The following is a 288,358-nucleotide window of genomic DNA, read 5'->3' as shown; positions in this document are numbered from 1 at the left end:
TTAGATGCTTCAGGACTGGCATGACTTGCAGCTGAGGTGGCTACATCTCCCAGATATAAGGGATGCCTTTGACATAAACACCTGGTTTGAAATACTATCTACTCTGACACAGTCATGAATTAAATGAATCCAAACCAAGAGAATTACATGGTAGTTCTAGTTCCTCAGTGCTAACTCATAATCAGTGCAGTCACATTTGCCAATTGCAATTTTATCTTCCTATTCTCGTTTTTATTTCAATTTTAATTACTGTGTTTCCATGATATTGTTAAACACAACCCCACAAGAGGAAATCAGGTGGCAGCTGGGAGTTCTGCAGGTTATTTCTCATCATATCCAACACAAAGGTCAAGGAAAGGAAGAACTCTACATTCAGTATGTGCTTGCAGTTCTCCAGCTGCCTGAAAAACCCTTCTATTGCCTCACTCTATTGTTACTTATGTTAGTCCAGACATGCTGGTCAATGTGAAACAAACACATTAGTATCAAATGTGTATTTCAACAAAGTCTAATAATAATTAAAAAAAAACCAAAAAACAAAAAACAAACAAACAAAAAAAAACCAGTAACAATACAGGCAAGTTTTCTGCTGTATGAAGTACTTACAAAAGCATATAATTTCAAAAACTACCAGTTTATTTTACTGGCCAAAGTATTAAACACTAAACAAGTCGATAGTTTGTACAGTAGGAATGTAAATTTTCATGTACAGTTCAGAAGACATTTCACTGTGAGAAGGTGAAATACTACAATGCAAAAACAAAACAGTGTCATTCAACAAACTGAAGAACATGAGAAAGCATGGTACATTCATTTACACTCAGACTCAGCTGAAGACAAACACCCATGGACTGCTGCAGCTACTTCAACAAGTTGAAGGAATATCATGAAATGTGCACGACTAGTTTGCTGTCTTAGAAGTAGAATCATACGACTAACCACCTATCAGTTACGTCTTCTCATCTCTTAATTAATCAACTACAAACCTGAATAACATTAGCTGCTTAAATGTTACTTGTGCTTCAGTTTAAGTTAAAAAGGGACACCGACATTCATCTCTAGGCAGATCAGAAAGTCTACCAGAATGTTAACGTTAGTGCTCGGGTCTGTTCCGAGGTCTTTCTACGTCCTTGACACAAAGGATCACTAGCTGCAGAAATCAGGACTGCTGGGAATTAGCAGCCATTAGATCCTCACCCCGATTCCACAGCACGCACCAGGATTTGCTGTCTATCAGATCATCACTGCCACTGATTTTTTGCTTCTCCAAATTTCCACGTAAACCATTTTAATGTTTGTTTTTAATTAAAGCCTGAAGCTTATAAAAATTGGTATCAAACAAGGTCACCATACAGGTCAGGTAACTTAGAACATGTTACACTTTGACAATTTCTAACTAGAAAAATAATAGATACAAAACACTAGCAATTACATTGCTAGTCATATTTACATTGTAATTTCCCTTTGTGCTTGCAAGTTTCAGAAAGTACACATCCTTTGGTACTATTAGTCTCAAGTAACAAGTTCACGGTAAATGCAATTCCACTCCTGAATTGTTTGATTCAGTGCAAAGGGTTCATACCTTATTTTCCACACGATACCTCATAAGCACATCTCTTCCTCCTCATAAATAATGCAAATACCAGTGACAGCAACTTTTCCATGAGAAGTTTTGTGCCCAACATTTAAGAAACTGAAAGGAATACAGAGTCAGTCACACTTGTCTGAAAACTATTAGAGTCGGTGATAAGAACTGCCATCCACAAGTGCTGCTACCACGTGACATTTGGCCCAGTTTCAAAGATTCATATATAAAACAAAATGCATCTTTACCTCAGATACTTGTAGGCGTACAGAAATATGAACACTGCAGTGTATACTGACAAAAACCACCATAACATCAAACACTAACTGATGCTTCTAGTTTTAACCTCACATGTACGTATACCTTCCTCATAACTCACAGAAGAGCACTTGTATTCTTACAGTGCCATTCCAAAATGTTATACTCATGCTGCAAGGCTCCTCTTAAAGGAGATACTTGCAGTTTTATGTATGCTAAGTAGTAGTGAATAGTAGAATCTGGGATAGAGGATCTCTCTGTCCCCATATAGTGCATCTGTAAAAAGCCAGACATCTTGGTCAGTAGCTAAACAAACAATATTTGTTAATTTGGTAAAGATGCAAACTGCATGAAGTCATAAACAATTGGAGGATAAATGCAGGATGTCAGAGAGGAACTTTCCAACCTATTAGACGCTGACGCAGAATAATTAGAACTCTATTTACCACTACTGTCAAACGTGAGCAAATAAGAATTTACAGGTTTGAGATTTAAGAAAGTAACACAGGACAAACTAGGAGCTTAAGGTACAGTACCAATATCTGCATAAAACCCCATATTTCATTTTGCCAATGTAATGATATCAATCTGTTGACAAAGTTATGCTAATACTAGGAGGTCGCTGTTGATTAGGTTGTTTGCTTAATGCTGGGAGGTCTGTTCTTTCTGTTCCATAGATAAGTTTTTCCTCCTGGAGACTGCAAGCTGAGAACCTGTTTGCCTCTGTACCAGATACGCCTCCACGATTATTCACAACTGTGACACCACTGACCTGTTCAAAGGATTTACTAAACACAGTCGTGGTAGTTCTGGCCAAACTATGGCTACCAGGTTTAGGCAGGGACTGGCTTGTTGTCAGCGTCAGTCTCTTCAAAGAGACAAGCTCTAGGTTCTCACTCAGGGCTCTCTGAGTTTGCTTTCGTGACAAGTGTTCTCTACAGGTTTCTCCTTCTTTTTCTCTTCCTGCAGCTTTGCTTCCTCCAGATCTTCGTTGGCTCTTCCCTAAAAGGTTCTTACTGCTCGTGTTGCTGCTATTAGATAAAGCAGACTGACTTGTGCTAGAAGCAGCCCTAGAGTAAAACCCTTCATCAGTTTCAGATACTTCTATCAGTTCTTCTTCAATTCCTAAATCTGTATTTCCTGTGTGGTAGAAAAAAGAAAAAAATAATTAACATTTGCCTTTCTCACATCTATTGACTTTATGCATTACTAGACCTTGATATTTACAAGCATGAAGCCATAAAGCAACAGCACAGAGAACAGAAGACCAAAACTTACCTATTACATTTTGTAATCAAGAATCATTAGGATATAAAATGCCAGCAAATAATGCTGCATTAACTAGATCAAAAAGCATGCCTAAAATTTCATTCTGTAGTGATTTTGATTTAAAAAAAAAAAAATGCAGCATTGTTAATTCATGCAGATTAGGAATAGATTAGAAGATACCACACAAAAGTGCAAATCTCATTTTGAGCAAGTGCTCCAATACAAGTTTTTGCAAAGCTCAGTAATTATAAATGATCTGTGATCAACGGCCCAGAAAACCCAGCATGGCAGCTGTTCATTCAGCAACCCAAGAGTGCATTATTACTGAAAGGTCACCTTCCGCACTATAGGCCTCATGGCATGAGTTGGAAACTCATGCACAATGGAACATGAAATCTCCAGTATACCACAAGTGGAATTTGGAATATTTTAGGTATACAGGGAGACAATTTTCACTTCCTTTTTGATTCTTCATAATGTTCATCAGTGGATTTTGTAAATCCAACAAATATGTTTAGGAAATTCAAGGAAATGTTGAGTCTCACAGTGTACAGTTGCCAGATCAAAAATATCTGCTTGTAAGTATGTTGTCATTGTCCATGGCACAGACAGAGCTGTGTGCAATACATGCATTTGTGTTATTACACATGCAATATATTAACTGCATACTTCAGTTCTTCAAACATGCAGCAGTGATCCTTTCAATCAGTGGTACCTTAGAGTGCAGCTACAAGTGCTAAAACTGCACTCTGCCAGATGAGTTTATTCCATCCTCCATCATTTTTCTTACAGATTTTTGCCTCCTGATTTCTGGCATGCATTTGCTGTCAGTTCTAGGGTCTGTAGCTGTTTCCTGTACTCCCTGTATATGCTGAGCATCATTCTCTGCTAGTGCTCTGCTCTTTTCCCCATTCCCGGTTTTCTCTCCAGACACATTTGTGACACTAATTTCAGGTATGACAAAGTTGCCCATTTCAGTAGCATCATTACCATTCTCTGCTTGTTCTAGAATTAAAGATGGATAAGGAAAAAAAAAAAAGACAAAAATGATGCCTGAAACAAAACATGGAACAAAAAACAACAGAAACAGATGATTAAAGCATTATGAATTAAAGCAGATGTTCACACATTGACCTCTTGTTAATCAGCAATATTAGTAAGTATGAAGTTCTCTTCTTAAATAGTGTGAGTCTATCTTCCAATGATCATCCTTCACCCACATACTGGGAAGTCCCACATTCAACATTTCAGTTTTGAAACACTATTTTATCTGGAGGAGACCCTCCCCCAGCTCCCACCCTGAGGATCTCTGTGCAGGCACAGTGCATTCCCAGGCAGCATGCTGCAGCCCTTGGCTCTCTGCTAACACCACTGCTGTCTGCACTCATCACAGAAGAGAAGTCAGTCCCAGACAAAGAAAGATATTCTGACAGGGATGGACATCACCATCCCTCAGTTAAGAAGCTATCCCTGCTTTTACCTGTCATCATTTGTTAACATGATTCTTTCTAACTGACTAGTCAGCTACTTGTGGAAGACAAGTTGCACTAGTCAATGGAAATGGAATTAATAGCTGCTGTCATTAGCCACTAATTTCCTAATATTTGTCAAGAAACGAATTAAAAGTTGCAATTATTCTTCCTTCTAAGAGGTCATCCCTTCCACAGAGTTCTTTTATCAGTAACACAGTAACAGTTGCAACTGAGCACTGTGAACTGCAGCTATATTAGAATACCATTATATACAGCACTTTTTCTAGAGACGCATGAGCAGAAAATTAAGTGAGGAAACCACCACTCATTGGCTCCAATGGTCTCATTACACAGGGCTGGGGTAGCTGTGCCTCTCCTACAGCAAATCTCCAAACCGGTTCCCTCTTCCCCTGTCAGTGCCACTGGAGGCACCTTGCTCCAGCAGAGCTACTTCCCAGGATCCACTGAACTCCACGTGCACAAGTCTATTCTGGAAACTTCATTTACAGCTGGGAAACCAGGCTGAGGAGAGGGCAGAACAGAGCCTGCAGTCAGTCCCTTCTCCACTACGAGCAGAAATGCATTAACAAACAGCTGCTCTAGAGAAAGGAGATTCAGAATGCACCAAGTCCACAGCATAGCAGAGACTGGAAGAAAAGAGGAGGAACTTTCTACATCACACATTTGGTGATAATAGCAATAATTAATTATTGTGGTTTAGTGACGTGCATCTCTAAATGCAATTGTGTCCTATTGTGTATCAGCACTCCCCATCGCTGCTGCATTCCCACTGCTGTCACCACTACAGTAAGGAACTGAAAAAAATAGGTCTTAGCATAGAACTGGCAAAATTAGTCTTATAGACAAAACTGAACAGTTACACTGATTTGAAAGCTAACAGATATATGCTATAGCATTTGTAGGAAAATGCATTTGAGTTATGCTTTCTGAAGGTTTGAATAGTACAACCAACCTTAACATTTGCATTTCACAATTACCAGCTGCTAAGGACTAATAAAAATGATTTCAACTATTGTCCACCTTACTGCTATAATTGCCTTTATCATTTACCTCTTGTATAAGTAAACTGCCCACATGGAATGCAGCTCAGTTTTAACCATCGCAGGCTCAAGCTGCATTTCCTACATAATAACATCAGCACCTTGAATTATTCACAGGAGTATCAAGCTCCTTTCTCCCAAAATCAGTATTCATTCCAGAACCCCCTCCCCAAAAAAGCTGTCATTATTTCAGGTAATACTGTTTCAAAATAAATAAAATAAAGGGAAATTCTCTCCACAGAGATTCAAAGACTGACGTTTCTCCTATGCCTTGTGCACAATCTCGAAGTCAATTCTTGCAGTGAGAAAAATTAGCTTGACTTTATTCTCTAGTCAACATCTTTAGTTTTGTTACGTACCCTACTGTCACCTGCTCAGCTCCACTTACTCAGTCTGTCCCATCACAGCATGCCTTACATGCACACAAGTTTTTCCCAACAGCTCTTTGTGGGGAAGTTGGAGAGATCTCAGATTTAGATTACTAAGAAAAGCATTGCTACCACATGCTTTTTTTTTTGCCTTAGCTTCTGTAAATAACATTTCAGTGTTTATAAGTTACATAAACTGCACAATTCCTCTGCTTTGCCTCTACTTGTGAATAGAAACATGGATGCCAAATTGTTGTTTTTTTTTAAACAATAACACGGAGGCATGAAAAACTAACATTAGATCAGATTCCCTTTAAGCTGTATGATTCAACTCAAGCCAACCCAATGCAGTAGCTCCAAGTAATCTGTCAGTAAGCGGTGGCTAATATCAATTCACTCTAAATCCTATTCATGAGTGAGTAATGGATCCATTCTGCAAAAGACTTTTGCACTTAGTACCTCTGTCAGAAGCTCAAATCAAGGATACCAACTTGATTTGAAAACAAAAGTCCTTCTCAGTAACAAGAATTATAATCTTGTTAAGTATCCAGCGTCCCAGAAGTTCAGAAATAAGCTGTTATTTTTAATAAAATAACAATAAAAACAACCCACATGCTTCTCAATCAGAAATGTGATCAGCTGAGATTCTTTTGTTTTTTATGCTATACAAATAGACAGATTTAAAATTGTTGTCCTTGCAGCCCAGGGGACATTTTGCTTTGTGAGTTCTCATGGCCCATGTAATGCATAAGAAACTGCCTCTCAGCTGCCTCCTCTAGCTTCTGAATCCATTTGTGTAACTCACTTTGTATTGAAATACGAAAGTAAAATCTCTGAATTGATTCTTTCTTTCTCTCTGTGGCAGAGCAGTGGGTCAGAAGGTACAAGGTTTGTCAGCCTATTTCTACCAGCTCCAGTATTCATTTTAATTCTAGCAAGCATCTGTAAGCACAAGCCTCATTATTCTTTCTGTACACCTACCCTGAAGATCTATTCCACATCATTCATAGGGGATTGTGGGACACTGAATTTTATGAGGAATTGGAGACATTTCATTCTGATTTTAAAGGCTCTGTTCCAGTCATAAACAACAGGGTTTTTTTGCTCTGTTTTAGAATTTTCTGATGAGGTTTTGGAGTAGCCTAGCTCAAGTGCTACATACTTGAAACACTTGCCATGTAAACCAAAAAGATTTTGCTGATCAGTCAGAAATACAGTCCTTCTTTACATCCTGTACCACTAGGCCAATACAAAGCTTTTTCAATAACCCAAATAGAATGATGACAAGAGTTTGTTAGTGGAAGTCCTCGGTGTTCCTTGATCTTCAGTCCTTGACCTAAATACTCACTACTTCTCACTTCTGTCATACTAACTAGATTATCACTGTTTATCTTTTCCTGCTCTCTTCACCCCATTTCTACAAATCCTACTTATATTCTTATTTCCCTTCCACCTTACTGCTATCACTTACAGTGAACACGTGTCCCACCATTGGTTCTTGACTTTCTCTCAGTATTGGCCCTCCAAGAAGAAATAGTTGTAAAAACTTTCACATTCTTGTATTTGCTGAAAATAATTGGATTCCCATTAGGATAATTTTATATTTCATTTTCTTTTGTAAATGCAAGAGCAAAGGAAACTTTGTTTTAATACTTCCAATTCCTCTGAATGAGTATAAACACTCAGTGTCCCTGATCTGCGTTCCCATTTACCACTTGAAAATGATAGCAAAACTGCCAAGCTTTAGAGGACACGTCTGCATTTAGAAGCCATTATTATACAGTATCCTGACACCAGGTCAATATTTCCTCCTCCTTTGAAGCAGGAAGAAAGGAAAATAAACAATAAAGGCTAAAACGTTCCTTAGCAGTCTTGAAATCTCAGAAACGACTTACACTCTTACTACTGAACCACACTCATATCAAAGACACTAATGTTCTGCTCCTCATCTTCGCCTACCAGTTTAAGATAACAAATCAAGCATTTTACTGAAATGAAAAGAACTTTAACTATTTTAACGTCCTTTGCCCTTCCTCGCCTTCAAAAGCTTACTACTGGAACTCACACCAGCATGTATCATCACTGTTCAGAAATCTTTCTTGTTATTTTAAAGCCCTCTTTTATCAGAATATTTATAATCTTCAACAGCTACCTGAAATATCCCCGTGTGGTGCATTGTTGTTTTTGTTTGTTTGTTTGTTTGTTAACACAGATCTATGCAATAATTTTTTGAACTGAACCTTTGTATAATCAAAGAATATTAGGCTGTTACAATCATAAAATAAACAAGAGAGTTAAGGCAAAGTAGACTACGATAACAAAGAGAATAAATGGAAGGCTTACCCTTATGTTGGACTCACCACAAAACACCAGAAGGAGGGATCTCCAGAAGAGATCCTTCCCCACTGGTAGCCAGCTCTTAAATAGGTCTAGGAGGGATGGAGCCAGGCTCCACCCCTTCTGGCAGCACAGCTGAATTGCCTTCACCTGTGCTCCTCTGGCTGACTCATGGCTCGCCTCAGGTGATCAATCAGAGGTTCAGGCCGTGACTCAGCAGTTCCCATACACCTTTATATATACTACAAAGAAGTTCTTATAGCACACATCATATAGAAATCATCATGATACTGTTTTAAAGTCTTTATTTAGCCTATTAAAAGAACACTTATCTACACTGACTCCTCCCTTTCATCAGAATTACAAACACAGCACAGCAAGCCACTGGAAGTTTTGATCTCTGGTTCAGCAGCTCTTCCCCCACCTGAATCTGGTAGAAAAAGTGGAATACATTGATTGTCCTATTGCAGTATATTCAGCACCATTTTTTTCTACTCCTCAGCATTGACCTGTGCTTCACTTTGTTGAAGCCCTTACGCTACTTCACCTCAAAAGTAATAATTTACCCCCTCTAGCCTTAAATATTGTTTTTATTTAGATAACTTAAAACAAATGAGGCACTGTAGCATATTTATTAAACATTTGCTTTGCTTCAGGTATCATACACTACTTTTCAGAAGAGAACAGGAACATAAGTCTCTTGAAAGAATCAAAAACGTTGTACAGCAGCATTTAACATAAAGGTGTTTCATTAAAAGAAAAAAAACAGGATTGAGGAAATAGAGAATATACTTTCTGATCCACTAAGTTTCTCATTTACCAGTTATCAAACTATCAGCCACTTGCTTACCATCATCAGCAGAATAGCACCCATGTCCAACTGTGACATGTTTCATCTAGTATATAGCATCTTCACACTGTTCCAGACCCACATTAATGATGTAAGTTTAAGAGAAATTATATAATTTTAGGAATAAAAGCACAGTGTCAGTTCACTAAGGGCATTCTCATTAGCAATGACAATGCATAAATACAAAACCCTCAATATTATTTTAAACAGGTGTAAGAAACTAAGAAACCATTGTAAATTGTGCCTCTTACCGTGTCTTTTCCATCTGTGCCCTCGGATAGACATGCTAGTCACAGCATTTCTTGATATCCTGGATGAAGTAGGTGTAATTTCAACCTGAATGCATTTTGTACCTTCTTTACTAGACTTCATGGCACCCTGAGGCAGTGAAGCTTTTATTGCATTAGCAACCTAGAGCAAGGAAAAATGCAGTTTAGGCTTGTATCAGGAATGGTGTGGAGAGCAGGACTAGCCATCCTGGCCCTGTACTCAGCATTGGTGTGGCCTCACCTCGAGTACTGTGTTCAGTTTTGGGCACCTCAGTACAGAAAGGACATTGAGGTTCTGGAGCAGGTCCAAAGAAGGGCAACAAGGGTTGTGAAGGGCTTGAAGAATGTGCCCTGCAAGGAGAGACTGAAGGAACTGGGGCTGTTCAGTCTGGGGAAGAGGAGGCTGAGGGGAGACCTCACTGTTTTCTTCCAATATCTGAAAAGGTGCTTGTCTCTTCTCATTGGTGACAGGACAAGAGGAAATGGCCACAAGTTGTGTCAGGGGAGATTTAGGCTGGATATCAGGAAAAAAATTCTTTACAGAAAGGGTTGTTCAGCACTGGAATAGGCTCCCCAAGGAGGTGGTTGAGACATCATTCCTGGATGTGTTTAAAAACCGTTTGGATGTGGTGCTCAGGGACGTGATTTAGCAGAAGGTTGTTAGAGTCAGGGTAGCATTGTTATAGTGCGGTTGGACTTTATCATCTTTAAGGTCTTTTCCAACTTGAGCTATTCTATGATTCTATGTAGTTTTTAAACATGAAGGTTGAAATTTTAGAAAATAATTACGTCACTACTAGGGATCCCTAGCAGTTCATAAAGATTCAGAATTAGATGATCTTGCAATCCAAGCCATTCTATGATTCTAAGCCATTCTATAAATTTCCTTCTTGCCTTTTAAGCGAGAGGATTTTACACACGATACGTATGTTCATAGAATCATAGAATCACAAGGTTGGACACGACCTGTAGGATCATCTAGTCCAACCGCCTTCTCATTACCACTGCTACCACAAACTAAACCACATCTCGTAGCTCCTCATCCAGGTGCCTCTTGAACACTGCCAGGGACGGTGACTCCACCACCTCCCTGGGCAGGTTATTGCATACAACTCCAATTTATGTCAAATAAGCACACTAGCATTTTGCATAAGTCATAAAGAATGCGTGGTACAATTAGCTTTTAGAATTAATTTGTATTTAAGATCTGTCACTATTTAAAGCAGAGTCTTCAGTTTAATGACTATATGACTACTACTTAACATTAACTCCAGAGTGCTTCTGCACTATCATTACACTTTCACGTCTTAGAAGTGTTTTACTGTAAACCACTTATTCACTTGGGAAGATGATAAAATAACTAAGTACACTGAAAATGTGTGTATATATCCTTATAGATCTAGCTACTCAAACAAGCAAGACACATAGGCCTCATGAGATTCAGGTTCCTCACGTGACGTTCACAAAAAGTGTTTACTGAATTAAAAACTACTTAAAAAATGTTGGACTACATCACCTACCAGCAGAGGTTCTGGATACAGTTCCAGCTGTGCTCTATACAAAATGTCATCCATAGCTTTACGAGCCAGATCCCATTCTCCGTTATAACTGCAAAGTTAAACATATACTTAATAGTAAGCACTGTATCAATGGATGAACCTTCCTGGTCATGACTTTCAAGAAATCAGTGTCCCTTGGGAGCTCAACTGAGAGTTAATCTACTTGTGCTTATTATCAGTAAGCCTGCTACTTTAAAATGTTGTTCTGAATTAGTGCATATGGAGGCACTAGTTTTATTTTTTATTGACCTCTCTGAGCAGCTTAAAAGTAATATTGCTAGTTATTGATCAGCTAGTAATGAAATATTCTGAAATTCCAATAGGATGGTCTTAATATTAAGCCACCTTTTGAATACCCCCATATTACTAGCCTCTGACTATTTCAGTTAATGAAAGAGCTTTACATATCAACACGACTATCAAAGGGTGGATGACATTCAACATTTTAGAGAAAGAATGCTAAGACTTTTTGCCTTAACTAGATTGATGTCAAAAACGTGGACAGCAGACAAAAGTTGGAAAAGGTTTTTTCAGGTATTTTTTCACACCATCAGTTATAACTGTTAAGTGTTATTCTAGCCTTCATTCCTCAGTATCACACCGGTAATGTCATCTAACAAGTTGGTGAACTGTGTTCTAATCCTGAAGTCTTTATTGCTACATCCAGCACGTGTCCATTAGAAAACAAAACACTTCAAAAGTAGCATGCCTAAATGAACATATAAGTTAAGCTGGTGCTTCTTTATTTTGTGTGAATAATAAAGAAAAAAACACCTCTCACTTACAAGGCATAATAAATCCCTGTTAGCATTTGCACCATGAATTCAGATGAAACTGGAATCCTGCTGTTTACTCCCTTATACTTTCTCACTTGTTGGCGAGGATATCCGCAGACACAGATTCTAAAGAAATAAGGCATTTGTCATTACTAAATAATGAAGAACCACCTTTGTATAGAACACCATTAAAATAGATGTTTGGTGTGTGTTTTAACAACAGTAGACCCAAGGACAGTGTTCATCAACTGAGAGCTAGAGCAGATCATTTCTCAGTATGGAGGAAGGGAATGCCCTCTACTGGCAGTGTTCACATCCTTCAAAATAGAGATATCCTTGATGGTAATGTTTATACCACAGTTGAACACTGAAAACTACCATTAAAGTCATTCTCAATTAAAAGCATTTTCGGCAGGGTAGACTAAAAATATTAACGGTATTTGAGGAAATGAAACAGAAAAAAAAAAAAAAAAAATGAAAATAGCACACAAATTTCAAGCAAAAAGACTAGAAGAATCACATTTAAAAAAAACATTCTAAACTCCATTAGAAGTCAGCAATTGAATTTAATTCTGAACCAAATTCCACATCAAATTTTGTAGTCAAAAGATTCAGGAAATTAAAGATATTGTGTAGTTAAATATTCAATTTATTAACTGTTACTTCCAGACTTAAGGAATGACTTCTGTGACATTAATAAAAGAATTTCCTTCTTCATAGCACAGAAAGTATCCATTTCAAAAAGCCTCAACCCTTCAGCTTCATTACTACCAGAGAGCTCCTAAAACACTACTTTAAAACTCATTTATGGCCCCAGCAAAAAACAGATTAAGGTTGTATTGCTTCTTAATGTTCAAATTACAGCTGTAACAGAGCATTCAGGACTCTTTTTTTTTTTTTTTTAAATGAATAACAACTTTGCCACTAACTTACTATGCTTTTTTTCTTCTCTATTCTGCAATGCATCTTCTGCTAAGACTAATTCAAAACAGAACAAAACAAGAAGAAACAAGCACCCATTACTCATTTGTTTTTCTGGATGTTTCTGTTTGTTTACTTGTATGAGGAATCTAGAACCTCAGAGCCACTAGTGGCAAACAGCTGCTCTGGGTCTCCTCGGTTGCCTGGGTTAACAAGAATGCTCTAACTTCCTTGATTCAATGTCAACTTCCAAAATTCCAGAGAGACAAGTTCACTAGCAGTTCTTTCTCTTTAAAAAGAAAGAGATAAAAAAGGATGAATGCCTCAGCTTTGTCTTTTTAGTTGCTGTTATACCAGATTTAGGGAATATCCAAAACATCTGTAGGAACGAGCATATTTCTAGCTTTAGTAACTACTATATTTTCAATTAAGTTTCAACTTGTACAGCACTGAAATGTTTAGTAAGCATGCAGTGCAAAGTTAACCAAGATCTCAGAAAACATTTCTGAATTACTTGGATAAAACACCTAGTACTACTTCAATAAAAACATAATTCCTTAGATTTGACTTCTTCCTTCAGTTTACAGCACTGCTTATAAACCAGGTCATTGCTTCTCCAATTCTGAGATCTCAGTCTACAGTCAATTAAGAGATACTTTAAGATAAGTAATGCAGCTGTACTTTTTTTTTTTTTTTAAATCAAGTTTACAAGCAAACTTCAGGAATGAAAGGACTTTTTTCATTACTGTTTGCTAAGTTCAAACAAATTGCATTTCAACTTGATAGCATTTTAAGTATAATCAGCCTACAGAAGTTACCTTGAGCAAATTTGACACAATGACTGAAGAGAAATTGCAGGCATGTAGCTTAAGGCAGCATTGTAGCAGAGCAGAAGGAAAGTCAACACTTCAAACCTGGAGTTTACAGAAAACAACAGGTTATATTACCAATTTTACGTTGTTTTTTTTTTTTTTAAACAAGTAAAACTGTTTTACAGAGAAATTTGCAAGGGTTATTTGAACAAACTTGGTTTAATTCAATAAAATTACTGATCAATGACTTGGGACTGCAAGCCTTCCCTTTTCCTATGCATCCTGCATCTAAATTTAACACACATAGAAAAACAAATGAAAGAAAAACCAGCGCACACTCATTCATCTTCTGTCTATAGTTATTAAAAATTCTTAGAAGATTCTTAAATGATTATGAAGATAAATCCTATTATACAATTTCACCTGTTCTGTGCTGTCAGCATCTCCCTCTGAGGATGAGGTCCACTGTACACCACCCTGGACAAACCATGCTGGGATAAAGCTCCTTCAGTAAGAGCCATGGAGCCAATACTGGAAGGCTATAGGGGGAAAAAAGAAAAAATTAAAACACATCCAACCTGAAGTCTTGCTACAATGCAAGTAAAAACAGACAAGAGATCAGTATCATCATATTTCTACATCAATTTTATCTGAACACCTAGATACCTTAGACTTAAGAAATCATTTTGCAGCAGGTAAAATATAAGGTTTCAGAACAGGAAGAAATACAGTTGGTACATGCATATCACTCAGTTATGACTACTGAGTCTTCAAAAGGCTCCAAAGAGCAGTTAGCAGCAATGAGTAGACTGAGAAACGTGTTACTAGGTCATGCAAAATGCAAAGACTAATTTTCACTTTCATTCTTCACTCACAGGCCCAAAATCACACTGCCTTTCACAATCAGTGACAACTTTATGCTGTAAGTGCCACTTACTTCATGATATACTGAAGGTTTGGACAAAGATGGAATAGTGAAACTCAGCACTTTGCTGTGTCCCTCTTTGTCAACTATCTCCTGAAAAAGGCAGAAGACAACAAGACACCAAGGGTTATATTGTTCTACAGAAACCAGACAGAAGATACCTTCCTGCAGTATATCACTGGAGTGGAACATTGGCAGGCCTCTCACATCTGTAAGTTAGCAGAAAGCTAATGAGTTAGGCAAACAAACAACAAAAAAGGGACCACACATCACAGAAGAGCACTGAAGTACTCTGGATCAAAACCTTCAGCAAAAACTTCTGAAGCAGACCTAACAAAAACCACACAGCCTTTAATTTTAAATTTCAGCAGCAAATTTCACTTATCCAAAGGCAGAGATTAGAAAGGAGTTTCAGTAAAGCATCTCCTAGCACAGACTAATTGCATTTTGCCTGTAACGGCTAAAATATGTTGCTTTTCAAGGTTCCCTCAGAATTCTGTTTTTCAAAGGATTAATTTAACAGCAAACAGTATATTTTCATGCAAAATATACAAGAAAGTCAAGGATATTACAAAACGAAAGACTTTTATTTTCTCAAGAGTGAGCAATCTGTTCAACCATCAAGTACTAAGAATTTGTTGAAAGTGCCTTTATGCATGATCTCTAGTCAACATGGTCAGAATACCGCAGAAAGCATAGGCAACAACTTCAAATGTAGCACCCACAAATGCTCTCCAGCAAAACGCAAATTTAATTGCCATACCAAGAATTAATGAAAGCAAGAACTGAAGAGGAACCCTTTTCAAGTTCACATTACAGATTTCCAACTTGAACATAAATTTAAAGAGAGAAAAGTACGACAGACACTCAATCACTTGTTTTCAGTTCTGAAATAAGAGAGCTTATCCCTTCTCCATAAACACTTTGCAGTATCCCCTTAAAAGGGCACTAATATTTTTAGGCCTGAATAATTAGGTGTAAATACAAACCAAGTTATACACTCCTAGAAGAAGGGCTTCTATACATCCACTGCTCTGCAAATCTCTGCTGGCTGAGACAGCAAGGTAGCACCACATCAGTTCAGGCAGAAACTGCAGTGTGAATCGTAGTAATTGCTCCTCACCGCTGCGATAGAACTCAAAGAGCTGATGGCAGACTGGCTCCAGAAGCTGCAATTACAACGAGGTTACTGTTAATGAGTAAAAAAATTACAAGAAACCACAACTTTGTGTAGAAGCATAACCACTCAGTAGGGGAAAAGCTGATAGATGTTCCATTGTAGCTACCTGAGAGCGATCAGCCTGCTAACTACCAGGTCACCTTGCACAATTTCAGTCTTCTACACTTTAGATGATACAAGTGGAGTCTTGCACCACAACAGAAATACTGTTGCAACTGCTCCATCCCCTCCTTTTTTAGCTCATTTGCTCTAGCCTCACCAGCTTAAGTTAGTAGAGGATGCTTACTATCACTGCATCTCATACCATGACCTCAATACATCATCTACACGGAAAAAACAACAGCCCAAAAGGCCTTGTTGTTCTAGAGCTCCAACAACCAACACACAAAAGTCTAAAGATTTTACTCTGTAACTGAGAAGAGCTACAGGACACTTGCATTCAAAGTGCCGCAACAACTTAGTGTACTGTAGATAAACTAAATCCTTCCATTCATCCAGAAGCTTCAATGTATTCACAAGAGTTAAGGCCAAAAATAAAAAAAATAAAATAATAATAATTAAAAAAAAGCTGCTAAAGGTCAATATACAGTGTTAACTATGTGTCACTACATGGGGGTAAAGACTGTCCACAACAGCAGATGCTTTCAAAGTGAGCAGAACTGGATGCTGAGGCCTCAGTCAATATAAAAATCAAAAAATCCAAAATGCTTTTTGACAGCAAACATGGCAACTTGCTCATAAGAATTTGCAACTGTTAGAGGATTTGTTCTTTATGTTCCTTAAAATGCCCCTAAAAAATGGAATTGGGTTAAAAAATAAATAAATAAATAAAAATGTTTAACTAAACATTGTAAATCAAGTGTTTTTAAGCAGTAACAAATAGCAGAAACTACTCCTTTAAAAGAATCTAGGTAGTAGTTGCACTTGTACTTGAAAATTTTACAAACTGAAATCTGAGATTCCAGCTTTTTAGAATTCAATTTCTCAACCTCAGCTAGTATATTAAAAATCATTACACAAAATGTGACATTCTCCAACTTCAAATCTCAAAAGACTGGATTTAAATGCAACACATCTGAAGGATTAGTTTTATTGCTTTGTTTCTTACCTCGGAGGCTTAATATCTCTCAATGGTTCATTTATATGAGTCATAGAAACAGACTCTAAATTAATTTAAATACCAGGAATGTTAAGGTTAGTAATAGATTGAAATGTGTTCCTACACAAAAATCCCCAGAAGCTTCAACCTGAAAGTGACAGAATGAAAACCAAACAGGCTAGTCTCTAAAATGCATATCTAAGACACTGTAATCATGAGAATTGCCACTGCACTTCAGAAAGGAAGGTACTATCCAGCATCTTCCTGAAAATTCTTAAAGACTGTGATACATGTACAGACATGTACAGATACGAAGTACAGATATGTACTTTCTTATCACTAACACGCAGATCATGTTTGCCATTCATTTTGGCTCAGAAAACTGTGAAAACCTAAGGCAAAAAAGCATACCAAGCTCAACTAGTCTCTTCCCAGAGCTGATTAGCAAAGATCCTTCTAGAAGGCTTTACCAGCACAAGTGCTTTCCATCTTCAGCTTACATATTCCACAAAATTTGCATGCTTCCTTTAATGAAGTATCAGTTCTGAATGATGTGCTTGAACTTTAGAAGGCACAGAAATAGCTCTGACAGGTATCCACGTTCACATCGTTATCTCAGTTGAGACAGCTTTGTATCAGCACGTTTCAATGCGTAATCAGTACAAAAACAGATATTCTTCCTTGAAATGCCACCACATGCTAAAACCTAATATCGAAACACACGAGTTGTTGCTGTTCCAAGATAATGTTTTCACACTAAACCAGTTCTAAAAAGCATGAAAACTTCTGGCGCTGGAACACAAGAACATTGAAGTAATTTCATCCCTCCTCCTTTGAAGTTGCATCCAGACACGTTGGACATTTCAATTCACAATTTCTAATACTTACTTTTCCTAATGCAAATACCTGAATGGCTGCTATCTGAAAGGACAGCAGTACAGCTTTAGGTACACAATAAACAATCTCAAATTTGTTAAGAAACAAAATCTTTCAGAAAAAAAGCTTGCCAGTGAATTTCTTGAGTGTCTGCTCAGTTGAAAGTCCTTTAAATCTTCACATCCACTGAAGACTCTTCTACTGAATTATATTTTCCATACCAGTGGGCCAGGAACTTCAAAATAACCAATAAAGCCTTTGCTAACAAAGCTACTATGAAACTGCTGTTTCTCAGTATAGCAAACACAGGTAGTTCATTTCTCTCACCAAATGCTACATTTTCAGAAATGCAAACAAGGTATATGAAAAGCAAATATACAATGCAGGTAATACATCTCAAAAACAGAAAGAAGTTGCTTGCTTTTTTAAATTGCTGGTTTAGAAGTATTTCCTCTATGTGGAAAGCTCCAGGTACCCCATTCCACAGTTTCAGGCAGTAAGAATAAATAGCACAGATAAAAATTTTAGGAGAACTGTCAGCACTGGCAGTTTAATGTCAAGATTCAGTTAACAGGAATCTTCAATACTTAGCCCCTCCCAAAATTCTTTTTTTTTGGCATTTTTTTTAAATCTTTTTTTCATGGCTTAGAAACCATCCTGCAAAAGTCTGTGACAAAACTAGTGATAGCCATCAGTAGTAATAAAATTACAGAACGTGAAACTATCAGTTTGGCTATCAACAGGGAGACTCATCGCTATAATTTACACATTGATGTGCATTCTGAAGACCAGGCAAGCTTGACTCAGTATTTGGAATGACTCAGAATGCCTTCCTGAGCAGCACAGAAAAGTGAAATGACATTTCTTCTCCGCTGTACAACCTGTATTTCTGTACCAGCATCCTCTCTAAAAATGTATGAACACTAGAAGCATTTTACCCTCTGCCCACCATTGGCATTATCTCAACTTTGGAGAGGCTCCTTATGCTGCACCTTTTCCAGAAGAGGCATGAGGACTCCATGTAGTTTCAAAAATAATAATACACAAAGGTTTGTTGGATGGTAGAGAGAGCGACCAGGATACAACTAACACCAGTTTGGGATGTTCTGTTCTCACCTAGACATTTCAAGAGAAGCACGGTCATAGTGCATGAGCCATTCTTTACGTGGGCACAGTGCAAACCTGCCCCATGCCACCTCAGAATTTCTAAGGAAGTGACAGATCAGTGCTGAAGTGATGGAAGAAAGGCATAAAGCCCTAAATCCAAAGCACTAATATGAAAGGAATGCAAAACTACCTAACATTTATCTCTTGTCATATAAACAGGCAAGCTTCTGGTAGCTATGGATTCACATTCAAGTTATGGTGAATCACAAAAATAATTCAGTCAAACATCTTTTCAACTCCTTAACATATTTCTCATTTCCATACACAGATCCTGATTATGATCTACAAGATCAGTTCACAATCAGCAAATAAGAAACAAGTCTACAGATAGTACTATGGAAACTATATTCTTGCTAAGAACACATTCCAATAAAATTAAAAGGAAAACACTGTGATGAAGACTCTTCATGTAGTTCACATAATTAGAACAGAATTAACTATTACACAGCATGCAAGGTTTTACTCTATTCTGCTGGTGTTACATCAGACATTACCAGAGATACACCACACTCACTTCACTTTGTGGCTCCTGAATTACTCTGTAAAGAGATGAAATCAGAGCACTCTTGTCTTTCAGGTTTGTAGCATAGCTGGATATGGATGCCTCTGGCAGCGTCTGAAAAATATATAGAGTATATTTATTGTAGTTACTAGAAAAAATAAGGTTTAATCATTAAAGTGTAGCAGCTATTTCAACAACTATTTTCCTTAGAAGTTATTATTTATCAGAGTTTACAGTGAACTAAAACTTGTTTCATAAAGAAATCCTTGCTATAGAAATCATCATTTTTCACAGCAGCAACGTTGCCAGAAGACACACAGCGCTATCATTTAGCAGAGAGCTTCTTTAAGAGATCAATGACATTCAATGGGAAATCGTTAAAATAAAAAAAGGGGTGAGTTTCAGAAGTGCAGTGCCACTGAAAATACATCATGTTCTGAAACCAGAAAAAAATGGCAATGCACTTCCCACTCTTTGCTGGTGTCAGTGACAACACATGCCCACTGTGAAATTTAAATACTGTGAAAGCTCGCTGCTTGCAGACCTGCACTTTGCTGTCAAGACTGACAGTACACAGACTGTAAATATTATTACAGGACACATTATTACCTGAAAGAACATAAACTCAGGTTGACAAGAACAGCTATCCTTTAATATAAATGGGTTTCCTTACAGTACTTAAGAGGTTAAAAAGCTAATCTCTTTGACAATCCTTCGGAAGCTGCACATCTAAACTTATTATTCATAGCTCCTACAGTACTACCTTTCTGCAGTCCTACAAAGGAAATCATATCCCATTATAAAGACAGGAAAACAGATATCTAGCTGGACCAGGACAAAAATCTGTACTCACATAAGTCCCAGCCCATACTCAGAACAGCAAGATCACACCACACTGTCAATATCGGGAGGAGAGACAAAAAATAGAACAAAAAGCCAGTACCAAAATTTGAAAAGAAATCCAACAGAACTTCACAAATGCCAGCTAGCAGTTTCTGGGGTTTAGCCTGTGTGTGTGCATCCAATTTTCAATTTCTGTTGTAAAAATTTTCCAGTTATTCAGCAGCAAGATTACTGAACACCATGCTGAGGACTCCCAAGACATTTCAACAATAGCAAGAGCCATCCAAGGAGTTACTCAAGACAAAGTCTAACACAAAGAAATTAGGCTGATCTAGAATCCACTTGGGTCCAAAATGGAGGTATGCTGCATTTTCTTCTAGTCACAACATTCTTAAAAGTCTTTAATTTCAGCATCTTACTGATACACATACAGCATGTGAATCTTCCAGTCAGGGTGTTTCAAGAACACAGTTTGACCATGATTACAAGATATGGTTTAGTAAAGTAGGGTTATAATCCTAAACTTTTCTTTCTAGTGATTAAGCTTGCAAAAGTATTGTGCTTTGTTACAAAGCATACATAACAGAGACATGTTCCACTTTTTGGTTGTTAGCAGACCGGAGAGTGCAACTTAATAAAAGGGAGCTGTATGATTCATCCCTCTCTGAAGGTAGGGACCATTAGCTGTGCCACAAAATTCCTATCAACAGAAACAGAATAGAAAACACTGAATCAGAATATTGTAAGAAAGATGCTACTTCCACTTGCTCCTTACTTCTTTCAAGTTACATAAACAACATTTACACACCGATAAAGTGCTGGGCAAGCTTAGCAAACTTGTTGTGAAGTAACAGAAAATCTTGGCTTCATAACATAAGATACAGGCAAGCTAGTTTTAAGGAAGCCAATATTTCTATCTGCTGTTGTGTTTGCCAGATAAAGGCCTGAAGACATAGAAAACTGACAATTCTTTACTTCAAAGTTGTCTTTACTGCTGGTAGAGTGAACACTCTGGAAATAAAAAAAATAAAAATAAATGTGGCTTTACTTGTTAAACCCAAACATTTTTTCCTGTGGTAAAGACAGACAGAGATAATGCATGATATCCACTTCCTGCTTTCAGATCTTTCCTTCCATAGCATTTGCCCCTCTTAAAGTCAGAAGTGACCTCACATACTGACAGCACAATGACTGAGGAATGCCATCTGCAGGGAACACACCTGGACATCTGACTGTAAATAAGTGCTCTGAAAAAATAAGCAATCAGAACTACAGCACATGACGGAAATTCAGCAAGTTCAACAAGTAAAGTGATCAGCAGCTATCACAGCATCTATCACACAGCACTGTGTGTCTTTATTTCTAATAATAAAACTTAAAGAAGCTACACCAGCAAGAATGAGCATGAATAACTCACTCATGTAGTCCATAAAAAGGTAAATGAAAGGAAAAAATCGAAAGCCTGAGATTTAGGGTACAACATTACAGCCTGCAGTACATTTTTTGCCATAGACCACTGAAGATTATTTCCTGGATCAGGAAGTAGGCAGTCCCAAAGAAGACAATGAAAAAAAGACATCTATCAAGTCGATAGTTGTATACATCAGATTACCTTAAAATCCAAGGTTGCTAATCATCTTCATTTTCTACAAAAGTCACACACTCTTGCATACGACTCCAGCAGCAATTCAGATACCACAGGTTAAGTGTCTGATGGTGTGTTATTATTACCTTGAACTCCGATAACCACTCCTCCACAAGCCCAGTATCCACAGCTAACATCTTCCAACATCCGTTCCAAAACCTTCAGCCTGAAAGAATGTGCAAACAGTCTGTAAGAACTGTGCAATCACTGCATTAAATACATGATTAGATTAAGTTCCTGCGAATATTTAAGGAATCTCATCATGCTTTTACTCATTAACATTTCACATGCTGACACACTTTGAACTTTTATTCCACTTTGCTTTTGCGAGCTGCTGGAAGCATTAAGCATGAGTCGTCAGATACAGCAGTTTAATAAATCCCAAATACGTACTGCGTGGGAAGCTCAGCAAATCAAAGATTTGCAGAAGGGGCATTTTGGAAACAGAAAATATTACCTTCTCAATTTCTATTTATTTTTCAGCTTACAGAAAGAGAGAAAACTATAGGAATTCACTGAATAGGAATTACTGTCCAAGCTTTTTCTAAACAACTGTTTTCTTAACTTGGAGAAGGACGCTGAAAGTATGATGAAAACCTTTCAATCCACCTCTATCACTACAGCTGAAAGACAAGACAAGGAGCCTGCAGCCTCAGCATGAAGCCCAAGGTAGAATTCCTTGCCAATTCCTCAGTCAGAGCACAGGCAGCGGTACTCAGATGAATACAAAAGATGCAAAGTGGCTTTTGAAACTCATCCCTTATTTTCCCTTAATTTATTTAAAAAACATCTTACAACAAATGCTCTTTGGAACAGTTTATTCTGAAGCTAAGGGCAGCATTCCATTAAGATAAAAAACTACTAAAAGCATGCTGTGGAGGGTGCCCTAGGCATACGTTCATTATTCTACATTAACTTACCAAACTGAGATCATGTATATCAAACAATGACAAATACTCATCTCAGGAGAAAATTAGCAGTTACTTGAAGAAACATTCAGACATGAGTGAGATACCTTATCAGACTCTTCCAGTTTAAAATTAAGTTCTGATATCCGAGTATGGGAGTATATGAGAAATTACAAACAAGGAAAGAGGGGAAGAATTGTCTCATAACATAAATAAATTTCAAGAATTTAAGAATTAAGAAAAGAACCAAGCATGATAATGGTGAGACCTGTAAGGCCGTAAGGCCTCCAGTAAAAAGGAGGAAAAAGTTGCTTAAGAGAGGTTTCACTTAAAAAGAGAAGTACTGGAATCTTTTAAGGTTTGTAAGAGAATAACTATCCAACATGTACTGCAAAAGCAGTACGACTGGACAGGCTATCTAGAAACTTCTTGCATCACATTCATACAAAACAACAGCATAGCACAGATAATGCCAAAGGAAAGGGAGAAGGCAAGGAGGGGAACAGACAACCATCTTAGTCACTAGTTGAAGTCATGAGTTCTTAACAATCTAAAATTCAATAAAGAGGCACAATGAAAATGAGATCCATTTTAAATGACCGTGAGGCACAGCTATGATCTTTATGAACCCGCATCAGAAAGACACAGTGCATACCACAAAACCCACTAAGAAGACAGTTCCTTCCTTCTCTTATTCAGAGAAGAAACTCTTCTGGAAGAAAGCATAAGAAAGGTTTGTTTCTGGTTTTGAAACTAGTCAGGTTTGGGTTTTGCTTTCTCTTTTAAGTGACGACTGAAAAACAGTTCACTGTAGTTAGAATACTGACACAGCTAGCACAAGCAAAAAATAAGAACTCACAGCATTACTGGAAAGAATTTAGCCTAGGAAATCAACAGTCTGGTCAGGGAAAGAAACCTAAGCTCTTATTGAAAACAGCTAGTGCAGGTAGCTGCTCCAGAAAGACAAGAGAGGAAATCACAAAGGAAACTCACCTAGCTAAATATCAGCTCTTTCTGACCAGCTCTGATGATCTCTGAAGGTGTCATGAAGATATGGATTAGTAGCCTCTGAATCAAATCAGGTTTCTGTGCCAAACCCTGATGCAAAAGTGTAGTTTTCATGATAACACCACTGTGTGCTAACGAACACAAAGGCTAGACCGACTGCAATTCCTGAACCAACAGCCTCATCGTTTCCTACAGTCACATCTGCCAGCCCTACTTTTATTCCTGTGAAGGCAGACAAAGGCTTCTGCAATGCCTTATGTTTCAGCAGGGCTGGCAATAGTAACCATTCTTTACTGAGCCTCACGTATAGCACAAATGCTTGCACTAATATTGACTTCTGCATCCAGGATTCCTGGATACTCCAGTTCATGGCTGACACCAAGTTTATGGTTTATTACACATGCAGTATATAATTTTTTCTTTTTTACCCATTTATGTTGATCTATCAAATGTTATTTTCAGACTAAAGACTTCCAGAGAACACAAAATTTATTTGACCAGTAAAAATAATAAGAGCATCTTTGCCTGGCACTATCCACTGGGCTAAAAATGACACTTCAAGACTTAATGACATTGTATTTGAAGGTAAGTCTTTTTGTTGGTGTGTCAGGCACAAGCATAGGCTACAGAAAGCTGAACTAAAAGAAACAGGAAGCATTTTTGCTGATTGTGTCACAGAAAATGCAGACTGTACTTATTTTATTTTGATGCATTAAAAAAAAAGTCACAAACCTTTCTAAACAAATGTTTTAAACTTAAGCACTCATGCATCTACAGCAATACACTTACAAGTGTCACAGATAAAACCTAATTGTCCACTTCTTTTCCTTGAAGACAAATATTATGATTACTTATTAGGCTGATGTCCCCAGAAGGAAGAAGCACCAATTTCATGCAGCAAGTATGAAACTGGTGTAAGTATTTAAACAAGCAGACAACCTGCTGTTTTGCTGAGGATTGCCAAGTTTTGCACTAGCTGGATAGACCATGCTGGTCTTCAACAATGGACAGATTTGGCAAACACGTACTGAGATTGCTCTAAAAGACTAACAAATTTAACAGTGCAAGTTTTTCTTAGTGCTAGACACATATTTTCTTAGTTTGTGCCACATACAAAGCAAAGCAACTTTAGAAGACTTATTCATTGCAAGTCTTACCACATTACTTCCCACTTGTCACATGATGAAAACAAGCATAAGTACAGCAGCCCAGATAACATACGGCAGATTTAACTGTTTATGTTAGACCTGCGAGTTGAAAGCATTTTGGAGTACCTTCCACAAGACTTTCACCTGCATTAGCAGCAAGAAATAGGATTCATACTAAATAATAAGTAACAAACAAGCTTGGCTAGTAGAACACTTATTTCAAACAAGCATACGTAAAACCATATAGACCTTACTAATCTCTAACATTAGAACCCTGTGCCACTTGAGCACTAATATCAACAAGAAAAGACTCGATCTCACATTCCATTGAAAGTCTGCAATCCATTTTGACATAGTTTGGTATGTCCCCAAGCAATAAGCTGAGTAAGAGCAACAAATTGATCTTATTCTGTTCTAATACTGTAAGAAAACTCTCCTTTGATAGGAGATGGCAATTTTTGCTTTGTTTCAGGATAAATAGTGCATCTAGAATAAGATATAAAATAAGCTTACCTGAGAAAAGCCAAGTCTTGTTTGGAAAGGTCTCTACAAATGTCTATGAAGACCCTTTGGTGTCAGGAACTTACTGCTTCAGTAACAGAGGCAGGGAGAAGTTGCTATGCACCAAGCTGGTGGAAGGCAAGCCAAGATCAATGAAAATATATTCTCTGGCACATCTACAGACAGATTCATCTACTCAAATGACTTCAATTTTCTGTATCAGTCACTCAAAAGTTTTTCTTCACGTTTTAATATCAAATGATGGCCTTAAATGAAATCAGACAACAGACACGCAGGCTGTTCTCAACAAATAAAGAAGAAAATCTCACAATAGATGGCTTTCCTATTTTTTTAAAGCTGCCCAGCCTTTGGAGAATTTATCCACAGGATGTGTGTGCATGTGTGAATGAACTCTGGATAAAGTACAAGGAGGCTGGACTTGGATGAAGAATGAACACTTGAGTTCAGAAGTGACCTTCTGGAATCACAGTGTGAGGCATTTGATAGTGGAAAAAAACAAAACCAGGATCCAAAAACTGATCATGTCCCATCCTTTGGGAACTGCTGAAAGAGGAGGAAAAGCATCGACTGTGCCCTTACCTAATCTGAAAAGCATCTGTTTGGAAGTTTGTACACTTGCTAAGAAACAGGGTTTTTTTCCGTATTCAGTTAAACAGAACTACGGGAAATACATTGCAAAACAATGATTTTTTTTTTAATCAACTACCAGCCAAATTTGTGAACTCAACTCGGAAAAGTAACAAAACAAAATTCTGAGCATTCCTTTACAATGCACCAGTCCCATAAGAAACCAAGTCCCTGGTACATGTTAATTTCTTTTTTATGTAGTTCATTTTCAGAAGTAGGGAACAGCCCACTAGGACTCAACATTTTTGGGTGGGGAGAAAATTTTGGTCAGCTCTGTATATTACGTCAAGTTCACTTAAGGATTACAGTCTATACATGGAGCTCACGTTACTAAGCCCTTTTCTCTCCCAGCTCATTACATAGACAAAGACAAAACCTTGGTAGGCCTCAGAAGAGGACACAGCACTCAAGCAAGTGTATCCTTAACTAAATCAGCAATGAAGCAAACTTATTTTCCCCTGGTGTTAACACATGACTAATGCATACTCTAGCAATACAGTGATCTATTCATTAATTATGAAATTTCAGACACTGTCAAACTATCCTCTTAAAACAGATTCTCACAGTTGCAGTAGTGGATAGCAAATTACTCAAAGTCTGTCAAGAAAAGAAACCAATGCTGCCCTGGGCTTTGAAAACCACTTTGGAACGTTCTAAAAACCACAAAGGCCAGGTTTGACTTCTCAACATTTTTCAAACTTGCACAAAGAGGAAGAAACAAAAAAACCCATTGTACTGTGCCTGAAACAGTCACATGCTCAATGCATATAACGCTCATAGACTCAGCATCAAATATTCTCTTGTAATTGCTGCCTTCGTTGTGAAAGCAGGCACTGTCAACAAGACAGCTAAAGGTGCTCCAAGTGTCACTGACACAGGCTCAAACAAACTCCTAAAACGACAAGAGACAGCTATTTAGCTGCTTCTAATATGATAACTAACAAGTGCTAAGGCTCAAAACAGAAGGAGTTACCAAAAACAACGCCAAGGAAGCATGTACTGATTCCCAAGCCAGAGTACATTAAGTTTACATAAACGCACAGAAAAAGCCCGGATGCATCCAGGGAAGAAGAAACCATCAGCAGCCACTAAATGTAGGAACACATCCTCTAGTTCAGAAAGTCCACGTCAGTAGCTAATCCCCAAGAAGCTGACTACTCATCTAGCTTTCCCTATCACCACATGCCTGGCCTTCCTGTCTAGGAGCCTATTAACAGCATTAGACAAACCAGCTTCAGAAATTCTAGTTTGACTCAGTATGGTCAATACCTCAGTTATCTTCACCACTGCAGCACCAAACTCATGCCAGCACTCAGCTTGTTTCCAGTGCGTTTGGTTTTTGTTGTTTCCCGTAAGGGTTACAGAACCTGAAGAGCTGAAAATGCAATGAATGTGAATTTCATGAACTGTTCTCCAGTCTTGTGCCTTTTTTCTCCTCTGGCACCCAGTCCATCAGCACAAGAAGCCTTACTTGAAGCTAATATTTTATTATAGATCAGAGAACAACAGCTTTGAAATGTCAGTGCTATTGTCCCATGACAGACTTAAATAAGATTACCTGATCTTGTGCTCATATGCTTCCTAAATGGCGCACTGTTGAAATATGTGAACGTTTGGCACTCACAGATAATGAAAAAAATAATTATACCGAAGCAAGAAAGCGTACAGTAGACTGCACAGAAATGACAGAAAGCTGCCTCAGATGCATTTGTTTCTTATGTTAAGGATACAGCACCACAAAATGCTGACACTATGCTGCCCAAAAACCTACACACAAGTACTGTGTGTATAAACTACAACTCACCCTTCTACAACCCTCAAATTCTGTAAACACAGCTGGAAGCAACAATTGAGGTCACAATGCCATTTCTCAGGCTGGCCACAGGTGACCCAAACCAGTTCTGGAGAAAGCTCTCTATAGTCTTGAGCAGTGGTTGGGTCCCTTAAGCATGTGCTGTAACAGATTTTTATTCTGATCTTTGACTCCTGGCAATTACATTCGCTTTGATTTCTGATTAGAGAGCAACAATTATAAACCACCTTTGTACACAACCAACTTTGTACTTGCCCTCTACCAGGCAGAAGATAACTCTTCAAACACAACCAGATGACTCATTCCAGCTAAATAAATCATGATACAGAAGAAAGATTTAATATTGATACAGTCCCTTGAATTTATACAAGCCACAGTAAGTCACATTTAAACTGTTAAAGCTGCACAAAAGCAACCCTCATAGTACAGTACCAAACTGGAGTAAAATTAAGTAACTTCCATAGCTTGATTACTTTTTTTTTTTCAGTTCTACTTTACCATTTCTTCATTGCTGCCTTCTGCAAAAAAGCACACCTTAAACAAAACCATTGTCCTCATGACCACAGCATCAGCCAAACCAGCCACAGTAAGCCAGTTTACCCTAATTACATGCCATTCTCCAGCTTGTAGATGCCCTACTCTGTTATACTTGAGGATATACTGCAAATGAAAGTTTTCCAGTGAACTGTAATAAAGCAATACCTCCATGCATTATAGGAAAATAAAGCAAGAGCTATCACTTTCAAAACAGTTGTTCTGAGCAACCTAAATATACTTACTTCCTCTTTTGTCCTGTTCCACGTACACACTGTTCTTCCAATCTCTTAAAAAAAGCAAATATAAACAACCCAGCCTCAGATAAAATAAGAAAACTGGTTGAAAAATCTTGTCTTAAACTACGTCTGTACTTATTGTGGCTTAATAGTTATCAGTTTCACATACATAAAGAAAACTCAAAGTAATAACTACATGAATCACAAGGAAAGAGAGTTTAAACTCAGGCAATGTTAAAGGGAGTACAGTCAAAAGCTCAACCAAACATCTGAACTAACAAAGAGAATTATGTGAAAGGGAACAGTGTGCTAATACCACTGAAGTCACCTAATCCATACTGGTTTTCCAGGTTTTGCTCTAGTCAGAAAATTTCACAATATTAAAATAAAGGTATTATCTTTACTCTCTGAAAGAATTGAAAAGCTTTAGAAAAAGTTACATGCTTTTCTTACGTGTCAGCATTGCTGTATCTTATGTCAAGAAGCACAGTACACAACCCAGGGCTCTCACCACCTCTGTAAGGGAACACGGTGCTGCAGAAGTTGTCCACTTCCAAGAATTCTCCACACAACTCAAAACAAAGCAAAGCTACTGTTCTCACAGGACCTCTTTCCCCTAAGCCCAAAGAACGCAACACCATGCTGAAGCCAAGAGGTACCCCTGAAACCCTACAACAAATTCAAAATGGTGAAATAGAACAAACTATGCAGAGAGAATGATCACGTTGCAGCTTTTGTTTCAGTGCCACGTGCAAGCTTGGAACCACCAACCAAAAACCTTAACAAGAACACTAATCATTATTATGCTAGCAATGCCATGACCTCTAGTTACCTTCTCTGCATCATCAAATTTCAGTTTTATTGTAGTTTCCCTTTACTAACAGTTGCTCATTTCATCTAGCTGTTTGTAAAGTCTGTTTGTTGCTAATTTTAAAAACAAGTTTTCCCTCCTGTGAAAACTGTAAGTCACTTCCAATTAGTTCCTTTGTAAGAGATCAAAAAGAAAGGTGTCAGGTAATTCAGCAGTCAGGAAAAGACTGTCCGTATAATGAGCGAATAAGCAGATGCTGCACAACAGCTTGAGCATGACCTAAAAAGCACGCAGAGTACTGAGCAGAGGCTGTGCTCAGCATCAGCTGTTAAAGGCACAATTCCAACACCTTCTAGCATAACAGCTAGTTATGAAAGAAGAAAGCTAGAGAAAGCAGAAGAGTGTATCTAGCAAAGAGTTAAGCAGTGGCTCTTACCAACAGACTCAGCTCACAAAGGGGCAGCAATCAGAGGAAGCTTTTCACCTACTACTTTTCAGTAGCAACCTTAAGAATGCAACACTTGGCCAAAAACTCTTGGCTCTCCTTTCTCAGAGCACAATTTCAGGAGATTTGCCCATTTCCAACTCCAGTCTAGGTAGCTACTGCTTGCCTAATTTGAAAGGCAGAAATGCCTGCCTCCAGACCGACAGAAGCCATACACAAGTTACAGGAAGCTGCATTTTCCAAAAGAGAGGTACATCAACACTGAAAATAATCTTAGGCCTTTGTTTGCTTGAAGTGGTATTTCTAGAAGTAGTGATCAGTATGCTAATGTTCGGTTACAAATTCAGAGCCCTATTCTGGAGCACAGACTTCAGGACTCAGTCTAATAAATATGTCTGCAGCCTGAAAACAAAGCAGTCAAAATTTGTTTCTATAGTAATCTCAACTCGAGGGACTTCAACTTGTAAACAGAATGCACTAAATCAAGTTCCAAGAGACAAATGCAAAATCATTTGAACTGCTGAGGCGATTATGACAATGCATGAAATTGGTCATTGACTGCACACAGATTTGGGACACAGTGGACTCAAATGAACCAGGGCAGAACAACATCAGGACGGCTTAATAGCCCTAGGAAGCAAAAGGTTATGTTCATGAACACTGTCAAACCCACAGCAAAGAGGAGCTGCAATGAAGCAAAAGCAAAGCAAGCTATCCCATGAGAGGAAATGATAGATAACAAAATGAAAATAAATCAGTGACTGGCCACTCTTCCAACAGTATGGCATTGTTTTCAAGGAGAGAGAGAGGTATAATTGCTCAATGCAAAAGGACTGTACTCCCATCATCGAAAATGAGCAACAACATTTGAGGAACCTCTTAAAGGGTAAATGTGGTATCAGCTGGTTCCTGTTGGTTTCATCATCCACTTAACTTCCTATTCACATTTTTCAAGTCTTCAGTTTACTGTGCAAGCAGAGACTTCATGTAAGGGTTTCTCCTCCCTCTGACGTCAAGCATACTCACACCCTACAAAGTTACTAAATTTATATGGGACTTTGGCTTCACCACACTGAAAAGCAGTTATAAATGGTTAAGTGATTTAGCTCTTGTCACTTTATTTCATGGGAACAAAGCTGGACTATCATTGGACTGCTTTACCAAAATAGGGCAAAGCATCTAGGACATTTTTAAACACCACTGAAACAGGAATGAATCAAAGATTTTGATTAATTCCTGAAGGAATAAATGTGTATGCATATGGAGCTGCACAGCTCAGAAATCTTTTCCAGTTTGGCTACGTTTTGGGTGGAAAATCCTTACTGGGTTTTCCCAATACATTGACAGCTTGCCAGTACCAACAGTTTGGCATATCAGTCAAAATAACCATTACAGCCTAATAAGACCTTGGTAATCATTGCTAATGCTTTGGAGACTCATCGTTTTCATGCAAGACAAAAAGGGTCATATTAAAAACGCATACACAAAAAAAAAAGGCAGCAAACAAATTAAAGTTAGCAGGGATTTCATCACGTTAGAGACTGACTGAGTAGATTACCAAGTGCTGCAAGAGCAGTTCTGCTGTATTTGCACAAACAACTGAAAAAGCAACACAATTTGAAATCAAGTCTATAAAGTATCTTGACCGAGTTCAACCAATCCTAGCTGAAAACAGAATCCAGATACTTCAAACTGCATCATTAATTACACTGCCTAACAGATGTTTCCTTTGATTGTGTTTCACTACGTGAGGTGACAAAAGTGATTGTCTGAAACACAGTGCTTCATGACAGCACAACAACAGTGTGGTGAAAATACCTGCCATTTACAGGAATTACGTGAAATGCTGCTGAGATAATAGGGGGAGAGAGACAGCTTGATTTTTTATTTCTCCTATAAACTTCACAGTTAAATGTAAAACACATTTTCTTCAGCAAGAGAGAAATTGGTAAATACCATACCAGTGCTCACAAAGCTGTGCGAGCAGATGTACAGAATTACTTTCAAAAAGCTATCACATGCTTCTCTGGCTGCAATGGCAATACAGCTCAAAGGAGGGGGAAAAAAAGGCAAGAACCTCTTACTCTTTCTCAGTCTGATATAGAGAATAAATACAACTGGCAGTGGGAGAGATGAGGAAAGACTACAGCCTAAAAGCACGGCATGAAACAGCTGAACAACCTAAAGAGAGGCACTAAGAAAGGTATTATCTTAACCAAGTAGGCAGTAAGTGGCTCAGCTCAGTGCTACTAACCGCAAACTGGACAGCAGTCAGAATGACACTGCCAAAATGCAGTGTGAAGTTACCGTAAGGAACATTAAATTGTTGCTCCAGTACCAAGCACCAAGAGCTATGGAAGTCCCTTCTAACACAAAATACATGAAATTGCAGTCTGACTTTACAATCTATTTCACCTCTGGAACAGAACTGCATAAATTCCTTTAGCCAGCAGGCACAGAAAAAAATCTTATTGTGGAACAAAGTTTCCAATTCTGTACCTGAACATCCTATAAAGACACAGAGGGATAATGGTAATATAGCATACTAGCATGCCTTAAAGAACAGACTGTTTGAAAATATGCAAATATCCCAAGATTGAGAGATGACATATGGCAATAAGAGCTATTAGAGATTTTTAATAGTAGGTCAACTTAAAGCTTTCTCAGATTCGAGTCATTTCCTTCAATACAGGGAATACATCAGGATTAAAAAATTAAAATCACAAAACAATTGTATTTAGGTTTGAGAATAGGATTCAAGTACTTGAAAACAAAGCACAGTGATATAGTACAGCCCTGTCCATTAACCAGGTACACACGAAGACCTTCTGTTATCCAACACAAGCTAACATACAACACTCAGAGTGCTAGACAGCTTAATAAGTTGAGTATTAGATTTAATTCTCTAACTCCAATCAAAAATCTTCCCACAAGAATCTATACAGTTTTGCACAAAGTACACATTCAAAGTGCAGTGGGCTGCTTCTCCACTTTTCTAAAAGAAAAAATAATAATAATAATTGAAATAAATACAGTAATAGCACTGAATTGTGGTGTTTAGTGCTAACAAAAATATTAAGGTTGTATGCACTATTCAGCAGGTTGAATGAACACCTTGCTGGAGCTTTATTCATCCAGTGCAAACAGCAGGAAACTTAAGGAGACAGCATGGCTTGAAGCACTCAAGTGAGTTAATTAGTATCCAGTGCAGCTTCAGAGCATGCCATGCTACTTTTAATTAAAGGTTAGCTTCCAAACAGAAAAAAAAAAAAGTAACCAAAAGCAAAGGATATCTTACCTCTTACTTAAGAGAGCTGTCTTCAACAGCTATCAGAAGAACTCGAAACACACAAAGCTTCTGTCACTAAATTTAGAATAGGAGTACTTACTCCAATCAGGATGGAAAGCAGATACTCTGACCTGTGCATCAGCCATGGGTATGTCCTCACTGTTCAGCTACTATTGCTTTTACCTACACGTCTTTGCTGTGCTTCGCTTGCTGGGCAGCGTTTCTTCTCACCCACAGTTAGAGACAGCAGAACATAAACATGTATCTGTTTTGGAGAGATAACCTATTTCCAATCTCCCTCTCAACAGACAGGTGATATGCAACTGTATCTTCCGCAACAATGACCATTTAAAATAGGGTAAAAAATGTTTTTATGCATCACCTCATTCTTCATTGCATTCTCCACAGACAAGAGCGATGATTACTGAGAACATATCTGCATTCCACACACCTTATTGATTCCAATTCTAATAAATAACACTCCTGGTAACAACTGTTGGTTGAGCACACATTACACTGCACCATTCAGAAATTACACTGAGGCCTTATAAACAGAGTCCTTCATCACACCGCATCAAGTGCGGCACCATTCTCCTGTTTCTTCCACTGCAATGAGATCGGGCTGCATTCAGGCTATTTCAGCACTCACCCAGGCTGTCAGTCACGTTACTTTCACTCACAGCTCTCCAGTTGTTACCAAAGCATGCAAGTTCACGTGGGGATGCATCTAAAGAAATCACTGCTACAAGTCGCCTTAGCAGCCTAAGCCAACACGCTATTTTTATTTGGCTGCTCTTAAGCCTAGGCCTAATTAGGAAAAGGACTTCACAAAAGTTTTGCCAGATGTACATGCAAACACTACATACCCCACATTCTCTTATGTGCTCCAGTTCAGAGCTAGTATTGTGGGGGGCTCTGCCAGATGCTTTTTTATCCAAACCAGAAGTGTTTGAGTATTCAAGCCAGCGAAGTTCCAACACTAATGTTGGTGGAACCCTAACGATGTACAGCAAGAACTGATGCAGAAACAAAACTCTCAGCCTCAGAGAAAACTTCTTCTTGAATTTCATCAATGTTCTCAAAAAACACCACATATTTTAAGAGCCAGTTACTTCTAAAGACAAACCTGAGAGCATTCAGAAACACTTCATCTTAAAAACATGTGAGCCCACTTAATGTAACCTGTATGTTATAAAGATAGGGGAGATTTTGGTCCATGCAGGAGCTAGGAATATATTTCAATAACATGCAGAGCTTCAGTGCCCTAGAAGCTTCCAACGTGACCCTGCAGCCCTGACAAGCAATAAAATCATTTTTCCATAGCTGAGTACTTACTTTCCCTTCAACCACACTGACCTGACACAGATTTCAGACTCCATCTCGACACTACTCTGCTATTGCCTTCCAAGACTATCTCACATAGCATTTCAAATACACTAACCCAATTTAAGTTCCTAATTGATTTATGCTAATAAAACAGTGCTTTAATTCTAACACGTTCTCTGCTCTCAAATGTGCATGTAGCATCCCAACATTTCATTGCTGGTGATTGAGGCCAGTGAATGTCCAAAAGGCTTTTTTTTTTTTTTTTTTTTTTTTTTTTTTTTTTTTTTTTTTTAATTACATGGATTTAAAGAAAAAATAGCATACCTCCAGTTCTACTTAGGGTTCGGATGTTGGAGCCTTTCAGATACTCCCATAATGAAACAGACCAGCATTAGCAAATCAAAAGCTTGTCATAACCTTGTCATGCAAATTATGAGATTACAGTATACCATTAAGAACCTTCATGTATGTCCTATCATAGCTAAACCAATACAAGAAGAAGTACTGCATACAAAATGCAAGCTTTAAGCACATCCTATTTTCATAAAACCACACAAGAAGTCTGGGAGGTTACATACAAGCCACTCTCATGATCAAGTTCATAAGAAGATCAATGCACATTTGCATGGCCTTCCGTTTGGCTTTAGCTTTTTAAGCATAAGAGTTTTGGACTCACTATCTCTTAACCTCAAAGACGACAGCATACACACAGTAAAGGTCACATCATCAGGCTTCTCATTTCCTGTACAGTGGGACAAGATCTCCCGCTTAAACTTCGTGACTATTACTTCTGGAAGACTGACTACTTGATACCTGTACTATTGTATATATCAGAGGTGGAGATTACATGTGTGTTAACAAAGCTACCTGCACCAACCCCACAGCAGACTGAAGTATAAGCTTTGTACTCAATCTCACATTTGCTAGATGGGAGGCATGCCAGTTCATGCTGAGAGGGCATTTGCCTAAATGAAGGCTTGGGAATGAAACCTGGTGATCCAGCTAACGGATTTAAAGTCTAAGCTGTCCCTGATAGAGGCTTTGTGCTTTTGCAGAGCACGCAGGTGATCTCTGTAAGCATTTAAGACCTACTGCATTTTAATACTATCAACATTTAAGCTTCATTCAACTTCCATTTGGAAGCTTCAAATTTACAGAGCACTCCACTGGCTACTAGTGTCAAAGGAAAGCTTGGAAACTGTGACTTTCCTCTTACAAATCATGCACAGCCTGCAGACTGTGCATCTTCTACACAAACTGAAGCAAACAAGAGTGTCAAGTTGGGTCAAAAAATGTGTATTTATTTTCTAATTAAATTAGTCAACATTTGAAAATTAATAGCAAGAAAGTAAATCCCCAGAAGGAATGAGGTCGTTTTCACTTTGCACACATTAGTCATAGGTTAGAGGGAACCTAATACTTACCATCAGGTAAGCATTAATGAAAAAGCATTTATTGACATGAACATAAGGGGAAAGATCAAGATATTTGCGGGGGCTTTTTGGCATTCAAAATAGCACATTAGCATATACTAAGAAACAGACCAACTCTGTGGCTTACTATCAGGCTTGACACAGCCAGAACATCTGCGTCAGTAGGAAGGTTCACAGCTTAGTGCCAGCCCCATTGTGTTGAGTAAAATACAGATGACACATAGCACTTACAGGGCCTAGCCTGGCAATATGTTATGCACATGCTTGTTTGCAATACAAGTCTTTACAAATTAGGATTTGAGTGACTTAACTATCTGGCTATGTCTGTGAACATGTCTACCATGGACTTACACTCGTGAAAAAGAACACTCCTATTCATAAATCTATGGCAGAAGCTTGGCATGATTATCCTCATGAAAGCCTTCTTCCCTGTGAGAAGTATTCAGAATAGATAGTACCTTAAGACAGCTCAACACTGTCAGGAAGTAAAATTAATAGATCATCCAAAGCAAGACTGCCGCTCCTCAGAAGTGGCACCCTTCTGCTCATCAAAAAGATCATCACTGAGCTTTGCATCTCAAAAGTATTTTTATGTCGTCAACTTAGTCAGAAGATACATCCCAGAACAAAGCTGGATGGATTCAACTCAGGAGTACATCACTATTACCTAAAGTACCACACCGATAAAAAGTAAAATCGATTGTTTGCTAACTTGACCGTGTTTGGCTTTTCGAACAGAAAATTACTTGTTGGAAGAAGACAACAAAGGCAGGGCACCACCAGCGAGAAAGACATTCTGTGAGAAGCACAAGCTTCTGAAAAGGTGCTTTGTAGCATCTAAATGCATTCTCGGAGGCAACAACCGCAGACAACTCTTTCAGAGGCAATGAAAGCCCAGTACTGACGTTGCCCTATACTTCCCCACGTAAAACCGTCCAGCGGCGTCTTACAGCTTTTAAAAGAAGCCCTAATCGCCTTTCGGGATAGCGGCGATCAGAAGCACCGCGGCACCGCCTCGGTTTCCCCGCAGCCGTCAGCACACGCGGTGCCGGACGAGCGGCCGCGATTCAGCGCGCGCCAAGTTCAGCGGCGAAGCCCGCAGGAGCGCGGCCGTCCCGCAGGCAGCCGGCACTTCCTACTCACCGACCGCAACCGCAGGCTCTCGGCGACGAGAACTGCTGCCGCCGCCTCTCACATCCCCGGCCGGGCACGCCGAAGTCGACGCGGCGATAGAGATCCCTTAACAATACGACAGAAGAGCGGTGTGAGGAGCGACGCGTGGGTAGCTGCTCTCCCCCGAGCAGCGGCGCAGCCCGCAGCCGTGCCCCGCGCGGGGCAGCCCCTTTGTCTCTCCGCCCGCCGCCTCCTCGCGGCGGAGAGAGCCCGCCCGGTGCCCGCGGCCGGCCCAGCGGAGCCCCTCCGCCCCACCCGGCCCCGCCCGGCCGCTAACGAAAAGGAGAAGGAAGAGGAGAAGGCGCGCGGGACCGCCGGGCTCCCCGCAGCCTCAGCCGCCGTTAGTTATTCAACGGCCGCCACCGTCCCACGCGGCGCCCAGGGCTGCCGGCGCCCCGCGCGGCGTTCAAAAGTTGGCCCGGCGGCAGCGGGCGGCTACTCACGCTCAGCCCGCCCGCCCCGCGGCGCCTCCGCCGCCGCTCACGGACTCCCTCGCCCGCGGGGAGCGACGGCGCTGAGGGCGGGCGCCGGCGGGCGGGCACCGCCCGAGCGGCCACTGCCAGGCGGCGACGGCGACCAATGGGCGAGCGCAGCGCGGTGACGCCAGCCAATGGGGAGGCAGAGCGGAGCGGACGGGCGCCCGCGCCCTCCTCTCTCCCAGTGGGTGACACCGCCCCTAGAGGAGGGCGGGGCGGACGACCCGCGGGGCTGCGAGGGCGCCTGAGGGGGGGGGCGGGCGGGCGGCGCCGCGGCCTCTCGCAGGCGCGGGGCGGCGGGAGGCTGAGCGCGCGTTCTCTGTGGCGCTAAGCCGGAGTGACTCAGGCCGCGGGCAGCCGCCGACCTCACCGAGGAAGCGGCATTCGGGAGAAGAATGCCACCGGGACGCCGGAACCCCGAGCTGGGTGTCCGGCTGCACAGCGCCGGCACCGGCCCTGGAGCCGCGGGCAGCCCCGGCGGGAGCACGAGGTGCTGGGCGTGTCCCTGTGCCCGGGGCTCGTGCTGCGCTCAGCGCTCTCGGGGCTGTGGCATCCTCGCCACTCCACGGCCTTTCTCAGCTATGAACGCTTATGCCTTTTCTTCATTTTCGGCCGCTTTTTACTGTCTTAAGCCTCGGACCGCTCCAAAGAATTAACTTAAAATAAAGCTGAATGCAGTATAATTCTCTACTTTTTGTTTCAATTATAGCACAGTTTTCATATATATATATGAATATATATATATATATATATATATAGTTGTTGTTGCATGTTACAGAGTTTCTTCGCAGGCACGCTTTGAGGATTAAGTTTCAATAATCCTCAGAAGCACATGCTTGTGATAAGCTGCAGAATTAATAAAGATTAAATTAATCAGTAATCTAATTGCAGTGTGGTGAGACTGCAGCGGCTGGTCAGCGTCAAACGCTGCTCACTGACAGAGCCCACACAGCACTCAGTGCTGTCGGTATCCTCTGTGTGTCTTCCGTATCATCTTAATGCATTGACAATGAAATACATATAGGTTATTTTCAAGGCTCTTTTATAATACAAAGACAAAAAGACTGCTTTCAGAACACAAATGCCTTTCTTAACTCCTTTCTCTTTGTGTTACTCCTACTGTTTTCATGGTCTAAATTCATTCTGGCATCAGTTTCTATGACAGTGGATAGAAAGGTCTGAAAAGAAAGATGGAATTGGTTCCAACAAAGGTGTGAGGGAGCTTTGTCACTGTACTACAGCATGATGAAGAGACAATTAAATGACAATCTCCGAAACAACTAAATAGAATGAAAAGTATGCTTTTTCTTAACCTCTGAAAGAACATTTGAATCTTTTCCCTTCTACGTATCATCAAGTAACAGAGTGCTTTTCCACAACTTTCTGCTAACAACAGTGCAGGTGTAAGGTCCCATCAGAACACTTTCATCTATTCCTAAGACCCTCATGGTTTCTGTGACTGTACAGTCAATGGATATAAAGATGCTATAATTATGAAATAAACAAGTGTTTAGCAAAGCAGATTATAATAACCAAAAGAGAACAGATAGAAAGCTTACCCACACCCTGGGCTCACTACAAAGCTCCAGAGGGATCTCCAGAAGAGATCCATCCCCACTGGCAGACAGCTCTTAAATGGGTCTAGGAGAGGTGCAGCCAGGCTCCACCCCTTCCAGCAGCACAGGAGAATTGCCTTCACCTGTGCTCCCATGGCTGACTCAGTGCTCGCCTCAGGTGATCAATCAGAGGTTCAGGCCTTGATTCAGCAGTTCCCATACAGTGACCAATTACCTGAACAGACAAACCAATTCACCTCATCATGAAGATAACCAAGTGAAAAACAGTCTGTTTTAAAAACAGGATTCTGTTTCCAGACCTGGTTTCATGCTCAGTCCTGCAGATCTGGGAGCAGCATGCGATGCTGCAATGCAAAAGGAGCTTAAAACCCAGTTTGTCAGCCTGTATCCTCAGACCTGGCATGCATACAGCATCAGGAAGGGGAGTGGGTACTGCTGGGAGCACCACATCCCAGTGCTGATGAGGGCTGTGACAGCTGACATACCAAGTGACCCTGTTAGTTGCAGGAAATGCAGCGAGGTCATGCTGTCATTAGTTATTAATGGTACTGATGTGTAACAGCTCTAGCAATTAGTAAAATTAATGAATCGTGCACAAAAGGCAAACAATTCACATACAGCATATGAGATACGCTGACAGTTCTGCAACTTCAAGTCACGTTATCTAAATAAAACAGTTCAGCTGGCATTCATTCAGCATATTTTAATACTTCTACTTAAATTATTGTAGTGCTTCAGGCATTCTTATGACATAACCCTTAAATACTTCGAATGCTCCAAACTGCAGTACATCTTCCCTTAAGTAATTGTTGATAATTCTGTGCACACACATCCCATTTTACTTCCTTTTAACCTTATGCCTGTAGCAACTTTTTTTTCCCTCCCATTAAAAATCTATTTCAAGTTGTCCTCTCATGGGAGGGCTACAGAGCATCTAAACTTTTGTTCCACTTCCCCAGCTGTCAGGGCAGCTCAGTGCTGTTTCAGAGAGGTTTTCCAGGAAGCAGTTTTCTTTAGATTTCATAAAGTATATCTCATCGCTCAGGAAAATAGTTTGAAACGTAAAGGTTCAGCCCATCTTTGCTATTTTTCGTGCGTGCTTTTCATTGTAAGTTCTTATATTTAGATTGGAAGCTATAATGGAGTTGTTTGCCTCTTCAAAAATAGAAATCCTCGATAAGTGAATACGTAACTGTAATCTCCATCATATGACCATGTTTTTAAAGCACAATTCAGTGTTTAAAGAAAACAGCACATCTGGACATTGGGGAAAAACAGCAGATATTTCCAGTCATCTGAGCTGATACAAAATCCGTAGCTGTAGGACATTGAGATAGGCACTGTTTAGGGACAGAGACAGAACTGCAGGAGCAGCCCTCTGTCCTAGCCTTGCTGTGATTGCTCTCTGTTAGCACCTTTGCAGAGCAATCCAATTTCAGTCAGGGTGGAACAATGCTCACTTCAGAATGAACAGCATCTTAATCTTGATTAGAAAATCAGCTAACATTGTCAATGATATCCAAAACTTGCTCTGCTAAGGAGCCTCTAATTGGGACCATGAGCAAGCACCAGGTCATCCTTCAAATCAATACAGCTGCAGGAGTTTGGTAACAAACACAGAGCACTCTGTAGGCTCCTGGTGAGATGTTCTCCTTGAAAACAGTTCTAGTAACTACATGTTAAAAGTAACTACATGTTAAAAGCCTGAAAAAAAAATATAGTAGGAATATTGCAGGCCTAGGAAGAAAAAAGAAAAAAAAACACAGATCTTCTAAAATCCCCTTTCAAAAGGAAATAAACCAACAACACTTTCTATAGAACGCAAATTCTGCTATTTTTATTTTAGGAAACAACTGACTGACAGATTATTTTGACAGTGTCAGACATTCAGCTTTGACTTACAGTTTTCTTCTTAATATTCTAGCTTTAACCACAAATAAAATATTTTGATAGCTTTTTCCTGAAAACATAAATGAAACTTCTCTGCTCCTACAAGAAGTTTCATCAAATTCATGTTTTGACAGAAATTTGCTGTAACAGAAAGCTCTATACCAGATCTTCTGGGAAAGTGAAAAATCATTAACATCTGTTTGATTCAAACATTGAAGATCTGAGTCTCCAACTTTTCATATTATCGCAAAACCTTTCAAAGAAAAATGCTCAAGAAAGAAGGCCTCTATAAACATCGCACTGATCAAGTGGCTGAATACAATCATTTTCAATGCTCACAGCCATACAGTCTAGGCTTCAGGTGGTCCTGTGGCCGGTCAGGAGATAGACTCAATGATCCTTATGGGCCCTTTCCAGTCTTTAGGATGTTCAGATTCTATGATTTTAGTACAACCTCAGATTAAGAAAATGATACATTGGCACAGAACTTCAAAAATGCCTTTACATTATTAAGCATGCTAAGTTTCACTCACTCAAGATAATGAACAATTTTATCTTATGATTTTTACTGACCTGAAGTCCTGCAGGCAACCTGCAGTTCTCCATAGGTTTCCTTTTTAGCTTTCCTAGAATCAATTTACACTACTACACTTCAATTTGCTGATATTCAAGAGAAATATTTTTACGCAAACACTATTCAGAGAGTTTCCAAGGAGTTTACAGCAATAAATGAAATGTAAAGTTAAGTTTAATCTGCTTTTAAAGGCCAGTTCTCTAAACACATTCCATATCACTGTTTTGCAACTAAGAATAATGTTTATAACACTATGAAATAATAAGCGATGTCCCCTCATTTTGGTAAGCTTTAAGAAGCTACTACAAGGATTCAGTAACTGAAAAAGATCGCCACTACAGCAAGGCAAAGTTCAACAAAAAAAACAGGAACCAAACTCAAGTGAACATAAATAATGAATGAGCTATTCTTACTGCAGAAGAGTGAGGAAGCCCATTACTTCCTCCTCACACTTTTCTGAGAGCACATTGCATCAGGCTTGCCACAAGCACTAGGCAGCGGCTGAAATCACATATGTAGGTTTGTAACTGCATCTGCTACTAAGATTAATTGCCTGAGGGGACTGGCACAGACCTCATAGCAGGGCCCATGCAGGCTAGTGTTGTAGAAATCAGCTCTCAAGGTAAGGGAGAGGAAAAGAAAAAAATATAAAAAATGCTTGGAGTTACTCTCAGAGAACATACACACAAACTGCACAGCATTACAATGGAGCCAGGAAGGGATGCATTTGGGAGGGAAAGCTGAAAGGAAAGGAGCAGGCACCCATCCACACACATACCCCATAGCCCTAACTATAAGAAGGGCTGAAGAAGAGGCTGCCAGACACTAGGCTTTTATGCAACATCCCTGCACTGGTATTAGCAGCTCAATTAAAGTATCACAGCTATTCTAATTATCACAGCTGAGTTAGATTTCTTCTTCTTGACTATGACTGTTTGTGGTGCTTGTGTGGAGCTCCTTCTCGCTGTGTAAATAAGGAGCAGGGAGGGCTGGTAGAGATGTTGTGAAAGGAAAGGGAGAAGGAAGGAGGAGAAAAAAAACGATGCAAGGTGATTTGAGGATTCTTGTGCTTTTATGGTTGTTCAGACATTTGCTAACTGTTACTTTTGCAGAAAATTCCCTTCCCAAACTATGCATGCCTGAGCATGCTGACAGTATGGCAAACGTGCAAACGTATTGCCTTGCTGCCTGCCTATAGGAAGATGAGCAGCTGGGTTCCTGAGGGCTGTCAGCTGTGTGCTCTTCTTGGAAGATGCTGATGGTCAGGTGTGAGTTAGAAGCCCCACGCTGCTCCCAGGGAGCGAGCCCAGCCACGTTCCACCACCTGCCTGCCCCTGGCACTAGGCTGGAACAGGGCTGCCCTGATAGTGCTCGGTGTATGTGAGGGCCAAGCTCACTGCTACCTCCTCAGCATACTGATGAGAAGGGTGGTGTGGTACCGAGAGTGGGTAGTATTTATTATAGAGCAGATAGGGTAACATACCACAGGGCTAAACTGCAGCAAGGGAGGCAGAAGGTAGCTGTGGGGGAGTCCTGCTTCAGCTTTGCAACTGGAGTAGACTGTGGGAAGAAAATATGGAATTACCATCAGAACAGTACAGCTGCATTTGATCCTGCTTTAAGGCAGGTGTGGAGAGCTGAATGATAGCCCTTTGTGATCTTTTGGGCTATTATCAGCAACACTTATCCTCTCCTCTCAAAGTAACATGTTACAGAGTGAATATTTTAAGACTTGAGTGAAACTTCAAGTGCTAAATTACAGTGTTATGGAATGCTTTTAGACTGGGATCACTGTTAATAGGGATGTATGTATCCTTAAATAGGAGCATACATGTAACAAAGAAGTCATATACTTGAAGCAAAATGCAAACTAGTCATGAAGTAATGACTTCTGTTATGTTTTCTGACTTCTGCTTTTCAAGTTAATACCTACATCATCCCTGTCCTTACAATGTTACCGTGTTTGTTTAGGGTTGTGGGTTTTTTTGTTTTTGTTTTTTTTTTTACTATTTTCTTCTATTATTAATTCTGGTAATAAAATATCCAAAATTTCACAAGGACAAAGGCCTGCTTTTTTTTTGCCAGCTCCATACTACTTTGACAGTGCCCAAACTTAAACAAGTTTCTGCATTCCTCTCTCTCCATTTATCTTTATACATGCTTATGGGGCTTTTCTGCTATATTAAGAGATGGTTTCACTTACTCAAACAGTTAGACCAGGTTTCTGTTCTTCCTTGGACAACGGCATCAGATGTTTATTTTCTCTACGTACTTCATTTTCCTCCCAGCAGAGAGGCTTTCTACTTAGTCAAGGAAAAAATTTCCACCACTTCTTATTTTTTTTTTAAGAATGTGAACAATCAAAAGATCTTTTCCAATGAGGCTCTCTTTCCTCTTAGTGTGGGAGGTCACAAACGTGGTCTAATCATTCGGCCATTTTTCCCAGAACTAATAATGCTCACACCAACAATCACAGAGGAGGAAAAGCAGACAGTTAATCAGGCCATTAATGCCCCGCTTTCTTGCTACGTACTTCCTCACAGCCTGACATTTTAAAGAAAAAAAAACTTATTCATAGGGCTATAATCTAGAGAAAAGAGAACATTCAAATTATGGGCTTGGTATTTGATATAGCTGCACCCTGTTGATTTTTAGAAAGTTGTATTTCAGACCAGCAGCCTTCTTGGTTCACGTGGCTCAGCTTGTGTCCTATTTTATCTGAAGGCATCTTACCATAATATCACTCTGTCACAAAGAGCATGAGCGTAGCACTGTCTGAATTTAAACACAGACCATACACATTAGATATGTATCATATGCAACCAAACTGTTGGGGCTTCCAAGGGGGGAAAAGGTGCCCTTTTTCTATACCAAGACATCCTGATCTTAGGTGCTATTGCCTGAGAAAATCAGTCCAGCATTTGACAATAGCTAAACACATTTTCAAACATTTTTCTAATTCCTTTCTCTGTGTGTGCATTCCAGCCTTGCAGCTCTTGTGCATGTCACTGCCAGTGACTGACCTGTCTCTTGCCTTTTCTGGGGACATGCTCTCTGTTAGACAGACTAAAATTATAGCCAGTTATAATGTAGGGTTGTAGATTTACTCACTGCTAAATAAAAATTCATCACTCACTCAGGACGCTGTGAATCTTAGAGTGGATGGGATGCCAGCAGGTCAGGGGCCGGCAGGTGCAGAGATTCACTGGTGTAGAAATGAAGGAGAGGAATTTTGGTTTTCCTTTGGAAAAATTACCTTTAAGGAGGATGTAAGGGAAAAAAAAGAAATACATATATGTAAGAGTAAGAGTGTGATGGCTTTGAGCAAGGAATGCCAAATGAAGGAAGCCATATAGCTGCTGGGAAAAAAAAACAAAAACCAAAAAACAAAACTAAGCAGTTGATAATCTGTGTACTGTGTGTGCATGTATGCACCACATACATCTGTATCTGTGACCTTCCCAGTGTATAACACCACAAACCACAGCCCTGTGACCTGACTGATGACTGTGTTTTGATATTCATCATGCTTTTGAAAGCATTATAAAATTAAATACTCTCTCTAAATGTGAACTATTGTCTCAACAGAAACAAAGTCTACTGAAGCAAAGTTCTCCTCCCCTGGCACAGGATATCTCATCACAAGCATCTCCAGCAATATTTTCCATTGTCATGATGACATCTACTGGAGGTATGAGGCTGAACATTTGTGTGTACAGGAGGTGTTGAAATATACAGAGAACAACATGAGAATGTCATTGTTCTGGCTATCTTGAATCGTATCTCAAGAAAAACATGATTAAAAAAAAACAATTAGAGGAAATGATTCAAACCTTGTTTGCAATTTGTAAATAAAAATGACCCAGCCAGATATTTTAAATGCTTAGATGAAAAGGAAATAAACTCATTCAATACCACTTGAAAGATAATAACAAGCACTAATTGTAGAAGGATATGTCAGCGTGGCACTCTGAAGCATAGGTTTGTTAAAACAGATGAGATATTAGCAATTTGTTACGCAAGACAATATAAATTGAAAAGATCAAGGCAACGCTTGTACATATGTGTACCAGCACAATATGAAGGGTTTAATTTTCTCCACAATAAAACTACAGTATGTTTACATTAATGAAAATTGTATCCTTGCTACACTTTCACTTCATGTTTGCAAATGCAAATATATAGTTACAATGCTTGAAAATAAGAATTAAGAGTGAATATGTTTTCTAAAGTCTCACATACAACTTCTTTGGTTGGTAGCGAGTTTCTGCAATTTGTTCAAATGGAACTGGAGAAGCCAAGATTGCAAGATGCTTTCTCAAAATAAAATTTTGAATGGGAGGACATTCGCTTTCCTTTAAAGCCATTCACTGGTGCTGGACCACAGCCTCACTTTGGCACCTTGTCCCAGCACCTACAAGGGGCAGGGCACATGCTGTGCCTATCTATTGTCCTCTTCTTCACGCCGCTCTGCCTTTGTTCATGGAGAAAAGCAGAGGATGACATTGCAGGGCAAACGTCGTGTGCCCTGCTGACCTGTGATGTCCACAGGCTCAGTCTGTGCCTGAGATGGAGAGGAAGCATTTGGCTGTTGCTACTGAGTATGTTTCTGCAAGGATTTCCTGGGAAAGAAGTGAACATGTTGGGCTGGATTATGCCAGGAAACCAAACAATATAAACTTTCAGCTCAACAATTACACAAATCCAGACTAACCGGAAAACCCCAAAAGAGGATTTAATTTAACAAAATAAGGTTGTTTTAGTCTCCAGAGTCTCCCTTTCCTTCTAGATTAGAAATAGAAACTATAACAGAGTAATGCAGATGAGTAGGTGTTCTAAAACTTACAAATTCTTTAGAAAATCCACAATACACAAAGTCAGAAAATTTTCCAATAAGAAGGAAATTCAATGGAATAATAAAGAGAGATGAGGACAGAAGAAAATGAAGGAATCATTGCAAGTGGCATCCATGATGAAAAGAATGAGAGTGCTGGGGCAATCTGGTGTGGGCATCGCTGGGGATTCAGAAGGTGAAGCCCCGTGATTCAGACTCAGCAATGGGCAAAGGCACACTCAGGGACCCAAAGTGCAAAATTAGGCTCTTGCTCCTGGCAGTAAAGAAGCAATGCCTATGGCTGGAAGGCCAGAGAGGAAGAGCAGTGCGTGTTGCATGTGCTGAGCTGTTGTACAGTCTGTGAACTGGCAAGCCTGACATGCCCTCTGCCAAACCTCTTGAGCATGCCTGTCCTGGATTTCAAGCTGCCTAGAAATCAGAAGAGCACTGGCAAAGTAATTTGGCAGATGGCTGCTACTAAAAGAAGCCATCTACAATGGTATTAGGGTTGGCACGCCAGAAACGTGCCGTCAGTGCTTGGCAGCTTGGAGTGTGCTGAAAGGTAGGAGCCACACAGCTGAGAGAGAGCACCACTCCCACAGTAATGATGTACCTCTGTCAAAAAATAATGCTTCAAAAGGATCTTACAAAAGACTTCTTCAAACAACTCCAGCAACAATTACATTAAATCACAATTTTAGGAAACATGAATTCCTTTACAGGACATCTTGCAGCTCACTGGAGTATGAGAACTACCAGTGCGTGCAACTATTAAACATATCCCTGCATAAAACACTACCCTTGGGAGGATTAAATGTGACATAATGGTGGAGGCAGAGAAAGGTAAAGTCACAGATATGGAGCAGGAAGAAGAGTAGAAAGGAAAGAAAAAACTCCAATTTTATTTTTATTTATTTATTTTATATATGAGAATGCTTCTCAGCAGTCTCAGTAGGTTTCTTCCCACATGCAAAGCCACTAGCTATCTTTTTCTTTTTGTGTGTGTGCTGAAATACGATTCTTCTGCTTTCAGCCAGGGCCCTGTCTCTACTTTCCAGACTATTAATTATGACTTCCCTAGTCTTTCACACATAACTATTTGTTTTCCCCAGTGTCAATGGCAATGCTAATGAATGGCCAATTTAAACGCTAACTTTTACTTGCGTATGAAAGCCTTCAGATAAACCGTATCTCTAAAACACTGAAAACATCCGTACATACAGTAGTTAGGTTTGCCATTCTGGGAGGACTGGATTTATTTTAATTTCTTTTGCAACTTCCCTCCTCCTGCTTCTGTCAGTTTGTCCCCACAGGGAGCTCTCGATAAGCGATCTTCCCCTTCCGCCTCTTCTCAAAGGTCTCATAAGTGTTTTGACTCCTTTTGATCATCAAGGTCTCAGACTGAAGGATGTTTCTCTTTGGAGACTGCATGTAAGGTCCCTGAGCCTGCTGCCTTTGTCCATTATCTCTCACTGTGAGCCTGGCTGATTCCGTGTGGGAACCAACTGCGTGCTCATTGTCTGCCCTTCCCACAGCCCCAGGCTAAGCTAGAGACATCCAGAATTCAGCCTGCACCAAACTCATTTTCTCCCCATGACTCAGACATTTACCTTTCATCAAACTATTGCATCCCAGCGCTAAGAGTTTTATTATATCTCTTCATTTTCATCAGTTACCCACTGTGAGCATCCCAAACCAGTCATCACTCACACTGCTCAGGTCACAGATCAGCCTAAATGCTGAGGTGGCTGTGGAAAGATCAACAGCAGCCCCTAATCACTTATCTTCTGCTCTGCTCATGTCAGCCCCAGTCCACATTAGTAATCTGTAAATACTCCGTCATATAACTTAAAGGAAGATTAAGACTGAATATTCTTATGCTATCAGAATTTCTTACTTATACAAACGCCAATACAACCTCATCTACAGCAGACAAAACCCATCAGAAGTAATTTCTTGTGCCAAAACTCAGACAACTTGCCCCATTGTCCTTCAGGCACAGCCGCTGGTACAGAAGCTGTTGGAGATGTTTGCCCTCCTTCAAGACCTATGGGAATGGAGATTTCCATTTACAGTTTCCTTTCTTAGCAGAACATACAAAAATTAGCCCTTGTGATCTTCACTGTTCTTAAGCCAGACCTTCTGCAGGGCTGGCTCTCCACTCCACCTGGATCCCTGTGATGATTTCAGAAACTTTGCAAGACCAAGCCAGAGGAAATCCATCCTGCAGAATTAAGGCTAGTTATAGCAATCCCTTTGAACATCACAACCATGACTCTTGCTGGCCATGCAGGGCCTGATCCTCCCTGTTACGTTTCGCAGTTCCCTCATTGTGAGACATCACGTTTCTAGTTCTGAGTTCCAAAGCCTCATTTCACCTTTTACAGTTTCATTTCCATGATGCAGTAAGCTCACTTGCTTCATAATATAGAGAGCTGACACCATCACTTGCATGGCACTGCAGTACCACAGCCACTTGACAGCCAGAGCCAGAGCTGCGCAGGACAGGGAAAATCCATCCAGCTTAAGAAAACTTCAGCAGAATGTCAGAAGGATTGAGTACAATCATTCCTCTGAAATTCCACCCGGGATGGACTTGCTGTTCTACTGAGTGGTTACACCTCTGCTGACATCAGTGGACTTGCAGCTGTTCACAACAACACGAATTTGGCCTTGGATCTGACAGTCACAGGGTTTGTGGGCAGGAGGGGTGTGGCAAGAAGTATTTCAGTATTTCAAATAAAAGTGGGTTGGAGACTGTCACAGCCCTCTGCCGCCTGCTGGAAACCAGGGCCTGTTCCATTATATCTATGCAGCTGTGTGTCTGCTACTGGGGAGACACCAGTGTACTGCTGTGACTGACAAAGTAAGACACTGAAGTGCATCTGACCTTCAGGTATTCATAAGTTCCTCATTAATTTGTATTATTTTCTAAAGTGGCAATAACACATGCTGTTGAAAGCAGCAGTACTGCTCCCAGCATCCTTGCAATACGCACTCGCTTAACATTACCTGAGCTTGTGTCCAGAGAGATCAGTGCATCTCATGCGTCCTGCAGCCCATTTTCTGTCACCTTCTCTGCCATCTCTTCAGACAGCATCGATTTTGCTGTCTATGTGCCAAGGTCTAACTCTGACACAACCTTGGCTCGCACTTCTGAGAGGAACGCAATGTTGTGGCCAAAAGCTGAGAAGGTCCAGGCAAAGTAAGGGAAGATAAAGTTACTGAGGTGTTGCAGAGGCGGGATGGTTGAACAGAGGAAGTTAAGAGCTCCAAGAGGGGACAAGAGGAAAAAAGGCATAAAATATTAAAGATTGGGAACAGGGAGCTACTGCTGTCACTGAAAGGCACAGTAAAAGACAGCAACTCCATGATCTCTGCAATCTGCACAGAAAGCAGCAGAGGCCAGCCCAGGCCTCCTGCCTGGTGTTACATGGACTCTTCAGTGCCTTTTGAGGGATGTAAGCACACCAACTCCGGTAGCTTATTAGATCCTGGCTATTGTGTGTGTGTACTAGCAAATAAATTGTTACTTTATTTTGTTAAACTGTGTTTGTCCTGACAGCAGCAGACTCTTTAGATACGCTTAAATGTGCTGAAACCCAAAAGGGCCAGTTACAGTCAACTGCAGAGCAGCTTCCTTCAATCATCATTAATCACTGTGTTTTGTTTTTTTCAAAACCAGCCTCTTGCTAGCCATAAAACAAATATTTAGCCAAATGAAAATGACAAACATATCAGTGTCATTCCAGGATAACTCCCCAAAGCTTGTTGCTCCCAATAGCTCTCAGAGCACCAAGGCTTGCTGCCCCTTTGGCAGTCAATCCGAGGCTCCGAGACCCTCCATTCCACAGCTGAAACAGGCAAGGTCTGGCATATACTTACCTCTTCTCAAACCATTCTCTCCTCACGTTATCTCACAGAGTGGGAGAAATAGAAACTAGCACCAAGGGGCTGAGAAATACAGCCAGCATTAAGCCTATGTATGAATGGAAATTTGTGAAAATCTGTAATAGCATTTCATAATACAGGCACAAAACAAAACCATTCAAAGGAGTTTGTTAGTGTTGCTGTCTTACCCACCAAAATCCACAGTAAGCTCTCCATCCACTTTGAAGTTCCCACTAGCACCAACCCTCAGACAGTATATCTTACATTCAGACATTCAAACAAGAAGAGTTTAATAAGGCATAGAAGTTTTATGAGTTTTAACTGATCACAGGCTCATGCTTCTTTTCTTAACATAATCCAGAACAAACTATCATTGAAATGGCATTTTAATCTTCATGTAATGTTATTCTAGCTTTTAACAACAAGTCAACACTAATTATTACTGTCATTAAAAAAATAGATTGCTTACAAGGCCATTGGGCAATTATGCAAGTAACATAATAGTGTTTATAACTGGATATTTTAGCTGAATGTACATGACTTTGTTCCAAAGGAGGTGCCTCAACTGCACGTCTCTTGAGAGTGACTCATACACTGTCTCCTTGAAGGCATCCCATTCCAGGCAGCCTTTGGATTGGAAAAATGTGATTTGTTTAAAAATGTATGTATAGAACTATAATCACATGGACTGCTGGGGTGTAGAGGCTGCAAGTTCCCTCAGCTGATGGCAGAACACAACATCACCATGAAGGCAGTTCTGCTATTTCCATGTGTGCTGCCACAAAAAAGAAATAACCCAAAACATTAAAATTGTCATCCTGTAAGGGGTTCTCCCCACAGATGGCAAGCCTGTATTTTCTGTTTGCTTGTTTAGTTTTGTTGCTGAACAAGAAGTGAATTACTGGTTTATTCTCAGTTACATTATCTAGCAAAGTGGCAAAATGCTTTCTGAATTTGAGTGTTTCTGATTCTATTTAATTTAGTCCATGCCAGACATTGATATATCTATATATCTATATATCTATATATCTATATATCTATATATCTATATATCTATATATCTATATATCTATATATCTATATATCTATATATCTATATATCTATATATCTATATATCTATATATCTATATATCTATATATCTATATATCTATATATCTATATATCTAAAGGCTGTTCTTCATTTATCCCAGACCACTTCATTTCCGCAGTATAGCTAAAGTAAAAATCTTAACTATGTGATGGCAGAAGAGACGGGACAAGTCTTGGCACTGACACTCACTAGAGGCACAAACTTCAAGCAGGAGATGAGCTTATCACCACATTAGCTGGGACCCCTTACTGAAAGCATTAAGGAGATGAAATAATGTTTGTTTCTTTGCACACAGGCACAGGGCCATCCCCAGTGGGAGATACTGAGGTAATCCTTCTTCTCTTCTGGGTTTCTACCAGAAGACCAGTTCTAAGAAGGAGAAGATGGCATTTAGGGGCTCCAGTTGCTAGAACACATGGAAGGGCAGTAGGTGCTGGTGAGAAACAGGTGCAACCCTATAGGAAGTTGTCACTATAAGGCTGTGGTATTTCAAACTCAATAAAACTCAGCTCCAGACTTCATCAGGTTGATGCCCAGTAACTTCAAGCAATTAAATCAAAAAAAATTCTTGTTTTTTCACACTTGGTTCTACTCTGGCTTTCTTTTATTTTTTTTTAATCTGTGATTATTATGACCTTGCAAAATCTCCCACATTGGGGCTGATTGTCTCTGTCTCAGACCAGGAAGACCAGGACACGTGTAGGATCCAGCAGCCAGCAGAACAAGCAGACTCCACAAGCCAGCCCTTCGGGTCAGCTCCAGGCAGCAGGGGCAGTGCTACCAGCAGACAGCACTGCCAACTCCAAAATCCTGCTGCACACACAGCCCTGCTGTGTTCTGCTGCCCTCCTGATACACTATTACAGCCTGCACTACAACAGTTACTGAACTGGCTCAAATACATGTATAAATATTATTCTATAATTCTGTGATTTTTTTTTTTTTTCCCTGGGAAAGGGTCAAGAATTGTAGGCAGTCTAAATATTTACCAATCTTCAAAGTGGAAAAGCTAAATTGAAAGACTGAAATTACTTCCAAACATTAACAAAATACAAGAGATGTATTCAGTGTAGGACAGATGTTAATGACTAAAAAAATGACTTTTTGCAATGCGTCCTGCAGCAGAATTAACCTCATCTCACCCATGGGAAGGGGACAGGGGGGAAGGTCAGCCAGACAGGGACTGGGAATCTGGAGTCCTCTGCTTTTCTTCTTCTACTGTTTGTTTTATCCATTCCAAAATTGAGTTTGTTTTCAGAATGTTTACAAATATTTGTCATAATCACCTCCTTTGGCTGGCTCTGACAATAAATTATTCCACAATGAGTTAGAATGGAAGTGCTGACAAAGGAAGGATGACAAACTGAGAAAAGGCACTACGAACCTGGGCTGCCAAGGCAAAGCTGCATTTTGGTTATTAACCCATCTTGTTCCAAACCTCATTGCTAGGATACAGATGAGTTGCATTACAATAGTGCAAACAAACAGCATAAAATTCAGCCAGGGGGTGCATTGCTTGATAAGTGTCCTTGCCTAGGTTATCACGTAACAAAAATTAAACAGTAAACACAGCTGTTACATGGAGAGAAAAAAAAAAAAAAATCATCAGATGAGGCTTCACTTGTTAATTATTTTGTGGTCCAGAGTGTTCCAGGGGGACCTTAATCTTTAATGCAAAAAGGAAGCAAACATCATGAACAAGCAAATAAAGAATAAACCAATTTTAGGCTCTTTTATCCCTGCCTTGAACGCTTTAATTCAACTGACATCTACCAGAGGAGAAAATCTGGAATAGCAGGGGGCATTGTAAGCCATAGTTCATAGAGCTGTAAGCCTGCCCTCCATTAACACTGAAGGCACAAGTCTTAACCATGACGGGGGTAAAACAGGGAAAATGTTGTTAAGAAAAAGGAAATAAAACCATGTGAAAGGGCACTTGGACTTAAGAAAACAGAGAACACCGAGAAAGCCTTCATCCAAAACAGTAAAACAACACTCCAAGCCAAGAAGGCAGAAAAACCTCTAATAAACTGTTCAGGCAGGGGTACCCTGGAAATACTTCAAACCCAAGGAAATCATTCAGACAGAATTCAGACCGCACTTTGGCACAGCTTAGAAGGGCTCATAAAGGGGGGACAAGGAGTCCCTGTGCAGAACAGACCACTGGCAGCCATCAAGAGAATTCTCCAAAGGAGACCGCAACACTTAAAAATGTACCAGTTCAAAGCCAAAATGTTGACTTCAGCAAGTCTAAGTTGTCCCACTGCTCCTGAGAGTGCAAGAAAACAAACATTGTTTCATCTCCTTAATGCTTTCAGTAAGGGGTCCCAGCTAACGTGGTGATAAGCTCATCTCCTGCTTGAAGTTTGAAGAACAGCCTTAAGATATACATATATTTTAATGTCTGGCATGGACTAAGTTAATAAGAATCAGAAACACTAAAATTTAAAAAGCATTTCGCCACTTTGCAAGAAAATGTAACTGAGACCCACACACAGTCCTTTGCAAAGAGGCAACCTGCTGATAATCCCTATTTTAATACCAACCACAGCCAAGCATCTATTTTCATCTTTGGTGTCATAGCCTCAGTCATCCAGCTGTGTCTGAAGTGAGTGCTTGTCATCGATCTTTTTGTTCTCTGCTGTGACGTGTTGGCTCGTATTTCTCTAATCCACAGAATTTGAACTGATCACAAACTCAAGAGGAGAACTCACTTTAAAAGCACTGTCTGTTAAATATGTAATCAGAGCCTCATCTGGGCAATCTTCCTTTCTTGCCAAACATGCCTGCTCTGCTTCAGTCCTAATATGCTGAACTGAGCCTGAACTACTCCCTAGAGCCATGATTTTCTGTTTGACCTCAGTGCTTCCTCAGAACTGTGAGCGCTATGCACAGCAGCACCGAACACATCCATCAGTCATTCACGCCAGCATAAGCAGAGGGCACTCAACCTGCCACAAAAGCCAACCCAGGGCATTTGAATCTCTCACTACAGGGCTGCCAAGAACTGTAAAACTGCTAAGCATTGTGTAGATCAAATCTTTTGGAGAGGATCACTTTGCTTTCAAAGGAAATTGGCCTGGCACAGGAAGGACTTATCTCCCTGCATCCTGGTCTCAGTGGCAAAATCTGCACTGTGCCAGAGACATTTTCCAAGTCCAGCACAACCCCCTCCTGCCCTCTTGCTTTTCTGTAAGGACAAACAGCCCTCCTAACCTTCCTCCTTTTCCCAAATATGCACTTTGCCCACAAGAGGCAGAAAGCTCTGCAGATAGGTAACAGGGAAGCAGCAACAGTGTTGTCTCATCTGAATACAGGAGTGGCATGAGAAGGGTGAGCAGAGCCAGGATTGAGAGATCAAGACACAAAGCTAGAAAGACAGGTCTATCAATAGCATGGCAGTAGTTCCCATAATGAGTCCGTATCATGGTGATGTAAGGTGATGTCACAAGCTTTTAAATTCAGAACTTTTATTCCAGCCTTGCTTTGTGAATTGCAAAAGACAAGGGACAACAGTTACCATTTACTGACGTATGTAAGAAGTTATTATCACTAGTGTGACAAAAGGAGAATTAATCTGACCCCAGTGCCAAGCTGACAGAACAGCACTCTGCTGCAAATATCCTGAGATTTGGTCTCAGCCTAGCAAAGAGCTGGACATGATTGGTACACGGCATCCTGTCGAGACCATACTGCAGAGGCAGGTCTGGCTAATCTTCTAAATTACATGATACACACTACTACATCTTCCTGATGGAAACATTCCTCCCACGCCATAGATCAGAGATTATTGGATTAAGCATGCAGCGTTCACTAAAACATTTTAGGGCCCAGCTGTGCTGCACTAACCTGGTTAGCAGCACTAGTTTATCATTCAAAATATAATTGGATACACTTTAAAAGCCACGACAAATATAATACTGTTTATGCTAGGCCAATTGTTCTCCTATCAAACTCACATGTAAAATGCAATTTAGAGAAAAATTATAATCCTTTTCCATTCTTAATTTTAACCTCTGTTTGGGAATCAGGTTAAAACATCGTTCAGTTGTTAAAGTTTATAGAGTCCTTTACGAATTAATAACATGTTTAGATTAGACACAAGACATTACAATGGTTTCATTTGTATGAAACTCCCAATTTATGTTACAGACTGCCCATTTCATTTACATGATTTGAACTTAATTTCTCAGATTTCAAGAGGAGCCAACTTCTGCCAATACTCATTTCAAAGCTTGGAGTAAGAGATTTTATCCTTGACATTACACCAGTTTCTGTTGTCCATTTATTTTTTCTCAACTAGACATGATCTTCCTTAGTGGCTTTGTTTATTTCCACATGGCTTCACCCACAGCTCACCACCCTTTTGGAGCAGCCAGCCCCCACCGTTCTCATATGAGCACCTCACCTGTGAAATATGAAATTAGCCAGGCACGGTCCCAGTGTTTCCAGTTCATCACCAAGGCAGATGTATTAGGTTGGAGATAATAGCCTATTACCGCAGCATGAAAAATACAGATGCCTCATTTTTACATTAGTAAGATATAGAAAGCCAAGTGTGTCAACACAATTATTTTACACAGAAGGTGCAACAGAAAGTTACACAGCTTTCTTCACAGATTTCAGACAACAATGCAACCCAGCCTTGAACGCCTCCTGGGATGGCAGATCCACAGCTTCTCTGGGCAGCCTGTGCCAGCGCCTCGCCAACCTCTGAGTAAGGAATCTCTTCCTTATATCCAGACTAAATCTGTTTCTCTAGTTTTAAAGCATTGTTCCTCATCCTACCACTACAAGCCCTGCTAAAACCTTTCTCCACCTTTCATAGAAGCACCCTTTACTGAAAGGCCACAGTAAGGTCTCCCCGGAACCTTCTCTTCTAGAACAGGCTGAGCAAGCCCAGCTCCTTCAGGCTGTCTTCCCAGGAGAGGTGCTGCAGCCCTCTGATTATTCTGGCAGCCCTCCTCCGGACCCACTCTAGCAGGTCCATGCCTGCCCTGAGCTAGGGGCCCCGAGCTGGACACAGCATTTCAGGTAGGATTTAGCAATGGGGGGAATCACATTGCTTAACTAGCTGACAGCGTACTCCTACAGCGTACTACTAAGAGCAGCCCAGGATACAGCCCGCTTTCTGGGCTGCACACACCACAGCGCCCGCCCGCCGCCGCCGCCGCCTCTCCACCCATCCCCACCATGGCGCACGCACACCGCCCCGGCGCCACGTGACGCGCAGCGGCCTCTCCGCTCTTTGTTTACCTCGCGCGGGGGCAGCGCTCCGGTTCGCGGCGTCCGCACATGCGCAGCGCCGCCCCACCCCGCCCACCAGCCCCGGTCCGCTTCCGCCGCGGAGATCTTCGGTGTTGCTGGTTGACGGCTTTGTCCGTTCAGTTGTCCGTCGGTCTGTCTAGTCATCCATCCGCTCCCGGCGCAGCGAGAGCCCGAGGCGGCCGCTCGTCGCCCGTCGTCGCATGCCCGCCGTGGGCGGAGGTGGCGGGACCGCGGTGCCGGCGGTGAGGGGCCATGGCCGCTCCCGGTTCGGAGAAGAGCAGCAAGAAGAAGACGGAGAAGAAGCTCGCAGCCCGCGAGGAGGCCAAGCTGCTGGCTGGCTTTATGGGCGTCATGAACAGCATGCGCAAGCAGGTGCGGGCCGGGCTGCTCGGCGCTGGGGCTGGCGCTCGGAGCCGGGCGGGGTTGGGGCCGGGGGCTCCGTGCGTGGCGCCGTCACGTGCCGCCGTTCGGCTGCGCTTCTCCCGGTGCGAGCCTTGGTCAGGGCGCCGTCCTGCCGCCAGAAACCGGCAGGCAGCGGCGGCGTTGGTTCTGCTTTGCTCCTCCCTTCGTTCCCATCTGACGGGCCGTCAGTTACTCTCGTGTACTTGTAGAACTTCATGCAGCTCAGCGGTGTGTGAAGGACTAAGTCGGTCTCCATGAAAACTTTGTGGTGATTTGAGGTAATTAAATGTTAAGAGTTACGCAGGGACTCAAAGCTGCGAGGGCAGCTCTGCTGAGAAGGAACCAGGGGATCCTGATGGATGAAAAGCTGCCCGCGAGCCAGAAGTGTACACACAGCCCACAAGGCCAGCTGTATCCCGGGCTGCATCTCGAGAGAGGTGACAGCAGGGAGAGGGAGGTGATTGTCTGTCCCCTTTGCTCTGCCCTCACGAGGCCCCATCCCGGGCACTGCATCCCGGGGGGCTGGAGTACAGGAGGGATGTGGAGCTGTTGGAGCGGGTCTAGAGAAGAGCCACGAAGATGATGGGAGGGCTGGAGCACCTCTGCTATGAAGAAATGTTGAGGAGAGCTATGCTGCTTCGGTTTGGAGAAGGTTCTGGGGAGATCTCACTGTGATCTTCCAGTACTTAAAAGGAGTTTATAAGCAGGAGGACCAACTTCTCACATGTTCTAATAGTGACAGGACAAGGGAATATGGTTTTAAGTTAAAAGAGAGGAAGTTTAGGTTAGATGTTAGGCAGAATCCTTATAAGCAGAGAGCAGTGAGGCACTGGCACAGCTGCTCAGAGAAGCTGTGGATGCCCCATCCCTGGAGGCGTTCGAGGCCAGGATGGATGGGGCCCTGAGCAGCCTGACCTACTGGATGACAGCCCTGCCCGCTGCAGGGGGGGGTAATTAGATGATTTTTAAGGTCCCTTTCCAACCTAAGCCATGCTGTGATCTGCTTATTGATGTAGGATTTGTTTCTGTTCTGGTGGGGTGTAGCTGAGCTCCTACCTCTCTCCTTGTTGACAAGGGGATGCCTGGTGCTGTTATGCTTTGGAGACACGTTGTCAATTAAGTTTCCCGAAACGTGTTTGAAAAGACAAGTCTTTTTAGAAGAGGCATTTATTCTACATGGGCTGCAAGGCGTGAAATGCCCAAAAATCAAGCACGCAAAGTCTTTACACTGACTTCTATTTATAGTCCAAAATGTTTTCACTATCCACCTACCTAATACATAAGTTACGCCTACCTATGACATATTCATAGAGTTATGTAAGCTTACATAACATTTGAATCTCCTGCGATTGCGCGGGGTTCTTTGGTGGTCTTCAGTGATCATTTGGGGAGCTGTCCCACTCCTCACTTTATCTGTGTTTGAGCATAATACTTAGTCTCATCTGATTGATTACTATTTTAGACTCGTGTCTCATCTCAAAGGTGTCTTTTCTTGTTCCTTATTTGTGGCCATCTTGGATCTCTGAAGAGAAACAGCTCGTCTTGGGAAGTTTAGTTATCCTAAATAAGCAGGACATCCGGAACTTAAAGCAGAGCTTCAACCTTGAGCAAAATCCCTCAGCCACACAAAAATGTCAAATAATCAGCTTTTGAGACATCAAGCAGGCAGAGGAGATACAGCCCCCAGTGTGAGAGGATCAAACCAAAGAGTTGTGCCGCTTCTGGTTGTCTTCAAACTAACTGTGCTTGAGGGATTGGGGATGCAACTCCAAATTTTGCCTGCTACTTTTTACTTTTAGCCAGACTTCAGATGGAGGCGTTTATGTCTGCTCACCCCTGCCAGTTGACTAGTCTAGAAACTTTTGGGTAGTTTGAGACATTACTGCTTCTATTAGCTATGTGTAGGAGGAGCAGCAACCATAGGAAAGTGTTCAGCTTGCTCCTTGTGCTGCAGGAAGCTGCTGTCGTATTTTGGTAAGTTGAGAACTCTGCTGTGGTTATAAAACCTCAATGCACTAGGAGTTAAAACTCCTGTGATGGAAACAGCAGCCTGTGTGCAGAGCACTACCTGTTCATATGCATTTGGTTAATGATGTAGGAAAATGGGACAGGTATAAAGCACAGCTAATTTTGAAGAGGCTGCTTTTTTTTTTTTTTTGGTGAACTGTGATCTATAGTCAGCTGCTATGTGTGGGATTTTGGAGTAGACTGTGGGCATGTTGGCATTCAGCTCTGGTGAGATACTGGGAGTATGTTCAATGCATAAGGACTAATTGCTGACCTCAAAAATGAAATGGATGTATCTCTGTGTACGTAATGAGCTTTTTTGACAGCATGTGCATACATCCTGTGTTGCCACTTTGTAGCTGAGTGGAGATGGGTCAAAAGGAAGAAGCTGAGAATGAAGCTGGGATGGAGTTGCAAGGTGTCATCGAGTTAATGAAGCTTGGAAATGCTGGGTGACGCTTGGGGTGTGTGCTTTGGTCGATGAAGCAGCAGTCATGGGTTGCATCAGCAGAATTACTGAGTGATGCAAATAGACCTTTTGGAAAGTTCTTTCTGAGCATTTCTGTACCATGGTTGAAACAGAACAGTTACCCAGAAATGTCACAGGAAAAGAAAGGAGAATGATGATCTGGTTTGGTTGGCAGATATTTCTTCCCACATCCAGTGAGGCTTTAGGGTATCTGAGATGCTTCAAATACTGAGCTGAGGCATCAAACTTGCCTTAGAAACACAGCATGTAGTTAAAGCAGCAGTTGTGTGTCGTAGCAGAGCTCAGCCACAGTGTCCTATGATGTTGTGTACTGCTAATGTACCTGCTTGGAGCCAGATGTGCTGGGAATTCCAGCTTTGAAACTTTGTTCATATGGTCTTTTTTGTTACTGTTTCAATCTTAAATGTTTTAAAGTCCTGGATGTACAAAGGAAGTTCAGCGACACATGCGCTCCCCAAAACTGCACTTGTAATTCAGACTCTTCTTTTTGAAATGTGTTATTTATATTTTATTCAGTGAATGCTTTCTGATGAGTATCCTGTAAGAAGCTTAAAAAATAGATTGGCAGTTGAGTAGATAAGAATGAAAAGGATGGAATGTCAATGTAGTCCCTGCTCAATGCTGCGGAGCCTTTAGCAGGAGGCTGACATAAATGCCACAGGAAAAGCTTTAATCACAGCTCATGTTATCAGTGACCAGCCTGAAGGTACAAGGTCATGGGAGCATTGAGCTTCCCTAGTTTTTCAGGTTGTTGAGCTTTGTTGACTTTCAGAAAATCTTTTTATTGTGTGATATTATTTGGGTTTATGCAGATACAGGAGACCAATGAATTTTCATAAGCTGTTTTTAGAGAAATATTGTTGAAAGTGTTTCAGGAATGCTGATCTTCTGTTTTTCCATCTGGTTTTCTTCCTCTGATTTAGAGAACGCTCTGTGATGTTATTCTTATGGTTCAGGAAAGGAGGATCCCAGCTCACCGTGTTGTGCTCGCCTCAGCAAGCCACTTTTTTAACTTGATGTTTACTAGTAAGTATTTTCCAAATTGCTTAATTTTATTCTTTCATGAACACATCTTGATAAACAGCTTGTCAGTCACAGTTTCTTTTTTATGAAGTGATTGATTTCAGGGATAGGTGTAAGTGAAGATTTCCTCAGTTCTTATCCATCTTCCATTCATCTCTATTCACCAGTCCTCTTATTTTTGTTTCCAAAAATGTAAGCATTATTGTGCTTGTTCTGCCTTTGTACATTCAACTGCATAGTATCTATCTTACAAGTCGTAGGTCAGGTATGCAGAAGTAAAATTGCTGTGCTATAAATCACATGTTAAACTGAAGAAGTAAAATGTCTGTGCCTTCTGGTGGTTGGCTTGTATCCATCTGTGGGTAGATCTGCAGTGCTGTGACAGCGTGGGAGCTCTGAGCTGGCTCTGCTGTTATCAGCTTGAATATGGAAATAGCCTTTGGTGGTGCAGAGCATGCTTCCTATCTTTGGTCATGCTGGCTTGGCAGTCTGCATTGCAGTCCGACAGCATTTTTGACCGTTCCTATTTAAGGCACTTTTCAGCAAAATTGACACAATGCAGACATGTGCACACACCACTTATTTTGGTTATCAAACCTCTTCTTTCTTTCTTGACTTGCATTTGTAAGGGAAAAGCAGCAAAAAAAAGCAGAAAAAGCAACTGTGTGCAGTTTTTAGCAGGTTCCCATTTTGTATAATGACTTTATTTCCTAGTTTTTAACATGGAAAATAACTGGAGTGGCTTACTGATGTAGTTTGTCTTTTAACCTTTTTGCAGCAAATATGCTTGAATCAAAGTCCTTTGAGGTGGAGCTGAAAGATGCGGAACCTGACATTATTGAACAGCTTGTGGAGTTTGCTTATACTGCAAGGTAGTTTTGTTATTTAAAACTGATGTTTCTGCTAGAAAGCCTGCCAACTCTAAATGATGAAATCTTAAAACAATGCTTTTATGATTCATCAGTTTTCATATTATTACAATTCTTCACTTGTTTTAAGTCTGTTGTGACTAAATTTATATCCTCCTTCCTTTTTCCTATTTATTTCATCAGTAGGGAAGCCCTGTGGACTAAAGAGAGTGGTAATTGTCATCAGAAAGTAATTAAGAATACTTCTGGCGTCCGTGTTGGAGTTGAATTATATTCACCACTGTTATGAAATACAGACCCTTCTTGTTATAAGCAGGGGCTTCTCCTCATGATCCTAACAGCTATCACAAATACCTATTTTGGGGACTTACACCTTCACCTCTGCACAGTCTGAGTGGGAAGCTGCTTTGCAAAATGCATTTCCCTTCTATCTCAGACTCCCATGTGTTTGTTTTTAAATAGCACTGCAGGCACTGTAACGTTTAAACGGAGCTTGTTCAAAAGACTGGGATTCTGAACAGTACTGTGCAACAAGCTCTTATGATGGATGGCAGATCCTGTCTTTGTAGTGATGGGATGAAGGCTTTTTCTCTGCTTTCTGGGAGAAGTTGTGTGTGCTTATCTGTGGTGAGATGCAGCCGATGCTGGCACCCTAGCCCTTTTGGTGCCTTGCAGTCAGAATGGTTGTTTTGCTTGTGCGCTCTAGGCAAGTAAACTGTAGTAGTTTTGACAATGAGTTTAGGCAGATTTCACTGATGTGCATTTGGGAGTGGGAGGCTGTCAGGGGAAGGCTCTTTTCCTTTTCTGTTCTTGTGAAAATGGCTAACCACACAAATCAGAGCATGGTGTTCCAGATGGCCTGTGTTAAAGGCTAATTCTTTAACTAGCCAATTCTTTAACAGGCTAATCCTGCACTGTTTGCTCTCTGTCCTTCCTTAGTAATGTACAGCAAATTAAAGCAATTTGAAAAGACTATGAAGGGAAGTTGTGTCTCAACTGTTTGTGAGTTCAAGAAGCCTGGGGAGATAGCAGAATAATTTTGCCACTTATGGATCAGTGTTTTGGCTACGACTAAGAAGGTAGTTTTAGTGATGCTAATATTGCACCTTCTGTTTTGCAGAATTTCTGTTAACAGCAATAATGTCCAGTCTTTACTAGATGCAGCAAACCAATATCAAATTGAACCTGTGAAAAAAATGTGTGTGGACTTTTTGAAAGAACAAGTTGATGCTTCAAATTGTCTTGGTAAGAGAAATACGGACTGGTCACGTTTTTAACTTTTTTGTTCTTGAAAAACAGGTAGTATAATAGTATAACAGACAGTAGTACTTGGCTAAATCCAAATGCATGCAAAGAATAATTCTGCTCTGAATCTGAACTGTTTCCCCTTGCCATAAACAAAATAATTTGTCAGTTGTCTTGGCCAGTGTCAGGGTCCACTGACTTTGCAAGGTCTCATCCCAGTTTAACAACAGCCTGGAGGTCCTTGTTTGTTTCAGATCCTCGGCTGTTTAACAAGGTGATGCTTTCAGTTATTGTTACTGTTCTTGGAGACTAAATTTGACGGTCGTAGTTTATACAAAACTAACATGCCTTCTAAAAATTCCAAATAAAATGAGTTTGTTTGAGTGAAATCAAAAGGAGAAAGCAGCAGCTAAAAACAAAAGTGAGTGAAATCGAAAGACATCTGCACTGTTTTGATGTTTGATGTGCCCTGTAGCCTTAATGCAAACTCAGTATTACAAAAATACAAACACCAAGCAGAACTTGGTGCTTACTGTTATTTAGAGATTTGGAGTACTTAATCTTTGGTCTTTGATGTAAGAAAATATTTAGAATTATTGATGTTAGTTATGCAATTCTCCTAACGACATCTCAATTAAGTGTGTTACAGATGTTTAAATATCAACAAATGTTTTGCAAAAGATCTGAATTACAAACATTCAGGTGATGTGCTGTGATGCTGCACTATAGCAGTGGCTCTGAAATAACTGCAGGAAGGAAGGCATTACTTTCTAAGGAAAATGCCACTTACACTTGCTTTGAGGCATGTTCAGTCCTCTGCAGTCTTTGTTAACTAGAAAATTAATTATATTCTTTAACACTTGCATACTTCGCTAATTCATATCAAAAAGGAGATAGAAATTAAATCAAATTTTCCTGAAGATATACCTTATGAGTTCTGTGTAGACTTACAGGCAAGCCCACAGTTGACAAAAATGAATATTTGAAATAAACCATGATTTATTTTGAATCTCTTGAAGTTTTGTTATTTCTCACTGGAAAACCAGCTAGGTCATACTCTTGAATTTTATCATTGGAGTTCACATTTTGCTTTGTAGAGAGGCTCACTCTAATTGCATCCTGTGGATTGAATTTCACTCTGGGGTTGCTTCTACTCCACTTGTTGCCATCCTCCAAAAGAGGAGGAGGGGGAAGACCATAGCGTGGTGGGCAAATTGTGTCCACTGAACAGCTCTGTGCTCACCTGGTAACTAGAGAGGAGGTTGGAAACAGTACTTCTCCCCAGAGCCCTGTCCGTAGAGGTGTTCAAGGCCAGATTGGATGGGGCCCTGGGCAGCCTGGTCTAGTGTTAAATGGGGAGGCTGGTGGGCCTGCATGGGGCAGGGGGGTTGAAGATTCATGATCCTTGAGGTCCCTTCCAACCCTGGACATTCTGTGATTCTCAGCAGCATTTGCTGTTCATAGGTTTACGCCAAGCTTCTGCTCTTGCTTCAGTGCTAGCTTGACTTTTTTGTGTTGGCCTGCAGCAGTCTTCACTACTACACTGAAGAGTCCAGCTCACTGTGCCTCTTAGTTGCGCTTGGTTGGTGATGTTTGCTGCCTCAGCAGGTCAGGGCAGGTCATGAAACCTGGAAATATCAAGCTGTTCTGGTTAGACTTCGGTGTTACGTGGCTCAGACCTAGTTAATATACTGTTGTATTTTCCATGGTAAGGAAATAGTGCTGGAGAAATATACAGCAAGTGCTACAGGCCTGACTCTGCACTTTGCCCTGTAGAGGGGGGGGTTCACATACTTGTGCTTATCTTAGTTTGACTTGAGTTACAGATGAATTATGATAGTATCTTTTTCATTAAGCATATCAGTAAGTACTGAACTGGCATTTTAAGTATCACTGGAATTATGGCGTTAGCATTTGAGTCAAATATATTAAAGGTAATTGCAGTTCAGTTTGGAAAGGTTTTCTTAATTTTTCTTTCACAGGTATAAGTGTGTTAGCAGAATGCTTAGACTGTCCAGAACTGAAAGCCACCGCAGATGACTTTATCCATCAGCATTTCACTGAGGTTTACAAGACAGATGAATTTCTTCAGCTTGATGTTAAGCGTGTGACACACCTCTTGAACCAAGATACACTGACTGTGAGGGCAGAAGACCAGGTGAGATCTGTTTCATTGTGAAAAGAGCTCTTCTATCAGCTAAGAAGATTGAACTTCACTATCTCTTTTTTAATTGAGAGAAAGTTTTGAGTGTCTCGTTTCAGGTATTCCTGCGCAGTGCTTGAGCTGAGGTCACACCAGTGCAGAGCAAAGCAGTACAGTCCTTCACTCAACCAGCTAGCAAGTGTAATCCCTGCTTGGTCAAAACCAAACATAAAATGAATATCCACACTTCGTCTGGATATAATATATGTAATATCAGCAAAATGGAAAGAAAAGTCATAAATGATGCAGGCAGAACAGTTTCCCTTATTGAGATACAGGGCTTCTGATCCCATGTAACATGAATTGAATTAAGTTTAATGTATTACAACAGTTGCTCCCAGCCTGGAATTTAGGCGCTGTTAGTGGAAGTGAATACCTCAAAGCGAGGAGCAAACTGCATGTGATGTCTCTACCTGACTATGTGCTGAGTGTCAGCCTCTTTCAGAAGGGAGCTGCTGCTGATGGAGACATGTATTCATAAAAAAAACTTGCAAAATTGAAGAACTTAAGAAGAAGGTGGACCTAACACTCAAACCTAGAAGCACTGACAGCAACAGATTGATGGAAGGCCCTTGTTTATGGAATAGATACAAAAAAGCTTAAGTAAATGGGAAGTGCCTTAAGTTTCATTTAAAAGCTGTGAACTGTGGTGGAGATTAGTCACAGCTGTCCCATTTTGAACACTTGATTCAGTATACCATAGCCCTGAACATGTTTGCCAGCTTATTCTTCCTGCTGCAGGGAAATGGAGTATAGGTGTGTCTGCACTGCAGCTAAAAGAGCTGATTGCGAGATGGTTGTAGCTGCTGGATACTTCCTGAAGGTCCTCAGTCACATCCTCACTGAAATTTTGCCTTTCTAGCTGGTTCTGGTGCTTGTGTTGGGTAATTTAAATTCATTTAGCTATGTTGTCATGAATTTACGCTCTTTGAAGTGCATCAGAAGGATCTTGTAATCAAGGTGGTATGTATATGCATTTAAATAGAGACAGGAATTTTACTGACTCTGAAGTTAAGTATTCATAGAATTAATGCATTTTCTTCAATACATGTTACCTGGAAATAGTAATTGCTGTGTTGGGAAATAATATCAGGTGACAAGATCAAAATTCTTACCATGAACTGGGAAGAGTTCAGGCCCCAGGTAACTTTCCCAGAGTTAGGAGTGTTTTATGCTTTGTTATCTTGCAGTGGAATTTATGCTTTAGAATTTATTTTCTTGAAGTTCAGTTGATAAAGTAACATGGCATGCTTCAACTTGGCAGCAGTGATAGAAATTTCAAGTAGGAGAATGGCATGATTAAAATTCCTCTTATAAATAGACAGCATACCAAAGTAATCTTATTTTTCAGGAATACCAATAGAAAGTTAGTGTACTTTCATTTTTATATTGGTATAAAGCATATTTTCACTTAGCAGAAGCAGGAAGGATAGCTTGCATTACTACTTGGCCTCTTTTTCCTGTATGCTAATAGTGTTTCAGTTAGCGACTGAGAAAACAACGCTATATCCCAACATTCTTTTGAATTTCCTTAGTTGATGGAACTTAAGTTTCTTTATTTCTTTTCCCTTGCTTTCTGGTCATTCTAGCTGGGAAGGTTTAGCAGTCCTTCTGAATAACTCATGATATGGAGAAACATTTAATGGCAGAACTAATTTCAGTCATTCACTGATTGCCATGATCAGTTTCAGCTTCAGTGAGTGGGTATTGACTGCGTTATTACCCATAACAAAATTAGTGCTGACTCTGGCATGGCAGTGTACTAGATAAGTTTGCTATGTCTGCAGCAGCACTGAAGAGTGTTACTGCGTTGGTAACGTTGGACTTCCTTTCTATTCCTTCCTGACTCAGTGGATAATCATAAATAGAACAGGTTTCTTGGTTACCTTCCCTGTCCTGTCTGCCCTGTCCTGCCAAGAAAATCCATTAGCTTTTCCAGTAAAGAGAAGATAACAAAGGAAAGTTTCAGAATACTATACTTGAGGCAGTCTGTAGCTTTAAAAAATAGGGGGTTTTTTTGTTATTTTTTTTTTAATGGTCTGCTAAGAGACAATTTGGAACTTCCTAAGAATGGTTTAATAACACAGTCTGTCAGCTTAGGACACTGTGTGAAGTACAAGCTATTTCAACATTCCTGATGAAGCACTAGCAGTGTTGTGACACTGAACACAAAGCATATTTATCTTGTATGCTGTGCAGGGATTACATGTGTAGATGTGAATTACAGATTCATGCTTCCTTTTGGGAAAAATATTAAATGGTAGTAGAAATTATTGGTTTAAAAAACATAGAGGGGTTTTATTTTGCATCAGTTCATTTGTTTTAATTTGTGCCTGAGCGTTGTCTTGCCTTTTTTGGAACATGGTGGCATAGATAGTTTTACTGAAGCCTCTGCATACTGCAATTTTATTATTGGTTACCCTGCAGTGGATGGAAGAATCTGATTGGAGCACTGATGTTTAGTGTTTGCCCGAGTCTGTGGTGATGTACATTACCTTTTTCTTGTTTTCTTCTGTTTAAGGTTTATGATGCAGCAGTCAGGTGGCTGAAGTATGATGAACCAAATCGCCAGCCATACATGGTTGACATTCTTGCTAAAGTCCGATTTCCTCTTATATCAAAGAACTTCCTAAGTAAAACAGTTCAGGCTGAACCACTTATTCAGGATAACCCAGAATGCCTTAAGATGGTGATCAGTAAGTTGACCTCTAGTTGAAATCTCTGATGTTCTATATATTTTAAAAATGATGTGGAATGTAAATTTTTATAAATTATTTCAGATGCTCTGATGATGCTTTCACATTAAAAACATCTCTGTTCCTTCTAGGGTGTTGCATTTAGTTGAAGTTGCATTAGCAGATTGTCATGAACACAACATCTATTCTTATAAGAGAAAAGAAGTGAGAATCGCTAGCAAATGACATTAACTTCACGATGCATAATGGAATGAATTTTCTGCCACTGAGTTGGTGTAACTGGAAATGTGCCTTTGGGACAGGATAGTACCTCAGTGTCTGTTATTGCTCAGAGGTGAATTATTAAAAATTAGTTTGAAGTTTTGAATATTATGAAGTGTCCCTAAGCAAATAAGCCTGAGTTGCACTGTTTTCATCTCTCACACTCTGTGACATTTGAGGCTGTAAACGCTTATGTTCTTAATGTACAAATGAAAAGGGAAAACAAGCTTTTTCTTCTTTTAAGGTACCAAATTTGAAGTTTCATCATTTTATCATTTTTATCATTTTATCATGTATGAGAATAAAGCTTAGATGTTGATGAGTATTCTGGAAGATTTTTTTTAAATTAGTCAGCTTCCTTTTAGTGTAGATCTAAAAATGGCATGCAACTCTTTTCCATCGGTCAACAAGTAAGATTCAGATTAACCTGTACGTTGGTAAGTATTTGCTGACCATCAGCATCTCAGTTGCACTCCTGCATAACATGGAATTAGGTGCACTGCTGAAAAAATAAGGGTTTTTGTTTTAACGACCTGTAAGATCAGTAATGTTTTTGCATAATTTGCACTGTTTCTTAGAGAAAAAGAAAGCGCCTATTTTCTTAAAGCAATTTAACTTCTATTTTGCATTGTCAAGTTATGAACAGTGGGATTTTTTCCCTAAGATGCAGGATGCTAGAGATGCTTCACTTTCAGACACCCAGTTTTGCCAGTATTTTTCATAAGTCATGCTTCCTTTTGCCAGTTTCAGTATGGGAGACAGTTATTAGCTACAAGAGCTGATTGATAAATCGGAATCTAACACGAGTCCACATCCAAGTCCAGTTTTCACGCAGAGTAGGAAATTTGAAATAAGATGCAAGTCTGGATGTATTCTGCCACACTCACATTCTTTCATTTAAGAATGAAAACAAAGCTGCATAGATGTGCTGCAGAAACTTGAGTCCCTGCTTTTTTCCCTTTCCTAGCTCTGAAACATTCCCTTCTTTGTGAATTAGGCTGGGTCTGCAACAGTTGTCTTCCTTCCAGGTGGGATGCGATACCATCTCCTTTCCCCAGAAGACAGAGAAGAGCTAGTGGAAGGTACACGACCAAGAAGGAAGAAACACGATTATCGCATTGCTTTGTTTGGAGGCTCACAGCCCCAGTCCTGCAGATATTTTAATCCAAAGGTAATCGTTACCTCAGAATGCATTAAGATTCACTGTTTGTAAGCTTACGTGTTTTACATTTGCTGGTGGTATTAACTAAAGCATCATGGTCTGCAGAATGGAATGGGAAGGATGGATTATTCTCTGTCTCTTGAGTGTACAGTTGGAAGGTATAGCTAATTTGGTGCTTTTAGATCTGTGCTCTAGATGTAATACTTGATTTTGAATAGAATGATCATGCTTGTCTGTTGCCAGTGTTAGATATAGGGTTCTAAAATGCCTTTGAGTCAGAATTTATTGGTATGCGCATCCCATAGCTGGAAATAAATAAAAGTTTACAGAAATACCAAGCAGTCAGTTTGGAATATATAAATCCATATGCATGTGCTTGCACTTACTGCTTTGAGTTAGTCTCTGAGCACATTTTTTCTTAGCGTAATTTGAAAGATTGACTTTTGTGATAGTGTAGAACCTGTTTTAGAGTACAAGGGGTTTTGATACTCTTATTAAATATGTAAACATTTCTGAATCCAATGGTTCACAATTCTATTAGTTAAGAATATGTAAGAAAGAATTGAGAGCCAAGTACCCCAGAAGTGGGAAAAAAGTGAATTTCTACAAAAACCTTAGAGATGATCACTTTAGATCAGTCAAGATTTGCCTGGAATTTGTTTCCATGTTTTCTGAAAGAAATCAAGCCACAGGAATTGTGTTTGTTTCAGCTATGCAGACTAGGTGATCTAGAAACATCAGCTACTTGCAGAAGGACTATCCATATGCTGTTTTACCAGACAATATTTGCAATAGTACAGAAATAAGTTTCTACTCAAGTATCACTGCTGCTCTGATAAGTTCTGAAATTATATACATCATATATTTTGTTAAATAAGTTGTCTTTTCTAAGTGAGCACATTTAATGCCCATTGCAGTTTCAAACAGTTAAGTAGTTCAGTGTGTCATGTGTGAAGTACATTGTCAGAGTGAGCCCTGTCAGATCTAATTCAGGATGAATGAACCCTTGGGACATTCTTTTGAGCTCATTTGATACAAATTTGCATTCCTGTATGTAAAATAGAATTGAAGCCACCTTTTCTGAGCTCTGATTGAGTTTGAAAAAAGTTGCCAGATTTGCTAACTTAGTTTGAGGCATTTAATTTGAATTTTAATTGAGAATTCAAAATTCATAAGTGTTGTCCATCTTCCTCCTTATTTAAGTAAGCGATATAAATAGTGCTCCAACTGAGGGTGGGAGGAACTGGGAAGATATTTTTTTTTCCTGTTGTGAAGCAATAAATTCTTTCCAGCATCTAAACTGGGGAAGTCTTTGATCGGGGCATTCATCATCTTCAAATGGCCATTTGGTTTAGGCATTTTAACAGGTTGGAATCCATCTAACATGCTCTGACCTTTCTCCTACTATAAGAAAATTAGATTGATGTTTCTTCCTCTTGATCTACAGTAACTTAGGTTGGAACAAAGCTATTCTAAGGCAGTGTGGAAACTAGCTTTGAGGCTTTCTGTCCTAGTTGTTAGCTGGCAAGGGTATTATCAGCATAGATAATACTGATCTCTTTGCCAACCTAACTGGCACATGAAATTCTAAAGTAAGCGCCTGTATAATCGATGGATATCAAGATGCTATAATCACAATGTATAATCAATGGATATCAAGATGTTACAATCACAATATAAACAAGAGAGTTAGGCAAAGTGGACTATGATAACAAAAGAGAAATGGAAGGCTTACCCTTATGCTGGGCTCACCACAAAACACCAGAAGGAGGGATCTCCAGAAGAGATCCTTCCCCACTGGTAGCCAGCTCTTAAATAGGTCTAGGAGGTCACCTTCCGGCAGCACAGTGAATTGCCTTCAGCTGTGCTCTTCTGGCTGACTCATGGCTCGCCTCAGGTGATCAATCAGAGGTTCAGGCCATGACTCGGTATGTCAGCGGTGGTCAGAACTGAAGAAATGGGAGTAGTGGTTTAGTGGCTTCATCACTCTTTATGCATTAATACATAATCTTCCAGTTGACTTTTTTTTTTTTTTTGAGGTTTTAATTGTGTTTGAAAAATACTAGGGTTTTTTCCTTTTTTTTTTTTATTTTTTTATTTTTTAAACTTGATGTCATTGTAAAAATAATAACCTCAAGGCATGCTGTGTGGGAGCAAGAGGCAACGTCAGCTGGAGGGAAAATTATATGTAGTTATGGGATATTCAGTCATCAAAACTATAATATTGCAGAAATCTGGCTTGTGGATGAAAAGTCATGCCTACATAAAGCTGCATAATGCATAGGATTAAGATCTCTCCTTTTTTTTCTTTTTTTCCTTAGACTATTTGCCCAGGCTAAATACAAATAAATAAATAAATAGAATTTGAAGGGAATTTTTTAGGATTTTCACTTGATGGAACATTATGGCCTTACATGTGGGTTCAGTAGGGAGCTGGGGATGGGCAGGGAAGGAGAAGGAAAGAAATGAGTGGCTGATTCTAATAAGCATTGTCTCCATTGAATACTATTTCTAGTGCTTATATGCTTCCTTGAGTGTTCTTAGCTGATCTGTTGTGTCTTATTCAGTCACTCTTTACTTATTTTATTTACAGCTTTTAAGTTATTTAAACATATTTTCCTGGATATTTGAGTATTTCAGTTTGATCTTCAACTATGACGGTAGCTTAAATGCCACAAACCAAGGATCCAGAACCCCTGCTGGATTGATATCATGTGCATGTAAAATAAGAAGTGTGGGATGTAAGGCACTACATCACAAGTTTGGCTTGCTTTAATTAGTCTCATCAAAAGATAATGGAGCTGTCACTGTGCCAAAAATCAAGGTTATATATGTACTTCTGCAAGGTTAGGACCTTAGGAAGGAATTAGATTTTTTTGTCTGCTGAGCTGACTGAATAGTGCCCTAATCCTTTATTTTTGATTGTAATTAAATTCGGCAATCTAATATATCAGATGAAGAGGTGGTTCAAGACAAACTTAGACTGTTTCTCCTGAAAATATTGTCTTGTTTGAATGATACAACTTTCAGTAATTCTCATACTGCAAGGTTAGTGCAAAAATTATTTTCAGTAACATCGCTTTGCATACAAAAATCAGTCTCTGACATTGATCTTCATTTCCTTTGTCAAAAAGGGTTTTTTTAATGGATGAATAGACTGTTATTTGTCAATGTTTAACAATATTACTTCGTCTATATTTGTTGTCCTTGTTATGCTGTATCTGATACTTCTGTTGATGCATGTACTTCAAGAGAGCAAAGTGATGGAACAGATGCAGTCTGGGGCATAAAACTCCTATGGAGCAATCTGGCACTATTTTGAGAAGAGATGTTTGGTTTTAGAACTATTCAGAAAGTCTGAGATGACATTTTTGTGGTGTTGGGAAGTGTTTTCTTGTTGAATTTTCCACAGAACATTACAAACGAAAAAAGTTGTTTTTTTTCCCAAATTGGAACAAAAATGCATACTTTTTGAATTCTTATTTAAAATTTATACATGAGTTTATAGGATTTTGAGGCAGGAATATACTTTTGGAGAAGTAGCTGGTAGTGCTAACTTGTTAATAATACAAAATCCACCAATGGAAATGAAACAGGTGCCTGGCATTGCTATTTCTTGACAACTGAGAGAACCAGCATGCCTCTTAGGAGGAGATAAGGAGTTGTCAATACTAGGCTATTAATAGCAAGGTTGTCCATGGTAGACACGTCTGCTATTCTTCAGGGTATCAACTGAAATTGAAGAAAACATTTTAATCACACCGATCCACTCTTTCACACTGCCCGTAGCTACATGAGGAGTTGTTGTCATGGGGTCTTGTAGCTGACAACAGTTCAGATCACTGCAAGTTAAATTCATGAAAGTTGTGGTTTTGTTTGGTTTTGTCTTAAAAAAAAAAAAAAGAAAGAAAGAAAGAAAAAAAAGAAAAAAAAAGCCTTTCAAAAACTATTTAATGCAGCTTTTGCCTCCGGTGTCCTTGCATGAGCAATTGTGGAGAGCCAAGGTCAGCAGGCAAACTGTCACCATATATCTTGTTCTTTCTTTCCTCCTAATGGTCCTCTTCCCAAAATGAGTCTTGCCACTGCCCAGAGTTGTATGGATCTTGACTGGGGCAGAAGGCAGCTGTTCTTAAATGCGTAAGTCATGTTGAAATAAATTCTGTGTGGTGCAGACCAACACTGAAGAGCGTTCCAAGAGAAGGAGCTGAAGTGCCTCGTGCTGGAGGAGGCGGGTTCTGCTGAGTATGCTCAGGTTATGGGAGAGCCTGCGGTTCTTTGATAAAGGTGTGGATGAAAGGGTAGTTATGAACTGAAGCCACAGAAGTGGGTCAGATTGCAGCCCTTACGACAGTAAGGGAAAACAACAGGGTTGTTTTTTGTTGTTGGTTTTTTTTTGGTAAAAATGCTGGAAATTTGAGCCAGAAAATATGATGATCTTGCACAAAGCACTGAGACGTTTTTCTTAAGATTTATGCAGCTATTTATTTTGCCATGCTGTAGTATGGCTTTCCTTTCTAGGATGCCCCAGGACGCGTTTCTCATCATAAAGGGCCACATGCACCTGCCAGCTCTTCTTGCTAAGGGGGATGCTACAGGAAAAGATTGTAAGATGTTTTGGACTATAACATGCTCTGCCTCTTTCTTTGAACCCCCATGTAGAAGTCGCTGTTCTTCCTCACTGACCAAGGTGTTTGAAGTATGTCCTTGCCAAGAAAATGTAATCTTGTAATGTCTTGTGTGATTCATTACAATGAAGGTCATGCAGCTGGTTTAGCTAGACCATCTTGAGGTGACAGATAACAGTTAAGGTCCCAAACTTTCCTGTTCAGCATAAGATAAAAGCTATGCTTACGATGGCATGGAATATGTGAGATGCAATTATTCAAGAAGTGTTTCTTGTGCTGTATGCTATCCTGGTCTGCCATCAGTTGCTGAGTTTGGTGTTTTTAAGGCTTTGGGTAGCATTAATGCCTATATTTGATACTTGCTGGTTTTGCCAACCCATGCAAAAGCAGTTTCTAGGCAACATGACTGCCAGTATTTGTGATAAAGCATTACACCATTTCTCATGCTATCAACTGTGGATAGCTATAGATCACTTGTGTTTTGCAAATTCTGTAAATAAGCTTCTAGTTGTCATGGTAATAAAGTATGTACTGGAGCTTTTCAACTGAGTTGCTTGTCAATTGAGATATTATCTTCTTTTTCCATCGCCTTTGTTTGGTTTTACTTTCTGTATTTATTTTCCTTAGAGAGAAAGAGTTTCTTAGTATATGTAAGATGTTTTTTCCATTTCTATAAAAGAAAAAGTAATTCTGCTTTATTGATTACATGCATTGTTTCTGACTTGGTAGCAGCAGGGCATCAATTCTGTTGAGGGAAAAGAACCCTGTTTTTCAGGAAAGCTGTACTGGGTCTACAGAGGGAATGAGGAAATAGAAATTGATTATGTCATGGTTCATTGCAGCTAACTATGTCTGTGTCTAAGTGAATTTTTCAAGAGTACGCCTGAGGAGTATTCTTCAATAAACAGTGTTCATGTTTGTTTTGAAAAGGAAATTTAAAACTGACCGTATCTAGATCTCTATGAAAGCTCTGTTTGAAAAACACTCGCTGTGCAGGTAAGTGTTACAATCTATTAGACATTACTTGTTCTTTGTAATGCAGGATTACAGCTGGACAGACATCCGATGTCCCTTTGAAAAGCGCAGGGATGCAGCTTGTGTCTTCTGGGACAACGTAGTTTATATTTTGGGTGGTTCCCAGCTCTTCCCTATAAAGCGAATGGACTGCTACAATGTGGTGAAGGATAGCTGGTATTCCAAGCTAGGACCTCCAACACCTCGAGATAGCCTTGCAGCCTGTGCTGCTGAGGGCAAAATTTATACATCTGGTGGTTCAGAAGTGGGTAAGACACTAAAAATCTTTAAAAACAACCCCCCAAAAAGCACAAACAAAGATACCCAGAAAATGTTCTGTTTTTTTGCATGACTCTATTGAAAAGAAACTGCACGTTGCTGTGTTAGCCTCATGAGTTAATTTTCCCATATTTAGAATTCTCTTCTCCCTGAAATCCAACACCCTGTTTCTGTTGTGTTCTGTTTCTGATTGAAATTGTGTTACTCACATTAGGAGTTAACTAGGGATATTTGCTAGTTAACTAGCAAATATAGTTTGAAAGTCTCACTCTGCTATTAGTTTACTGAACACAAATTCGTAGATCTCAGTGTGGTTTAAAATTTCATGACAAATGGCCAGAATAGCTGCATTGTGTTATTCATTTTATATGTTGAGCCTGATGAGCTTTTTTATTATCAATGAAAAAAAGGGATGATAAAAAGCTTTGTAATTGACTGGTTTTGGTGGTGAAATCGTATCTCTCCCAGTAAACTGATTTGTTTCTGTCAAGTGACAGAAGTTATCTTCTGTTAATTATTCTGATGGTTTGCTTCAGTAAGTGGAGAATTTAGATGTCATTCACTCATTGTAGTTGAAGAAAGACCAGTGAATTCTCCCCAACCCAGGAAAGAAAAACATCTGTAAAGAAACACTGCAGTGCAGTACAGCTTTTGTTAATTTCTGTCTAAATTGTACATCTTGAGCAAACCAAAAGTAGAATGTAAATATGCCATATCCGTAGAAACAGAGCTTAAAGGAAAAAAGAAAAAAAAGAAAACAATTTTGAAGTTCTACCTCCTCCCCAAAAAAACTCAACAGGAACAAAAAAACGCTATGCCTACAGATAAACTTTTAGTAGTTCCTCCTGAGTTCTGTCTCACTGCAGAGGAAAGTGAAGAAACAAAAAGGGTCATAAGGAGCACCTAAAATTGATAAATCACTCAATAGAAAGCAGTGACATTTAGGTAAAGTTATCTGACTTCTAACATGTGTTAAGAGATCCGATGTAGCAGCAGATAGTTTGTAGCTGCCACCTAGTGTGGTAAATGTGACATAACACTTCTCCCATTATTTGCAACAGGTTAAGGCTTGGAACACTACAGAACTGCAAAATCTTTTAGAACTTCCCAGTTTCCCCACACTCCATGATCATGAGGAATTGTGATCCAAACTTTCATTGGATAGTTTATTTTCTAATGCATTTTAGTCACATCTCCATTACAGTATTGTTAACTTCAAAGTTGCTTCTGGTCTACACTTGCTGTACTGCACTGTTTTACTTTGTTTTCTATACGTATTTAAGACAGAATAGTAAAACCTAAAAATTAATAACAGGTTATTTTGCAAGTCTTCTTTGGAATCCAATGAATATTGCTTGTCTAGAAAAGTATGTCTCACATTTTTCTAAACTGGAGCAAACAATTATATGAAACTATTAATTTAAAAGTGTTGTAATTCATAGAATCTTAGAATGGTCCTGGGTTGAAAAGGACCACAATGATCATTTAGTTTCAACCCCCCTGCTGTGTGCAGGGTAACCAGCCACTAGACCAGGCTGCCCAGAGCCACATACAGTGTACTGAAATAGAAGCTTTCCTCTAAAAAGACATTAAAAACAGCTTTATTATATTTCCTCTGTATAAGAATTTGTACAGCTTCCAAGCAATGGATGTGTATGTACATCAAGGAAAAAAATATGGCTCATTCCACAGTTCTTACTGATTTTGAGCACTGTGGTAGGAGTAAGCAAACACGGTTCACAGAAATCTACTCCTGCATTTTTGAACCTGGAAAAGTAGTGCTGTTCCGTGTGATTTTTTTCAGCCCAGTTCCCCAGGTGGCAGTGAGTGCAGCTAGTGTAACACACCTAGCTCTTTTCTATGAAAGCTGTGCCCAGTCTGCTTTAAGTATGGCTGGTTATTTAAGGACAAGTCTTGACACTCCCACTTACCTTCATTAGAAAAGTTGCTTTTGATTTCAGTAATAGCTCATTGGGCCGTGAGAGGGGATGGCACAGACCTCACACTTGGTGAAAATACAAGTGTCTGCCAGGGAAAGAAAGTAAAATGGTGAAGGTTAGCTGTTTTATGATTGCTAATAATTCAGGAATATGTTGCAACATAATTTAGCTATCTAATTCCAAAAGCACCAAATATTCTGGGAGTAGCGTGAGTCACTTTGCTAGAGAGAGACTCAGGTGAATCGGTTAGGTTTACAAAACAGGTGCCACGTTCTGCACATTTCTCAGTACTGAGTAACATGAGATGATGGAAATTTGATCAGTAATTTATATACAACTTCGTTCAGTCTTTCTACCCCCAGTCCCCCCCTGCCCCTCCTGAAATAAATCTGTATCATTTGTATTTGTTTTCAAACACAAACAGCAATTATATAAACTTACATCCTTTGGAACAAAAGAGTCAAGAAAAGAATTACAAGTATGTGCTTTTTGAGTATCCCAAATTTCAAGTTGGTTAGCTCTGTTTTTAGCGGTGGAAAGCAGCTTTCCCTTTTCAACTAACAAAGCGCCAATTTGATAAGTACTGTTAGTCTCTTCTCTTGGAGGACAACCATCAAAATTAATGCCACTTTGGTGGGTTTCTTATTTCTTTAAGGAAATTCCGCACTGTATTTGTTTGAATGCTACGATACGAGAACCGAAAGCTGGCATACAAAGCCCAGCATGCTGACTCAACGCTGCAGTCACGGAATGGTAGAGGCGAATGGTCTCATTTACGTGTGTGGAGGGAGCTTGGGAAACAATGTTTCCGGAAGAGTGCTAAATTCCTGTGAAGTTTATGATCCGGCCACAGAAACGTAAGTGTTGTGTCAACTGAATATTTATGGTCACTTTTGTTCACCCTGCAAAATGTAGTGTAGATGAACAGGAAGAATTGGGCCCCTCAGCTAGGCCTGGGAGTGTGTCCAGAGAAGGGCAGTGGAGCTGATGAAGTGTCTGGAGCACGGGTCTTAGGCTGAGGGAACGGGGATTGTTGAGTCCAGAGAAGTAGAGGCTCAGGGAAGAGCTGGAAGAAGAACTCTTGTCCCAGCTGTCTCCTGATAGGATGAGAGCTAATGGCCTCAAGTTGTGCCAGGAGTTGTTCAGGTTGGTTATTAGGAAAAATTTCTTCTCAGAGTGGTGATGCGTTGGCACAGGCTGCCCAGGGGGGCAGTGGAGTCACCATCCCTGGAGGTGTTTGAGAACCATGTGGGTGGGGACATGGTCAGTGGGGATGGGCTGGCATTGGCCTGGGTATCTTAGTTGTCTTTTCCAACCTTAATGATTCTAGGATTCGATAAGTTGTATGTAATCAAGGTATTTTCCTGAATGAAGCAGTAGTATATCAGCTACTTGTAGTTTTACTTAAAAAGTTAATTTTATCCAGTAGCTTTCTTTCATACTTCTTTTTCCGAACCCCAGGATTTATTTCATATGTATATTTTAAGAAATCAAACAGTGAATTTTCCTGTGATTTTGTTTGGTTTTTTTTTTTCATTTGTTTCTTCAGATGGACTGAGCTGTGTCCAATGATTGAAGCCAGGAAGAATCATGGACTGGTGTTTGTAAAGGACAAAATATTTGCTGTGGGTGGACAGAATGGCTTAGGTACTCCAGTTCTTTTAATTCTCTAGCTGGACTTGCAAAGTTTTGTTGGGGCCTTAATTCTACTTTATTCAGCTGGACAAACTTTGAGCAGTACTATAAAACATGTTCTGTTGCTGACATTGTTGCATTCCTTTGTTCACCTCCGTACTTCATTATATCTTGTTTTCCAGTCTCTTAGTACTGTAAAATTCAGAAATGCATCCATACTAATATAGCCAAGTCAAATATCTTAACCAAAGGCAATCTTTTAGTTTGTTTATTTGCTTTAAGTCTTTCATTTTATATTTCAAGAGACTTTGTCATTCCTCTAAACAAAACAGGTGAAAGTGTCATCACTATTCTAGGAACTTCAGTCTGAAGATTTAAAGCTAGTCAGCTGTTTTCAAGTGGTGAAAAATAGAGAATTTTCGTGACTGTCCTAGTTAATGAAATGTGACTTACGGTCATGGTCTGTCTCTTTATCTGTAAAACTAGAATGATAGTTGATTTCCCAGGAGAGTTGAACTTCAGTTTTAATTACATAGGGTTTCTGAAGCGCTTTTGAAAATGAAAGTTCTCAGCTATGAGGTTTATTAATTACTATTTATGTAACTAGAATATCTAAATTCACATTAATGCTGTTCTAGAATATAGCTTGTATTTTAATTAGTCACTAAAACTATTCCAGCATGATTGACTCCTATTCAAAAATATTAGTATGTATAATTTTTTGTGCACTTCACTAAACAGTTATAGCCACAACTGTCACTTTGCAAGGTTTTAGTGTTTGCTGAACGTGTGTTGCTGAACTAATAAGCAAAATATTGTTTTGCTGCTCATATTCTGCAACTTCAATGATAAATTGTTCTTAATTTAATATAATGGCAAAGAGTTATGTCTGGAATGAAATATCTTCTGTGATTATAGAAGTTAATCTCTCAGATCTAATAATTCAGGACCGGAAGTGAAAACTTCTCTGTGCCTCATAGTCATTTATTTTTAAGTATGTATAATAAGATGTTTGTAGATATTGTGAAGTGTGACCTGTGTCTTAAAGAAGAAATTCTTACATACTTCACATAATGTAGTTTCCTTAATAACTTTTGAAACTGTTGGCCCTTGAAAAGTGACTTAGGCTTTTACGATATAAACATATTTGAAGTTTCATCAGTAAGTGGCCTACTGATGTAAAGGTATGGGAATGAACCAACTAGAATGACATGGCTTCACTGGAGATAATTTTTCAGGTGGATTCTTAACTTTTGGTTACTACCCACAAATCCATGAGAAATCAGGCATTGTTGTGTTTGTGGAGCAACTCATTAGAATCTTTACAATGTGAAATTTGTAGCAGTGCATCTCATTTTCAGTCTTTCTTGCCTTCTGTTTCTGTATTTAAAGAAGAGTGAGTAACAGCTAGTGTAGAAAATCGTGACCTTCCCTTTGAAGGATTTTGTCTGTTATATATTTTAATGTAAACTCTGAAAAGTTTTATGTAGCATTCTGTACTCAAGTTCATCCTAGACAGTACGTTGTAGTAAGTTCTCTATTTCATTGCTTTTTAGGTGGCCTTGATAATGTAGAATATTACGATATCAAGATGAATGAATGGAAGATGGTGTCTCCAATGCCGTGGAAAGGTGTAACAGTGAAGTGTGCTGCTGTGGGATCCATAGTTTATGTCCTGGCTGGTTTTCAGGGTGTTGGTAGATTAGGGCACATTCTTGAGTATAATACTGAAACAGACAAGTGGATAGCCAACTCCAAAGTCCGTGCTTTCCCAGTGACAAGTTGTTTAATCTGTGTTGTAGACACTTGTGGTGCAAATGAAGAAACTTTAGAGACCTGAAGATCTGTAGAATATGCAAAGAAATTCTTCAAGGACTTGGGGAAAGATGGCCATTGGTACTTTGCTTCCGTGTTTTATTGAATCTTGTTATACCGAGTAATAGGAAAAACTGAAATGCAGTCTTATTGTATAACATGGATTTTTGTGATGCCCATTTTATTGTCTGTTTTGAGATGGGGATGTGCTTTGAGAATTCACGTACCTACCTGAACACGTCACATCTTCCTTTAAAAGGACTCTGTGTGCTGCCTAGTCAAAAAAAAAGACCCAACCCAGTTATTTAGAAGAGCTCAAACCATTTGATAAAGATAACATTTGTGGTTAAATGACACCCAAACATATTTCTTCATTTGATAAAGGTGAGTAAATATATCTTGCATCATTAGGAACACAAACTTTTCTCATTTATACATACCTGCAAAAATCTTATTTCGATGCCGTGAACATTTTGCTCAGGAAAGACCAAGAACAGCTGTTTGACTCCTGTAGTGATAGAGTATACAACTGTGTTATGCCAGTGATTTTCATCTTCATCTGGGTGACCGCATATTGAATTCCAAGTCAGACAGACCATATATATATGTATACACAGATCTGAGGAATACTTGGCTTAGTATCATCTTTGGCATTTTGGAAAGCTATCACAAAAGACTTTCTTAGTAGATGGAGGTGGATGGGGAAGGTCTGCAGTAATTGTAGACTGTGTAAGCAGGTTAGGAACTTGAGGTTAATTTTCAGTACACCCTCCCAGGCAAACGACTGGATGTACTGTGAATGCCAAGCTGTTAGCAAAGATGGGAATAAGAATAAGAAAGCAAAGTCAGTACCAGAAACATACTGATTTTTCTTCTTGAAAATGGCTGTTTTTAAAATGGCATGAACCAAGTCATTAAAGTTATTTTATAGAAGTCTTCTGAGGTTGCACCTGGTTATTGCTCTGGTTTATAAGAAAAAGTTTCCAGCAAACACGACATTAAATGTGACGACGGTGGTTCTTCCAGCGTAAGGTAAACTTGTCAGGCTCTGCGGGCGGCGATGCTGCGATGCTGCGTACATTTCCTCAGTCGGAGAGGGGCCTTGCGCTGTTCTTTTTCTCCTCTTACGGCTTACTGCGGGCCCGCGCCGTGTAGAAATCGGGGCCGTACCGGAAGTTTTTTGCAGCCTCCGCCGTTGCGTTCCTTCTGGCTCCTTGCTTATCGGAGATGCGTACCGGCGAAGCCGAACCTCGGCTCGGGGTAGGAGCGCCTACGCCGAAGCCAGCTACCGACGGCGGCTCTGTGGCGCCGGCCCGGCGCAGGCGGAGCCGCGCGGCGCTCGGGGGCGGGGCCACGCGCGTGCGTTCCGCTCGGCGCCGCCCGGCGCTCCTCTATGACGTCACGGCGGCGGCAGCTGGCGGCGGCGGTTGGCCAGGTTGGTTATGGCCATCTGTCAGTTCTTCCTGCAGGGTCGCTGCCGCTTCGGCGACAGGTGCTGGAACGAGCATCCCCGCGGCGGCGGGGGCCGCCCTCACTCAGGTACCGGGAGGGGGGGAGATGGGCACAGAAGGAAGGAGGGAGGGAGGGAGAGCAAAGCCGCGCCGCGCTGCGGAGAAGTCGCCGCGGACTGCGAGGTGAGGCGGTCGTTCGCGAAGCGTCGCTTCTGGGTGCGCGTGTCCGGCACCCGCGCCTCGTGCCTCCCGGCCGTAACTCGAAAGCGGCTCCCGAGCGCTGGAGAAGAGCCGAGAGGCGGCACCGAGCCGGCTGCGGTGCAGCGTTGCGGCCGCCGGACGGGAGGCGTGCCCGCGCCGACCCGCCGTCTGGAAGCGCCGCGGGGCTCCTCCGCAGAGCGGCACAGCCGTTGCGCGGGCGCCCCCCCCCCCCCCCCGGACGGGACCCCCGTGTGCGCGTCCTGCGGGACCGCCGGCCGGCTGCTGTGCGCGCGGGGACGCCGTGGCGGGGCTGCGCGGAGGGTGCGCCGGGGTGACTCGCTGGGAGAACGTCTCGTTTCCGTCGGCGTTGTGCCAGTCGCGTCCCGTGTGAAACGCTTTGCGTCCTTTCTTCTTCCTTAGCGGGTCCCGTCAGAGGAGCCGGAGGAGGATGGGGTGCCGCTACCCAGAGATACGCGAACGTCATCCAGCCTCCTACATTTAAGCACGGCACGTGGGGTGGCAGCAGTGATGGAGGAGGATTCTCTGGCGCCTCCGGTTTTGGATCCCAGGGCGACAAAAGCGCGGTCTTCTCACAGAACAGATTCTCTGCATTAAGCAGTGCAAACTCTGGTGATGGCTTCAGTGATGAAGAACAGAGACTTTTGTAAGTGATGGCCCTGTCCCCTGGGAAGTGCCTGCGATGAGCTGTTTAACTGCCTACTGGCTTCCTCTGGATAATGGAGAGGATGTGTTCTGGGGATGGAAGCTGGGATGTGTGGGGAGAACTGTAGGAAACACTGCTTCGTTTAATTATCTTGAGATCCGGAGATGCAGGAAGAAAGCAATCTTTGCTTTGAGGCTGGGTAGGGCAGCTGGACAGCTGTGATCTTAGGAAGACAGTATGGTGTTTAAGTTGCCCACAGGAGTGTAATGAAGGAGAAGCTAAGATTTCAGTGCTTGAAATTAAAGGCTCAAAGCACCTTAAATGGCATTTCAGCCTGTTAAAATTTGAGCCTTTAGTTGGCTTAGTTTCCCTGATATTAAAGATAATACATTATTCTACCTATATCGAATCTAATGAGACCTGGTTTCAGACCCAGTTGAAAGTGACCAGCGTGCTCACACCCATTACCAGGCATGTGGTGAGATGCAACAAGCAGTGTGATTTCCTGCAGAAATAGAGCTTTGGAACCTGGAAAGTGAGCAGCGCTAGCACCTGCAGTTACTTTTTACAATTATGTTAAGAAAATGTTTAACAAATTATTTACCTGGCTTCTGAAATGTAAATGTATGTAGTATTGCAAACATCTGAAATATTTGCAATTAGTATTTAGTGACCTGCTTCTACTGTTTAACCTCCACTTTAACTATTGGGCTTTCGTTCTTTTGCTGTAGCTTCTGTTGTGCTTTTGCTAAGTTTGGATTTCAGTGCTCTTGATTGTTTAGCAAAATGAAAGAAAAAAAACATAGAACTCTTCTCATCTCCACTCCCCTTTAGTGAGTTTTGCTTTTCAGTACCACACGTGTTCATTCATATTGTAAAATTAGCTGGTACTGAGAAGGTTTTCAATGTTATTGTAGTCAAACAGCTTCAGGGAAAAACCTGTAACAGTGTATGCTGCCAAGGATTAAAAATGCCTTGTGTGGTTTTGTTTCTCGTAAAGACCTGATGTGATTTACTTGCGGTTCGATGATATGGTAAAATGCTTTGTAGGGAATCTGTGTGTCCAGCAGAGTGACTGTCGTGTCTTTCACAGATAACTGAATACTTCAGTTGTTCCCTCTGAGCAGCGTCCTATGGAATTAATTTGAATGGCTTTGGCTATTGGAGTTTGACTTTGCTTTTCACAGTTTTGCTTCTGACCGTGTAATTTCTTCTTTTGTTGTTACGTTTTGTTTTCTAGTGACTGTATAGCAAAAGACATGACAAGCTGGGAATCATCTAGACAGTGGATGTTTTCATGTTACTCACCTATGAAAGATAAGCCTAATGTTTCAGGTAGGTAACATTTTGAGCGTTGCTGAGCGTTGCTGAGTGCTGCTACTGTTTGGAATGTATTTCTATACTTGTCCACACTGCCGTGCCTCAATGTAACCACTTGCAAGGTGATGACTTGCTTTGTGATGCAGCAGGTAGGGCATTAGATTATGGTATTTGTGTGTTTGCACCTCCAAAGTTGTGCCGGGAGTCCTTTTTGCGTCTCCAATCAGAACTGGCTTGTCACAGGTGGTGTAGCAAGGGCAGTTTCTTGTAAAACTCTGAAGGGCAATTTTGTATCTTTGTTGTATTTCCTTTGGAGCATGTTGATTGTTTGCCTCCCTGCAGGTTTTCAAGATTTCTCACCTGAGGAGGTGCGTCTGGAGTATTATAAATGCAGCGCAAACAGTAACACTGAGAACTACGTAAGTATTTAAAACTGACCTTTTATGTGGGTGCATTCAAGGTAGGTAGACCTGCTGGCCTGAATGTTTTGCCATAACTGAGCAACCTGGTCTGGCTGTAGGTTCCCTGTTTGTTGCAGGGGATTTGGGTCAGATGACTTTAAAAGTCCCTTCTGACTCAAACAGGTCTATGATTCCACCTTCTTCTTTCTGATAACTGCGTGACACAGGCCTCACAAATTATGCAGGTACAAAACGTATTATCCATAGCATGAGTTTCTGTGTATCATGTGGGGCAAAACCTGTATTTTCCAGTCTGTTTTATAAGAGCTGACAGCAAACAACGTGATCTCTTAGCATGTGACTAGACACAAAAGAATTATTGATGTTTGTGGTGCAAGATTCTCTTGGAAAAATTAAGAAATCCAGTAATAAAAATACTCAGCACTTTGCTCTTGGAAGCATTTGGAACATGAGTTGACTTTTTTTTTTTCAGGAAAATTCAGGTAGGCAGAGCTTCAGTTGTGGTGTTTTTGTAAATTTAAGTGTGGAAATCTCTGAAAAATATTAATCACTTTTCTTACGTAGCACTTCAGTCATAGTTACTAAGGCACAGTTACTATTTATTGCTGCATAAGTTGTGTGCAGCAGTCTGTAGGTTTGCAATAAAGGAACTGATTTAAATTAAGCGAGTTCATTTCTGCAAAGCTAAAGATTTTAAGGTGAAACTGCTAAAATATTTGGAAGTGTTCTGTTTTGAAAATGGCTGTTGTTTCTCTGCAGACGTGATAGAAGCTAAGACAGACTTAGGGCATGAGCTTAAGGATTGAGCGCATATGTGGATGGGCCAGAAAGAAAACAAGAACAGAAAAGCTTCGTCTTTTATATTTCAGATTTGTGGTTTTTGTATTCTTTTGCAAGCACCCTATTCAGATAGTGATAGAGCCTCAATTTAGAAAGCTCCAGGAAATTTTAAAAATCTTACTAGTTTTTATCTTACTAGTTTTTTTTTTTAATAACACTTAATAAGAGCATGTTTGTGTTTTCCCATGTTTAGATAAACTCTGTCAATCAGTTAGTGCAGCAATGGAGAAACAGGCTGCAAGAGCTGAAGGCTTTAAATGCCTCAGGAAAAGCATCCTTGGTAAGTGTTAAAGAAAGGTAAATTATTTCTGTTCCTGTTATTGCTTTTCTCTTAAATCTTGAGCAGAGGTTTTTCTGACAATTCTGTTTTTTAGTCAGATTTTTTAGTCAGAGCCAATTAAGCTGTCTTGCTTACACCAACATCAGTTTCTGTTTGAAAGGCTGTTAATGAAACAGTTTCTAAGGCACGATAGTTATAATATGCAACCTTGTTTTCAATAAAGACATGTTGCAAATTTTCTATAGATACTGCTGCTGTTATCAAAGGATTTTCCTGCAGTCTTACTACTAAAGTAGGTGACAGGTATTGCTTTGAGCATTTTAGGACACAGACTTACTACCAAATACATGTGATAGTGCATCCTTGTTTGTGCCTTAACACCTGAGGCTTGAGAAAGTTTCATTCCTACATTCAGTGGCAGTTCTAATGGTAAATATGTGAACTGTTCTGAGTAGAGTATCTCAACCGTGATGTGTTTTATTCTGGCACTGCAGCCACAAGAAAACATCTGGCAAAAAAGGGTCTGGCTGACCAGCGGCATGAAGATCTTGAGAGTAATCTGAGAGTGCTCCTGGGAGCATTAAAGAAACTGGAAAGGTTAAAAGGAGGAATTACGTGAGGGAGTAATTGCAGTTTGAAATCTGCACCGTGCCTATTTCAGTATGTTTTTATAGGTGATAGAAGAGTTTGAGCGAATACTTGAGCACTGTGCAAGTCAGATGAACATGGAAGTCTGTGAACACAGCTTAGGTTCATCAATCTACCTTTCTCTAGAATCATGAAATCAATGAGTTGTTTGCAAGTTGTATTATAAATGAACCTTATTAGTTAATTAAGGAAAGGAGTGAATAAGGGTGATTCCACGATAGCAAGGCAGTAGCTGGATCTCAGTTTTGGAAAATTATCATTATAAGCTGCATGGAAATACCTGTACTTTCAGTTTGTGTCTTGGTCATATAACAATTGTGAATCAGGTGTGTCAGAAGAGGACACTCAGCAGAACAGTTCAAGCCAATATTCAGTGATCAGGGAGATGGTGTAAGTCGATTTAGGTGATGGCTGCGTGAAGTGCATTGAAGTTTCTGTAATGTGATTTGAAGCCCTTGCTCTGTACTGAAGCTAAAAAGGTGGGGTCCAGACTTCAGCACAGATGGTTGTTGTGCAACACTCAGAGAGCAGACTGAGATGAGAATGAGAGCTCCAAGAGATTTTGGTGATTACAATTACAGATTTATGCTTCTAGGGTGTTTGACAGAGAATAGCCTGAGAGCATTTTCTTTATAGCTGCAATAGTTTGTGATCAGTGTCTAATTAACTTTGTCTGAGTAATGTTAAATTGGATGGCACATATACATTTTCGTGTTAAGCACTGATTGAAAGATACTTGCCTGTGTTGGAATGTAGTTTTCATTTATGTATTTGGAATTTTTTTAAGCTATCTCAGTTAAAGAATGCAGTCAGTCAACCGTTACCTTCTCTTGGATTTGGAGGACAGCAAGCCTCAAGCTTTGGTTTTCCAAGTAAGTTTCATGCATAAACAACCAGCACTTAAACAGATATTTTTAAATGTTCTTCTGCGTTTTTGAAATGCAGCAGTGTTTCAGTATCACAGGTGGACCCATTCTGACCATCCTTATACATTTCATAATTGCAGGCTTTCCAGTGAGCAGCAGCAGCAGCAGCGCTGCCAGTTTCTCCTTTAAAGCAAATCCCAGTGTTCCATCTGGAAATGCTCCAGCTTTTGGGAGCTCTGCTGCCGCCTCCAATCCCCCTACATTCGGTGTGACATCCTCCCACAGTGCTCCCACTCCTACTGGGTTTGGCAATTCTTCAGCTCCATCTGCAGCCTCTTTCTCATTTAAAACTTCTGGAACAACCAGTGGCTCTGGAACTTCTGGACTCTCAGGCTTTGGAAATTCTGCTGCTGCAAACTCTCCAAGCACTGCTCCACTTACAGTTTCTGGAACCCCTAATGCAGCGACAGGAACTTCTCAGTCAGGTGCAAGCAATACTTCAGCTGCACAGGCTGCCAGTGCCTCTGGACATAATGTCACAGCCACACCTTCTGCAGTCCTAAACGGTATCACATCAGACAAGTTATATACACCAAGGAGTGAATTAACAGCTGAAGAGTTGGAACAGTTTGAAGCCAAAAGGTTCACACTAGGAAAGATACCTCTTAAACCACCACCCGTAGACCTTATAAATCTTTAGACCTCAAGTTTATTCTGAACATAAATGTCTTAATTGTTGTTCTGTGACACCTCCAATAAACAATGTTGTGATGGAGTAGTGAATTGGAATGCTTTCCTCTGACTAAAATTTTCATTTAGTCTCTTAATTTTTTGTAGTAATACACGTTGTGATACACACCAACAATCTCTGTTTTTCTGCATAACCCACCAAGTGAACCCAGGTCCCTGTGCAAAAACAGTTCCATGGAGAGGTCTGCCCTTTCCCGAAACTGGGAAGACCCAAACCGTGTTTCCCAACATGTTCTTTACATGGTACTGCAGGGAACTTATCTCCCTGTACATTATGTAGGGAGCTGGATTGGGTAGAACCATCGTGATTGATAGATCCACAAATATGGTCCAACCAAGTGGCTTCTGCCAAATGCTGCTCCCAATGCTTAAATATTCCACCACCCATTGCTTTCAATACAGTTTTAACAATACGTTGTACCATTTGATTTTTTACCAGAGACTGGTGCATGTGAGGGGATATGATCAATCCACTCAATGCCCAAGTATTTCCAAGGGAATTTTTGAAATGGGTCCCATTTTCTGACTCAATTCTTTCTGGAGTGCCATGTCACCATAGGACTTGCTTCTCCAGACCTTGGGCAGTAGAATGGGGTACTGCATATGACACCCAGTTGTTGCCTCCACAGTAAGCACATAACGCTTACCATCGTGAGTTCGTAGCAAGGTGCCACACCTCCCCATATTTATACTTTCACCATCACCCTTCCCCCAGAGAGGTTTCATTTTCTTGGCTTAATTGTGGCACATATGTCACAGTCATGCATAACCTGAGTAGTAGTATCCATAATTAAATCCACCCCTTGGTCTCTAGCTCATTTACTCGGTGCATCTCTTCCTTCACGGCCCAAGGTTTCATGGGCCCACCAAGCCAGAAATAATTCACCCTTGTTTTGCCAGTCCAAGTCCATTTGAGCCACCTCAATTTTGGCAGCTTTATGTCCTTGGTGGTTATTCTGGTTTTCTTCAGTAGCTCAACTCTTGGGCACATGAGCATCTACACAGTGCACCTTTACAACCGTATCTTTGTTTGGGCAACTTTCCCCAGTTCAGCAGCCCAAATAGGTTTACCCCTTCTTTGTCAGCTGTTTTGTTGCCACTGCTGCTGTTGCAACTGCCCCATAAGGCAGTTGCCACCATCCATGAGTCAGTATAAAGACTGTATAAAGTATAAGGACTCCCCCCACACACCCCTCCTCTTCAGTAACACCTAAGGTGAGCTGGACAGCCATTACCTCTGCAAAGTAGTTCAATGCTCCCTTACCTTCAGTGGCTTCTTCAACTCGCTGTGTGGGGCTCCACACTGCAGCTTTCCATCTGCAGCACTTCCCCTCAATTCGACATGGCCCATCAGTGAACAGGACATATTTCTTTTTGTTTTCTGGCAATTCATTGGATTGTGGGCCTCTGTAGCATGCAGTATTTCTCCTGATGCTGTTCCAAACATTATATCCTCAGGCCAGTCTGTGATCACTTTTAAGATTCCTGGACTACTGAGGTTCCCCACATGACATTGTTGTGTAATCAACACAATACACTTACTCCAAGTGGAACGAGTAGCATGATGGGTGAAGGGAGCCTTTCCTTTAAGCATGCAGTTGAGCTAACAAGGGGTTAGCTCAACCAGTTTATTACCAATCACAGTTGCTTAGGGAGATGGGGAAGGGAAGTCAGGTGGAAAAAGAAAAAAAAAGAAAAAAGAAGGGTTCAGACAGCAGCCATGAACTCCCTCACACACAACTAAGATCCCTCTCAGTTGGAGTGTGGCACTCTTCAGACCCTGTGTGCTCAACTCCAGAACCCCAGGGGTTCAGCTTTAGGTCTCTCCTGAGGCTCTTTGCCACAGACTCCAAGTGGGACCTTTGTCTCCAGCAGCAGTGTAGAGGATGTTCTTTACATCCTGTCCCATCCATACTGGCCTCAGTGCCACGGCTTGGGCTATCAGGGTATCAACACGAATGAAGGAACAAGGGTGAGGAACGGAGCTTTCACAGATGTCTACAGAGAGATAGAAAAAAGTGTAGAGTTGTAGGGTACTGTCTGTAGAAGAACTTGCAGTTGTTTAGATGAGAAAAAACGTAGATTGAGATACAGAAATCTCATTCACTGAGGACTGCTGCATTTCAATCTGTCACTGTAGAGCAGCTTGGCTACTAGAAATTCAGAGAGCAGCCAAAGTGATGGACAACTGGAAGCAAGGCTTTCTTGGAAGCAGAGAAATGAGTGGTGAAAGCAAAGTCTGTATGATGGAATGGCTGTCCTGTTTGGTGTATGCTCTCAGAAGAGGGGAAATTGAATTTTTAAAGCATCTAGACTAGTAAACCCGAGTATTGAAGTCCTTCCTCAGAGACATCTTAGGCAGCACATTTCCCCCCAGGAAGTCCTATTAACCCTCTGTTAAGGTCTGGCCAGGCCAAAAGTAAAACATTGGAAACAAACTCCTCCCTGTAGGCTAGCAGCACAAGTCCTCAGAAACCAGAGGCAAGCACTGCACAAACAGTTCTGATCCCATACCTTAGAACTAAAACACACCAGCATTTGTGAAGGGTGACAAGGGTGCAAAGCAGAGCATGGAGAGCCAGCTCTGCTAGGAAAGACTGAGGGCTCTGGCTGTGAACAGGGAACCTCTCCCCATTCACTTGAAAGAGGCAGATGAGCTCTAAAACTGCAAGCGAATACACTCCTCAGTTCTGAAACTCTCACACACAATTGTTTGGTTTCCCTGATAAGGATAGCCAAGTAGAAGAACAAAGAGTAGTTATCAGTAACAGCCCAAGGCTGTATACTTATTCAACCCACAATGCTGTTGCAAGTTTTCAGTCTGTTCTGCACAATAAAGCTAGGCACTCCTACCACATGCTGTTATGCGACAGGCTCTTTGGTGGGGCTTCCCCTCCTGCAATATGATAAGAACAGCTCTTATGTCAGAGGGAGAAGAGCAAGAACAGCAAGATTCAAATGCCAGCAGGCTGATCAACATTTTTTCCCTTGTTACAGATTGCTTTGTCTTCCATGCTTCCCTGGTCAGGCAGGGAGTGGGATTTACTCCTACTAGGTCACATGAGAAACGAGTTTTGCATCTTGCATCTTCCAGCAGGAGGATCTGTTACATTGCTAAATGCAGAGCAGTCAGCTGAAAAATGAACTGACGGATTTAAAGCCCCTGTAGCAATCGTATCCTATTCCACCCCAAATTCTGTTTCATTATGGGGGAACAGTCTTAGGAGGTGTTTTCCAGTGAGTATCACAGAATGGCCAGGGTTGGAAGGGACCTCAAGGATCATGAATCTCCAAACCCCCTGCCCCATGCAGGGCCACCAACCTCCCCATTTAATACTAGACCAGGCTGCCCAGGCCCCATCCAACCTGGCCTTGAACACCTCCAGGGGCATCCACAACCTCTCTGGGCAGCCTGCTCCAGCACCTCACCACTCTCATAGTAAAGAACTTCCCCCTGACATCCAACCCAAATCTTCCCTCCCTCAATTTAAAACCATTTTCCCTTGTCCTGCTGTTATCTACCCTTTCAAAGATTTGATTCTCCTCCTGTTTGTAGGCTCCCTTTAGGTACTGAAAGGCTGCAATGAGGTCACCCCGCAACCTAACTGGATTAACTATGAAGATGAAATAATGCCAAAGTCATATTAAACTGAAATAGTAGCAATTTGTATCTGCTATATAACACACACACACACAAAAAAAAAAAAAAAGAAAAAAAAAAAGCTTCAAAACGTAGAACAAAACTTGGCTTTGGATGACTGCTCACACAACAGCAGTTGTTGCTTTATACTCAGGGCAGAAATATCCTTACAGTGTCTGTCCCACTCATGTCCTTTTAAGATATGGGATTTAAACATGTGAATATGGTATTTCTTGTAAACAGTTACCCTTAGCATTCAATCATCTTATATAATCACTGGTCAGCTTCTCCTGCCCGTTCTTCTCTATCTTTGCCTTGTACTTCTCAAAACCTACGTAGAAAAGCCAGAGACACGAAGGCTCCCTCCACCAAGAGCATTCTTCTGGTGTTCCAGATATCCGACCAAAACAAGACAGAAGGTTTATCCTCTTGAAACGCACCAGTGTGATGACACACCTTCCTGCCTGACTTGTCCCCTGGGCCTCAGCCCTTTAGTACAGGGCCTGCTGCAGGAATGGTCCCATCCCAAGACACGATGGGGAGGCAAAAAGCTGCACCAATGTTTTGTCCTTGGCCCCACTGTGCCACCTAGGGCAGGGTGGGGACACCTCTGGGAGCCCCCTCCTTTAATGAGCATCACCTTTCTGCTGACAGCTGTTTAATTATCTATATCTGATGGCATTCTTCTACTTTTTGCTCGGAGCAATGTTGTACAGAGAATAAGAGAGGAAGAATGGCACAAAGTATCCAGCAACTTTGCTGGAAGCATACTGAAAATCCCTGATGCTACTAGTGGAAGAGGAAGAGGAAATAAATTGCATTTTACAGCATTCCCACCTCAAATGCCAGGCAACCTCCAGAAAGGATGCCGCAGAGCTGCAATGCTGCCTGTTGGCTGTCTAAAAATTACTCTGTGGAAGTAGAACTCCCAAATGTCAATTTAAATATCTGACATCGTGCACAAGAGCCAGAAGACTGCTGAGTCCAATTCATACTGTTTTCTGTTTTGCAGTCAAATTACTCAATCATTTTAGCAGGTTTCCTAAGAAAATAACATGGTTTTGATTAGACTGTCTGATCATCTGTCTGTCATTTCTTCTGCCCCAGTCCCTTTTTTAAATCCCTTTGGCCAGCTTCCTACCAGTTAAGTCTCAAAGATTATTCTACTCTAATAGCTGCAAGAAGAATTGGCAGCTGGATGAGGAGGGAGACCAAAATTCGTTTTGCAATTGAAAGAAAAACAAGTAAAACTCAGCTGCTATTAACATTGCTGGCAGCTGGCTGGCTGACCAGCACCCTTGTAAGTACTTTGCCAGGCTTCTGCCCTACTGAGGTGTTGCAAAGGACACCAATCTATAGAAAGTTGAATTTCATAAACATGTTCTGTGGGTCAAAGCCAACTTGTTTTAAACACAAAAGCAAAGTTCTGTCACTTCCAAATGTGAAGTTAACCCAAGACTGAAGATTAATACCAAAATGCTATGTTTGTAAGTTCAGATAATATAAACTTCAGCTCTCAGCTCCTTGCTGGTTTGCTAACTTGCTACTGATTTCATACTTAGTTAACACTGATTAAATTATCCATAATGCAGCAGCTGTACCAATGGATCCCAGACCCTTTCCCTTCTAGGACCCGACATGTGACTCCCTCACCCCTGAGAGCTGATGGGAGAACAAGACGCTGGAAAACAAGCTTCTGCAGTTCTACTAACAGACTGTGAAGGATATCTCACTTAAAAGGAACTGGAAATTACTATCTGACTAAACCAAGACCTTCCCCCCCCCCACTACTGGCCACAATTGTCACTAACCCTTTATCACATGATGTAACATGGTATACAATTTCTCTTGCTCTATCTTGTGGCAGAGGAAATCACGTTTGCCAACACACGTGGAGATTTTCAAGACATTTCACAAATACTCAGGTTGTTCTGAAGCAGGTGCTAGCCACGCATAGCAGTTGTCATCCAAAATCAGGAAGAACTCTCTAACTCCATTAGAAAACAGCATTCCTTTATTCCTTACAATGCATACTGGGTGATTTGATCAATTAAGCACACCTTCCCAGAGTTCAAGTTCTACATTTAAATAGTTAACACCTACATATGCAATACATTGCACACTTATTCATTCTTTCTCCAAAACTCATTAATATATGCTAATATCCTTCTGAGTGTGCATGGTAGTGGCCTCCAGTGGTCATAGATTGCTTACTTACTTTCTTCTCATTTTTCCATCATCAGCTTCGCAACAGTGACTTTCGGATGACTTTTAGCTGGTTTTCCCCCATTTGGCAAATTCCCATTCCTTGTTAGGGCATAACGAGCAACTTTCTATCTTTGAGCATTGTAACTCAGAACAATATACCAAGGTAATACAATATATCCGAGGTAAAAGTCCTTGCACCTGGTGGATGCAAAGATAAAAGTAGCCTATTGTGGCTCCAGTACTCCTGTGACCAAGATCATTGAGAAAAAACAAGGTTGTCCACACAACAACCAATGCTAAAATGGAAAGTTTTAGAACTGGCACTCATTGATTCCATTCGCTAAACTAATATATTAGTCCTTAAACTAATATACTGATCCCTATTGCTAAACCACCTTATATCACAGCTGAGGAGACTTGCAACTTATTCATTCCTCTTCCAGCCTTAAATATAACAAATTCTGCTCCTAAGCCTTATGATACAAGGCAGTCTGAATGTGAATGAATTCCAGAGTGAGATGTTTTTTCTGCTCACAACCTAAGCTTTCCAGATGGCGACCTCCTGTGCAGCTATCCTACTAGGCCAAAGAGGAGTTGCATGTCTCAAGCATAAGACAATAAAATAGAGAGCAGAAAGGCACCAGATAAGACCTCCTGCCCCCTGCGTGGTTCCCTGTGGCTATACTGTGGGGCACAGCCTGCCTCCTGCTGGCTTCACCTACAGCTCACTGTGGCCTGCAGGCCAGGTGCTGAGGGTCAGGGGCCAGAAAGGCCTTTACAATAATACTGATACCACAAAGACCATGGAAGATTGTGCTGATCCCTAGCACAGAACTGCAGCTCTGTACACCTTCCCCTCTCTGCAGGCATGTAGGTTCCACACAGGTTTGGGTTCAGGCTCATCAAACCGTAAGATGCAATCTGATGGTGATGCTTGCCCTCATTCCCTCCTGCCACACTCCCTTCCAGGCTCCTGTGTGAGGCTGCCTGCGTTGGCCAAGCTGGAAGCTACCAAACATTGTCTGCTCAGCTACCACAGCGTAAACAGAAGAACAATGTGTGCTTGCAATCAGTAAATGTTAGGGATTACAGGGAGGCTGCCTTCCTGAAGGCCACCAAAGCTCACGTGGCAGAAACTGAGGCCACGCTGCAGAACCACGACAGCTGCACAGGACAATCCTGCTGCCATTCTACACCTGGCTCCCTGGATATCAATATATGCTCATGAAGCGCTTAGCACAAAGTAGTGAGAGTGGATCTTGCCGACTAAATACTACTGTGGCCCTAATGTTAAGTGGTTCTATTACCAAGTTCATTTTCCTGGTTCTTAATTACAGAGAAAGCTGTAAAGACGTGCACATCAAAGAAATCCTTTTCCCTAGCCAGATACGTCTGTTTTTTTCCTGCAATATTTTTAAATTCCACACCCTGTTCAGTTTGAAAACCTGCTCTAAGGTGCCGGGATTTAAATCACTACACACTTACCTGAAGACTTTAAAAATACAAGAAAGGTAACACGGACTGGTACAGAATTTCTTCCGTGTAATATTTTTCAGGTACATAAGAGATGGAATTAAACATCCTCCTATTCTCCCAAGCTGTCCATCACCAACCTGCAGGCCAGTTTTGTTTTTTTTTTTTAACCGAATTTTAAAAATTCTCTGAGAAGAACATTATGTATTTTGAAGCACACTCGGCACGAATTCTGAAAAACATTATTAGCAAAGAACTCATGTGCATCAGCTCTTTTCCTACACAACCTTCTGCAAAAACACTGCAAAGTGAATACTTTTCGTTTCTCAACAGTTCTCAAGAACCAAGTTCTAATCAGACCTAGCCCTTGAGAGCCAAAGCCTTCCTTGTGCATTGAGGAAGTTTATTTTAAGCAGAAGCCGTATCAAAGCTCTGCATGAGCTGCAGACCCTCACCCAGCAGGAAATGACCTTCCTTCAGTTACACATAACCTGAAGCTTTAAATATATCTGTAGATATTTAAAGTTAATAACTGCTACAAATACATTATGAGAAGGAGTTGTGTACAATACAAAAATGCATGAAAGTCATTCAGAAGAATGATTTTTACACCATAAAAACACCATAAATAAATACAATGCAGAGTTTGTACATCCTTCTACTTTTAGTACAGCTGTGACAGTGAGGTGGGGTCTGTAATTTGGGCAAAAATTTCACAAAGATTTTCTTTGCTGGGGCTTTTGGCCCTACCTGAATGAACACACAGCCTTGAAGCCCTCCAGTAAAATCTACCCAACGTCCAAAACACATGAATACATAACAGCGTAGATGTACTCCCTGTACCTTTTCAAGACATTAAAGGAACTTTCTTAACTCTTGCTACATTTGACTTCAAAAATTTCATAATGCTGTTTGCTCCCCACTTTATTTCTTGATGCTATAATTAATGTGTTCTAATTAGTGCCCTGAAGAAACAGCACTAAACTCTTAATGGAAGACTCTGTGATTTTAATGGAGGCTTTTTTTTTTTTCTCTCCCCCCCCCCCCCCCCCCCCCCTCACAGAATTCAGACGGCCAGAGACAATTTTTAAATGCTTAAACAGAGGAGCAGTCATTGTATTGTCCATTCCAGAAAGAGACAGTGTGAGCTCAGGGAAGATCCTGCTGAGTTATTCAGAGGGAAGAAAGCTGGTTTAGGTTACTTCAGTGGACTCCTCCACCCAACACAAGCATCATCTTTGTTCGTTTTCACTCACAGCCTTCCCATTTCAGATGAATTAAAGGAAGAGGAGGAGGAAGACTTGCAGACCCTCTGCAAAGCCTACCCAAACACTAGTAATGTTTTTCCCCATTTGTTTTCTGTGGGGGGGGGGGGGGGGGGGGGGGGGGGGCGGGAAAAGAAATAAAAACAAACCAGAACCCTTCTCTCTATATTCTCTCCTCAGTTTTGTGGCCCTACACGTTACTTATGAAGATTTTGCTCTCTCTTCAACCACACAGAGAGACAGGCATCCTAAGTCAGCATTGCGCTAAGTGTGGAGATGTGAGCATTGGCACTGTGAGTGATCTCCAGTGGGCTTTTATACTCAAATAGATTACTTCTGCTTAAGAATGTAAGCATCCATATGTTCCATAAACATGGGCAGTTTCACCAATTGAAAGCATGGGAGGGAGGAGGAACATAAACGTTTATCAGTGTGAAACCCAAGAACTCAGAGGTCACGGCAGGAAAACAGCTTCAGTGGGGTTGCAACTGCCTTTAAACTTCTGAATTTCATCCCTGACTATGCCACCATTGGAGGGAGAAGCTCTGGCTTAACATTATATCCTAAACAAACTGAACATGGTACTTTAAGCTAGGTACTACATTGCTTTGAATTTGTCAACTTCTTGATTTGCACAGAACTGTACTACATACAAATGCATTTCTAATTAATTTGCCCATCCTCAGCACCTATATGATGTCCTTATTTGTTACCAGAACACTCTTAGAAGGCAAAATGTTACTCAAACAGAAAAGAGTAACAGGCTGGCTTGGTGGCTCCATCTTAGCAAATGCTGATTTTTCTTATGCTTTTAGTACTACACAGCACCATTCACTAGCCAGTTTTTAATGCTGAGAGGTATTGTGTATCACAATAATAGTAGAAACTGGTACTTGGGAATGCAGCAAAAGGAACAGCAATCTAAAGATCAGGTTATTTCTAAATAATTTTACATTGTTCTTAGCTCATAAGAATATATATTGTTGTGTTCATCTTATCCCTACTCTCATTGCAACTGCAGTGTCAAAAAAAAAAAAACCAACAACAACAAACAGAGCAAGTTTTTAGAGGACTGAAAGTACAGTCCATTTTCATCCTCTTCGCTTACACTTGTCATTTCTTTATTTTCTTTTCATCAGGGCTTCCTGATGAAGAAAATGATGAAAAAATTCCTTTTATTATTATTATTAACTTTGACATCATACACAGTACAGGATTAAATCTAAACTATTTGAACTGGAAGTAGCATCTCTAACTGAAGACAACAGTGAATCTGAATTATTTACTAACTGCTAAACTTCCCTCCGCCTGCAGCAAAACTAAGCCATTTGCAGTGAAGATGTAACCCCCCATATTGGGCAAGGAAGAGCTTTGTCCCTTTCAGGCTATGGCAGACAAACAGTATAGCTTGGAGCAAGCAGCTGTAACTAAGCACATCCAAGGGAAGATTTGTTAAGCTATTTTGCTCTTTTAAGAGTGAGAACCACATTTTTCTGTTAAACGATGCACACACATTTTCTTTACTAATAGTTATCAAGTCATTCAGCATCCCACATGCAGGCCTCATAGCTATTGCTATCAGCACTTTACACCTAGTAGACAGGCAGTTCAGCCTTTGTATTTTGCTTAAGCCAGGGATCTCAAGTGTGCTACCGTATTAAATTAATTTTTTGGTTCTTGTAGAGTAAGAGTTATGTTAGGTTTTCCAGTACTGGCAAAGAAAGCTGAAATAAAACAACCTTAATCCAACACAGATTTAAAACAGGATCAGTGCAAATTTACTGCTTGCAACACAGGAAATATAAATGAAGTATGTCAGTGTTCAAGATGAACTAAGAAGACATTCCAATACACATAATGTATGTAATATTGTATTTGTCCACCTACAAGTGATTACAACTGTTACAGATTTTGGCATACGATTTCTGGCAGTAGAGCATTAAAAAAAATAATAAAATGTATGTATGTATGTATATATATATATATATATATACATACACACACACACAATTTTTTTTTTATATATATATACATGTTATTTAAAATATATATATATATATATATATATATATATATATATATATATATATATATATACACACACACACACACCCCTACCCCCCATAGTGACCTTCGGAAAACCTTCAGTTTCTGTTAAAGCTTCTGCAGGTAGGAAGCCCTCTACCCATGGGTCTGGCCTCCAAGGAACAGGTGACTCTGATTTACTGCCATGTGCCAGTGGAGTCTAAATAATAATGTAGTCCAAAAAACACAGGATTTTGCCCATGTTCTTGTTTTTTTAATATGCTAAAGAGAATGTTCTGCTAAAGTTCATCTTCCAGCACTTCCATTTTTTCTGACTCTGTTTCAGAGAAGTGCTGAGGTTAACTCTTGAGTAGTCAAGACAATTGCACTGGGCTGTGAAACAACATACCTTCTGTGCTGCGCCCTTGTAGCCAGCTCATAAGGAATGGAACAGAGCACATACAGAGAACAAGATACGATTTAGCATGTTAAGTTTACTCTGTTTCTTAGAAAACCTTTAAAGGAGCAGATTCTGACTCGGAGATCACTTTGCCTTCAGTGTCCTACCACTAGCATGACTACACAGCTAATGTTTTCATAATGCATTATTCTCTTTACTGTTATTTTCTTGTTTAGGTTTTATTTGTTTGATTGATCGCGTTATATTTTTTAAAATATCTTTCTTCTCACAGCCAAAATATCAGTAAGAGTCTTTAGGAAAAACAGCTTTTCAGCAATAATTTGGCTGTTCTGTCTTGAGCTGATGGACACAGAATCTTCCTTTTACAGTCCCCACAAGCAGCAGAGAGGTCTGAATGGAGCAGAGGATCGTGCCTTAATGAGTCATTGTGAGTATAAACCACATAACTAACCATTCATTAAACCAGTATGAGAAAAGCAGCACAGTCAAACCAATGTCCATACCAAAACAATTGGCGACAGCTCCACAACTCCACACAAGGCTCAGCTAAGGTATGCATCAAGCCAGCAACAGCTCACAGAGGCCTTTGAGGACATCAGCTAGAGACTGCAACAGGGATTACCACATAACAACTCCTCCTTACATTAGCACCATACTTTAAAAACCTGCCTACAGACATTAAATGAGGATCACCTGCTTCATCTAAACACCTTAAGAAGAAAAGATGTGATATCTAAAGGACCAGCATCTGTTACTGTGCTTCAACTGCAACTACTGGTCATCTACAGGAATTAACTCCCATCAGCAGGAAAACACATCCACATGTGGGGGAATGTGTGGGTTGGTGCAGATTTGTATTTCAGGGCTGAGCTCTTGTGGATTTTTTTTTTATGTCAAAAAGCTGCAGCCTTACCCTGATGGAATGACGCCTGGGATTTTCATGCCTTCCTAAGCTGCTTTCACAAGGCTTCTGGGACACTATCATAAATGTGGCTGTACCTGAGCAGCGAGGCTAGCATTAACATGGAGGAAACAACAAAGACATCCCTAAAGAAGCAGAGGGATGGCATGCTCATTCAAGTCTTTGCTTTAGGTCAAAAGTGACACCTAACACGTGAAAGATCCAGAATTCTATACCCTGGTCAAGTGCAAAGTTTGGGCAGCATCAGTGCTAACACAGGAGAGTAACTGTGTGGAAATGTCTTCCCTTAGAAAGTGGTACAATCTTAGCTGTAGCTTTAGCTGACAAAAAGAAATTAATAATAAAAAAATAAAAATATATAAAAAAAAAGGAGATACTGAAACTATTAAAAGCCATTTCAACTACTTGTGAGGGTTAATTTATTCTTCAGTGATGAACTGAGCTGGATGGCACCATAAACTGATTAGGAACTTTTGTAGGGCTCTTTTTCCTCTCCTCTCTTCTCTTTTTTTTTTTTTTTTTTCCCCTAAAACAAACAAACAAAAAAAGCAAACTGCTAACATAGTTTTATTTATGTGTTCAGTTTTCTCAGCTGATGGGCCCCTGTCCCTTGAGAAGTGAGACACAGGTGATTTCCTCCCAGAAAGGGAACTTGTGTAGTCTTAAGCAGCGTTCCCTCAAGAGACTCCAGGGAATGGCAGACAGTTTATACCTGCACATACCTGGTTAACTCAAATGAGATCGTCTCATTTTTGTGTGCTGGCTTGGCCAAAGATCAAGGTCATTCTTCAAATCCCCCCCCCCCCTTTTTTTTCTTTAAGTTCCTGTGAGAAGTGTTTAATAATTCTTGTACTTGTGTTGAGATGGAAGTTTGATAGCATGAGAACATGCCAGCTCTGTCACAATCTAGACATGTAGGTACACATGATTTGATCACACCCTGTCATCTGACAAGCCTTCAGGTAACAGAGATCTGTATCTCTTGGACAAGTTTTAATAACTGAGGAAATAAAGCTGTGAAGTACCCACCCATTTCTTTGTAACATTAAGCCCCAAATCTCTCTGAATGTGTTTCTTTACTGGAATAATATTTAGGATATATTTTAAATATTTCTGCCTTTATAGATTTTTAGTTCAGCTATTTTAACTGTGAAGGTGCTTCTCAAGGGACCAAGAATAATAATGTAAATTCTACAAAGTTAATTTAAGATCCAGTGATGATCAGCCAGCTTCAAGCAAGTCTTCAGTATTTCAGAGGAACTCCAAATGTAAATGGTGAAGTCAGCTGAGGCTGTGACACAGATCACTACTTCAATCACTTCAGCCTTCATTTCTAACTTCTACTGCTTTTCCTTGGCCTCTTTATTCCTCTCCTTACTCTTTTTTACATCACCATTCTTCCTAGTTCTTGCTTACATGGCTTCCTCCCCTTCTCTTTTCTTGCTAACGAGTTGGCTGCAGCCACAGCATAAATGGATCCAAAAGTTTTCTGTGTCAGCCCTTCTGGAATGTTTAATCTAATGCCCAAGAGCTGAGGAGGGAGAATGTGAAGGACCAGATCCTCAATGGCACAGCCACCATTTAGCTGTCAACCACCAGCCCTGGTGGTTTTGGATTCCTCTAACCACACACCCAATCCTCAGTGCCCCTGAAGTCTATTTACAACGTGTTCAGTAATTTTCACCAGCTGGCTCTTATTGAGAGTGTCACTCAATATTTATGTAACATTTTCATGTATCAAATAACATGGCAAAAAATCTCTGTCTTAACCAACTTCATTATTTTTAGGCTGATAAATTTTTGGTTTTAATTAGTAGGCATTTGTTGTCAGCAGTTTTCCCCCTGAAGGTTCTAAAAAACCCCATTGGGAAGCAGTGCTCAAACCTCCTTTCTCCCCATCAGGCTTTGGATCAGGCCAACCATGCTGAAACATGGTCTTTGAAGGTCACTTTTCACTTCAAGAATCAACAACCTGGAAACAAAGGAGTGCAATTAAAGCTAATGTTCCACATGGTTAAAAAAAAAAATTGTGAATGACTTCGTAACCTGGCATTTCAATTGGGAATGGAGTTGATTTAATAACAACAAGAAAGCAACAATCACATGAGGACGCTGCAATCATATGATTTTTTTGCATAGTCAGACACAGCTCTAACTTTGATTTATGCTTCTCTCCTTTCTGCCAGATAATGAGGGCTTAGTCCCAGCAAGCCTGGCATCCCTAAGGCTACTGCCTTCACCCCTTTCCCTGGCTGACAGGAGGCTGCTGAAGCATGGAGCCTACATATGCAGGATGCACTTTGCTGTTCACACAGCCTGGGATCCTTCTCTTGGTGCTACTGGGAAGGCAGGAAAAAAGGACATCCAGCTCTCTTCACCCTTTGTGCAGCTTCATAAACATAGGCCATGACTTAATGCTTCTGAAAGCCCCCCGAACATGGTGTGTTAGAGGACAGAGGGTTGCAGAGAAAATGTGAGAAAAAATGAAAGATACCAAGAACAAATTAAAAATAAAAATAATAAATTATCATAGTTGTAAATTTCCCTCTCATTGAGCAATCTCTTCATTTTGTTTACAGTACCTTGGCTTACAGACTTCCATCTGCTCTACCCAAATAAAAAATAGTTTAGTGTTGCCCAACTTGTTGATTTCTCATTAACTGGTGCCTCCCTTGCCAGTGCTCTACTTTGGGATCACTGAGACCACTCTTGAGGCCCATACTTGATTCCATGCCATAGCTCACCAAAGCTGCTGCTTTGCTGAAAACAAAAGAAACATCACCAGGCTGACAGAACTGCAAAATAGTTATTGCACTGCCTGCAGAAGACCACCTGTGTCTGGTGAAGCAAGCTGAAGCTCAATGTGAACCAGAAAGTGCAGTGTTTGCCAATGTTGCCCTTCTTCTCTTCAGGCACTGATTACATTTCACTATTAGGTTGGGCAGTAAAATCTATTTTTGCTTCATCCCTATTCATCACACACTACAGTGAAGTACTTGTTAGCGTGTAGATCAACTTGTGACCTAGATATTGACTGTCTATCACAACATAGTCTGTGATCATACCTCTAAGTGTCGTATCACACAACTGTGGTAGTAAGGTACGTGCATGTACCCACTAAGTGAACATTTAAATAATGTTTGCCTTCAGGATCAACTCTGATCAAGAGCCAAGTCCAGGGAAGTGCTAGAATCAGCCGGTTTTCATTTAGTTTATGGTTGCTGCTCAGCGTGTGGGAAGAGAAACATGTTAAAAGTAGAGACCAGTTCATCAAATGCAATGAGCTGTTGCAGTAACACTAGCAAATCAGGCTAGGGTGAGAGTTAATTTGGATTTTTGGAAGTAAATAATCCTAATTTAAAAACAAATTAGGTATAAATATTGATCAGAGTGCAAAACCAATATGAAAATGCCTGCAAGGTAAATGGTGTGGCTCTAAACAAGTCTCACAGAAATCCCAGGGAATGCTGAAAGCAAAGGGAGTGAGTCATAAGCACATGAGCTGAAAGAAGCTGAAGACAAAATCATGCATCTCTGCTTAATTCCATCACATGATGAGTCCTGGGGCCCTTCATTTAATCGGAGGGCCGAGCAGTGGAGAAACTTCATTCTCACTTCTCAGTGGAGGCTGAAGGAGTTACTGCTCCGCCGTGCGCACCGGCCAACGCTCAGCCTGGCACCATGTGCGGGGCTCACCGCCACCTCGCGCTCCTGCTCCTGGCCGAAGCGGTCCTGTGTGCTGCTGCCATGCGTGAGTGCCTGCCTCCCTCACCCCTTCCTCCCTCCTGTCCTGCGATGGTGCTGTAAAACCTATTTGCTCCCTGATGTGTAGTGATTGCTGAAGCTATACTGAGCTGCAGAAAAATGCCAAGAGCTGTTTGCTGTGCTCCACGGGTAAACAGCTGAGCCTTGGTTCATCTTCTCAAATTTCAAACAATATTTCTTTGGCTCAACTATAGCCAGAAAGGCAGAGGCAGGATGGATTTCTTGTAGTTTGCTTGGCTGGGTGAGGCTGCCAGAGCTCCAGGACACTAGGAGTCCAGGAATTAGACCCTCCAGCTGTGGTGGTCAGGCTTGGTCCTTGGCTTCTTCCCAGACTCCCAGCTTGATTTCCAGTCTTACTGACTCACTGAGCTCAGTGCTGGTAACCCAAAATGGGAACTAGGGGTCAAGTTCCAGAATCTGCAAGAAGAAAACTGAAGGCCTTAGCAACTGAGGTCAGGCTGAGCATATCTCTAGCCTTATACCTGTATTTAATGGGTACTTTCCCAGACTCTGATGATGTATAGCATCAGAACTTCCTCAGCCAGATGTAAAACCATTGCATTTAACAGGATTTCTCCCCCATCAGTTTGTGCACTCTAGTTCTGGTGGTAGCCCATGTATATTTTGAACCAGCAAGAAATGTCACAGCCAAACTGTGCCTAACTTGAAGAAATAAGTGTATTTTTTGTGCTTAGATCCTGTCAACTGCTAGGTTCATTTACTCTCCTTAGCTCCTGGACTTTCAGAAACAGTGAAAAAACGCTTCTTCCTCCATGCTGTTCACGATTCGGTTTTAACAGAATCACCTGTCACCCACTCTCTAGGCTATTTGCTTGTTCCTCATCTGGAAACAATTCCATCCTTTTGGCACCTTTCTCTGTATTTTTCACTTCTCTGATGCCCTGCTCATGCTGTAAAGATCAGAGCAGCATGCAGTATTCCAGACATGAACTAGCACGTGGGGAATTACACAGCGCTCCAACAATGTTTTCATCTTTGCTCTTTAACCTTTACCTATTTTTTCAACTATTCCTGAGCACCGTATTCAAAACTGTAAAGATACAAGATCTCATTTTCAAGTGGCAATAGTAGATTAGAAGCTCTCGTGCTGTACAAACAGTTCTGTATCAACCCAGTCAGCCTAGTTCACCTGCTCTCCAGCTCCTTTGGCAAAACTTGAATGTATTTGCGAGGAATGCACTCCTTTACGGCACACCATATTAATTTGCTGTTTCTGACAACTCTGTTCTTCACTGCTGTTTCTACCAGCTTGTCCAATTTGAGCATCACGCCTTTTATAATCCTCTAAATCTTCCCTAGAAATGTTTTAAGAACTGTCAGCACAGTTGCCAACTTTTGTTTCATGACTACTGAAGCAGCGTGGAGCAAGACATTACACGTTATGGTGAACACTTCATTTATTTCACTCTTGAACAGCTTCCACACCTTTTGAGCCACCTGATCCAGACGGCTTTTTGATTTGATTTGCTCTATCTTTTCTCTTCACTTTGAGAGAGATTCTCCATCGATGTGAAGAAAATTCTGGCACAGAAGTCTCTTAGGCTCTTCCGTTGAGCATGAAAATGTCAGCGAGTATATTTTTATTTTTGTGCCACCACTTTATCTTCCCTAAATGTTGCTTTTGTATCTATACCCTCTATTCGCCCTACCGACTTTCTGGCAGGCTTTCTACTACTTCTGTATTTTAAAAATTTAATTAGTACGTTATACATTTTTGTAAGTTGTTTCTCAAGTTCTCTTTTGTCCCACTTTATTATGTTTCCACATGCAACGTTAGAAAGTTTACGTCATTTTCTCTCTTCTTAGCTTGGCCATAACATCAGCCTTCTTACGTTCTGCTTTTTAATTATGCCATCTTTTATTGCTGTTCTTATGCTGACTTTCTCCCTTTCGTGGCTAATACACCAGCACAGGAAATGCTGAACTTGTCTTCTTTGTGTTTTTCACCAAAATGAGAACCAGAATGAGAAAGAAGAATGTCCATCAGAGTGTGATCTCTTATGATCACCTCACCAAAACTATTACAGTAATCATTTCCTTAGATTGTGTTATTACCCCATCTATTTTGAATTAAACTGCTCTAATTTCATGTTACGACCAACATCTGTGCTTGAGTGTTTTTCATTGTTACAGAAGAAATACATTAAAGCTTCCCATTCCTTTAGTTCAGCAGTGGAAAATCTTCAGTTCCATGTGTTAGCTGAACTAGTGGTGAAGTATTTTCTCATCTTAAAAATGTCTTTGTCTTGTCCTGAAGCTCTTGTGAAATGTTTTATATTTGATTGAAACAAACAAAGCACAACGGGGAGGCACAGAAATGCCTCAGGAGCTCGTGATCTAGAAGCAGTGACCACAGCTGTTACTAAAGCTGGACAGGAAAAATGACTTCTGAATTCAAAGATGGCTATTCAAAATGAAAAGCATTTGTAAAATTAGAACTCTTCCAGCTCATTTTGATGAACTGAATATTTGGGGAAAAAATGACTGAAATGTTTTGATTGGGCAAAATCAAAACATTTTTATTCATCACACAATTTTTAGATAAAGTCAAAGAGAAGGGAAAAAAAAGGATAAAATTCATAACCACTTACTTTCAAATAAGATGACATTAATTTCTTGACATAACATGTGATTAAGCACAAAAAGCTTTTGTGAAATATTTTAATGGTTTTTATAGCTTCTAATCTGCTTTTCTTTTCCTAGGGGACAATATTACCCAACTCTGACAAAGAGTCAACATAATACAGCATGTGATACAAGCCAAGAGGAAATACAGGTCATGATGTTCTGCTCTGCTCACATCAAAATATCTTGAATCTTCAGGGAAGTCTTGATTCAAGATATTTAAGTGAGATTGCAAGGAGTTCCTGTAGGGCAAAAATGTATAGGAGAATATGTCTCATAACATCTGTAGACTCTTCCTTGTACCTTTTAGTCCTTAAGCCTCAGGAGACCAGGGAGAAATCTGCTTGCTTTGAGGTGACCACTGAGATGGGACTGGCCAAGGGATGCCCTCCCAGACCAGCAGCCATCTCACTGGATGATAAAACATCAAGAGAGAAGCAGCTCCTGCCTGTTCTGTGGTGCTGTCCTTCTGGCTCTTCCCTGCAGTAAAATCAGGAGTCACAAGACCAGGCTTAAATTGTCTACACCTGCTCTGCAACTTTTCCAAAACCAGGACAAACTCCAACACGACTGGTTTTGGTACAGCCCACATAGCCATTCCTGCCCTTCTTACAGGTCCCTGCATCTTCCCTGAAATCATCCAGCTCTTTCTTGCACCCGTGTATAAATCTCAAAAGCATCCAGTATCTACAAACTTTAAAATAAAGAAGAAATCCTGACTCCCTTGATGTTAGGACAGAATGGCACACCCAGCAGTTACCTGATTAAGATGACAGAGTTGTTCAAAGCCTCCAGGCTTTCATGGAACTCTGCATATGAGTCTAATTATGAACATATTTTTATGGTATCCTAAGTGTTTGACATGTTCCTACATGTTACTTGAAAATTTATTTTGCTTTGCATTACATGAGTGCTTTATAATAGAGAGGGATCCTCGAAGACCTGGGAAAAGTCTGAGTCCCTCATTTGTAGTAATATGAGAAGAAAGAGATTATTAACATTATTTAATCTGAGTCATTTTAAAGTAATAGGCATGAAGCTGATGTTTTTGCTGTTACACTGTAAACACATTGAATTTACTATTCAGCTCTTCATTTCCTTTTCTGCAAACACCAGCTTCTGTTACACTTGGCTCCAGCCCTCTCACACAAACTAGCAGCCACTCCACCAAAGAAGCATCAATGGGTCAAAATTCATTTCCAGCACAACTTCCATTAGAGCACAGCTCAGACACGATGTATATTGCCTGTTCCCTTTAAGGCAGAGGTTTGTCACCGGTCCAGCACAAGGCATGCAGCAGTCAGGCAATCTCTTTATAACTGTCCTAACTGTTGTGTGCTTATGTTCACTCATAAAAACTATGGCTCTGATATAGTCAAAATGTTGTAAAACATTGTTTTCTTTCTCTGGAAAGCCTGCAATAGAGCAAGTGGAAAAATATCAGTCTGTCAGAGATGGAATTGCTGATTATAGCTGATTAAAGTGTCTAAAGTGTCTGATTAAAGTGCAGTGATAAAGTTCTGTAACTTTCCTCTGATGAAGAGGACCAGAATACAGTCATAACAGGAAGGCAGTTCAGCACAGGCGTGGTGCTTTTACAGGGTGGGAAGGAGGACACCAGCCTACTGCATGTTTCCTTTTCTATCCAGGGTTTCAAGATGTGTTGAGCAATGGAAGAGCTTCTCCTGTCATGCACAACAAGATACAAGGCTGGTCTAGTGATCAAAACAAATGGAACGAAAAACTTTATCCTTTCTGGGAAGACAACGACCCTCGGTGGAAGGACTGCTGGAAAGGTAATCATACACACACACAATTCAAAGACACAGAGAAAATTGGCCAGAAAATCCTCCTCACTGGAGCTGCAGCGCTTTTTCACAGGTGCAATATTCTCAGCTGCTGCAAACACTGCAAAGTAGGGATGATCTGCTCTGATACCATTAGCAGCATGTTGTCTGAAGAACAGAATAATGAGTTGTTCCAGTTACTGCTTTCCCATACCTCACAGCCTCAGACGTGAATACTTAGCATGACATAGTGATGGCCAGGGATGGGATAATGCTTTGTTTAAAACATGCCCTACAGGAGGTGGAGCTTCAATTTCTACCTCAGTAGGGTGCTGCAGGCTTCAATTTAACAACTTCTGTGATAAGCCTGTTCACTGTCTCCTGGGCTGAGCCAAGTTCTAAATACAGGGGAGAAATACAAATGTTCTCCTTTGGGATATATCAACCTCATAGCTAAAAAATCTCTTATAGCTCTAGAAAGGAAATGAATGACAGATTAGTAAGTTATGTTGGGGGTATCCCTATTGTTCTAAACTAGGGCTTTGATGAGAACTCAAGTGATTTAGGAGTACAAATCCCCTTGGATATAAAGGAGCAACCAAGCAAATGCTTACAATGTAAACAGTGCATGGTTGAAGGTAGCTGCTGCACTGATAAACACAGTGAAGACCAGTTTGGGTTTTTACAGGAGGAAAGGTGACAACCAAACTGGTGACTGACAGCCCAGCACTGGTGGGATCCAATGTGACCTTTGTTGTGACCCTGCAGTTTCCCAAGTGCCAGAAAGAAGATCAGGATGGCAACATTATATACCAGAGAAACTGCACCCCGGGTAAGTAGTGGCAATCTCCATGCTGGTGTGAAAGTGCAAATGGTTGAAACCATTAGAAATACACCCCATCAACAGTGGTCATGTTGCTCTTAACTGATAACTACACCGGAGTCTAACCTGTCATACTATTTTCTTTCTTCACATTGCTGCAATGCTTTTAACATTCTGCATCTCCTACAAATAATGATCGGTTAATTTAAGGAGATTCGTCTTCACTATAAAACTGGCTTCCCAAATATTTCAATTGGCTTTAATTTGGCTTCATAACAAAACTGCTGCTGCTTCTCAGCTCAGTCACAATGTTGCAGTCCCTGGCTGAGTGCAGGTTCAATTGATCACTCAGTCACAGTTTTCCTCAAAATTTATAAAGCTGCTGGTTTATAAAATTGACTTTTTTTTCAGTTTGGGATTGTAGAACCCACTAACAAACTAACTCTCAAGAAAGAATAAATCTCACATCCCCACGTTTTAAGTATTTAAAAAAAAAAAAAGAAAAAAAGAAAAAAAGAAGAAGCAGAAAAGCAAATAATTTAAAATCAAGCAATCACTTCATAGGATAATCATCTTTGTATCTTATTCACATGTTTAATGGGGGAAAAATATGCAACAACTTCAATGTTTGAAGCTGCCAGATCTGGAGTGAAAGAGGCTGTTGTACATCTCTTCCTCTGAACTCAAAAATCTTCAGCACATTTTTTAATGATGAAAGTAATTTTCATTTCAAGGCATAAAAACTTGTTTTTGTTTTCTTCAGCCTAGATTCTACTTTTTCACTGTCTACTATTTTGTTAACTGCTGATATCCATTCTCTACTTAATGCTCATTGTGCTGGTTGGGAAAGGAACCTATATTTTATTATTCAAAAAGGAACGGAAATTCAGGTCTAAGTTATTTAAAGAGAACTTTTCTGACAAAACTAAAAGTCATTTCTTCACAGTGTTTCCGTGGCTGAAGTTTCTACTTAAAATTTTCAATTCTGCTTGCCAAATGTTGGGGCAACTTCACTGGCTCCAGCAAAACACTACAATGCCATGTAGTTGTCAGCAAATTTTGGGGAAGTAACTTTAAATCATGTCTGGCTCAAATAAAAAATTGTAAGCCAGAAAAATTTGGTATCTGTATTAAAAACAAGCAAACAACAAGAGAAAAACCCACATATGTGGAAAAACTGAATGTCAGCCGAAAAATAAGCCAATGTACCCTGTTGTTTAAGGCCAGTGACTTTGTCATAACCTGGGGTGTCTGCCTCCTGTTTCCTCACTTGCTGTGAAATTCTCACTTGACCAGGAATGTGTCCTGTTTCTACACTTAGATTCTCCAGCCCAGGATCAGTACGTCTACAACTGGACTGAATGGATCGACAACTGCAGCTGGGAAAACTGCACAAGCAACCACAGCCATAATATATTCCCAGATGGAAGACCCTTCCCTCATTATCCTGGCTGGAGGAGAAGGAACTTTGTCTATCTGTTCCATACATTTGGTTAGTACTGCAATGTACTCAGTTTGGTTGATGCTGCAAAGCTTATATTCACTCATTTTTTCTAGTATCTTTCATTAAAAGTCCTTGAAAAGGATTCCACACTTCTTGAATGGTGACCCCGAATTTGTTGCCCATTTTTTCGAAGAGGCCACCAGGTGTTCTATTAATCTGCCAGATTTGGAAATTGTGTATTACCAGGAGATGTTTCTTAAGTCTGCATTCACAGAACTACCACTGAAGAAAAGTAATTTCCTTCCAGTGGTACTCAATACAATTTTCCAGGAAAACATAGGGTCTGAGGTCAGTCAGATGATCTGCTGGCCAGTCGCTGCCTCTTCAGATTCTCAGATCTTATAGAGAGCACAAAGCTGCGTATGTTCACATCAGTTTAATGGCACAGTAATTCTTAACTCTGGGCAGAAGGCAAAAACTGTCATTGACCATGTAGTGCTGTTCTATGCACAGATGCTGATTTTCAGTATTTCCAGCTGTGAGTATGTAATGCTCGGGCTATTTCTGGCACAGGCTACATACTAAATCTTAGAATCCTAATTTAGCTTGAGAAAATCAGTATTGTCATCAACATTAGCATGAATAATAATAATATTGTCCCTAATTTTACATAAAGGTGATATTATTTACCTACCTCAATCAGCTGGAAGACAAATAAACAAACGTATATGAGGGGCTATGGGGTATGAAGCATTATATCTTCTTGCTACATTGAAGATAAACTTAAAATGCCTAAAAGGTAACGCCATCCACTACATACTCCTAATTACTCAACATAATGTAATTTCTTTGCAAAGAAGTAAGTGCCTTGGCAAATGCAGTCTTCCTTAAATCAGTGAAATGTGGGATACCTTTCTGACACCTTTGGGAAAAAAAAAATAAAAATGGGAGTAAATGCATTGTAAAAGTGCTCCCCAAACACCTGCCAGACAACTGAAGGACAAGTCTGAACTGCACATTTTGATTAGGCAACCCAAGAGTCACAAAGATGCAGGTTCTGTAAAAATAATTTCTTGTAGCTAGACCCAAAGGAAAATATATGACAAGTTCATGTTCTGTTTCAGGTCAGTACTATCAAACAATTGGACGATCTTCAGCAATTTTTTCAGTCAACACTGCAAATATCACTCTTGGCAAACACACCATGGCAGTATCCATTTACAGGAGAGGGCACTCAACATACGTTCCCATTGCAAGAGCAAGTACCACTTATGTTGTAACAGGTGAGTGTGCTGAAATAAACTGCAACAAAATACTGGGAGCATTTGTTGTTTCACTGTTAAAAGAAAGAATTCACCACAAACATAACCTGGCATGCAAAGAATGCATAGCCTGAGAAAGGTTTTTAATACAAATGTGATATCTCTAGCAAATTCCCTAGAATAATGTAATTAATCTCTGTAACTATCTCAGTTGTGACATCTCTACTTGATGTGATTTACTGGAGGAAATGCAATTTTCCACTGATGCCTGTGATTCCTTATTTGTCCCCATACCTCTCTGGATAACTGTTTGCCACTGACTTGGAAGATCAGTAAATCAAATTAAACTAGAAACCCATGTTAGAGATACTAATGTCTCACATTCTGACTCTTGTTCAGGAGCTTTGGAGCTGTTTGTTGTTTGGAGGCAGACACGTGCACTTTACTCACTTTCTTTCTTTCTTTTTTTTTTCTGGCAGACAAAATTCCACTATCTGTGAGCTTGTCCCAAAAACATGACCGTAACATCTCGGACTCCATTTTTATCAAAGACTCACCAATCACATTTGATGTGAAAATCCATGATCCCAGCTACTACCTTAATAATTCCGCCATCTCCTACAAGTGGAATTTTGGAGATGGAAGTGGCTTATTTGTAGAAAGCAGTGCCACCACATCTCACACCTTTGCTCTGCAAGGAAACTTCACTCTCAATTTAACTGTTCAAGCTATTATACCCGTGCCTTGCAAGCCAGTAACATCCACTCCATCATTGCCCACCCCAGCAGGTAAGAGTTTATCTATCAGCAGTGAGGATCTATACTAAATCTCTAAATCATTAAGTACATGTATTTAGAACTTTCGGTTTATCAAAAAAGTTCTGTGAAGTCTGCAAGCTTCACAAACTGGCTTAGAGACAGAATCAATACAAACACAGACATCATATACACATATTCAAAAAACTAATTTCCATTTCTCACCACAATGACTTAAAGGGGTCTTCACATAGACCCAAGCACATATACATCTATTTTCATATCCTCCACTACACCAGATCAAGTGGTTGTGGTCTTGCCCACTCAAGAGACATCTTTTGAGGTAAGATGTAAAATTTAAGTGAGGAAGAAGTATTTCAGAGCCAGTTCCTTTCTGGTTTGCATTAATCTCCACCCAAAATTAAATGAGATTGGATTGAACTAGAAAAACATTTACACATATTTCAAAATATGGGATGTTCACATTGCATTAAGCCAAGAATGGCTTTTTCACTTTAAATTTATGCACAACTGTATTTCAGAATAATCTTCATGACGGTCAGCATTTTTTTAACATATCAAAGGATTTTAAAGTTTGCAAAAGGCCTGCAGTTTCAGCCTGGGTAACTATATAACACTACCAGTGTCAAATTGTAAATCTGGCTATATTTTTCAAATTTCACATTTTTATGTGGTTTTAATGAAATATGAAGTGAGAATTAAAAAGCAAAGAAAAGAGAATTTTCACTACTTCCTTATTAGCTCTAATATAGAACAATAGAAAAATACTTGCTTTCTAAGAGAGCATTTTAAGGCTTTTGTTGGCATTTGGAATATAATTGATGTGGGAATTTTAAAGCTCAATTATACCCAATCTTGCAGTCTCACTTTTATTTCACACAGACAGAGGACTGGCAGAGTTTACTCAGGCCACTGTAGGATTCTACAGGGCAGCTTCCCACATGTGTTTTCTTTCAGAGTGATCCCACAAAGATAAATGTATTACTGCATAGCTGCAAAGCAAAACAACCAGTGACATATGTAATTAATACTATCAAGAGAGATAGTCATGCTCAGAATACTTCTACACTCATTCTAAAGATGTGTATCTACGTTTCTTTCCTCAAACCAACAGTAACGACCGAAGCATTTTCTAATTCAGACCCTTCTGTCCCCAATGAGACAACAGCAGACAATCCTGATGGAGGCTGCCACATTTACAGATATGGATACTACACAGCTGGTATCGCCATTGTAGGTAATGATGTGAGCCAATACCTGGAGCAGAATGAGGCAAATGTACTACACATATGGCAAAGATAATGTTTGTTTAGTCATAGTTTTATCAGATATGTGAGTCCCACAGTCAAGATCCTTCTCTTGGACACAGCTGGCATTTTCAAAGATTAATGCACACATAGTTAACCAGCCTACTTTGGTTTCTTTAGATGCTGACAGGCCAGCCTGTAGTGAAGTTTATGGTACCTTGGTTTCAGACAAGTCTTGATCTTCTTTTGTCTGGACACCTGCTGATGGTTTTCCCCATGCTACACATGGTTTCCAGGCACTTGGGCTGGGAAAAAGCTGGTGGGGATACAAGCTCTATAATTCTTTTCTGTTCTGAAACCCACCGGCCAGCGAGATCACATAAGGTTGTGCTAACCTTGGCATATACAGAAGCTGTGGCTACTGGGAGGTGGAAGTGATTTTGTGAAAGAAATAACTAACTATACAAGAAAAATAAAGCGAAGCAGAAAGCCATGATCTCATAGGGAAAGTACTGGAATATTTCTCAGCTTTCAAACCCTTCAAAAGGAGCACAAAGGGAGGAAAGTTATGGCAAACAAGACCTGACCTGAGCATCAGCCAAACACTTCAGGTTCTGTACACACAAGCTTGTCATGTGTCCTACTGTTGACATCTGTTTCCTCTCCCAGAGGGAATCCTTGAGGTAAATATTATTCAGATGACAAGCATCCAGTTGACAGAAAGTGAAGCTGCAAATCCACTGGTTGACTTTGTTGTTACCTGCCAAGGGAGGTAAGTGTGTAAATGAAATTGTCAATCATCTTCCCTCTTTAAAAATAATTAGGTGCTGGAACACTGTCTGTGCTTACACGCAGCAGAATGAACAAAAGTTGGGAACACCACAGTGTTTCTATTTCTTGACTGGAACTAAAGATAATGAGAGTCTCATTTGTAAATTATGTCAATAGAAGCTACTGCCAGGCTCGTAGGATACAGAACAAATGGCAGGCTGAACTAAAAGTAAGAGAACTAGATACTGTGGAGAAGCAATTCTATATTTTCCTGGCAAAGACAGGATTTTAGCACTCAACGTGAAATTGGAAGCAGCCTACTGAAGTTGGAAGGAAAAAGTCTCTTTTCAGTCTCTTTTTTGACATTTAGAGTAAATGGGTGTGTCTAAGCAGTTTCTTAGAGAGAAAATGTTGCACTAATTTTCCTAGCTCCTGGAAGGGGATCAGTTGAGAGGCATGAGAACTACAAAAATTGTCTTGGCAACACAACTGGAAAACAATTTACCTCTCTTAAGTTAGTGTTCAGATTTTTCAGCACACGACACTACACATAAGAATCCGTATTCTTTTCATAATTATGTGTATTAAAGGCAACAAACTTCATGAGTCAATCTGTGGCAGGTTTTTCCTGTGATCACCACAAAACATTATATGCATAAAATATAGGTAATACATATAGATAATATATAGATGCCATCTTCATAATCACGACGGTATCACTGATAAGCAAACAAACATCAGTATAAATCTGGGGCAGCAGTGCAAGGTGTCCATAAGTGGGGCTAACAGGATTCCACAATGCAACATATTCTCTCTTCCCACCCCAGTCTCCCTACAGATGTCTGTACAGCAGTTTCTGACCCCACGTGCCAGGTGTCTCAGGGCATGGTGTGTGACCCCGTCGTCGTCACTGAAGAATGCTTACTCACCGTTAGGAGAGCTTTTGATGAACCTGGAACATACTGCATAAACATCACCTTGGGTGATGACACGAGTCAAGCCCTTGCCAGTGCACTTATTTCTGTAAATGGAGGTGAGTCCGTGCAGATCAGATGCGGGTGGTCTGTGAGCAGTTTCTCCCTGTGGTCATTTATCTGCTGAGAAGGGAACACAAGAGAAACATGGGAGTTTTAGCGTGCCTGGAGGCCTCAGCCATCTTGTGTGAGAGGTCACACAGAGATAAAAGACATTTGCTCCCCTATGAAAATTTTACATGTTAGAACTTGGTTTGATTTACGCGTACAACCTACAGAGTACAGCAATCATACAAACCCATCAGTAACACTAAACATGAAATGTTCTTTAGCTGTAGGTTAGTTTTGTTACTCTGTTGGGCAGAAAAGTAGGTAAGGGACATGTCATTCATCCTACTGCACACATGGATACATAGAAGACAGTAAGGAAGGATTTGGCTCATTTGAAAGAGAACCAAAGCCTACAGCTGGGCAGGCTGCCCTGTGCCCTCTTTGTAGCTCATTGATCTTAACTGAGTTTCTATTTCTACACAAGATGAACCAGGCTCTGGAAAGGCCTGAGTCATTCACTGATGACAAAGCATGCCCTAGGTGACTGTTTTCAGAATAGGTTTACCTTGGTCAGATGAGTATCACTGTATCTCACTCACAGTTATTCAAGCAGTCTTTGACAGAAACAGGTATTAACTTGGCCTCACTAAGGACCCTAAACAATAAAGCTGTCTCTCTGCTCCCAACCCATTCCCTTCCTGACCTCTCACTGAACATCCTAGTGACTCCTCTGATTTATTTAATTGGCATCAGCCAAGAAACTGACCCTTTGAAGTCACTTGCCACAGTATTTTGGCTGCTCTTATTCTATCTAGCTGTAAAATTAGCTGTGCCTAAATCACTTATGGTGACTAAGACACAATGCCTGACCTAATTGTATTTCAGCTCCAAAAGACAGGAAAAAAAAATGAAGTAGGATTTTACAAAAGTGTATTCACAGCAGCTAAATTTAGCCTAACAAGACTGTCTCCCCAGGTTTCCTCCTAAAGGAAAAGCTAATTTGTAGTCTGGGGCTTTACGCTATAATCATTTCGGAAATAGGATCTAAGAGAGGCTGCTACTACGAATCACCTTCTGGAGGAGCTCACCTAAAATGTGCGAACATTTCCCACGTGCCATGATTTTGCACAAATTTCAAGGGAAAATCCCATTTGGTACCTGAGCATACGTAAACATTTGACCTTTGAAGTTTGGCAGGACTGTATCTGGGTTTGCAGGCAAGCAGCTTTTAACCTGTTCAAACTGCTGTTGAATGAATTGCAGTCCTACGATTTAGACCTGTCCCATCAGTTTGCTTTGCAAGCTAGTCCAGGGACCTGCCTTATTAATAAAACAGTGCAAGTCCCTACACTCTCAGAAAAATTATCACGTGAACAAACAGTAAAGTCAAGCCTCCACAAGTATTTTATCAACAAACTGAAAAATGCATGAGGCACATATACCAAGTAAATGATTTAATGTCATGATTTTTCACAGATATCAATTATAAATCAACACACTGGAAAGTAGGTCAACATGCACCTCTAGGTTACTTCACTGTATAAAAACTGTGGCAAATATGAGGAGCAATACTGTGTCTCAGTATTCTCAGTGAATGGGTTGAAGTCCTTCCAATGGGCTGGAAAATTAAGATACGTAACACATTTTAAAAAATTGTAACGATGCACCTTCTTCTATCACACACAATGGAATTTGGAATAGAGTGAAATTGTCAGTGACAAGCCAGAAGATAGAGCTCAATGACGATCAGAGCTCAGAATTAATTTCCCAGGACAAGAATGTTAAACAGCAGAGCTCTCAGCTCTTCAATAAAGCAAACAAGCCTGGGTCCATTAGGCTCTCAGCCAGGCTTTGCCATCTTAATATGTGGAGCTGAAACAAACAGCATTTAAGAAAGTCTATTTTTATTCTCTTTTCCTTACCTCGTGGCTATTAGTTGATAGGCTAAAGTTGATTCCTACATTATAGCTTATAAAGAAACAACATTTCATACTTCAGTGTAAATGGTCCCCTAACTTTGCAATCGGCGGGGAGCCAATCAGCTCCACCTCATGGGATGCCACCACGGGTCCCACAGTGGCTGGAGGAGCCACAGCGTGTCTCAGGAGCAATCCACATGCAAAACCAGCAGAGCCAGCCCACTGTGTGCTGGCACTCAGAATTAAGCCTATCAGGCTGTGAAAACACCATCTCTTGCCTAAGTCTCTGACTTCCAACGCTTAGCTTGCATTCCAGTGTAATACAGCCATTAAAACAGTCAGATAAAAATTATATTTTCTTGAGAAAACCGATTTCACTGTTAAAACAAGCCTAATTTTTAATCTAACTGCTTTCTGAACTCTAGGATCATCCTCAGGGACAACAAAAGGTGTCTTCATCTTCCTTGGTTTGTTGGCAGTGTTTGGCGCCATTGGGGCTTTCGTCCTTTACAAGTAAGTTGCTAAGACTAAAAACAGTTCAAGGAACTGACAAAAATATTAGCTAAACTAGCACAACCCACAACTTAAATTTGTGCTAGCTGTATTTTTGTTTCTTTTTCATTGTTATTCACAAGTGTTCTAGCAAACACTCAAGAATATGAGATTACTGACTTAACTCCTAAAGCCATCAGAAAATTTGTGAATATTTAAATTTAATAGACAATTACATTTGGTGTTCATATGCATAAACAGTAATAAAAGGCCTGGGAACAGCATGTAAGGAAACTCAAACTGCATGATGTGATTTAGTATTCAGTAGAACTTAACAAATAGAAATTTTATGTAGCTTTAAAACTCTTAACAGTAGTGATCAAGAATTAATCATCAAAATATATCAAATAACTGACAGATTCTCTGGGAAAAGGGTACTGGGCATGCAGAAAGTGGTTAAAAGAAACACATATTTGTGCATTATTAGCTTTGATGTTTCTGGTGAAACTTCAAGACTGCACTGAGACTCTCGAGTTAAGAGTATGCTCAGCCTTTGCGGGCAGTGGTGAGGAGGAAACACAGAGCAACAATACTCCTCTAAGCAACAGAGCCTTCTCATTAATCAGGCCTTAGTCACAACTAATTAACTACGGCAGTCAATCATTATTGTTTTAATAGAAGAGGGAAGGAATTATGTTATGAATATATGATCAATTCTCCTCTGCACTGGGCCACATGCTAAATGTGGACCTTTGTGTTCAAATGTCATTCTGCACCTAACTGCACATGTTCTTTGCAGGAGATACAAACAATACAAACCTATTGAGAGAAGTGCAGGACAAGCAGAGAACCAGGAGGGACTGAGTGCTTATGTCAGCAGCTTCAAAGCCTTTTTCTTCCCTAAGAGTACCGAGAGAAATCCTCTGTTGAAAAGCAAACCCGGCATTGTTTAAACCTTTAGCTTAACATTGACTTAGATTATGTATAAGACTGTATCATGATTTTTTGTTGTTGTTATAAAAAGAAATGGGTAAGATAAAAACACATCTAGATTGATTGGTAGCTCTGGGGGGCTTGGTGCAATTAGAAATACCAAAATAGTCCTTCTTAGAAAACAAAGGTAGTTTTGTGCACTTGCTGTTCTTGCTTGTGATCTAGGATATGCTTTTCTAAATAACTAACCCTCATGCCTAGCGTTTTCTCACTTTTGGGTTAACTAGATATAAAATTAATCAGATCTAAAAGCTGCAGGGGAAAAAATATTATGTAAACAAGCGAAAACCAAAAATGCATAAACACTTAGTCTTCAATAGACAGTCCAGTATAGCTGCTTATCACCTTAAAGAAGATTCAGGTCAGAAACAGGAGGCAGACACTGGCTACAAATGTGGAAAGAAACTGCCATGCTATACTCCCAGGCACTGGCACCTAGCTGCTCATGTTGGTTCACTGTTGGTCCTAGCACAGGCTTGCCCTGCACCTACCAGCTCCCCACCAAGCAAATCCCAGCCTCAGGGAACCTCCACAGGCACTGCTGCTCACATGCAGTTTGGCAGCCACCCTGCTTTGCATGGCAATGGCATTCAGAAGTGTGCAGGCAGACAAGGCTGGACAAAGCAGCTCACTGCTGTGGACATAGCTACTAGTGCACAAGACTCACTATACCCTGGACCACAGACCCCAAGCAACGATAACAAGGCCAACCTGCTTGGTTTTTCCTGTCGAAACTTCTTTTTAAAGAAATTCTAATTTCTCCATTCTCTCTCTTCGACCACTTTCTCAAGTGAAAACCCCAATCTACATAAGGCACCATGCTTCAGTTATTGCTTTTGCGTCACTCAGCTTGTGCTGGGCATGTAACTCTACACAGTTCATTTCTGAACACTGAATTCTTTGAAGATCTATATTTCAATACATTTAGCTTATTTAATGTATCTTACAATTAGCCTGACACATATTGTTCTCCATTCCTGAGGCAATGAAGAAGCACAGATGTATTTTCCTGACATCTTGGCAGGCCTGCTCACCATTTGCAATCTGAACACAGCCTTCACTATCACATCCACACTGTGCACAGACATCACTTGAGGATATATGGATTATGACACACCTGTGAGGTTAGGTCTAAAGCTATAAAAATTCAGTAGCCTTTTATTTTGTTTCCATTTGCAGGAGATTCCATTTGCATTCCATTCCATTTTATATTTGTTTCCATTCTCCAATGAATTGTACTTCTTTTGTAGCCATTTCAGATATATGATTAGAAGTACCAGGTCTGGTTTTGTTATGTCTTCCTTATGGATAGCAAACACCCATCTAACCATAACTGGGCAAACAATTCCCTGACTTAAACAGAAACTACTTTTCCTGTGAAATGTGCTGTCTGAACATTACAAGGCCTGTCATCGCCTGAAGCTGACTTGCTGCCCTGGCTTGGGGCAGGACAGGGCTTCCACCAACACCTCACCATGATGACCTGCTATGAGGCAGGGAGATGAGCTGTCGCAGGGTCAGGAGTAACGTGGGCTGCCAGTGACCCAAGCTACATGCAGAAAGCACCTTGTTTGGAGAACATTTTAGGAGCTCCGTGTCTTCTCAGGCTTTTGCATCGAAATGAGCTTTCAGGCACACTTCAGTAACTTTTTAAAAATCTTTTACCCAAGAGTACGACACGGCGTGCGCTATCTTTTTTACATATCATGTCACTTTAGTTTTATCATCTGATTTTGCCTTTTCAACTGCAACTTCCATTTTGTACACGTTTCGTCTTATACAATGGAATCTAGCTGCTGTATTGACAAATAAACCATCCAACGATTGTCAAGAGCACTCTCCGTTTGTCTTGCAATGAGTTAAACAGGCAGCTTGGCGAGCTGAGTACTGACGAAATCAGTGCCTACCTGCAGAAAACACAGGTGGACCTGCCTTACCCTTGGTGCCTTTGTGCAAGCCAGATGCTCAGCTCAAGCCGGCCCTCACAGCGGGGCACACAGCCCGCCATTACAGCACGGCCTCCACACCCCGCCTCACCAACAAGGGCCCCCACGCACGCGCCGTCTCGCGCCCTACTGTGCAAGCAGACCGACGGCGAGATAAGCCAATAGGCGCGAGAGGCGGCCGGCAGGCCGGCCAATCGCTGTGCGGCAGCCAGGCCGTGGGCGGGACGCGGGACGGCCGGAATGTGGCGGGCGCTGCTGGGGGGCCGCCGCCTTCTGCGGTCCTGCTCCGCCGCGCTCGTGGTCGGGGCGCCGCGCGGGGGAGCAGCTGTGAGGGGAGCGGGGGGTGGCGGAGCGGCGGCCGCGACGGAGGAGCGGCGGCAGGTGGCAGGTAGGGCCAGTGTGCGGGCCGTTATCGAGTGTCGTCGGGGGCTAGAGCCAGGAGGGTGGATACGGAGCCGGCTTCGTGGCCCCATCCGTGGCAATACTTGCGCGTAGCTGCCGTTCCGTTGTTTGGCTCCGTCTTTGTATTGGTGAACGCGGAGCGCGGCTTTGTGGTAGTGCTCGGTCTGTGCTACCGCAGCGCGGTGCCGGCGGGCTGAAACGCGCACGGCTGGTATCTGCTGCTTAGGGCAGCTTGGAGCTGACCTGACGCAGTGGTGTGAGCAAAGGGAGCGGCACGCGTGTGCCGGGCTCCTCACCGCCGCTCTGAGAGGCGTTTAACACGGGCTTTATCTCCAGCTTTGTCTGCGGTACCTGAGAGGACGGGGTAGTGAGACGAGGGCCGGCCTCTGCTCCCAGGTAACAGCAATAGGATGAGAGGTGATGGCCTGGGTTGGATGACGTGAGAGGTGTTTTCCTTTAAAGGCTGCGATAATCCCCAGTGGCAGAGCAGGAAAAGAACACAGCGTCGCACCGGCTCTGTTGTAATACATTCATTTTCTCTGCTTAAGAGTTGGGTTTCTCACACGTTATCCTGGGCCTGCTGGGGCCTGTTGACCAAGCAGTGTTGTGGAATATTCTTAATGTGTTCAAAGTGAATGTCTGCTGAAGTATTTAGGTTTTATTCATTTTAATTGTCGAATATCTGATGATAGTATCGACTTTAAGATGTGCTTGCGAGAAATAAAGAAGTTACCTTAAGGAAACTGTGATGTTTGCCAACTGCTCCATGCATCTAGAGAGCATTATTTACCAGAAGAGAGCTTTAGTACTCAACTTGGATGATTTTAAAACGTAGCTTTTAAAAATCAGCTGTTCATGTTGAATTGCCAGTACCAAACCAGACTTCACTATGAGTGGCTTTAATTTATTTAGTTCACTGCTATTTTGCATCTTCGATAACTTGGAAGCGGCAAGAAGGAAGTTATCATTGCTGCTGTTATGTTTTTTGTTCTAGACTCTTCTCTTACAAAGTTCAGCATTGACTTTGTTGTAAATCTGCTGAGGCAAGAGAATGCGAAGGACATCTGTGTCATCCAAATACCTCCAGAAATAAAATACTGCAATTATTTTATAGTTGTGAGCGGATCTTCAACACGGCATCTCCATGCAATGGCACATTACATGCTGAAGATGGTAAGACAGTTCCCACTGTATTCTCTTGGTGGGAGTGGTTTTAGGTGAAGATTTCAACTGTGAAATTAATTTCACTGTTGTACAGATACACTGGGCAAGATAAAATTGCATATCCTTGTGTAATTTATTTTTGAGTGCATCCAGCAACTGACTGTAGTTTTCTTCTTTAGCAGTGCTGCTCAACATGTAAAGGTTATATTTTAAAAACATACCTCTGTATTCAGAGCACCGATGACAGTAGCACTGGTTGGTGGCTGCAGTGAGAGTTTATCGGCAATGAGAAATGGTACTGACAAACTGTGTCTGTTTATGTCTTCAGTTCAGCATGCTTCATAGCTATTCCCACTCCCTCAAAATAGCCTAATCTGACTGTTCTCAAACCTTAATCCATCCAATCTGCAGGTTTTCAAATACACTGTAAGGACAAAAGAAAGATTGCATACTATGAGGCAAAGGATCCTCTCCTAGGCTTACTAAAGCAAACTGCTATTGACTGTGCTGTGCATGTACAGAAGGGAAGGAGAAGCAGCAGCCATCCTTCATAGAAATCTTGTGCAGTTTGGCTTTGGCAGAATGTGCTTTTCAGTACAGGAGCATAGGTCAGAATAAGAATATACGTAGAGCTTAGTGATGCGGACCTGACTCTGGGAGGGCAAATCTTTGAGGCTTCATTTTTCTTTGAGTCCTGTTGGTTTCAGCTATGAAACTTGAGGGAAGAAGGGGAAGATAGTTTTACTTTTCAGTACTCAGAGTGGCAGAGCATACCTGGCATTGGAAGCTCTGTGGGCAAAAAGGAAGCTAAAGCCTAAGCATAGCAGGTGCTGGGGCAGCTGGCTAGCTTTAGTACTACCATACTTGCAGTGTTTTGGAATGGATGATTTACTGGCACTGAAATGCACATGTGCCTGTGTGTAACATGAGGCCTTCCCACTCTTCTAGCAGCTTGTAAGCAACAAAGTCCCAACTGCTGCTTACTCCTTCCTGTCTGGTGTTCTGTTAGAGGAAGAACATAATGCTTGTCTTCATAATTTGTTCACCGTTAAACGGCCTTTAAAGATAGGGCTGAAGGAAACCTGTGGTGGAGATCAGCCGCAGCCTTCCCATGTTGAGTTACATGTCTTTGGTTACCTTCTTTTAAGGATATCTCATAAGCTACTTTACAGAAATGTAGAACTACTTCTTAATTAAGTTATGGCCACTCTGTTCTTTGCAAGTTGGTACCGTTGTCCAGCAGGTAACATTGTATGGAACAACCACAAAGAGTTGCATTTGGTGGTAATTGATTTCATATTGAAGTAGGATTCATTTCCTGACTGGCCATACTATTACAGTCTTATTTTGTGATCTGATATTCAAGGCAGAAGGGACTGCTATTGCTGTGCACCTGTACTGCTTCCTTGTTCAGAAATAAATATTTTCTTAGTTTCCTTGTTTTAATTGCAGCTTAAAAAGGTTTCCATGTTTTGGATAAGATGCATGAACTAGAGATAAGGTAAAACTGATTAAGGAGCTGTGAAGATTCAGCAATTTCAGTATTGTAGGTTGTTGTTTGTTTGTTTTTAATTTATGCTTGATATATAAACAAACTGTACTTAAACCTCCAGTTGTGAAATTTCTCCAGCTCTGGGAGATGCTTAGATTGTTGGTGTTGCCAGTAGGAAGACTGAATCCCCTCCAGCCAGTGTCTGCAAAAGCTGCTGTGTTGCATAGGAAATTCCCTGCCTTGCTCCCATAGCTTCTGCAGTCCTGCTGTGAGCTGCCCTCTCCTCTTTGTCCTAGTAATTCATAACTTGTAAACCTGAATGCTGATCATGTTTTCCCCACTGTGCAACAAGTGCTCAGAGCATGCTCCTGAGGCAGACTTCTTTGTCTTTTCTGTGATGCAGGGTCAAACTCGTTTTCTCTCCCTCTCTTTGTTCCATTGGGCATCTCTGTTTCTGCCAGCATAAAACAAAACAAAAGATAAGTGAAAGGAGGCAAAACGTGATGCTGGTGATAGTTAGATTCCCCATAGCTAGTGCTAGGGAATCTACCTGCAAGGCTACTTCATTGCTAAGTAACAGCTTAGTATTCATCTTGAGGAAGAAATCACAGAATTGTAGGGGTTGGAAGGGACCTCCAGAGATCATCGAGTCCAACCCCCGGACACAAACCTCATGGGTAACTGCTTGGGAGCTTTGGACATTGGAACTCCAGGTCTGATGGTAAATCTCACTGAGAGATCTGTACTTATTTTCCAGAGCTGCAGCTGTATATATCTGTGCAGTCCTCAAAATCACCATTATTGTCTACCTATTGCATTTCTGATTTAAAACAACTCTACGCAGCTTGATAAAGTCAAGTTTAGCTGCCAGGTCTGAGTGTTTAAATGAATGTGAAATATTTCATTTTCTGCTGTTGCTTCTCTCTCAGTACAAGCATCAGAAGGAAGAAAGTGATCCTCACACTCGGATTGAAGGGAAAGAAACAGATGACTGGCTGTGCATTGATTTTGGTACGTATTTGTGAACGTGACCTGTATGACATTCTGCACGAGCTCTTTAAGGAAGGAAACATCACAGTGAGCCCTGGTTGCCGTGAACAGTTATCAGTACTCTGCTATTTTACAATTCCAGTTGTTGATGCGCCCCATGGAGCAAGTAAGTTACCTTCCGCTAAATATCGCAGCAGTGAGAAGAAAGCAGAAGCTGCTTTTCAGTAGCTGAAACAGTCTTAATAAAAGTTGAGCATGGAACTGCTGAAGAGAACAGCTGCTTCAGTACATTTCCTCAAGTGTAGAATGACCATTTGGGCAAGCAGGGGCTCTTGGTATGCTGCCTGAGTAGTGAACCGTTGAACAGACTGCCACTGTCTGTCATCCTATGACACCAGATAAAGCCACAGTCCTAGAGAAGTTGAATTCAGTATTTTGTTCTTAAGTGTGGAACTTTCCACACCAGTGTTCAAGGCTTTACCCTCAGAGTGGCATTGCAGCTTCACTGCCATCTCTATAATCTCACCCTCTGTATCTTGGCTTAAAAGAGTACGGGTGAGAAAGCACTGCAGCCAGTGGCGTTCAGCTTTGGTTACATTACTGTTGATCATGTTTGATAATTATAAACAGAGAAGTAATTGAAATTGAAGGGTATAACCAGAGAAAACATATTAGAAGTACACTTGAATGAGCTTTTCTTTTTTGCTATTGTTTTAACAGAATGAAACCTGTAAGAAAACACTTATTGCAGTAAAAGGGTGAGACTTTGTCAAAGTTTGAGCTCAACTGTTTTATGTTAAAAAATATGAACAAAGCTAAGAAGCATGGGAAACCTGAAGAAAACTAATTGGCTACAGCTGTACGTTGTTGATAATAAAGGGAAGCTAAAGGTTCATCTGTAGCTTTGAGGAAGGAGTTCATTTAAGTAAAAGTTCTGGCTTACAATTTCTTGGGGACAGAAGGAGGACAACTTCTTTGATCTGGAGTTCTGTGACACTGCTTTAAACGAGAGCACTGTCCTTCTGCTGGCTGTGTTCTTGCATTCTGCATAAGGAATGACCAATTCCTCTCTGTTCAAGAGCTGGAATCAGTGATCGAGGAAGAGAGCTCCCCCATCAGCTGACCTGTTATACGGAGCCAGAAAGAGGATGGAGTACTTAGACTCTGTGAAGCTGGAAGTGTGGTAGAGCTTTACAGGTCACTAACAAAAAGGGCTACTGTGTTTCACTGTTGATAGATCACTAAAATAAGCATTCCTACCCCACCCCATCATGGTTTTTGAGCAGTTTCAGACTTAACCTGATTCATTGCTCTGAACTATGCTGCAAAGGACTCTCACTGCTTATTTACTGTGCTTTTTTCTTCTGTGCAGGAAGCATAGTGGTACACTTCATGCTGCCAGAGACACGAGAGACTTATGAACTGGAGAAGCTGTGGACTCTAGGTTCCTATGACGACCAGTTAGCACAGATGACTCCACAGTTACTGCCAGAAGACTTTATAATAGGACTGACTTCTGAACAGCAGTGATCAACTTGTGACAAGAACTTAATGTAGCTGCTGATGTGCCTGACTAGGAGACATGAGTTGCCTCAGCGGACACAGGAGGCACAGCAACTTGGCCATCACTAGCATGATCAGCATAAACCAGTGTATCAAAAGAGCTGCCAGAATGTCATAAAGGGACAGTATCATAGGGGACCTTCCTGGAAGATGTCTCAATGGAGTTTGCAGTGAGGACAGTAGGAAAAGACAACCATTTAAGCTACTTACCCCCACAACTCAGGCACAGTCTCTGCAAGGGCTGTTTTTCTAGCATCTTTGAAAGGCCTGCCTGTGGTGGCAGTGCATGCTGAAGTACCTTTCCTGCAAAATGGCTTGAGTGCTGTACAGTAAAATTACATTAAGTAGTAAAGTTTAAGTGAGGCTTCTTGTGTGAAGTCAGTTGCTTTTGGTTGAGGTGAAGCAAATGATGTGCCGAGCTGAAGGGAGAGAGAAAACAGTGGTGTTGCTGAACTCATAAAAGCCAAGAGTAGCAGTAACAAATGTGTCTTGAATTAACAGAATAGTAAGTCAGTTCTTCAGCCAAGGCCAATCTGTTTTTAATAATAGTAATAAAAACACAACTGAAGAACTTCAATTCCTTGCCTTCGTGTTAAAACATTCAGCTTATTATAAGTGCACAGCTAGCCTCTCAGAAGTTTTCCTCTCACCTGGTTCCTGGAAAAGGACGCTAAGGAACATGCTGTGGCAGTGTAAGCCTTCAGACCTTTTGAGGTGGGTGAAAATAGTCCTAGAGGAAGCCATTTGTTACTTAGCATAACTTGCTGTTGGACAGATAGTTCATCATTTTGACTACAGTGATGACTACAGACATCACACAGTGATATCTGTATCACTGCACACTGTTCTTGGTCAGCAACTGCTAAAATCCAGCTACAGGAGCTTCAGGATGGTAACAAGTCTTGTTTTCTCATTACGGCACAATGCTTTCATTGCTAAATTAGGATCTCTTCCTTCTGGAGAAGCTTGCTTTGCATCTGGATTTTGGTTGGTTTGTAAACAAAGAATATAATTTGCTCTATTCCAATCTGGGTCATTTATCATGCTGAGTCTGCCCTCTTATTTTAGGAGTAACTACTGTGAACTCACCTGCTCTTTGATAGAAGGCAGCAGATAGTTACGCAAATTGAACAAGGAACTTTAATAATAAATATAGTTAATGAATGGAAGTAACACCAAATCTGTCCACAAAATTAAAGTGTTAGTGGTAAACGTGTCTGCAAAAAACAATTTGCAAAATGCTTCCTGATCCTTAGCAACAAGAAATTCACCTAGAGGAACATTGGCTTTCTTACACACTGTGGTGGCTTCAAAATCAGACATTTTTTCCCAGGAGAGATGCATAAAGTAGCTTCAGATCGTTCCCTGAAAGCCTTTCATGCTGGAGATGTACAGCTAGCTGAATAGAGGCAGACTCAGCACACATTACCCTATTGTATGCACTCACCATACTTTAACATTTAGTAACAAAAGAACAGTAATGAGAGCCTAGAAAAGAACAGGAAGTGATAGGGAACAGCTGTCATGTGAAGTCTAGGACTCTTACCATTAGCAATGAATGATACTAAGAAAAGTATGAGACAAAAACACTAAGATGCATTAAAAAAAAAAAAAAGAATTCACTGGTGAAGGCACATTGTGAAAAGAAGTTGGCTGAAAAACCCACTGATTGCTATTAATCAGAAATTCCAGCTCAGGAAGAAAACTTCTTCACCTCTCATTTAACGTAATCTGTCATCATATCAGTATCACCCTATGTGACTCGCAGAGCCTTTGGTCTGACTCTTGAATCCTTGGAATTAACAAAGTCTGGCTGGTCATTGCTGTGCAACACTAAATCCCTTTGGGAAGAACACATGGGAATGTTTCTCCTCCATGGATAACGTGAGACCCTCGTGTAAAATAAAAAGGCCCCTCTGTAGTTTGTCCAGCGAGACAGATGCACTGATCAGTCTTCTACAAAGGTGTGCTCAGGATGCCTTGACAATGGTAGGCAGCAATATGAAACTTCGGTCACCACATCACAAAATTTCCTGCACTGCATTTAAGTAACTTAGTTATCAGGCAGTGTCTACATCCATCAATTGAGCTAGCAGCTGTTACAGCCCAGCTTACCCAGCTTGAGTGCTTACTCCACTGATTTCTCACATTCAGTTTGAAACCCCATGCTCAAGCACCATGTTGAGGCTCTGCTTGTCCTGCACAGCATACATGCTTCACTTGACGGAAACTAAAGAGCGCATGCCTTTGAAATTGCAGCTCAAGAGTAAAAGCTTCATAAGGTTAGAAGCAAATAAAAGCATCATGATTAAGCAAATGATTAAAAAGTCAGAGGTTTAATGATGGCCAATGCACCAGCATTAAGGAGGGAAGCTTAATTTATGTTGCTCAAAGGGCAGGGATGCCAGGTCTGAGAAGTGAGCTCAAGGGAAAGATGAGCCCAATTTCCCTGTAAAATGCAGTACCATACAGTGTTTTTGCAGACATCATTTCTTCAGTTCTCTCTTTCTGCTGATTGGTCTCAGTAAATGAGCTGTGAAGACAAGTGGGAAGATGCAAGAGATTGGAAAAGAAGCCTGGTTTTCCACTCCACTTTAAAAGATAGAGTTATTTGTGAACACTTCCTCATTCCCCAACACCTCCCTCTCACCTCGGAGCATTCACAATGAAGTATCTCATTTCAAACAACACTAAAAGGGATCTAAATCAAGAGAAAAAACCACCTCTCGAGATCTAACTGAGGGCACCACCTTCCTGACAATGGGTGTGTATGGGACAGAGGAGGTGGAACAAGGTGGGATACAAGGTGCCATATTTACTCCCTAATGAGCAATCCGGGCTCCTGGGGCCACACTCATTGCCCAGCTGCACCACACACAAAGCATCAAAGACTGGGTAAAAAGCAGCTGAAAAAAGAAAGTTTATACCACAACTCGGATCTCACTTGAAACTTGTTAAAAGCTCCCTTTGGGTTTGCACTGGGTCACAACTGCTGTGCACATGTTCCTTCCAGAGCAAACCACACTAAGTTATCTGCACGAGACAAACTGTGAACTAAAGGTGGTACTACAAACCATAGTGCTGTTGTATGAAAACGAAAAGGTGAACTGGAAGCCACAGAAGTCACTACTTGTACTGGAAAGTGTGAACATCATAGCTTGGCTGCTGGATGCCCTCGCGGCTGTGGAATGCCTGCGGGTGACTGTTGAGCCTTACTCAGTTCTTACTACAGACAGAAAAACAACTCGATCAAAGCACAGTAAATACTTAGAGCAGTCAGTCATTATGCCTCATTAGTTTAAAAAAACAACACACAACTGTATCTGATGATAGGAGTTAAACTCTTTATTCCATTCAGAGGCATCTGGCAAGTGGAGCTGCATTGGGGGGCACATTACAGATGAAAAATGATCCATACTTTGTGGATATTGAAATCATTTACAGTATTTACTTTCTAGCTATTCCCAAATACTCCAAATTACCAAGTCTCAATTGAAAATAAAACATGATTTATCATACTAAGTCTAGAAATTTAAGAGATATGACAGTAATTAAATCAGTAGATGTAAATGCAGCGCCTATTTGTAAATAATTTTTATGGAAAATAATGAAGTCAAATCCTTCTCAAATGTTAAGAAAGGAACATCAGACTGACTTAAGCCTCGACAAAAATTAAAATGCTATGACTTTTCATACTTCAGTAATTTTAAATTCATTGTAAGAAAAAAAATTATCCTAAAGGCTAGAATGAAGGTCACTGTCAAAAAAGGAAAAGAAACTCATTTTTCTTTGCTAAAACTACAACATAAGTTTGTGGTTTTTAAACCAATTAGTAAAGAAGAGATGCAGGAAAAACACTTCAGACCATTTTCAAAATTATCTAATCTGTACAACAATGATCTTTGGGAAAATTATCTAGTCTATGTAGTAATGCCTCTATTTCAACATGAACCTAAGAGGTAGATAACAAAATGATGAAACAAATGTTTTTGCTCGTTGTGCCCCTCAAATCAGTGCAGCATGGTGATTCTGATCATCTCATGCACAAAAAACATCACAAAAAAAGGTTCAGAGGTAATAGCATGGCTCTGTCGACCACACACATACAGGCGCGCACGCGCACACACACACACACAGCAGTCTTTATGCACCATGTGTTGCCACATATTTTTTTTTTAAACTGAGGTAGACTGAAGTTTATTGTAGAAACTTGAATGTGTCACTATTACCACAATCAGCATTCAAATTACATTCTGAAATTAAAAAATTTGGTAACTTTCCTGTTATCCCTGCCTTTTGACATTTTTTTCTCTAATGGTTGGTTGCAGAACGTGCATAAATCCTGCTGCATCTATTATAAGCCAGGCTAGAGAGGTTGTTGGTTTGTTTTTTTTTTCTTGTAATAGTTTTAAAACCTTCAAAGTGGCTTAGTGTGGCCCATAACAGCGGCTGGATATGTAAACTTAGCCTTCGTTATCTTTCAACGTGATCAAACACTGTTTGACCTTCCCCCATCGTGGTAACTGAAAGCAGTATGATGCGATCTGCAGACAGCAGAGACCCTCGCGGCCTCCAAAACGCCCTGGCAGATCGAGTGTTCTATCAAACTGAAGATGAAGCTTGCTCTTTGAACAAAATGGCAAAGTCCAAATGGGCTGCAAATGGTTAAATGTAGCATTATTAGGTAGTGATGGTCAAAGGCACAAAGGGTTCATGCATTCAATCAAGTAGCACAAAAAAAAAATTCAGCCTCTTGCAGCCTTCTAAATTTTTCCCCCAACCCCAGCCTCTTGCCATCACTTCCTTGTCCTGTTCCCAAAAAAGTACCGTCACAAACTTTTTCATCCCATCTTAAAAGAAAACTAAACGGCATTGCTGCTATCAGAATGTTGGCATCATTCACTATCTTTTGAACATTCACTGAATTTTTTTTTTTTTTTAAACAAATGATGGTGTTGAAGCCCTCAGAAAATCTGAGGCCGTGTTTTTTTTACCCACCTTACTCCCATCAGCCAGCAGCTAGAAGTGCTCTGCTATATTTTTCCCCGATAAGTCCGTAGTACTCCTGGCTGGTGGCTGATCAAATTTTAATTTTTTTTAAAAAAATAAAATGCTCAAGAACTATTAGCTTTATAAAGTATACAAAATACCAAAAAAAAAAAGCAAAAAAGGAACAATTTCTCATTGAGGTACTAAATGCCTGAGGTAGTTTAGTAAAATGCATATTTATCTTTTTATGCCCTGGCCAACACCATTCAACACTTCCCTTAGGTTATTCATGGCAGTGTTATGTAAAAATGCAACCAAATTCTTTTTAAAAAATGCCACTTGTTTCAACATTGGGACTAACACTTAAACTCCTGTCGATACCCTTGCTCTAACCCTAGCCCACCCACAATCCCACCCTCCTAATGTGTTTCTTCTTTTACTGCTGGACCTATAAGAGCAATGCCTTTTCTTTTTTTCCTTTTTTCTTTTTTCTTTTTTTTTTTCTTTTTTTTTTTTTTTTCTGTTTTTAAACCAGTGAACTCAGAAGAGAAAGCTTCATTAAACCAAGTTCTAAAATTGTTGGGGAATAATAAGAACAATAAAAAAGACTAACGAGTTTATGTTAAATTGTGAGAATAGAACAAAAGGGAAGTGAAGGGGTCCTTATTTTAAAGCTGGGTTTCAAAAGTTTGAGAGAGCCTAAAGAATACATTCTCAGAGACAGCGTTCAGCGGTTGCCTGGTCCTCGAACAGGTGATTGGCTTGGTGGATCTTCTGCATATAACTTCAACAGGTGCTCACCACCCGTCTCTCTGTTGCACAGTCTGTCTTTGGTCTGGCATCTGTCTCTGATGGGCCATTTCCTAAACCTTTATTTTCGTCTTGGCTGAGGCTGTCCACTTTGCAATGTTTTTTGCTGTTGCTGCTGCCTTCTTACCTGAGCCAGTATTTCCTGAATTTTTCTCTGAGCAAGCTGAAGGAAATAAAGAAGAAACAACCCATGATGATGGCATGAAGTTACTGCAGTTCACAACAGACCCTAAAGATGCTACTGGGACACCAAAAACCTGGACTAACCAAGTTCCTAGAACTGATTGCTCATTACCAATTACTCATCATATAATCTTTTTTTAGTTGTAGTGCACAAATTTTAAACTTTTCTACTTTTTCCATCTTCCCATGTTCGGGTTTACCACGCGTAACATAGAAAGCACAGGAATATGACTACCAACAAGACTAACTGAAGTCCCAGACTAACTTCATTTTATTCCCCTGGAGGTACTTGCTATAAGAACAGTCTGCTCTAGTGAAGCTGTTGTTTTTTGCATGAGAGATCTCAGGAGGTTACATCTCACAGAATTTAGTAGCCCTCCTGATTTCTGAGCTGTGAATCACCTGCAGCAACGTAACAAAGGAATCAATGAGGCAAGGGAAGGAATCTTGTGATCCTTTTCTATGACATTAAATTGATAGATTGGGAAATATGGACAAATTGCATTCCTTGCCAGGTATCATGAGAAAGCTTACAACCTTCTTTCATCGGTATTTCAATCCAATTACAACAACTTGGGTTTTCTTTGGCTTTGGAAGTTGTAACTGCCTGCACCTAAACATAGCAACAGAGACTTGCAAGAAGATTGTTTTACATATGTATAAATGCAACACTGCTATAAATCTCTCTCATTACAGCAAGACAATTAGACAAGCCTGGCAAGCAGTGCTTCCTACAGGCTGCATGTCTTTTATCTGTTCACTACACACATAGATGGAGAAGACAGTCCATAGAGACATCAAGGCAATGTAGAACTTCACTGCAGTCCTCCTACCTGGCATGCATAGAAGTGACCAGTTATTTTCACAACCACCTGGTCATTTTCATCAGGTGTCTGGTCACGAGGGACTACAACTTCTGCACTTGTCAAGTTTTGAAGCTCATTTACCTGTAAATAAAGAGCTGTTAAAAAATCTTAGACAAACAAATACTCCACAACATCCATGCCTCAAAGATGCTGCTGACCTTAGAAACATCCTGTCCAAAAAAGGAAACCCACTACAGAAAGCATCTTTGTGCAGCAGCATACTTTGCAAAATGAGCCTCCTTTCTCTAACATAAATTAGCACCACATTCTCTATGCTTCTAGAAGTGCTGTGAAGTCTAAATAAAACACACAGAAGATGTTAACTATCCTGCTTATAAAAAGCAGATTACATGCCACAGTGCAGTTGATTTTACAAGTTTAAGGTCAGAGAACTCATACAATGTATGGAAGAAAAAAATGTCAAAGAACACCCAAGACTGATGCCATTTCTTCACCAGTATCCATCTCCTCATTCACAGACATATGAAAACACAGGAATACCAGCATCTGCATAAAAAGAACCGAGCTGAGGAGATGCTGTTAGACAAAGCAAATTACCTACTGGTCATTGGTCATTGCTGTTTTCTGATATTGAGTTTTGAACACATTATAGTTTTCTACCACTAATTTAGAAATTACGCTTTCAATCCATTTGGTCCAAAGCCATCACTTGTGTACACATTGGATTTGATTTAAACCAAATGAGATCAGTGGATTATTTTCTATTTCCTTATTCCAAAATCTAGCATAAGGTACAGTTCAAAGAAGTAGGTCTTAATGGCTATGTTTTAATTTTAAGTGGAAGAACTGTATTTCTAATATGACCTATAGGTCTGACTACGATTAACCGGTTAAGTCAGAATTATGTGCTTCTAAAAAGTCTGAGATTGGTTTGTCTTGAGGCAATAAAAAGTTTAACAAGCATAGTTAAGAAAACAGCATCAGCTTCAATGAAACTTCAAAGGGTTAGCTATTAACTAGTTAGCTAAGTGTCTGAACCTTTAACATACACTGAATTATGAAATGTAACAAAATAACATTGTAAGTTTTATATTGGCTACTTACTGTTTTGCCTCCTTTACCAATAACTCTACCAGCAGCATAGGATGGCACTTTTATATGAGCCTCAAGTTTCACTTCTTCTTTAGGTCCAAAGAAATTTTCTTCTTTAAGTTTTCCATAGATTCTCCCTTGAGCCTACAAAAATGTCTCTGGTTAAAGAGCGTGCTTATTGAGATGGAGTTCACTTCAAAAAGCTCCACTGAAAGGAGAATTTTCAATACACAACTTCATCAAAGCATTTTCCCAATCAATGCAGCAGCTTCTATTCTAAAGCCTTTGTACCAAACTAGGGAGCACTGCTGTCTAACTTTTAAAACTACATGACAGACCAGCAAATCAAGGAACGATTTAACAGATTATTATTCTACCTTTTCATAGAAACGTTGCTTTTAGAAGAAGCTATTACATCTCTGTAGTGGTAGAGAGAGGTAGAGAGAACTGTCTGGATGAAATTTGTTTTTTTTTTTTGTTTGTTTTTTTCTTTTTTTTTTTTTTTTTTTTTTTTAATTGCACCCAGAAGCACAGAATGCCATTAATTGGCTCAGAAACTCGTTCTTTTAAGTATGCTAAACTTAAAGTCATAGGACAAAGACTTCACTTGCAATAAGCAGCTTAGTTTTTACACTCAATTACAACATATTGTTTAAAAAAAAATAATAAATCAGAGCTTGCTCAATTTTCTGAAGTAGAAAATTAAATCTGTCTAGATCTAAATGGCACCATGGGAACAGTATTGCTTCAGCTAGCGCATGGTTGCCTTTTCTGGAGCATATGCAAGTGCCAGGTAGCAGAAGAAAGTCCACTGAGACTAAGCTGCTGAATCTTATGTTAAAAGATGTTTCCTCATCCCGTGCCATTTGTCAGTGAATTCTAGAGAAGTAGTAACTAGATTTTCTACTCTGTCTATCCTACAGGCATCAGAAGATGAATCCTATTGAGATACTGAAGAGATGCTCTGTGAAGAAACCTCTGGCCACAAAGCCTTTCCAGTTCAGATCCTTTATCTATTCCTTTAAATCATATCCACCAGCCCTGTCACTAAGTGCAGCCACCTTGCAGTCTACCACTACAATGGAATACAAGACAATTCAGTGATCAGATAATTATGTTAAACAGTGCCAAGTTCTCATTTTTTGCTTGCCCTCAAGATTAGTCAAGTTCACACTACTGTAGAATGGGTAAGACAAAATACATGGTGTGACACTGGAGCTGAAAATACACAGTGTTTTTCAAGGTCAGATTCCACATGAACAGTTTGAAAAGAATCTGCAGTACGTTTTTTGGTCTAGGTGGGACATCCTGTCACTAAGAGGACACTAAGTGAGCATGCCAGTGGGGAAAAAGTCTGTACCAAGAAAGCCACTAAAACACCACACAAATGCAGCAAGAGACTGCATTGTGGACCATCCAACAATCTGAGAACCAGAGATTCCTGCTGCCAAAAACTCTTCAATCAAGTTGGTGAAGAGCAGCTCAAGTACTGCTCCAAGTCTTGAGTTGGAGATTTTGAAATTGTTTCCAAATCTGTTACATGACAAACGTGGTAGGGCCCATTTTATTTCAACAGCTTTTCAAATGGGTAACACCTGGACAACCTGCAGACTGTTGGATGGTTTCCCAGACTGGAGGCAACATGATCCCCTCTGAGTAGTGGTATCACATGTATGCCTAAACTCTGGGGTGCACTGCAGCACAGACTGTGAACAGTGGCATATTCTCACCCTTCTTCCAGCTCCCTTGCTCACAGATACAGCCTTGCAAACTGCAACATCCTCAGGCTACAACAGCTGAGAAAGAAAGGGTGCAGCCACTGCAGCTACCACTGACATGAATCACAGGGAGCAGAACACAATGTAATAGGGTAAGGGTGCCAAACTCATAGGGCTCTGCGCTGACAAGGCCTCTCCAGGAGCTGGTTACTCATCCAAGCAGCAACCATTCCCTCTTCAAACTGCTGTGCATCCAGATTACATTCCTGTTGTGCAGCAAGCAAGAGTCTGTGCTCAGAGATAGAAAGACACCTACACAGAGCTAAAGGACAGAATTAGTGAAGCTTGAGTTTGATTTGTCTTGCTTCAAGTTAAAAGCAGTAGTAAAGAACTGAACTCTGCCTCTGCCCCTCCACAAGTCCAACTTGTGCTGTTCTCAGGTCATGAGAGCACCGTAGATGTGGATTGTGCCATGTGGGTAGGCCCCTACAAGCTCAGAACACACTTCAAGGAGGTGGAGCCTCTAAATTATGCTTTACATTTGATAGGTTTTCAAATCTATATGGTAAGAACAAACTGAATAATAATCCCAAATGCATCCAGATCTATTACCACTGTGAAATACCTGCCCTGATATATCTCCAAAACTCCTGAAGGCATTAATGAAACTGACTCTAGATATGCCTGAAGTTTTGTGCTCCTCCTACTGCAAGATGCCCTGAGGCAATAATGCAAAGACCAAAAAAAAAAACAAGCAGCAGGAGAGCCATGCCAGGACACGATCTATCAAGTGGCTTCCTACCTGTTCAGTGTCTCACCTGTGATGAAACAGAGCTGCTGTACTGAGCCATCTGCACTCCTAACAGTCACCTCCTTTTGGGGGCAATTAGACATAGCCCTCAGCAGTCAAGGCAGAAGGCCACTCCATAACTCAATTTGAACACAAATAGAATAATCACATTGGAGTATCTCCATGCAATTACAGTGTAAATACAATTAGAAACTTGGTCCTTATCTGCAGAGCCACCCAAAAAACATTTTCCAGTCAACATGCAACAGTAACCTGAAAAGGCTCGGTCTCCCATCTTGTCAGCTTTGTTATTTCTGTTAAATATGCTGCACTGTTGTATGCATTAAGACGAGCTAGAAAGACTGAACTGCTGTGTCCATAGGTAACAAAAATAGGAATACAACATGGTAAAAAAATCAAGTCTAACATGAAAATATCTGATGTGAATCTGATGTGAAGTTGCTACTAGTGTTCAGATGACCAGAACATTGCCTCTGATGATACTGTATTACTCATGTATTCATGTGACATAATTTTCAGTAAATGGAAAGCAAAAAATCTAGTATTTGCTAGATTTCTGAGTGAAATAGTAATTAGAACCAAATGTTTCGTTTTTAGTATTGGCCTTTGCAGCCTAAAGACCCCCTACATATCAACAAGTTTTTATGCAGTGTACCTTAAACTGAGCTTCTGGAGGTCCAGTGATGATAACCATTCTCAGCTTGGCATCTGGTCCTTCAGCAGGGGCAATCTGGAATGCACAAACATAGCTGTTTGGTAGCTATCTTTTGAAGGCATCATTTAAAGCCACCTCCTCCCCATTTCAGTCTCACATTCTGTTCAAGAGTGAGACATTATTCATTACTGCAGTAACATTACACTTTGGTCATGACAGCTTGCTCTCTGAAGTACATTAATTACCTGTAACGGAACGTGGAGAAATTGGCTAAACCATAAGCAAGTTTACTTCTGAAAATTAAAGGTTTAGCTATGCAGCTGCACATGGCAAAATCCCACAAGCAATTTAATGTGGCTGTGAGGCAAGATATGTAGCCTTCAATAGGAAAAATATGGTTAAGAGGCTGAAATTCTTATCCTTGCCCACTAACTTAAACAGACTTTCTGACAAGTTTTGCCCATTAGAAAGAGTTTGCAATTGTCTTCCTTAGAGCAGATGATCTCTTCACAGTTGTAACTAATCAGGTCCAAAACATTCCTCTATACTGGAAGAAGAGTTCTCAGTTTCCAAGGGCTTCGTATCTTCAGACACGTGTGTGACCCAAATAAAAATTAATCTCCACCAGAGTTGAGACAGAGGCTCTCAGGGTCTTTGGCAGTTCATGTCACCACAAAAGTAAGATTTCTGTGGGTGCTGTTCTCAGACTCCAATGGCATTAAATAATTCAAAGTAGCCTCTGACATTCTGGATGAATCTTTTGTTTATCACAACTGACGTTTCCATTGTTGCATCTAGTACTACATAGCTGCTGTTGAATGGGCAATATTTTAAACACTACAGGATTTCATCTTAGCTGTTGGCAGAGGGATGTTATTCATATTTTACAGCTGTAGTTTATTTCAGACAAATTACCAGTCACCATGCATCATTTTCGCTAAAGAATTTTGCTAACCAAAGTTTATATAATTATTCATATTGTACCCTAAGATGGAGAATACATTACATGCTAGTTATCTGGTTTGCGTACTTAGTTCACATACCATTTCTGCATTCCAGCTGGCTCTAAAAATACACATTCACTTTACAGGGGTACATTTACTGAAATGCCAACATACAGCACTGTGGGTAAGTGTGCCACAAACTAAATCCATTAACTCCATGGAACACAGGACTTTTAGAGGGATGAATTTTTAAGGCACGTTGGGTGCCAGCTGACTGAACAGAGCTCAGCCTGGGGATTTCCATTCAGGCAAAATGGTCATTGTAGTTTCTGCCTTTCAGTCACCACATATTTTCTTAGTGAACACCTGCTCCTTTATTGAAATTTTAAGAAAAGTGTTTTCCAGCAAGTCTTCCATTACGTCTTTGCATGTTACACATATTTAAGTGTTCTGCGACGTCTTGCTTTGCTTTCATCTTAGAATATCTTGATCCCAAGAGGTAGAGTAACACTTTATGAAAGAATCATGACCGTAACATTTCACTGTCTGGAGGTACAATCTTAGAGGCTGCAGTGTTCATTTTGACTGTCTGCTCTTGAATGGAGAGTTTATACACGTACAAATCGTACCCAAGTGGTGAATATTTAATTTCTGAGAGAAATAGCTTTACATTCCCTAACTAGGAAAAAAGCATTCTTCCACATGCTGAGTTACGACAGACAGTTGCTTTCATACCCCCAAAATCTGTAGCGCCCATTCCAGCCCCTTCAAAGGCAGCAATGAGGACTGTGAGAAGCATTTCTAAGCAAGGAGATGCCAGTGTTCCCCAACAGATCCCAGCATTCCAGAGCAGAATGGGCAGCCAGCAGTCCAGAAACCTCTGCCTGGCTCCTTGGATAAACCATTCCACCTACAGAAGTTCCATGCCGAGCCTGTATCACCAGGCAGCAGCCTCCGACACAGGAACAGAACCTGAGCTTGCCAACAGCTGCCTATGGCTACAAAGCCATGGACTGGCACCAGAGCTTTGTGCAGAGCCCCTCTGCACCTGCAGTTTATTTAGTCTTGCTCTGTGGCTAGCTAGTTTCATTAGCTCTACAAAGTTCAACACGAGCACAAAGACAACACACGTGGATGTACAATGCTTTCATATGCGTCTATCTACAGTACAACTCAAAATAAGCCCAGAGCATCAAAGGCTTACTTCCTCCATAAACCATGGCTACCAGTTTGGACAGTTGACAGTTATTCAGCGCTCAACAGTTATTCAGTTACTAAAGTCACTCCCTCAAACTCAGCTAAAAGCACAGGCTCCTCCCTGATTATGACGTACTACTTTGCTCAGAAGTTATGATAAAGGACAGGTGGTCAACACAATGGAAGTTTTGAATAAGTCTGATTACCAGCCATCACACGTAACGCTTTTCTCTAAGAAGCAATAGCACTGTTCCACGTTGTTTGGCCAGATCACTGTTAAAATTGTGCTTTTATTCTAATTGATAATCTTACATAGAACATCCAACTTATCAGACTTAAGGCTAGAAAAGACTTTTAAGACCACCTAGTACAACCATTGGCCCATCCCAACCATGCCCACTGACCATGTCCCTTCAGTGCTACATCCACACACTTCTCCAGCACCTCCATGGACGGTGACTCCATCACCCCCCTGGGCAGCCTTTCCAGTGCCTCACCACTCTGAGAAGAAATTTTCTTCAATATCCAAACCAAATCTCTTTTGGCATAACTTGAGGCCATTAACTCTCATCCTGTCACTGTTATCTGGGAGAAAGGCCTATCCCCACGTCGTTGCAACCTCCTTTCAGAAGTTGAAGAGAGTGATAAGGTCTTCTCCGAGCCTTTTCTTCTCCAGACTGAACAATCCCAGCTCCCTCACTCAGCCACTCCTCATAAGAGCTGTGCTCCAGACCCTTCCCCAGCTTTGTTGCCTTTCTTCGGGTGTTATTCAGGACCTCAAATATATTAAAAGCAAAGCTTCCAAATTCAGTAAGCATATCCTGTACTCACACTGAATTCCCTCAAGATTTAATCCTACTTCCACAAAAATCTTCCTCACTTTTTTTTTTTTAAATGAAGGAACAGAAAAAAAAACCCTGCAGTTTCATAAACTGTTAACTGAATTTCAATTAATACGGATACACTGGGTAGAGGGGTGCCAGCCAGCAGAAGCAGCCTGAGGCTACTGTTAGCCAGATGCATGAAAAACGCAGGGAACTCCCTCTCCACTGAACCGTCTTCCAAGGACCAGCTAATGGACTGGGTTTGGACTGGTTTGGGGAAGTCCAGGGTATTTCACATCTCTCCACCTAGCAATGCCTTCCACATGTCACTTCATCAATAGATAGAAACCAGAGAGTAGGAAATTGTTGTGGTTGTGGTACATTGCATCCCCTGCAAGACAGATTTGATGAAAACACCTTGCACTTCCTTCTACTCCACCAATCCACTGAAAGCACAACTATTAATCTGTACTAACGAGAATTGTCTAGGTAGTAGAAGTATTTAACAGTGGCTTAACAACATATAGAAACAGGTAGCAAACAGGCCAGTAAATTGATCGACATTCAGCAAACCACACACTAGGCCCACCCTGAGAGTTCCCCAGTTCCTGCACACTCAAGTAAACACCTTCCAGGAGAAGCCAAATGTCAATCTGGCAGCAGATGAAGTTACAAACAGTAACAGTATGTGGAATACTACATAATTTAGGCCAAGGCTTCATCTCTGCAGCACAGAATAGCAGAACTGACTATTTATGAGAAAAAAGCTCCAGCACCTAGAAAAGATATTTATGGTTACAATTACTAGCCAAAACAGAAGGCCTCCCAGCAATCAGTACTAACTGCACAAAGGCATCAAATACTCAGCAACTGGCTGAAGTTGAGTTACTCTTCCATGAAGTCAACCTCTGCCAACAAACTGGGGCAGCAAAGATGCAAACAGACCAGCAGTAGAGCAGGGCACCACTGTGTGGTCAGCAGGCTGACCCAGGAGCTCAGGCTGTATCGGAATAAAACACAAGAGCTTCTTCAGGGTAGAGTCACCAGAGGGACCAGCACCACGTGTCCTTCCAAAGCAGAACAAGAGCAGTCACAGCAGCGGTGGGCTTCACCTGTGCTCTTGGTTTCAGAAAGGGAATTTATCTCACCAAATTTCACTTTACTGTAAGCAAGGAGAAACCCTTTAAGCACCGCATCATTAAGACTTAAGTCTGTTTCTAAGAAATCAAGACCACCAAAGTAGCTTTCTTTGCAGCTTATATTTCACACCTCAGGAGACGTTTGAAAACATGCTTCTAATTATCTTGTCTCGAGGAAGATTAAAGGATGATTTATAAACAAATGTACCATTTATCACATCACATTCTAAGCACGGAGTGGGGGAGGACACGCACGAAAACACAGCTTGTGCAAACTTGCTGGAAGTGTCATAGAGAAGAGACAAAGTTAGTCAGTGTAATAATACCTTAATAGATGCGCCTGCAAAGCGAGAAAGTTGTTTGATGTGCTGTCCCTGCTTGCCAATAATAGCTCCAACTGCCAAGGCTGGGATGAACAGATGAACAGTCTCAGACTCGGGCTGTTGCTGTGGGGAAGAAGGAAATATGCAGTGAGTGTTTTTGAACATTATGAATCAGACTGACAGGAGAACTGGTACGGAACAAGCATGCATGGAAACAACGGGGAAATCTTCAATGCCCTCTGAAGTCTGGCTTTTTTTTTCTTCTGGAAATCATGGAATTCACAAGACATGAAAGAACGGTTTGAGCCAAAAGAGGATTCTTTTATCTTTTAGGAAATAGTTCCAATTCTAACGCTTTGGAGTTCTGAAAACCACCGAGCTGTTGCTTCTTCCCAAGGCATTCGTCCTTACCTGTGTCTGCCTTGGTGCTTTTCCACATGCAGACTGCAGAGAAGGCTGCTGTGAGTGAGCAGGCTGCAGCGGTGCAGCCAAACGCTTTCTAGTTTTCCTAGCGATTTTGGTTAGATTGTGCTGACGGCTGCACAAAAAGCCTCAGTGTTGCATCTCTGCTACAATTTCCTTTGTGTGGGAGCGCTCTGGAATGATAGCCAGCATGAAAGCTGCCAGTGGTTCCTCGTGCGTAACATTATGCAACAGCCGGGGTGCTGGCTGCAGGCCAGAAGCCGGCTGTGAATCCAACAAGATGAGGCGTTCCCCAAGGCTGCAGGGCCAGGCGCTGTGCCTGCAGGACCCAGCGCACCACAGCTGTCGCTGCTCTCAGCCACCATACAGCGCAGTACTTGTGCTCTTCTGTATGGACTGCACAGAAGTGAGCTAACCGTAGGGCTGCACCAAGCCATCATTGCTTTACCAGCCTCAGAAGGTGCTTCTGGAGAGCTCATCTTGGGCTGGTGGAGCAGCACCGAGTGCCCACTACACTGCGGTGCCATTAAGCCAGTCGCTTACGCTGGGATTACTTCTCAAAAGCACTTCACAGTAAGACCTTTTATGAAGTAAGACGCACTTAAAATCTCCATTCACATCTCCTCAGCGCAGCCCCTTTGCGTGCTTTCAAAATTTGGTCCCTTTATTCTCAGCAACAGAGAACTAAAAATTCCTTTCCCTGCAGACGTACTTGCAGATGATGCATTGGCATCACTCGGTGCCACCACACAGAGCACCGTGCTCCTATAGCTCTGCAGCTCCTGGTAGCAGTGCAGGCCCACATGTAGAAGCACCAAAGCAGCTTTTCCTGTGATACTTTAAAAAGAAGACACACTGTATGCAACACAGAGCAAAAAGCAGCTGCAATCCAAAAAATAAACCAAAGAAGCAAGACATCTCAACTTGTTTTTAAGTATCCCAGTCCTTCTCTCAAGGGGAAGTGCTGCTCCAGTGCACTGACTGTAAATAAATCAGAACAAAATGCTTGTTTCCAAGTTCTACCACTTCATTTTGGTAAACACGAATCAACTGTAACCTCAGGGGAGAAAATTCCAAGCATAGCTCCATGCACCAGGTGAAGAAACCCCAAAATAAGATATTTAGACCAGAAACACATTCTGCCAGTTGCTCTGGGTGATTGCAACTGTTACACAACTGACCCCATGTTTCACACGTACAAGGACCTGCAGGCAATTTGCGCTGCTTTAAGGACATGTTTTCCTCTGGACACCAGTTCCAGCCTTCTGGACCCATCGCCCTGTGGGCCAGTGGGGCTGCAGCTGGTTTGTGACAGCAGCCAAGGATCCTTGACCCGGATAATCACAGAGCCACACAATAGCAGCCCTGCAACAAGGGAGGAAGCAACTGCAATTAGGCCAAAGCATGGGAAAAGGTAGGGACAGCCCTTTTAATCTGCTTCGATATTGGTTTGAAACTATCTTGGAGACTACACCCTGAAACTTCGTATCTGTATGAAAGGTACCAGTCACTACAGTATGTTAAAACCGCTTTGCAGGAGATTACTCATTTTTTCTTCTTATTATTACAAACGTCCTGTGAGCATACTCACAGTAAGTCCCTTTTATGTGTTCATCATGAATCCAGCAAGATTTCCAGTAATTCCAAAATGCCACTGTAGATACTTGGTTGATGTCGTTGCTTTGGAAAACTGATCCTACGTGGATACAAATTAGTGAGACGTTTGCTTCCCCAGTTATGTTGCAAGACCCACAGTAGCTGTACTGGGTACACAGACTCTTTCCAACCAAAATCCAGAAAACCTTGCTGCTCATTGCAGTGATTGCTGCCTTCAATCACCTACACATCAGCTCCTGCAGAAGTCCCACCAAACTTTTCTCCCCCACATGCACCTCCAGCCATCATCCTCTAGCTAGACTTGAACTAATTCATACAATATTGCTTACAGTAACTTGATTGGGCATCAAGAACCTGCCTCAATCCAACTCCAGACACATTTCTCTACCATACAAGCAGGTCAAACTCCTTTACTTTTGTTTGCAGATGATTCCTATCTTCTCTCTGTTGCCCATCTGCCTGCAGCAGTTTTCCTCTTGTCTTCCCAAAGCTTGATTTTGAGCCACTCTCTTGGCTAGATTCAATTCACCACAGAAATTCCTTTCTGCTGCCTCACCCTTCAACACAGGTAAAGGCAGACAGGAGACTTGCATGTTCTGTTCTAACTCTACAGCAGCTCACTATAGCTCTTGCCCCCTGTCCATCCTTACCATTTTGACTTACTGATATTTGTTCATTCTGTGACGTTCCTTAATGTTAAAATTCCATTTTGATGTAATGCAGTATATTTTTATTAGGGAACAGACGATAAATTGCCCTTACTGAATTGATTACATCTCATCATTTTCCACTTTTCTTTTTGCAGAACACCTATGTATAACCAAATTCATCTCCAGTACAACAGTGTAGGAATTTGGGAAATTATGTCCACTTCTCCACCCACACTGACTTTTAACCAGTCAAAAGAAATCATTTGATATTTTTCAAAGTACAAACATCAAAAACAGCCGCTCTTTCTTTATCTTCTGGCAGAAATCAAGTATAGCAAAAGCTTTCAAGAGAATATCGTAACACCAAGTTCTATTTATTATCTGTCCACCTCCTTACCCACAATATTTTAAAAATCCTTTTATATATACTGGGAGACTGTCCTCCAAAATAAACACATCGAAATGTAATGCAATGACTATACCACCCATCAATCTCACAGATGCTTTGGGGGATCTTAGGAGGGAAGAAAATCAACTATAATTTAATCTTCTCCATGCCACACCACATCAGTCATGTAGCTTTCCAGGAACTTCCAGCATGAGTTATATCTGAAATACATTCCTAGATCTTAAACATATGTTAGAAGCACTAAATTTAGGGAGCTCAATTCCCATCATGTGGAATCTAAGCTTCAACATTCACTCTTACAACAAGGCCAAAGGAATCTTACTTAAATATATAGTTAGAATTTAAGAAATAGATAAATATATATGTGTACAGAGAGAAGAGAATAACGTCCACTTGGACTCAAGAGAGCATTCCACGCTTCATTTTTTCTTATAATTGTTTCTCTGAAATAGAAGTGCTGTTAAAGAGATGATTTCAAGGCTGTTTGAACAGGGGGAAAAGATGCCTTTTCAGGTCATGTTTGTTGTGCTTTAACAGCAGAGGCAGCACTGCTGAGTTTGCTAATATTTACAGCAAAATTACAACTTCCCCTTACACTTTCATAGGCTCCTTAGGGAAAGATGAATCAGTTTTAGTTTTAAAGGCACGTTATTCTTCTCAAAGATAGTTAACTGGCAATACGTTGTCTTCATTACATTTAATTTTAAGGGCATTAACTGTACAACTACAAATTTTAATGTTTAAAAAGCATTCTTATTGAAGTAGTAAAGTTTATTAATTGTGGAATCAGTAGCAGTAGGTCATCAGTAGCAGGTTGTGGTTTTTACAACAGAAAGGTCTTCTTCACATGGAGACCCACGGAGCCTCTCTGCACCCTGTTCACTGTATTTTCCCCCACATAACAAAACAGCTTGTCTAAGGCCAGCCTGGGAACCGAGTGCAGGAGAAAACTTTTTACACAGAAATATGGAAAAACAACTGTTATAAAATATTAACCCACGCTATCCAAGACTTATGGTTCACACATCCACCTTAGCTTCCAAAGTAACTGTCTCAGACCTTCTTCTGCTCTACCATTGTTTGCTGGATGGGCTCAGGGCTTCCTAACCTTAATCAGGTCCAAATACCACCAAATAAGCTGAGAAAAGGAAAGGAAAAATGGGGGTAGGAGATAGGGAAATGGATTTGACATGGACTTTGTTCACTACTGTTACATGATTAGATATCAGCTGTTGGTCTGTGTTGGTCAGCTTGCGCTGGGTTTGACCTGCAGGCTTCCTGCCTGCATACATCTGAAAAATACAAACGTGGGGAGTTTTTTCTCAGGTAGGTGGGGCATACAGGCACCACCGGGATGTTCACTCAGAGAGCTCAGTTTCTTTGAATAAGAAAAAATAAAGAACACCTCCAGAAACTGAGATGTCTTAGTTCTAGGAAACAGCTTTTTGAAGAGCATGATGACCAAAAACAATTCAGTTCATAAACAGATGATACTGCTTGCTTTGTTGCTACAAAAATCAGTACGCTTTAAGACAAAACAGATTTGATAAGCTTTTTTTTTTTCCTCTATCTAGCACAATTAACTAATGAAAACAATTTTAAATGCTATTTTTGTTTATTAATTGGATTTCAATTGCCATCAAAAAGTAGCCTGATGGAAATCGGAACTTAAGATTTAATCAAGCAAATAAGAAAAGCACCATTCCTTTAAGAGAAAGTCACACACACTCAAAAAAACCAGAAAATAGATAAAACATTGTCTACACCAAACAGTGAACTAAGCAGTCATTCAAGTAAGTCTACATGTTCAGTATGTAGTGAAGAGCAGCTGTAGTGTTACAGACCTTTAGAAATGTAACTAAATTCAGATGTAAAATGAGACGCTGACTTAAATCCTATTTGTTGCTTGCTCATTTAAATAATGACTGAAAACAGTGACCCACCACAGAGATGTGAATTAACCCACACCTCTGGATGAAGCTGAACAACCACTTCTGCATGCCAGTAAGCAACAATTTTAGAGCAGCCTAGCTCTTTCCCCTAGCAGCTTGGAAGCACCTCTTTCCATACCTCCTGCAAGTTCATGGAACCCAGCCTTCTACACCTGTAGTGTAACAGTGCATATACACTTAAAAATAAAACAACAAACCCTCACACCTCTTTCCAAGATCTAACTTAACCTATTCCTAAACCCTGTAACCCACTGCTACTTCTCCATTACTCTGGCTTGCCCAAAGGCCCCGCACTCCAGGTATCTTCAGGATGAATCCCTTCACTCCAGCCAGACTCTATAAGAGATGTTCCCACTTGTTCACTTCTCTGCTGTCATCCCTACCATGTTATATCTCACTCTGAGCAATCTGGCTCAACACAGAACAGTCATTTGTTTCCAGATCCTCTGCTGGGATGAGGTTATTCCTTTCATTGGGATATTACCCATGCCATTCACAGTGAGGTCTATCACTCCACACCATAGCTAGAAGCTGAAGAATCCCAGCCACGCAAATTCGCAGATTCACTTTTCTTCCTTTGCCTTCCAGAGTTACTTGCAAACATAGGACATTTTGTAGAGCCTCACAGGCTGCTCATAGGAATAGCTTATTGGAATACTTCTGCCAAGGGTGGGTGTGTCAGTCCTTCAAGCCACACGCAAAAAAGGAAAGCATTTCCCTTACTTGATGGAATGTCAGAAGAAAAAGTATTTACCTTCCTGCACTCACGTAACAGCCAAGGGATGGCTAAACAAGAGTGGAAACTCAGAAAACAACAGAAGATTCTTCAGATGGATAGTGGCAGAAAGAAGCAGAATTCAGACAACCAGCACTACAAGACTAAGCATTATAAGTAGGGGAATGGTCTTGGTTTTTTTTGTCATTGTCAGTTTTTTAAAAGTTTTTAATTGAATCCCCCCTACCCTTTCTTCCTCATGATAACATCCCTGCACACACTCTTGCTTTCAGCTTTTCTGCTGCTAGGTTAGGCCACTCCCTCAGTCAGTCTGCATATCTCCCTGCATATTGCAGGGTTAGTAAGGGAAATGGCTTTTATATATATCTCTCATGTTAACTTGGGCATTAATCTTAGTCTTTTTCTACAAGCCTGCCAACAGTTTGAATCTTTTCCCAATCATGTTTCTCAGCCTCTCCACAGACTCTCTGCTCCATCAAATGTATGTGGTCGGTAAAGTCATTGTAACATTTGGGATAAGGCTGTAAATCTTTAAAATCTTTTACCCACTGAAGTAAATAGGATTTTGTGCCAGACATCAGTGGGAGCAGAATCAAATCATAGCTGTGTTCTAAGTCTGTTATGAATCTCCAGTATATGTTTTTATTTACTGTAAATGTGCTGCAAATGAATTACCTTAGGATGAGGCATTTATTTTATGTCAAAGTCATGTTATTAATTTCTAGCCAGCATCAGTTTTTAGCTGTAAGGGAAATAATTAGGAACTATTTTAAGGCTGAAGGAAACAGCCTCAGCCAATGTTTGTCTACCATCTAGCATAGTGGGTTATTGCTTTTGTTGGTCTTTGTTGTAGTTTGTTTTAAATAACAAACACATCCACTTAGTAAAGTAAAAGAAAACAATTACCACTTGTAGATGACTACCTTAAGAAGTTCTGTTTTCATTTGCCATCCTCCCCATCCCAACTGCCATGGTCACTATCACCAAGGCAAGGCATTTTTACCACTGACTTGCTTGGTTTTCAGAATGCCCTGTGTGCTGCCATTTTTAATGTGCCATTCCTCATACTTCTAGAGGTCATTAATCTGATTGCACCCATCAGAAGTCTTTCCAACACAAAAACCTAGCCAGAAATGAGGAGAATAGACATCACAGAAGTAGAGAGGGAACATTTTCTGGCAGGCTAGTTATAAGACATTTCACAGGCAGGAACAGGTCTGATATTTCTGAACATGGCACGAAATTTGTTTTTGCGAAATATGATTGCCCATTAAGACAAAAAAAGTAATCTGCCTCCTTTTATTCTGAATAGTTAACCACAAGCAGAAACCAATGCAGGGTACAGATCACGAAAACATGTAAATGAAAACTTTGCTGGTCATTCACAAGCAGTAAACATAGGTATTTGGTGTTACAGCACTGCACGACCACCAAAACTAAAGTGAAGATTATGTGCTGCAAAAAATTTGGCCATGATACACAAGTCACATGGATACTCCAGAATTCTCAAAGTTACTTTCGAAGTGTGTGGCTTTGAAAGATTAAGGTACCCATAATTTCTGGTCTGTGACACTGATCTCAGAATCCTTAGATACTGCAGGAAAAACGGGTTGTGAAAACACAGGAAGGTCACTTATTCTTTCATTATGTTAAGAAAACAAATGGGAGATGGAGCCAGACACTGGAATGAAATCTTAACCTACTTTTGTTTCTGGCCTGAAGGTACTCAGCATACTGTAGCAACAAACTGTTGTTTGGTTCCTCGAGGAATTACATTTCTCAATTAGCTTAACATTCAGAAGATGCTGAGCCTGTTAATTAGAGTCTGGGAGTCTGATGCTCAAGGAAGTGTCAGTGAAATCTTCTACCCACCACAAGAATACAGAGGAGCAGGGGACCAGCAGAAATTCTTCTTGCCTCAGGGAACTACAAGGTACCATACAAGTATTCAAAAACTGCAGTGAGGTGCCATTTTTATTTTTTGAAGTGTGCATTACTGGTTGTCCAGTGACACTATTTGCATTACAACAACCTCAGAACTGTACAAAGAGCTATTAAGACTAGCTGGAAGCTTCAACACCTCAGAAAATATGCTAGCTGTCAACTTGCCAGATCTTTGTACATCGCATGGTGCCAGATGCATTTTTACTCCCCACCATTCTCCTCAATGTAGGTCAGTCCATCTCCAGAGGCAGTATGGTTTCTAATTACTCTTGACATAGGCCCCTGCCAACACAGCGCAGCAGGAATGGGAGACTAAGACAGTAGGAGGACCAAATATTTCTATCATGGGACAGAATAAGCCTACAGTTTTATGCAACCTAGAGCTAACTTCTTTAAGGTGTCAACTATGGTTTGTTAATAAACATACAAAACCAAGCAAGGAAGGTTTATGCAGGCACTGAGGTTACAATCTTAAAAAGAATTCTAATGGGCTGATAGCAGTTGGAGAAAGCACTGTTGTCCTACAATGTCCTCCTCAAGACTGTGTGTGCTGCAAATGTATGGCTTTCATTTCACTGATAATAAACCATTTTGTGAAAACACTGCCAAATCCTCCTTCATCCCCCCAAAACCACATCCTCTTTTGGCTGCAGGACAGCTCCTTACAAAATCATCCACTGCTTAACAAGCTAGCCAAATTACAGCAAAGCCACTTAGACTACACAGATTATAGATGTACATACATAACTAACTCCTGGGTAGTTGAGACATAACAGTTGCACAAGCTAATCCTATCAAACCCAGACATCCAAAGGAGCCCAACTCCACCAAGAAAGATTCAAAGTACCTGGAAATACAGGACATTTTCCTCTTCCTTGTCTCTTTTATATATGCCCAGGGCATCAAATGAAGGCCCTCAATGAAGTAATTTTTCATTTTAAATTACTTTTCTTTCCTGCCAAAAGCACAATGCAGTTATTTCTTCTCTCGCATCTATGAGACATAGGAGATCTCTTCGTTATCATTTCTGAAAGTTACTGGAGAATAAAGAAGGAAAGTGTCTTGAACACAACATCATCTAAGGAGAAAGTTTTCCATTGGAATGTTCCTCACCTGCAACAAAAAGCCTTAAAAGACAGTGAAAAAGGAAAGCAACCTGTCAAGCCTAGCTATGCAGGATGATTCTTCATTCAAGATGCGATTTGATTTCTAATTTTTGTTTATTGTAGGAAACAACTTTTCTCATTTCCCCTCACCCCTCAGAGTGTGTATGGATATCACTGTAACCTGAAAATTAACTGTGAGGCTAAAAAATGGTTAGAAAACTTACATTTTGAAGGTGGAGCTCCAAGAAGCTACAGTCACTGCGTAAGACCGATACAGAAAGCAACCTCAATGTGAGCAGAAGAACAGCTCTTCACCTAGCTAACTTCTACAGAGCAGTTTAGCCATTTCTTAAGATGCTGGAAACAAGCTGAATGACTTCCTCTCATGGAGGAAAGCTGTCTCCTTCTCACTTTCCAGCTAGAGGACACCTACCACATGACAGAAATGCCCTACCAGGAGCATTAATTAACTCTGCTCCCGTGTTTCAGAACATTCAAGGACAGGATGAACTCTCAACAGGTTAACCCTCCCTTCCTCATTCCTTGGGATGCCAGTTTTCAGACCCAAAGGCTATAAGAGAAATGCAGTCAGATGTGCACTTAAACATGCAAAATTTCAATTATAAAAGGAAGGGTGCAACCCACTTAACCCAAGTAGATGGGCCAAGTGTATTTAATTGAATGATTGTACATAGTTGAACTCCAAGACAAGGATTTCTTGTTTGGTTGGTGCTTCAAGCTCTTCAGCTTTGCACAAGAACGAACTTTTGTTCTTGAGAGGCAAGTATGTGCATATTCTCCCCAAAGTTCAGAAGACAGAAGCAAGTTCATCAAAACAACTTTGAGCAGTGCAACACTACATCTGAAGCAGTTTGTCTGGGATGCTTCTAGAAACATTTTTTGTGGTAACCACTTTTAGGAAACTTGAACATGGGCATATTCATTTTTGCAAAATTTTTTCTTTCCTTCCCACACCTATCCCAGATCTTTGTATAGATGTTCAGCTCATAATGTCTATAAGCAACAGTAGGCAAACTAACAAAACTCTTGGCAACTGTACACATGTACATACTTAAGCTCAGAGCTAAGGAGAAAAGTTGGAAGTGGTGGTTCTCCAGACCAAATAACAGCTGGACAAGACATCAGCTACAAACAGGCACAGAAAGGCTACTAGTCCTTAGTATGGCCACAGAAGGATATCCGTTCATCAAAAAACCACTCGCATTAATCATAATATCAGAACTGTAAGAGTAAAGCCATGCCAATTTGACAGTACCAAGAGTTTTCAAACTCAATATTCTTAATCAACACTTTCTTAACTGTTACATTTTCCTCAAACCTTAAAATGTTTCAACAATTCTCACATGCTGATTTATTTGCCTTTTTGACATACAGAGAAAGAACGCAGACCTTGAATTTTTTGCGAGATCAGAAAACATGCAATGCTACTGCATTGCATTTAAATGACTACACAATGATGCAAACAGATTCTGGACTTTGCAAACAGATTGAGTTGCAACATGAAGAACTGTTGCTAGCGATAGGTAAGTATCAAATAATGGTTATCTGGCACTAGACAATAGTGCTTAGACACCATAAGCCACATACAGCAGACATGCATGCACATGTGTTGATATCTAAGCAGACAGATACCAAAGACCTTCCTGTATGCACTCTAGCATCAAAACAAAGGGAAAAGCAACCACCAGCTTCCTAGTGAGATAAGTCGCATCTCCCACCCAAAATTAGACGAGTCTGTGCATAATAAGGCTTTGATGCTACCTTCAGCCTTTCCTGTTTTCTCCATTTCTTCTTCTAACTATAGCCAGACCTTCTCACTTGCTCTTTCTACTTCTTCTACCAGTCCCAGTATTCCATTTGGACAGGGATTTAAGTTACTAGTCTTCTAGCAACTACAGTTACTAGAAGAAAAAGAGAAAGGAGAAAGTAAAGCTGAGAAATTAACAGAAGCTAACCGTAAACAAGCAAGATTTAAAAGTCTGTGTGCAAAATGATCAAGATTAAAAAAAAAAAAAAAAAAGGAAGTTTTCTCTTCCGAAAGCTATTTAAAAAGAAAAAAAAAAAATACTACCACCAAAACCTCACATTTTCCTTGTTTTCTGCTTTCAGAGAGGAGAGGCACTCCAAGTAATCGGAGGGGCGGACTTCTCTGAAGCCCGTGGAACCATTTCCTCATTTCCAGATGAAATCATATACACATAAAGGAAAGTGTGATGTTTTCAAGCGTTCATACACTTGTTTCAGAAACCATTAGCTTCAGTGGGCTGTCTTAGCATCATACCCAGCATCCACAAAACCAGAGCTCATTCGTGGTATTATTGAGTTTATCCCTTGTTAGCTTATCATACATTCAGACTACCTGAGGCAAGAATTGAGCAAATAGCAGAAACAGGAGCAATGGTAACCTCAGACACCGTGGTCCTTCCAGCTACAAAGTTTCTGCACTTCCTACAAAATGACACTTGTTTTGGGGGGCTCGTCCCAGATGTCACTGCTATCCTATTTCTAGGATAGCCAGAGATCCCAGAAGGGCAAGAAAGGTGCATTTGTGGGGGAGAGCAGCCCCGTAGCAAAGGGAGAGACACATGTAAGACTGAAATTGCCAAATTCAACACTATTTAGGTATGTTTTAAGACAAAAGCAAGAAAAAAAAAAAGGGAAAAAAAAAGGGAAAACAAAACAAACAAGGAACAAAACTACAGTTTTACAGTATGAATCTCTCAAGAATAGTAAAGTAGCGTGCAAATTTGATAAAGAGGCTACACTTTTCAAAACCACCAAAGCAAAGGAGGTTATATACTATTAACAAATCATCTCTAGTTTGTCTTTAAAAAGAATAAATAAGTTGAGACATTCCATTACAGCAACAGATGGCATTTTACACAATACAATGAAGAAAAAAACAGTTTCTTGTTAGTTTAGTCTACCACCAATTAGAGGGGAGGGAATATTTGTTTGTCACAGAGGCATTTCTTTTAGCAGCAAGATAACTGGGCATAAACATGTTTCTGTTGTGGCTCTCATTGGAGTCTTTTTTCTGATAAAGCCACTATTACACCTAATATAGATTATAATACATTCATATCACCCAAGTTGTTCATTCCCACAAACAGCGTTATGAGTGTGGAATTTTTCCTGTTCCTTTCAGTGACATTTTCTTGGCTTCTTCCTCTGGGAAAAATATTTAGGCAATAGCTTCCCTTTAGTGTAATTTGTGTAGGCCACTTGAGTCATTTGGCGAAATTCAGAATGCTGTGCTGCATTTTCACTGTTCTAGCTCATGGATAGTCTCAGACCTCTCTCTCTACATGTTACTGTTAATTAAAGAGGAAGGGGAAGACAGCCACAGCATTTATAAAGCTCCGTTATCCACTTGTTAAGCATTCATTTAAAAAATTAATCTTATATTGAGTTGCTAACAACAACCACTGTCACCAGAAGCAGGAAAGATCACTAATCCATTACTCTACGTAACAAGTTTGCCTTTTCTTGAATAGCAGAGCACCTTCTCTTCCTAGAAAAGCTCTGGAACTTGCTAACACAGCAAATTATCCTCTGTTCAGTAGCAAAAAAGTCAAACTATAACTAAGCAGCAGTGGACTCTACTGGGCCTTTTCACATATTTCTTTGAGAGTAATGTGGCACAAACCAAGGCTTTATGGAGATTAATCCAAGTCAGTTAAATTCCATCTATTTAGCAATACTTATGAAAGTACAAGTTCTTTTGAAATCTACTACAAGCAAACATTTTGTCTACATACAGATCTCTGCTTCGCAACTACAGATCTTTTTTTCCCCTTCCAGATCAGCAGAAATAATACTACAAACTAGTATTTTGTTACCTGCAAACATGCAGCAACTCTAAAATTCCATTTCATATCTCGTTTCTCTGTGTAATAATTCAAGCTCTCTAGAAAACAGCATCTAGTACTTCTCCAGAAAACATCATTTCCTGATTTCACTGAGTGTTTCACTAAAGGATCAATAAACATCTGTTCTCAACCACAGCTACATGAAATATTTTCAGTGTGTAAAGCAAGGAGACGAACAATGTTTAGAAAACTGACAGAACACAACTGCTCTGTTCTCAGGTCTTCGAGGTAATTTGGCAAAAATGATGTTTTGGAACATCAGCATTGTATAGATTAACATTACCATCCACTAATTACTCAAAACTGGAGAGTTGTCTTACCCCAAATGGTGGATATGAAGCAGCAGCAGCAGCAGAGGCAACACTCACTGCAGGAGGTGGTATTCCTGAAGAAGAAGGTGGGAACAGACCCAAGGCATTCAGATTTAATCCAGGAATTAAATGTGCTTGAAGCTGCAATGGCAGAGGAGTAATTTTAGGTTTATGATTCTGATTAAGTTTAATCAAAATCTTAGCTGGCTATATAATAAGCTATTAAACTTCCAAAAAGATGTCAGCATGTTCCTTAACACTCACCTCAGCCCCCAATGCTCCCCATCTCCACTACCCCAAGGACTCAGTTTCAAATTTATTTCCCTAATACATGTACAGACCAATAATGTTGAAAAGATGATTTTCATTAGATGAAGCAGCTATGAATTCCTCACTACAACTTAAGTGATGTGTATCACAGACTTCATAGCAAGGAATTCAGGGAATAGCACCATTTACTTTCAGAGTGAATAAACTAGCAGAGACAACCATTCTGGCTTTACACTAAAGAAAGCAGTGCTATACAATCAGAAATCCCATGAACAAGTCTTGCTTTACCATGCACACTACAAACCTTATCCTCCCTCCCATGCCTGCAAAAGATAAACTAAGATCCCATCAGTTCTTGCTGGGGAAACATCAGCCATGCAGTTGCGCGTCCCTCACTTGGCCACGCAAGTGGTAGCACCAAGTACTAGGAAGCATGTTTTCTGCAACAAAACTTTTCAGCACCACCTCTGACTTTGTCAAATTATTGCCTATTAACAGAACTTTGCTTTAGAAATATTTCAGCTAGATACTGACACCATCTGAGGCCATCGAGGTAATCCAACTGCAAGACACACAAAACATGCCAAAAACTTTACCATCTACCCTATAATCACAAATAACTAAGCTTGAAATGAACCCAGTACTAACTACTAGGGACAGTTTTCTGCTTGCCACACCTTTGCCAAACAGCAGAGTTCACTATATGAGGCAAAGATGTACCACAATAAAATACTTTGTGTACTCATATGCAGTTTATGTCCTGCACATGGCACAGCATGGGAGGAAGGGGAAAAACAAAGTTCTCTCTCTAGCCAGTAGAGAAACCATAATGAATAGCCATTCCTAGAAAATCAGAGACTACCGTAAAGTAGAAGATATTTCCAGTCTGATCCTAGACCATAAGATTTGGTAATACGGACACACAAGAAGCTTTTCGTGGCTTATCAGCCATCTCAGATTTTTCCCCAATATGCATTAGTAATACTTTGGCAAACTAATGAGGTGTGTTGTTTTTATTATATAATCACCAATCACTGAATAATTGAATGTCTTTATCATCTATATCAAGAAAAATTTAATATAGCCTTCTAAATTGAATAATTAAAAGCAGGAGAGATCCATCTTCCATATGTTATGCTTTTAACATCAAGAGACTGGGGAACACAGCTAAGAAACTTATACAGTATGACACAAACCACAACAGCACAGACACACTGTTGTTTCAGGCTTCTGTAACAACAAAAAAGTAAAATCATCACCCATGTCCTCAATCTAAACCAATTTATCTTGAAACAAACTAGCAGAGGAAACCCTCATTAAAATAACAAATGATAATAAAAAACAACAACAACAAAAACATACCCAAGGCTCATAAGCAAATACAAGTGGCAGCACAAGGAAATTCTATTCACCAGAATTTCTCCCCAGGGGCTGCCAACTCCATCCATGGAGATGTCCCAAAAGGAACAAGGTATTACACAACCCCATTTAGGTTTGAAAGAGATCACTGTTTGGCCAGATGACCTCCACCAGTCCTTCACATCTAAGCCAAAAGAGGTTCATGCCACAGAACAACTCACATTCATAGCAGCAATATCATTTTCATAGGATTCCCTGATTTTCTTCATAATTTCTTCCTCGGCCTTGGCACAAGTTTCAATACTGCCTTTAACTGTAATGGTCCTTTCCGGATTATAGAGTGTCAAGTCCTGCAATCTATGGATGAAACAGAAGCACAATTAATCAACAAAAAGCAGAGGGTCATCAAGGCTTGTTAGCTAATTGCAATGACATCTAATTGTGCCACTCCCTCTAAAGAGTGAAGCGCCGATTTGGAATGTCACTCAGACTGCTCTAAGATAACCTGGAGAAACTCTGCCCTCACAACAAATCCAAAAGGAATCACCACAGTGAGGTTTGGCATCACATGGGTACTATATGCTAAGGTGCAACACGAAATGGAAAGCATCAGACAGAGGCAAAATATGAGCAGCGCTCAGCCTCACCAGAGGGCTTCAGGTATTTTAGATGTACCAGAAAACACAGACTGCAAGACATTTTCTTTCCTTAAGAACTCGTGGATTCCCAAAGAAAACAGGGGAAAAGGCCCAAACCCAGTCAGACTACAATCTCCAAATCCTCATGACAGCCAAACACTTTAAGTCATTTGCTGTGAAATATTAAGTAGTAACTGCCCACAGAAAATGCAAGGGTTACAGCATTAAACTCCAGTACTCTTCATTTTGACTAAAGTCATTCATCTCCTAGCTTCCACCTGAGCTATTTTCTACAGCACACTATTTCCCCCCCCATCCCTGCATTTCTTCTCTTCACACATGTTCATGCATCTTTCAGCCTCGCTCCTTCTCCTACAACCTATAAGCCCTCTTCTTCCTTTCTCAGCTAAAGTTTAAGTCTAGAGTGCTCTCAAATGCCTGGAAGTTCATGCCAGAACATTCGTTATTCAGAACAGGAGGTTCTCTGAAGATATTTCCCCAGGGTAAAACTGCTATTAGCAGCCAAACTTCTCCAGAGATATTTAATCAGTGATTTCCTCCCTCACCTCACTGACTTTTCCCGTTACAGTGAAAATTCCTTCCTGATCTCAGATAAATTCGAATAGGTCTTGGTTACCTTCACAAACTCAGAAACCAAAATCTGTTACTCAGATGCAGACTAGTCAACATATCCTAGTTCAGCTGCTAGTGATCAGAGAGGGACAGAATCACCACTAAAAATACTCTTTTCAGTATTCATTTGATTTCTTTCTCTCTTGTCAAAAAATTAATCTGTAGCGGAAGCCAGAATCCTTACAAGAAAGACTGGTAGTTTCACGCATTTTCACACACACAGAACTAATCCAACCCTGTAGTTTAAAACACCATTCCTTGCACACAGCATAATATATTAAAAACAACAAACACTTAAAATGTATTTCTAAGGTGAGCTCCACATCGCTTCTATTATTTTTAGGTGTTGTTGGCTGAATTTGCAATGAAGAATTGATGTTTACACGCACTGTAACTGATGTTAGGTAACAGTTAAACCCAAATTTTGAATGTGGCTCCAAAGGTGTGTCATAGACTCATAGAATCACTCAGGTTGGAAAAGACCTTAAAGATCGTGGAGTCCAGCCATAACCTAACCATACTCCCCTAATTAACAACCCTCCGCTAAATCATGTCCCTGAGCAGTCGTTGCATTCTTCAAAACATGCAACATTTATAAGAGTTCTGCACCTAAACATATGTACCACAGCAGCATTGAACATCTCACTAAAATATTATATGACCAAAAACTTACGGAGATATCGTGATTTTAGTATCTGTGTCCTGCTCAATTTTCTTCAGGTTTCTTCCTTCTTTGCCAATAAGTCGACCAACAAAGTTGTTGTGTGCCAGTATCTTCAGGGGAATTTCTTCCGTACTGTAACAGAGGTTAACACCCAGTGAGACTTGAAAACCAGAGTGCAAACTTTTATGCATGTTATGGACAAACTGTATTTTCACAGAAATGCCTACCACTCCTATTCACCCCCACACGCTTATAATAAGAGATGCAGAATGAATACAGGTGCAATGCTATTTCAGCGCTATCAATTAAAGATTTCTCGTGATGTATCTGCAAACAGAAGTCCTACTGAAGTAGCAAGAGCTTTTGGGAAGGAAGCAAGATATTAAAGCTTTTAGTGATAGTTCACTAAAGCTACTAGTGCCTCAAAAACTTTCAATATTTGCTCCGTTTCACCTCAAAATTGCAGGCACTGAGTAGCTGGGAACGTAGACAGGTACTGAAGATACTCAAGCAATTAAACCATCCTTAGAAGGTAAAAGAAGAAAGACTTAACTAGTTAAGTGCAAATAACAACAGAGGAAAGATTCACTACATAATAGATTTTAAGAGCCCTTCTTGAAATGAAATCAACAAGGATTTAGAATTTTTAATGCCTTCACAATGAAATGGCTTTTACTCACAATTTAGTATCTTGAGCTTCTTTTTGCATGATCTCCATAATGATTTTACAAGCTGTTGAGCAGCCTTCAGGAGTTGAGTGAATGGTAATTGGTTTCTCAGCAGCACCTGCATTCTCTTTACGATGAATATCAATTCTTAGAAGAAAGAAAAACACCAACTGTAACCACATACTCTATAGTACACTCTGCATACTTACAACTCTCATAGAACTAATTAACTTTGAGCTAGCAACAACTACCTTTCAGTACTTTCATTTCAAGAGGATACAATTACTTAAACATTTCCTAAATACGAGGGCTGCTCTGAAAGTACTTCTTACAATGTTGGCCCACAACGTCAGAGGCAGATGGTGGTGGTACAGCAGTGGAGGTTGAACCTTCCTGCCAATAAGTCATTTATGTTGCCACAAAATAGATGCAGCAAAGGGCAGTCTGACAAAATGGTGTCTGACATGGAAGTGTGTATGAAGCAAAGGCGTAGCACTGAATTTCTCCAGGAGGAAGAATCTGCATCCACTGATACCTATCAATGTCAGCTTTCTGAGCAGTAGCAGAGACCAAACAGTGTGTGTTAGCACAGTGAAGGTTGGACTGCATGAGCAACATTTTCCCAGCAACATCATCCTAGCAACTGTGAAACAGCTCTGTTAAATAGTGTTACTGTGCTCTTTGTTTCTGGTGTAGTTTCCACAGAAACAGATAGGAAGCATTACTTTTGGAGCAACCTTTGTACTATTTGAATGCTAGGATCTTCATTCTTCAAACTGCATTCAAAAGAGACATTAGATAGACAATCTGTGATGTCCCACTGAAGAGAAGATTTCATCAAGGTTTCCCAAAGCTCTGAATGTTTGTCAGCAGCCCCATCACTCCACTAATAATGAGTGCAACTACAGGTACAGCAAGACTTTGTCCCTCCTTGGTGTTCTCATGGCCTCAACAACAGGTTTTCCTTAGCACTTCTCCACTAACAAGTGGAAAGTAGTGTTTGCATTTATCCTAAAGACTACTTGTTATGTGTTTTAAACCTAAAATTTGTCCACCAGCTCCACTCTGACATTCTGAAACCAGCAGCTTGAATCTACATCACATATTATGTAGCTGCAGAACTTAAAATTAATCACAACCTACAACAAGACAATACTTTGGATATTTTCTGTACTCTGCCAATAAATGCAGGTTATTTTTATTTCCATCTCTTCTTTCTGCTTCCTCCCTCCCCTTTTCCCCCAAATGATAGCTGTTTCTGAATTTAAAAAACAATCACATTACTCTTTTCTTAACCCCTGTATTTTTTTTTTCTAGTTCTGATATTGAAAAATCATTTTGTTTCATGATGCAACATTTTGAGAAGTCCATGACAATCCTCAGTGCAACTGGAAGTAGACTTCTCTTTCTTCAATCCCCCAAACAGGAAAAAAATCATTCTTGAAGCAGTGTATCCTTAGAGCTAGCAAGCTGCAATTGTTTCTGCTCTATTCAGTCTTCTTATGCCAAATTCTAGTTCAGATACTATAGTAAAGAAGCCCGGAAGTTTTAGATATCACCTGAGAATTGGTTGCCCATAGACAAACTACAACCAAGTCTTGTCAGGACACCACAAATCTCTTAAATCTTTGTTGTTAAACACAGAGAATAGTCTCCTGGGTTACGGCATGCTAATGAGAAATTGAAATTAGCATCAAGATAATCCTGGGTATGGTGGGCAGGGGGCCTCTTTTTTGTTGTACTACTCAAGGCAGTATCTTTCATCCTGTGCCTTTTGGAGAATCCTAGAAGAATTCTTTGATTGTGACCCCCACCTTCCTCTGCATCTGTGCTTACACCTTCCTTGTGGGTAGGGATTTAACACACTCTAAAAACAATTTCCTTCTGTGTCTCTGGACCCTAGTGCTCTAAGCTTCTTGGGTCAATTAGCAGCTTGCTTTTTGCCTTGTGCATTTTCTTAATCTTTGTTTTGGCATGGTCTGCAATTTGATAGCAAAGAATATATTAGATAAATTAGAACAAGGTATAAAGGAAGAAAGAGCTGAAAGTTCTTTTTCCTGCTCCCAGCTTCCCACCCATAACTGAGAACAAATTTAAATCCAAAGAATACCCTAAATTAAACTAAAGCTACAGTAAGCACTTAAAGGCTTGGATATGTCACCACACTGCCTACACATTTTGCAGACCAATATATTTCAGTTTTCTGTTTTCCTTCTTATTTCCAGAGTCTTATTAGTACACCTGCTAAGTAACCCTGGCATCAATATCATCCTACTAGCACTGCTAATTTCATTCAAAGTGAATTGGAAAAAAAAAAAAGGCAAGTATCTGAACATGTGTCAAGGGCAGAATCAAGCTCTTAAATCTTGCCCAAAATTTTCTATTTGCAGTTACTTTCATTTGTTGTGGAATTTCACATGATTTAGGTGTTCCTAAAGTCACTACTTGGGATCTCAGAACAGAAAGCAGCACTGGTTACACAAGCTGAAACAAAAATGTTTGGTCTCCAAAAATGATGCTGCTGAGGAAACCGCAGCCTTTCAAAGGCTGTAACAGTATTATGGGAGAAGTGGGAGACAATCTCGTCCTGTAACCAAGAACATTCCAATAACATAAATATTCCAGATTTAAAGAAAAAAAAAAAAAGAAAAAAAAAAGGAAAAGAACCCCCCCTCCTTCTATTTGTAAGGTTGAGCTTCCTTCAGAAACAAAAAGTATGCGCAAACTAAGACAGCACACATAGAACGCAGCAGAAAACACACGTATAGTGCTAAGGCAAAGTGTTCCCAGCAGCTCCTATAGGAAGACAAACTGCTGAACAGACTGTAAATACATTCATCCCATAGAAGAGGCAGAAATTTTGCTTCTCCTTTCACACAGTAGACAAGGACACAACACTGAAACTTACAGTAACATCTTTACAGTAACCTACTTGGACTGAGTCTGCTTTGTAATATTTCTGATGGTTGCTCCTTCTTTCCCAATAATGGCTCCAACAAACTGCGTGGGGACCAACATCCGTAGAGGAACGTCTGACTGTGGTTTCTGCCGCGCGGTTGCGCTGGGTGAGCCCTGCCTTGGAGGGCCCCTCTGTCCAAATCCACGCCGTCCCTGGGGATGTTGCTGCGGAGGTTGCTGTGCTGCCATTTCATCAGGGATATACGCAACTTTCAAGGAATAGTTTTCAAGCTGAAACCCGTTCAGTTTTTCTATTGCTCTGTTTGCAAAGGCGAGAAGAGTAGGAGGGGGTTGGGAGAAAAAAATAAAAAGGAAGTCACAGGTGGGACACCATAAGAATGAGAAATCATTCAGATGTAGCCTTCCACACTTCCCAAGTAAAACAAGCTAAAAATCTGTTCCCAGGTGAAAGCTTATATTCAATTATTTGTTTATTTTTTTAATCTAAATCTTGACTGAAGACAGTAAAGTTACCATGTTAAGAACTACAAGTTAGCTCTTGCTTGCTCTGGGCTTCTGTGCACTTTAAAGGTTTTGCTGGTGCAGCCCTATCAGCAAAACCTCACAGGAGACAAGGCTTATATACTCAAAAGCATTCTTTTGCCTGCTGTAATTTAAATCAGTTTCCCAAATAGAATTAAATCTGCACCAGAGGGAAAACTTTTTAGCTGATATCACAGCACCTTCATTAGAGTTTTTGCCAGCACAGCTATTTGGCTGGAGGTTTTTTGCACTAACTGACATAGCTATGACAGAAAAAGATAGGAAAAACCGCTCGCGCTTCGTTCTCAGCAGGAGAGAAAGTATTCAAAGCCAGTCAATGGCACTTGAAACATCGGCTTACCAACCAGTTATGGATTAAAAGTTAACCAACAAATTAAAACTAATGCATCTTTGCTCTTGATTGATGCAAAGGTGTTTGAAGACGTGGTGTTTCAAGATCTATTCTGCCCTTAAGACCATACCATCCCACTACACTGAGTAGAGCACATGCTCAGCATAACACTGAATGCTTGAAGGCCACTCAGACATTGGCTACATTTTGTAGAGGCCCCCGGCTACTGGAAGCTTTAAATCTGAATCTCTTGGTGTATCAGTTGGCAAATCATTGCTGGTTTCCTGTAGAGGGAATACCAAAGGACAGGCATATTGCAGCAGGTTATTTTTACCTAATACAAAAATACCCTGGTCACCAATGCTCTAAAAGCAGCACCCACAAATAAAGTAGCTCCCATGCCCCTTCGTAGCCCTGAGGACATTATGATAACAAGGAGAGACCAGCATCTGAAAACATCCTTTTCAACTAAGCAAAGTCCCACATACACAGGTCAACCTGACCCAGCCTCCTCTCTGCAGAAGCACAACTCCAGGGCCCAAAACAACTGATTTCTGAAAGGTAGAAGACCTTGCACTTGCAAGCAGAAGAGGAAGTGTCAGTAGAATTGAAGATCCAGGAAGCAGTAGGGATAACTAAGCTACCCACAACATGCTGGAAACATATTAGTATAAGCTTCATGCATCTATTTGAAAAAGTTTGAGTTTGACCACAGAAGGCACGTTATTGACATTATCAGAAATGCCATATACTGATATCACTGAAACGTGCATCGATCCGGGGGTAGTTTATGAACACCAGGCTTAATCTAGGACAAAAAAAAAAATTACTAAGAGACTTTGCTTAAAGGTTAAATTAGAAACATTTGTGAGGGGGGGGGGAGATTCGTATTGCATATAAGGAATCCACCATTTTCTTTTAAAAAGCTCATAGTAACCGTACACTCTGGAGCAAGGTCTTGGAGATACAGAAACTGAATCTAGTTTTCACACGTGTGTAGTGACAGCTGGTTTACAACACGCTGCTCCCCAGGACAACTTTACCCCTTCATCTGCCACAGCGATACAAGGCCAACCATTTCCAAGGGCAGTTAGCAAAGTACTGCTCACCTCCCAGGTGTCCCGACTGACCATCAGGCCCCTGGCCTCAAACCACTATTGGAAGAGAGCAGCAGCCGTGCACAGAAGTGGTACCAAGACAATGACCTTCAGATACAGTAAAGAGGATAACATACACCCTCACATCTCAGGGAATAAACCGTTGTCTGTGAAATACTCCAGTAGGACAGTGAAGAGCTTACAAAATTAATTCTTGTCTTTGGAGCAGCATCTAATAAGGGTTGGTAATAAATAAGGCCTAAGGCAATCCCACTGAACAACAAGAAAAGCAAAATATTGAATAACTGATCACTGCTCATTAAATACTTCTGTTCACCAAACGAGACAGAAGTCCTCTGGGGATGGAATGGAAGTGTAATTGTTCCCGTAATGGGAGAATCTCCTACAGCATATGGCAGAAGAGAGCTGGATTAAAATTTGCTGAGGTCATTTCAAAGCTGTCGCTTCTGAACTTCTACTCCACAGACCAGAGAGCATTTTATTACACAAAATGCTGTTTGCAAGAACAGAAAAGACTGAGCAGTGCTACTAACGAAACTTGCTGTCCTTTGGATTTGTCTCTCGAGTTTCAGCACAGAGTAGCAATGCTGAAAAGGCATTTCCCCAAAGTGGGTCTCTCTTGGTGGAGATATTATTTGGGGAAGGGGTATGAAGTCTCATCTTCTCATGTAACCTGAAAGAGAGTTCTCACTGATTGCAAATATCTGCAACCTCTATTTACGGTTTGAGCTTTTCTGAAATCAGCCAAGAAGCTGAAAAGCTGTGGGGAAGGGGAATGGCACCATCAGCCAGAGCAGTTGCCCAAGCCCTGTTTCTTTTGGAATCAAACTTCAAGATGTTGAAGAGATGAGCTCCAACCATTTTGCTGGTAGGCAGCAGATTGACATTCATACCAGCTCATTTCCTTCCATGCATTCATTTGACAAGTTCAGACACTGCTTCTTTCCTAAAGTGCTTCCAGCTTCTCTGGCTTTAAAACTTCCTAGGCCAGAATCCCAGCGCTTACAAAATCCTACATTAAACCAGTGCAAGAGGCATCCCACTCTTCTCAGAAGTAACAGGGGAGGAAAAGACTAGGCTTTTGTTTGCAACCAACCTACGGACACATCATGTTGTCACAACAGATATTATAAAGTAACAATTGACATATACCGTACTTCCTCTGGAAAGAATTTGAGTTTTTCTGCTTAAAAGCAATTTATAAACTGTTAAGCAGTTCTATGAGATATCCTATAAGACTTAAAATTTGAAACAAACTGAGAAAAGCTCATTTTCCGTTTTGGAAAAAAAAAAAAAAAAAACAATCATATCAGCAGTACACAATCCTCCCTGGCTACCAAAGCCATATGATGAGAAGGGGAGAAAAAATATCGAATACTGAACAGGTTGGTTTTGAGCAGGCATTTGGAAGCAAGCATGATTTAAAGTTCGCTTCTCAAGCTAGATAGCAGGGGTGTGCACCTGAGCACATAGAAATATTCAGTGGCATCACTTGTTTAACTAGTTCAGATACGTAGAGAGAAAAGTTTAAAATAAGGAATTCTCTGTCTGAATCGGAGATCCCCACCATGCCATACTTACTGCCTTTTTTGCAGTCCACCAAAAGATACATTAAATCCACTCCCTTCTTCCAAGTATATCCTCTTAACACGATGACCACCTCCAACTACACCACCTCTGCCTTTCAGCAAGGCCTCTCCTTTCCCAAACAGAGCTAAGGATCTCCCCTCCCATGATCACAGCTACGAAGATGTCACAGGTTACCTCTGTCAGAAGTCATTGCTGGTACTCACCACCTTTTACATGAGGGCTAAAAGCCTCACAGAGACTTAATGAGTACAGAGATGGAGAAACCTTCAGTAAGCTTCCTTTCCAAGTAGTAACTTCCATGCCCCAAAATCTGTGGGTTTTTTTGTTTGTTTGTTTTGTTTTTAAATTAAGACAATGGGGAAAACTGAAAGCACTTACCTTTCAAATGCCAGCAAGAGCTGGCAGAAATCTCACTGTAGTTCCTTTTTTTTTTTTTTTTTTTTATAAAATAAAACTAAATTTTGCAATGACCACTATCTATGCTCTGTTAGATTGTACTACAGCTTGGCTTGTAACTCTTACTCTTCAGGTAAGACCTACTCAAAAGAGGATCACTTGGTGAGGATGAAGCCACTAAATAAATACTTCGTTATGCAGTCAGTTGAGTTTTTCCCCCCCATCAAAATTGCATCTTACTGCTGTCCCCTTGCGAGCTTCCTGTGAGAAGATATTTGACCAGCCTTCTACCTTCTGATACTGGTAGAGGTTAAACACTCTAAATTAACGAATACAGAAGAAGCATCAAATCTTGTGCAGGTAATCATTCACCCATTGATAGCATGACAATGCTAAACACTAGATGGAGAACACATTTCACTCCCACATGCAGCTTATATGTACACTACCTTTCATTTTTCCTCCCTAAGCAGATACATTTGCATACCAAGAAGACAGATTTACGTGGTAATCTTTCTTTGGCTGAATTTTTTTTTTCCCCTCCACATTAAGTAAAAATATAGTTTTCATTAGTATTTCTGAAAATAAAAACAAAGCAAAAGACAAATCTTAGCTTATAATCACATACCATTTAGAATTCTCAGTCTTATCGTTCCTATGGCAACATTACCATCCTGATCCATGATGGTGTATGAAAATATTAGTTATGTGAACTCTTACCCATTTGTCAAAGATGCTTCCTTGTATGCACACACAGCTTTGTGCTTCAGTGAAAGGGGTAACAACATTTGTTTTGTATATATTCTCATTAAAAAGCCATCATCAGCATCTTAAGTATATCTGCTTGTATCTGCTAAGACACAGACCCTGAGCTCCTCACATCACAGCCAGTAGTTAAAACACTCCATCAGTTATGAGACAATCATCAGCCATAGCTCACTGATGAGCTGAAAAATAAGATATAAAAAATGGTCATCCAGCCCCATCCTGAAATAACAGGCACCCACTCCACAGACAGAAGACCAGCTTTGTATGGAAATCCCTTCCAAAAACCATAGCTAAATTCTGTAGCACTCAATGCTTACACTCTGGAACATTTGGGGGAGAGAAAGAGAAGGCAGCATGACTGTGACAATGACAGCCACAGAGGTGGCCACAAAGACATGGTCAGCCCATCCTGGATCAACAAGGGAAGAAGAGGAGGCCCCTTTAGCCAGCAGGTCACCTCAAGACACACATGTTTCAGGGTGAACAGCAAGCCAGCACTGCACGATCTGGGCTCTGCCACTTGCCCTCTCTACTCCTCTCCCAGATATCCCAGAATCCATCACAACAGTAACTGCATGTTTAAGAGCAGTGCATGTATACTTGTTAAGACTCTCTCTAATTTATGGGAATGATAGGGCTCTGAGTTGGAACAACTCCTTCCTCCTTCTAGTCACTTGCAGGAGGAGTGGTTTGAGGTCACAGAGCTCCCCATACAGTACCAGATTTCTTCTCACTATCCTGGGAGCAGAGATCTTACTGCTTGCCCTATGCCTTTCTGCAAACCTCTTTGCCTAACTAGTCTGACTTTCCTAAAAAGTACATAGACGTTCATGACAGCATTCCAGTCACATGAGCTGTCTCACAAAGTTGCTGTGATTGCAATGAGACCATGGCTCTGTGACTGCACACAGATCCTTAGTTCTTCCTGTTTACTTCTTGTGCTGTGTACACTTGTATACATGCACTTAAGAGAAGTAAAGGGAGCAGAGTATGCAGGTTTCCCCAGAGAAGTGAGCAATTTCTACACGCCCTTGAGATGGCTGACATCCTGACCCGTGATGCTGTGGTCATGAGAGGTAGCTAAGGAACATTTGTCACTATTCTGGTTGGCCTGGCTTATTCTCCCACTCACTGCAATGGCATAGCATTACCTCTTTGGACCGAGCTCTCAACTCCTTCAGTTTAGAACCAGAACTGCAGCACCACTCCAGAAAATGGGGGAGAAGAAAACCTCTGCCACAGCAAGTAAGACAGAGGAAAGCTCAGTTTCCAACCTGGCCAAGACCAGGAGTTATATTCAAAAGTAACATCCTTCAAACAATACACGCCACGTGTTTAAACTGCATATCACAAGTTTAAATCAGAACCAGGTTGTGGTGCAGCACCATCACTGCACCATTCCATCAGTACACAGCCCCTTCTATTCAGAAGGGAAGCAGCGAGCTTAGCCCGTTTTGTTGTCACCAACCATGAGGTTAGCATGTGTTGCAAAAGGTGTAAAACACACTGAGAACTGGGGAGCCACTGCATATGGCACCATAGGCATTGCATGATCTCTTTGTCTTTGTCACGTGCGCAGGATGCTGCGATGTGCTAGCAGCACTGCTAATAGCAATATTTGCCCTAAGCTGCTTTATCTCAACATACAAAACTTTTTGTTAGCTGTTGATTCCCAGCCAGCCTGAGCAACTTTCAAATAAGTATTTCTTGTTACTCCTGCTACTGCATGGGCTGACCAGTGCTGACTTCTATCAGATGTCAAACACTCACGTACCACTCCTCCCTTCTAAAGCCACTGCTGTCTACCACAACCATCCAAGAGGCACAACTAAGTCATGTCTTGCAAAAACACTCAACTGAAACACCAGCGTCCTTGGAGATCAGCCACACGTGCCCTGTGGTGATTCTACCTGGCAATTCCTCACTGCTTTCACAAGAAGAACGTCCATCTGGCCACTTGGGTTGGTTTTTTTTCAGTAGCTGAAGAGTTACAACCTGAACCAACATTTTCTTGACATACATTAACTAATCCCTTAGGTAGGCCTGAGTCTCTGTCACAGTATTCACAAAAGCAAATTCAAGGCTCATGCACTTGCCCTACACGCTCAAGGCAAACACACTACGTGTCATCATTCCTCTTGCACTACATCTGGTCCTCCACCAATGTCTATAATGTCTACTACTTCACCTGCTTCAAACTCAAGGTACCTTCAATTATTTTTTCATGCAATTTCTCATGCAAAACCGGATTATTTGTTTTTAATCTCAATCACTTCCTCACAGACTCAACTTACTGTGGCATTTTTCTCAGGATTATCCACAAAATTTAACAAATATTGTCTAAGGGAGAAGAAATTGCACTTTGCTGTCCTCGGCTTCAGAATGTAGTGCACAAATCCAGGAAACCACATCACAGGTGACAGATCAAATTTACGCATCATACTTCTTTCCGTGGCGCTTTTGGTACTTCCTCATTACATTTTTGAAGAGGTAACTTACAACCAATTTCTAACACTGCACCACTGGACTCCTTCAGAACAAGAAATCCAGCATATTTTTAAATTATTTTGCAGCAGAATTAGAAGAAACAAAAGATCACAGAGAGGAAAATATCAACTCAGGTTTTGAGGAGGTAAGTTCAATAGTGATTTGAAGAAAAGTGGTTTCCTTCAGTTCCAGTACTGACAAGCAACCTAACGTTTGGACATATAACTTTTGTTGCTTTCAAGTTGCACGGAACTCATAAATGCTTAAGTGTACAAATGTATTTCATTTGTAATTTTGTATTAATGCATACCATCAGCATAGCCTACGTCTTTAATGCTCATTCTAGTTAGCCACAAGGTGGCAGAAATTTCAAAGTTAAAAAAGGAAATTCATTGCAGGCTATTCCCTTGGGTATGGTTTTGTTTAACCTGCTATAATTAAAAAGGAGGGGGGGGGGGGGGAAAGTGGTTGAGTCTCCAAATTAGAAATTAAGAAAAAGAACTAGAGTTCCTAGCTACGAAGGAAAAGCAAATTTAAACCTATAGCATAATAAATAATATCAATATTCAAAGGGAAATTATACAACTGTTGGTTAAGAAAACATTTTGGTTTTAAATTTTAAGATCTAGATTTAAAAAAATCATTGATTACTGAAGACATAAGCAAACAAAATAAGCAGATAAGCAAATCAGCTATAGCGTGACAGCTGGTGCTGGGGCACCAACCATTCTGAGAGAATCATAAGCTTGGCAAAAGCCATAATCACGAGCACACAGAGAGAGGAATCCTCCCAGCCCCTACCTGATCAATGGCCTTTCAACCCTCCCTACACAAATAATTTTACCCAAATTTTCAATTTTATCTGACACAAACACACACTCTGGACGTGTAGGAAAAGTTGATGACAGAAAATAGCAAACACTAAGGTAAAGCACACAAGACTTGGCAAAGAGGCTTTCTTAAAGCGGTATCACTCACATGATAATTTTACTGGTAGATTAATCAGAAGAAAAGATGCATATAAAATCTGAACATGAACTCCAACATGTAAGCCAGCCTACAGCAGCAAATACTAATATACTTACTGTCTAGCCTGGTCCTTATTGCCGTATGTTACATTTACAACTGCAGTCTCTGTGTCAGTGTTCACTAGAGAGGAAAACAAAAGGAAAGAAGGTAAATTTAGCATGCATTCACTTCTTACTACAAATTTAAAAGCAATTTGAGGTCAGAGTGCCTACCTTGCTCACAGTTCTCCACTGTTCCATACTGAGCTAACAAACTGTCCAACACCTAACAGGGGGGGAGAGAAATAAAAGGTTTCAATTTCAAAATCATTAACAAAAGACTAATTACACTAAAATTTATAATGATTTTATCAGAACGTGAGCATTCAAGACAACTTCTCTGATAAGCTATAAATCATATCAGCTCGGAAAGAGTAAGCGTGCATTACTTACATTTGTTCTGAATTCAGAAAATCCACACAAAACTTGACAAATTTGAAAACAAAGAACACAGCTGAAGCAATATAATACCTAAGTCCCAGCTTTTTGGGAATAAACCTTGAAGCCACCTGTTCACAGTGCAGGGCAAAACAGAGTCAGGAATAATTACTCTTTGGTTTCATAGGAAAGTGTTATTCTCCATTCTAAAGGAATCAATAGCAAGAGCATCCTCACAGTTATTGAGAGTCACATTTCATTTGTCCATTGGTAGAAAGTCAGGAAGAAAACAAGTGGGGAAAAAAACACAAGAAGAGGCAGCTGAGTAAAGTAGTTTCGTGAGGCCATAATTAATTTTAGTCCAGTCAACTGGAAAATGAAAGGGCAAGAAACAATCACATCTTTAGAAAAATCAAGGTATCAGAGCATTCAAATAAAAAGACCAAAATACACACTGATAGCCCTTCTAAAATCCAGATGGTGTAAACTTGACTTTCCTCCTGCAGAGAAATACTGTTCCATACTGTTCCACAGTGGCTAGCACAGAACACGAGTATACTACTGTGCTCTGTTGTGTCTAGTGTTTTGTTCTGAGAATTAAAATGATGCTGCAGAAGCAACCAATTTAAACTAAGAAGTCAGAAAAGCCTTTGTGATCTCCTAAGAGTTTTTTCTGCTACTCCTCAAATTCTGGAGTCTGAAACGACTTAAGAACACATTTACTCCGAAATTCACTAAATGTTTCTGAGAGCAGAGAAGTTCTAGGGCATCAGAAGAAATGAGAAGCCTGGGGGAAAGCCTTTGGAGACCATTTAAATGATCACCAAGACAAATGGGACCTGGGAGGTCTTACAGCTCGGGGGTCGCACATCAGCACAAGCCTGGAGGGTAACTGCATGTGACTAGTGAAAAGCTTTCTGCTAGAGATGGCCCAAATGATAATTTTTCCTCAGTTGAGATCAACAGATGAGCAGGAGTGAGTGCTTCAAAAACAAGCAAAAGCAAGCCAAGTCCCTGGCTCAGAGACCCACTTTGAGATGTTTACTGGAAATAGGATACTGAAGAGTTCATTAGTCAGAAAAAAGCAATTTTTGTCCCTACAGTATGTCAACACCAGTGCTGTATTACACAGAAGACTGCATTACAAGTGTGAGCTAATGTTTTAGTGATTTATGACAAATTTTGATTACATTTGAACTCCACAGCCCACCCTAGCCAAAAGCTGCATGATTTCAAAAATTACTGAACTTCATTTCATTCATACGGGAGAAGAGCAATGCTGAAATAAAAGTTAAACAATGTTTTGCAATTTATTTCCACGCTAAATTTATGTTCTGACTTAAGAATACATTTTAATGAAGAACCAGATTTTTAAAGTCACCACCTTCACCAGGAAAAGGAATGTTTTCAAGCTGAAACTATGCAGCATTTTCAAAAGGTGTTGCATGCACTCCCAGAACTACTGCTTTCAGTATACTTAGAGTCAGCTGTCAAAATGCTCTCAACATGTTCCACACGCATCTACTCCAAGAACCCTATGAAACAAAAGGCTCTTTTGCCACCATTGAGGAATTGCTCAGTATTCAACATCCCACTCCTCTTCAGCTGAAGTTCTCCAGCTATACTACTCCTTAATCCTTCTCTGAGCTATCTCAGAGAGAGAGAGCAGAGTGTGCATCTCAGAGGGTTAATTTAAGTGACTGGAGCTCCCATTTTCATTTTAATGGAGTTGAACCAAATCAAGCAGGTTTGCGGTAAGCTTCCTTGGACAACGGGAACTTTAACAAAATACACAACCCCTGTTGAGCGAAGTAGAGTTGCTCTTAGCAGCACAGTCCCCATCACACACTCTTATTTTCATCTTGCTCATGTAAGAAGGTTGTAAGTGTGAGCGGCACAATCAAGACAGTCTGTTAACCAGACTATTTGAAACATATTAGTAAAAAATGTATGAGAAGTGGTTGGGGGAGATGGGAGTGCATGCATCTATTTTCCAGGGATCAGCAAGCTTTGCTGTGGACACTATCAGAACCAGTTGATCCAGCTGCTAAAAGCCACTGCAACTACTCAAAAACTAGACACTCCCCTCTTCCCCCCCCTCCATTGTAACTCACTGGCAAAACATAGAAATCCACTCCCGCGTGTTTCTTGCTTAACATCTATTTACTGTAACAGCCAGGTTCTGTTCACATCCCTCATTTTTTCACATTTCTCCTCATCCAGTCTTTTCCCCTCTCCTCAGTTTTTTTCCTCTAGTTCAAAGCCTCCTAATTCGGCTGCAAAACAAACATGTTTTGTTTAAGCTGCTCTTCCGTAATACTCTTGGTGTACAGCCTTGTTGGACCATCAGAACAAAATTCAAAGCCAAGTTGGTGGTGCAGCAGCAATTCTGATGAGCAGCTGAAAGGAGAAGTTTATTTGTATAAACTTTTCATCTAAGCTAGGGGGAAAAAAAAAGTCCTTGCTTCGCTTTTCTTGAGCTCTTGTTCTAGCAGTTGTCTAAATTGGGTCTCCTGCTCTTGTTATAGCACAGATGTCTCTCACACAAAAAAGCCGCAGTCTTATACTGTGGACTTTCATTCATCAGGCTTTAAAAGCCAGTTCTGACTTCATTATAAACAGCGTTACCCTACACCAAGCCCCACAGATTGCGGCTGCTCTACAAGTGCTGCCTCACAAGCAAATGTTACTCTTCAGCAGTGCTGAGATCAGGAAGCCCACATCGAAATATTCCAGTTCTCACATAGATTTCATGGGTTTAGAAGTGGAGCCCCTTTGAATGTGCCGTAAGAGCCTGTTCCTGCTCTTTTAGAGCACGCTATTTCGTACATCCCTTCTTACTGTAGGTTTTCTGCCCTGTACCATGAACGGATTAGTCTCAAGGCATTACGTCCATGAGAACAGTTTTCCATACTGTTTCCCACACACATACAACATACAAACCTTAAAGTATTACTGCAGAATCTGCTCATGTAAAGCAAACGCACTGTACCACCATCCTAATTTCTACAACTCCTAGCATGCTCAGGAGTTATAATTAGCAACTGAAATCACAGGTAGCAGAGGCAGAAATAGAGACGGGAAGATTAGGGTCATTCAGTAAAAGACTACGTGGATGTTTTTGGCTGCAAATGCTGAGTGTTCCAGGTGATTTAACAAAAAGAGAAAAAGGGAAAAAAAGGTCTGGCAACAATATGAGGAAAGAAGATGCTGGTGAAACGGCTTCTGTTTTCAGAGAAGAGAGTCAAGGTGAAAGAAAGGGAAAGAGCTGGGTGAGGCAATCCTGGTATAGCTCCAGATTTCAAGCCTGCTTGAAACACCGATGCCATCTGTACACCTTAGCTGTTCTGTATTTTCATGTCCACAAAAAATGCAATTTTAAAATACATTGATGCAACAAAACAACATGATGTAATCCCCACCAGGCCCTGGTGCACATCAGTGCACGAAGCAATGCCTCAGCAGAGCCACCAGCACTCACCCAGCCCCACAATTTACAGCAATGAGGAATTTGGAGCAGCTTCCTTCTGGCTTATGTACTCTTTTCATTGCTGAAACTTGTGTCCCCAGTAGGGGGCCCAAACAGCATGGCTTACAGAGAAAATTAAATGAGAAGTGCCTCATAAATCCCTGAGGAAGATGTCATTTCTGAGAGGTGCAATTAGACAAGGCCGCACCACTGCTGAGGAAACTCCAGCAGACTGCTGAGATGGTGCCAGGCTGGCCTGCCTGCTGCCACAAGCCAGAGCATCAACTGAGCACCTTTGCTTCTTTTTTGGATTTTATTTTTTAAACCAAAAAAAGCAAGACCCCACAGGTCTCCTGTAGAGGCAAAGCAGGACAGGCATGGAGTATCCAAACCAGCACGAAGTCCGCTGGGGCAAGGCTGCTCCTTCAAAACATTATGAAGGCATTTGAATAGGCAAAGCCAGATTGCAGTGGCTCAACACATTGCAACATGTGGTGATGGTGTTTTTCATCTTGTAGGCCCTTCAGTACCCAGTTTACTGTCTCGTGAAACCACGACCATAGTCTGGAAGAATCAGAAAAATAAGTCTGGAAGCTGCTGAAGTTATTGTTTGCACACACCAGAAAGGCAGTGCCTGAAAACAATAACTCTGGCTTATTTACCACATCCCATACAAACCCTGGAGTGAATTCTTCTCCTGGGAACTTACAGTTGTAACCAAATGTTCAAAACTATTAATAAGTTTACCCTATAATACAGTTCTGTTTAGGTGGCATTACCAGGGTTTTAAGAATGTAGAACTGAACCACAGAGAACAAACCCAAAATTGTCAGAAGGAACTACTAATTGAGTGACCAATTTGGACACCAAAGGCTTCATTTTCCACAGAGCTCAGCACTTCTGTGCATTCAAAGTGCAACTTCAAAGCTGCACAAAGCAGCAAGGAGAACCGTGCATTTCTCCAAGAGGGAACCAAAGCTCTTGACAGAACAAACCAACCACGGGACACACCACAGGTGACTTGCAGCAGCTTCTGCCCAGTACGAGGCAGCTGAGGCACGGTATAGAATTCAGTTTTCCACAGCAGTCCCAACCAAAGGGGAGTGTTTTCCTGAAAGTCCTCAACTCACCACACACTTTCTGAATTTTATTTCTTTTTTAATTTCCTGACCAAAGAACCATCCTCCTACCCCAAGCCAAGGTCCCTCCCCTACAGGGAGGAACAGCAGGCGTCATCTTCCCCTCACTCTCACTACTCCAATATCTGGAACATCTGATTAGAAAGAATAAATTAAGGGATGATGTGGGTTATTTCAATTTCAGCATTTCAAATTAAGCAAAATAAATATAAGCAACTGGAAATAGATTTCAGGTACAGCATCACATGCAACCATAACTACAACCCTTGCAACTGATTTCACATAACACATGTTTACAACTAATTTCAGATAACGCTGCTCAACCATTTACATTTTAATACATAGACACATACATAAAAATCAAAAGATGAGAGAAGTAAATGCTTTAAAGCCATACCAGTATTCAAGAACAACATTTAAAAGAACCTAAATCTGCTAAGTCAAAAAAAAATAATAATCACACAGTATGGTTAGCATGATTTACAGATGGAGTAAGGTAGTTTCCAAAGAAAAACTTAAGAGGAATCCAACAAATGAAAGAAATGGGTTAAAATCACTATCTATGAAGATCAGCATCAGAAATACCTTCTCCCCCCTCTCCCCCCATTTTAGCATACAGATTTGTTATTGAATTCTCTCAGTGTGTTTTTCCAAGGGAGTTCTGAAAACAGAAGAAATTGCAAAATGAATTTGTGGGCCACAACACTGGAGGTGGAAATTAGGCCAGGTACTCAGTTTGGCAGGCTGAGCGTTCATGTGTGCTTTTGTGTTCCCACATCACACTCTGAGCTGGAAAATCTCCTGATCGTGCGATAGGGAGGAAAGATTAGTGTGCATTACACTAAGGAGTTAGGGGATGCCAGAAAAATGAAAAATAAAAAGGAGGATCGTATTATCAATGCTGACAAATAGCATTAAATAGTGTCCAAGGTTAGAAAGAGTGCATGAGAAATGGTTAGAGAAAGGTAAAAACTTATTAGATGCATGGGTGGCCTCCTTCGTAAAGAGATTAAAGGGAGCAAGATAACTCAGTTTGGAAAGGAATGAGAGGGAATATGATACAGGTATTATGAAATAACGAATCATGTAGAGATGGCCAAATTGGCAGCTTCTATTCACCCTTCATCTAAATTAAATGAAAACAAGTTTGAAAACAGAGAAAACTATTTAAGCCACGTTATCTGAATGCAATTAAGCACCACACAATATCTGCCGCAATATTAATCCCCTCTCTCCTCCCATTGAAACCACAGGAGGAGGGACAGATAACATCAGAGTTTATAAAACCAGGTGATCACTAATCCCAGCAGCCAGTGCTCCTGAGAGGTCGGGATGCATGCAGAGGGCTCTCTGCAAGCAGCTGGGCATTGTGGTGCTGTTGAAAGCAGCAGCACCTCTCAGGCTGAGCCTCCAGCTCCCACAGCAGCTCAAGCAGAAACACACCTCTGCTTCTACAAGCTCATTTAGAGTTTGCCAAAGACAGGGTACTCATGGGGGGAACGACAAAACTTTAACTGTGAAAAAGCATTACTACCCATTGAGTATCTGTTGCCCAACTTAGATTACATGGTAGATGTACAATAGCACAGGAGACAACAAATTTTGAAAGAACATTTGGAAAACAGGCTGGGATAAAAGCGAGTTTTCTTCTTTCACTGTTTGAATGCAACCAGTGCTCCTTTGACAGGTCCTACACTATGCCTTAGACACTCGCAGCGCTGGGCTGTCACAGTGCCTGCCATGCAACTCTTCCATGGGGCAGGCTTTATCATCCTGCTCTCTCATAAAAAGCCCATTAGAAAATGGTCCAATTTTTCCTTCCCCCTTCCAAAACCTTTCACTCTTTCCAATTTTGCTGACTCAGTACCATAATGAGAAATGTGACTGGGAAAAGTATTAGGGACGACTACACACTTCACTCTTTTCTACTGTGTGAACAGATGGAAAGGGCACTTTTCGAAGCTATTTTCCAGTACTTATTAAAAATTCTTGATGCCATTTCCTTATCACTCTACAGGGCTGCCGTTAGTTTGATATGTTTTAGTTCAATATAATAATTTGTTCATTTAAAACAAAAATTAAACCTGCTTCTGCAAAGTTGGATGCCTGCAACTATGAAAGAAACCTGTCAGACTAAGACAAATCAGTTTTTGAACCATCTTTCGGAAGCCACCAACAATTGCAAGTTCCAAGAGATCTCTCAACAACGACACAAGGATCATTCCACATGGCTGCATATATGAAAAGTGCTTGTCCTGCTACAGCTGTGTTGGTGCCTTTTAGAAACACACCCAGGTTTGATTCTAGGGGAAGTGTGTACCATATCCCAGCTGTAAGCATTTCCTCTAGAATCTGCTTGTAACTATCTGAAAGTGATAGAGCAAATCGGAGGGAAATCTTGTAAAAAGGATTTAGGTCTCAGATTAACACAGATAAAAATAAAATATATTAGAACTCAGGTGGTGCTCACATACAAGTCATTCCTTCTACTACACACAAGACTCTGGATGAAAAGCTTCCAGGAAGTGTCCTTAACAACTCAGATCTCCTTATAACATAGGAAAAAAAACCCATAAGATGGCTGAAGCATTTTACTAGATTTACAACTACAAGAGCCCCCCCATCCTTTACTTAAAAACAAGCCAGCTGTAAGATGCGTACCAGAAGCCCAAGTGACAGCAGTGCTGTGGTTCAGACAGACACTTACCAGGAGGCTTGGCCTCTGAGCAACTGGTGTCTGAAACGTAAGGGACCACTACACTGAGGTTACCTTCATTTTATATATATGGATTGCTGGATGTTTTCACGCAAAGCTCTACCATTTGGCTGACAGTGCATGAAAGGTACTGTAACCAACCTCACCTACACTGTTACTATCCTGGCACAGAGAACACCGAAACCTTCATGCACATTATCAGTAGCAGCCTCGTAGCATAAGGTGCAGCTCAGTGACTTCAGTAGTCCCAGGTTTCGAGAACTGGAATTACTTTGAGACACAGTCAGGTCAAAACATAACTTACTATGAACCTCTGGACAGTACTAAAGCAGAGATGAGAGCTTTGCAAACAACAGCTATTAAGCACTGTGAAAGCCTTCCAGCTGAGGAAACATGAACCTCATAGCAAGTAAGGATCATGAGGCTTTTGGGTGCAGAAAATTTTTATGGTGAAAAACCAAACCACCGTCTAGCAGATACACAGATTCAGACAGATACATGTAGACAGTCATAAAAACAAAGGCTTTTTTTTTTTTTTTTTTTTAAAGCTAATTAAAAAAAAAAAAGTTACTCAGAAGACCACCACAAGTTAAAGGGACATGACCATGAAATTTTGTTAACACACATTCGGCAAGATCAACGAGATTCTAAAATGTGGCTTAAAGGATCCCAGCCTTATGGTCTATGCTGATACCATTTGACCTATGTATCTCCAAACAAAACAATTCAGTTTGAATACTGATGCTAGCTAACAGCTTGCAGCCTATCAATTACTTTTAAGTGTCAGTTGTGAATGAGCGATCAACTGACAAGCTAGATGCCTGGAACAACCCAAGGAGAAAAGCCACAACTAAATGATTTGCCCACAACTTGTGTTACTGTGCTTTAGAAGGAAGCTGTGTCCACCTCCTTGTGTTCAGAGCCTCCTATAAAAAAAAATTGGAAGTTTTCCATTTGTGGCCCCATAAGGTGTATCAGTCACCACCTCCCTAATTTTATTGGGAAGCCTCACTGTTAATTGGGAGAAAAGAAATAAGACCAAGGCAATGACAGTGGAGGTAAGTTTACACTGTTCCACTTTCTTTGCAGTAATTATTACTTGATGGTTGCATGACCTGAGAATTGAAGATCCTGGAAGTCATAGAGAAAAGAACAATTACAAACCAACATGTTGCAAGGTGGTTCAGTTTTTTTTTTTTCTAATTCTAGTGGGACTGCTTACCTGCAAAATATTTAGATCCTACAGTTCTTCAGATATATGTAGGAAGAAAGAGCACAAGACATCAAACACACCACAGCAGAGGCCTGCTCTGGTACAGCTCCAGTGTCCCCACAGCAAAGTTTACACATAAGTCTGTCTTACATTTTGTAGTCAAGTTTTAAATCAAACTAAATAATCAGCTCCATCCTGCACATCACGTTTTAGCTGCTAAAAGAGCCATTAGAACTATCCTTCAAAAAAAAAAAAAAAAAAAAAAAAAAAGCTCTTGTACAAACATCTAAGCGGTTTGGTAGAACTAGGTGCCAGGAAAACACACTTTGCTTTAAATAAGCTTCCTTCCCTGAAAGCTGGGCACTCATTTTCAATGCAATTTCCCTTGTGCCCTGACATGGGCACTGCAAGCCTTCAGCTAAAAAGCCCGGTCTTGTTTCACTACTGCACCACCATAGGTAGCTCTGCAAGCCATCCTCTGCTCAAAGTGCTCCAACTCACTACAGCAATATTCCCTTGAATAGGGAACAAAAACACCTATGTAAATGTATAGTAACAAATGAAAAGTAAAGGTGAACAATAATGAAGGGTACCAAGAAGTTGTATGCCATTTATCAGTTTCACATGTACTATAGAATGAATTACCTGCTCTTGTCAAAAGAGCTTCTCCTCATCAAAAAAAAAATAAAAAATAAAAAATAAAATTACAATTTAAGTTTTTGACATATAAGAAGTCAGCTTTTGCTTAAAATAAGGGAAGTGAGAATGTAAATCCTCAGTTTATGCCTGTATGAATATACACTTCATTCTGATTTTTCCCTGATTCATAGTGAAATCCTCAGCCCAGCAGAAGGGGAACTAGATTTTGAAGCAGAGGAAAAGAGTACTTCAGTGCTTTGCAATCAGCATGAGAAGAAAGAGAAGACTGTGTAAGAGGAACTAAGAAATATTGGTCATTCGTCCACTGACTATTTAGAGAGCCACAGCTCTTCAATCCCTGACCATGGCATTTGGATAAGAATGAAATATATGGTACTTGGAGCTTAACGTAGCAAGAAATAGTAGAGGAGCAGGAAAAAACTTGATTTTAAGTCCACGGTGGAGCACATGTTTTGCATTAAACAGCGACTGGGAATAACAAAGGCAAGAGGTAGACTGTGCCTCACAGAGCTTACAAAGTGCAGCCAACAGGCACAACAGGGAGGTTGTCCAAAGATGTGGTGGGTACCCCATCCCTGGAGACATTCAAGGTCAAGCTGAACAGGGCTCTGAGCAACCTTGTCTAGCTGTAGGTGTCCCTGTTCACTGCAGGGGAGTCGGACCAAATGACCTTTACAGGTCCCTTCCAACTCAAATGATTCTATGAACAACCAAATGGGGAATTATCAGAGGAAGAAAAATGAAAATATTCAGCTGGTGTTCTGGTTCAGATGCTCCCATCCAGCCTGGGCTGCAGCTGTAGCCTGGCAGAAATGTGAATCAGCCAGTCCAAGCACTGAAGAAAGTCCAGTCCAGCTGGGAAGTGACAGCATCACAGCCATTGGACTTCTGAGAGCATACAGGAGAAGCTTCACTGAGAACTGGATCTTTGTTGAGTAGGAAGGGATGGTGGTGGAGAGAATGCCTGCTATTGAAGTAAGTACTTCCAAAATAAGGAAGGCAACATACAAAAAAGCCCTCCAACAGCATTGGAGCTGCACCACAACCCATCTGGAATAGAAACGGAGATGGGATCCCACCTCAGCAGCTGGCAAGTGAATGTGCAAGAGCAGCTTCTAGGGTAAGTAAGGTACGTTGAACGCAATGGAAGAAATGGAAGAAAGCAGGAGCACAGATCAATATGCATTCTCTCCTAATCTCATATTGCTTCCTACACCCCAGTCCTCAGTTTCAGGGCAACAGAAATAGCTCAGCATGCAGAAGCAACCGTACACTAAAGCTTCAGTGTTGAAAAGCACAAGACAAGGCACTGATGACATGATTTTCATCATCCAGATAGTCAAAAGGAACAACAAGGGAAAAATGGAAGCATGACAGTTGGGACCCTCTCACAAAGCAAAGCAGAGCTACACTCTGCAGAGATGCTCCAAGATGCTCTTCAGACAAGAGCTGACTGAATAAAGATGGGCCTGGTGCAAATGTTGTACTAGGAAGACAGGTTCTTAAATTACGAATAACAGACGCAAGATACAAACAGTACAGCATCCCAGAGGAGATGCAAAATACTTTAAATGCCAAGAAAACAAACAAGAAAATCCTACCCAGCCTCTTCCCCCATGAAGCTAGCAGCAAATTTCACAACAAAAATCCAGAATTTGTCAGTAGCTCTAAATAAAATATGCATGCTGAAGAGGAGTGTTTGCGCCAGCCCAGCTGATGGAAGCACCAGAAACAGCCCACTTAGCAGACTTTCTCCTCACTACTGTGTTAGAACAGTAACTGAGGACACCCTTCTTCCAGATGCTTATGTTACAAAGAGCCCCGCTGCTTCTGGGACCTTTTAGCAGCACTTTTAAAGTTGCTCTGACAGAAAATGGATTTAAGAGATTCCAACTAGGAGACCACTACATTGTCCCCTCCAGGACACGGCACCACACGTGTTGCTACCTCTGCCTGGCAGCACAGTGACTGCCCCAGAAGCCAGGTCAGAAACCCGAATGCCCTTTGCTAGGGTTCAAGATATACACACTCCGTGCTGCCCCAAAAATACACACGTTTGGCCAGTCTTCCACATACCAGTGATGAAATTATTTTGCCCTCTGCCTATCCATGAGGACACTTAACTTTCAAGCTAGCATAAATAGCAAGCTCAGCTATGGCAGAGGAACATCTTACAGGATGGGATAACAGCAGCGCGTGGAAAGAAATATCCCAAAGAGGTTTGGCAGCAGGTCAGTGGCACTCACTTGAGCTTCTTTTCAGATACATAGTTTTGTGAACTTGTTTTGGTAAGATTCAGCCTTCTAAAAACCTCTCTATGAGAAATGATCTTTCCCATCTTCTCCTTGCTTGAGCACACACCGTGCAGCCATACTGCGTCGGCTTCCAACAAGACCAGCCCAGAGCAGGAGGAATGCCTCCCTTTCCAGCCTTCCTCTTTAATTTTAGCATGTGCACAGCCCTGCTGCCAGGGCATGCTGTGCCAGGCCAATATTTGATTTGTAAACAGACACTGCAACAAGCTCATCTCTGCTGCAGGCTCCAAGCGATCTGCTGTTGCTCCCAGCCAGCACATGGAAGACTACTGTACATAGCATTATCTGAAATGGTGAGCTTTTGCAAGGAAGAGGCCGATAGTGAGATACGCCTACTTCTCATGTGTGTTCTTTATTTCCCTCCCTCCTCCCCCCGTGACTATATTAGCTTTTCCTAGAAGTGGAGAAAAAAATTCATTGTCATGCCGCAGCCCAGGCTGGGCAAGGTTCAGGAACAAAACCCAGTTAAGACAGACAGACTTCGCCTGCACACACTACAACATGTGCAGGGTGTGTCTTTCTTATACTAAATAAAGGTAATCATGCTTTCCAATTTGATAAAAGAAATTCCCCCAAGGTTAATGCTTCAAAATACGAACAGACTGTGACAAGGAGACCTATGGGTTTTGTTCTGCATCTCCCACCAGCACAACACGGGGCTTCTTTCAATCTGAATTAGCAGTGACCATTGTAACTTCTGAAGTGCACGCCAGGCATCATCATCGCTAAACTTAACAGTTGAGTTTGGCCCGTTTTCTCTTTTTTCTTCTCTTTCTTTTTTTGGCAGCTGATTAGATATGCCATCTTTGATATCAAATTTCAGTACATTGGGATCTTCTCAGGTAAAATATTCAAAAAACGTTTGTGTTCATTTCTGGGTGCCCGGAGACCAACGTTTCTTTCAACTTGTTTTTTCACTTGCCCCTTTCAGAAGTACTGGGAGAGAACCAAGTAAATGTCAATCTATTTCCGGATGGGAAGACCAGCTTCTTGTTACTGATGCACCAGACTGCTCCACTCTGGCAGTCACACCCCTACACTCACCTCAATGCTAGTTGCAGTGCTTTCTTCCCCCCCATTGCTTTTTTCCTTTTGGCAGTCTTGCCTAAAACTATTAAGGACAAACCTTTTCCTTAATACATTCACAAGAACAAGAGGTAATACTTGCAAAGGTCTAACCTGGGATAAACAATAACAGGTACCTAAAAGGTAGCAATGGGCTTTCCATTTAAAAGAGTATGACTTATTTATCGATTAAAAAAAAAAAAAAAGGCTCAGCTCAAAAGTCAGTCTTCAACATCTGGCTAGAAAAGAAAATTGCTGCTCACATTCCACTGACAAGGTCTCTGAACAGCGACGCTCTTATTATATCATGATCCTCACAGTTTTAGCAGCATCAAAACTGCAATTGAATTCTTCAATGCCCGTGGTATTTCTATGCCTTGAGATGAGAAGTCAGGAAACAATAATTCAAGAGGTCTTTGTCCAAATTCTGGAAAAAGAAAGCCTGATTTATCTACGCTTTGACTACAGGCTGTAACAGTATATTATACAAATAACCAGTCCTTAATTTAAGAAAGCCAAACGTGTACTACCACTTCCTTACACCTGGTTCTTGTTAATGTACAGGTACCAATATCTCCAGCCAGATTTTCATCACTAAAACTAAGAGAAGCACTAAAGTGAGCTTTAACCAGAACAATATGTAGATAGCAGTGTGCTCACCTCAAGCTGCACCACACGAGAATGAAAAACAGCAATACTTCACCAGCACAAATATAGTTATTGTATTAACTACATTATTATGTTCTCCTGCTCAGGAACATTCAGGCTGGTCCCAGCAGTTGACAGACAAATCTTAGCAAGTTCAAACTCAGGATGATTTTTAGAAAACTGTTCACAAATATGGCCCTGCTTCCCATTCTCTCCAGACTCCTGGATAGGACTGCATTATGGAAGCTACAGATGTTGGTTCCAACTGCTAATGCTTGAATACATGCAGCTGACTGCTATTTTATGTTATTTTTAAATCAAAAGCTTAGCTGCCCTTACTTGATAAATATTTCTGAGTATATATATACATATATACGCACACAACACATACATATTCATTCACATTCCACCCACCTGCAGGATAGCAAGACTAGAGCGGGGAAAAGCAATCTGGTATGAGAAGATGCATCACGAGTGAAAACATTTGTTGTGGGATGCATGCAGAGCGCACATCTTAAAGAATTAGTGTTAGTGTAAGATGAATAATGCTCATCTCACTTATGTGATTGGCTCATTTAAAAGGTGACATCTCAAAGTCTGGTAGCACATACGGAATATTGTTTACTCAATTCAGCCTCTCATCATACACTTAAGCTACTTGATAAATACAACTCAAGCTGGTCTCTAAAAAGATATGCAGAATGAAAACACTTCTCAGCCAAAGTGGAAAAAACATGACCAGAACTTATATCAGCAAGTCAGCCAGCAGAATTTTTATAACATTACAGCTCAAAAGATACAGTTTTAAAGCTAAGATTTCTTCATCTCTCCATTCTGTATACTGTGACTGAATACTAGACAGAAACACCAAGAACAGCTCATCACAAACAGCAGTGTTGTCATATGCACTGGTGGGCTTCATGTCCACTTAATCGTGCCTCCTACAGGGACAGAAATCCAGTACTTTGACACCACACACAGGTGCTCCCTTAGCCTAAAACTGAAATATTTGCAGTATTTTTCTTCTACTACTTTGAAAAGGAACACGTCAAACTCGCATATAAATAGCATTGAATTAAAACAAGTGATTTAATGGCCTATGTCCACACTTGCAAGATGAGGTCCAGAATTTGTCCCTTAACAGACTTAGCAGTCTGACTCCAGAAGCAGGGTTGATCTAATGAACCAGAACCTTGACTGAAATTGAATTTGACTTCTAGAATTTGAGGTGCAAACACTAGAGGCAAGTATCACACACCACCAAAGTCATACAGTATCTCAACATGCCACTTAACCTAGCAGCTGGAAATACCATCACCTGCACCTCAGTAACAAGAAAAACATACATTATCTCCAGAGGTAGAGACGTGTAACTATGAATGAATTTTAGACACTATCAGAAATACCCTTCCCTGATTGCTGCAAATTTAATTATTGAAGCCCTCTACAATTTCTCTTATCTACAGCAGATATTAAAACATCTCAGGCACTTGTTGATTGATATAATGACCTCAAGTCCTTGGAGGTGATTTTTCTTTTCCTTGCTGAAGATGACCTTAAAAGCAGTCTTCATGCTTTGTGTGACACAATGGCACTCGAGGAGCAAGCCCAGAGCCACAGAGCCCAGGATAAAAATACTAAGGTGGCAGAACCAGCTGAAATGAGAACGTTTGTCTCAAAGGAGGTGGCAGTACGGAGAGAATGACCCAGAGTCATTTCCCTCAGCACCTGAGAAATCTCATCTGCTAGAATTCTCATCTCCACAAATATCATTTGAGACATCAGTAACTGGTTTAGCATAAGCCTATATCCATCAGATTCATGAATAAAATTTCACCTTAAAATCACCAAGACACTTCAGGAAACGGATGCTTAGACTAGCTCTGCGCTCCATCATTCTCTATTGCTTTCGAAACAATACTAAGGCGCTTGTAAGCTCTTTAGCTTCATTCCCAACTTGAGCCAAGTATAAAGTGCAAGTTACTCTGTATTAAAAGAAACTGGAACGTAAAACAAATACAGTTTGTTAACATAAATCTATGTGCAAGCACACAGACAAAATGTTGTCATCCATCTATTACACAGTTCACATACTGGGGGAGCAGACTTACATGAATATAAACAGCTGTGTAAACATTCTTGAAGTTTAAATACAAAACATGCAAGGAAATAAAGTAACACTGAAAAAATCATACATTTTCCTTTCCTTTATCTTCACAAACATTTTTCTAATGCATTCATAAATAGACTTGTAAAGCATCTTGGAAGCAGCATCAAGGAGGTTTGCAGTAGTTTTAGGCAAGTGAAAAAGCTCTAGATACGTGGAAAGCTGCATGGAACTTATGGTATGTCTAAGTTGTAAACGATTATGAAGGTTTGGGTTTGTTTCATTTTGAGGATGGGGTCTTGCAGTATATTTCTCCATTGATTTTTGAAGTCTGTTAACACTGCAATGGGAATCAATTAAAAAATTAAATCAATCAATTAAAAAAAAATCTCTGTACTGGGAACATTGCAGAACAGCAAGTGATAACACAAGAAGACTGTCACCACTTGGGATAGAGCCAAACACAACAGAAGACAACCTGGTTGTAGCAGAGATGCACTGAGATAAAGTAATGGGGACTGCAGCTGTAAGAGTGCTTACAAACTACCAAACTACAAGATCAAAAAAGCAGTGGGTTTTCTAACTTGGATGTCAGAAGTTAAATTCCTTAACCCAGAACAAGTCAGCAGCAGAATTTAACGCCTCTGCCCCTCTAAGCAGAAAGGCCAAATATCCCAGTTTTAAAGAGAAGTCTGATCTAATTAATATAGCTACAGAAAACCAGAGCCTCCAGGTATACTAGTTTCATTTCTACTACATAACAAGACTTGCATGTGTGTAGCCTTTAAATTACACAGGCAACTACATGAACACTGCTTGCACACAGCCCGAATCCAATAACAAGCACGCAACTGATCTGGTAACAGAGCTGACCACGTGAGGGCATGGCCATCTGTATGACAACTGCCATGCACATTTCTGTTGGTAGTGTGTCATGTTCCTCCCTCCTTAAAAACACCAGCACAAAGCCATGTGTGTGGAGTACACGCCTGTTTACAACTATAACTTCCCCAGAAGAGCTCAGCAGACTGTAAAGCTAGCAACAAGAGGCAGTGGCCATGAGCAGCGCCACAGAGAGCTTGTGCTCTGCTGCACCCAGCATCAACCTCACCACATCCTACACAGGATGTCCCAACAGAGGTGGTCATCATGGACACAAGTGAGGTATTCCTGAGTTCTATCCTTCCTCTTTGCCTTGTACCAGCCATGTGCCATTTGTGCACCTACTGCAAAACGCCTGAAGGGGATATTTACAGTAGTTTTCAGAGTTAGTCATGATTTAGAAATGCACAGCTTAATTTGGGCAACTTTACGTCCTTGTATCTGCCTGTTAACACTGTGTAATTTGCACTTTATATCAGTTCAAGCTGGGAAGAAAACTAAGTACAGCTTGCAGACCTGCAGTTGTACTTCTGAAGCAATACAGAATGACATGCAAGCTCTAATCATCATTTATACAAGTGGTGAAATTCATTTTGGAATTTGAGGGATAGCAGTGTCTGAAAATTCTATGCAAAGTTTAAGGTTATTATAAGGTGGGATACAGTGCAAACAGATTATTTGCTTGCAAGGGCAATCAGTTTGGAATATGCCAAACACCTTTTCCCATCCATGTCATTCGCTGGAGCCCTGCCTGCTGCCCTATGCCACCATCTGGAGATGTTCAAACTGCCTAAAGGCACCTGCAGCACAGCGTGAAGAGCCGCCCTCAGCCTGCAAAATGGGGCCTCCTACAAATAACCAAAAGTCCTGTGGCCCCATCACTTGCAAAAGAGAAGCCTGAAGAAAGTTGGTCTTTGGATGAACCTGAGATGGTAGAGAGGCTTCCAAAGGCTGAGACAAGCCAGGGTAGATGCAGAGGGCAGCTCCTTGCGTGTGTTGGCCAAGCACAGTTCTCACACGGCTCTCAGCCTCATACACCCAGCTGCTTCCCTATCCTGCTTCCCTATCTGGAGCACAACAAGCCTAGTTTAGGCGCAAATGGGAGCTTTGTACTGAAATAAGTCCTGGGTTGTGCTCCAAGGGATCCCTCCCTGCAGGATCAGGCAAAACGCCATTTGGCAACACTGCAAACTGCCGGGGTCAGAAACGCAAGTTTTGAGGAATGCATCTGAGAGACATATAGAAACCTTCACACGATATACACATCGTCACACAGCAGGAAATGTTTTCATTAGCTTCAATAGTTCAGCTTTCTTTTTCTTTAAAAAAAAAAAAAAAAAAACAAAAAAAAAACGATAAAAGCACAGTCAAAAATAGACAGCTTTAGCTAATACTGCTGATTATTTCTCCAACCACATCACAACCACATCTGAGTACTTTCAGTAACAACAAGTGACAATAACCAGCAAGGAGGTAACAACAAATGTGATTTCACAACCAGATCAGCAGTGTTAGAAATCCTCACAAAAGCACCGCATAACACAGAAAGAGCTCAGATGTGTAAAAATGACTGAACATTCCCCCCCTCCCCCAGGGAGACTATAAAAAGTTACTGAGCATTATGAACAGATATGCCACATACTGAATTTCGGTCATGTAAAGAGGTGAATTGGGAGCTCTATGTACTGGACTCATATACAGAAATCAAAGTGACATCCAAGTATTTTAGAATTCCTACTTGCTTTCCGGAAAAAAACGTGATCATTCATATGATTGCTTAAGTAGGAGAGCATCTTTTTAGACAAATAGGAAGCCTGAGAGCTTGTAGTGATTTCAAGCAGTCCTATTTTTAGAAGTGTGTGTCAAGGGCACATGCCTAGAAAGCGCTTTCACTGCTTCAGCAGTTTGCAGGAAAAACAAGGTAGGCAAGCACATGCGTATTTACAGACAGATGAGCCCAAGTCTCATGTGTGAGCAATCACATGGGGTCGTTTCAGTTCTGCCAGGTGACTCATGGAGCAGCCTCCGCTCTCCTGCCGCAATGCCGGCCCAGTGCCACTCAGTGATGTGGGTGGCATGAGCGGGGGGCAGGCTGTGGCATGCAATCGCAGGGCACCAGAACGGGCTGAAAGCACGTGGATTAAGTTACATTCTTTCTAATGAATATTAGATAATATTGGTAAATATTATTTATTTACATATAAAGATAAAATAGCAAAGCACCATCGAAAACCTTGTATTCCCAGTTGTCTGCTACTTTGTGTTCCACCTACGACAATTTGTTAGTCAGTACATCCAATGTCAGCTGCAAAAAAAAGAACAAAACAAAATCTTTTATCTATGGATGAAAGTCTGCACAGAGTCATTTAAAGAAGGCAAGAAGCCTGACCATCTTGGTCACTGTTTTTAATACATTTTCAAGTACTGGATTCAGTTTTGGGCCACTCACCGCAAGAAAGACATTGAGGCCCCAAAGCATGTCCAGAGAAGGGCAGCGAAGCTGTGAAGGATCCAGGGCACAAGTTTTATGGGGAGCAGCTCAGGGAACTGGGATTATTTGTTGTGCAGGAGACTCAGAGAGACCTCAGTGCTCTCTACATCTGCCTGAAAGGATGTTGCGGTGAGGTGGGAGTCCGCTACTTCTCCCAGGTAACAGTGATAGGACAACAGGTAATGGCTTCAAGTTGCACAAGGGGAGGTTCAAGTTGGAAACATTTCTTTTACAAGTGGTGATCCCAGGGAGGTAGTGAAGTAACAGGCCTTGGAAATGTTCAAGAAATGTGAAGATATGGCACTGAGGGCCATGGTGGGGATGCGTTGGGGTTGGAATAGATAATCTCAGATGCCTTCTCTAACTTCTGTGGTTCTACAACTTAATGCCTCCCAAGTCAGACTACAGTCTCTATTACAGCATCACTCATTACCCGGTGGATCTTATTTGTTAATACAGTTAGCAAACATTTCCTTAATACTCATATGCTCAACCTTCTACTTTCAAGAAATGTCTATACACCTGCAACTGCACCCAAGCAGTTTGTTGTTCCAAGGAAACTGTTCCAAGGAAAGTTCAGTGCAATTTCTCCACTAGCAGGTCTCCCTTACACGAACTATCAGTTGAATAGCTTGAAGTAAATTCCTTAATATAGACATAATTCCTTAATAGATTTAGGCTATCCTTAAATACACTTTAGCTAATGAGCAGTGCAGTGAGGAAAGCAACAAAGACTAAATGATCACAGAGCAGCCCAGGTTGGAACAACAATCACCTGGCTTCAACCACTCATAAAGAAGGCTGCTTCACTGAGGTGCTTGCAGCCTCTGCAGTCCACTCTTGAAGATGAACAGGACTGCTGTGAAAGTACAGAAAACAGGATATTCCTTCTGCCTCTGTTCTGCTGGTACAATGGTGTCAGAAGAGCTGAGCTTAGGCCACTTGTGAGCAGTTTAACAAATGCTTTTGCCAGAGGCAAGGTCTGATAGCCAAAGGCTCATCAGTCAAATTAGAAATCTGGCAAGAAGGTACGTTGTATGTAAATGAAACAGAAGACTAGAAAGCACTGAGTCTGAAGCATGGCAATAAACAGAGGTAAATACAAATTAAGAATTTAATAGGACAAAGGCACAATCTAAAAAAAAAAAAAAGTACAAACTAAAAAAACCAAAACCTTCAGCATTCTACCTGAAGGTACCAAAGAACTTCTGTATCCAAAAGCTGCTTGCTATTTCAAGTTATGTTAGTGCCTGTTGCACCAAGAAACCTTTTCACACCTCACAGCACATTTACAAGGAACAGGAACACAACAGCAAGTAAGCGTTAGAAGCCTATTCTTCTGAAAACAGAAACCAAGAACTAGCTGTCATATGTCTCCAGTGGAAGAAGCATCTATTTGGTCACTATACAGACTCAAATCAGAGGACAATTACAAAGAAAACCTGATCAGTTCACTCACGTGTAGAAACTGCCTTGTATGGCCTCGCCTGGTGCTACTCTCCCGCATGCCATGCTGTTCTTATGGCAGGATAACAAGGAACAAGTAGGAGACATTATTGCCAGCAAACAAGTACAAATGAGGGGGAAAGAATGGTAGAGATATTTGTATCTCCTTTTTGCTGCATTAGTAAGTAAGCTGCTGAGTGATACAAATCCTACTAATTTTCCATAGGAACAGATGTTCACCAAACAATATTTCACTTTTAACGCTTGTAGAAAATGCATTACACAGAATGCACTACTAGAAGAATGACAGAAAACAGAACAAACTAAAGACCAGTTCCAACTTACAAGATATTTCTGTGCCTGTTTAAACAAGATGAGATAGAGGCTTAATCCTCACACTACATTTTCTCTCCTGAAACATCAAGGTGTAATTGCACTCCCATGCCATTATTCAGGCCATCCTACATATTATAGGCAAAACAATCCAGCATAGCTATTTTTTGAGCATCCATACAGCTTGCAGTTAACTCTAACTTTTGGATGCATCTCTGCTGAAAAGCCATCTGCAAAAACCTGAAGAACACAGGTAAGGAGCGCAGGTAATTCATCCTCAACTAGGAATTTGCTGTAGCACTATTATCTAAAACCTTAAACTCCAGTGCTGTTTGGATATCCTTGCCCTCCTGCTGCCCCACAGGAGGTCAGAGTCACACAGAGCATAAATTGTCCCACCCTGAGCCGCCTGGACTCTGCTCCAGTGTCATGCCCAGCCCTGGCTCACAGCAAAGCCACACTGAGACAGGGGCACAGGGAAGCAGAGCTTGTTCTTTACCCAGCAAAGCATGTACAAATCAACAGCAAAGGGGGAAAGCAGCAGCAAGGTACAGCAACATCACTGTAAAGCTACATAAAGCTGAAAGAATCAAAGTCGTGATCAAGGCTGCAATTTTCCACCATCTGAAACATAAGTCATTTTAAAATAGATTAATTCAGAATGAATTTGCCTAGAAAGGAAGTACTTACTTTAAAAGGGTCACCTGCCTTTTATATAAGACGTACCAACTTCCCAGCGGCATCTGCTTAAGTTGTGTAGCAAACATTAGACTCAATGTCTGACAAATCAATAGATTGCTTATTCTTCATGGTCCATTGTTTATAAATGAACTTTTGTAAATATGTCTTATTTTAAATTTTGACTTAATACTTTAAATCTTTATTGAAAAATCTTCTGATAGGATGTTGGTTTTTTTGGTGTTTGGGTCTTTCTTTTTTTTTTTTTAATACTCGGATGGACTTTTTCTGACAGAAGTTTCACACAAAAATATGTAGCTTTAAAGCAAACCAAAGTAAAATGAGGGTATATTTCAAGCTATGATTACATACTTACAAGAAGGCCAAGCTGAGAAAAGCACTCTGGTTTCAAACCTCCCGTGAGCCACTGAATTTGAAGTTCCCATTACTTTAAGACCAGCCTAAATGCTCGTCTCTAAATCTGAAGAATTAAGTTTTGCTAATTGGAAGGTATAAAGGTAAAAGTATTCCTACAAGAGACATTGCTTGAGTGCAGAACCCAGCCTCCACTGGTTATTTTCCCTACAACTCCATGAAAACACATTCTTGGAGCAGGGTTGTCAAGTAAGGAGACGCCTCTGAAATGAGAGGACATCAGTAAAGTGTTAATGCTACTCAATTCCTACAAATGCAAATAAAAAATATCTTCTAGAAGATATTCATACTTTCAGTATGTCCAATGTTCTCATTAAAATAGCAAATGAAACAGTGATTCATATAGCATACCAAAAGAAGTCTCACACTGAGTAAGAGATACTACAACAAATAAGATGTAGAGCTTGAACTCCCTGCTTCTTCTCAAGCTTTGTGACAGTTGAAGCTCCTTTTCCCTTTTGCTAAGGTGACCACCAGTGTTCAGTCAAGGAACCCAGAAACAAAGGGAGAGAAAGCCACACACATTGCATCAGCCAAGACAACCAACCACCTCTCTCACTGCAATGACATACAAGTTAGAAGTAAATCAAAGTTTAATCCTGATTTCAGTACAATAAGAAGAAATGATTTCATGCAACAACAAACAAGTTACCAGAACTTTAAGGTAAGCTTCATTCTGATGTTGCCCCTAAGCCGCACATCTGCCCATGCTTTTTGTATGAAGAACTTCACTGTCTTGACACCAGCAATAAAACATGAGGTGGGCAGTCCTAGGTAAGGCGATGGTTAGAAGGAACCCACTGAAAGCGTCTCCCAAAACAACTTGGAAAAAACATTAAAGATATTTCTCATGCAGAGAATCAAGTTTCACTTTTACTATACTGCTTTTAAACCATTAATGAGTCATCTCTTAAATCACTATCTATTTTTGTAAGGGATTATTCACACAGTAAACTAGATTTCATAAAGTGTAACCATTTCCAATGCAAATTATTTTTCCCCACTTAGCCTAATTACCACTGCACAGGATTTATTTTTTATTTTTTTTTTAATTTCTCACTAATGAACATCTACCATGGAGGCTTTTTCCGCCACCTCTCAGCAAGTCTTGCTGTCTGTGCCAGATTTTCCTTTCTACCACTGGGGCTTACTACCAAAGCCAATGGCCAGCGATCAAGAGAGCGCGGTACAGCAGAAGAACATAAAAAGCAATTAGTGGTAAAGTTTTTGTAGGTTGTGTCATTTCGTGTTCCTTCCACGCCTTCCCAGGGCAGCAAAGACTTCATTAGAACAAACTTCAAACAAAGACAGCCTCCTGCAGTCACTGCCCACTTGGATTATTCTTAATCTTAGTGGCAGTACAGCAATTTTTGCTGATTGCTTGTTTGAGGAACACACAATTTCTGCCATGTTTATTTTGGGCAGTCACTAAGGGAGGGAGGAGCACAGCCAAGCAGGCAGCATCCCAAACCAGATCACACAGAAGACGTTATCCGCACTCGAGGAACGGCACTCAGCTTACTCCCCGCATCAGGGAGGGCCGCGTGCCTTCGGCCTCACTGCAGGGCTCCTGTCAGAGGAGGCTACGCATCCACACCCTGCCCAACAACTGAGACCAGCACAGCCCCCTTCTGTCAGCTACACTGCAGCATGGGCAACCTTGGCAATGCAGCAGTGTGGGCTAGGCCATGAGGAGCGCAGTCGGCCCAGTGCTGCTGAAAGGGCTGTGAAGATCTTCCAAATGCAGTGAACTCCTCCATAGGCAATAGGGGACGCTGCCACAGATCTCTGAACAAACACCACACTCCAGACTTCCAAAAAAGCAGCACATTCCTCACCCAAGCCAAACTAGAAAGCCTCAGATGTCAAATACCTTGCTTCATAGAGAATCCTCCGCGCACACACAACAGACTCTACTGAAGTTAGCATGGAGCTGTGTTAGGGGATGGTCAGGTTGAACGTCAGGAAAAGATTCTTCACCAGAGAGCGGTGGGCATGGAACAGGTTGTCCAGGGCAGTGGTCATGGCACCAAGCTGACGGAGTTCAGGAAGCATTTGGCCAGCATTCTCAGACACGGGGTTTGAATTTTGGGTAGTGCCATGCGAAGCCAGAAGCTGGACCTGGTGATCCTCATCTGTCCCTTCCAATTTGGGATATTCTGCAATTCTATGAAAGTCACCAAAAGTCTTTCACAGGATGCACATAAACAAGCAAAAACTCCAGTCATTTAAATGACTTCTTAATGATCCCAAAACAGCATTGTTGTGGATCACAGCACCTCAGTGCTAACTGCAAACACCAAGGCATTTGCAGCTCTGTTGGGTGTGAGCTCTGTTGGTAGCACATACTCCAGGTACTGAGTGATCATAAGAATGAAGTTACAATTCACATACACTCCAGCATCACCCATCCATGCTGAGCCAACACAGGGTAAGCTACTTCCCAGGCACACAGCACCAGAGGTTACTGCTGCAAGGGCACAAGGTTGCCACAAGGAGCAAAACCCGTGCTAAGGGTATCCTTATGGCTACAGCCAGAGTCTAACAGCGGGATTCCCAAAGACAGCCTTACTACTCCTGGATTGCTCTCAGAAGTTAATGAAAAGCAACGCTTCCACAAGATGCACCATCAGTTAAATCAAAGCCACAAATCATGCAGGAGGCAGCTACTAGATGAATTCAAGCACTAGCAGAAATAACAAAGAAAAGTCAACGTGCATTACCACAAGTTACCACTCTGCAGGCAAATCAGAAGTGATCATCACACCTTGAAGCACAAAAACATCACATAGCACAATGCACTGATCACTAAAAATTTTTTACAGCCAGCTGATGGGTAATTAAGAAAGAACATGTTATACTCTTAGAAATGCTTTTCTTGCAGCACCACAAGGTAAGCTAGACCTTGGAAAGCCTAAACAAGGAGGTTTTGCTCCTGCTTTTTCTGTACAGACAGCTAACACACAGAACTGCAAGAAAACCCACCAGAATTTGATTCCAAGAGCAGAAGACTATGATACACAAGCAATTCTGTAGGAAGCATTTGTAGTGGTACTATCAGTTAAATTCTAGGGGGAAAAAACAAACCTTGTTTTCCTAAAGCCATAGAACAGTATTTCTTGCTAGCAATAGTAGCAGATAGGGTGTTTGCAGATGTAGGCCTACTTACAAGTAATTTCCTTTCTCTATTATTCATTTCATAGAACAGTTTGGGTTGGAAGGGACCTTTAAGATCACCTAGTTCCAACCCCTTGACTACAGGCAGGGGCACCTCCCTCTAGACCAGGCTGCTCACTACCCCATCCAGCCTGGTCTTGAATGCCTCCAGGAAGGGAGCATCCACAACCTTCCTGGTCAACCTATTCCATTATCTCACCACCCTCACAGTAAAGAACTTCTTCCTGATATCTAGTCTAAATCTACCTTCTTCCAGTTTAAAACCATTGCCCTGTCACTTCATGCCTTATAAAAAGTCCCTCAACAGTTTCCTTGAGGCCCATTCAGATGCTGGAAAGCAGCTATAAGGTCATCCCTCCACCCTCCTTTGCTCCCCCTCCTCCCAAAGCCTTCTCTTCTGCAGCCTGAAGAGCCCCAGCTTTCTCAGCCTGTCCCCCTAGGAAAATTTTCTTCAAATTTGTACTTTTTCTTTCCATTCTGAATGGATAAGCAGTTGATGAAGATTAAGCAGTGAGTGGGTTTTAACTTTTTTTCCTCTACAGAACAATCACAACTTATCAAGTCTTATAATGCAGTAGATAAAAGCCATAAACTGCCCTGTAAAAATCTCACATGCGGCTGATATACATGCTGACATTTATCAAAGGTGCAAAGATCCCTGTTGTGTACTAGCACGGAATATAGAGCCTTTGTACTAAAAACTCCTTTGATCAACACAGTATAAGCTTTCTTCACAGTTCTGGTTATAAAGATAACTATTTTTTAATTTATTTAGCCCAATTAAAGTATCTCAAATCCAATTTTTCTTAAACTAATATAGAAGCAGGAATTTTACACTGAATTCATAGAAAGCATCACACAAGTTGCTAGTGAAGAAGTAGTCTAAGTTTAAGGACATATCTGCAACACATACAAATTACATCAGGACAAAAAAATTCTAGAATCACTTTAGGTCATTTTAAAAGAATGAGAGGAAAAATACCATCAAAAGGATCTGGAAAGCTTATTTTTGTCAAATAAAGACTGAACTGCATAGTTCCAGCTAGTAATCCCTTATTCATCTAGAAAAAGAATATATTTAAGACTTTTTCACTGTAGCCCAGGTGAGTGTGCAGCATCTGTTTTCAAGCTGCAGCTGGTATGGTAGCAATGTCCACATCCCTCAGGTTTCTGCCATCTGATGGGGTTTGTAGACCCTACACCTTTGTTGTCAGTATATCACAGCAGCTAAAAATCCACCTACTGATCCAAACTTCTTTAGTTCAAGCTCATAAACCATCTTCCATACCCTAGTGGGACTGGGCATTAGACCCTAGCTAATAGAGCCTGGAAAAGAGATGTCCTTAGCACTCAATCCTGCCCCAATCTTTGATGGAAACAAGCGGCCCAAGAGCTCTGCATGTCCCACAAAGCCCAGGACCTCTAGGACACAGGGACTGAGCACAGTGGTACTACCACAAAGCTACTGCTCTTAGAGGATTAAAAAAAAACAACAAAAAACAGCTTTCTCCAGTTTGTTGCAGTGGAGACAAAACGGACATTACAGAATGCTCTTATGCCAAAAAGGACAGGATCTTGGCTCACTGGCTGCAGAGAGTTTTAATTTGGAGGGAGGTAAGCCTTTAAAGCATGAAATCTCACCCACTAGTTTAAGTGCCACTTTGAAAGCCTAGAAACCATGGGTCACATTTCTTCCCAAGAACAAACTGAAGCGTAGAATAGGACTACATGCACCACTCATATTTGCTTTACTCCTAGCATCAACTTGATAAAGGCCAGAAAACACACAAGCAAATGGAGACATGATTTTACTTACATTTTGCTCGAAGAAAAAATTAATAAATGACAAATACTTTGAAAGAGGAGGGCAGGAGCTTGGAACAAGGGAATAATTTGCAGACAAACATAAGTTTCTGATAACACTACGAAAGTGTTTACTAATAAGTGCAGATGGGTGAGTGTGTGGTGCATTTTGATGTCGGGTTTTTTTTCCCCTCCTCTAAGCATTCCTTTTCACAGAAGAAAATTCAGGATTCATCTCACAATAAAGTTTTCTTTTGCTGATTTATGGAAATACCCCTGAACCGTTCATCTGACGTCAGACTAACAGTCTGGGAAGATCTATTTAGAAGCACTTTTTAAAAGTTCAGATAACTGCCGTTAGATGTTGGAACTCAACTAGAGACGTTGATTTTCCATCTTTCTATAATCTACAGTTTCCTTTTGCCAAGTTTAAGATGTCAAAAAGAAAAAGCAGAACTAATATACTATCTATAATTAACTTGTTAGTCACAAATTAAATTTGATGGTATCACTATTCTGAAACTCATTATTAAGATTATGCTTCACTTGATTACGAAGCTACTATTGCCTGAATGAGAGGAAAATCGTTACGAAGTAACTTGGTAACTTTATTTGCTCCAATTAGATTACAAAAGGTACTCTTGAGAAAGATTTCCTTCTCAACACTTCTAAAGGCTTAAAGAACTTCATTTTACCGCTAACCTGCATTTGCCATGACCAGAAGGTGCAACAGTGAACAAAGTCAGCACTGAACAAGAGTCAGTAAGGTTTTTGTTGTGTGTATTTCTGTTTTTAGGAGTATTTCTCATGCACACACAAAGTTCTCCGGCAGCAAAGTCAGCGGTGTCTGCCCATAGATTTTATGCATTAGCTGTGTCACTCATTGCAAGTTTCCTACTGCAACTGAAGGCAAGCTTTCCTGTTACTTGCAGACTAGAAGTTTTCCATATCATACAGAGCCACATAATTTGATTAGATATAAGAAAGGCAGAGATAGCGTTTTCTACCACATACATACAGAAAGTAACAATAAAAAGTTGCTGGAGCATCTGTTGATTACTTCTGGCATTTATTTCCACCAAAATGAGACATTTTCAAGAGACAAGATGTCATAAGCTACAAGGTTTGTCACCCTATCACTTATGGTGCAGTCTACAGGCTGCTCACACAGACCTCCTTCTATGGCCATATCTGCACAGAGAATAGCATTTCTCTTTATTTTTCCCACCTTTTCACACAACCTGCATCACCTAATTCTCTGAAATTGGGTAAATTTTTCTGAAAGTCAGAAGTTTCATGCTTGTTCACTCATACTGCGTCTTTCACCTTTCTCCCAGCAGCTTTGCAAGAGTATCCTAGGATTGTTGTGTCACTACTCTACAAACAGCACCTCTTGAGCATCCTCCCAAATATCAGGGCTCTGCTGCCTTCGAGATGCTCCCGTCAACTCAAAACAGCTCATCTTGTTGCAAGAAAAATGCAAGATATAGCACTGTAACTTGGTCAAGCAGGATATCCAAAAGCAAGCTACGTAAGGCATTATATTTCATCCCATAAAGCTGTTGCAGATGCCATGCAGAATAATGAGGAACAACATAGAATGGGTCAGCGCTATCCAAGAATACTGGAGGCTGCAGCTTTAAGATCCCTTGCAAATTCCAGTTTTGATGATCATATGCTTGGCTCACTTCTGGGAAGCTACATTAATGCTGTAATTGTCTGAATAGCAGAGAAATTAATAGATGTTCTACAACAGGAAAATGAGCAATCAAACTGAGGTGTGGCCACTAGGCAGGTTGGTTTTTGCAGTTAATTGGAACCATTGATTCTCCAGTACGCAAATTCAGGTACACGCTATCTCACAAAAAAAAAAAAAAATAAATAAAAAAAAATCAAGTATTCCTGCTGTGCGAAGGAAATCAGCTGTTCCTGTCTTTTCTTTTGCAGCAGACAGCAACTTCACAAAGCAATAGAGGATCACCTGCTGACTCTAAACAGTAAGACATAGAAGACATTTACAAGCACATCAGTGCCTCACAACTAGGGGAAGCTGTAAGATCACAGTTGACACAGCCTGCTTTGGTTTAGTAGCTTTACCTGTTTTGTAAACAAAATCATAGCCTCACACTGACACAGATAATATACCTAATTAGCCAGGTGAGGAAACCACTCAGAGGTATACCTGCTTCATGAACACTGAAGCGACTTTCCAACATATAACAACACAAAATAACTACCAACATGTGCATTTCTACAAAGTACAAAGGCATCACTGGACATGGGCATGGAAATTAAAGTCACATGGCAAAGCAGTGAAACCCACGGACTCTTATCTCTACCACTGAGAATCACAACCAGACTTTTCCCTCTCAGCTACTACACTGAGAAAAGACGAAGATCTCTCTCCGTAGCCCTTCCACCCTCCTGATAGATCCCATAGTGGATTTCACAGCCAGTGAGCTCTAGGCATCAGAGAGCTGGATATAAGGAGTATGTGCAGCATAAAATAAGTTCATATCTGTTTGACAGCAACTGCACACATCCCTAAATGTGGTCATCACTCATAAAAATTCCATGGAGCTCTCATGGTCAGAGTCCCAGCTACTGATTTGTCATGAATTCCCACAGCACACTTGCACTGCAGTCCCAGACTGCAGAACCTCTTCGAGTCTCAAGTATCCCCATTTTTTCTTCTATGTGTTCAGAAAACAGTAACAGATCTCCTGGGTACAAAACCCAGGTGTACTACTGGGTGACAATACACACATTAATGTGTGTTAGGATGGAACTGCTACAAGGGGACAAGCAAACTTTCCTACAAAGATGCATACATTTAAGTTCTTAAGGAGTCATCATGGTTTGTGTTACTAAACCAGCAAACACTTGGGGGTGCATAGTCCCATGAATCATAAGGCTAGGGATAACAAGCCAATCCCCACACTGTCTGCTGGACTGCTACTGGCCCATGCTCACAACACAACAGAATAAAAAGTTCAGCAGATGGAATGTAGCAAGCATCCCTTCTTTGTAAGCTCACATTTAGAGGAACTGTTCGTTTCTAGACATTTAGATGGGGATTTACTAGAACACAACATGCTGAAAGAGAGAAGATGTGCTGAGAAGGTACGTGGGATTTTCCCATACCAAAAGCTTTCTGAATTTACACAAAGCCTAGCAGCACACATGAATATCAGCAACAGATGCACAGCTAAGACCACATCCTAAAAGGCAGATGGTTTTTTTTTGCTGTACGCAGATGGCAGCTATGGATGTATACATCCAGTGCAACCAATAGCTAAGGAACACCTATCTAGAGGCCACAAGCACATCATTATAAGCCTCTACTTTAGAGTAAATAGTTGAGATTGGCCTTATGGCTGCTTGTAGTAGAAAACTGAGTTCAGTAAGTGAACTATGCAAGTGAATATGCACAAATAGCTATTTGCCATTCACATAACAGCCTGATTCTATTAACTAAGAGCAACCAAAGAAAACCAACACCCAATAAAAGGTGTCCCAAGATATGTTGATTTGGATCTGTTTCTCACACATGCACTCAATCCCCTATTAGGAAAAAAGGAACTCAAGAACAAGAAGGCTGTTTACAAGGATAGTTTTAATATAACTTCCCATCTTTCCAAGTTAATGGTGAGCTATAGCTTTCAGTGTTTTCCTGTTTGCATTATATTCTCAAAATTCTGCTCATTTGCTCCGCAAAAAGGCATGTGCTTGGAAGTGGTTTTGATGGCTTTTAGTCACAACCCCTCTTTGATTGCCACAACTTCTAAAGAATCTGAAAATAAGATAGCTATTTCAAGTTACATTCCCTTCCTTTTCTGCCCACATATACTTGGCTACCAATTTGAGACACAGGATCAGAGGGAGCTTCAGACTTCAGAATAAAATGAAAACTTAAAAAAGGAAATGCATTAACACAACTTGATCTCCCTTCCTCCTGCTCAGCATGCTTCAGCTCTGTTGGCATCCAGCTAGATATTAAAGACCTAGCTGAATCTAGATATTCTTCACTTACTAACCTTTCTTCATGGCCTTGATGCTCCTTTCCAAGGCTCCACACTAGCAGCAAGGACCTAACCCTCAGGAGCATCTGGACTCCTACCATCTGAGCTAGCTGCTCCATGAGATAGCACTGTGCAGCAGCTGGGGTAGATGTGCCAGCATCTCTTGCCTTCCTGTAAGCCTGTGCCATTCTCACTTGCTTGACACATTGACACAATGACCTCATTGCTCGCCTTGGTCAAGCATCTCCCTCTTTCTGTAGCTGAGCTCATATTGTTCTTTTTCCCCACATGTCCAGGAAATATCCCAGTAACACTAGATGAAAGCAAGAAGGGGATGCAAGAAGAGGCAAAGATCAGTCTTGGATGCCCAAGACTTCAGCTGAAAGTCAATGCAAAGGAAGTAGAAGAGGAACACAGAGGCAGTGAAGAGCCTTGCAGGAGGAGTAATGAAGCAGTGGGCTTGAAGAAGGAGCAGCAGCCTGGCAGCCTTTGCAGGAGTGTCAGCAGGGTTACTCCTTCAAAAACTAGCCCAAAAGCCATTTCCAACTGTCTAATCAACAAGAAAAGAATAATCCAGACCCCTGGTGCAAGACTGAGGAAAGAGATGCTTGTTGCCATTACCTTACAGAATCAAGAGGTCTGGAAACTGGTTGGCCCCTTGGAAATAAGCACTTTTTTTCCCCCTCCCTTTACACAAGAGCCAGTTGCATAAGGTTTGGTCAACATGTGGTACGCATATGATTCAAATGTAACGTTTCCTGGCAGCCAGCAGCAAGCCCAGAGGAGGATCTGCAGTACTGATAATATCGATTTTTTTTTTAATGACAACCATGGGGAACAAAAGTTGCATGATCTCTTGAGACATCAGCAGCAAACTCCATTCCACAGATCAGCTTTCCACCAGTTTCACTACAGTATTTTCCTTATTTGAGAAGCAAATCCAAGACATACACAATGCTCTGAGAGCAAATATACTCACGAAGCAAAATAACTTAACATGAATGACATAGCTCTACAGATCCAGTTCCTCAACTCAAAAATCACTTAGTAGAATCTCCATGAATGGGGTGAAGATGATCAAAAGACAAGAACCTGCTTCAACACAGAGACTAAGGGTATGGCTCTTCTTCAGCCTGGAGAAGTAATGTTTGAGGAACAAAGGTCCTTAAAATAATAAGGGAAGGAGTGAGGGAGAAGCACCTTATGGATCTAACAACTGTGCTGTTCCCCCCAATACAGGAGCTGGGAGGCGCTTGAGACTAGCTGGTAGAAATTCAAAGCAAGCAAAAAGTGATGGTTCTTCCTGAAAAGGATCTTTGAACCATACAGCTCTCCATCGCAGAATATTGTGAATGCTAAGCATTTGCATTAGTTCAAGAACACGTTTGCAGAAGCTCTAGATTAATTTCTCAAGCCTGAAGGCATAATTTTCTGGCTTGCTAAGTTCCAAGGCTACAAAATACAAAAAGCCACAAGAGTGCTATAGGGAAGGATCACTAAAATCTTGTTGTTATTCCCATACTCTTCCAAGTGCTCAGAAGAGTCAGAATACAGGTCTATATACAAACCTTCTAACTCAATGTACTTTTCTGTTCTTTATGCACATGCTCTGTAAATGGATTGAAAGAGAATCATTGAGGCCACTTGAAGTTAACATTTTCCTCCTTCATTGGCTATAATCAATCAGAGCTCATAACATTTCTCCTACTACTACCTATAGAACATCTCACTCACAGAACTCCTTCAACTCTTCTTACACAACTGATAATTGTGAAGAGACAATTCCTACTACTTACATCTTCTGACAAAGCAGGTAACTGAAACTACTGGAGACAGCCAGACAGCCTGGCTCAGAGGACAGTACTCCACATAGGTAATACTCTTCTACCTGGAGGGCAACAACAATAAACAAATGCTGAATAATGAGGGATGATCTGTCACATAGACTTGGTATCCAATCTGGAGACCTTGAGTACAGAAAGACATTGATAACATGGAACAAATTTAGCAGAGGACCTCTAAGGTGGCTGGGCACAGTGAGAAGCTGAAAGAGCTGGGCTTGTTCAGCCCCAAGATGGCAACTTTGGGAGAGGCATAGCAGCTTGGCACAGAGATCACTGAGAAAACAGAGCCAGGCTTATCAGAGATGGTAGGAGATCAATATAAAACACAAGCTGACACAGGAAAGGTCTTCACTGAGGAAGAAAGACAATTCTCACTAAGAATGATTAAGTCTTAGACAAAGTCGCTCACAGAGCTTACACAAATTCAATTTTGGAGATTTCCAAGACTTATAATCCTAATCAATCTAGTTTAAGTTCATTTCAGATCTTTGCTTTGAGCAGAAAGTTGGACTACAAACCTCCTAAGATTCTCTCCGATCTGAATGGTTTTGTAATTGTGAGAAGACATCACAACATTGAATAAAGATGCTGCACTATGATCAAAATTACTCCTTAATTGAAAAGAATAACTAGGGACAGCAAGGCTTTGGCAGCTGAGCCTGTGACAAAATATTTTCCCATATATCTTTCTAGAATTTTAAATAAAATGTTTGGTGGCTGGTTTCCCAAGAAATATGCTGAGTCAACCAAGCTTTCTGCATCTTTTTAGGTTTTTCAACTTTTGTAGAGACTGTTAAATCCATGTACTCCATGTAAGAGAATACAGGTCAAAAACCACCCCATCAACACAAGTAATCATATTACTCTAGGACTGTGAGCAGTGCATTATTCTAACATCACCAAGTAACCCTGTGGTGATAGACAATGCCAGAATTCTTGCACACCAATAGTTTTAGTTGCTGGAAAAATTCTCAAAAGTTGAGGGACCATTGGTTATGACTTTCTGTATCCTAGAAGATCAAAAACTCACCATGAAAACAATTTTTCTTCAGTCAGAAAACGATGGAGCAAGTCTGGATCAGGAGGAAAAGGCTGGATCAGACGTAGCACTGATCAAGTGGGTACACTGAAACAGTGTTTTAACTACTTCTCCATCTCAACACTGGAAGAAAATGTAGATAGACTGCATTTATGGGTCCACAAAGACAAAGCTTCTGACTGCCTTAGGTGAAAAGTCACATATCAAACTCACAGCTCACTAGTTTTCTGTGCTCTGACATTTAAGCCCACCACTGACTAAGCCAGCTCATAGTTCAACGTGGAAATCTCAGCAGATCTCTGAATCATAAAGCTCAGATGAGACAACAGATTACGTCTCAAACCCAAACAGTTGCTGCCCTCTTCTCCTTACCCTCCTCCTTCCACAGCAGTGTTAACAAACAGCAAGTCACTGCAGCTTACTGCTCACAGTAGTCAAAGAAAGCAGCAGTTATTCCACTTACTCAATGTTCTGAGCTAAAGAGCTGTGGAACTTAAGCATCTTCTTCAAAAGTTGCTCAGCCAAACATTCCGCCTCTATCAGAGGCATCTGCATGACACCATGCACCCTACAGCACAAGCTCCAAAATCCTTCACTTGCACTTTCAAGTTATCACCCAGGAGGAAGAATGCCTCTAAACTGTGTTCATCAAACCAGCTCTGAGCTGGTAGGAACTGCAATTTCTTGGAAATGGAACACTGACAGTATTTCTAGTTCTCGTCATTGGAAGACAACCTCTATGCTTTCTTGAGCCCTAAGCTCACCTGGAACTTCTCTATATCTTACTTGTGCAGCTGTAATACAAGTTGGAAGTGTAACATTAATGTAGTACTGTTTTTCTAACCCTAAAAGCAAAATATATACGTATCACACCACAGTATATCCAGCGGGGGCATCAGGAACGTTAGCTCTAAAATGGGGACATATTTGACAGAAGCAAATCAACATCAGCTACTTTTAATAAACTCCTGATTATTTTTTTTTTACTTCAATAAAAAATAAGAGTTGAGTATTTTGAGTAGAAATTTGGAGTCCATCTTCCAAAAATAAAGGTTTTCCCCATTTTATTCTCCCCCTTGTTTACAACAACTGCAAGCTGATTATCAGCTCTGCTCCAGCCAACACTTGTATGAATAAATCACTTCAAGTGAGAAATATACTTAAAAACATATCATATATTTACCCGGGGACCTCCACTCCCACACCCTGCATTTTAAACACCTGCAAAATGTGTTTATTACCTCACATATACCAGTAAATATCACCCCCTATAATTAAGCCAGGCAATTAAATTCCCCCAATATAAGCCGTTATGTTGTCTCAAGTGCAAAACTGGGTGGTCTGCCACAGAGGTGGTCACTTCCCTATATCAGGTTGCCTCACCTGCTGCTACGGCCAGCTAGAGGATGGGAAATCTGCACAAATAGTCAATGCAAAGTGTGGGGCCCTGCTCAGAGCAGAAAGTAAGGAGGACCACCTTTTCCTTTCGGCAGAAGAGCAAAGCTCCTGTGTTCCCCAAGCATAGATGCAAGACCAGCCAGGGTGCTCTTATGTTCCTGAAGAGACCGCAACAAGAAGAAGGTAAGAAGGCAGATGGTAGGTCCCCATCCTTTGAGATAATAGTGCAATGCAAACAGGAAAAGCAGTTGGGTGAAAACCAACGTGACAATCAACATCTCAACTTTTGTTTGAGATGCACGATTCTTACAGTCTCTCCAGTCAGCAATTCTGTTATGCGAAATCTGCACTCATGGGAAATGCCACAGATCTTTTTACACAGCTGCCTCCCCACAGCAGACTCATGAGTTAAATACTACAACTGCAACACTACAACTGCAGGTGAGATGTTAACTTTACAAGCAGACAGCAGCCAATACGAGCCATTACAATACCAAACTAAAAATCTCTATTTCATGAGGTTTTGCAATCAAAATCACATCTAATATTTTATTGTGTTTACATTTATTACAGTGAAAGAGAGCACAAGGCTAAAATGAAATGCAGATGTAACGAAGGACAAGGCAAGAACTCAAAAGTGATCTTAAACTACAGAAACTATTCTGGGTAAAGCCTCATAAGACATTCCCAGAAGACAGTCACTAGAACACCTGAAAACATGAATGCTGAGGAAATACTCAAAGAGCTTCAATTCTCTCCTTACCCCTCTCATCACGTTATAAATCACCAAACATGTAAAACTGCTGCATACAACCAAGTAATGCACTCTCCTCTCCATCTTCCTGCAGACTGGGGCTAGTAGCACCTGGCAAGAACTGCACAGCTTACTGCCTGATGTCTTCTGTTTCTTCCTCAGCATGGTACAAAGATTCCTACACCTAGACAGCAGCAGCAGATAGAAATAATTTGTGCATGCTTAGCATTCTACTAGCATTTTTATAGCTGTATATTATTTTTATAGCATAACATTAAATTATGATTCTTGGAGATGGCTTGAGGTAAAAGCTCATATTTCAATATATTTTAAGAATCAAATGTACGGACATTTCTTTCTTGTAGAATTCTTTCCATTAAAGTGCATCTCATTCCTGCATCTTCCTTTTACAACTTGCTTTATGAGAATTATCCGCTTTGTATAATCCTAATTCATTCTTAAATGCAATGTTTCCATGCTTTTCTTAAAATACCAGGGTTCCCCACCTGTCTGTTCTCCATATCTTTGATATTCTGGAGTAAGTTGCATCATGAGTAGCTACCATTCAGAGCAAAAGCAGTTTTCACACTGCTGTTCTGTTATAACATTGTTCTGTTATAACATTGTTATAGAACAATGTTATAGAACATATAACTGTTCTGTTATAACATTGTTATAACAGAACAAAACCAGTCCAAAAACAAAACTGGATACACCAAAAATACAATCAAAAGAAAAACCTCACACAGTTCAGCTGTTTTAATAAGTAATAACAAAAGCTAGTAAGATACTCTGGAGAAGTTATGTGCAGTGTAAAATTTACTAACTTTTACTCACAGTCATAGTCTCACTTCATTTAAAGAAAATGAAAACTGTCTTACAATATATGCAGATGGGTTTGAGCCTTTTCTGCTCTTCTTGCGCTGACAGATCTCAACGCAGAACATGCAATTACATTGTAACTCTGATCTAGAAATCCTTTTTCCTGACATAGAGAATCTAAAGCACCAGGTCTAAGTGTAACTATGACACTTTTTCATTCCCGCAGAAAAGTGAGGAAAAGCAAAACCTGGTTAGTGACACCTCTCTACCTTTGGAGGAGCTAACTCAGACCTCCCATCCCACGTGTTTCTACCCCCAAAGGCAACTCACAGGTCTCACAGCAAAGCTAGAAACACACACTCACAAGGTTTCTTCGCCTCTCTGCTAGCTCAACAGGTCCACACTCCATGAGATGGGCTTTTACTCCACCTTTTCTAATACAGAGTTCACCAACACCGTATCTGTTTATCTGCTCCAAACAAACTGGTAAGGGAACAGGCCTGCAGAAGTTAAGTGAGAACTCTTCAGCAGCTACCTTCCCTCTGAGCCAGCAAGTGCTGTTTCTGGCACCATCTGTGTTCTGAAAATCTGTTCTTTAGCAATTCACTAAACATGGAAAAAATATTTGGAAAGCAAATTTCTTGAAGCATCTTATACACCAAAGAAGCTAGCTATAAAATGCCTTAAGAGGAGAAAAAAAAAAAAAAGAAAAAAAAAATCACAACTTTTCCTTCTCAGGAAAAGAACCCTATACCTGGATTCTCATCATGTTTAATCAGGAACTGAGCCTGGATGCTTCCACTTTAAATCATAGATTAGAAATCACCACGCCTAGACCTCCCTTCTGGAGATCTCATTGTTTTATCCTGCAAAGAAATGCTTACAAGCTAAGAAAGACAACCTGAGGTTATAAAATTAGGAGTCAAAACTGGTATTGTGGAAGAGACTGTAGTTCCAGAAAGGGTAATAAAGCTCTCAATGTTTCTGCAGAGACCATAAAGCCAGGGAGCTGTTTCCTATGAGAAAGAGGCAAGATGGAAGAAGCAGTACAGCAAACCCACCTCTTGGCATGCTTCTTAGCATCAAATTTGTGCTTCATATTTGATGAAGGAGAGAAAGGGAAGAAATACATATACCCACCCACTGTCACTAAAAGGGGTGAACTAACTGTGGCTTTGCTCCTCCAAACAATCTTGATAACAAGCAAAAGTACTTTATTTAAGAAATAAAATCTGTTAATGCACATGGCCTCCAAATTACAAGATTGGTAGAGCCGCCTCTGTGTGCACCTCATATGCAAGCAGAGGAAGAGGCAGAAGATCACTCCAAATAAGACCATGCTTTTATAAACACACACACGTTCAGAGTTCTCAAGCCCAAACAGTCCAGTGAGGAAAGGGGAAACTGCATGTGATCTCCTGGATGAGCAGAGAATGTACTCCCAGGTAAGTCCCAGCAGTTCACCTCCAGCCTCAGCCGACAGCCAGAACTATGTATTCTTATTTCAGGCAGAGATGCTGCCTTCCTCTCTACCTCCAGTATCTCCCCCAGCTGGAAGAGAAGTACAAGCATCCTCAATTCCCTGCAACCTGCAGGACCTCGCAAAAAATCTTCTTTTGAAGTTCAAACAAATGAACAGACAAGTTTTGTACAAACTTAACCTCGAATGCCTTGAAATACATCAGAATATTATCTTTTACAGTTGCACTTTAAGAGCAAGCTTTTCAGTGTGAAATCTTGTTTCAAAGTAGCAACTCAGCAGATTACAGCAGGTCATCACCTGCCTTTCTTCAGCCTCTCTGCTCTGAACATGGTCTAAAAGGGTTGTTTTACCTATTTTGCTTACACCACAATGGTCTGATGAGTACACAGGAAATGCAGAGGAACAGATAGAAATCCAACTGCTACAGCTGCCTGTCAAGTCAGTATTTATTTCAGGAAATTGTTCTACCTATGTAAAAAGAGGAAACTAGCAGGTTCATTTTTCTCCAAAAACACATCTAGAAAAACAAAGAACAAAGGTATGGATTTGGGCACCTTTTTAATAAAATCTTATTAATAAATGCTTGTTACCATCTGACCATTTACACACACTATTTCCCAGCCCATTTGGAATAATTTTGAGTCAAACTACCTCTTGCATGAGTCCTCAGGATAGTCACTTCATTCAAAAGTGAAGTCAAGGTTTTCTTAACGTTAACCTGCTCCTCCAACCTGAGCAAGCTGCATTTCAGAACAGTATGGATTCCCTCCTTAGCAGAGATTTGGTGGGCCATTTTTCACATACACTAAGGAGCCCACCTGTGGAGTTGCAGCCCTACGTGTGGCCCATGACCCAGAGATACCTCTGTGTAACACATACTGCTAGGAGAGCTGCAAGTCATTGAGACAGAGGCATGCATGCTGCTTTGTTGGGGCACAGCTGTAGGTTTCTATGTAAAATACCTGTGTTCTATAAAGAGCAAAACACGACAATTATTTCAACAGAGCTTAAGAAGCTTCTGTGTCTTCTGCATGCAATGACAAGGTAACCTTCATAATAACAATTACTCTAGAAAAAATAATCTCAAGAACATTAATCTTTCTTTGTTTCTTTTTCAGATCTTCATACCAATATAAAAAGAAAGGTGTTGCAGGATAATAAGTGTTCTGTGTTTTGCTACTGAAAGAGGGCTAATAGACTGAGCTAACCCAGAAATCTCCTTCGTTGGTTGTTTCTGGTTTGGTCTTAAGAACTTCACACCCATTAGAAGTCAGTCTTCATTCAAGTAATTAACAGAAGAGTGATGAAGTCAGTCAATTGGCTCAGAGGGACTATAAGAAACAATTTAATAAGTAAAATTGCCACGGCTGCTGCACATATACCACTCTCAGAAAATATCATGCAAGAACATGACTCCAACCTAAACTCCTCTCTGTACATATTGTACACACAAACTTACCCTCCCTACTAAGTAACTGACTGCAAAAAAAGACTTGGTTTCAGTAGTGACCATTCAAAGCTTTTTTTTTTTTTATGATTAAAAAGGAAGTTTTGATAAAGTTCTTCAACACCAGAAGACAACAGAGCCCAAGGAAAGCTTGATATAACTGTTGAATTCGGGCATCAGTTGCCATACTTTGCCAGTAGCACTTTTTTGAGAACCTATAAACTTACCTGCTTAGTACAGAAGTGACAGAAACCCTGCATTTACAAAGAAAAGTTGACAGGAAGTTTGTGAAAAGTACACATTTTGTGAGCAGCCTTGACGTTGTGAGGAAGCACCAAAGCACTGTACAAATTACCACAGGGCCTGATCCCTCAACTTCTGTGCCCAGACACAGCCTGTACAACCAGCTGCAGGACACCGAGGTGGTGTCCTTGCCACTCGTGTGAAGTCTTGCTCTGTAACTTTGGGAAGACAGCATTTTGAAACAGTGAGGCAGGGGGACCACGATTTTGGAAGCAATGGAGAAGGGAAGGGAAATTATTTGTAAATCAGGAAGCAGATGAAAAGCAGGGTAGAAAGCTGCTACCTACAAGCAGTAAAAGCTACATGTGCATAAGATCTAACAAGAAGGTGAATGCTGTTTGATTGTCTGTGCTCAGCAGTGCTTACATCAATGTTCATTCCCAGTCTTTCTGATTCATATGCTCCTGCTCTGACGCTCAGTCCTTTCAGTCAGCTGGTACTGATGGCACACGCCAGCAAAAGTTGGTGTTTGTCAATTCCCAACAGAAACGCTGCAGCTGACAGCCTGGACTGGGCAAGTCGTACCTCCTTCTTTCTCCTAAGCTAGGGAACGATGCAAATGAAGTAGCAGTGGACAAAGCCAGGTGAGGCACGGAGACCCTCTGAGAATAGACCAACTGTGCTCCATGCAATGCTACCAGCACTGCTTCTCTGTCCCTCCGCCCAAGTTCCCTCATGTAAAAGGATGACTTACTGCTACAAAAAATGAAAACAAAGTTTTAAACACTCACAAGGTAAGAAAAACAGCAAAGAAAACAGATCTGTTCTCATGCCTGCTCATCTATTTTAAAAATTGTAACACTTTTTGCAGAGTATTAACGTAACAAGTTCATAATACAGTTGGGAAAGCCAGTAACTATAATAATATGAGCAAACAATTTGCCACAATGCCACACCCACTTACAGAGGAGAAAAAGAGGAAGAAAAAAAACTTAAAGAAAAAACCAATTTGTATGAATGTTCACCTTTTGTAAAGATTTTGGCCAAGTATTTAAATCTGAAGGTGCACCAAGGTTACCAAACACACACACACCAATGAGGTCTGAAATGGACAAGCTTTCAGTCAAAGAGTGACTGCATCAGGAAGTCAGCATTCACCAAAGAATCCATTTCAACATTTTTTATGGTTAACTCGGAGCGCAGAAATGAAGGCAGTTATCTGAATTGCTTAGAAGGCTCTATTGTTCCCTCTTCCAAAGGATTTTTCCCCAGAAAAGAATGGGTGGTGTGTGCACAGCAATGAAAGGTGGGGGAAGGGGAAGAGTCTTGGGGACGCCAAGAGAAACAGAAGCAGTTTTAAACATGGATGTCTTAATTCTAAATTAATTTCCTACCTCCCATTGCAAGTGAGGCGGGATGTTTCTGATCTGAAGTTTCCGACTCCTGCAAATTAATTAAAGAACACAGTTAATAAACAGAAATAAACACTGTTAGAAGGCAATCTATACACAGCAGCATCCACATTTAACCATTTTCTACTAGGAGGGGCAAAAGCAAATGTGAAACATCAGGTCAAAACCTGTGTGTCCAAAGAACTCTTACAGTACGTCTTGTTATTTGTTGGGCAGCTGCTGGGTTTTATGAATTGCTCACTTTTCTTGAAGACTATTTCTGTTTCAGCATTAAGGCCATCAGTATCCAACACCCTCCATTATAAATGGGTGTGATAACCCTGTGTATGTGTAATAGGTTCCCCTTTACTTAAGATTTTTTTTTTTTTTAAGTTCTCCAAAACAATCTTCGGTATACTCCTGCCCCTTAAGGAAAGGGCCATAATCTTGAATAAATGCATCTACTCCAACACCACACTCTTCATTAGCCTAACAAGGGGCTGTACTTTAACATATATGCCTGACATTCTTCATCTCTGGTTAGAGGACAGGAAGGGAAAGAACAATTTAATTGCATTTCTAGCCCAAATTTATATCATTTCCACCAATCTAGTGAAGAGAACCCACACTTTGAAGTGCTCCGCCGAGCCGGGCGGCAGCTTGTTTGCGGCCTTCACAGCCAACTCCTTTGTCTCCTCCCTTCCCCCAAAGCGAGAGAACAAACAAATGCCAGAGATGCCAGCAGCCCCTGGGGACTCGCAGGAATGTGCGAGCGGCGGGGCTCAGGTAGGGCAGTGCCGCGGGGCAGCCCGGGGAGCGCGCCTGGGGCCGCGGCCACCGCAGCGACTCAATCCCGGTCCCGTGCTTCAACACGCACTTCTTCCCAGCGCTTTAGCTGCTCGGTGCTGACCTCTCACTGAGAAACCCGGCGCGTCTTAGGGACCCTTTTACTACGGAAGTTGGTGAATCTCACAAAGTCTTGCGACAAAACAAGTTTCAGACATGTCCTCGCCTGGCAACCTAACCCAGAGCCTCGGTTCTCCTCAGCACCGCCACCCACATGCGGCCCCGCAACGAATGTTGTTTCATGGGTGTTGGGTGCTTTTTTTTGCGTCGGGAAATGCTCCTCCCAATAGGCTGTGCTCTGGGTGCAGCTCGCGCTCCCCGCACACAAAGCTGCTCTGCTCGGAGCGCTCTGTGCGCATAGTTTTACCTCCAGAAGTGCACCCGAGCACCGTGCTTTCTCCACAGAGGAGGCAGCCTGCAGGGGCAGCACCTCGCGCTGCCCTCCGCCCCCCTCAGCAAAGAGCCCGTTCCTGCGTTTGATCACGATCACGTAAGTCGGCAAAGAAGAGGCTGAGCAAAAACCCGGATCACACAACCCCTTTTAAGCTGTCATTTCCAATAAAGCAGAGTCAGGCGCTGCGTTGTTGTAACGGAGGGGAGAAAGCTCCTCAGAGCCTGAAAACTTCTCTCAGCTGTGCTCTCAGCGAGAGAAACTGCTATGAAAACGGCTGTGAATTAGAGACGCTGCTCTGAAACATCACGGGAATCTCACACAGCAACCTGGAAGCTGAACGCTCGCTCCTGAAGCGGAACAAAGAAGGGGACACTCATTCAATATTACAAATACTGGGAAATCGTAACGCTGAAAAATCCCAAACCACATCATTGGCAGTCAATACGCTATTCACTGCGTTTCCAATTGTGTCATGCCATCAGTCTCTCGCCCTCCTAGACCCAAATTAAAATTCATGAGGGTTTCGCAGCCAGCGGTGCCACTCGCAGAGGGGCCTGGGAACGCACGGTCCCAGCTGCGTGCTGAGAGAACCGTGCCCCATAGCCACCCCACAGCAAACAGTGGGGAGAAGGGGAGCATCCCATCCAGAAACATGCACACCAGTCCTGTACACCTCCCATTTACCTTCATAAGCAAAGCTGCATATCTGCTGGACCACCTGACACACAAATGATGCACTGAAAGCACGAGCAGCAGCCTCTACACCCACATAATGAAAGCACATAACACAAGCTTTTGGCGTTTTCTTTCTTCCTGCGTGGCTTTGAAGGATGGAGTGGTTTGATGCAAGTTAGAGCTTTGCCAGCCAGCTTTCAGAGCGCAGAAACAACTTGGGTATCCTGAAAGGGATGAGTGGCACAGAAGAAACGCACCTCCCAGTTACACCTTCCTCCACCACACAGAGCAGAAGGAAATGGAGAGCTGCGTACAGAACGGGGACAGTCCTGCTGTGCACCTCAATTTGTGGCTATAGTGAGACACCTATTGTACAGAACTGAAAGGTCACTTCAAAACATGAGAGCAGCCACACGAACCATGCCGTTTGACGCTATTTACACCACAATCAGATGCCTGTCTGCACCACAAGCAATTTTAGCTCCGTACCCAATTCACAAGCTTTAAAGCGGCTGTCTGTTGGTGCATGTGAAAAATTAAAAAGAATTGGTGTTTTTTACATTATTGCTGTACTGCAACAAGCAAAAGGGGAAAGCAAACAAAGCCTTATGCAGACCAAAGGGGAATTACACAGAACAGCATCAGGTAGAAAAGCATGAGATTTCTCTCTCGTGAAATTTGAGATTTCTCTCAGTTACTATCAGCTCCTACAGGGGAAAAAAAGAAAAACCAAAATTTCTTCCAGATACTGCCAGCCTATTTCCACCAGGTGACAAATTGTGCATCTGGTGCATGCTCCTTCTCTACTTCAAGCAAGCTTCTTATTTTATTCATGCATTCTAACCTGACAGTGCAAGTAGCCGTCAACTAAAGAGCCTTGGCAAATTGTGTTTCTGCTCCATACCTTTCAAAGCCTTCACGTGCTACCTGTGGTTTGCAACACATGAATTCGGCACATCGAATGTCTTACTGGTGATGAAAACAGACTTCTCTGTTTCCTGAGTTGTCCATGCTATTATTTGGAAAAACTTTTTTTTTTTTTTTTTAAGCCCATTTGCAAATACTCCAATTCTCTTTTCCAGGATCTATGTAGGTAAGTGGCTTTTTACTCCAGCCCACTGCTGGTTAGTGTAGACATGCTAACACATCTATTCTGTGAACGCTGAGGACACACAGCCTTCACTTTGGGAGACACATGCTTGCACTGAGAGCAAGCAAAACAAGGTGTCATTGCCCCTTTACATGGAAAGCAGCATTTGTGCCCTATGTGCACACAGAGACAGAAACAGCAAAGTAGCATCAGATAGATCACATACAAAAGATGCTGTTAGTATTCTCTGGAAGAGAAATTTCGTCTAAGAAAATTCAGAAAACAGGCCCATGGTCATCTTGCCAATGTCCACAACCCGTGAGAACCCTCACATATCAGAAATAACATTAACCATGTCTTGAGAAAGTGGGGAAGGGAACCCCATAATTTCAGCATTTGTTAATGTGTACTCACCTTCCTTCTCTCTGTTCTACCACATACACTTGTTTTCCCCTTCCATCTACCATTGGGTGCACAAAAGACCCTTCTTCCCTTCAGGGACTTTTTGTTTGTTTGTTTGTTTAAATAAGAACAGAATAGATGCATTTATAAGGTAAAAAACAACAACAAAACATTAAAATACCACACTTTTAATTAGAGTTCTTAACTTTTTGTGCTAAAGGGCATCTTACAGATCCCCCCAAGTCTGACCAGCATGGAGAGAAACACACACACACGTATCTAAGTAACCACATTTCTGCATGGTCATTGTGCCCACACTCACCACAGACCCTTCTCTTCATCCCGCCACCCCAAAGCCGCTGCCATCTTCTCTTTAATTCCCATTTTTCCACAATAACCCCACACAACACTCAGTTTCAATTGAGCAGACGACGAACTGCCTTCATCACACTGTTAATGCTAAAAAAAAAAAAAAAAAAAAAAGCAGCACAAAAGCACAGAACTACTCTTCGGACATTTCTGTGGAGCAAGTTAAACATGTTTGAGAAGAGACTGGGTGAACATCAGGGACATCAGTCCATTCAATTGTTAGAATTCAATACCTATGGGATGGAAAGTAAATGGTACACCTTCTTCTCTACTCCAAGGATTGGGCACTGAGCAAGCACACATCCATCTCATTCACTTCAGGTGGGCACCATTCTAGGACAAGCTACATGGGAAAAGCCTTGGCACATCACTCCACAGGCACAGCTGCAGCGTGCAGCACAATCTATCAGCACTGAGAGCCACAAAGAGAAAACTATTTTGGTGTAAGAAGCCTCAATGTGATCAACTGCAGTTACAGGATTAGTGACTCCTATGCCCAAATGGAAAACTGCTGCTACTGAAATCAATTTGGGGGGGAAGGAGAGAAGATACCTTGGTTACTCTGCAACCATCAGAACAAAAATGGGCAAATAAACCTCAAAAAGCGACACACACACAGAGTTTATTAGTTTGTTCCCCTAGACTGCCTTCAAGCAGGCAATGCTGTACCACAACAGAGTGAATCAGTGTTCAAAATGTCTTTCTAGTGCAAAAGTACTAAATAAAAGAGTCCTTGACTCTTAATATTAGTGTGGCTGAGGAATAGAAAAAAAAGGACAGGGTTTTTTAGTCACAACATGAAGAGGAGAAGAGGCAGGGGGACTCTATCACATCTGTCATGACAAACATAGGCAGTGCAGTAGATTAAGGCACTGAAGCTCATTCTGTAAGAAATGCTGCAGCTTTAGCCTGTCCCCTGGCTTCAGTGTACACAACTAGTTTAAGGCAGTCTTTTCCACCTCTTTAACTTGTTTGGATTTAATTCCTGAAAGCACCCATCATTGGTAATAAATCTGAGTAAAACTTCTAAATCATTTTTCCACATACCTTAAAAATATATGCAGTTTTATATATAATGGTATTTACAACTGTGTGTATAATATAAAGATACTCATCAAATTCTGTATGTAAACCATTTAGTCCTAACAAGTAGTTCGGGTACCTGCAAAAGCACGTGGTCACATTTGTTGCTAAAAAAAAAAAAAAAAAAAGCAGCACACTTCTGTTAAAAACACTCAGTAAAGTGACAAATTGAGATTTTTATATTACTTCTATTAAGTGGTAATTAATTTCTAGAGTATATTAGAAGGCATGCTAAAGACACCGCTGCTGTATTTTATCTAAAGCAAGCCATCAGCTTGTGAACCAGAAATTTCCTCTTGCTGCCTTAATGGATAAGAAAGGGGAATGGTTTCAGGTACCAACTTGTTAACAAACATCACCTCCTTCTATTTCAATGCTGAGCTCTGGACAGTAGGGTACATGAAACATTTTTGCTCCTGTGACAGACCAAAATCAGCAGGTTGAGCAGACAAAGTTTAGATAAGCCACAAACTGCAGCGGTGCTTCTCTTTGTGTTGCCTCGCTAGTTAATTCCACACCTGGATTTAAAAGCACTGCACTACACTCAGAATAAGCATTTCCTATGAAATTCAGGAAAGCAAATTCTCAAGGTTCACGCAGGACATTACAGTTGGATTTTAACTACACTTGTCCCGCCTCATCTTGCGCACAACCCACCACAGGAGCAGTGCTGCAGTGGTGTATCATCTAAACCCTCAACGTGAAAATCTACCTTTTGGATTGCTTCATGGATTCTACTGTGTGAATGATCAGATTTCCTCTCAGTGCCTGTAAAACATCGTATTTGCTTACTACTCCCCTCCAGGAGCAACTGGAGCTGCCTGCAGACTACATGGCCCCATTCTCCAAGGCACCAGCCCAGCTCCACCAGACCCCACGTGCACCCTAGTTTTGGGGTTGCTCCACCTCAGTGCATGGAAGAGACTGGATATTTGTGGGCAGGACATAGCACAGGAAGCACAACCAGAAGACTTATATTAGCATATCCAAGTTAAGTTCTGAGGCAAGACAGGCAGTCAGCTTTCACCTATTACCACTTACTTTGAGATTTCATTTTAACAACTCCTCACACCACTAATTAAAGTAAAAGCTTACATTAATTATTTGTAAATTCCCACATGTGCTCCATAAAGACATTTTAAAAAGAGAATTCTCAGATTCCTCCATTACCACATTAATGCTGAATGTCTCATTTTAAAAACATTTTTTTCCAGGTGTTGTTAATGACTGAAGGCTGTTAAGATATTTGTTCTTTAATTAAGGGATTAAGCACTGCTTCAAAATTAATGGGAAGTACCAATATTGAAAAAGGAAAAGAACTTTCACCTCACCTCCCCTTTGCTTGGTGGCTTCCAACATTTCAGCTCTCCCTCTCTTCTCCAAACTCTTTGGAGAAATGGAAAGTGTGTTTTTGGTTGTTTTGTTTTGGACTGGGGGGGGGGGGGGGGGGGGGGGGGAGAGGAAAGGGGGGAAAATATGAAGAGAGTTGTTGATTAAATGACAGTTTCTCTTCCCCTCTTAGAACACCAAGTCTGTATTGATCAAACAATGTCACTACTGAGTTGACTTTTTTCACCAGATATTTTAGGGCTATAGTCACTTGCCATTTATTCTCCCATCCCAACAGCTAACTTGCAATTAGCTGGGATGTGGATAACACCAAAAATACTCAGAATGTATAAGAAGAACTAAAAATAATACATTTAAACACAGAAGTGCTTCTTAGACATATGAAAAATTGTCTAGAAGCTATCCTAACCCAACCAAGTTAATAATCCCTTGGTAATGTGACAATATTTTTTTGTTTCATGTTTTCCCACTCTCTTCTCCTCAGTCCTATCCCTTCCCTTGGCCACCAAAAGGGTCAGAAGCTCCTTCTATCCCCTTATTTTCCTGGTGCCCACAAGGCTACTAGATGAAGCAGCCAACATTCCCATGGACCAATTGCAGAGCTTTACACCAGCTGCAGAAGCAGATCTAGACCAAAGTTAACGTACAACATCCCTGCAACATAAGATTGTGCTCTGGGTTAGGGATCTCTAAGGAAAAGAAGAATTACTTAGTTTCAAAAATCTTGATGAACTGAGATACTATTAAAAACGCAGAGAGGTAGAAAGAAATGGTGCAGGACACTTCAGAGTCATTTCTAAAGGGAAAGAGGGTCCAAAGTTTTAGGAACTGAGATGCCAACCAGACGCCTTGCTTCGTGATGCAGTTGCTAGACAGACTCTACAGCACTTCCATCTGCCTGATTTCCCACCATTACATTCCCAATTTGTTCACCCATGAGACTGTATTTGCAAAGAATATTGGAAATGCCTTCCAGATTCCTTACATCGCCGTTACCACATAAGCATAACACATTTTGGCTAATTTCAGGTCAACTTCAACTGAAGCAAAGGCTATTCATACTCAGGTTAAGGTGACTGTATGCTACACATTAACCATTCCAACACACTTCTGCATTGAACATTATAGAAGGCTTGAAATAAAATAGCAAGAGGTGTTCTAACTCCACCACACACAGCATGTAACTTCTGTTGTATAACATCAAAAAGCGGGGAATTATTTGCTACTTTTTTTACTAGTAAATTCCTGATTTAAGCCTCTCAGCCCGAGGGCATGCTGCATGCTCTAGAGCTTAACTTGAGAGATGCTTTAGGTGTTCAGGGAACACAAGGATGCATCACAGTGCACACCCTGCTGCAGCCTCACAATTTCACCCCACACATGGACTTATTATTACTATATATATATTATTTTATTTTATTTTTTAAGAAAAACCTCTCTGTCTCTCTTTGACTATTCTATAAGAAAAAAAAAAAAAAAAAGACAAATTAACATCCAATTCCACCGATTCTCAGTAAACGAAGATCTTTCTGAGGGTCTGAGAGATGTAGATAGTACTTTCTGGAGCACTTAACTTCAAGAAGCTCACATGCTGTAACTAGAATACGACGAAAGTCAGAGCCAAAGGGAGATTGTAAGTGTACGTATGAACTTCAGCTAGCAGATGGGCTCACTAGCATTTCCATGATACAAGAAGGATATTTAAGAAGTACTAATTACTTAGACGACTGCCAGCCTGCTTATGTGTTGATGGTTTTTTTGCAGTTGGATTTATTTATTGTTGTTGATGGTTTAAGTTTTAAACCTATTAATTTCCTCCTTATTACTGTCCACCCTTCAATCTCAAGACAAACCAAGAAACATTTAAAATGCAATGGCGAAACAGTTGGCTTTTAAATCCCCAAGACTGAGTTAACAGGAATAGATTTGAATTCATATCTTGCCAGGCTTACGACACTAGATATGTCCAAGTTGTCATACATTTCCTATTACTATTGCTTTAAGTAAGATCTTCCATCTCAAAGGATTCAGTGTAACAAACCTCAATGACAACTGAAAAGTTTTGTTTTTTGCAAATCAAACCTTTGAAGTATAAACTGATGCACGTAACCAAGACATCAACTCCTATATGGATGTTTTAGTAATTATTTTACTGGTCTGCACACTGATCTATCCAAACACCAACAAAAATTAGTAAGGGCAATTCCATGCCACCTTAAAGAAGTTAAATGACAGTCGATGACATAATACGCCTCTCAGAAGCAGTACAACCTGCGAGTTATGCACTTCCATCACCAAACCTTTTTTCCTTCTTTTCCGATTGCCCTCTCACAAAGCAAGTATCATAGAAACTGACCACTGTGCAGCTTGTCATCTTCTTGCTGACCGTCACCACGTGCAAGAAAAGAAAGCCAAATAAATCAGTCTCATGGCTTTCAAACAGCACTGTCATTTTCCTAAATTAATATTTTCTGAAGAATTCCCTACAAAAGAGAAAAATCCCGTTCAACCACACATAAAATATGTGGGCAAAGCAGTACCACACTTATTTCACAGCTGCACTTTTAATCACGATTGTTACGTGATTACGTGAAGACAAAAACTGCATGCTCTGCCCTCAAGAAGTTCAATTCTCCCATGTTATGGAGCACTGCCTTTCAGCTAGGGTGCAGTACTACATCATGCACAGAGCTTGCATGCATGCATGATTTTACACATGTGTTGGTCTAAAAACATTAATGGAAAACACGGCTTTGTGATTTCCATGTCTTTAGAACCAAATTTGTAAAGTACTACCTACACCACTTCCTCTGTGAACACAGATCCTCATAGCTAATGCTTTTTTAAATTAAGTACACTGTTAATTTTACCTTCATTAAATGCTATTTTTTAAGAATTGCCGAAGCACCTTCTGTGCTTTCACCACAGCAGACCTGCTCAGCACATAAAGGGTTACTATGAAGGCAGTCCCTGAACTTTCACACCAGCCCTTCACCACGGCCTCCGAGTATCTGCCCAAATGAAAAAGCCAGTAACTAAAACACAAGTAGTGAGAGATCTTAAGATATGAAAAAAATTGTCAAATTGTGAAATGCCACAGCATCAAGTTTATGCTTACAAACACTTGCATGTGAGAGGCATAAGCACATTTTCTTTGTTAACCTTTACATTTATTAAATTATTTTTCCACACCTTTCTAATACTATAAAGTCCCCCACGATTGTGGAAGTTCTATGAAAGCACTTGTAGGAGAGCCATTTAAATAACCTTTTAAATAACCCCATTATTTTTCATTTCCTTCTTCACAGAATCCTGAAAAAAATCGCTTGAGGGTGGTCAGCATCAGCTTCTTCCACTCTCACTGCCCATTCAAAATACACTGTTATGACCAGGGAAAGTTTCTGCAGTCCTAAAGATTGCACTGTACTCACAGTGTAGCCAACAAACATTTAAACTATTTTAGTTCACTCTGCATTAAGCCAAGCATTGTAGATTTGAATAAAGCCAAAAAACTGCATACCATACTGCAGCTAATAACTCATTCATAAGTATTTTGTAAATTATAGTTTATGTAAATTATGAGTTTATGATCATTAGAAGCAAGATTTGCCTTTAATAACTTGTTTTCAAACACAGTATTTTGAGATATTTAAGTCAAGAGAAGGAGCAGAGTTTGTATGAGTGACAATGATAACTCTGACCAAGGTTACATTATTTAGCAGTTGATTGCTCCAGATTCAGTCTGTACAGAGATCTGTGAGCTTACTATCACACCAAGACAGTAATTACCAGCTTTCTTGCAGTTCTGCAGTACAGATGACTGAGAAGGACGCTGACATCGGGCGATGCCTATCCCCTGTTCTATCACAAGTTGCCATTAGCGAGCACGTGGCTTAGCACAGCTCAAACACCCCTCACAAAGCTCTGAAATTCAGCTGTTCCACATGCACCTACATGTGCCCAGCTACTGAGGACCGAAGAAGATATTAAAGGAGGAATAGAGAGCAGAAAAAAAAAAGCTTAGAATACCAATTACCAGAAAAAAAGCCAGCATAAGGAAGACAATGATTCCATAAGATAAGCATTCACCACAGAAGGAAACCGTTCTTCCCTGCGAATCACGGCTCACTCCCTCCTAACACCAGTGCCTGTACATATTCGTTTTTCTCCCCAGCATCACCCCTCAAATTTCAGCTCATTTTGAATTCCTCTTGCACCACTTTCATGCCATTCTGGGACTACAGAGTGAGACAAAGAACCCAAGTAGCCTCACCTCCCCCCTGCCTCAAGGAGTGTTTAAGGGTTCCTAAACCATGTGCACATCATGCACAGGGCACTGGGGGGTTCTGAGCTGGATGTCAGAGGAGCAACAGCAGATCAGAACATCCAAGTTTTGAACAGAATTTCCCAAGTCTTGCCTTTTATCATTTTATTTCTCCATTCCTCCCCCCCCCCTCCCCCCCCTTTAAAGGGTATCACCCAAGGAGACCCACTCAGCAGTGCGAGGCAAAGCTCCCTCTCCCAGCAGCTTTGCAGCGCACAGCCCAGCACCGTTCCCACCACCACGCAGCTCAGCCGTTAGCACAGCTTGCGCCTCCATCCCAAAAGCCACGTTGCGGAGCTGCCGTGCCCAGCGGAGCAGCGCTCTGCAGCATGCTGTCATGAACGCTCGTGCAGCGCTGCATCCCGCAGCCGGCCGGGCGCTCAGAAGCAGCACTGCCATGCCACAGTGCTGATCTCAAGCACCAAAGCCAGTGACAGTTCAGTGAGTGAGCTGTGTGGACAGGTGCTGGGAGCACAAGCGTTGAGGCAAAGAGCAGCGTGCGCAAGCTTATTATTTACCAAAGAGACAGGCAAAATGAATGCAATTTTGTGATTTTACTGGAGCTACTCAAACACAAAGGGAAAGCAATCTTTAACTCAGTCCAAAAGGACCCTGCAAATTATAATGATAAATCCATCTTCTGCATTTATCCTCTTAAGTCTTTCTCCAATACTACTTTCAGTGAACAACAGAGCTTCACCTCCATGTGGACAAATCACATGCTATGCACCTGAGAGGATAACTCCACTCACAACTTGTGTGTAACTGAACAACCGCCATCAAATCTGGTTGTACAAAAGGTGTGTAATCTGCCACTCCAGCAGAGTTCACAGTTCTGTGCATAACAGGAGTACATTCACGTGTGCACAGGCATTTCTTGTTTAAGACAGCAGCCGGGGCAAAAAGAGATTGGAAATCACATTTCTTTCAGGGAAAAAAAACTTCTCAACTGCATAATGGGAAAATGAAGTCTTCTAAACAGAGATATACAGCACAGCTCAGGAAAACAAGGTGAGCAGCAACCCAAAGCATGGTGCCAGGATTTCACCATTTGGTATCAGGAGTCAGAGCACCAAGCACCAAACCTCACATTTAATGAAGAAATGAAGCAAGAACTAATGGTCACCTACTGTGACTTAGTTTTTTAAGGTCTTTTTAAAAAAGTTCTTGTGCATCTCAGGATGAAGCAGTATTAATAGAGTGAAAGCAGTTTTACACCACTGCTACAAAGCACCAGCATTGAACTCAAGAGAAATTTAATGCTGAGCATGCAGTACTGCAAAGAAAGAAGAAATCTGTGTTCAGGCTTTAAGAGCTGTCCATTCCTCCTTTATTTAGCACAGGTTATTAGAATCAGCTTAAATACCCATGCTGCATCATAGGACCCTTCTCTTCCTTCAGTACATGTTAGTATATCTACAGAACACATGCTCAACTACACGCTTAATATCTCTTAATGTACTTGAAACTGAAAAATAATCTCAATTGCCATACAGCTTCAAATACCTAGTAGCTCTGAGGGGTACACGTTGCTAAAAAAGTATCCTACATGAAAATCTTTCAGAGTCCATACAGTCAGTAAGGAATGAGCAACAGGGCAGTGCGGCTGTCCTGTCAGGGCCAGAATCCCTGCAGCCTTGCTGCACAGCAGCTCACACTGCCAGCACCTGAACCCATGGAGACCAATGCTGCTAAAGGTTGGAGAAGCTCTCGATCCCAGTTCTGGTTTTCCAAAGGAAAACATGATTCTTCCAGATACCACAGAGCCTCAATGAGAAGACCCACACATCCTTGATGGCACAGCAATACCCATCTGTGACCAACCAGTGCGCAATACTTCTAGACAAATAATGTTTTCTCCCCAAGTGATGTGCCTGCAGCTGCTGCAAAACTTTCACTGGAAAGCCATCTGAAGCACTTCTACCAGAACTCGTAACCAGAAAAAGAAAATATGTCATTTTCACATTATCTTGTCTCTTATCTCAGATTAAACTACTGCCTGAATTCCTCAAACATCTACCGAATATATTTTTCAAGTAGTGTCCTGAAGACACATTGCTTTGAAATTCTTACTCTAGAAGTCAGAGAACAAATTGAACTGTTCTTATGTGCTAACTGGAGAACCACCAGCACATCAAGAGCCTTCCACACATGTGTAAACCAAATAGTCCACTTGATGGCTGAAAACAAATTCCTTGATCGGCCATGTAACAGTTCTACAAATAAAACCCACCAAACTACTGTTAGTAGTTTGGTGGGTTTTATTTGTAGAACAGTAGTTTGGTCTTTTGGTTTTGGTTTTTTGGGGTTTTTTTGTGTGTTTTGTTTTTGTCTTTTGTTTTTCATTTACTTATTTTAAAGGGATACCTTTCCCTTTGCCAGACGATGCACGTATGTTCCTGGTACAGCTGGTGCGCGTTTCTGCACCGCAATACTTCAGACTCCATTAAGGTGCAACAAGCTCCATTTTTAAGGGAGAACTGACAGGGTCTGTACCTCTTAAGTTTTTAATCAATTTACCAAAACAAAGCTCCACTATTTTCAGAGGGGAAAAATGTAATGGACACTCAGTAGAGACTACGTATTTTAAAATTGCGTTCCTAAGGTTCAGCTGAGCATGAAAGTTAATCTTTCAAAAGTGAACATTCATCTCTGATTGTGTTCAAGTGTGCTAACACTAGCAAAAAGAGAAGAGCCACTGCCAATAACCTTGGCTGTTTTTTATAGATTCCCTGGATACTTTTAGTAAATCTCTCCTTAAACTGCACTGATTTTACAGTAACGTGCTTTTATAACATACTTCTTACGTATATATATTTTTACACACGCTATATATACATACACACACTTAGAAACATTTCCCAGCATTATTTCTGACCAAGCTGCACTCACATTTTTTAAGTCTCGAGATACCCCCCCCCCCCCCCAAAAAAAAAATCAAATGGAATGAGGCCCATCCCACCTGAAGACCTTTCATTCCAAGACGGTTTCAATACTTAGTCCCATCTCCAGGAAGTATCAGATCCTTCTTTCACTTATGTTGTTATCTGTGCTCCAACCCAAATCTGAACTAGACTAACAGTGCTGAATGTCTCATGTTTCCTGTTAGAGTCGGTTTTCCATTCAGATGAGAACAAGGACAATTTAGGGTGATGCTGGTGAAGAGGCAATCAACTAAGAGGCACTTTGGTGTTGGGGTTGCACTGCCCAGAAGACGGCCCTTACACTGCAGGTTTCTCTTATGCAAACTGCTTTGAAAACACATTTCAACAAAATAACAATTAACATTATAATTGAATATAGTTTTCCATATCATATTTCAGTACGCTTATGAATAAAGCACCTTTCTCCTATCTGTTTCTTACTGCTGTTTTATGTTCAGTATGTTAACATTTTCCCAAGTATTGACCCTAGCAGCACATTTGATTTGCCAAGTATAAAGATATCTAACTAAAACACAAAGATCTTCTTTTTGGCCAAATGTGTGTATCTGTCAACACCAACTAATACTGCTGATTCTTATTTCCTCCTGTTTTTCCATCTTTCCAATCATTTTTTAAAAATTATTTTCATTTTTAAATTACCTGAAACATGCCCAAACACTCTTGCTTCTGTACAGGAACTTCCCAAAGGCAGATTGCTTACGTTGTAGGTAATAGGAAAAAACAACTGCCCCTAAAGTGCCCACTCTGATAAGTGAGCCTCAGAAGACTGAGGAGCACCTAATCTGCTTCTGCGCAGCACAGTCCATGCCAAGGGTCCCCCCACAGTTTATCAACAATATTGCCTTTATTTGGACAACAGATTTAAGATTTGTACAGCAAAGATGCAAGATAGAAATCTATATAAATGTGTATTCTCTGCACGTCCAGGGAAATATAAAAGTACATGTGTGTGTGGATGGAACCCCCAGTACTTCTGGTGATAGCATCACCTATCTAGACAAAATAAGGAAAAGTTAGGTTTTTATCCTAGCAAACATAAAACTTTGTACTCTGCTTCAGCCAAGAGAAAGAACACGCAGATAACCATGTTGCATACAAAAACTGAGAGCATGCTTTAGAAGAGAACTGCACTGCAGAACCCTGGCACTGCTGAATGCATCAACCTTGCTCAGGCTTTTCCACCTATCCCTGTCCCTCTGAAAAAGATGAAGTTATTCTCCTGATATTTTATAACATTTATCTTTTTCCCCCCATACTCCACCTATTTTCTTGTTTTAAAGGAGCAAGTTTCAATTAATTTCAATTTCAAATCAAAACTGGCTCAAACTAACGAGAACAAAAATCTGAAGTTTGTGCCACACGACACCACGCCTGCCTCATTGGGCACAGGACAAAGCCACCAGAAAAGAGCTGTACTTGTGCTCCACACATTATCAGAAGTTTGGGAGGAGTAAGCCTTGAAAGTTAAAATGTCTTTAGTGAGAGGAACAGGCTTAGGGAGGTAGGATTCATTATGTGAGCCCTGACCATGGCTAAGAAGGTGCATTTCATTTCTGCCTGTGTCCTTGCTCAAAAGCATTGTGGGAAGCTCTATGTTTTCTGTTAGAGAGATAAATGCCAAGCTCTTCAAGATTTTTTCAGGTCAAAACTGAGCATTTGAAGTCCACCCAAAAGCCAGCCAGAAGCTATAAAAGGACTCCAGCACTGCAGAGTCCTAAGCTCTGCACTTGAAAGAGCAACTGATATGAATACCCCCATTTTAAAAAAATACCGCCTTCAAGGGCTCAAAAAGGTGCAAAAGGGCTCCCATTACTCCAACAGTAAGAACAAAAAGAAAAATTGGGAATTTTTAAATGTTTCCTATTTAAACTTCACTACTTTCGCATTACTCTTCAAAAAATGCTATTTTTCATGCCTTCCCTTCAGGATTTACCAATCTACATACAACTTAATGTCTGCTACAGGTATGCTTTCCCATAAAGTAATAAGAGAATGAAACTGAGTTTTCAGGGCACAACTTGGGGGATGTATTTCCTGTATTTTAGCTTATTAAAAAAAAAAAAAAAAAAAAACCTGCAGCAAAAAAGGATATATATATATTTTTTTAAGTGATGAGATAGTATGAGTAGTTGTAAAATATAAGTGTTCAACAACATAAGAGAACATGGTCAGCAAATAATTTCTTGTTCTTGCCGTCACAACTTGGCCATACAGGAATCACAAGAGTTACGCAGGTTCACATTTTCTACTTCAAGAGTGAGCTTTCAAACAATTATTTATTTATTAAGAGGGGAAAAAAAAAAAAAATCCCTGCTCACATCTGCAAGTAGAAGTGTGAGAACAGAGACTAAAGCTTCCAATTTTAAATCGCGCATTTTGACTTTCCGCTCTCTAAAATGCTGATCCGCACCCAGGCGCGGCCTCAGCCTCGTTCCACAGAAAAGGGCACGAATACAGTTAATGAATGACATTTTCTATCACATCTCCTTACATACAGCATGCTTAGCCTTGCTTTATGTTTACAGAAGCAAGACTAAAAATGTCTGCCACAAAATTATTTTTAAATACCCATGACTGCCGTAGCTTCCCTGCATAGGTTGGCCCTGAAGCCTTTTCCCACTGCCCTGCGCACACAGAAGACACAAGCCCTAATTATACTAGAAATTAGCAACTGAATCCGACAGCACAGCGCAAGGCTCCCACAGACGGGTTTTGTGAGCACTTTGGGGCCTGCTGCCCTCAGATCAGCCATCACCCGCTTGGGTGTTACATCAAAGGAGGCCTCACCCACGTGGCACACCTCTGTCACCTCCTCTCCTAGAGAAAGCCCCTCCAGCAGAGGGAAAGGGAATTTATTTTCTCTACAGAACAAAGGGCCCCCAGAGGTACGGTTAAAAAAAAATTAACCTCCAATCAGAGAAAACACCTCCTCATTAATGCAGTTCAGGTGTCACGAGTGATTTAAGCACCTGGAAGGGACGGGAGGTGGGGGGGGCCAGCACCAGGTGCCCCCATCTGGGGTGTGATGAGGGGGAATGGCACAGCCCAAGTGACACAGGGCCACGTCAGCGACCAGGCACAGCGCAGGCGGCCTCGCGAGGTGCCAGCTGCTCCTGCCATGCCACGAGGCAGCACCCGAAGGCGTGCCATGTGCTGCTCCGTGCTGGCCCCAGGGAGGAGAACCGGGCCAAGGCATGGCTGCCACAAACCGTGCCCTGCGTTCCTTGGCGGAACACGAGTGGCGGGCGGGATGATTGCGATGCCTCCACAGAGTTTTGAATAAAGTGACCTAAACCTTTAAATATTGCTATGGCCTTCCCTCTGTGCAGAGGGGTCCGAATGTAGAATTTCTGCATTCCTTTCACATTCCCTTGAGATTTCCATAGTAAGTCAGAAATCTACGCTGAGCTTATTAAAGACTTTGCACCTCCCCCGAAATAATTCCCCACCCTTCTATCAAGAAAACCTTGACCAGGCCCCTTCTTTCAGCACAGCCCTTGTCTTTAAATACTTCCAGGGGGAGGGGAGGCAGAGCCATACACAGGCCTGCACAGCAGGTAGGGAGGCAATTTTGCAGGCCTGGGTGTGCCCACTCCCAGCGTGGGGATCCAGCAGAGGCTGGAATGCAGCCACCCCAGCCCTCAGTCCCTCTCCACCCATCAGCATCATGGCAGCCCCGGCCTATGGCATCCTGACCTCCTGCGCATGACAGGGAGACGGATGGCCAAGCACTCGGCCTTCCCTCCCACCCTTCCCTGGAAGGACACCCACAAACCACCAGTGGGAGCCATACAATCTTAAAAAAAAAAAAAAATAAAATAATAATAATAATAGAGGAATTTGTGAGGCAGTGAGCTGGAGCTCCCCACAAAGCAGCCTCACAGTGACCAGGGGGCAATACAACAACTCCAATGCACCACAAACCAACTTTTGCTCTTAAGAAACATCACTTGACCCAACTTAATTGTACGCTCACAGGGAGGGACAGGTTTGGTGTATTCGCCGGTGCTGTGAACAGTGCCACTCCTCTGGCCGGCTCGGAGGCAGAGGAGCACATGAGGCCCCATGGAGGCCCAGCCAGCACCCCCTGCATCAAGAGATACGGGGGTTGCAGGAAGCTACTCTGAAAACACGTTAACAACCAGCCTCACCAAAACGCCAGCTTAGGAAGGCCGTGCTCTCACACATCTCACCACTCTACATACACACCCAGTCAGCAATGTCTGGAGACGCAAAAAAATCCCAACTTTTTGACAACCCCCCTCCCCCCCCCCCCCCCTTCCAGTCCCATCCCCAAATGGAAGAGTATCCTACGTCTATAAAAGGAGCAGGAAAGGCAATTTTACTTACGGAGGCCACTGAACAAATTCTAAATGGGTTTCTACATTTGATTTTGGAAGAGGAGTAGTAGAAACAAAGGGGAAGGAAGTGCAGCTATGAGAAATGCAAGTTAATTTTCTCTTAAATGGCAGCGTAAATCGGAGCTGTGTGTGCTTTAACTAGTGAGGACTTGGGGAGAAACAAGGCGGCTAGGCTGATACAATTGTATCTGCCTTTTTTTTTTTTTTTTTTTTTTAAATCCTATTGCTATGCCCATATGTAGGCTGGAGAAGTGCTAAAGTCCAGTGCAGCCCTGTTCCCAACCCCAGCACAGACAGATTCACACTGGTGATAGCTGGGAATTCACAAATACAGGAAGGCACCAACAAACGTGAAGAAGGGACTTTTACACTAATCCACATCTGACAGCAGCTCGGAGAGCAGGAAAATACACTGAAGCACATTAAACAGTAATACAAAAAAGTTTGGGGAGAGGAACACAGCAATGTTCAGTTTGCCTCTACCATAAGCAAAATAAATTTGTTTTCAACAACGTGAACAGAATAATTTGTGCAAGCTTAAGATAAATAAGAATGATACGCTCATTTATTATGGAAATTGAGAGGAAGTGATCAGTCCTTACGTGTCCCACGGACTCTTCCTTCTTAAACATAAAAATATTTTCCCTCCACAATAATTTCTTTTTATATACAGAAGACCTGAAATGCAGACTGCTGCAAACCAAAGCCACGTATCTCGCATAACAAATGAAGGAGCGCACATAGTACATTAATTCCCAATTAAAAGAAATACCAAACGCAACCACAATGATCAGCACACTGCGAAATGCTCCAGAAAGGGTTTTCAGTTGTGCTTTTTTTTTTTTTAATGCCCCTTAAATAGATCAAAAATCCCCCATCTTTCCCAAGCAAAGATTTCCTCCAACACCTAACAGTGATTAAACTTCAATTCCCAAAGCAACCCATTACTACGTTCAAATTCTCCTTTTCCAATCAGCTATTTTCAAATGACCGTGCTTTAAAAATGAATGCTGAAATGGCAGAAGCCCCTCTCCCCCAAAGTTCCACACAGATGTACTTCTCAGATCGAATAATGGAGCTCAGAAACAAGCACGTGCAAAGTTTAGTGCCTTTTGCTGGTATTATCTGGTGCACGCCAGGTTCCCTGCAATCTAGCATTTGTGGCTGAATTGCTACAGGCAGCAGAAAAACACCGCCCTGCTGTATCGCGAGTATCGCTTCTGTACACGAGGCCCACTAAATTACTACCCTGAAAAAAATTAAACACGCATTTTGAAATTAAGGACCCATTAATCCAGCCTTTCTTAGGAAGAAGTCATCCTCCTGCTGCTTCACTACACCGACTCGAAGGAGATACAAACCCTCTTGCACACAGATAGTCAAACACAGCTCTGCACCGCGTGCCTATAAAACGCTCTGGACTCCAACATGGCAGGAGCAGAGATGTACACAGCAGCGTATTTACACGACGCGTTCTGCTGCTGGAGCTCATGTGCTCGCTGCTCCACAGCCCCTCACTCTGCAGCTCCTGCTCACACACCGAATTTTCACTCCTTGAGGGAACTTTAAAATCTTACCAACCTTCCACCATTGCAATGCAATAACCTGATCATTTCACAAAAAGGCCTTTTTATTTTCTTTTCTTTTTTCTTTTTTTTTTTTCTTTTTTTTTTCTTTTTTTTTTTTTTAATACTACCCTGCTCAATGAAATCCATAGAAATACACGGGGCCATTAGGCACAGAACAAGCTGCGGGTGTAAGAAAGACATCCCTTTATCTATAAGGATGAGAAACCCAAGCCTATGCAATTTTTCAAATCACTTATCACTAGGGAAACGCAAAGGGAATTAACAATAATAATAATGAGAAAAAAGAGAAATTACCTTTGCCTTTTAGGGACTGAATGCTCAACTTCTATGAGTTTCCCGTGCAGCTCCACTTTACCTGCGAAGAACAGAAGGGAAAATATTGTAGAGCGGCCGTGCGGCTCGCGGCGGCGCGAGGCAGCAAAGCGGAGCGCAACACGTTAGAGCCCATTCATCGGCCGCGGGGCAGCGCGGGGCGGCCCGGGGCGGGAACAAAGCCGTGGCCGCGGGCCGCTGCTCCCGGGGAAGGCGAGAGGGGCTGCGCGGAGCCGCGGGCCTCCAAGCCGGCCCGGGAGCACGCAGGGAAAGCGGCCCGACCGCGGCGGGGCCGCCGTTCGCGGAGGTTCCGCTAAGCAGCTTCACCCGCTGTTTTTATTATTATTGTCATTATTACGTTGTTTGTTGGGGTTTTTTGTTGCTGTTGTTGTTGGCGGTTTTTTGGCGTTGTGTATTTTTTGGGGTTTTTTTTGTTTTGTTTTGTTTTGTTTTTTTAATTCACAAAAACAGGATGTCGGGGCCGGGAGCAGGAGCGCTGCTGGAGGCGGTGATGGGTGCGTGAGAGCGGCGAAAAGAAACCGAAATAAATACCGGGCGGAGCGAGGGGGGGGGGGCGGCGGGGCTCCCATCTCCCCGCTGCGGGGCATTTCGGCGGGCAGCCCGCGGCCTGCGCCGGGCCGTGCCGAGGGGCCGCGGGGAGGGAATGGGGGAGGGGGGGCACCGAGGGCCGCCCGCCCCCGCGACGGGCCCCGGGGTGTGGAAAAAGCAGGGGGCCGCGGGCCCGGCCCTCCTCCGCTTCCCCCCTCCCCCCCCCCGGGGGCCGCTGCCGCGCCGGGGGAGTCTCACCTGGGCGCGGGGGGGGGGCAACGGGGGCCGTCGGGGGTGGGCGCGGGGCCGCTCACCTGAAAGCGCCTCGATGGCCTTCATGGCCCAGCTCTCGTCGGGGCAGTCCACGAAGGCGTAGCCCGTCTTCACCAGGAACTGGCCCGAGAAGGGGATCTTGGAGTCCTTAAAGAGACTTTCCAGGTCGAGCGGGCTGACGTTCTCGCCGAGGTTGCCGATGTAGAGCTTGTTCATCTTCCCGGCGGCGGCTGCAGCCCTCGGCTGGCGGGAGGAGGTGGGGAGAAAACAAAACGCGATGGAGGAAGGAGAGAGAGAGAGAGGACGGGGAGGATAATCGGCTCCGCAGCTCGCGGCCCTCCCTCCCTCTCTCAAGGGGTAAAAAATAAAACGAAAACGAAGGCGAACGGAGCCCTAAGTGCGTGCCGTGCCACCCGGGCGCATGGGGGGCCGCGGGAACAGCCGGCGCCGGGCCGCGATGGCGGGCTGCGAGAGGAAGAGGAGGAGGGGAGGGAGGGAAAAAAAGTACTTTTTGTCTTTGCCCCCGAGCCCCTCCGGCAGCAGCGGGCGGACTATGGAAATGTCACACTACGTGCGCGCAGGCACCGCCTCTCGCTGCAAAAAAACACACAGAGAGAGGAGGGGAGGGGGAAGGAAGGAGGGAGGGAGTCAGAGAAGGGAAAGAAAAAAAAATTACTTGAATATTCCGGCTTTTTGAATGAGCCACGTGTTCAAACTACAAATCAACTTCTCACGTGAGGAATCCCGGCTCTTCAATTAGCGAGCGACTGGGCCGGAGTGGGGGGTGGGAGGAAGGAGGAGGAGGAGGAGGAGGAGGGTCGGGGTGAAGGCCGAGGGGAGCCGGGCGGGACGGGAGAAGTTGAGAGCGGAGGGCGGGGGAAGGGGAACGCGGAGCCGGGTGGGCGCAAGCCCTGCCCCCGCCTCTGCCCTTCCGCCGGGGGGCCCCAGCCACCCGAAAAGGAGCGAGTGAGAGGGGTGGCGGCCCGAGGAGGGAGGGGAAAAGGCACCGCAGTGCCCGCCCCCCGCCCCGCTCCTCCCCGCCGGGCCGGGCCGGGGGATTGGGCAGCGGTGGCGCGGCGCGGAGAGCCCGAGGCGCCGGGAGGATCGGGGGGGAGGAAGAGGAGGAGGAGGAGAATGAGGATGGGAATGGGAATTGGGGGGTTGGGGGAGCGGCCGCGACTGCGTGCTGGGGGGCTGCGATGGGGCGGGGGGCTGCGCAGCCCCTCCGGAGCCCCATCTGGTAATGGTTGTGCGATGCGGGCGTTAGGGGAAGGAGGGGAGAAAGGGGGGAAAAATACAAGAGGGGAAAAAAAAAAAAAAAAAAAAAAGACAAAGGGGCGGAGGGCAGCGGGGGAGGATGGGGAAGGGGAGCGGCGGAACCTCGCTTGGGGCACCGGAGCCGGGCCGGGGGCACACAAAGGGCCGCGGCCCCCTCCCCCCAGAGCCGTTAGTGACTCGGTCGGGCGGGCACGGCGGGGGGCTCGGGGCGGGGGGAAGCACGGAGGGACGGGCGGGGGGCCGAGGGAAGGCGCATTCAGCGGGGAGAGGAGACGGAAATGAGAGCCGGGCCGCGCTCCGTGCGGTCGTCCAGCGGGGCTCGGCTCGCCCGAGGGAGGTGCGTCCCTTCCCGCGCGGCCCCGCACGATGGGAGCGCGGCGGACCGCTGTTTTCCCCGCGCCGCGCTCGTTCCCACGCGTGCCGCAGCGGCCGCGGGGCGCAACTTCGGCACAACTCGACGGGGCCGCTCCTTTGTTCCCCGCGCTCCGGGGGCATCGGGGCCGCTCCTTCCCGAAGCCATCGTGCGGGGCCTTCCCGCGGCCGCGCAGAGCGGCCCTCCCACTGTTCGCGGCGGTGCCCGCGGCTCCGCCAGGAATCGGGATGGGCGAGCGCGGCAGCTCGGAGCCGGCTGGAGGGATTGTCGGCTGGGCTGCGCTCATCGGAATTTAAGCACTACTTCCGTTTTGTTGGAAATGAGCAAATAATTCTCTTCATCTTCCCCCCCACCCCCTTTTTTTTTTTTTTCCCCCGACTGTATTAACCTCCTCCTGACTCTTTAACGCCGGCTGAGGCATTTCCCGAAATGAATTTGTGTTTCATCGTTTCAAACGTTATGGCGTCATTGAAAGAAACAATTGTGTCAGCCGGGTGCAGCCCCCCGCCAAGCGCCCCGCGCTCGGTCGGACCCGGGCAGCCATCGGCCGCCGTCCTCGAGGCTTCGTTGCGCCCTGCACGAATTCGATCCGTGCCGAATTTCCCAGCGCTGTGCATGTGCTCGTTCCGCCATGGTTGGGCTGCGGGATTTCCTCCGGCCGCCAGCCGGGCTGCGCCCATGCAGTGTCCTCTTTTGCGGATGTGTTTGCTGGGAGATCTACTGTAAGAAATGAAGCTTGAAAGTCCACAGCACGATCGCAATCGGATGGCTGGGAAAAAAAAATAATGCAGAAATAAAACCCCGTTTATTAGCAGTCCCTTTCTTTTGCTCCTCTGGAAACATCTCGCTAATAAGGCGGAATGTTTGTCTCTAATGCTCAATAATACGGAGCTTTGTTTGCAAGAAGTGTGGGTTGGGTAGCGGTTTCGTGAGTAAATCCGAAGGCTGAAATGCCAGAAAATAAAGGAGCACCCGGTGGAGCGGGGGTCGTGGTGCGGAGATCCGCCCTGTACAGAGTAGGCGGGCGGGCCCTCGTACGGCGATCCCCACTCCGCGCCGGCCCGGGGCAGCCGTCGGGGCCGCGGCTCCACTCCCACCCGTGGGCGGCCATCGCCACTCGTAGTAAAACGGCGCGGGGCGTGGCGCGCCGCCTCTTCCCATTGGCCAGCGGACGGCCGAGCGCGCCGCTGCGCCGCTTTCTATTGGCTAAAGCGCCGGCCCGCGTGGCGCGAAAGAGGGGGCGCGGGCGAGAGAGAAGGGGGCGCGGGAGCGGGGGGCGAGGGCGGGGAGAGCCGGTGGCGGACCGGCCTTTGTCACGCGGTAAGTGCGGCCGTGCCGGTGAGCGCGGCGGAAAAAGAGGCGGCGGCGGGCCCGGGGATGCGGGGCGAGCGGCCGCCGATCCCCGGTGTACGGTCCCGGCTTTGTCTTCGGACCGCGCGCCGCTCGAAGGCGGCTCGGAACCGGGTACCGGGCTAGCGGCGCGGCCGGGCGGTTGGAGAGCGATGAAGACGGAGAGCTGGAGATAACGCTGCGGGCGGCCCCGCGCCGGGTAGGGCGGTTTTTCCAATAAAGCAGAGCCGCAAAGAGATCGCCTCGGTGTCTGTGTGACTGTGCGGCCGGGAAGCCACAGAGACTCCTTACTTTGTAATGCGGCGGTCACGCCGCGCGCAACCGAAACGATGCAAACCCCATTTCTGAGCGAGTGTTCCGGTGTGCAGAGCGCGGTGCCTGTGGCTCAGCACGGAGCTGCGTGCTCAGCTCGGAGAGCAAAGGTTTTATTTCTTCATTCTGTACGGTGATCTCAGGCTCCGGGTTCTGTTGCTCGGTTTATCTCCTTTTCAGCTTTAAAACATTCGCAAACCGATCGTACAAAACCAAAAATCCTCTCACGCGCATTTAAAACCCAAATCCAATTTGCAGTCACGTTGGCACGCACCGGCCGTCAACTTTTTATCGGCTCCGACTCCGCTGGGCGCAGCCGCGTTCCGAACGGGGCTTTCCGAACGGCCCCGCTGCGACGGGGCACTGCGGCGTCCGGGACGCGAGCTCTGCTCCCGGCGGTGGCGGAGACGGGAAGAGGGAACCCCGGCGGGCGCTGCCCGGGCTCCATCCCAGCCGGCGGCCGGAGCCCTCCCCACGTGGCTCCTCCGGCCCGGGGTGCTCCGCGGGGCTCCCGCTGGAAGCGCGGGGCTGGAAACGAAGCGCGGCTTCGGCCGCGGGACCGCTTTCCCCCGTCGAAGGGGGGTTAACTCGATTCGGGACGTGTTTTTTTGCTCGGCTTTTGTTTTGTTTCGTTCGGGTGCGTTCGGGAGAAATCCGGCTCCGCTTCCCGCTTCGCTCAAGGAGCTCTTTTAGCCGAGGGGAAAAAAATATCGAGGGAGGGAAACGGGGCAGCAGCCCGAGCGTGAAATCCCCGCGGAGAGAACAATGGGCGCCCCGCGGCCCCGCGCTGGGTTCCCGCCAGAGCCCGGGCCGGGGGCTCCGCCGGTCCCTCCGCGCCGGGGGAAGGTCGGGGCCGGGAGCCCCGCGCGGGCAGGGCGGGACGCCCCCGGCTCCTGCCCAGCAGTCGTTAGGCGTTCGGAGGAGAAGTCTTCGTTTCTTTCTCCACAAATGTTGGTATGGCACTGCCTCGGAGGAAGCTCTGTAACATTTTTCTTTAGATATTTAAAAAAGGGGGAAAAAAAAAAAAAAGACGTTATTTTGAGTTCCGATGGTTTCTTTAGGTATTTTGTAAGCACGATTGGAGATGTTAGCTGCTGGGGTTTGACAGAGTTTACTTTTTTGGTTGTTTTATTTTAAATTGGTTTAATATCTTAGCAGATATTTATTCCTTTGCTGGAGGTTGATAAGAGCTCAGCCCCTCCCCGCTCCTGTGATAGTTGGGGTTGATTTTGGTTTTGTCTTTTTACAAACCCAACCATATTTGTATGGTTTATAACATCCCAATAGCAAGGCAACACCCCTGAAACCAGCTTCAACTCAGCCATTAATCCACATACCCTCTGGAGAACCAGCTCCCAAACACTTCTGTTGAAAATGCCCTTTCCGTTCACAATATACAATTTCATATTTGCTCCTTATATTTTTTTCTTGTGCTCAGGAGCGACCCAGTGCTGAGAGCTTTGGCTTTTTCTTCCCATTCTTTGGACAGCTTAGCCCACAAATTGCAGAGCCCAGGGCCACCCCACCGCCCCTCCTGCACCCCAACCTCCTTCCTGCGTCCTTCTGTCCTTCTTCATCTGCCCTGAAATGAGTTCTGCTCAGTGCTCTGTGCTCCTCACAAAGCCATTCCCCAGAGCTGTTTGCCTTGTGCTGTGCATTACCTTAGTGCATGGCTCATGGCTCTAGGTAGACAAACGTGGGGAACTTTGATGAGGGGAGATCTGTTTGGATGGTATTGTCAGTGCAAAATGGCTGCACAGCCATGTGAGGGGAGGAAATGCCTTTTTTTTTTCTTCTTTTTTTTTCTTTGTTGTTTCCTCCACCCCCCCAAGTTATGGGTTTCTGACAATTAATTAGCTAATGAAGTTTGACCTTTTTTTGTTTTTTTTCCTAAAACACTTTATGGTTACTGAAAAAAAAAAAAAAAAAAAAAAAAAATTAATTTAAAAAAGAAAATGGGAGCAGCTAAAACTTGTACTAAAAAAAAAAAAAAATGTACTGAAGTGGGAGCAGAGAAATCAGCATAGCCCAGCAGTGCTGTGCATCCCCAAGGCTCCAGCCTGGGGAAATAAACGGCAGCCCCAGTGCAGCCAGCCAGCCCCACTCTCTGCTCATTCATTGCCATTTTGAGGATCCACTTGCATCTCAGTGGGGCGATCCCTGATGCCACTGTGGCACAGAAATGTATCCCAAACTAAGAAGCACTTTCTACTAACTTTAGCCCCAGGTTTTTCTGCAGAAAATATCTTTGGGTTCACAGCAGATAATTTGTTTTAATTATTACCTTTCTTTCTTTGTTTGTTTTCTTTCTTCTTTCTTTCTTTCTTTCTTTTTTGGAACAGTGAACAGTTTTTCTGCACATTCAAATGTTTTTCAGATCTTACTTAAACTAAAGTTTGCAAATCCAAGAGGGAAACATGAGAGAAATGCCACATTTAGGTGTGGCGAGAGGCTGTTCGCCGTGAGCGCGTTGTAGGGCATTGTGTGAGCGGATCAGGGCTTGTGGCAGTGGGGCTGAGCTCACGGAGCGCGCGGGCACAGTGCTGTGATGGGGTCACGGGGCCAGAGGAAAAATGCAGCTTTCTTGCATCAGAGCCATGATAAAGCCCCCGCCCATACACACACATCCACGGAGGCGTTCTGATAGGCAGCGGTTGGAGGCAAGGCTCCTATCCACCTTCCCGGCCACAATGTAGCAATGTAAGAACAGAGGCAAGTTGTGCCACCAACTAAATGCCAATGTTTGTTTGCTTTTGCTCTTTGGGTGAAAAAAAATGAAATTATCCACAATATTCTATTGTCTTGCATTGAGCATTGGATCCAAGGAAATTCGGGAGTGTTTCGTGCCTCCTTCCTTCAGCTTTGTTTGGGTTTATGGTGCCAATAAGGCTGCATCCCAACACTGAATCCAGGTGTGGTTCAAGTCAAAAGAGCGGCGAAGTTTCTTCTCAAAACAAAAAAATCCAAATGCTGGTTCCGATGGCGATGAAACGCAGCCTTAATCAAAATGGGTGCTAAAGCTCCTGAATGAAACCATGAAACTCCAGAAATTCTCCTTGAATTTCCCCCAGCGCCTGCAAGATAACGAAAATACAGAACTTTGTCTCTTCAAATCAAAATAAAAACAAAATAACAATAAAACAATCGAATACGTGTTTGTAGACAATGGTTAAGTGAAGACGCCTCCTGTCAGAGGCTCAGTCTAACTGAGTGATGGAATATGCCATATTCCCAGCCCACAGTTCTCGTTTCAATGGCAGCCGTTGCGTTGTTCTGAGCTGGCCCGGCCATTGAAAGGTTCCACCCAGCTCCATCAGGCTGAGGGTAGCAGGGCTTGGCCAGGGGCTGCAATGGGGATTCAGGGGGCCTCTGTGGGGATCTGGGGGAGATCCATCCCTCAGTGGGTCAGCGTTTGATGTTTCCACCTTTGCCCTGTCTCGTAGGGGCTGCTCGTGGGTGCGCAGCCATGCACCGGGTGCCAAAGTCCGGCTGTCCCAATCATTGGGAAAGAGGGAGCAGCCCATGCTCCCCCTGGAACACACTGTTTCTGTCCCATGCTGCCTTCACACAGCTCAGGAGCCCTTCTGAGCAGGAAAAAAACCCACAACAAATGGTAGCCAAAGGGAATATTTCGTTTTCTCTATAAATTATGTGTGGAAAAGGAACGAAAAATATATGAGATTTCACACCTGAAATCCCCACCAGAACCCTCTCCTGTTTCCTTCTGCTACAAATAAAGTTGCAGTTGATTCTTTCAATTCTCATACAAAATATTGTATGTCTTTTTTTTTTTTTTTAATTATTATTTTTTTAATGGTAATTCCTTCACGCCGGGCACCTTGCAGTGGGCTCCCTGCCACCAGGAATCGTGCCGGTGCCTGTTGGCAGCCCCGCAGCACAGCAGCAAGCCAGGGCACGCTGTGCTGCAGCTGTGGGTCCAGCAGGGAGGTGCTGAGCTCCTCGGGATCCGGGGCTGGGGGTTGTGCTGCTGCCCAGCCCTCCAGCAGGACACCCATGGCCCAGACTGCAGAACCTGGGCTTGCTCGTGGGGCGGGGGGCACAACGGTTGTGTTTTTAAACGAATAATGCAGAACTTTTCTTTGGGATTCTCTTCACACATTGCGCTTGTGGGGTTTGTCTCCTGCATTAACTGGTTCTTGCTAACCTGTTAATTTACTGCTATTAGTTTGCTTACACAATTTCTGGTTTTTATTTGAATTTTTTTTATAGTTTTCTGGTCTCAAAACCAGCTTAATCGATAGTACCTCCTTTGTTGTTGTTCATATTCTTTTTACACACTTAACAGATTCAAACATTCATGAATCTTGCCCAGGCACCTCAAAAAGTAAGAAATACCATAAGAATCAAGGAATAAAGACAGCAGAGCAGAACAAAATTTTGGTTTTGTTTTTAGTATGAGACATGAGGCATTTCTTGCAATGAAATGCTGAGATACAGCACTTACTATTTTCAGGAGCGGCATTCCTTTCCACGATCCTTTCTGTATGACCCCTGCAACAACACAGGAAGTAGTTTCAGGCACAGCAGAGCTCTGTACTTCTGCCCGCACTGGAACCAACACCAGCAGAGAACCGAGGGGCAGAGGGATGCCTTTCCTTGCTCTACCATGAAAAACCACATCACCTTTAGTTGCTATTTTAAATTCAGATCTATTAGCAACTAAACTAAACCTAGGAATCCACACCAACGGAGACTATATTAGCACAAATCTTAAACCCATTCCATCTGTGGGCAGCGTTCCCTTCTCACAGTGAGGTTTTATCCTAAAACGAAGGTGGGGTCCCGTGGAGGACTTCTCCCTTCTGACAAAGCTCAGCAACCTTCGGAGGAGATCAGTGCACACAGCGCAGGGCAGCGCCATCCCTGTGGCTCCCACAGCCCTTCTGCAGGCACCTTCCCTGGGGATGGGAGATAGTCGCCTTTCTCTTCATCATGGCTCAGTATCTGACAAAGAGCAGTGATGAGGCACCTGGGAGCCAGATCTCTGCTGTTTCAGCAGGTGGAAGGTGGCTTTACAGTCACCGTTTTAAATGTACAATTCACATATGTAACGTTCCACTTCGGCTGTGGAGGTTCCTGAATAGAGATTGTTTAGAGATTTGTGCTAATAGATAAAACCTCCTGGATTTAACACACATACAAGCTCACAACGTGGGTCCCACTGCTATATGGCCAGGCCAGCAGACCTTGCTCCAATGCACACTGTCCCCACAAAGTTGGGCACTCTTTGGAGGGAGCTGAGCCGATCTACCTCCAGCTGAGCAAGGGGGAACATTCAGTGCAATGATCCCACCAAAAATTGAATGGGGAGGCTTTCAGAACAGGTGGGCTTTCAGAATGGGTGGGTAATGCTTCCCCTCCTTTGTTTCCTGCCTTGGAGTGCAGCAGCTTGCAGCTAAGGAAGAAACCTGCTGGAGGAGCTGAGCGAAGGACACCTTCTGCCGTGGTGAGGGTAGGGGGGAGGCATGGCTGGAGCCAGAGATACCACGATGGCTCCGTGGGGTTCGGGTTCCCCAGCCCGTCCCTCCTCCCCCTGGAGGAGAGCGGCAGCTACTGGGGCAGAGGCTGGGGATGAGGCAGCCTGGGGACATCATGTCCCCACCTCTGGTTTCTGCCCTCCAGACAGTGGTCTGGGGGGGAACACGGAGCTTGTGGGATGCTGGGACGCTGTAGTGAAGGCATAAGACGGGGATAAATCAGCAGCAATTTTTGGTTTGGAGCAGCGGGAGAAGGGAAGACACCAAGATTTCCTTTGCGCTGACCTCGTGGAAGGTGCCCTCACCTCTCCACCACTGCCTGAAAATGTTCTAGCATGTGCATGCTTTACATTAACAATCGGCTCTATACATATTTAAATAGGGACATTATTAAGCTCGTGCCTGTTCAGACATATGCCCCTAGCAGGGGTGCTGGCTTCGCTTATTTTCTTTGGCTGTGGTCTCAAACAGGAGGCGGCAGAGCCAGAGCAAATTGTGTACGTGTGGATCCCAAAAAAAGTGTGTTTTACATACATGTGTTGCTACAACACAGCATCCTTCCCGAGAGCTATAGGTGAACCTGATCCTGGAGAGAACAGCGTGCTGTGCGATGATGATCAGAGCACTTCCTTTTCCTGCAGCAAAAGCCCAAGGGAGAAGGGCAGCGGCACAAAGGCAGCACCCACGAGAGCCGTGCCCGCCTGCACTCAGGTCTCCACACCCCCCGGTTCCTCGCTGCTCACTGGGCATGGCCACAGAACCCGGCTCTGGGGAAGCAGATCTTGGTGAGCAGCCCTCTCCCTACTCAGCACAGGTGCCAGCTCGGTGCCTGTCCACCCACAGGTGGATGCTGGGGATGTCACACTCGCTGCTCCCTTCTGTGCAGGGATGTCACAACCCGCTCCCTGCTCTCACTTGCTCTGCTCATAGCATGCCTTTCCTGTTTCACCCAATTTTTCTTCCTGCCCCGCTTCCCTTTTTGGCTGCTGACCTTCAGCTCCCACCCTTCCTCCAGCTATGCCCCCTGATCCCCCTTCTCCTTTCCCTCTCCTCTTCAGGAGTTGTGCCTCCATCCCCTGGCTGCCCCGCACTCACTTCTACTCTGTGCTGGTTCTATGGCACACATGTACATTTTGCTGTCCTGCCCCACACCAGAAGTCAGAATTTAACATCTCTGATCAGGATTTCCATAAACCAGCCACATCTTGGGAGCACCCAGCTTGCAGACTTCCCTGGTGCAACACTGGTCCCCAAATACCACAATACTTAGCACAATAAACTGCAGGGGAGAGCATCCAGCATAGGTCAGTCTCTCTTTGGGGCAACTCTGTGAGAAGGCAGAGCAGCAGCAGAGCACTGGGAGACTGCTTGGGTCTGGGGTTGTATTCCTCAAGATCAGTGCTGGGGGGTCGCAGAGTGGGGACACAGCGGTGGGAACACAGTGGCAGGGAAGTAGGAGATGGCAGTGGGTCCAAGCACAGCAGACACAGGGCAGTGGAGTGACGTCGGGTGCAGCAGATGCAGAGCCTGGTGAGCAGCTGTCGGGGTGCTGGGCAGGGGAGCACTGAGCCCGGCTGGGGAGGAAGTGAAAAGCAGACGAGATCTTTGTGGGTTTGCAGCAACTGGTGGCTGACAGGAAGAGCCAATTCATGCCGGCATGAAGGGAAGAAGAAAGGAGAAGGGCAGTAGTGAAAATCCACATTGTTCACTTAGATGCCTAACAGTCGCTCTGCTGCAGGAGAAAAACAATTTGCTGGTCGCAAGAAGGAAAAGCAAGCTGTTTCTGGAGCACTCAGAAAATGATGGGTGCTCCTTAACTTACTGCTGTCAGCACTTTAAGATAGCAGACATCACCCCTATCTTCTCTGCAGATCTCTGCTGTTTTGAAATTTTACAGGTTCCCTGGTTAGTAACTCAAAGGTTACCAGCTCGTATTCAGCAAAGCACCACTCAGACAGGTTCATCCCACAGCAACTTTGCGTAATGAGAAACACCACTGTGCAGGAGGCAAGGAGATGGCTCTCAGCACTGCAGAGCAACCTGGGGCTCTGAGAGGAGAATGCTGGGATCGAGCAGAAAGTCCCCTTCCAGGCTGCTTCTTGCCCAAGCCCTGCACCTCCCGTTCCTGCGTCCTGCTCAGTCCCCAGTCCATGGCTGGGCTCTCAGTGTGGCTGAACCGGGCTCCTCTCTCACTGCGGCTGTTCTGAGGTTCTCCCACTCCATGACCCACACCATTCTGCTCTGCTCCTTTCTGCATCTCTGTAACTCCCAGGGTGAGCTCTGACCTTCCCCTTGCTGCCTTCAGCCCTGCTGCTTCTTCCCCTCTCCCCGTGGTGCTCCCACACCATCCAGCAGAGTAGTGGAAATTCCCCTTATCACACCTTCCTCCTTTCTTCCTTCCTTCGCTGTGCTGCAGTCTCTGGAGCTCAGGAATGGCGCCCAGCTTTGTCCCCACACTCAACGTAACCAGCCCTTCTGTCTCTCCCCATTTACAGGACGCTTTTTTTCCCTCATCTTTGTGAAAGAGGAGCTGAATGTCGAGCAGAGCCAGTGCCAGTTTCAGCAGTGCTGCAGAGAAGGGCTGCCTCCCCAGCCTGGGAGAGATGAAAGCAGAGCCTTCTCTGAGTCTGAGCTATTGCACCTAATGAAATTTGGGACATTCTTGGGCAGCTCTTCAGATTTCCTCTCATTCCTCATGATTAGTAGAAGATCACAGCAACTTTTTGAATGGGTATCATCACCACAAGCGGGCTGGCCGCGTCCCTCAGCGAGCCAACAGCTCATCAGCCAACTCAGAAAGCAATTGACAGCCATAGAAGGCTTCAGCCAGGAGCTGGGGAGGAGCCGAGCCCCGGACACGGCTGTGCAGCCATGGGGTTTCAGAGCTCCCCTCATGTGGGGCCGCCGCTCAGCTCACACCATGGCTGCTCCCATCCCAGCTGCCGCAGCCGTTCACCGCCGCTGACGTGCCCGCAGTGAGGGGCAGCGAGGCTGCAGGGCACTGCTGGCAGGACTAACGAGCTAAAAGTAGAAAGCAGGAGGAGACCGCAGCAGGTGGCTTCAGCGGGCGGGAAAAATGAAGGTTTCCATTTCCACATGCCACGGAGGATGGCGTTAGCTATGTGGGAAGGGATTTGAGTGGAAATCCTCCTGCCGCTCGCCTGGCTGTGGGCTGCTCCCTGGCGCCAGGTGCCTCGAGGGGTATATTTGGCAGTTGGATTGCTTTTGTAAAGAGCACGATGCCTGCAACACCTGGGGTGGGCTGTGCTTCAAAGACGGCCCGGCTCATTTTCCAGGGCAGGAGGGGAGCTCTGGGAAGGATTGCTGCAGGCTTGGAGCAAGTGTGGCCATCCAGGCACTGCTGTGCTTTTATGGGCACAGGCCATCTGATGAGGATGGCCGAACCTTTCTGGCTGCATTCAGGAGCTGAAATAAATGAACACTAAACCCCACTCTGCCCCGTGTCACAGCTGCTGAGCCCGGGGAGAGAGCAGTGTCCTGCAGGAAGGCAGCAGGATGAGCTCCTCGCAGGCTGCCTGCTGCTGCACGGGTGTGTGAGAGCTGCCCACATCCCAGCAGAGAGAGCATTAATTGCTGTGTGCATCCCCTTAACACAAAGGGCAAGAAGATGCTGCTGTGTTTCCCTGTGGCAGTTTTCCTCCTCTTGTAACAGCCTTTCTAGGGGGGTCTTTTCCACGACAATGTCTGAAGGAGCTTCTCTAGATCTCGGTGGTGCTCACCTCATTAAAAATCTCTTGTATCACTCACGCTTTCTATTCCTGCCCGTCTCCCAGGCTGATGTCAGCGCTCTCCCCAAATGTACGTTTCATGTGTGAGATACTGTGTTCAGAGACTGCTCAGCACACAGCCACCAGCTCTTCTGATGGCTCTCCATGGGGCTCAGGCTCAGGATCCCCTGCAGAGGAAAGGGTGAAGGATTGAAAGCTTTTGGTTTCAGATAAGGTCCCATTTGCCCATTTCACAACACACTTCTGCCAAGTCTTCATTCAGCCAGTTCACCCACTCCCTGCTTTGTGAATGATCCATCCCTATTATCAACTTAATTCTCACGATTCCTACTTCCTGACTCCTCCTGAGCATTAGGAAAGCCACGCACGCCTTCCCCTTTGCATACAGCAGGGTAAGACCCCAGGAAGCAGGATCCGTGGCCTCAGCCTGGACCTCAGCAGGGGAGAACTACACAGTGAGTGTCCACAATGGAAAGATTGTAAAAAGGATAACGGAGGAAATAACGAGGCAACCATTTGCCTGCTGTGGGGAGTTCATTTTAAAAACAGGCATGTCTTTCACAGGGCTTGCCATCTCCCAACTACCTGCCCCCATCGATTAATTAAACTGATTAATGACATTTGCAGAGGAGACTCACGAAAGGGAGATGAGGGAGCAGCTGTCCCTCTGCCTCTCCCTCATCGCATCACTGCATGGGAATGGGGTTGGGACTGGGTAAAGTGCCTGCAGCCCATATCCAGCTCCCCATGTAGTCTGGCTTGTAGCCTGATTCAGCCCAGCTCCAGCCCCATGTCCAGCCTGGTTCAAGGCATACCTGCAGCCCCGGGGCACAAGGGCCCAGCCCCGCTCTGGGGTATGTAGTCTGCAGGCACTGCTAGGTGCCTCGCTGCTTGATCTTTCATGGATCCTTTCACAAACTGCCCATTGTCTTCTAAACAAAGGATAATGAGAGAAGGGAGGCTCTCATCCTTGTCTTCACAGCCAGAAAAGCAAGATGCCACACTCTGAGGTTAAAAGCGAGCTGAGGCAGGAGCTGAACCACCATGGAGTGACTTTGTCCCAGCACAGACTTACCAGAGAACATCCTCAGCCAGACCAGTGTCTGGTCCAGCATTCAGCTCCAGTCAGGCTTTGTCATCCTGTATTTTGAATACCTGTTTTTCTTGTCTGCTCTCTGAGAAGCCCTAAGGGGTCTTTGCTGCATGGGCTCCTTTCCGGGCTGCAGCCAGATGTCAGATACACTGTAGATGAGTGCCTGGAAGTCAAGATTTTGAAAGATGTATGTTAACCCCAGAACAAACCACTGCACTTTAATGTTCCGCTCTGAGTGAGAGACCAGAACTGGATGTTTGTTTTTAGCAAAGCCTTGTGCTCACTGCCTTCTCCCTTGAAGATCAGGGGATAACATAGCAAAGTTGAATGCAGCGTCCACCCCAGCTGCAGTGCTGGACCCGTGCTGCAGGTCCTGCACAGCCATTGTTTTGTTCATTGTAGACTTGTGAAGGAAGCTTCAGTGTGAGCAAGCACTTGTCTCCAGCTCCACCATCACCCTTTTTTGCCTGCCTGCCAGGTATTTCTCTCAGCCCCAATACAGTCCACCAGGAAGAAGCTGGTAGCTTTACTGTTCAGCCCCCCACACACAAGGAAAGGCTTTCAAGTATGCAGTGCAGGTTATAACCCGATTTCTTTGCTTCTTTATCTCTCTTCTGGTCAACAACAGAGCATTCAGGGATCTGCCACTGTGCAAGGCAGGCAGAGAAAAGTAGATGAGAGCAGGGGTATGGAGCAGCTGCCCCAGCCTGGGCTTGGGGTGGCAGCCAGGGAGGTCAGCATTCTGCTAATGAGAGGCTTTATTACACATAATTAACCTTCCTCTAAGGAGAATGGATTGCTCTGAAGGTACAAGAACTGTTAGAGGTTTCTGTGCCTACAGAATTACACAAAGAGTTCAGCTGAGCTGAGATGCATCTGAGTGGGTTTCCTTGTTTATTTGTCTGTCTGTCTGGGGAGGGGGGGGGCTTTTATTTTATTTTATTCGTGTTTTTGATGACCAACTTCTGAACATTTGCTGCACTACAATCCGAATCAGAAATCCAAATCAGATCCTCAGCCAGGAGGGACTCGGCTGTATAGTGACCATGGGATTTCACATCTGGGATTTCTCACAATGAAGCACATTAGCTTTCTCAAGATTTTGCTTCTCTCCACCTGCCCCCAGCACTGCACCAAACCCAGAGGGAGGGAAAAACTGACACTGCGAGCCAGGAGCAGAAGAAAAATGGGAGTACTAGGAAAGCACAAGAAGAGGTGAAATGTTACAAGCAGGAGATAGGAGCTGCTGACAAAGTTCTTCATTCTGTTGCCGTTCTGCTACAATCCAGATCATGCCAACATATTCCACTGTGTGTGAGATCGCCATCAAAGTAGCTGAATTTTTTCTACTGAAAATATTTTGTGCATTTGATGGGAATTAGATGCTTTATATTACTTACATTCATAAGGATCTTGAATCACATATCACCAATCATGTTTCAGTCAACAACAGCCAGGAGCTTTTTCTTCCTACATGAACGACTGCTGAGAGCTGAGTGTCCATTGCCACAGACCCTATGGAAGAGGGCTGAGCTATTGCAAATTATTAGAAACTGACTGCATAGAGGGTACAAGTATTAGTTATCTTTAGCTGTCCTTCAAGTCTTCTGTATCTTCTCATTTCCACCAGAAGACAGAGGGGGCCAGCTGACAGATATTGTAGTACAGTAAATAAGCATCTCATTTTCATTACCCTGGTTCATTACCATCATGCTGAGAATGTGAGCAAACGTGGAGCAGTACAACAGATGGGTCCAAACAGCCCGTGGTTCCTCCACATGGAGATCTGCAAGACTGCTCTCTAGTAGCACCGACGCATTGCTCTACCCCATCGAGTTTATAGGTGCATGTATTTTGTTTTTTTCCTTTTAAAATAAAGACCCACAGAAGCTCCACCCAGTAACTGTGATGCATCTCTGTGCAACTTGAGGAATGCTGTCAGTGCCTCCCCTTGGGGTACATCTTGAAAGCCAAAGCCACCGAAGCAGCTTGGAAGGCTATCACATGCCTAGCAATGCTTATTTGTAACAGCATATTCCATGCAATAAGGGAGCAGGTTTGCAAGAGAAAAAAATCAGCCTGGAAGATTTGACAGATCACAAACTACTGGATTTGAGCTTTTCAGAGAACGTGCATCCCAGTCCTGTAAGGGTGAGACTGTGGTCACAGGCAGGATGTGAGGAGCATTTACAGTCAGGATTGCTTTCTTCTGTGACAACTCACCACTCACACAGGAAGCACTGCAAGCCTTTTCTCACTTAGGGAAACTTCTATTTCCATAGCAGCCACCCATTTTTTCCAAGAACTGATTTAAATACAGGTATCCTATCTTAGTTAATCACCTTTAGTGTTCAGCCAAATACGTTAATGGTTAATTTGAATATGAAAAGGTGTCTGCTATTAGACATCAATGATGCCACAAGGGCTGTCATTTTGTGTAAGGTGATCTCTCTCCTCATCATGTCCTTCAACAGCAGCGACTTACAGCTCTCTCTAAGGCACGTAGAGCTGTGATTTCTTTAAAACAAACACGTAACATCTTTTATCCACAGCTCCTATCTAAAGTAGAGAAGAAAAATGATTAAGCTTATTTGCTCCGGTTTAATGATACTTCTGACACAAGCTGAAGGAGTGTGATGATGGCATTCCCACACTGTCTACGCATAGTACTGATCTACTTGTGGGAAACAGTGCTTTCCACCTAGACTGGATGCAGGTGCTGTACTTCCAGCTCTGTACAGCACAAACATGATGAAACACGATACAAACTGATGAAACTAGCACTCCTTCACCCAGGAGCCAAACATAAATAGCATGGGAGATGTCTGGATATTGGAGACAGTGTGGCTTGAAAACATTGCACTCTCCATCACACTTCTATTTAGAAGAGAAAGATGCTGACCACGTGCACAAGGAGTTTGGCCACATCATTCACCCAACTTCTACCATAGGAAGCAATACAGACTGCTTGTGCCAGATTGTGGCATTGAGAGGTCCTGTAAGCCCCTGAGAACTGCAGCAGCTCCACAGAAGGCAGCTGGGTAAGAGCTGGAGCCTCTTCCACAGGAGGAAAATTGTGCAGAGCTGTAATGACATGGTTTATTCACTCAGCTCGTGCTTGTCCCTATCTACTAAGAATGTATCAAGGAAAGGGTAAGCATATGTAACTACTGTTCCTTACTGAAGCTGTGCAACAGAAGGTGCTTCTCCCACAAAGCATTACTCAGTAGACTAGGTCACAACTGCTTGGTCAGTACTGCAGGACAGAACCTTCCATGTTGTCAAGCATAAATGACATCAAATGATAGGCTTAATAAACTTCACTTTATGCACATACCTTAGCTTTGCACATGCAAACTCAGAAGTTATTTTGACCAAATACGTAAAGCAGCGTTTCTCTTAACGGCTGCCATCAGTTGCAGGCTTTCTGGTACAGCCTTGGGCTGGCCTGCACAGCAGCTGTTGGGAGCATTATCTTGCACTCTATATGCTAAACTTTCAATTAGAGCTACAGAAGAACCAAGGTGAACCACTGGGTTTTTCTTTAGTCAGTACTTATTTAAATCCCATGGCAAAATCCATCTTTCTGGGTACTAGCACAAAGCAACATCTCCGAGTTTTGTTACATAGGTTATACTTATTTCCACTTAATATACTTAATTCTACTTTGTTGCAAAACTTCTGTGTACCATCAGAGCCCTAGAACTCAAACCTGGCAAGAGGAAGTACTTCCTGTGCAATCAGCTGTCTTTCAAGGCTCTGCACACACTGCCTCACCAGGCTGCTTTCTTTCATAAACACTACCAGCACTATCAGTCAGATAAATGGCGCTCCTAAATCCATTGAACACCGACCCTGAAGAAAAGTTCTCCTCTGGGAGAACACAGGCTCATTTTATTGAGAACTTTCAATTGCAATTTAGGGATAAGCCGTAACAGATAAACACTGAGCAGCAGCAGAAGATACACATTTCTCCATGTGTGTTCTATCAAATCTTTTAAAAATATGTGGGTGTCTGTTTCTTTTAATTACTCGTAAATAGTTCCTGGCACTGACACTCAGAAATAGTTACAATTGCTTCATACGCTTACCCTTAAAATTATGAGAAATGTTTTTGGTGGCATTCTGTGACAATCAGGATGCGATGCTTCTTGCTAAAAGAGCTTGATAGTTCCACTGCTTTTGCTGTGCCAACACCAACACTGAGCCAGCTGCATGGCAAGTTATTTCAGGGGGCACAACTTGCCAGAAACCCAAACAAAGTTAATAGTGTTTCCTCTCCTTAAACCATCTCACCATGATTCCACCAAGTGCCAAAACTGCTGGGGACAACCCGGACTGCCCACTCTGCTTAGCCATCTCACACCATTGCGTGCCAGTTCTCAGGGAAGGCAAAGTCCCCAGGCAAATTGATAAATGCCGACTTTACTAACCATTCAGCAGTATCGCGTCCTGCTTAACCTGTCTACCAAGGTGATGGGAGACGCACAGCAGACAGCAAGAAAGCACATCTCAGTGGAATTTACTTTTATTGAAAGGAAAGAAAAGTTTACATGTAGTTACAGGTTTTCCATCCATGCTTTCAAAAGGACTGGAAACAAAACTTCATCATTATTGCAATACCAAAAGTCTGGGGTTTTGTTTGTTGTTAAGTGAACAGCAAATTATATAACTAATTGCTATGTTCAATAAATAGTTGTTTTCTCCTGCACTTATTAAGGGGAAATATTTAACCAAGCACAATAAAAAAAAAATCCCAGGAGTTCTATGGTTTTAACTCCAAATATTTTCCACTGTTCAGCTATCCAGAAATTTATCTATAAAACGCAGCCTTAATTTTCAGTGTACAAGGATGTTTTCCAAGTCAGCCAAATACCCATTTTTTTCTCTAGCTCAAATATTCTACACTCAAAGCAACTACCTGACCAAAAAACAAAACAAAACAAAAAAAAAAAAAAACAACCAAAATCCTCTGGTTCATCACTACCTAAATAAATTTGTCTTTACAGTAAAGGCTCAAAGTCGTTACTTGTTTATCAAAGTAAAATGTTTGCCTTTTAACAGAAGGATCAACGAGTTACTTGGAAATGCAGGTTTATATCAAAGTATCTGAGTGTGTGCATTACGTATGACATGCAAGCTTTAAAAATATCACTGCTCTCTTGATTAGCCAGGAGTCCAATTGTTTTAAAAACAAAATAGGAATGACTTCCAAAATGTATCAACACTTTGGGTTTTCTATTTAACTTTGCTTAAGATGTTATACTACACAAAAACTACAATTACAATATTTAAGAGTATTACATAAGGAGGGATGGAAAACAGGAATACTTCAACGGAAGATATGTATATTCTAAATGAACCCAAGTTTTCTAAAATAGCTGGATGGAGGTCAAGGAAGGGAGGGGGAAAGGAGGGAAAACAGTAGGGAAGCTAAGATCTAAACTTTTTATTTAAAAATCAAGTCCTCAGCTGTTCGTTCTTCTGATCTTCAGTAGCGCCCTGGAAAGAAACAAAAGACAACATTGTTACTATGAACCAAGAGCACACACAGACTCCAGCACTGCAGCACCCAGGCTTTTTTGCTTTCAAGTTCAGAACTCTCACTGACCAGTTAGTACTGTAACAAGTGTCACACCAGCCCGATTCTATTTATTCATTCATGTTTACTTACTTGGACTATAGGAACGGGATCTTGACCGTGACCGGTACCTGCTATAGTAAGGCGATGGTGATCGTCTCCTTTAAAGGAAATTAAAAAGAAAGCAAACAATCATAATGAAAGAGGCCTCATTCACATTACTTCTACAGAATATTATCATTTCCTTAGCACTGAAAACCTTGGCCTGCATGAATGACTCCTGCTTGATCTGGCTGTGGCTTACAGTTATTTAACAAATGCTTTTGTATTTCTCTATCTGATGTGTTTAAAACCTGATGTATCTCTACAGCACATTTAATAAACTCTCACTAGCTCTGTAAACACCTAAGTGCTTTTACAGATGCCTACCATTCTTGTTGTACAACATTCTCTGAAACTAGATAACTTTCAGAATGGTCAGATAGCTGTGAAATGTCAAGCATTAAAAACCCCATCTACAAATAACTCCTTCTTCAGCAGCACTGTTTGTCAGCTGTTCCTGGCTCTATATACAGTACGGAAAAGAAGAGTTCCCTTTTATTCCTGTCTGCTACAGTTGGAGGGTATACGTTCTACACCTTCTCCAGCTAGCAAAATTAACCTCTCACACAACCCATTAACAAGTAACTGCACTACAGAAACACTGAAGATTACAAGCACTTCAATCTTGTATTACAAAATCTACTGTAAGGCAGCTCTCAACAAAGCAAGCACACATGAGGAATCTTGGTACAAATGGAGTAACATTTCTACCATCTAAAACTGAGAAATTTGTTTTCTTCCAACTTTTTTTTTTTTTTTCCCAGAAATACGACCATTACTTACCTGTATCTGTAGTCATATTCTTCGTATCTGTCATATCCTCTGTCATACCCCCTGTCATAGTAAGAGTCACGGCGTCGACCTGCTCCACCACCACCACCTCCTCCACTGCTGTTAGGAAAAAATAAGAAGGAATTCAGATTATAGTCTCATCAAATTAAATCATTCAAAAACATTTTTGAGTGTTGTAAATCACACACTGAAGACTGAGCCCTTAAACAATCTAATAATTAAGCACGTAAACACCTTCCAAACAAATAACCCTTAAGACCTACTCCCCTCCCAAAAAAGGCAAAATATCATCAAGACTTTCAGCCTAGATCTCATTAGAATTGAAGGCACATAGGCACCCTGGTATTTCATAAAGCTAAGGGTGCGTTAGCTGACTGTGCTGGATGAAATTTAAAAAAAAAAATAACACACTTTTTTTTAGATAAAAAAAAACAAGAAACCACAGAAGGACTTAAATCTGAATCGCAGTAACACACTTTACATTAATACCTTTGTGCAGAAAAACGTTTAATTCTAAAATGTAAAAATAAAATAGGCAGTCTGCAGCACAGTTTCCTCAACCAGACTTCAGTCTTCCCATTTAAATCAATTTTAGTCCCACCACAGGAAATGAGGACTCCTTACTGCGTTGGCCTGCCCATGTAGATGCCTGGGGTGGGTGTATGCGCTCTCTTGGTGATGGAGTAATCCACCCGAATCCTCCTGCCATCCAGCTCCATTCCGTTTGCATGCTCCATTGCCTGCGGGAAAGAGAAGGAATGAGGACATGAAACCTTCGACCTCCTATGGAAAGCTAGGCACAAACCACACTGATTTCTGCCAGACCCAGACCAACAAGCCCCAAGCCGGCTCCACTTAGGCTGGCTACTAGTGCCCCATTGTGGTGGCTCGGCCCCAGCCCCCGGCCCGCTCGCCGGCAGCGCTTTCAGGGCTGCATCGAGGCGCCGAGTGCCGTGGCAGGCAATCAATCCCTTTTTAAGAAAGCACAGGACCATCCACTAGCACAATCGCTTCCCTTGTAGTAGACTTTGCCTTCTACCCATCAAAAAGGTAAACAAAGTCAAAACGGCTTTTCCTGAAAACCACATCTTTCCTACCATCGGCTCCGACCCAGAGGGGATGGGCGGATTCAAAGGCTGTGCAAAACAGTGGCTTCCTGTAGGGTGCATATGGCCGGATTACTGCTAGTCGGCTGCCATTTCATGCTCTCCCAGCCTCCTGCCATCTCCCTTACAAGGACCTACTCCAGCTTAGTAAAATGGCGGGTTCAGCCTACATGGATACCTAATTACAACCTTCCTCCCCACCCGCTCTCACAATAGCGGCCAGCCAAAGCCATACGCACAGGGGGCTGCGCCTGAGAAGCCCGCGCCTTCAGAGCTGCTCACAGCCGTGCACGCGCTCACTGGGGGTCCTACCCCGCTCCTTTCAGCTTTGAATCAATACAACGGCCTTTCGCAAACCCAAATCATGCAAGCAGTTTTTCCAAAGGACCACAGCAAACTTATGAGAATTATACACAGGGAATGCTACCTTGAAAAAAATAATTTCACAAATAACTGATGGTGGATTTAATCGTTACTAAAATTTTCAAAGGACATTTTTGGTGTTTGCACCTTCCATCTACCACTGCCCTAAGATCTCCAAAATACTACTTTACAAGGCAGCTTGTCCTATATGTAGTATTTTCATTTTTGGGACAGATATATCTTACAATCTTGAGTTTAACTCAAGACTTTTTTATATTATTTACCTGAGACACAATTCACACCCCCAGCAAATGAACACGCCTCTGAGCAGAGCAGCTTTTCCCTTTTTCTAAAACCAAAAAAGAGTATAACAGCTGCTCAGAAATTCACTTCTTACCAGTTCCGTAACAGGAACCCTGCTGAATTCACATCTAACCTACGTAGAGGAGGAAACAAAACTAATACCCACATGAGTTCACTTTGTGGCTCCAAACTGGAAGCGACTGAGCTATCTATCACTAGCCTATTTATCCACACTGATTGTGCTTTAAGAGCTCTGTTCATATCTGTGCTATATCGCCACCTAGTGACGCCTGTTCCTACACAGCAACATCACACCTAGGCTAACTGCTCGGCTGAGCCAGACCATGGCACATCTCAACATACACTACTATTTTTTCTGAACAAAGCATGTTCATTAACTTCAGCTTCCCAGCCCTTAATTTTTTAGATCTTGCTGCACAAGGATGAAATTAAAATAATTCTGTGCACGCATACTGTGAGTTATTACAAATCCAAAACAATGCTGCAAACAAGCTGGTGGAAATGCTAACTTTTATGATTAAAAGCATCTTTCTGGAAGTTTGGCAATACACAACGCATCCTAAAAAGAAAGGAATTTCCTGCTTCGTGGCACTTTCATGTCCGATCCGCAACATGCGGTGAGCTGACAGACAGCCACCTGAAACCCAGACCATTTGGCACTAATTTCATTTAGAACAAATGAAACAACAGAAGAACAAACACTTCTTAGAGGAAAAAAAAAAACCAACAGTTCTTTGACATAGGGAGCGGTACAGAGAAGAGCAAGATAACAGCAAGACAGCCAACAAGTTACTTTCGATAACAAAATCTGATGGTTCATCTTCAAAGTACTGAGATGCATTACATTTCAACAGATGATGACTAGCTGATAGTTCCAGTCTGCACAGAACACAGAAGCCTCAGTCACAATATCTGATGTCTTTCTCAATGGTAAAACTTCCACTGTATTTGCTTTTAACAGCTGTTAGCAATAACTGATAACTATAAAGTTTAAGTTAGCCAAAATGTTAATAGATACATAGGCACGTGAAGCCTTCCACGGTTATCTTCATCCTCAAGCTGCAAGAGAGCAACAATACTGATACCACCACTCAGTTCAGTCCCTCACAACTGCAGCTTGCACACCTTAACGCCCCGAAGCCAAGCACTAACTAGCTAATGAGTGCGGCGCTTCCACCAGTATTTTAAAACCACCTCAGACATGCGGCACCACATGTTTCTTTTGAACACAGACTGGAATCATAAATGTGACTGACAATTACTCACATTTTCATTTTCTCCTTGAACTAAGAGCACCTTATAACCAAATCTGGGATTTTACAGTTTTGTTAGAGTAGCTGTTTCATTCCGAACAAATCTCTGCTCGCTTCTCCTGCTGCTTTTGTACGTGCACAAACGCTAAGAGCATCTGGATGTCCAAGTGAAAAGACATTGCACACTTGGGCCAACAATTAAGAAGCATTCTCAAATGCTGTCTAGAAATCGGAAGTATATTTTTCAGATCATCAAATAAAAATGCTGAAGAAAAAAAAAATCATATTATATTGGGATTTAGAGGCTTATAATACCCTCTCAGGAGCCTTTAACTGACAAATCTATTTTTATTCCACAGCCTGGGTTTTCTTCCAAATATCTGAGCGCTGTTAAAAGACTGGCACAGCTTTTGCAAGAGGACAGTAAGCAAGCAAGCAGCCGGGATTCACATGAACATACACTAGCAGCTTTGGCTGCAAAACGCAGACTGACGTCATACACCACATTCTGTACCTGTACACGGAGGGTCAGAAACAGAATAAGACTTGGCAATGACACAGGTAGGAACTCAATCTCAGATTACAGTTTTAAACCTAGAACAATGTACCCTTAACAATAAAGGTCTTTTGAATTAGTACTGGTAAGGCGTTAATTAGTCAAGATGAGCAGTTCCCTAACTACTGGGTCAGACCTCCATCGGCTACAAACAGAAAACTTTAAATTCAACAGATTTCAACTCATCCAATATGTATTACATTACTTGGCATTTTGTAAACGTCCAAGTGCCTACAGAAAGTAGTCTGAATATATTTAAATAGCCAAACACAAACAATTTGTTACAACTCATTTTATAAGAAATCTACTTTGAGGATCTAAACATCTTATTTTCTTTATGAACCCAAATCCTTCCTATGTCGTACTTAGCATCAACAGTAATAAGATCACCTCTACTGAATTGCAGGTGAAGCGTGGGATGAACAGACATCATTGCTGCTTTTTGTTTTTAAATATAATCAAAATACTGGTAATTACTTCCCTCCCCCCCCCAGTTTCTGAGCTTTAACATCTATTGATTACATGGATTCTTTTTAAAGCAAACCTTAGAGCTGTAGAGTAAAGACAAACAAGATTTTAGAGAATCAGAATGAGTAACTGGGTATGCTTCTCTAACTATTAGCAATGGTCTCCAGAAGCCTGTAATTCCAGGCTTACCCAATTTCAATTCCAAACACGGGAGACATTCTCATGCTCTTTTCTGGTTTACCAAGAGTCCTCTTGATGCTGAAAACATCACTTAAGGCAGTGGGAGAAGTTTTGATCAGTAACAACTCTGCCTGCACCACAGAATGTCTTGCACAAATGAACAAAGAAACACACAAAAACTTGGAAATATTACAGTCTTAGGCAACAAATTTTGTCAGAGGTTCAGTTGTCTGTGTCAGGGTCGTCTTAATTGTCAATATACACTACTTCAGAAAAGCGTTCTGAAATATGGTCAAAACTGTAAATAGCATGTAAGTAGCATGAGAAACTGAATATTCCGTACTGCCAACAGCTGTTGTAGTTAATGCTTCACAGATGAGTTCCTTGTACAGACACAGCATTCACAGTAGTCTCAGTTTTAACAACTACTGGTTGATTGTGTGACAAGTGACTGAAAAGCCGGAATGAAATCCCTAGTAAATGTAGAACCACCTCCGTACAACTCCAAGCCTTTTACTTGTGATCCTGTTATTACTGACCCCAACACAATCCATCTGCCTCAAAAGGTGGTTGTTTTTTTTTCCCATTCTACTACACAGCTTGCAACACAGTGTATATTTCTTCTGTAAGAGGATGAAACAAAAATCCTAAACTACTAACATGGTGGACACGTGAATAACTCAGCTAAAACAATGCAGAACTGTTCAGTGCTAGTGTTGCAAAACAAAGTATGTCAGTCTTCAGAAAGAGGTCTTCCACAGAAGATAACAAGTCTGGCTCTTCACACAGCAATGCTGTACTCCTCATGTGTGGCTCTGAAGTCTTAGCAGAAGGATGATAAGTTCAGACAAGACCTTGCAACACACAGGGCAAAAACAACACCAAATACTACTTCTCTTGCTTTCAAGAAACCAAAATGTAATTTCATAAAAAAGCATGACACAGTTACGCTTCCACCAGCTCAATATCTGAGGTGATTTTGAAGGAAGTTTACTAGTGTCAGCAAAGATCCCAGCAGGATTTCACCTGCAAGAGAACCCATGCAATACCACAGCTGACCAAACTGCAAAGTTTAAAGACAACTACTGACAACTCTTTGGGTGTCCTATCTGAAATCAACACTGTTTCAAAGCACACCAACTAAAAGGCTTTCTCGAGCACCCCTCTGGGAAGGGTAGAAGATGAGGTGAAATCTCAGTGATTACCCCCTCTTGCCAGGGTTTTTCTACACCTATTTAATCCATCTATGACTGCTTTAAAAAGACAGGAGTTCCACTTCACTTCTTACCTGGAGTTTTACACTGCCTTAACTCAGAGGCTTGGTTTATTTTATTGTTTCTTTAAGGAGGAAACATATTTGCATGAAACAGAAGCAGCTCAAGTAACATTACTTTTAGCATACCCAGCTTTTCAAATCTGACCCATCTTCCCCAAGGATTTATATCACTCCTCTTAGTCCTCCTCCAGGGCCTGTCAGTTTCACGCCTATAGCTATATCCTGTTTTCCTACTTCAAATCTGCCTTCATGGTCTGTGAAATTAAGTCAAATGAAGCCATCTTTTCTCCCCAGTGAGCTGATGTGGGGAGGAGGAGGGATGAAAAAAGTCCCACCACTTGGAACAAAGCGGAGATGGGAAACATTTGTTTATATTGCCATCTAGTTTAGTTCCTTCTTACAGTGCTCATCTTTATTACAACATTTTTGCTTCTGCATGTAATATCCCATTTTTTTGCTCTGCATTCCAATTTTGTACCTTCTGCCAAAGCAGCTTCATACTAAACAAATTACTTCATGGTATTTACACGGAACATTTTAAAAAATGTATGATGTCATGCATGACCATTGCCAATGACAACTAGAAAAAAAGTACTTCTAAAGACATGAAGTTTTAAAACAGACAAAACCAGCACATGAATGCCACAAAACAACATGCAAGTGTTTTGGATACTGACTGCACTACAGAACAGTCATAGTTTCAGAATCCTACCAGTCTGCAAAGAAACACAAGACTAAGAAGTAGAACCAAAGAGACCACTAAATATGAACAGACAACAATCCAGCCCATTAACTCCTCTCTTAACCTTTCAAGGTGATACTGGGGAAACAAAGGGAAGCTGAAGGAAGCTTCCAGCTTTTTTTACTTGCTCCTCTCCTATAACCTACAACAATCATACACATAGAACTTCTATCCTTGTCATAAACTGGCTCTCTGTAAGTCTTGTTTCATCACCTTCTACAGCTGCTTGCTCTATCACAATTGCTTGTAGAATCATACCAGAAATGAGTTAAAGTTCAAAAATGCATCTAGCCGAACTAAGTTATTCATGACTTTCAGTACCATAATTCCCATCAGCAGTTTTCATTTTTAAGTTACTGACAGTAGGTCCACAGCTGTCATCCTCCCACCCTGCAGCGCTAAGTGAGAGAAGTCATACCCAAACATCATGAATACGAATACTTTTACCTGGTGAAAACAGAATCAAACAGCTTATCTGAAACATCTGCCCATGACTGTTTAATGCACAAACGTGTTAAGTCCGTCCATAAGAAAGAAAAGATATCCCCATGAGGAAGGTATGACATTCAAGTGCACTGTTACTAAAAAGGAGTGTATGATAAAATACCTTGGGTAACTGAAAGACAGGCACTTCTTTATTTTGTCAGAACAAACAGAATACATCTATTTAACAGCAAACTCATGAAATCTTAGTAAATTAGTAAGGCTTGCTGCACCCTTACACAGGTAAAAAAAAACAAACGAATGTAGTGAACCATAATACAGACTGCAGTTCAGATTCTTTGATTGCTTCCTTACACATCAATTACACTAATGGACACTTAGTCCAGACACACACAGCTATTTTCTAACTAGCCACTAACTCAAGACAAAAACACTCTCAAATGCACAACACACTTCAAAAGAGAATGGTGAAGTATTCAGAATTTTGATACAGAAAGTTGTTTTCAAGAGTTAGTTTTCAAAAAATTTGAAAAATCCTATGACTCTTCTGTGCCTGTCTGAAGATTTTCATCTTGAAGTAACAGATTAAGAAATCAAATTGCCACTTTTGTTAGTGATTCAATACAAACAACAGTCAGCCTCAAACTTCACTTGAGCATCTGAACATCAAACTGGTGTTGTTAATCTGTTTAGAAGTGCCACACAGTTTGAAGAAAGCATCTGAAATGAATCTCAGAGAACTTTTGTAGTGAACACACGCAACTTTTTACAAAGATACTTGTGAAGACAATACACAAACAGTATGCTGATTCAGTAGTAAATGTTGAATTTACCTCTTTAGAATCATCAATTCTCTCAAAATAAACAAAAGCAAATCCTCTCGATCGTCCAGTCCGTTGGTCATAAACAACATTGACACCAGTCAAAGGTCCATAACGAGAGAAGACTTCACGCAAATCTCTCTCAGTGGTGTATAAACTGAGTCCAAACACTCCAAGACATGTATTTGGATCTGGATTAGCCTGGTAAGATAAGAGGTTAACACCAGTTAAGTTAATAAAAAACAAGTCATGCATTTACACGCATACATTTCTCAACGTTTTATGAAGAAAGTTAAGTATAGCTCATTACACATTTTAATACTTCAAGAGTTAACATTCCAATCTTAAGATACTTTCAAAATGTAACTAATTTCCTGACATTTATTTTAGAAAAAACAAGGGTAAATTTCTCAAGTTTCTGAAGTGTGCCATCAGTACCACACGAGGTATTACAACTACAAAAAAGAGGCAGCAAACAGGAAACTGTTTTACTAATATTTTTCACTTGAATCATCAACAAGATGCAGTCAGGATATTTAAGGGTGCTAAAAACGGGCCAGTCATCCCAAAGTCCCTCCCATCTTTAACATTCCCACACGGTCACCAATGATGCCAAATTGCCAAATGTTGGACGCTGCCTCTATTTTCATACAATAAATACACTTGAGCTTGTCAGCACGAACAGCTGAACTTTAACTCACCTTTTACCAGAACTGGGTACTTCCTTCCCACCTCAACACTTCCCCTTCAGATATAGTGAAGGTTAGTATTTAAATTGAAAATTTTCTCTCTGCCCCATAAAACTGGATCAAAATCACCAACTTAACTACACAGAAACAAATACTAGTTCTACCAAACTAATTCAGAAGCATGTGCACTCGTTTAGAACAAGACTCTAGACTCCTTTAACATGATGCAAGAAATTGAACTATTTGTATACTTCAACTAAAGTAAGTCAAACATGGAATTGTACAATTGCTCAAGGTAATGCAATTCATTTTTTTATTAGGTTCAAAGTTTCCCTACTTGCCTCAAGAGTTAAGCCACCCCCTAAGGGGCTACCTTTATCAACATAAGTGGAGTGTTTTTTGTTAGCTTTTTTCCTTCCCAGTTAAGTTCCTGACACCTGCTATGCTAGAATACTCCAAAATAACAGCAACAGGCACAGGGATTTCATTTTTTCCTGCTGAAATACTAATGGGAAGTTAACAGCTGAAATTTCTGTTTCAGTTTCAGATTTTCAGAGCCACTGGTGCACAGTAATATGCCTCGGAGCTTCCTCTTCATTGTGACTTGAAGAATGAAGAGGCCTTGCTCTTCTCACATGCTCTTTTATGAACTCTACTCTGTAGTTCTGGATACCAAGATGACAGTTTTAGACGACAATTTTGAAGTAAAGCCTTCAATTTCAAAACTTCCATAACAAAGGAAATTTCTGCTTTAAAGCACAGACAGGAAGCAAGTTGAGACTAAAGGCTGAGCCAAGGTATTCCATGGTCTTTACCTGAAATCTAAACTTAAAAAAATAACTAAACCAAAATTTTGGAGCACGCACATAAGTACCTGGGTTTTAAACTGCAACATGCAGATTTTGAAATAAAGAGCTCTGGGAGTCAGCATGCAAAACATAAAGACAAACACGCCTATGACCTGTATGCTCCAAGTTTACTCTACAAGGCTCTGCTTAAGGCTTAAACTCCTTTTCTGGAGAACCATAGCATTAGTTCACTAGCTGTGACTGAGATAAGCACAACTTTATATGCAGGAGGTAAAAAGCATCTGGATAGTATTTTTCCATGTAGAAAATAGGGGCATCATACACAGTTATTTTCACAAGCATTTTGAAGAACATTACAAGCTCTGCTCACCTGCTTTCATCTAAGCATGTTCAACTAGCCCATCAGTTTCTTCTATCAGGAGATCTGCAACCTAGCTTAGCTCTTGTTGCAAGAATCCAGATTTAACTCAACTCTCTTTTAAAAGGATTCTCCCTCACCATAAAGAGAAAAGACTGAACAGAGAAAAAATTATCACACACAAAGTTCAGTAAACAAACCGTATTCCAAGCCACTCACTATTAAGAGCGGAGCATAGGTTCAGCCAAAGGCTTCTCATCAAGGAAGAGGTCTGGATGAGGCAGCAGCTAAGCATCTCCTGAGCACTGCGACAGTACAACTCTCACTTTTCTTAAACAGGAACACGCTTCCCCCCCAAAAAACCCACAGCTGACAAACTCTCCTCATCTTCTACCAAGACACAGAAGAGGGATGAAGAATGTGATTTACCTACACTCCCATCCTACCTTTCCTTATTTTTGCAATGCTACATTTCAAATTGGTGTGGATTTTTCCACTTTCAGAGTTTGTGTTCAGGAGCCCATTGTAAAAAATAGTGGACAAAAATTCTTGCCTATTTGCTTTTTCCATTTGCCAAATTTCCAGCTTTTAGAACATGAACTTCATACAACTCCTCATCACATTAAATGGCACAACAAAAACTGGCAGTCTGCCACTTTGAAGTTTCAATTAGAGAGGTTTACATTTCTTTTTTATTCTTCTTCATTTAAGGCTATTTAATAATTCAGTGGCATTAGCATCCACTGACACACAAGTGCAGTGAGACCTCACAGTCTTTTAAATCATTGTGTAGACAAGTCCCTGCACACGGTGCTCCTCAGTATTGCTCTCTTATGCATCCCCACTCAAAATTAAACCTAATTACCTTTTCTGAGACAAGAGAATCAGTCTGTGCAACCTAAGCAACAAGAGATAGTTACATCATCCATCACTAGATGGATTTCAGTGGTGGAGGACAAAAAGACAGCTTTAATATCAAGTTTTTGTACTGCCTCCACAGACCCAGGTCAGCAGAAGTGGCAAAACTGTCACCAATTTCTCTGGTGTCTGTAGGACCTCGCATTTAGAGAATTCAAATCTGGTTTATTTTGTTTTGACATTACTAGAACTATTGTTCAGAATTAATGTGGAATTCATTTTGAAAAGGAGTTTCATGTTTCACAGTCACTGAGTCATTTCCAAGAAAAAAAAACTCCCAGAATTTATTCAGAGCAAAACATCCTAGTATTTCTAAAAGTAATAAAGTAGATTCGTCTTTCACCAGGAAATCTGCTCTGCCTTTTGAAGTTCAGTTATTCCTTCCAATTTTTCAAGACATTAGACTCATATTTACTACATCGTGATTAAACACCAGCAACAATTCACAAACAGCTTAACTACAAATGCTGCTTCACAGCAGCTTAAGACACTGCACATTAACTAGCACTGGTGTAGTCTTGCTGTCTCCACATTTCTCTCTCACATCGGTATTATCTGGTCCTAGTGAGCTTCACCATAAGCAGAACTAATTCATAAATACATTCAGAAAAACTAAACTACATCAAAGCTGAAAGTATCACAGCCCTCACCAAGGAAGAAGTGTGCAGCAATGTTTATTTTGATCAGCTTGAAGCAATGCAAAAACCTAAGGTGCTGAAGAAGGAATGACTTTGGGGGAGATCTCTCAGAATGACATACAAGAAGTATCCTGCATCTTAGCTGGTTTACCTATGCTTTCTATTCTATCCACAGAAAGACTATTTCTTTTCCATTTGAATTCTCAGAGGCCTACTGGTCCTTTTCATAACTTCTTCTCTAGCTTATTAAGATTTACACATTAGCTAACAGTGCACAGGTATATTCAAGTTAAACCCAATTCATTTATTTAGAGGTATAAAATCACAAGCAACCTTCAACATTGTAAACTATGTTATGAACAAGAACACTTTAGAAGTTTGTTCCTTTGTTTCGCTGGTCCATCTTGTAGGTATCTGTTTTGTTTCACTGTATCCAGAAAAGACCCTATTTTGTGAAGGACGGATTTGCTGGGAACAAAATAAAAAAAAACAAACTCCAAAGGTAGAGCAGAGGGAAGTAGACATTAACAATCTGCCTACACAGAATGCAGTGGTATGGTTCTTAGCATCTGCCCTGTTACTTGCACAAGCAGCAAGGCCGGTGGAAAGACTTTGCTGTTTCCAACCTCTTCTTTCACTCAAAACCCAATTCCCCTATCTTCCACTGACACGACAGTAAATCACACTCAGCCTGCAGTTAACTTGATCACACCGGTGTTAAAGCAGCAACCGTTTTGTTAATAGTCAGCCTTGAACATGACATACCCTGCTGCCTGTGTGCCTTCTTCTGTTGGACATTGGAGAGTGACTACGGCTCCTTCGACGACGATACTCTGGCGTGTACGATCTGCTTCGAGAACGTCTCCTATGGGAATGAGAATGGGAATGGGATCTGGAGCGAGTGTAACGTCTGTGCGAGTGTCTTCTGGACCTGGATCTTCAACAAAGATAAAGGTTTTGGTTACATCATATGCACACAAGCATATAGAATTGTGAGCTTTGCTCTTCCCAGAGAAAAACCTCAAATTCATTTTTCTGAGGCTCGCTACAATTAAAATAGTTGTTTGAGCTGAAAAATATTTTAAGATACATTTAAAGAAAAGAGGCACGCAGTCCTCCCTGTACTCAGAGGGATCTCCCTGTTTTACTGCTTCCTTAAAAAGGAGAGCTATAGAACTTTGCCTGCACAGGTACACACTGACAGGGAGATGAAGAGATTTAAAAATGAATTTAAATCTTAAAACCCAGGAAAATCAAGAAGCTACCCATCCTCAACTTTAGCTGTAGTTTTCAGATTTTGTTTTTATAAAGACTCAGCGTTTCAGTGAAGAAATGCCAAGAACTGCCCCCAAGCAACTATCCTTCAACATTTCCAATAGCTCCAATACAGAGCTAACCCTTATCTAACACAGGCTACTTTTGCTGTGGTTTTCAGTTGAGTCTTCCTTCGTACCTGCACGAAGGGTCCACACACAAGACCCTCCCCATGAAGATTTTTGAGGAAAGAGACCATTAGATTTTAAATAAGTGAACTGTAACCTCTTCTCCCTTCTCAGGAATAGTTAAATCTCTTTATTTTAGGGGTGACTTCTACACAGCTAGTCCAATTTACATTACTTCCTCTTTACATACACATGCTTTATTACTTATGGAATCTTCCCCCAGCCTTTGCCACCAAAATGCAAATTAACACGGCCCTCTTAACACCCTCTAAAATATAACTTTTACAGGAGAAAAAAAATCTCAGTAATGTAACAAATGAATGAACAAAAGCAATAACTCTGAATCAAACTGAACTACTTCCCAGACATACCTCGATTTTGATCTTGACCTAGAGTGTGATTCAGAATGTTTGGAAGCTCTCGATGGACTGCGAGATCCTGACCTGCTCTCCGATTTTACACGAGCAGGACTCCCAGCTGGAGATTTTGACTGGGAGCGAGACTCCTAACAAAAAGAACAGTATTACAAATGGTATTGGTTGTATAAATGCCTAACTCCTAACATTTAAAGTACAGTAATTCTATTATATTGATTGCTCCTGAAAAACAAATGGTTAGGGAATACCCTCCAGAACAAATTTCATTTTGCTAGCCCACTGTTAATATTGTATGCTTTCCTCAAATAGATCCCTGCTCGAACCAGATCACCAGTTCTCTATTAACTAAGTAATCATGCAAATTCATCTACAACTTGATCATACAGACACTGGAACATAAACCATACATTTACTTAACCTAGGACCCATTCATTCTTCCAGATTCTTTTAATTCTACTTCACTCTTGCTTTCTACTTTTCTTCATTCTTCATTGAGTTTTTCATTTTTCATACTTCGTGTATTCTTCCCCAATTCAAACAATTCATTATAGCCTTAAAAAAACATTCAAGTGCTTCTATCTGACCAATCTTCTGTTCAATTTTTTCCCCCATTCAATTTTAATTTTCTGATCTTTAATACTTTTCATTAGCCTTCTTTTATCTTGATTTATCTTCCACATTCTTGGAAAAAACTCTTCAATTTCTTCACGAACATTAACCTTAATGGAAAAAGAACATTTAGTATATTTAAGCACGTGGGGATTATAAAACTCTGCTGGAGTTCAGATGTTATCTACCAAATTGAAAAGCCAGCAGGTAAAGTGCAAGAAACTACTTCATAAAACAACTTTTTTTAAAAAAGCTTTAAAACTGTATAAGTGTCTACGGTCTAACAATAAGCTTACTGGGTTCTCAGTGTTTTACTGTATTTTCAAAGCTACCCTCCTCCCCTTTCAAACTTGTTATTCTTTGTAAGATACACAAATGAACTAAACGACTACTTAGCACAAATATATTAAAATATTGATACCGGCAACTGAATTTCCCCCCTAAAAAAGCAACTGTGTTTTCTCAGCATTCAATATCCCAAATTCTACTCCTACACATTATTACTAAGACACTCTCAGTTCAATAGAATGGCCAACAATTTCCAGTCAAAATCTATCTATGCACATACTTACTCGCACAGTACATGCACATAGATATACGCAAGACAAAATTTTCTTCCTACTTTCTCTTCCTCATTGTTATCCTGTTTTTCTTGCATACAACTTAATCCACAAAAACAAAAAGACATAATACAGCAGTTCAAAGCAATCCAATGAAATACACAACTTTCTTGTTTTCTTGTATGATAGTGCACACGAGAAAAACTAAGAAAACAAGTAAACAAAGAGCAGGTTAGGATTTCCTCACATTCCTTTAGTATGCAGCATTTCTAGGGAACCCAGCAACAAGAACAAACTATGGAAATACTACACATTTAATCTGTATGTAACTATAATATCTACATTATCACAAAAAATTGTGCAGAACTCTTAACAGAAAAAAGCATAGCAAGTTCCCCTCCCACAAGTGACATTTCACTCTTATTTTCATCATTTCCCCTCCTGCTTGTCCCCAGAACGTATTTCTCAATTTATCACTCTATGTAAATTCAGATTTGTATTTCCTTTCACAGCACTCTGAACCCAACCCCTTCTTCAAAGGGCTCCTTCCTCGCATTTCTAGACAATAAAAATGCACAAAATGGAACTTGAAAGATCCCTTACTAACAAGCATTACAGCTACGCTACCTGTTGCCCTTCACCTCAATGAAAAGGACAAGGGATATATGGAGAACGTCACTTACTGGGATGACAGGCGTGTTAAACTTATCAGCAAGGGCTACATTGAAAGCCTGGCTGTGACATGAGAACCACAGCATTAGAGGTTTCCCTTATGAAACCAGCCAACTGCTGATCTAGCTACAAGGCTGTCACAGAAATAGGAGGAAGGATGCACACTTTGATATCACTGAATTTTGATGCTTATATTTTTACATCTAAAATTGACTGTTCACAAAAAAAAAAAAAAAGCATCTATACACACATTATCCTTTTAAGGGCACTAATGTGATTTTTTAAGTACCTCTCCTCAATTCTTCCCTTTACACTTAATCCCAAGCAGCAGCTCTCATTTTCTCTGGCAGTTACTTCCACCCATCCCCCTCCCCCCCCCAGTAAGAGTAATCAGCAATACAGAAAAGCATTTATTGCATCACTGTCAAGATTTAAATAAGAACTTCCAATAAAAAAAAGCAAAGAAGTGAGGAAATTATATTGCCCACTCTTATTACATTTGGAAGACCACTTCTTGAACAATAATAATGATACAAACAACAAAAAGAACAGCAGCAGCAAAAAAAAAAAAAAAAGAAAAAGAAAAAAGAAAAAAGAAAAAAGAAAAAAGAGTCACAGTTCTGTTGGGAGGTACCAAAAATATTGAGGACCTGGTAATTCCCATACATGAAAAAGTTAGCTTAGCATCCTTATCTATTCACCTGCAGCATCTTCTGACACCACCCACAGCTTTTTCTAATAGCATCGGTTATGACAGTGAGTCCATACGCAGCTGCCGAGAGCAAATATTACGTTATTCCATGTAGGCCACGTTCATTCAGAGCTCGTTGCTTAAGCCCTTCAGAGGCTGCATTTGCAAGCATATAACCTTCGAAGTGGAGCAACAGAGGTGACAGCGTAAGTCTGTATACATTTCAAACTTCCTCAACTTTACTGTAGGTGTAACTGCAGCTAAAGAGAGATTACCTGTTAGCAGTTGCATAGTGTGTGTGGCATTGGCAGGCAATTACATCTCATCTTCCGATGCAAACTGATCACCTAGTTATATCTCCTACAGTGCTCTTCACCAGGAGGGACTAAGAGAATCATAATAAGCTGCAAGAGTTTAAGGACTTAAGGAAGTCACTGAAAAAGCACCTAATAAGATTTATATTAGCAAGACTACAGGTAGGGATTAAAAGATTCAGAGCTTCAAAGTGTCACAAAGTGAGATTTTAAGGAACATTCCTCCTCTGTTTCCCCATAAGGAAATAATCAAGGTAACTCTTAGTCTGTGTCAGACAGATCCAACAGTCCTGCATTAACAATTTATGTCCACTGCAGTATCAAAAAGAATGCTATGTTTAACTTTTTTCTTATTATCTCATCTTTAACAAGAGCAAATAGACACCTCTATTATCCAAAGCATTCCTATCCCTTACTACTCTTCAAGCAATTTACATACTCCGATCTTTGTCCATATTTACCCAGAAATGAATTTGACTACTGACAAGAGAACAAGCTACACTTTCTGCATCCTCAACACTTACTTCTCTTTCTGCTCTGAAGATCCTCAGCCACCTGAAGGCCATAGATTAGACTGCACTTTTTTCAACTCAGCTTCTCACCCCACCACCATCTCATGAGTAACAGCAGGCATCTTCTGCTTTGTTGAGCAGCTACCAGTCACTGCTCTCACCCTCACAAACTCGCAAGGCAGATACTCACTGTCACCATTTCCAAGTATCTAGATTTGCTGTCACTACAGCCTGTGGGAGACTGACTGTCTAATATTCTTCAGATCAAGTTTCCCTTTCAGAGGGAAAACACATGCAAGTAACACTTTTTCCCATGGCAAAATGGAAAAAAAAAGTGTGCTCCTCAGAACGTCCCATTGCAATACCCTCAGCATATGGGGGAAGTGGGATTAATGATTCATAAAGAACTGGAACCAGGAGCCAAATAAATTGCTGTAGGTGAATGCAATCTAAGGACTGCAGCTTCAGCAATTGATTCTGTGGATGACAACTCCAAAGCCAATGAGTATTTTCCATTCTTCACACCCTCTTTATTCCAGAAAGACCAATGTGAAACCAAGCGGTACGGACAGGAAAAGTCCTTTCCTATCATTACCTAACAATTGCATATATCTAGGCACTGAATAATTCATCGACAGCTCCCCACCAGCCAGCTGAGCAAGATGTCAGAGCATTTCATCCACACTGGTACAACTGTATCAACAGATCCCAGGTACATCTGTCTCTCATTTGTCTTCCTCACATCCTTCAGCAGAAATGCTGCTTTCAAATATAGGTATTCCTTGAAGAAAAAAAAAAAGTTATTCAAAACAGTTCTACAGTGAGCGGAACTGCCGAAGTCTTCACAAAATACTTTTAGGTTTCCAGCTGCCATCAGAGGGTATGATAAAGACAGCGAGACGACAAAAATAGCTCTCAAGCCACTTCTCACCCTCACTGTGTCATGTCTTACCTCACCCCAGGTGCTACCATTTCAGGGTATGACAGAACAGGATTATCACGAGGCTATCAAAATTTACAGTGACACTAAATAAAAAGAGCTGATGAAGCTTATGCTAGGCTTTCTGCTAACAAAATATGGGAAGTAAAATAGGAAGAAAAAAAACAATCATGAAATCACACTAATTTCAGCTGCACTTCATACAACCTTAGGAAGTACCCACAGCACACCAGGGATGGAAGCGCACAGCACCAGTAGCCCAGCAACACCACTGAACGAGCAAAACAAAAGCTCAGACTTCATAAAAATCTTGCTAAAAAACTCCTGCCCAAACGCCAAAAAATAAATGAAGTCCAACTTTATCAGGAAACAGAAAAGTATAAGTGGTCAGAAAAGCAGCAAATTTAATATCATCCTACATGCACTGGATGAATCCATCAATTCAGTAGCAAAGCTCTGAGATAAGACAATCATACTTTTTAGCTATTGCTTTGACAGGAGCCTACTGACTTGAAGCTCACAAGAGAAGTTAAAAAATATTTGTTTAATGCTATGACCTGTCACTCTATACTCAAACTAATCCCTTTATTAGCTATTCTTCCATAAATGTTTTAATGCATATGTGTAGGCAATAAACTTTTCTATAAAGCAAAATTAACCTGTGCTGCCTTGCAGACACCTTTAAAAAGTTAGCAGCATCAACAAGCATTATGCATTCATTTATGACACTACTCCAATTAAGAAAAAAATCTTCAGCAATTAATTTCTTGCAGATTATCAGTTTATAATTCTGCATCTTCTCACTGAGGGCTGAATGTACACCTGCTCAGGGAAGGGTTCAGTAGGCAGTCTTTTGCCCAGGTACCGACCTCAACTTTAAGCTCAACTGAACAAAAAGGCGATCAACTTGCCAAAGAAGTCTCCTTTCCATGCCTGCCATTAGAAACACCATCACAGCTTTCTCCAAACTGATGCAGAACTACACAGCACGAGCACAGCCACATCTGTACCTCAACAACCATAGTAAGCAGTGTGCCTCCTTGCTGCTGAAGTAGCAGACTGCCACTACACTAGTCTGAATCAAAGTGCTGCAGGCGTGATCAGGTTTAGATAATTAACATCAGCACATATGTTAACTTTAATATTTTCTTCATGAAGCTTGTGATTAGCATGTCTAAAAGCCACTCGCATACACAGGAACAACACATATACTTCCTTTAGCAGTAATATACACTTCAAGTGCTTTTTTAGGAGTTCACTGTGATTTTACAGCAAGCAGGAAGAGGCATCTCGTGAGAATCAAGGGCAATCAATCTGGAGTTCTGCCTTCGTTGTAATGCTGCAAGTGGAGCTTCTGCCCAGCTCTGTTCAGACTGCCAGTCCTTCACTGCTCAGAGAAAGCTTCCAAAGAAGTTGCATCACAGAATATGCACTGGATGAGTGTGTTATTACAAATGAGGACAAAGATGAAAGGAAATAACACCTAAATTCTTGTTTAAAGTTGCCTGCTACCTAACAACAGGATAAAAAGCCTCATCTGCCTAACCTGCTCTCAATGAACACTGATAAAATCCTTTAACCGCTCCAAAACTCAAGTCACTGCATACAAACATGACTTAAAATCATCTTCCTCCTTGAAACCCATCAACTTAACTCTAATGTCTATTATGTTTCCAACTACTCTAGCAATTTCTATTAAATCACCATGTTTCTGTGCTTTCTGGGGAGGAAGTGGAAGAGAGTTCTTCTGTTCAACCAGCAACTAAACTTGCTGAAGTTGAAGCAAAATGATACAAAGCCAGAGCAGATGTTGATTAGCCTAAGCATATCTGATTAACAGCTGCTTTGAAAAAAAGCAGTCACTAAAGAAATGAGCGAGCTCGAGAGTAATAATAATTTAAAAATCCCTACTGATGTCTACAATGATTTTATCCAATGCTTCAGAAAGGCAGTTTCCTAGACAGCACAAACTACACAGCCTTGCTGTTAAGTTGCTTCCGAGATCATCCTAAATCTCCTCTACATATTAAATGATGGTAATGATTCTAAAATTTACAAATTAAAAAGTAGAAAATTAAGTCAACTATCAATAACCACATACGAAACTTATCCACAAGTAAGAGGCAAAACAGGAAAGACTTTCTAGCTAATCTTATACCAGGATGTGTTTGAAAGAATCTTTTGCTTACTACTCATTCAATCAGTACCTTCATCTAAGCATCAGATTACCGCTATCTGCAAGAACCAGGCCTCCTCAAACACCACTCCAGTGGGTACTGAAACCCAGTAGTGAAGGAGGTGGGGGGAACTCAAAAGGCACTCACACCTCTTTCGTGGTAAGCTTGAGGAAAGCAGGCTCTTCACAAACCCTCTCCCACCCCCAGACCCCACCCCATGTCTTCTGTTTCTTCTCCCGCTGAAGACTTAGGCCACACAATCCTCACGTCACGTGCCTGCACATAGCACACTAAACCACTAAGACATCCTAGTGTTTAAGAGTTCTGGGCTGATCAGGAACGTCAAGTCAAACACCAAATCCCCTCCTCCCACAAATTTACACATTTAATTTTACGCCTGTAACTATTTTCAGTTACAATAAAATAAATAAATAAATAAATATATTAGGCTACAAGGTTTTCTAGGTATTTTAATAGCGTTATCAAAAATGCATTACTGAAATAAGTAAAAGAACTACTTAGGAACATTCTTAATTAGAACAAAAAAACGCTGTGGGGGAATCAATTATCTGCCATTGTGTTCAGCTACATTTAGAAAAATGAGACACTCACATGCGAGTGCTTCATAAATTCCAGTACTGAGGACTGAAAAGAATGCAAGTTTTCCAAAGAAAAGCTCAATAAGGTCAGCAGCTCTTTCCAACAGGTAGACTTTCCACCTCAAAAAAAATAAAGCATAAGCCAACTGAGAGGCAACAGAAAAACTGCTACGTGGGACTCCTCATACTTCACATACTGTCAAAATGCTGTTTCACTTCTACGTTTGGCAGAATGTATGCAGAAATCCTCAGCTCTATTTGTTTCTTTAGCACTAACAAGAGACCCATTAAGGAACCTAATATAAATATTTCAATCAAAAAGCAAGAGCTGCCAAAATATCAAGAAGAAAATATAAAAAAAAATATATAAATCTTGATAGAGATGATGTGACTGGAGTAACAAACCTTAAAAATGAACGACAAAGAACACATGCTGCTCAGCTTTCTCAGACCTGGCTGGCTTCCCCCAGAAATTAGCTTATTTAACTGGAAAGAGCACAGGTACCTGCCACCTCTGTGTAACAATTAACAAAAGAACAGATTTTGTTTACCTCACCTGAGGAACCAGCAGCAGTCACTGCACAGGTAAACAAACCGAGCCTGGGGACTGGGTTTTTCAGTTGTTTTTGTTTTTTAAACTAACAACGCAAAAGGATAAGCACGTTTCTATAAAGATCATTATTGGAATAAGACTCAGCTCTTTTAAAACGTTCATTTCTCCAGGCAACAACCTGATAGAAGCGAAAAGCTGCTACCACTGGTTCATCAGAAAAAGTCACCAAAAGGATGCTCAGGTGTTCTTCTAAAGCAATTCTTAGGGAGCAAACAAAAAAATCTTCAAAATTAAAAAAAGTCAGCAGTGATGGAGCAAGGATAACACACGTAACTGCTGCTTATCCTCATCATCACTAAGCAATTAAAAAAAAAATAAAAAAAAAATCAACCGAAACAGAAAATGGAAAGGCCCGGTTATTACAGGCGTACAGAGAAACCGCAGCAATGGGAGGGAGGGGAAGAGAAGACACGGGCCTAACAGCGTTACAAAACCGCAGCGGCGCTGAGATAAAGCCCTCGGCTACACGGCCGGGCGCCGCGCGGCTCCCGAGGAGGGCCGTGCCTCTGGGGATCCCGGCGCGGCCCGAGGGCGCTGCCGCGAGCGGCGCCGCTCACAAAGGGACCGGGCGGGCACGGCGAGGGCCGCACACGGAGTGAGCGGGAGCGGACGGCTCGGGACGGCTGGCAGGGACGGAAATAATGGAGAAGTGGGGAGAGAGCGCGGGGCTCGGCGAGCCCAGGCCGAGGGGGAGGGAGAAAGGAGGGGAGGGAGGAGGGGGGCGACAGCGCCCGCAGCCCGGGCAGGGGGTCGGGACGGAGCCGTGAAGGGAGAAGGAAGCGGGCGAGGGCCGAGGCGGCGGGGCCCAGTCCGCGCCGGGCCGAGCCACAAGAGAAATAAAAGAAATAAATGAGGACGGCGGGGAGAGGAGGGACGCGAGCGCCCGGGCCCCACCAGGAGCTGGGCTCCCCAAGGAGCCATTTTAGACACGGCCGCGCCGCCACCTCCGCCCGAGCCGCACCGGGCGCCCCCGCCCCCCGCCCGGGCCCGGCCGGCCCTCAGCACGGCCCCGGCAGGGACGGCCACTCACCCTCCCCTCGAAGTTGTTCTCCTCCACGTCGCTCATGTCGGCAAAGTCCTGACCGCGGGGCCGGGCGAACGGGGACGCTAGTCCCAAGCAGCGACCGCACCCGCCGCCGCTACCGCTACAGTTACCGCGGTTAACGCTATCCCTACCGCCACCGTCCGCCCCCCTCCCGCCAAAGCTCCCAACCCGTCTCCCGCAGCAGCGCAAAATGGCGCCTCCGCTTCGTCTGCGCCCGACACGGCTCGGGGGTGGGGCCGGGCCCGGCCCGCCCGCCCGCCACAAAGGAGGCGCCGCCGGCAGACGACGAGCGGCTGCGACGGGCTCCGAGCCGTGCGGCCGCCACGCACGCGCAGGCTCGTCCTCGTGCCGCCGAGGGCCGAGTCCCACCCGGCAGCGCGCGGCTCCGCGCCTCCTCACGGCGGCCGTACGAGGACGTGGCGGGTCGGTAATACCGCGCGAGGCGTTGCACCGCGCAGCTTCACTTTTCTTCTCTCGTTAACGTCACCCCTTCTGCTCTTTTCTAGTAAATTGCCCTGAGTTCTGCACCGCTAGAAAGGCATCTAAACGGAAACACGTTCAGGCTACCAGTACCAGTCTGGTGTCGCAACAAATGGTTACTTCATTTACAGGGCTGGAAGGTTGCTTTCATTGTAAAAGGAAAAAAAAAAAAAAAAAAAAAAAAAAAAAAAGCCAAATGAGGAAATTTTTAAGAAAGACAGCTTTCCCAGAAAGGAACAGAGCTCAGAGGTGCCCAAGCAGCCAGGGAGTGCTCCCTAAAGATCACATCCTTGCTTCATGAGGCATGCTCCAGGGGCTCCAGCAACCAGCAGTGCCTGCAGCTCTGCCTGGCTCTCCTCCAGTCCATCACACAGGATTCCAACAGCACCTGTACAGCCACTCCAGCTAGGTTGCAGCAGAGAAGCTCATCCCTATGCAGCTGGGACAGAAATTCCAATACAGCTGTAGCAGAAATGCTAAGTCACAGCATGAAACAGTGAGCACCTGGTGGGAACGTAGGGCTAACCCAGGGGAGCTCAGTGCAATGCACCTGAGTGACCAGAAGGGGTGAAGTCAGGATCCATCCCTTTCCAAACCTCACTTAAGGGTTGGCAGTGGAGGCAAGGATATCTTAACGTAGAGCCTTAGCTACCTGTGGCCTTTCAAAGGTAAACAGCTTTTTTTTCCTTAGTTTCTACAGCAGCAGCTGCTGCTTTTGGGCTCATCCTCACTTGCTGCAGTCTAGGACATTGCGTACAGCACTGACTCTGCTTTTACCCTGTGCTTTTCATTGCACTGTAGCTTTACAATAGCCATTGTGTATGCTTATCTGTATGCAAAGGATTGGTGGTGTTTCCTACATCAGTGAAGTTGATTAAATGAAAGGCTGGGACTACATGCTAGCCTTTCCTCTTTTTGCCTGGAGAACCAGAAGCAAATATTTTAACTAACCAATACCACGGTATTAAAAGTAGGTGGTATATCAGAAAGATCTTCATTCTCTAGGCTTTTGAAATGTTTCATTTTGGCTGAAAGCTTCTTGCTTTTGATTTCTTTGAAAAGTTTTAGTTAACTCCTTAACCTTGTTTAATTGCAATTAATTTGTCATTCCTAAAAGTCTAGGCTATATTGTAGACACTGCTGTTGTCTAGCTTTCCAAAATACATTCTTAGTCAATGTCATAATATCTTTTATACCATCTCTGCTCCATTCAGTTCTAGTAGATAGGTTTGCTCATGTCCCCTTCCCAGTGTAACTCTATCAATGAGCAAATATCCTACTACAGGATTGCATTCTGTGCTGGCATAATCCGATCCTGGTCCTAGCTGATGCTGCATATAAGCAGAGGGAACAAAAGGAAAAGGACACAAAAGCCACACTTAAATTCTAACACAAATAAGCTTATCAGTCTTCTGCCACCAGGTGGATCAGTGGAAAAAAAAGGGAACCAAGAACAAAGTGGAAAAAGAATATGTATATATAAAATACAACACTTAAAAAAAAAAAGTGGGAGGGGAAGGAAAATGAGGCAAGAGAACATAAGACAGGATTATATTCTCATTAACATGTACATATGTGAGACTTAGCCACAGTGTACAGTGACAGTGCTTCCTAAGTACCAATATTAATTCCAGCAGTATTTTAAGATATTCCGATGATTAAACTAAACTAAACAAAAAAAAAAAAAAAAAAAAGTAGAAACTGATACAAAGACCTACTTGTAAAAAAAAAAAAAAAATAATCAGATTTACATTTTAAATTGAAAACTGCAAGCACTCTGTGTTTTCCACAACCAGCCTGTCTTCATCATTTCCTACAATAAGCTACAATAACATCACCACAGCTTCCTGGAGTCTAAAATTGATAATTATATGATATTACCTGTATATTTCAGGTTTGACTTTTACAGTCTATAAGGTGGCAAGGATAAAAAGAGTATATGATGAGATGCACGTTCATGAAGGATGACTAAATGCATGAGGCCTTCAGGCAACAGAAAAAAATATTATTAATAGTTGAGAGTTCCTGTAAACAGAGGATACATTTATAACAGAGACATATCTTAATTCTCCAATCCCACCAGCAAATCTTCTTGTGCTTACACTATTGACAGATTTCCCTTTCTTTCCCTTTCAAGCTCTAAATTTCATATAATTTATATTTGCAAAGATATTACAGCTGCTCACTGCGTGTCTGTGAAAATAAAGGATTAATCACTGTGCAAGTAGTACAGCAATAAATGGCAGTAAATAGCTGTGATACGTTTGTTACGTGAAGTCCATTTCAGCTGTTGTTTTTGATCTTTTCTTGATGTTAGGGGAGAATTATTAATGAGAAAATGCTTACAGAAACTGATGAGATTATTTGCCTTTGGAAAATAATTCTACCAACAAATTTATTGGTGGTGTACAACATATAATCAGTCTCTTCACTCAAAAGCTAAATTATGAAATATTTCATGTCTTAATTTTTGCCTCTTGTCTGTGTTGTGTAATTTAGCAAAAGTCTCTTTTCCATGGGACAGATTGAATAATCAAAAATTTTAAAAATTCCTTTAACGCAGCTTCTTATGGTTTCTCTGTGGGAATGCAGCATCTAGCTCAATAACTGTATAATCTTCCAAACTGAAATGGGCCTTTGGGTGAACACCAATATTTTTCACACCAGCAAGAAAAATTCATTTTTCCAAAGTAGCTCTTACAAGACTGAAATAAAAGCACTGTAGACTAGTCAGCATCAGAAAACTCATACAAGTAAATATTTGCATACATGTCTGATTTGCTGTCTGTTGGGATACCACCTACCCCCAGTTCTATTTGTTTTCTTAGGTCTAGGCCACCAACCCCTCTGATGCATTAATATCCTTTTCTTCCTGTTGGAGCAACAGATTTAAATGCTGAATTTTCCCATGTCTAATCCATTCAGAAAAGAAGGTTGAAAAATTCAGAACTGGCAAGTAGATTCAGACAAGCACTGGAAATGAGGGAAGAAATGCACATGTGGGAAGATGGTGTGATCAGCAAGGTGAAAACACTGCTTTCTGCATCTCTATATTACAAGGTGAAGCTATGCATGCAGAACAACACTGCAAGTAAAACTTTCTAATACACTAAAATTGAGTTACTTGATTGGTAACAGGTATGAGAGCTAGCCTAGACATAGAGAATCCTGAAGAGATTAAGTAAACTAGAAGTACTTCTGATCACAGCAACGTGACAGTTGAAGGTGCCCACACCTTCACATTTGGTAAATTGATACCAATTTCCTTATATGCAGCACTGTAGGAATACGATGTAACTTGCTGGCACAGCTCTGTACGTACATCTGACTTACATGAATGTTTGAATACTATGGCATTAGAGTGCCAAAGTGCCAAAGCTGTGAGTAGCTTCTGCAACCCATTACAATAACTGAACTGTATGTAACAGCAAACTAACCACATGCCAAACCAGATGGATGGTGATAGCTTCTGTGCCTACCGTCAAAATTCATTTACACCAGTAGAGGGCAGAAATGATAACTTTCCCATTTTTGTAAAGGCTCCCTAACTTCATCCAAATCATAGAATTGAGTAGGAAAGGACCCTTAAAGGCCATCTAGACAAACATCCCTGTAATTAACAGGGACACTTACAGCTAGATCATGTTGTTCAGAGCCCTATCCAGCCTTTATCTTGAATGTCCCAAGAGTTGAGGCATCTACCACCTCTCTGGGCAACTTGTTCCAGTGCTTCACTACCATTATTGTAAAAATCTGTGTCCTTGACATATCTAGTCTAAGTCTCACCTCTTCTACTTTGAAACCATTTCCCCTTGTTGTTTCACAACAGATACTGTTAAAGAGTCTGTCCCCTTCTTTCTTCAGCCCCCCTTTAGAAACAGAAAGGCTGCACTAAGGTCTTCCCATATCCTTCTCTTCTCCAAGCTGAACAGCCTCAGCTCTGTCAGCGTGCTCTCACAGGGGAGGTGTTCCAACCCTTGGATCGTTTCTGTGGACCTTCTCTGTTCACGCTCCAACAGGTCCACATCTCTCCTGTACTGAGGACTCCAGATCTGGACGCAGTACTCTAGGTGAGGTCTCACCAGCACAGAGCAGAGGGGCAGGACCACCTCCCTCACCTTGCTGGCCGTGCTGCTTTTTGTGCAGCCCAAGATACGGTTGGCATTCTGGGCTGTGAGGGCACACTGCTGGCTCATGTCCAGCTGCCACCCACCAGTGTCCTCAGGTCCTTTTCAGTAGGGCTGTTCTCTAGCCTTCCATCCCCCAGCTTGTGCTGATAACGGAAGTTGCTGTGACCCACGTGTGAGACCTTACACTTGGCTTTTCTAGCCTCATACGGTTCTCCTAGGCTCATCGCTTCAGACTGTCTAGGTCGCTGTGGATGGCATCCCACCCTTCAGCTGACGTCCCTGCGTCCACCGCCTCGCCGCCGGCCCTAACGGCGCTCCGTGGAGAGCAGCGCGGCCGAGAGCGCCGCTTCCGCCGGGCACGAGCCCCTCCCGCTGCCAAGATGGTGGTTGCGGAGGGGCGCCCAGGAGGCGGGAAGAAGCGGTGTTCTGCGCATGCGCCGCAGGGGCGTTGCGGCAGCCCTCCCGGTGGGGAGGGGAAGTAGGCGGGCCTGTGGGCGAGCGCCGAGTGGTGCGGTGGGGTCGGTGGAAGCGGAGAGCGGAGCGTTGTCAGGTGGGTGCGGTTGGGAGCGGAGACAACGCGCAGCGTGCGCGCGGGGAGCGGGAGCGTCCCACGTGTGCAGAAGGGTGAGGACGGCCGCGCGCTGCGCCCCAGGGTCGGGGCCGTGCGGGGAGGTGGGCGCACCGCCGGCATGGGGCCGGGGGCGGGGAGGGGTGAGCGGGCGGCCGCGGCTTGCCGGCGGCCGGACCCGGGCTTCCGCTTCGCCTCGGCGCCCGCTTTGTTCGGCTTCGTAGTTTTATTTTCTTGCTTGCAGGCGCCGGCTGCTGGCCGGCGTCCTCGCGGCTTTCCTTCCCGTAGCGTCGGTTGTGCGTTATTTGCGATTTTTCAAGTGTGGAAGTATCCAGTGAGGTAGTGAAACATCCGACATAACTTAAGCGGGTCTGGAACTTGCTTTGAACTCGCAAAAATCCGTCGTGGTTTCCTTCCTCGCATGCAGTGGCCTTTCAGTCAGCAGCGGTGAGTGCGGTGACTCTGCAGGATTTACTTCTGCCTCGTGCTCCAGTGACCCGGCTTGTGGAGAGGCTGGGCGCGCTCAGCGCTGCGATGGAACTTAAAGACAGCTCGGCCCACGTTCGAGCAGAGGTGGAATCATTAGCTGTAGTAATTTCCGTAAGCGTTTGTGATGTGCTAGCATCTGTCTCCCTCGTTTCTGTAGTTTCATTAATCATTCAATAAATTTTTTTTTCAGTTTTCTAATCCAACACGTTAGCATCCCGTACGTTCTCTTTTATGTATTATGTCTCTAAAAGATAGTGACAGATAGAAGGGAGCGCAAGTTCTGGGTTTGTGTGCCGCAGAGCGGTGCAGAGAGAAGACGTGTGGTGTTTCTTATGACTTTATTCCCCTCAGTGGGTAACTTATGGGGGTGGGGGGCAGCGTCTCTCTTTAGAAATTGAGCTTTGTCAGAACTGGGATTTTTATTTTGTAACAAAGCCCTCAGAATATGAGCACGTTGAATATAAAAGCTAATTGTGCATGAGATTTGTTCTGACTAATTGTGATGTGTTGTTATTGTGCTGCAAGTGTCATGAATTGCGATTGCATCCTTGTGAGGATATCACGGAGAAGAGACAGGATGATGGTGGTAACAACGCACTGTGAGCAGCATCTTGTTCTAGTGTTGCAGAGATTGCAGTTTTAGATCAAATTTATTGCTCCCTTTGTTCCTAGTTTGACTGCTGGATATATCCATGTATAAAGCTGAAATTTTTGTGTCCTATTTATGTTATTTTATGCGTTTCAGTATGTTCAGTGATTTAACTGAGAGCTCCAGAGAATTAAGTAATTGTGATGAAATCAATTCGGTCCAATAAGTAGGTCTCTCTCTTAAAGCTTTTTCAGGTAAAAATGTAGCTATTTGGAGTTCTTTTCGTTTCTTGTTACTGCTTTGTTTTAAACCCCCTCATGGCTTCTCGCTTCCTGAGGGAGGCATTGGTATTAGGTAATCCCATGCTGTTTAGCTTGGAGGTTGAATGTTGTTTAACTGCTAAAAGTAAAATATTTCCCCTGGAGTTCATGAGCACTCATACCTTTTTTTGAGAATAGCTGCAAGCACTGGTTTTTGTATCTTACCCACACTGTGAGTAGGATAACTGCATGCTGTCAGCTTAAATTGTCAGCTGTGTACACTCCATATCTACAGACAAGTAAGCATCAAAAATATGTGTTGTTTACAGTAGCTGTCAAAAATCTGTTGCGGATCTCAGTCATTCGGATGAATGTGTTTTGTCCTGGTGGAAATTTACTGCTGAAATGTTCTTTATAAAGTATTTGTTATTTGAAAAGCCCTTTCAGCTGTGATTGAAATCTTGCACCGTCGAGTGGGCTGGGTTTCCTGAACCAAGCGTTAGTAACAGTCTCTTAACTTTTCTTGTATGATTATCAGATTTACAAGAATTATTTTATCGCTTGCCTGTGCCATTTAAAAGGTTAATTTTGAACTAAGTAGGTACTTTGTTTATTTAAAAGAGGGTGTGTGCCTATGCTGGACTTGAGAGGACTTCAATTTCACTGGGGTAAATTTTATCTCTGCAGTAGCAACAAAGAAATGAGGCTACCTCAAGATGAACAGCCTGGATAAGTTTCTGGGTATCTTCTTCTTCTGAAGAATGAATTCTTCTGCTTTCCCTACTTTTATGGTTAAAGATTGTCTGTCATAATGCATATGATGTTAAGGTAAAATGACAGAGTAATCTAGCCATAATGGAACATGAAGAAGGAGCGAAATTGTCTTTAACATTTCCTCCGCTTTCATTTTAGGGAAATCTTCAGCTGGGTCAGCTTCCTGGGAGAGGGAGCGTGAGCCTGAGGCCTGGTCCATACTGTAGTGTGACCACTCAGTGGTATTCTTGATGAACGAGTCTTGCGCATATCCATACTTAGTTTGAATTCTGAGGGTTTCCTGAAATAAAACCACACATTACGTTCTTCCTCTCTCCCCAGTATGCTCTTTTGCTACTTATTACAGGAGTAGTGTTTCTATGGGTGCTGTGTATATGCATGTGGGTGTGTACGTATATGACCAGTTTTACAGAGGCAAACTTTCTGCCTTTGTAGCAGTCACTTTACTAGTTGGCTTTAATCCCCCTCCCTCCCAGTTATTTTTAAAACATTTAGTGAAAATCTCTCTCAATTGCCCACGTTGATGGTCTTGAAATTGTGGCTCCTGGTATAACTAGCCAAAATTAGCCAAATGTTAACATTTCAGAAGGAAGTTTTGGGTACGTGGTGCAAACATAGCTGTGAAATTTCACAGAGGAAGTTGTCAAGGAAGTGTCTTTTATAGCCTGGTATTCAACTGCACTGAAAATATAGTGGCAAAACTAGCAGAAGAAGGTGGGGCGGTACCTCATGCTCTGCTGTAGCTGTGGTTCTTTTGAGCAGGTGTCCCACTATGATGGCCTGAACGACAGTGGCAGAGCATACAGACAAAAGTGGACCAGATGAAGTGAAGAAGCTGTTAAGAAGTTGTACGAATGCTTTGAGGCCCAGATGGACCTAGTGGGCAGCAAGTAGAATATAATATACTGTCCCCATTGATGTGTGCTTGCTTTGACTTTCTTCATAGCACTTGCCAAGTCATTTCCCCTCTCAAAACCTTGGCTGACTGCCTGCAGACAAGGAACAAAGAATTTCTGTTGGTTGATTTTTGAAGCATTTGCTGCCAGTGGTAGGCAAAACAAAGGGGAGGGGAGGAAGAAAAAGAGAGGCAAGCCAGGATACTTTACAGGAACCAAAAGGTATTCAGCAGACTCCTTAGGCTAATGCCGAGTAAGAAGAGTCATTGGCAGAAAATGCAAAATAAAAACAGTACAAATTGGGCTACATTCAAAATTGAAACAAGTCACCAGAATTTCTCAAATTCTGCAGTACTAAATGTCGTGTAGCATTTGGGTGCTCAGATCACTTCGATCAGAGATACTGTAAACCTGATGGGTGGATCTTCAAGTCTAAACTTTTTTATTACTTTCAATTCAAAGTCCACCTGCAATAAGTTGTTTGTGTGCTGTTCTCAGAGGCGTGTGGGAGATGAATCTGCTGCTTACCTTCTTACCCATTCTTGAGTGCTGTTCTTTGTATTTGAGCCTAGCAGACATTAGTATATTAATTCTTTCTATCAACAGATCAGTGCTGCAGTCTGAAAAGGGCTTCAGGCCATATCAGCATCCAGGTGTAGTATTTTGAAGGACTTTGTTGTACCAGGCATCACTGAGGCTTTTGGCAATAGGATATCTTTTTTCTTTCCCCCCCCCGGTAGTGGCATTTCTTCGTTGGCCAGATTTTACACTGGCAGTAAAAGGAATACTTAATGTGCTGAGGGTTAGTCTTGTCAAAAACCAGCTCGAATGTGGTTTCATTTGTCTTGGGGCACACTTTGCTGGTAATTTTTTGCTACCTAGTAGAACATCCAGGTCTTTTATGGAGCTGTGCAGCTCTTTTCTGTCATAGTTTCTCAGATGGAAAAATATATATACGTACAAATACATTCATATATATATATATATATATACATATATATATATATAATTATTTTCTCCTGGTTCGCACCAGGAGTCGCAGTCCTGTTATAACAGGATGTACATAATTTCTCTGAGCATCAATTTGTCAACGGCACCCTGTGCAGACTTCTGTCCTGCTGCCAAGCAGATAGCCAGATAAAAACACAAAGAAACAGAATATCAGAAATCAGTTTTGATTTTCCTGTTCTGGAAAGACTTGGTGTGTGGCTCCTGTGCTTCTGTGCTTATTTCTTTGTCCTCATCTTCGAAGATTACTTGGTCGGTATGTACATTCAACTGCACTTCTGTGCTTTTTTGTGTCAGCCATTCTCTTCTTTAAGCTGCCCAGTGACTGATCTGATAGGTCTCCAGATACCAAAGACACTGTTCTCAGTGTGATGTCTGTAGGTTAACTCACTATGATTTTGGAGATTTTCTGTTGGAAAGTCAGAAAAAAGGTTTTGGAGTTTGTAGAGATAATGAGGGATGGGTTCTAAATACATGTGTAAAAAAGAACTAATAGAATATTGTTGATGGAACCTTGGAAGCTTTTCCAGGAGTTCTATTAGGCTCTGTGATTTGGTTTTCCAGAAAGGTACGTTGACTGTTTCAATGAGAGCATCATGCATTCTGTTTGCAACTTGTTTGTTAATATATCCCCACTGCACTGAGAAATGTTTGCTGCCATAAATCTAACAAATTTCTAGTACAGACTAGTAAATAATTTTAGTATGCTGATTTAAAATCCCTGATGTTTTCAGAAAGTTGTTACACTTCCACTGAGACTGTAGTACAGTACTGTACAATTACTTCATAGTAACCATTAATCTCAGCTTTTATTGGTACTGTTCTAGTTTTTGTCTGCTCCGTGTTCTTTTGCAGCATTTTTCCCCTTCATCTGCCTGTAGTTGGATGCAGTCTTGTTGGTTCTATTTGGCGTTTCTTTTTTATGTCTTGATAAATCACTTTTTGTTTATACAGTTAATGATAATTACAAAGCCAGACTTGCTTTGGAACTCACCGTGTCATGTTGTTGAGCGTAATTTGTCAGTCAGACACAGAGAGTATTATCACAGTATGTAATACGTTGAGTAAAATTGCTATTTATCAAGGTTACTTCCTTCATATATTAGTTTGAGACCTATATAGATAAATCTCTGGGGAATTGCTTAGAAATTACTGCTTCAACACTTGGCATTCTATCTTTCAAATTAGGTAACCAAAGGTGATAGAATCAGGCTATGTTAATAATACTATATTGAGGGCGTTTTTCCTGGCTTCATCCTGCAAAGTAATGTGATTTGGAGGCTTCTGTTCCAGCCCCTCCTTCTCCCCGTATTTACACTGTTTATCTTTTTTGCTGAAGCTGCTCACCAGAAGCACCTGCTGGTTGCTGGCTCCTTTCTTGTGCCCTTATGCTCAATTTCCTCTGTGCTGTCGTTCTTTCCAAGCCAGGTGGTTCGGACCATCTCTGCTGCAGTTGCAACTTGCTGTTCTGATGTCGGTAACTGCTTTTTGCAGTTTTGTGAAGGGAGATCACTTGGACAGACAAGAGCAGTGATGGTGAATATGTACAGGTCTTTCATGAGCTGACTGACTAGCAGAACTGACGGTGCTGCAAGGTGAATTGTAACCTGTTAAGAAGTTGAGTGTGCCTTGTCTTCACAATACTCTTTTGTTGTTTAAGAGGATGTATGAGGTGTGCCTTGCAAATTGTTGAGTTTCTTCTGAGGACATGGTTGTCATCTCTGGGTTTTGCTAGGAATAAATAACGCAGAATGTAAGGAAAACTGCAGCACGATTCAGCTATCATGGTTTTAAGTATGGCTTGGTTTCCATGGAGCAGAGTCAGTATTAAGATTGAAGTCTAATGCTATTGTTTAAGTAGCATCAGAGAGTAGAGCTTTGCTTTATTACAGAGCATACAATGGATTTTACCTGGCGTTTTCTTTGGTCCCTATTTCTTTCGTTTCACACACTCATGATACAATTGATGTGGTGACTTCAGAGCCAGCACACAGTTGAGAGGATAGAGGTGTGATTTATTTTGGAGAGGACAAAGTCCTTAGTTCACTGTTTTCATTGTGAGATATGTCACTGTTGTATCATCACTGGATGATATTAAATCGACACTGACAGGCTTTGACAATAGATTTCTTAAACTGTGGTGGCGACAGTGAGCAAACCTGAACTCTGTGTTGTAAAAGTGAAACCAAGTCTCTGTTCTGGAATTCGCTGTAGTTTCAAGCTCTCTTGTTGCCTCTGGCTTGGAATAATCATTTGGAAAATAATTCAAATATTCACTTTGGCTTCAGTGATCTTAGAAAAATTGCCTCTTGAAACACTCATCTTTGCCTGCCTGTTGATTATCTGGAAGATGCTCATTTCAGCATGGTTCCTGGACTTGCCATTTTGCCTGTGTAGTTGCTTTTTTGTTTTGTTTTGTCCTCCTCCTCCATGGAATTTCAAGATTTGTCTTCACGGTCGGCTTCACTTTGTCTTCAGCAAGGGATGGCAGGAGCTCCAACAGTGTGTAATTCTGTTCTTTTTTCCTGCTGTTTTCTGCAATGACCTCCTTTGCCATAAAATCACTTCAGCTGAGGCTGGGAGAGCAGTAAGCCTGGGTTCCCACACAGGCTGAGTCACTGTGAAGAAGGAAGTCTCAGCTGCTTTTTTTTCCCCTTTTCAGCAGGAAGTAGTAGGTAAGGAGGAATTAAGAGAGTGAGGGGAAAAAATCACAGGGAACGATGTTAGTTGTTTTGTACAAGTGTGCTGTTATTTCGTTAGATGTTACCTCTATTACTGGAAAGAAAAGAATCCATTCTGAGTACAATTGTTTTAAACTATAATGTTCATGCTCCAGAAGTACCAATCTTTCAGATCAACAAGAGATTCAAGGTTTTTCCAGTCCTTTTTATTTATTGTGCTATTTTCTTCCTAATGTCTGCTGCTGCTGCTCAGAAGCCTTTTTTTTTTTTCCTACCTGCAGATCACTTGAGTGATTGGCTTGCTTGCCTTTTTTCACTCTGCTCTGTGTTGATCTTGGAAGGTTTTTGCTGAGTGTGTGTTACAGGTGACTGGAAGCACCTATTTCTCAAAGGAGTAAGAGGCCACATCTCCAGAGCTCTGAAATAACACTGGAATTCATATGAGGGTGAAAGGCCTCTTAAAAATGCCTTTATAACATAGGTAAAGTGACAGCTGCAAATAATTGCATTCATTCTGGTAAACCTTACTCCCTGTTTCTTTCTCTGGGTTACTTGTGAGATGTTACGCCATTTGCCCAGCAGGTTGAGGCTGCTAGTTTCAGTGGTCAGCGTGTGCACTGTGAATCAAATACATGTGACAGAGGCCCACTCTGTAGTTCCTGCTGCTCTTTGGCAAGAGTTTATTCAATCTGTTCATCTTGGCCAGGGTTCTTATCTTGGCTTGTGGTGTTACTTACAGTGTGATAGCAGTGTTATTGCTACTCCAAAGCTCTCTAGTGATACTGTCTAGTAAAGTGGTTCAGGATGAGATTTGAGTGGGGATCTGTGGGAGCGGAACTTCATGAAAATTCTGCAAGAATTATTTGAAACAGAACAAAAAAAAAAATCAGGTATGCACACTTCAGACTTTCAAGAAGGGGGAGTGGAACTTCTGGTCTTCCTCTTTGAGGGAGGTATTGTTTGTTTTGAGTCATCACATGAGTGCACTGCTGTGGTGCATCCTGTGTAAATGTTTTCCATTGTGTTGGATGCTATCCTGGGATTATGTATCTACCTAGCAGCATAGGTGCAGTAACCTATTCCTGATTCACAGGGTTCTGTTTACCTCTTATTTCAGTACATCTACATCAAAAGTAAGATTTTGTGTACTGACAGTTTATCCTCGTGCAATGCCTTGTGACTTCTCAGCAACTTTGTTCTCCAAGTCCTCATATTGCTCCTGGTTGGGGTTTAGAGTTTTCAGAGTACTGTTGATATATTAGCTAAGAATGAAGGTTTAGAAGCAATCAGCACAACTCAGAGCACTGCTGATGGTAACACTTCAATTTGCTGTAGGCTGTGGTTTGTTGGTATTAGGCCAGTTGCAGTACTGAGCAGAGGTGATGAACATACCATGGAGACTGAGTTCAGTCTATGTGAGTGCTCAGCAGGATGAGGACTGCAGTCTCAATATTCCGAGCTAACCTTGTCTATTCAAAACAAAGACTGAAGTATCAGTAAAGGAGGTTTGCTGAAGAACGTGTATCTACAGTCAGAAAACTACTTGTGTCAGATTATGTGTGGGAGAGAATGGAGAGTAACGTGAAAATGCAGTTATGTAGAATCAGTTGCTTTTTGCAGACTTAAATGATGGGAATTTCAATTATTGATGCTTTTTTGAGAGGAAGTTGGAGTTAGCTGGGAGATGAGAAATGATGACTGGGTTATTTGAAGAGGAAAAATGAGTAAGAACACAAATTGTGTGTATGCAAATGTGATCAATCTGTAGCGTGTGTCCACCATAGCATAAGAAGAATGAGTTATTTCAGTGAGGTTCTTGAGGTTTTTTTTTTTGTTTTTTTTTTTTTTAAACTACTGTGTTCAAATCAATTTCGGGGCATTCAAATGTAATAAAGTGGATTTGGATTGTGTGATTTCCTCTAACAGTGGCTTTAAAACTGAAAATGTATTTCATTTTGGCTCAAAGAGATCAATTTCAACTACTATATGGGAAAATTAAGGTCTTTTAGTGCTGCACTTTGTCTTGTTTGATTGATTTTTTTTTTTTTTTTTTTTTTTTTTTTTTTTTTTTTTTCTTCCAATACAGGGCTCCTAAAAGATGTCTGGCTCGTTTTACTTCAAACTGTCTGGCTATTTGCTGTTTAGCTGCTGAAGTTTTCCTACTGCTTGTTCTCCTGAATCCTTAATATATCAAGTTGTCAGAAGTGGCTGCTATGGTAAGTTTTCTTTTTTTTTTTTTTTAACAGTAGTAGCAAGCGGCTAGAAGTGTGTCCAGTGTGCATCTCTGTTTTGGTTTTATTTATGAGCAAGGCACCAAAAAGGGCAAAAAAAACCCCAAAACTGGAACACAACAGTACTGTACAAAAGCAGATGGCAACCAACTTGGAACTAACAAGCCAAGAAGCCTTGTTTTATCTTTATATTGCCCAGTGCTTCTACATGAATAATAAAGATCAAGTGAATCATTTCAGAAATCAATTCCAGATGTTGCATTTGGGCTTACTAGTTCAAAGTACAGTATTTAAAATATTTAAGGTAACTTGTAAAAGCATAGAAGTTTTGAAGAACAAAAATAGAAAAAGAGAAAGCCCTATAACAGCAGACGAGACAGAAGGATGACCGTACCTCCGAGCAGATACAAATCTGCAGCTCTGTTCTATGTCCTGCTGTAGTAT

At 41.7% G+C, this 288,358-nt stretch overlaps 7 protein-coding genes across 9 annotated transcripts; 4 read left to right on the top strand and 3 right to left on the bottom strand.

The window, feature by feature from the left end:
- Positions 1-2,426: 2,426 nt before the first annotated feature.
- Positions 2,427-21,911, bottom strand: HYCC1 (hyccin PI4KA lipid kinase complex subunit 1; the record flags this gene model as incomplete). Of its 2 annotated transcripts, none has more annotated exons than XM_079538537.1 (10): positions 2,427-2,983; positions 9,452-9,611; positions 10,990-11,077; positions 11,814-11,930; positions 13,544-13,639; positions 13,961-14,076; positions 14,475-14,555; positions 15,452-15,631; positions 19,299-19,400; positions 21,861-21,911. In XM_079538537.1, 10 exons carry the CDS (start codon positions 21,909-21,911, stop codon positions 2,427-2,429), a joined length of 1,548 nt encoding a protein of 515 aa, XP_079394663.1. The 2 variants fall into 2 exon arrangements, with proteins under 2 accessions (XP_079394663.1, XP_079394664.1); XM_079538538.1 differs by lacking the exon at positions 2,427-2,983 and adding an exon at positions 3,849-4,117.
- A 34,992-nt stretch (positions 21,912-56,903) lies between these two features.
- On the top strand, positions 56,904-80,342 carry KLHL7 (kelch like family member 7; the record flags this gene model as incomplete). The annotated part of the gene is made up of 11 exons (XM_079538217.1): positions 56,904-57,023; positions 60,474-60,576; positions 61,352-61,445; positions 62,563-62,687; positions 64,670-64,845; positions 67,412-67,586; positions 68,876-69,018; positions 74,677-74,917; positions 77,523-77,724; positions 78,417-78,514; positions 80,059-80,342. 11 exons carry the CDS (start codon positions 56,904-56,906, stop codon positions 80,340-80,342), a joined length of 1,761 nt encoding a protein of 586 aa, XP_079394343.1.
- A 1,417-nt stretch (positions 80,343-81,759) lies between these two features.
- NUP42 (nucleoporin 42) lies at positions 81,760-87,709 on the top strand (the record flags this gene model as incomplete). The annotated part of the gene is made up of 7 exons (XM_079538216.1): positions 81,760-81,856; positions 82,390-82,633; positions 83,874-83,968; positions 84,296-84,372; positions 85,409-85,495; positions 86,931-87,015; positions 87,150-87,709. The coding sequence occupies 7 exons, from the start codon at positions 81,760-81,762 to the stop codon at positions 87,707-87,709; spliced, it is 1,245 nt and encodes a 414-aa protein (XP_079394342.1).
- Positions 87,710-103,394: 15,685 nt separating this feature from the next.
- On the top strand, positions 103,395-118,623 carry GPNMB (glycoprotein nmb; the record flags this gene model as incomplete). Its single annotated transcript, XM_079537947.1, has 11 exons — positions 103,395-103,464; positions 107,774-107,920; positions 108,600-108,743; positions 110,056-110,226; positions 111,303-111,461; positions 111,920-112,228; positions 113,331-113,453; positions 114,133-114,235; positions 115,062-115,267; positions 117,604-117,691; positions 118,470-118,623. 11 exons carry the CDS (start codon positions 103,395-103,397, stop codon positions 118,621-118,623), a joined length of 1,674 nt encoding a protein of 557 aa, XP_079394073.1.
- Positions 118,624-121,989: 3,366 nt separating this feature from the next.
- MALSU1 (mitochondrial assembly of ribosomal large subunit 1) lies at positions 121,990-126,209 on the top strand (the record flags this gene model as incomplete). Its single annotated transcript, XM_079538122.1, is given in 4 exon segments — positions 121,990-122,184; positions 124,597-124,678; positions 126,030-126,175; positions 126,177-126,209. Coding segments are annotated over 4 exon segments (456 nt in total).
- Positions 126,210-132,080: 5,871 nt separating this feature from the next.
- IGF2BP3 (insulin like growth factor 2 mRNA binding protein 3) lies at positions 132,081-232,400 on the bottom strand (the record flags this gene model as incomplete). 2 transcript variants are annotated; one of them, XM_079538253.1, is made up of 15 exons in its annotated part: positions 132,081-132,182; positions 133,036-133,149; positions 134,134-134,265; positions 137,306-137,380; positions 141,736-141,855; positions 154,783-154,914; positions 156,624-156,759; positions 158,347-158,469; positions 159,018-159,152; positions 161,938-162,222; positions 170,243-170,306; positions 170,399-170,450; positions 211,626-211,674; positions 231,345-231,405; positions 232,226-232,400. In XM_079538253.1, the coding sequence occupies 15 exons, from the start codon at positions 232,398-232,400 to the stop codon at positions 132,081-132,083; spliced, it is 1,755 nt and encodes a 584-aa protein (XP_079394379.1). The 2 variants fall into 2 exon arrangements, with proteins under 2 accessions (XP_079394379.1, XP_079394380.1); XM_079538254.1 differs by having other exon boundaries at positions 154,786-154,914.
- A 3,385-nt stretch (positions 232,401-235,785) lies between these two features.
- On the bottom strand, positions 235,786-273,829 carry TRA2A (transformer 2 alpha homolog; the record flags this gene model as incomplete). Its single annotated transcript, XM_079538121.1, has 8 exons — positions 235,786-236,489; positions 251,512-251,579; positions 252,304-252,411; positions 252,937-253,052; positions 259,858-260,046; positions 264,023-264,194; positions 265,071-265,204; positions 273,794-273,829. 8 exons carry the CDS (start codon positions 273,827-273,829, stop codon positions 235,786-235,788), a joined length of 1,527 nt encoding a protein of 508 aa, XP_079394247.1.
- Between the last annotated feature and the right edge of the window lie 14,529 nt (positions 273,830-288,358).

This window comes from Tetrao urogallus (genome assembly GCF_951394365.1).
Source record: "Tetrao urogallus genome assembly, chromosome: 7".
NCBI lineage: Eukaryota > Metazoa > Chordata > Aves > Galliformes > Phasianidae > Tetrao > Tetrao urogallus.
Note: the sequence above shows the minus strand (reverse complement) of the source record. Positions and strands in the feature narration are given on the sequence as shown.